A 288358-nucleotide genomic window follows, 5' to 3' on the forward strand; every position below is an offset into this window, starting at 1 on the left:
GCTCTTCTGCCCAAGTGAGGACAAGAAGAACATCATCCCGGAGGGCAGAGAAATCCTGGTAGCTGATTTGGGCCAGGCCATGAATCTTTGTCAAGATACTGCCAGACCAGGACTGTGCCCTCCATGACGCAACCTAACAGACCAAGGAGAGCAAGAAGGAGGCCTTGATGCTTATCTTTTGGGCCCCTGAGTGTGCACCCTTAAGCGCAAAATCATCTCTGCCAGCTCCAAGGAGAAGCTGACATGGATCAAGTATGAATTACAAACTGCTGGGGCCTCCCTGGTGGTGTAAGGGGTTATGTCTCCGCAGTATGAAGCTATCTGCAGCCACTGCAGCACGAGTTCGATCCCTGGCCAGGGAGTTACCCACATGGCGCAGCAGACCTCTCCTGTCTCGCCCGCTGCTCCCCTCAGCAGTGTATTTCAGTCTGCCTGTTCTGCTCCCCACTCTGTCTCTGGTGAATCCTCTCACTCCCCACCCCACACCTCTGGCCTGCACCCTAGCTCTTGTATGCATAATTTAAAAAAAAAAAAAAAACTCTACCCTGGCAGAGAAGCTGGGGGTAGCGTGTCATCTCCCTGGAGGGCAAGCCCCTTCCAACCCCTGCCTAAAGCATCTGGCTTCCCCAGACCTGCCCACAGGGGTTGCAGGCTGCCCCCTTCCTGCCAGACCAGAGGGACTAGGGAATCCCCGCAGGGGGAGGACAATGCCTCTACCTAGTTGCCAAAAGCCCCCCCACCCCCAGAACTTCTTCCAACCTCCATCCCTGACAGATCTGGCCTTCCCAAACCACCTTTGATCTGATCCCTCTTGGGTTTAAGCAGACCACGTTCCGTTCCCCCCAGAAGGGAATTATGACTGTTTTGTGCTCAGTTCTGTTCTCCTCCTCTGGGTGCCCCCATCTCCAGCAGCAAGAGGAATATTGGGGTATTTTTTTATAAAGATTTATTTATTTATTTATTTATTTATTTATTTATTTATACAAGAACTGGGGTACAGGCCAGATGCGCAGGAGGGTGAGAGGCTTCACCAGAGACATATATACACAGTTTTCTTTTAATTGTTGTGCTTTTCCTTTGTAATAGAAGGTCCCTTACTAGTCCTGCCTCCATGAGTGGCCATGACCAGGGAGGGGGAGGGGAACCAGGCAGTGTGGGGAGTGGGTCATCTCCACGACATCCCGTTTCTACACAGAACCAGACAGCACAGGGTTGCTATTGCGGTTGAAAGGTGGCAGCACGGAAGAGAAGGAACAGTGAGGGCTTGGAGTATTATTAAAAAAAAAATAAATACCCCGGGACTCCCCTTATGGCGCAGGTGGTTGAGCACAGCGCTGTGAAGCTGTCTGCAGCCTCTGCAGCGCCAGTTCGATCCCAGCCGGCGGGTGAGGGTCCCACATGGCACAGCAGACCTCTCCTGTCTCGTGCGCTGCTCCCCTCAGCAGCGTATTTCATCAGTCTGCCTGTTCTGCTCCCCGCTCTGTCTCTGGTGAATCCTCTCACCACCCCTTCCCCCGTACCTCTGGCCTGTACCCCAGTTCTGGTATGCATTAATAAATAAATCTTTAAAAAAAAAAAGGAAAAAAATAAAATGAAAAAAAAAAGGAAATGCAGGAACATTCATCTGGGAGATGAGTCATCAAGATAAATCTCTCAAACAAGGGGGAAATTGCAACAAATGGGGGGAAGACAAACTCTTAGTCTTGCTAATGCCCATCAAAGACAAACCTGTAGGGACATAGGGGAAAGACAACCTTGTTAATACCTGTCCAAGAGACTAGTCACTTGTAACTGTATCACCCCCAGCTGTAGAGGGGCTGAGAGGAGGTCAGGCAGGGAGCAGGTCGGGCAGCAGGGGAGGGAGGGATGTGGAGGTTCCTGTGTCCATTAAGAGGGTCAGTGTAGATGGTGGGATGGGAGCAAAGCCCTGGGGAGGAGTGATGGGGTGAGGGTCCCATGGAGGGAACAGCCTGTGGGGGGCTGGCTGGTGCCCGGTGAGCAAGGACAGAGGGGGTCGCCCTGCTCATTACTTACAGGAAGGACATGAGAGGTGAGCCTCAGCTAGTGACTTGATGGTCGTAAGTTATATCTCAATTAAGTGGCTTTAGAACCATATTAAGAAATGGGTCTACAAGTTGCCCTGTGTCTGTCCTCCACTGTATCCACATCCAGGGCTTGTGGGGCAGGAAACTGCCTCAGCCCACGAGGAGCTGAGCACAGACGGCTTCACTGCACAGATGCTCTCAAGGAACTTCCTCTGCATGGTCCTGAGTCACGTGATGAGATGCTGACATTACGCTGCTTCTGTGATGGGAGAGACTTTGGGGGGCCTTGGGTGGGAGGCAGCTTATTTTTCATGTGGGCAGAATGGAAATAATGAGTGCCCAGAAGGTCTTCTGTGTTGATTTTTGATTTTCCACCAATTCGGTGATAAACATGAGGGGAGACAACTCCCCGCTGTGAGTGTGTCTGACTCTCTGGCTCTTCCTTGTGAGGAGAATGAAGCAGAAGGGACGTGCAGAGTCAGGCTCACAGGGGCTGAGACTTCCCGCCCGGGCTCCCCTCCTGGTCCCTCTCTGGGGTGACTCCCTGCACACGGTGGTCCCTCAGCTAAGGGGATGCCCCCAGGACAAGGACCTGAGGGTTTTCTCCAGGAGCCACATGCATGAGCTCTGAGGCAGGTCCTTCCACGCTGATCACGGCCGTTCAGATCCGCCAACATCTCGTCCCCATCGCAGCCTCGTGGGACCCAGAGCTGGAGCCTCTGAGGGAGGCCCCTCCTGCCGCCTCCCCCTCAGAGACTGTGGAGACGCCAGATCTTTGTTTTAGGTGCAAAGGAGGAAGAGATTTGGTACAAACCAGTAAAATATTCAGGCGATAAAGTGATCAGTGGCTGTTTTCTCACAAGAAACAGTGGAGGCCAGAGTGGCTCACGTGACGGTCAAGGTCCTGATTGCAATGAGCTGTCAGACAAGGATTCCACATCCTCTGAAGTGTCCTTCAAAATATGTGATTTTAAAAAATGAGTTCTACCGTTTTTAGATTCCCATTTAGTTTTACTCTTTTTTCTTTATACTATCCCCAGAGCGGTGTCTGCAGGGTCATGGCACAGAGGGGCTGTCAGCAGCCTGGAGCTGTAAGCAGGGCTGACTCTGACCCGCCTGCAGGGAGTGGGGCCCTGGAGCCCCAGAATCAGCCCACAGGGCTGGCCCTCCAGAGCAACACAGGCCTTTCTCCTCTTGATTCCCTGAATCACCTCCTCTTGATTCCAGGAATCTCCCTGCCACCCGAGCATTGGGGAGTTGGGGAGGATGTTGAGGCTCAGGAAATGGGGGCCTCCTCCAAACCATCTGTCCTCTCCTCCTCTCTCTCCTTCATCAGCCTGAGTGTGTGTGTTTGAGTCACACCAGCCCTGCACGGACAGGAGAGGCCCAGAACTTAAGTGATTCCCTGGTCAGTTACAGCACCAGCCCCTCTGCAGTCCCACCAGGGGAGACAGAGACTCTCCCAGCCCCAGCCAGAGCCGTGTCACCCACACAGACCTTCCCCTCACAGTGTCCCCAATGCTGCCCCTTCCTGGCCCCACCCTCCCTGGTGCCCCCACCACTCCTTTTGGGCCCCATTTTCCTAGTCCCCATTTTCATCCTCTGCTCCATTTCCAGGAGCCTCCCTGTCTTCCTAGTCATGCCCTGGGGGCTCTCCTCAACCTCCCCTCATTCAGGGATGGAAAATTTTTTAAATATGTATATTTATTTCCTTACAGCGTGGGTCATCTTTCTATAGTTATTGTTTCTCTTAGGTGCGGCCCTTCCACCAATGATCCACCACACACCACCACCAGCTCCTCGTGTCTCTCCCCGGCTCTGATCACTCCTGCTCCCCCCTGCTGTAAGACGTGGATGGGTGGTTGGCCCACGGGTCTTGGCGTTTTCCTGGAACCTTGTCCTTTTCTTGGGCGATGACCTGGGCTCCTGGGTAGAATTGAATGTTAATTCCCAGGTGGAAGTGATTTCACCTCTGGAAGCAGAAGCAGAAACAAATGACAGAGATTCTGGAGTCCAAGGATCCATCCAAGACTAAAGGAAACTCTATATTTGGGAGATCAGCCCATAATCTGGGAATCAGCTGTTATGACCTGGAAACCTGCTTTGTCCTTTGGCCATAGGACAAGAAAATTTGAGGACTTCAGACCTGACACTGGACTTGGGCGCCCCCTTGTGAGCAGATCCCTGTCCTGCCGCTGGGGGCCCAGGGAGCCTGGGGAGGGCCTGGCTGAGCAGGAGAAAGGGCGGCTCTGGGCTCCTGTGCTCAGCCCTGTGGCCACACGGGGGCGCTGCCGCCTGTTCCGGATTCTGGTGGAGCAGCCAGGACGGGGCGGGGGCTGAGGTGGGCAGAGTTGGGGGTCCTGGAGGGCGGCGGCGTGGGGGTGAGATGCTCTGTGAGGAGTCAGAGCAGCAGGGCTCAGAGGAGAGGAGACTCCGGAGCCTGCCCTGTGTGTGAGGTTTCCAGCTTTTCTACTCAGAACCCCTCTCTCCAGTCCCTGGACGGTGATTCCTGGGACCAATGGAAAAAGAGAAAATATTTCCTTCTATAACCTATTAAATATTGAGAGTATTTTAAAAAATATCATTTAAAGAATACTGTTCGATTTACAGAAACGTTGCAAAGGCAGTACACGTCTTGTTTCTCCCACACCATTTCCATGTTAACATCCTACACGAGTACAGTTTTTTTTTTTTTAACAACTACTGCAGCAATGTTGACATAATAACTAAATGCCATACTTTCATTTCAGTTTTTGCTAATGTCCATTTGATGCTCCATAATCCCATCCAGTTTGCCTGGATGACAGTTCCTCAGACTTTCCTTGTTTTTATAACATTGACACTGGTGAGTTGTGATGTTCGGGAGAGGTGTTGGGGTCACAGATGGAGGTTCTTGGGTCACCTGTAAGAAAAGCTTCACCAGAGTCCTCCTCTCAGTGGCGTGAGGGGACACACACACACACACACACACAAGGAAAGAAGACGATGCTTGTGCAGACACCAGTAGACAGGAGGAGCTGCCCTTGGAGAGGGCGGGTGTGTGAGGAGAAGCCTGCAGGCCCCAGGCGGAGCCTTGGGAGCAGAGCTGCGTCTTCCTGGGGCAGAAAAGGCACTGAGGTCGTGTTCTAGTTGGGAGGGCTCATTCCTTTGTGGAATTGTCATCTGTTGTTAAATTAATTACTTCTATGGTGTGACTAGGCTGATTTGTCAGGAGCAGCGAGTTTCTGCAGTGGCTCCATCCCTGTATCCCGCCTCTGGTCTGCACCTCCTTATACTTCCTGTAGCATCTGATACTTGCTATAGCAGTTGGCCCACAGCGATTTTCATTTCCATAATTGATTTAATGACTATGTTAATCACTTCTACCCCCACCTCCAGTTTCAGGTCTTGTGACCCCTCCACCCTAAATTTCCTACTCTTAGCCTCCGTCAAGGAGCACTGCTCAGGAGTATTGTCCCTCAATTTAGGTTTTGTGTTTTGACTGGGACTGTGGGTTTGGGGAAGCAGACTCCAGGGGTGCAGGGACATCCACTCACCACGGCAGTGCTCATTATGTCCACCTGACCCATCACTGATGGTGTTAACCTTCAACACCTGGCTAAGGCACACTTTCCCAGATTTCTTCCTGAAAAGCTTCTCTTTTTCCCATTTATTTAGAGGCTGTTGTCTTTGGAAGGAAGTCACTATGGGCAGCTCACACTTACGGGTGTGCTGCTATAAACATTTACATGCATGATTCTACTCCTAGGCATTGACCCAAATGACACAGAAACATTCATTTCAAGGGCACCTGCACCCCTAAGTTTATAGCAGCACTATTTACAATAGTTAAGTTATGGAAACAACCCAAATGCCCAAAAATAGATGACTGGATCAAGAAGATGTGGTACATATACACCATGGAATATTACTCAGCAATCGAAAAAGGTAAACACATGCAGTTTGCAGCAACATGGATGGAGCTGGAAGGGATCATGCTCAGCGAAATAAGCCAGAAAGAAAAAGAAAAATACCAGATGGTCTCACTCATAGCAGGAATCTAGAAAACCTAAATAAGGGACTAGGAAAAAGAATAACTATAATAAAGAAAAAATCAAAATCAACAAGCAACTATAAACCAGAGACACACTATGGGGGGGAGGGGAGAAGAGGGATTGGGGTCAAAATGAGGGGGGTGCAATTGTATGGGGAATATAAAAAAATAAATCTTAATAAAAAATAAAGTAGAAAAAACCATTTACATGCATGCAGAGTTTTTTTAATATAAGTTTTCATTTTTTTAAAGATTTATTTATTCATGCATACAAGAACTGGGGTACAGGCCAGGGATGAGGGGGTTGAGAGGATTCACCAGAGACAGAGTGGGGGGGCAGAACAGGCAGCTAACTGAAATACACTGCTTGAGGGAGCAGTGGACGAGTCAAGAGAGGTCTGCTGTGCCATGTGTGTCACCTCCCCAACTGCACACAGCTTCATAGGTTGCGTCTTAACCACTTGTGCCTCCAGGGAGGCCCCCAAATGTGTTTTCAAAATATTTGGGTAACTAGCTGGGGCAGTGATCGCTGGGCTGTATGTCAGGTTTTTGGGTTTTCAAAGAAACTGTCAAAGATCTTTGACAGTGACCGCACCCTTTAGCATTCCTGCAGGCAGTGTTGAGGCTCCTGTTGTCCACATCCTGGGCAGCACCTGTGCAGGGTTTGCATTTTTCAGCCCCTACCAGGTGTGATGGTGTCACTGTTGTTCCCTTTGTCTTTCCCTAGTGCCCTGTGATGCTGAGCATCTGTTCATGTTCTTCCTTGTCGTCTGTGTCTCTTCTTGGTGACGTGTCTGTTAAAGTCTTTTGTCCATTTTTCAAATGAGGCACCACTCATTTACAACACTGTTTTTGTCCCTTTTAAAATTGTGTTATTTCTCTCTGCTCATTGAGTTTTAAGCGTTATTTTGTAAATTCTAGATACAGTCCTTGATCAGATTCATGATTTGCAAATGTTTCCCCCACTCTGTGTCCTGAACTCCTGTACTGACAGGAAAACAAGCATTGTTGTCCAGACAGAAGCTTGGAGATATATATATATATATATATATATATATATATATATATATATATATTTTTTTTTTTTTTTAAGAAGAGAAATGATAAATCACTAACTGGCTTTGAGCAGATGTCCTAGCTGACTGGGTGTTGGGGGGGGTGACTTACCTATGTGTGTCCTTGAGTGTTATTTAAATGTTCTTGTATGTGCATGAAATATGCTTTCAAAAGTAAATTACACTACATTACTCAATTTATAACACTCCTCACACATCACGACCAAATCACGTGTTAAGACCAGACTGGCACGTGTGTTACCAGTGATGGACCCGCACATCACAGTCGCCAAACTCATGGTTTCCCTTTGGGTTCACTCTGGTGTTGTCCGTTCTGTGGGTGTTGTTGGACAAATGTACAATGACCTGTGTCCATCAGAGTATTTTCACTGCCCATAATGTCTTCTGTGCCCCAATGAAACAAAAGCAAAAAAAAACCAAAAACCCAATGGAATCACATGGGACTAAAAAGCTTCTACATAGTGAAGCAAACTATCATTAAAATGAAAAGACAATATAGAGTCAGAGAAAATATTTGCACATCATCAATCCAACAAGGAGTTACTATCCAAGATCTACAAAGAACTCCAAAACAAGGAAACAACCCAATCAAAACAGGGGCAGAGAAGCTAAATAGGTACTTTTCTAAAGAAGACACACATGTGGCCAACAGGTACATGGATACATGTTTATCATCATGTGCTGTCAGGAAAATGCCAATTAAAACCACAATGAGTTACCACCTCACACCTGTGAGAATGACCCGTTGAAGGGTGTGGAGGGAAAGGAACTCTGGCACATGAGGATGAAGTCTGGTCCTGTTAGCGGTCTGAATGAGAGGTTCCCAGGGGCCCTCAAACCTGTACACTCTACATGGGATCTGCATCAGCTGCCTAAAGACAAAATCTAACGCATAACATCTTTGTTAGAAAAGAACTTGAACACAATGTGTGTGCAATAGAGAATTAGTGTGCAATAGGGAAAGAGAAGAGAAAGAACATAGATAAATAATTCCCAATTAAGCACCCAAAGCTACCCGTCCCCTCATGGGTAAATGTCCAGCCAAACAGGCTTGGCTCCAAGCAGAACCACTGAGGCCCAAAAGCCTGCCACAATCTATGGCACCTACTGGTGACCCATGGGACAGGGGCAGGAGGGGCCAGGCAAGTCTGGAAGGACAAGAGCAATGTCAAATCCACATCAAGATAACAGCTGCCATTGTCAGGCTCCCCTGGGTCTCTCACCCACATCTCTGTCTCTTTCACGTGTCTCTGACCCTACATAGGTCCTCACACGTGTGCTCACAGGCTGCACCTGCAGAACTTCCTCTTGCACCTGTGCGTGTCCACCGGGCGTCTGTCCTGAAATCCTCCATGTCGCTTCAATAATGATGTATTGTATCGCCTCAGTACCCCGGACTCATAAGTATCCTTTTGCTTTAAACTTGATTCCTCATTTTCCCTCTATATCAACATCCTTTCAGTGAGAAGGTTTGAAGTGTTTGGGGAGAAACAGGAACCCTCTGCTGCATGGTCCCCCTCCTAGATGATGTTGTCATCAGGGCTCACAGCCTTATGGTCACATCTCCTAGCGCACAGCCCTCCCCGGGCAAGGACTGGTCATGGGAGACAGACATACAGCTTCCCGTGGCCTGAACTTTTCTCACCATTTGGCTCCTGCTTTTTCCATGAGGGCCGAGCAGAAGGAGGGGAGTGTCCAGCTCCTCTCCGGACCCTCAGCCTCTGTCCTCCCTCAGGCGTCAGGGCATGAACAAGGACAGGGAGTCGGGGTACCTGCTGTGTCTAGGTTCTGCCATCACTGGCCTGATGCTCTTTTCATTATTTACCCTCATCTAGAAAATAAGAATGAATTTGAAGTTCTTTTTAGCTCAAATCCTAACACTCTGGCAGGCATGGATTTTGTTTTTAAGATTTATTTAATTATTTTTATTTTTATTTTTTTTTTTTTTTTTAATTTTTTTTTTATAGAGGCATGTTTTTTATTTATTTATTTGTTTGTTTGTTTATACATGCACTGGGTACAGTCAGAAGCGTGGGAGGGTGAGAGAATTCACCAGAGCCAGAGCAGGGAGCAGAGCAGGCAGAAGGACCGAAGTACACTGCTGAGGGGAGCAGCGGGCGGCAGGAGAGGTCTGCGCGCCATGTGGGACCCTCTTCGGGAGGCCGGGGAGCAACCGGGGATTGAACCGGCGCCGCAGAGGCCGCAGGCAGCTTCGCAACCCAGCGCTCAACCGCTGCGCCACCGGGGAGGCCCTATTTAATTATTTTTAAATTTATGTGTTTATGCATACAAGAACTGGGGTACAGAACAGAGGTGGGGGTGAGAGGGCTCACCAGAGACAGCGGGAACAGAACAGGCAGAGTGACTGAAATACATTGCTGAGGGGAGCAGTGGGCAAGTCAGGAGAGGTCTGCTGCGCCATGTGGGTATCTCCATGGCCAGGGATTGAACTCGTGCTGCAGAGACTGCGGACAGCTTCATAGGTTGCATCTTAAGCCCTTGTGCCACTGGGAGGCCCAAGATTTATTTATTCATGCTTATAAGAACTGGGATACAGGGCAGAGGTGTGGGGGGTAAGAGGATTCACCAGAGGCAGTGGGGAGCAGGACAGGCAGACTGACTGAAATCCACTGCTGAGGGGAACAGTGGGTGAGACAGGCGAAGTCTGCTGCACCATGTGGGCTGCTCCCTGGCCTGGGATCTAACTCACGCTTCAGAGTCTGTGGATGGCTTCACAGTGCTGTGCTTAACCCCTTATGCCACCAGGGAGGACGAGGCATGAATTTTTGCAGCTTCACTTGTCACTTTCTCAAGACAGAACAGAGAAGGGGGGGTCAGGTGGGCGCAGGACACCACACCTGCAGCGGGACAGTCACCAGTTCCACTCTCAGGTTATGTTAAAACAGGGCAATGTTGGGGACAGTCACTGTCTCTGGGTCCTCATCCACGTATTCACACTTGCAAGACAACACTCAGGCTCAGGATGTAAAAGCAACAGGGTTTATTAAAAAGGGGAGACTGCAAACAAGGAAGGAGTGTCTAAGCCCAGAAACGGCCATCCATCCTACCTCAGACAGTGTCCTCAGTGTCCAGTGGTCCGAAACAAAGGCTACTCATACAAGCTGTGCTATGACAGCCTGGAGCTGGTGACAACAGGTCAGCAGTGGAGCAGGATCCAACTCCCGGTGGCAGCAGGAGGTGATCCCAGGTGGGGCTGCTCAGGTGATGCTGCAGCAGCCAGCAACAGCTGTCCAAAGGCCAGGCGAACAGCACCAGACCCTGGACTGGACACTGTCAAATGCAACAGCACCAGGAGATGGTGCCAAAGAATGAGAAGTGGTGGACAGCTCTCAGAGGAGGCCGGATACAGGTCAGCAGTGCTGGTCAGCACTGGTCCAGCAGGCAATGGTGCCAGAGATGCCAGTTTACATCTTAATCAAGATGCCATTGTACCAACAGCAAACAGCCTTAGAGAGGCTGGACATAAGCCACCAGCAAACAGCCCCTTTAGAAACCCCAGGGACAGCCTGACGATGTTCTCTGCAGGCGGTGTTAGAGCCAGGGCCAGAGGCAGGTGTAGCCATCAGGTCTCAGAAAGGTGTCTGGAAAGGTCTCACACTCTGCAGAGGGCTTGGCAAAGATCTTTCTAGGAGTACCGACAAATCTGACCAGGAGCTGTCTATCAAGTGGCTCAGGCTGGCTGCTGCTCTGGCTTGTATCCTCTTCAGGGTGCCACCTTTCAAGCTTGATTGGCCCCTTTATAATGCCAGCTGTTTGGTTGGTGCCAGTGGAGCTCCAATCAGATTGGTCCATTTAGAGGCCTGGATGGTCTCAAAAACCTTGAATAGTGGGGTGCTCCCTGGCGGTACAGGGGTTAAAGACACAGCACAATCAAGCTATTGCCAGCCACTACAACATGAGTTCGATCCCTGGCCAGGGAGCCAATCCACGTGGCACAGCAGGCCTCTCCTGTCTAGCCCGATGCTCCCCTTAGCAATGTATTTCAGTAGATCCTCCTGTTCTGCTCCCTACTCTGACTCTGGTGAATCCTCTTACCCCTGACACCTCTGGCCTAAACCCCCATTCTTGTGTGCATACATAAGTAAAAATAAAAATCTCTTTTAAAACAAACAAACAAAACAAAAAATATCTTGAATGACACCTGTCAGAGCCTGAATCTGTTTGGTCCATTACAATTCTGGCACTGTGTTCTCAAATGAAACACCTGCCAGTGTGTCCAGATGCCTGAGGTCAGATAGTCTCACCCTGGAGTGCGGGCTGCTGTCACTCAGAGGGCATCAAACAGGCCCATAGGCTGCACGCAGTAAGGTCCCCTCTCCCCCCAGCATCAGGGATCACAGTGGGTGTGGGCTTCAGCAGGGCCAGATGCTCACCTGAGCATCCAGAGCAGGCACCCCTCTATCACAGGCCACCAGGCCGGTCTCCCACCTGCCACAGCACAGCCCAGGCCAACGCTGCCAGAGCTCAGGGAGGCCCACAGTCCACATGCTGAGTTTGGGCCTAGAATGCCATGGGCCTCTCTCCCCATGGCTTCTGTCAAGGCTTGCTACTGAAGCGGGCCTCAGCAAAGCTGGTCATACCCCACCACTTGCACCAGGCTGCAGGGATCCAGATTAAATGTAAAAGCAGGAAAATGACCTCTGGGCAAGTTTGCTCCCAGAGGACAAACTGACCAGAATAAAACTGAACCTGCTGTTCCCTCTTGTGGTGGCTCCTGGCAGCATGGACAGCACACAGTGACCTCGGCGGGTCAGAGAGTCACTCAGCTGAGAGCAGGCCTGGCAGAAGCTGTGGACACAGGAGATGCTCCCAGGGGCCTCCTGTCTCCAGGCAGATGCTGCAGGTCACTTCTTCCAGGAGGGGTCCAGTAGTGACCCCAAGGCCATGACTGTCCTGCAAGGTGGGTGAGGAAGTTGAACAAGGGAGGGCAGAGGAGACGCTCAGGGAGGAGGTGACCACACCTGCCCTGGTCAGACCGCAGGAGCCTCCTCCCTGCCCCGCACACTCTCACCCTCTCCAGTCTCTGCTCCCCACGGTGCCCCAGGCCTTTCTCAAACTGGACCCTCAGCTGCCTTCTCTGCTCCCCACACCAGGCAGGGAGGGCTCACAGGGCCTGGCATCACCTCCACTTTCTCTCCCACCTCACCTGCCTCCAGCACCAGAGCAACATCAGGAGGAATGTTTTTTAATTTGACTTGTCAGTAGAAGGGCGCCTGGGCAGGTAGTGGGTGGCCATCACTAAGAGGACCCAACCCTCACTCTGGATGTTTCCAGTGGATGTGACCACACTGAGGCCTCAGCCTACTCAGCTCGGAGACCCTTCCTCACTGCAGCTGCCACAGCAGGGGGCCCTGGGTGGTCAGAACCCCGGGTCTCCCGATGTGCGGCCTGGGCTGAGCTTCTGAGTCTCATTCCCCACAGTCATGAGTTACCCTGGGATCATGGTATCTGACAACTCACAGGGTGTCGTGGGTTAACTGAATAATTCATGCAAATGTTTCTCTTATTTTCACTGTTGACTTTTTTTCTTTTTTTTTTTTTTGGTTGTATTATGAAAACTCAGTTCAACACTTTCTCCTTCTCCCAGGTGTTTTTCTAATTGCACAGCCTTGTTACAGCAACAACCCAAATAAAAGATCTTTTATTGTAAAAAAAAAAAAAATTACCTCCAATCCCAGTAGCAAATATCATGATGATACTTACCTTTCCGTGCTCTCCTCCAGCGTGGCCATGCGGACAAGCAGATGCATCCTGAACACTAGTGGGGAGAGGCGTGGGGGAAGCAGCCTGGGTTTGACCTGACATCCTCTCCCTGCTGCACGTGGAGGGTTATGCTGGGGAGACGGGAGAGCCCCAGAATGAGAAAGAAACGTCAGTTCGCCCCTCTAACATTACATCTTCCCCTAAGAGCCGAGGGAGACCCTGGCGGGTCCGCTAAACTTGAGCAGCCTGTTCAGGTGCCATTTGTGTGACCTGCAGTTCTGCATTCCTGCACAAGGTCAGAGCTGCCGGGTCACTCAGTCACGGGAGCCAAGCCTTACAAGGTGCCTTTCAAATCTTTCCAGAGAGAAAGCTTGATCTCCCTGGAAGGCGATGCATCACGAGGTGGGACAAGGGAGCCCAGAAGCTGACCAGGGGACCGCCTTGTTGATAAGATTAGGCCCATGGTCCAGGGTCTGGGGTCTGGTTTCGATTCCAACACGTGATCATCAAGCAGATAAGAATTATCTGGTCAGCAGACTCCTGTGCCCCCAAAGCCCAAGATGACATTCCTTATTTCACCCATCCTTTCCTCCTCGTCCTCCTACCCCACGTAACTGACGCTGTACGATTATTCTAGCAATAAAAACGGCCCGGATCTTCCTCTTCCGCAGCATCCTGCATCATGTAGCCTGCTCCACGACTCCCGTTTCTTTATCAGTGTGATGTTGCCTGACGCAACAGACCCTGCTCCATCTCCCCTCCATTCCTGGACTGTGGACAAAGGCTCAGCTCAGGAACTGGGGTGACTCGGGCTAATCCTGCCCCTGGGCCAGGCCAGTGGGGGACACACATTCCTCCCTCCCCCTGTGTGGCTCCCTCCAGTTCTGGTCTAGAGAGAAAGTAGCTGAAGCGCATGGAACAACCTCATTTTGAGGCCCGTGGGTTTTCTATGGTGAGTCCAAAGAAGATGAACGTCGGGGACTGAAGAGGAACATTGGCGACTGGGGGAGGGAGCTGTCAGGGGTGAAGTTACCACCACATCCTAGCAGGGGTCTGGAGCAGGGGTCCTGCCCAGCTCCTTACACCTCAAGCCAACCATGAGATAGTTCTAAACCTCAGCCTCTTCAGGTCCAACGCCTTTTCAGTCCTGCTTGGAAACTGCTTCTCCACAGAACTGCATTTACTGAGGTGTTGTTCTCACACTCTTTACTCTGTGTGCGATTTCAATTCATTTATTCTGGGGCTTGATGTTAATTGTCTTCCCATCATCTTGTGTTGTATATCCTGTCATTCTTGTTACACACACACACACACACACACATACTCCCCTCTCCTTGGGAACCAGACCCTCACTCAGCACTGGGGTTACTCTGACCCTCTGTCTCTGGTCCCCTCAGAGCCGCCCTCTCTGCAGTGTCTCTATTCAGCAGGGTCTGAGCAGCCCCAGGAGTCCCTGCACCTCCTGCCTCTGACCTTGTGGGAAACCAGCCCCTAAGCCTGCGTGACAGTGAGGAGGCGAAGGCAAAGTCCTGAGGTCAGTGACTGCTGGAGGAGACAATTTTCTTTTTTCGTTTCTTTTTCCCCTCATTGTACTACTCAGTTGAGGTAACATTGCTTTACACACCGTATGTGTTCAGAGGCCCAGGGTCACCCCTCTTCAGATGTTTGTTACCACATCACGCCTACCATAAGGGCACCCACAGTCTTCACCATAGTTCACTGGGCCCTTTTCCTACCTTGTTTCCTGCTCTTACCCCACTCCATACCTTCAATTCCACTGTCATATTTCTAGAGTTTGTTTTGGTTTAGTTTCACCTGTGCCTGCTTTGTTTCTTTATATTCCACATATGAATGAAATCATCCAGTATTTAACTTTCTCCTTCAAACTTATTTTACTTAGCATAATCCCATCCATATCTATCCTTGTTGCAAAGTCAGTATTTTTCTTTTTCATGACTGAGTAGTATTCCATTGTGTATACGGTTTGTGTTCTTTATCCCCTCACCTGCCGTTGGGCACTTAGGTAGTCTCCATTGCTTGGTTATGGCAGACAGTGCTGCAGTGACCATAGGAGGCGCATATTCCTTTGAATTAGCATTTTACATTCTTTGGATAAATACCAAGGAATGGAATGCTTGACCATGGGTCAGGTCTATTTTGAATATTTTGAGGAAACTTCATTTGTTTTCCATAGGGGCAGGACCAATGTGCTATCCGTAGAAAAGAGAGGTTCCAGGTTACCGCCCCACCCAAGGAAATGTGGGGCTGAGCAGGGATGAGAAGCTAAGGAACAGGAGGAAGACGTGGATTGAGATGAGGAAAGAAGACTGGAGGTGTGGTACATATACACCACGGAATATTACTCAGCAATCAGAAAGGATAAACTCATGCCATTTGCAGCAACATGGATAGAGCTAGAAGGGATCATGCTCAGCGAAATAAGCCAGAAAGAAAAAGAAAAATACCGGATGGTCTCACTCATAGCAGGAATTTAGAAAACCAAAATAAGGGACCAGGAAAAAGACTAATTGCAATAAAGTAAAAATCAAAATCAATAAGCACCTCTAGACCAGAGACACACTACAGTGGGGGGCAGGGGGAGGAGAAGAGGGATTAGGGTCAGAATAAGGGGGGTGGGAATTGTGTGGGAATATAACCAAAATAAAAATGCATACACTATGCAAAAATGAAAAATGATGTAAGAATTATATAAAATTCAAAAAAAGCCTGCAATTCTCAGATTGGATAATATCAAGGAGATTTGTATTCTGTGTGTGTTAGAAAGACTTTCTATACAAACAAATGTAGTTTAAAAGTGAAAGGGTGAAAGGATATGCCAAGGAAATAGAAAGTAGAACCACAAACCTTTACTGTCATTGCAGAAGGTGGCAGGAGCGAGGCCTGAGGGACCCAGACAGCAGGTCCCTGCCTCTCTGTCCAGGAGGGAGGGTGAGAGCAGAGTGTGGGGGGCACAGTGGATCTGGAAAAGGACTCTGGGCACTGGGGTGGAGGGGTGGTGTGGTCACTACCTCTGAAGAGATGGGAGCCTGTTCCCTACATGAATTGTAAATCAATGTTACTGCAATTTGAAAAACAGCCCTCAGCAAAGGGACAGGGAGTGGAAGAGAAACGTATCTGCTTTGGTAATTTCACATCGAAGAGATGTGAAATTATTCCCCTAAATCACACACAGTACTGTAAATCAGTGTTGCTTCAATTAAAAAAAAAAAAATAGGCCTCATGAAAGTAACAGGGAGTTGAAGGGAAAAGCATCTGCTTTGCAGTCTCCAGGGTGTTGTCATCAAGGGGCTCAGAGAGAGGCTGTGGGGAGAGAAGATGGCAGCTCCAGAGCCTCCTCTCCTCACTGCCCCCACCCCAGCCTGGTGCCAGGGTTGCTCACAGGGCATCTCACCGGCTCCCCTAGTGATGCTCAGCCCCAGCTCACCCTCTCAGCCTGAGTCACACACACCCAGCCTCTCCCCTGGCTGCCAGACTAGGACAGCGCCGCAGCGCCCCCGTGTGGCCACGGGGCAGAGGACAAGGGGCGAGAACCCTTAGGTCTCTCCAGGTTCTCATGGAGCTCCCAGAAGGACAGGGCTGTGCACAAGAGGGGGAACCCCACACAGCTTCAGGTTCTCAGTCTGACCTGTTTCCTAATACACGCTGACATGATGAAGGTCTCCTGTCTCGCCCGCTGCTCCCCTCAGCAGTGTATTTCGTCAGTCACCTATTCTGTCCCCTGCTCTGTCTCTGGTGAATCCTCTCCCGCACATCTGGCCTGAACCCCGGTTCTTGTATGCATGAATAAATAAAACTTTTTTAAAAAAGGGTCTAGAAGTACAGATGATGACTTGAGCTGCAGTATCATCACTGGTCCATACAAGGTGTTTAACCTTAATAAGATCCTTAACGGATCACTGGAGGAGGGGGAGGTTAAGGCAATGCACCAAGAACGCTTTCTGAAGGGACACATTGGAGAGTGATATGATTCTAAATAAAGGCCCAGCTAAACCTGGATTCCAGTGTCTAGGACAGCCATACTAGTTAAATGGAAGGTCCCAGCTCCAGGTTGTGTTGGTGTCCTGTGATGAATCCCTGTCTCATTCACCCCCAGGTGCTCTCCAGTGTATCACCCTCTTTTCTCTCTGTTTTATGACTTACTACTCTCCAACATTTTCTAGTTGTTCCACCATTCACTAGTGCATTGTCCATGTTTTCACTGTCATTTGAGATCGTTGAAGTCAGGAGAATTGTCCCATGAACACATTTCCTCAAATGTAGTCATTGGCTAGAAATATCCATTAAAGTAATGAAGAAATGTACTGGCTCCTCTCTCATTACTTCTTGGTTCACATCCTAATCCACTGTCAGTTCTCCCCTGTATCTCTTCTGATTTTTCTATCTCTGTGCCTTCCCCAGACCTCATCTCCTCCCTTAGGCTCCTGCCCCAGACTAACGACTTTTCCTAGATGATCCTGGAGGGGAGGGTTTTAGACCCTTCCTTCCATCTGGAGGACATTAGGTTGAAATAATCCAACCTCAAAAGGAAACACTGAGAATAGTCAACCTTTCATAGGCTAATATTGCTAAATATACAGCTCATGCATTATTATGCCCATAGTTGTTCCTTCTCATCAAAAATGGACTTCTGACCAGGGAATGAGGATGAGGTAGGAGGAGAAAACTCCATCCTGCCACATTATCCAACAAGCATTACTGGTGATATGTTGGAACCCAAAGTGAAAGCCCTCTAAGAAAATGAAGGAGGAGGAAAGTAAGATTACCTTCAGACAGGTGTACAGGAAACGCACTAGTGCTGGAAGCCAGAGGAGGAAGGTAAATCTCAGGTGGAGGCATTACCATGTCTAAGCAAAGAATTTATCCCTGATGAAGGGCTGATCAAAACTGGAATTAGGGGCCTCCCCGGTGGCGCAGCGGTTGAGCGCTGGGTTGCAAAGCTGCCCACAGCCTCTGCAGCTCTGGTTCGATCCCCGGCTGCTCCCCAGCCACCAGAGGAGGGTCCTGCATGGCGCGTACACCTCTTCTGTCACCCGCTGCTCCCCTCAGCAGTGTACTTTGGTCCTTCTGCCTGCTCTGCTCCCCGCTCTGGCTCTGGTGAATTCTCTCACCCTCCCGCGCTTCTGACTGTACCCAGTGCTTGTATAAGTAACTAAGTAAGTAAGTAAATAAATAAATCTTAAAAAAAAACTGGAATTAGACTAAATATTTACTTAGCCTCATTATTTCCAAACACCTTACTAAGAGATTTCCTTGTATTATCTCTTGTAATCCTCCAAAGAGCCCATTGGTCACTGATCTTATCATCAGAGCTAGATTACTAAGACCAAGGGAACAGGAACCATGTCTTTTGTTCTCTTAATTCTTTCGCTTGATATTTGTCCAAACATCACAGCACAAAACACAGTAATTGGAAGGAACAACCAACACTGGTTGATTGATTAGTTCCTCTAGTCAGCAATTTTCCTCCCCTCTTAAAATACTCTCCTCCTTTAGCTTTTATCTCTGTAACGGTTATATGCATAGCCTCCTCCTTGCCCTTAACTTTGGGGTCTTCCTTCCCTCTGTGAGAAATGCCTCTTCCATCTTTATTTGGCAGACATCACCTATCTGAAAACAATATAACTTGGTCACTGGGTGTGTGGACTTGTAAGAACAAGATCCACAAAATAGCCATGTGACATTGGGCACATTAACACTTTATGTCTGTTTCCCTTCAGTGAAATGGTACTAAAAATAAATAATTCTAGAATGATTGTAAGAGTTGTTGTAAAGAGTTGAAATATAAAGAGTTATCATAGAGTTAAAACCTAATTACAGACAAAGCATAATACCTCAAATGCAAAGTCAACTGAAGAGAATATTTGGGGGAGAAGAAAATAAGTTCTCACTAAATGATAGCTGGTAGGGTATTTTGATTGTAGGCAAAAGAAATAGCATTTGACTGGTTTAAACCCCCAAGCCCACACCAAATGGCATTTACTAGCATTCTAACTGGCTCAGAGGTAACCAGTCAACATTGGGAAGGATAGACATACAGGGGTCTCAAGTGTTGAAATTCATTTAAGATATCCTGGGGGATGCACTGGCATGATTTTGATCCAACTGTCTTCCATTCTGATCTTGGTCTAGAAAATGTGGGTTATGTCTTTTCTTTGAAGAAGAAGAAAGAGTGGAAAAGTACATGATTAATAGTCACCAAAATCATGTAGAATGGGGCAGGGGTTGAAATCTCTATTGCTATGGAAATAAATTACCACACAGCCAGTGGCTTAAAATAACACAAATCTGTTATTTTGTTGTTATTTTATTGTTCTGGAGATCAGAAGTTCAAAATCAATCACAGTGGACCAAAATCAAGAACCCCTGTAGCGCAGTGTCCCTGCCACCTGCTCTGAAAATCTTATAGAACATTATAGAACATTATATTATTCCCTCATCTTTGTCATATAAAGTAACCTGATCCATGGGACAATAACCCTCCTTAAGCGCAAGTCCTGCCCATATGCAAAGGAAGAGGATTATACACACCCTTTGTGCGTCTAAAAATGAACCCTTTAGTAAGTAGAATGGGTATAGACTGTGACACAGATTGTAGTTCAACCTAGGAGGTGTAGGCACAAAGGTGTGTATGTGAACTTAAGAGCAATTTTGTGTAAAAGTGTCTGAGGAAGGAGAGGGGAAAATTGGGTTCAGAAATGAGGTGATTTCTGAGCTGAGTTTTAATAGACAAGAATTCATCTCTAATGAGTGCTACACATGTAAACCTAAGAGAAGCCAAATTCAGATTTCTGAGTAAAAGACTAATGCTTTACTCTAGACCACAGATGAATTCCCAAAAGAGCCAGAAATTAAATCCAGGCAGAAATAATCATTTAATCAGTCAGTCAGGCCACCTTGCCTTGCTTTGTGATTTAAAAGGGCTTAAAGAATACATCTGGATCCCATTTTGAAAGCTTATTGAATCTTGAAATTCTTGTTATCTTAGGATTACTAGTGATTTTCAGGATCTTTTTGCTAACAAATGCCATAAAAGAGCAGGCATATGTGGTGTTGCTGGGAGGAAAAGTAGTCATACTATTGTCTAGATGGCACAGTAGTTGAATTCAATGATCAGCCAGTTGCCTTGGGCTTACTAATTTCTTTTTAATCTTACACTGCAATGAAGAATTGCAGGGTGGCGTGAAATGTGAGAAGGGAAAAGGGGGAGAAGACTAGTAAGTCAAACACAAAATAGAAAGGGAGCAAGTGAAAGCAGTGCATGACGTTCCAGCTGGCTAGCAGCGATTCACCACTGCTCCGTTTGCTATTAGAATTCCGGAGGCTTGGAGGGTAAAGGAATGTCCCCAGATATTCCTTTTTCAATGGTTCTAGGGTTGGTTGAATCTAGTGTTCACCTAGTCTGAACACTTTTCTGTATTCAAAGGTTTTTTTTTTTTTTTGTATTTGCAATTTTTATCCAGCTAGTATATTAACATTTTTTTAAAATCAGGTTTTATAAGGAATTCTCAAGTAGACATGAATTCTCATGTCTCAAGTAGTGTACTAGAGGTATACTAAAAACACTATTCATTTTTTATCTGACACTCTTTTTTGTTCTAGTAATTCAACTAGCCTACAGTTAATCAAACAATGAAAAACAGCAGCCTGTCTTGTGCTCTCCCCTGACCGGTTTCAGTATTTTCGATATATTCTATGCTACCTACAGATAATGTATTTATGTCACTCTTGCTTTGTGAGCTTATTTGAGAAATGTTTCCTGACACCAGTAGCTTTTTATCACTATTTGTACTTCCTCTCTTGATTAATTTTGCAATGGTAAATGATATCCCCCTTTTATATAGTGTTGGATTATCTGTACAATAGTACCTCTTGACTTTCTCTCTGGCCTTAAAAGGACTTAATAGGAATGATGACAGGTGAAAATAGTTACACGGAATATTAACAGATGGGTCATAAAGAAAGGTGTTTCATGTATAAATGAGTTTAAGAAATTCTGGGTAAATAAGTAGAAGTTGTTTATAATGGAGCATATAGAAGCTTTGATGTGCAAATATGTGCTGTAAAGCTTCAAAAGAGCATGTATGTGATATGCAACATTTTCCAAACTTCTGATGATAGAAACTTTTTCACAGCACATCCAGTGATATCTTAAGGAAATGTTTATAAAAAGGCCCAGGAGACAATCTCCTCTTTGATGTGATGGAAGGAACACAAAGTTGCCTTTTAGTGAAACAGTAGTGATCTGCTAGGGCCTTGAGAACCGGATACCTGCGGGTGCTATGCTGAGTGCCAGCTGTGCTAACAGTGCCTCAATTTCACAAAGAGAGAGGCTGAGGCATAGAAATGGCAAATAGTTTGGACAGTGTCCCACCACATTAAGTGGCAGTCATGATTCAAATCGAGGACTCAGGTTTAGAAATCCCCCAGGACACTCTTCTGCCTCCCCCAATGACAGCTAAACTGCCTAAAAGGAAAGCAGTGCAAAAGGACTGTTTAAAGACCCAGGCACTTTAATTAGATTCTGTCATTTTCTGTAAACATCATGCTGACTTTTACCCTGTAGAGCAACTTATTTTACACCAACATCATTTACATTTATTATCTCCTAGAGTCTCACCCAACCCTGTCAGTGGACTGAGAAGTCCACTGGATACAAAAAGTTTGAAGGATACAAAAGTTTGAATGTGCTGGCTAACTCAACATCACTCATCAAGGACTAAAATAGTCAGGGGTTTACCTTTTTACTATCTCTATCCTAGCGAGAAGAGTGTCCAAATTTAATGAATAAAAATACAGGAATCTACGATTAAAAAAATAAAAATAAGAATAAAAATCTTTGAATAGTCTAAATTATCAGGTTTGATTAACTCCAGGCTAGTTGAATAGTAGAACAAAAAAGAATGTCAGATAAAGAATGACTAGTGGTTTTAGTATATGTCTAGTACACCACTTGAGACATGCTTACAGTAAGATTTCACATGCATTGTTGATGTAAAAATTTTTATATGCATTTTATCTGGCAACTTGATAACTGGAAACAGAGCTCAGAACACAGGATTGAGTAAAAGTAGAGATGGGAGGCTAAGTGACCTGGAAGCAGTGGGACATTAAGCTCTGTCTCTGAGCTTCTCAAGTGGTGTGTGCTGATGGTTTAACAAGATGGAGAAGTACTGGTTCCCTCAGCCCCCTGCACAGTTAAGGAAGTCAGAAGTGGTAGAAACACAAGTTCTTTCCAGGACTCCTTGAAGGGTGACCCAAGCATGATGAGGTCTAAAGGGGGCCCAACATTCTCTCGGATGACTTTCAGAATAGTTCCATCTACATCGGCAGCCAGCTGCAAAGCATGCCACTGCCCATCATGGACAAGGAGACCCATGCACCTTCAAGTTTGCATTCCAAATGCTCGAAGAGCAGGTCTCACAGCCCAAGGTGCAAGTTGTCGGGGTGAAGGTGGTCAGGACATCTTTCAGGCATGGGCCCACACAATATAACTCCAAATCTCTTTCACATATATTGGATAAATGTTGCTTTGTGGCCCATGTGCTCTTACTGGCAATCTAGCAAGCTTCTCAGATGACTGTATTCATGTTCTGTAAATTAGAGTTTCATTGTTACTTTCAAATACTTGATATGTAAAATATAGTTTTTGAACTCTGATTGCATTATTGTAAGCTAAAATTTAACATATCATTTGTCAACAAGGAAAAGGAAAAACTATTGAAGTCTTTAAATATAAATTTACCCTTGCAAGTGTTTGAATAGGCTGTGAAATAATGGTTTCAAAGTGTTATCACCTATGTGCAAAACTGTTTTTAAGGGTGATGATGAGAATTTCAAGAGAATGCATTAAAAAGTCAATTAGGGTTCACTTGTAATCATTTCAACATAAAACATGATAGAAAAAGCTATCTTGACTTTCACATCCACAAGAGAACACTGCTCCCACCTTAAGAAGAGCAACCCAGATAATCTACAAAAATCATGTTTTTTTAAGCCTGAAGAGAATTCAGGTTGTAAAAAAAGCCTAATGAACCGGATCCAAAAAGTGACAACAACCTCCTAGGAGAGCGGCTTTTATCCTGGGCAGCAAATCCAATGCAAAAGGAAGCTGAAAAAAAAAGCAGCTGAGCCTTCAAGGCAATTTTAAAGGGTTTAGAATCCTCAAGAGCTCAGACACAGGAGGCCTGCACCTATCCTTTGGCCCTTTTCCATGGACCTTCACAGGACAGCTTGAGGGGGCAGGGAGAAAACTGAGAGACCCTGAACTCAGGCATGGAAATCCTGCTGAAGTCAGAGAGGAAGAACCAGCGGAAGTCCCCAACACCCACATCATGGTGCTGCTGATGAGCAGCATGTACGTCTGGGTGAGGAGCTGCAGAACTGAGAAAAACATCTACTCTCTGCCCCCAGGTACAGATGGGAGTCTAAGGAAAACTGAGAGTGATTCCAGGAGAACTCAGAGTCATCCCAGAGATACACATGGGCCTTACCCTGGGTTAGGTTCTTCTCCCCACTGAGGGAAGGACCAGGAAGTTGAGGTAGACAGCCCACCCCAAACACAACTACAAAAGACCTCCTGAAGACTAAGGGCAGAACAGGGATATGGAGAGAAACCCCAGACCTTGCACTGAGTACTAGGAAGGGACCATGTACAGTTGGTAGAGGGCAGGAGCGTGGATACCTGTGTTAGGATACAGGGGGAAATTTTTCCCCACCCCCCTGGGTTCTTCTGACACTAGACAAATACATTTATATCAAACAGATAAGTAGGAGAAAATAGCAAATTTAATAACAGATATATGGAGAATTTACATTATAAATTCTAAAATAAATGATGCAAGTCTGGGGTTTATATTCTGTGTGAAGGGATCTAAAGTATAAGGTGGTTGGAGGTCATTTCACATGACGAGGAGGGAACAACTTCATATGACAAAATCTTCCCTCTGGATGTTTGCCCTGACTTAAGGTAGGTTCCTCTGATTTTAAAAAGGAAAAAAAAAAAAAAAAAGGTTGTTTCTGGAAATATCCTAAATTTAGTAAATCTAGGTAATCATTCTTGAAGAAGTAGTAACAGTTTCAGTTGAGGATCTCAATTGATCCTAGTTCTACATATCAAGATAACATATATGGGGGGGCGGGAATCTAGATATCTTAGAAAAAGTCTATGTGAACCCTTTTCAAGAGACTACTACCACAGAGGAATAAAGCAAAAGCAAACAGATCTTGTTAAAAATGAAGGTATGAAAGAAGGGATTGGCCTCCCTGGTGGCGCAGGGGTGAAGACGTAACCTATGACGCTGCCCACAGCCACTGCAGCATGAGTTTGATCCGGAGCCAGGGAGCAACCTACATCGCACAGCAGACCTCTCCTGACTCGCCTGCTGTTCCCCTCAGCAATGCATTTCAGTCAGTCTGCCTGTTCTGTGCCCGGCTCTGTCTCTGGTGAATCCTCACACCCCCCACAACTCTGACCTGTACCCCAGTTCTTGTATGCATAAATAAATGAATCTTGAAAAAAAAAAAAAAGAAGTGATTAAATACTCCCAGGTGTTCACATCCCAGTTCCTGCTAAAGGGAAGTGGAGGATAGGCCTCTGTAAGTGTTTTAGAAGAGGCTTGATGGAGATGTGTCAATTTGGCATGTGGATTATTTCAAACTAAGGTTAATAAAGACCCTGCAGGTTCTCATAGGAGAAACCTTTACCACTCCCTTAACTATCTTGAAAAATGAAAATTGAGACTATTACTCAGAATTAGGCTTTTTACCAGAAAGAACCCTTCGATGGTAGAAACCTATCTACAAGGCAGGGCAAACATCTAATTCAAAAATCTGGTCTTTGTCATATGAGTCACCCAGTCCTCATAATGTGAGTTCCCTTCCTCTCTCCTTGAAGGCCCTGGCCTCTATCTTACTCTTTAGCTAAGGACATAGACCCTCATTTGCCCCCACTGACCCTGGAATTCACATCCACTTAAATTCTCCATATGTGGGCCTCCCCAGTGGCTCAGCGGCTGAGTGCTGGGTTGCTAAGCTGCCCGCAGCCTCTGCAGCACCAGTTCGATAACCGGCCGCAGGGCGAGGGTCCCACATGGCGCGCAGACCTCTCCTGCCGCCCGCTGCTCCCCTCAGCAGAGTACTTCGGTCCTTCTGCCTGCTCTGCTCTCTCCTCTGGCTCTGGTGAATTCTCTCACCCTCCCGCGCTTCTGACTGTACCCAGTACTTGTATAAATAAATAATAAATCTTTTAAAAAAATTCTCCATATGTATGTAACTCAATTTTGGTTTTTTTTGTCCTATTGATGTATCTGACATTACTTTGTTGTTCAGTCAGTCTAAAAGAACCCAAAGGGGTAGGGAGAAACTTCCTCTCTTCCCCTACAGGAAGTTGTGATTCCTCTACCATGTAACATGAAACCTATAATGAACTAAATAACTAAAGCCACAAAACCTTACAGGCCTAGCTCCACTACTGACTAGATTGTCTCAAATCGTCTCACTAATGGTGAGCCAGATAACAAAAGTCAGCCCTTTCTCTAGAGATGATTGCTGTTTTTCTTCAGACGCTACTATTTCTTTATAATTGATGATGTCTGAATTTAATCTTTATCAAAATCAAATTATAAAACACATAGAAAAAGTAAGAAAACTAATATGTCCTCAAAGAGAAAACAGTAAATGAAACCTTCCCTACAGAATAAAATTGTTGTTGGAATTATAAGGCAGACACTTTAAAATAATACTTATAAATATTTAAGATGAAAGAAATAGAATAAGTGAACATGTTTGGATAATTTCAGAGTCAAATGCAAATGCTAGAAATGAAAGATGTATTACAGATAAATAATACTGTCAATGAGTTTATTATGTTGTATACAGCAGAAGAAGGAATCAGTGTCATTGAAAACAGACAATGTGATTTTAAAACATATTTGCGTTCAGGATAAACATGCTAATAAATACATAACTTGATTTCCAGGAGAAATACTTTAATGGCCCAGAACATATGAAAGCCATTGACCCAAGATTCAATAGACTCAGAAACCTAAAGAAGAATAAATACAAAGAAATACCAAAATTATACATCACCGTCTAACTGCTTAAAATCAAACATGAAAAGAAAAATCTTAAAAGCCACAAGAGAAAACAAAACACATTCCAGAAAGGAGAAAAACAATAGAAATTATATCTCCTCATCAGAATCAATAGAGACCAGAAGACACAGCCATGACAACTTTAAAGTGTTAAACAGAAAAACATATTAGTCTAGAATTCTAGAACTAGTTAAATTATCTTTCAAAAATAAAGATATTTCCCCAAGGAAAAGGTGAAAGAAATTGTCTTAAATAGACTTCGATAAGGAATACTAAAATGTATTAATTTAAGAAATACTAAAGGAATACTAAAATGTTTAGTTCAAAAAGAAAAATACCAAGTAGAGACCCAGTTATTTGGGAAGGTGTGAAGAACACTGGAAAGAGAAAAGACAAATCAGTAGATATAAGTAACAAACACATACACACACAAATACATACATTTTAAAGACTATTAATCTTATAAGGTAAAAACAGTAACAACGTAATGTTAGGTTGTACCATATTTAGAAATAAAAAAATGTGTGGTAAGACAGAGCACAGGGGAAGAGAGAGTGATCATTAAAATATGCTATTTTAATATCCTTACATTGTAAAGTAGCAGAATTTTGTTATTATATACATATGACAAGTTAGAGATATATAATGTAATCTTTAAATCAACCACTAAGAACATAACATAAAATGATATAACTAAAGATAATACCTAACATAGAAAATGAAAATAAAAGTAAAGACCTAAAAATACTTAATTAACAATAAAAAGGGAGGAACAAAGAAAGAGCAAATGCAACAATAAAAATCTAATATCAGCATTGTAGTTTAAAACCCACATATACTAATAATAACTAATAATAACTAAAAAAAGAAATTAAAAGATGCAGACTCAGACTGGCTAAAGAATGCAACATCAAAGTAGATGTTTTGACAAGTAACACTCTTTAAACATAGCGACAACAGAAAAGGGGGCCTCCCTGGTGGCGCAGGGGTTAAATACACGCACTATCGAGCTCTCCCCAACCACTGCATCATGAGTTCTACCCTCAGCCAGCCAGGGCGCAACCCACATGGCACAGCAGACCTCTCCTTGTCTTGCCCACTTCTCCCCTCAGCAGTATATTTCAGTAGATCTTCCTGTTCTGCTCCCCACTCTCTCTGGTGAATCCTCTCACCACCCCTCACCCCCCCACACCTCTGGTCTACACCCCAGTTCTTGTGTGCATAAATAAATAAATCTTAAAAAAAAAAGTCAACAGGAAAATTGAAAATGAAAGAATGGAAAATACACAGCATTGAAATACTAATCATAACACATCGTCCATTACCGTATTTTTTATAATAGAAGTAGATTTCAAAGAGTATTACCAAGATAGGCATTTCATAATGATAAAAGGGTTAAGTCATCAAGAAATCTTAAAAATTTTAAAGCTGTCATATTACTAGTTCTGTTATGAACTAATAAAAAGTATAGACAGATCCAAATTATTGTTGCAGATTTTAGCACCTATATCTCAGCAGTTGATAACAAGACAAAAATTTAACAAAGACATCGGAGATATAAATCAACTTAGTTGAAAGTTATAGAACACTACACCCAAGAACCGAAAGGAATTGTATAATCTTCTCATGTGCACTTGAATAATTCACCAAGGTAGACTATACTCTGAGACATAAAACAAGTCTCAATAAATGTCAAAAGTCAAAATCATACAAACAAAGCATGTTCTAAGGCTGTAACAGTAGTAGATTAGAAATCATTAACAAAATATTATAATAGAATTTTCTGTAATGATGAAAAGGTTCTATATCTGTACCACCCAAATATGGTACCCATTATCCATATATGACCTTCAAGCAATTAAAATTTGGCTAGAATGCCTTAGCCACTGAATTTTATTTTTTTTCCTAAAAGACACTTCAGTCTTTTTTTTTTTATAATTGCTCTTTTTTGTTTGTTTGTTTTAAAGATTTATTTATTTATTTATACAAGCACTGGGTACAGTCAGAAGCGCAGGAGGGTGAGAGAATTCACCAGAGCCAGGGCAGGGAGCAGAGCAGGCAGAAGGACCAAAGTACACTGCTGAGGGGAGCAACGGGCGGCAGGAGAGGTCTGTGCGCCATGTGGGACCCTCCTCCTGCGGCCGGGGAGCAGCCGGGGATCGAACCGGCCCTGCAGAGGGCAACTCAGCACTCAACCACTGCGCCACCTGGGAGGCCCTGAATTTTAATTTAAATTCATTTAAATAAATTAAATATCCACAACTGACCAATGAATATCATATTGGACAGTTCAGATCCATTAAATCTCCAAATATTCAGAAATTTAAAAGACACATTTTTAATACACTTAATACACAAAACCACATTTTCTTGGGTCAAACAAATCACAAGCAAAACTAGAAAATATTTTGAACAAACTCATAATAAAACACACGATGTCAAATTTCATGGAATACACATAAAGCAGTTCTCAGAGGGTACTTCATAATTTGCAGACTTGTAGATATTACCTAACTTCTCTGAACCTCCATTCTGATTTCTTAATGGGGAAAATAATGCTACCTACCTAGATATTTTTGGAGGAATTAGATGAGAAAATCTTGCATTGGTTTGTGATTATAAAGTGCTATTACTTTAAGACAAACTTAATAAAGATAAGATATCCAAAAAAGCATATTTAGGAACAAAATATCACCCATGTTTGAATTATTATCTCGCCATTACCTAGTTGGGTGACTGTGGATACTTTGCATAAGGTCACTTGACCTCAGTTTAAAAAAAAGATAAAAACAAAAGCAATGCAATTTTACAGTTATTTTCAAACTCTAATTTTTAAGAACTATGAAAGTGACACATTTCCTTTGTAATGTCTACATGACTACAAAGTGCACTGCATTATCATCACCAGGATTCCCTTCTTTCCTGTGGGATCAGGAAGGAGAATGGTGGAACCATCTCCTGACAAACACTGCACTCACTTCTTCACACGCATCATTCCATTTCCTCCTCACACTCCTCCTGGGGGGCTGGTATTTTAAGAAAAGTGTTACTGAAGAATCTGAGGTTCAGAGAAATAAAATGATTTGCCTAAGTCTGCACAGTTACACAAGAAGGGGCAGTTCTCAAATTTATCCCCCACCCTCTGTCTGTCTCTCTCTCTCTCTAACTTCATATTCACCCTGGAAAGTGACCTCGAGGACCCGCCAAGCTCACCAGGGAGCAGGACCCAGGGAGTCTCTGCCCCAGAAGTGGACACGCCCGTCCAGTCACCCGCATCCCCGCGGGGAGCGTCCGGGCCTCGCGCGTCCCCGTCTGTCTCGGGCCCAGGCCCGGGGACTCGCGCTGGGCGGGGCGGGGACGCGAGAACCACGAGGAGCCGCGACCCGCCGCCGGGTGACCGCGAAGACGGTCACGAGCACCAGCGCGGGCGCGTCACGCAGAGACGGGAACAGGGGTTTTCTCTGAGAGAACGTGTGATGTCCCCCAAGGACACCTTCTGTTGGGGCAAATGTTTTCTTTCTAAAGATTTATTTATTTACACACGCAAGAACTGGGCAACCCGCAGCCCCGGGGAGGTTCATTACCGGCTCCAGCAGCCCCGTTGGTGTTGTCACTTTCTCCGCGCTCAGCCTTCGCCGCGCTCCGTCCGCTGGGCCACTCCAGCCCCTCCTCCGGCCTCGGCACCGCACCACACTGCGCTGCGCCACGCCACGCACGCCACGCCACGCACGCCACGCACGCCACGCACGCCACGCCACGCACGCCACGCCACGCACGCCACGCCATGCCCGCCATGCCATGCACTCCGCGCCACGCACGCTGCACCACGCCGTTTGGCCAAGTGCACATGTACAGTGGGAGGGCGGCAAAGCCTGAAGCTTCCCCCCTACTTACCCCCACACCCCTTCAGATGCATCTTGTCTTTCCACACCAACCACCAAAGCACCCACAACCCTCCACCAGTCCATTGTGGTTCCCCCCTTTTTCTCCCTCAACACGCCCTCTGGTAACCTCAATTCTATGGTAGGATTTCTAGGGTTTGATTTAATTGTGTCTGTTCCTTTGTTTTGATGTTCCGTATATGAGTATAATCATCCAGTATTTGTCTTTCTCCAACTTACTTCACTTAGTGTAATCCCCTCCAGTTCCATCAGTTCCCTCCATGTTGTTGCAAATGGCATGACTTCATTTTTTTGTGTAGTTGAACAGTATTTCATTGTGTAAATTTACCATAAATTCTTTATTCACCCATCAGTCCTCGGGAACTTAGACTACTTCCACAACTCAGCTGTTATAAATAGTGCTGGATTTAGCATAGGAATTCATCTATCTCTTTAAGTTAGTGTTTTTGCATTTTGGGAAATAGATACTTAGGAATGGAATTGCCAGACCATATGGAAGATGTATTTTACTTTTTTGAGAAACCTCCATACTGTTTCCGTAAAGGCTGAACCAGTGTACAGTCCCACCAACAGTATATGAGGGTTTCTTTTTCTCCTCATCGATATTGTTGTTTCTGATATTTTTGTTATGGGCCATTCTCACAGGTGTGAGGTGGGTGATATCTTGCCAAATCAATCCAAACCAAAAAGAACAGAAGAATTACACTACTAGACTTCAGACTATACAACAAAACTATAGTAATAAAAATAGTAATTGAATAAAACAGACAAGTAGACCACTGGAATACAATTAAACACCCAGAAAAAAACCCATGCTTATACAGACAAGTAATCTTCAACAAAAGAGCCAAGACTATACATTGGGAAAAGGAAAGCCCCTTCAATAAATGACACTGGGAAAGTGGACAACCAAATGCAGAGAAATTACACTAGACCACTGTTTCACACCATACACAAAAGTAAACTCAAAATGTATTAAAGACATGAAGGTAAGACCTTAAGTCATAAAATACATAGAAGAAAAACATAGACAAAACACTCCACAACATTGGCTTCAAGGATGTTTTGGGGGACTTGTCTCCAAAGGCAAGGTAAACAAAAGCAAAATAAAAAAATGGCATTATATCAAACTAAAAGCTTCTGCACAGTGAAATAAATATCATTAAAATAAAAGATATCTACTGAGAGGGAGAAAGTATTTGTACATCACACATTCTACAAAGGACTGATTACCAAAATCTACACAAAATCTACAAAGAACTCATGCAATTTAGTAAAAAGAATGCAAATAACCTAATCAAAAAATGGGCAGGAGAACAAAATAGACACTTCTCCAATTAAGACATGCAGATGGCGAACAGACACAGGGGGAAAATGTGGAGGAGTGAGGGTGCCTGGTGGTGGGTGTGGTGTGGTAAAATATACCTAAAGAGGTGTAAACCTATACCTCTGAATCATACACAGTGTTGTGAGCCAATGTTATCTCAGTGGAAAACTAAACATTGGTTTTTGTTCTCATTCAGTGAACATACAAAAATATGAGATAGCAAAAGAAGACATCAAAGGAAAAGAATATTCATTGTCTCTTATCATCATTGTTTATTTCTCTGTATTTCATATACGAATCAAATCATCCAGTATTTGTCTTTCTTCTTCTTAGTTCCTTAGCATAATCCCCTCCAGTTCTATGCATGTTGTTCTGGCAAATTTTCATCTATTTTTAAACTGAGTAATATTCATTGTACATGTATGCCACAACTTCTTTACCCACTCATCTATCCTTGGGCACTGAGGTTATTTCTATAACCAATGCAAATAGTGCTGTAGCGAACATAGGAGTGCAAATATCCCTTTGAATTAGTCTTTTTGTAATTGTTCTAGTGCATACCTAAGTAACTTCAGATAGATACCTAGGAATGTTGCATCAACCATCAGATCTGTTTTTAATATTTTGAGCAAACTCCATACTGTTTTCTATAAGGGCTAGCCCTGTCTGCATCCCACCAACATCCTCCCCAACACTTGTTCTGGTCTTATCAATATGGGTCATTCTCACAATGTAAGGTGGTAACCCACTGTGGTTTTGATTTACATATGATGAAAAGTGATGATGAACATTTCTTCATGTTCCTGCTGGTCATCTATATGTTTTCTTTGGAGAAGTGTCTATTTTATTGGATAATTTTTGTTGCTGAATTTTGTAGATCTTTGATATTAGTCCCCTTTGATATTAGAAAATACAAATATTTTCTTCCACTCAGTGGGGCATCTTTTTATTTTAATGATAGTTTATTTCACTGTGCAAAACTTTTCAGTTGGGTATCATCCCATTTGTTTATTTTTGCTTATGTTTACCTTGTCGTTGGAGTCAATTCCCCAAATACATCACTGAAGTCAATGTAGTAGAGTGTTCTGCTTATGTTTTCTTCTGTGTATTTTTTACGATTTCAGATCTTACATCCACATCTCTATTCCATTTTGAGTTAACTTTTGTATGTGGTATGAGACAGTGGTCTAATTTCATTTTTCTGCATGTGACTGTCCAGTTTTCCTAGTACCATTTGTTGAAGAAAGTTTCCTTTCTCTAATCTATACTTTTGGCTCCTTTGTCATAGATTAATTGTCCATATAAGTATGGGTTTATTTCTGTAGTCTCTAAAAAATATATGTTAGAAGTTAGTGTGATAGATAATATTTTGTTATTTTATAAAGAATATGGTAAGTTGGGCTAGTTATCTACTTTGGGTTATCTTCCCTCCACATTCAATCTGATGTTAAGCAGACCACTTAGTAGTTTGTTTTGGAATCTTTATGGAGCAGATAAATTTAAAGATTTGGGAATTTGATCCGTAGTAAAGTAAATAAGTAAAACTCCATGTCTTACCTGCCTATGAAAGATGAAATAATTGAATTTCACAACTCTGAAATATTAAGACAAGAGTCAGTTTTCCTACTATGTAAAAAAATGAAAGGACATTATTCACCACATTATTCACCACTTCCTGAAAGCACAACAGGGAATTAATTGAGTAATTATAACTAACTTAATCATAATGGAAAGGGAAGTGCTATAGCTTATATTTATTAAAAATCTGAAAGGTTACAATTTGCTATAGAATTGAGTCAAAATTGAGAACTATCTATTAACCTAAAATATTCCATGTAATGGTAAAATTACAAGTACTTATGACAATTGAAACTAACAGTAGCATCATTCCATAAATTAGCTTTTGCATTTTAAAAATTGCCACAGTATTATCCTTTGTCACAATAGTTGATAAATAATTTTAATGGATATGGCAATCCTTATTTCATATGATCATTATGAAGTTTACATGATTAAATTCATATAAAGCATATGTCAAACAACAGTTCACGAGTGGAAAATCTTCAATAAATTATAAACTAATAATTAATTGCTACCTATTTCAAATTACCAAATAAGTGAATATCCAAATTGTGATGCAATCTTCCCATTGATGATGGCCTTGATCTTCCACTAGATAATCCATCCATTATTGGATAGCTCTAATGCTGAGAAAGGAAACTTGTATATTACATTCCAGCCTTCAACTTTTGCTGTAAATTTTGTTCATTGGACAACACAGACCAGCTTCCCTGTTTTCCACATGACAACTCTTCAAACATTTCTGTACAGCTACATCCTCTTCCTTCAGACCTATCCCTTGACAGTCATCTTTAGAAAACTGAACCTGGAAATGACCACTGTAGTCCACCCAGTATAATCAGGGCAGAGCTTAGATTTAATACTTTATTAGTACTACCTAGAGATTTAATACTTTATTATTATTCAACCTTATTCTAGACACTATGTTGGAGGTCAAGTTTAAATATTATTACTGACATTTTGTGTTGCAAATGACAGAAACTTAATTAGCTTGAGTTAAAAGGGAATTTACTAGATTCTGGCAGGTTATTACAGTAGAATGGCACTAAGAGATAAAGATGCACCTCAGCCACAGAAGCAACTGACCCAAGGAAACTAAAAATAGAAAGAAGTCTCTCCTGTTCCTGTCTATACAGATCAGATCCCTGTGTTGCCCCCATAGTGGAGATATGGCTACCACCCAACCCAAGGTTTTACCTCTTAGACCCCAGACTTCCTAAAAGGGACTGTCTTACCATTCTCCGATCTGATTTTGGAATCCTCCGAAATAGATTCTCTTTCTTGTTCAAGTGTCCACTTCTGGTCTTATCACCTACGCCACGTTGTACCTTAAGTGCTTATGTGGCTACCATTCTGTATAGGTAGAGAGTTAATTTCTGGAAATGATGTGCTAGAAGGACAGCCCTGCCAGTGTTCACTGGAGAACACGTTGTTTTAGTTTTCTTTTCTTTTTTTTTTTTTTTTGAATAGCAATTAGTTTAACCCACTTTAACATTTATATTTAAACCTCAGTTTAGTCTCATGTCCTGTTCTATTCTTGTGATTGTGACATCGTTTTTACTAACTGAACTTCAGAACACCTTTGCAGCCTATATTCATTGCTTTTGTATTCTACTTATCCAGAGTCTGACTTTCACATCTTCGTGAGTGAATGATAAAGTGTACAGAGTTACAGATAGAACCTTGTTGCAGCCCATTAGAAATTTCTTTGGGGGTGAACATGGATCCATTTATCAATACCTTTTGGGTACAATCATTCAAACAACCACGATGTCTTAGAAGTGAATCTTTGTAGGAGCTCATGGATGTAATGTCAGAGACACTGAGGTTAGAACACTCAACATCTCCTCATCCCACGGGCGAAAACTATTTGAGGAGCAATGTTCCTGCTGTACCAAAAGAATAAAAGCATTTCTTTTTTTTAATTAATATTTTATTTTATATAATTCTTATATCATTTTTCATTTTTGCACAATGTCTGCATTTTCATATTGGTTATATTCCCCATACAATTGCACCCCCCCCTTGTTTTGACCCAGTCCTTCCTTTCCCTGCCCGCCCCCCATAGTGTGTCTCTGGTTTATAGTTGCTTGTTGATTTTGATTTTTACTTTGTATTAATTAGTCTTTTTCCTGGTCCCTTATTTAGGTTTTTAAATTCCTGCTTTGAGTGAGGCCATGTGGTATTTTTCTTTTTCTTTCTGACTTATTTCGATGAGCATGATCCCTTCTAGCTCCATCCATGTTGCTGCAAACTGCATGTGCTTATCTTTTTTGATTGCTGAGTAATATTCCATTGTGTATATGTACCACATCTCCTTGATCCAGTCATCTATTTTTGGGCATTTGGGTTGTTGCCATAGCTTAGCTATTGTAAATAGTGCTGCTATAAACAAAGGCGTGCAGGTGCCCTTTGGAATGACTGTTTCTGTGTCATTTGGGTAAATACCTAGGAGTGGAATTGCTGGATCATATGGAAGCTCTATCTTTAGTAGGTCAAGTAACCTCCATACAGCTCTCCATAGTGGTTGGACCAGTTTGCACTCCCACCAGCAATGCAGGAGAGTTCTTTTTTCTCCACAACCTTACCAACATTTGTTGTTGGTAGCTCTTTAATATGTGCCATTCTCACTGGTGTAAGATGGTATCTCATTGTAGTTTTGATTTGTATTTTCCTGATTACAAGTGATGTTGAACATTTTTTCATATGCCTGTTGGCCATTTGCATTTCCTCTTTGAAGAAGTTTTTTTTAGCTCTTCTGCCCATTTTGTCACTGGATTATTTTCTTTGTTTTTGTTGAGTCTCATCAGCTCTTTGTAGATTTTTGTGATCAGTCCTTTATCATTAGTGTCGTGTGCAAAAATTTTCTTCCAGTTGGTGGGATTTCTCTTTGTTTTGGTTATTGCCTCTTTTGCTGTGCAGAAGCTCTTTAATTTGATGTCGTCAAGCTGTTCATCTTTTTTTTTTTTTAAATTCTCTTTTTTTTTTTTATAGAGGCACTTTTTTTATTTACTTATTATTTATTTATTTATTTGTTTGTTTGTTTGTTTTATACATGCACTGGGTACAGTCGGAAGCACGGGAGGGTGAGAGAATTCACCAGAGCCAGAGCAGGGAGCAGAGCAAGCAGAAGGACCAAAGTACACTGCTGAGGGGAGCAGCTGGCGGCAGGAGAGGTCTGCGCCATGTGGGACCCTCCTCCTGTGGCCGGGGAGCAGCCGGGGATCGAACCGGCGCCGCAGAGGCCGCGGGCAGCTTCGCAACCCAGCGCTCAACCGCTGCACCACTGGGGAGGCCCCCAGCTGTTAATCTTTGCTTTCACTCTCACTGCTTTGGGTGATGTGTCTGTAAAGATGTCTTTGAGGTGCATGTCATGTAGTGTTTCACCTGTATTTCCTTCTATGTATTTTCAGGTCTTATGTCTAGTTCTTTAATCCATTTTGAGTTGGTTTTTGTGCATGGTGTGAGGTAGTAGTCAAGCTTCATTCTTTTGCATGTAGCGACCCAGTTTTCCCAGCAGCATTTATTGAACAAACTTTCTTTGCTCCAATGCATATTCTTTGCTCCTTTGTCAAAGATTAGCTGACCATAAATCTGTGGGCTTATTTCTGGATTTTCTATTCGGTTCCATTGGTCCATTTGTCTGTTCTTGGTCCAATACTATGCAGTTCTGATGATTATGGCTTGTTAGTATAGTTTGAAGTCTGAGAGTGTGATGCCTCCATTCCCTTCTTTTTTATTTCAAGTGAGCTTTGGCTATTTGGGGTTTCTGGTGATTCCATATGAATTTCATCAATAATTGTTCTATTTCTTTGAAGAATGTCATTGAAATTTTTATTGGAATAGCACTGAATCTGTAAATTGCTTTTGGTAGGATGGCCATTTTAATAATGTTAATTCTTCCAATCCATGAGCAGGGGATGTCCTTTTTTATTTCAAGATGGGCTTTTCGCTTGGGCATGAAGTGGTGCCTCATTGTGGGTTTACCTTTAAATTTTTTTTTCTCCACTAAAGTGAAAGGCATTTTTTTTAAAGATTTATTTATTTATTTATACAAGCACTGGGTACAGTCAGAAGTGTGGGAGGGTGAGAGAATTCACCACAGCCAGAGCGGAGAACAGAACAGGCAGACTGACGAAATACACGGCTGAGGGGAGCAGCGGGCAGCAGGAGAGGTCTGTGCGCCACGTGGGACCTTCACCAGTGGCTGGGATTGAACTGGTGCTGCAGAGCCTGCAGGCAGCTTCGCAGCCCAGCGCTCAACTGCTGTGCCACGAGGGGAGGCCAATGAGAAAGGCATTTTTTAAAAATGAAATCCAAAGCAGAGGAAAAATAATTTTCCACCAATTTTCCCTTGGAAGCAAATTCACTTCTTGCTTATATTTCATCCCTTCACTGTTTTGTGTGCTCACTGAGGAAGACTCATTGCCACCTCCTGTCTTCCCCCTCTTCTTTCTCATTGTCCCCCCACCCCCACCCACTGCTTTTCCAGGCCTGCTAAGTTCGGGTAGCCAACAAGGAATTATTGACAATGCGCCCAGTAATGCCTAATGAAAACAGTGCAAGCAGTCCCAGATGGCCTACTTGAATAAGTGCCGCAGACCAGCTTTCGGCAAAATGTCGGGTCAGAAGTCCTTGAAAGGAAAAGACGGCCTAGGTACGGTGTAAAGGACTGAGGGGAAGGGGATGAGGCAGTGAGGAGACACTGACACTGGATGAGGTGCAAGTATCTTCTGCTGAGAGACTCAGCAGGTCTTTCTTTATTCAATTTTAGTAATCAGAAAAAAAATGCATTATCATGTGTAAAGCAGAGACAATCAGAGTATTCTATTCCCATGGACTACTGGCTCCTACAGGTTTCAGCTAGACGGTAGCCTTCAAGGTTAATAGATAAAAAACCAAACCTAACACTAAAACTTATGATTTCAGCTAGACAATTACCTAAGACAGTGGATAGACGCCAGTACATCCCTATCAGCTAAAGCTTAAGCAAGAAAAGACTTTTCTTATTCGCATGGCCTTCAGCCGGGACCGGCTGCTACTCAGCTATCAGAACTTTTTCTAACTAGACACTTCTTAACACAGTTAACTTCATTTAAAAACTTTCCTAAGAAACTTCTAAATAAAAAGGAACTTCTAAAAAAGCGAAAGAAGGACTTACTATAATAGTTGTGCTGATTTGCTTGTCAGGTATGTACAATAAATTGTCTCCCATTGTCAAGTGGGTCAAATTGTTTAATAACTAATTTCTAAACAATTTTCCACGCCATCCACCCACAGTCTGCTGACACGTACAATCCACTGCCCAATATACTCTCTAATAAATTTTTTCTCTCTCTATGACCAAGAACAAAAAGCGAAGGGATGCCAGATCTTCAGCCCCATGGTGTGAGGCCCTTTCTCTTTGCTGCTTGTCAGTATCCTATCTGGCTGGGGCAACAAGACCCCCTGCAGCAAATAAGCAAGAGCAGGACCCTTGTAAGAATCTTTCCAGGGAGGGAGAACAATGAATCAGTTTCTCAGCTACCTGGGGTTTCCTCATGCAGGCTTGTCTCTCACCAGCAACCTTATGACACCTTCATTATTGAGGAATCCCAACTCCAATCCTTCAGAGGAATGACATTTTAGGAGCCTTCAAAGGAGAAGCAGATGTTCCTCTAGTGAAGAAGGCAGAGAAGGATGGTCCAGGCAAAGGGACCAGCATATACTAAGGGACGAGAAGGCCTGGAAAAGAATGAACATTTAGGAAGCATCTAGAGGTCAGCTAAATTAGAGGGTTCCCAGGTAGGGCATGGCAGGGCGTGATGGGAACACACTGGCCATGGAGGGCCAGGTCAAGTCCAGATGTGAAAAGTGAAGGAATCCCTTTGTTACAGGAGGACGAGGGGTACCCCAGGACCTCCAAACCTAAATAGGTTCTGCCACCCAGCACATCAAGACAAAACATGCCCCAGTGCATGAAAGTTTCAATGGGAAACAACTTTAATACAATTAGTGTGCAATAAAGAGAAGAAAAACAGGAAGAATACAGTTTCCAAATCAAGCACCAAAAACTACCACCCATGCGCTTGTGGGTAAATGCCCAGCCAAACAGAGTTAGCTCAAAACAGGACCCGAGTCTAAGGCATTTCCTGGTGGGGGCCCATAGGAAAGGGGCAAAAGGGGCCAGGAAAGTCTAGAAGGAAAAGAGCAAAATCAGGGCCTCCCCGTGGTGCAGCGGGTTGAGCGCAGGGCTGTGAAACTGTCTGCAGCCTCTGCAGTGTGGGTTCGATTCTGGCAGGCCAGGGAGATACCCACATGGCGCGGCAGACTTCTCCTTCATCGCCCGCTGCTCCCCTCAGCAGTGTCTTTGGTCCGTCTGCCTGTTCTGCTCCCCACTCTGTCTCTGGTGAATTCTCTCACCCTCCCCTGCACCTGGCCTGTACCCCAGATCTTTCATAAAAATAAAATAAAAAACGAACTAACTAAATAAATAAATAAAAAAGAAACAAGCAAAATCAAAATCAAAACCCAAATCAGTATAAAGGCTGCCAGTGTCAGCCTCCCCACAGGTCTCTTCCCCACATCTCTGTCTCTTTCAATTGTTTCCTTCCATATCCCCCAAGTTCCTGGTACAACCCAAGGCCAAGGAGCAAGTACAGCTTCTTCACATGTCTCTCTGCTCCACTGTCTCCTCCAGGTGCTGGTCTTGGTATCCCCTTCCTTCCTTCTCCTGCCTTCTCTTGCTCCCCATCCCTGCTCAGCTCCGCACTTCCATGACGGGGCAAGTGAGACACAGGGCAAGCTAGAAATTAGGCAGTTTTAGGGACAGTGCAGGAGGGGACCTCTGAAGAATTTAGGGATTTTCTCCTCAATAAACTTTTTCTTTCTCAAAACAAACCTGCCTCTTCTTGCTTGCTTGCCTGAGAGTCTGCGAAGTTCCTGCTGCGGCTTCGGAGACACCATCCCGTGGGGGTCTAGTGGCTGGGACTCAGCGCTGCACCTGCAGCCTGGGATCTGTTCCAGGCTGGAAGACTAGGCCTGACAATTCCGGTATCACAAGGAACCTGGAAACTCCCCTTTCCTGGGGATTGCCTTGTTACACCTTCAGCTCTAAAATCATTCCTGTGTATTGGCAGCAAGGTAGTTTCTCCCTGTTTGGATAATATTAAGTATTCACCTGCAGGAGGGTGGGGGAAGGACTTTCAACAATGCTTAAGAGAAACCCACACCTTGACCATTCACTCTGCTATCTGATGAGCACTAAATTAATTTCCATATGAACGCATGATGTGGAGGTAAGACACAGAAACGCGAATTACAAGAGACACAGCCGGCTCTTATTAAATTTCCCAGAAACACAATGTGTGCATTAATTAGTCTAAAGCACCTGGAACCTAATGCAAGAGAGATTTACAGAGAGCAGCTGTACAGAGATGGATTAACCCCAGAAATAGGTTTGGCTCTGAGGCTGATGTTTTCTTTTCCTCTCTGAATGGAACAAGATAAGACACATTACTTACAAAATGTAACCATTTCTGGCAGTTTTACCTCTGATTCCTGCCTCCTAACCCCCACCCCAAGTGCTGCCAGGCACAGAGACTGGTTCTGAACACAAACCCCTGGGGCCTCTTCAGCTCAAGCCCCAGAGACACTTGTGGGTGAATTGTGCAAATCGGGGGGGGGGGGGGAGGGAGGGGGGGGAATATGCCAGTTCCTGATCCTCTCAGGCTTGGCCCTGTTTTCTGTCAATCCAGCTTTGCATGAGGAATTGAAGAATTTCCCATATGGCCAAAGGCACCAAGGCACCATCACCACTGGGCTTAATCCTAATGCATTTTTAACTTCCCCTTTTTTAACCAGGCGCCAAGGAGAAAAGACCAACTTGAAAAAATTCCCTGAACAGGCACCAAGGAAGCAAGAGGCATGAATGCCACTTTCTTTGAAAGGCTGAGGCACTGGGAGTAGAAGAGTTGTCATAAAATGCAGGCTAGAGCTCCAGACCCCCAGGGCTGTGACTGCGGCCAAGGCCAGTGTGGCACCCTCAGGACAGTTGTGACCTGCCTCTTTATGCTCCTGTGGAGAGTTCAGCAGGTGTGATGGGATTTTTTTGGAGTTAGTGGGTTTGGAGTGCGGGGTCCTTGGGCTCACTCTGGGAAAGGTTTCACCAGAGCTCCCGATTCAGCAATACGCGGTGAGTTTCCCAGGCAAGTTCCTCCACGAGAACAGAGACATTGGTTATATTTAAAAAGCAGGTTTGTTAGGGAAAGGGACAGAAGAATAAAGGACACTTGCATAGACACAAGCAGGCAGGAAGAGCTGCCCTGAAAGGGACAGGTTGGCTAAGAGAGGCCTGCATGTTTGCAGGCAGGTGGCCTTGAGGAGAGCGGCCTCCGCTGAAGGAGGTCAATGAGGGGAAGTACAGGTCACGGGCAGGTAGGGAGCTGCTGCCCTGCAGAGGGAGAGGGTTGGTAAAAAGAAGCACCTGCATAGGCACAGATGGGCAGAGAGATGGCTCCCAGAGCCTGTGCAGAGACTGCACTGATAAAGTCTTCTCTTGTTTGGGAGGGGCTCACTCCTTGTGAGCCTTAGGTTAGTTGCTTATTTTTTTTTTTTAAGATCTATTTATTTATGCATACAAGAGCTGGGGTACAGGCCAGAGGTGTGGGGGGTGAGAGGTTTCACCAGAAACAGAGTGGGGAGCAGAACAGTCAGACTGACAGAAATACACTGCTGAGGGAAGCAGCGGGCGAGTCAGGAGAGGTCTACTGCGCCATGTGGGTTGCTCCCTGGCTGGGGATGGAACTCGTCCTGCATTGGCTTCAGATAGCTTCATAGGTTGCATCTTAACCCCTTGTGCCACCAGGAAGGCCCATTTGCTCATTTTGGATAACTATGTAGAATCTGAAAAGGACAGGAGATTCCACAATGGACTTGATCTCCATATCTTTACCCTTGAACCTTTGCACTGGACACTGCCTACAGCAGCTTGATACCTGCTTGGATCTTATGCTTTGTAAATTGGGCTTTGGCACCTAAGGATCTTGGTTTCCATAGCTGTGTCAACAGCTATGCTAATCTCTTCTACCCCCAATTCCTGTGTGAGCCAGGTCGCTGGTCTTGTGGGGCCGCCTTTGCAGTTTTGCTATTCCTGTCCTCCATCAGGTGTATACCATGTGAACAGTCTTGTTCTGGAAAGAACAGACTTATTTTGCTGTAATCTTGCTGAGTGATCATGGGCAAGTCACTGAACCCCACATTTTCCTCCACTGTTCAACAGAGAGGTAGACTGGCATGATCTCCAATATCCGCATGATGTTACGATCCTATTATTTTACTAACAGCAACCTTATGCTTTCACATTGTGGTGGACATGGTGATGGGCTTCCCAGATGGTCCTTCTGTAATAGGGAGCTTCCCAGGAAAAGGGGAAGTGCCAGATTCCCTGCCCCACCCAAGGGAGGTTATAGCTGATCAGGGAAGAGAAGAAGCTGAAGAGGAGACTGGAGAAGGAAGGAAGCAGGATGGAGAGCCAGAAGGAGACCTAGAGGAGGCACAGGGAGTGAAGAGACATGTGAAGAAGCTGTGCTTGATGTTTGGTCCTAGACGGACTGAAACAGATGTGGGTGAGAGACCAATGGCAGCATTGATCTTGATTTTGATTTTGCACTTTTCCTCCAGACTTGTCTGGCTGTTTCTGACCCTTTTCTATGGGTCCCCACCAGAAGGTGCTTTAGACTTGTGGCAGAATTTTGGGCCTCAGTGGCCCTGCTTTGGTTCAACCCAGTTTGGCTGGGCATTCACCCATGAGGGCATGGGTAACTTTAGGTGCTTGATTTGGAAACTATATTCTTTGACTTTTCTGTACTGCACACTAATTGTATTAAAGTTACTTTCCATTAAAGGTCTTGTATGTTTTGTCTTGGTGTGGCAGACGGCAGAACGTATTTAGAATGGGCAGGTTTGGCGGTTCTGGGGTGTCCCTCTCTTGCCCTGTAACACTTAAGTGAAGACCTTATTGTCCAGAGTTGGAAAGTGTCACCAGGAAAAATTGCCTCAAATTGCATAAAACTATATACCAGAGTCAATGATGCTCCTCAGTTCCTCCTGAATAAGCAGCCTTCCTGCTAAGCCCCTTCATGGAGTCAGCTTCTGAGAAAGCCCAGCCTGTCAAGGTCACTCCATAGAGTTGTACAGTTTGAGCCTCTGACTGCACGTCACCCCAGCCTTCCTCCCTCATTGTAGAGGAAATGATGTCTCAGATAATGACTTGCCAAGTTCATTCTATAAGCAGGGCTGGGACTAAGTCTTTAGTTTCCCACATCTCAACCAAGTCCTCCTATCATTACTCACTGATTTCCTCAACTTAAACCACTTTTCTTTGCATATGGAGAGAGAGAGATGTGTAGACAGAGAGATAAATAGAGTCATCCATCCATCTCCTCTGCGAGGAAGAATAATAAGCAAATGCATGCATTCATGAGCTCATTGCCTCTACTTTATATAAATAAACCATTGGCTTTTGTTTGAGGGAATTTATTTATGTCCTCGAGAAGCCATATCACATAAAGACAATAAGCTGTGGCTCAGGAACCAGGAAAGGCTTCTTATTCTCAGATTCTCATTCTTGTGCTGCGAATATGCTGCCATTTGAGAGTAGGATTTTTTTCAGAATCCAAGACTGATGGCTGGGGGATAAGAGTGGGGAAGGGGTAATCATGTTATGAAATGAAGGTTCCATAAAAATTGATGTCATTGGGGAAAGCAGTGTGAAGGAGAAATAGGAATTTCTGTATACACACACATATTTGTATATATTTATATACATATATTTTTATATACACATTTATATTTTATATATGTATTTTTAGCAATATCTTGTGATCAAAATTATTTCATAAACATTTGATAATAATAATAACTCTCAATGGTTTCAGTTATTCTCACAAAGAGTGGATGACTTGAGGGGTGGGGGAGGGATGGGCAAGATACAGAGCATACTCACAGCACCTCGTTGCCAAGCTAGTGTATTTTGAGTGCCACTCAGTGAGGTAGAGGTGATGAAACTTGTTGCACCAGGCATGTGTTTTTGAAAAACATGCTCTCTATGAAAAAGCTAAGGGACGGACATTCTTTAACCAAAGCACTGAACACTGTCTGCTACAGCACTTGTTTTCTTGTTTGGGTTATATCACCCCAGGTGATTTAAGTCAGACCAGCTCCTTCATTTCATAGGTGAACAAAAACAGAAACCCTGAGAAGAAAACAGCTTTTGCAGGTCGGCCAAAGAGTGACTGATTTAACAAAAGCAAACAATTCCAAATTGGAAATACATACCTGGTCCGTGGTCTGGAGAGCACCCTCTTCTGTTTTAAGAGCCCAGGGTGCATGGGTGGGGAGGAGAGCAAAAGCCAGCTGCCGCTAGGCTCCCCGCCATGTGCACTGGCATCGGGACTGCCCCATGCAGGCTGCAGGCTCCAGCCAAGAGTGGCCTGCAGCATGGTCAGCAGGTTGTCCAAGGACGGTCATGGAAGTCACGTCCTAAGAAAGGAGCCAGAAAGCAAGAATTAAGCATTTCCAGTTTTATAACTAAATAGCATTCCAAGGTACTATCAACTATAAATCAAATGTGATGTTAAAAAGGAAAAGAAATGAATCACCTAAATGGAAATAACTGTCTCCGATCAAAATATCTTGCAATTAAATATCCATTTCTTCTCTAAGTTCTAATTTTCTCTTAGGAGAAGTCAATGTTTTTGCAGTGACAGTCCAAAGTCATGAGGAGAACAGTGTGAGGTTTTATCCCTGGCACTGAACATTTTAAAGGTATATGTTTTTTTTTTTTATAATAAATTTTATTTTTATATTCCCCATACAATTGCAACCCCCTTATTTTGACCCCAATCCCTCCCCTCCCGCCCCCTTGCCCCCATAGAGTGTCTCTGGTTCATAGTTTTTTGTTGATTTTGATTTTCACTTTCTTATAGTTATTCTTTTTCCTGGTCCCTTATTTAAGTTTTCTAGATTCCTGCTATGAGTGAGACCATCCGGTATTTTTCTTTTTCTTTCTGGCTTATTTCGCTGAGCATGATCCCTTCCAGCGCCATCCATGTTGCTGCAAATTGCATGTGTTTATCTTTTTTGAATGCTGAGTAATAGTCGATGGTATATATGTACCACATCTTCTTTTTTTTTTTTTATAAATTTTATTGTTATATTCCCCATACAACTGCAGCCCCCCCATTCTGACCCCAATCCCTCCCCTCCCGCCCCCGCCCCCCTAAAAGTGTCTCTGGTTCATAGTTTTTTGTTGATTTTGATTTTCACTTTCTTATAGTTATTCATTTTCCTGGTCCCTTATTTAAGTTTTCTAGATTCCTGCTATGAGTGAGACCTTCCGGTATTTTTCTTTTTCTTTTTGGCTTATTTCGCTGAGCATGATCCCTTCTAGCGCCATCCATGTTGCTGCAAATTGCATGTGTTTATCTTTTTTGAATGCTGAGTAATATTCCATGGTATATATGTACCACATCTTCTTGATCCAGTCATCTATTTTTGGGCATTTGGGTTGTTTCCAAAGCTTAGCTATTGTAAACAGTGCTGCTATAAACATAGGGGTGCAGGTGTTCTTTGGAATTGATGTTTCTGTGTCCTTTGGGTAAATACCTAGGAGTGGAATTGCTGGATCATATGGAAGCTCTATGTTTAGTAGGTCCAGAAATCTCCACACAGCTCTCCACAGTGGTTGGACCAGTTTGCACTCCCACCAACAGTGCAGAAGAGTTCCTTTTTCTCCACACCCTTGCCAGCATTTGTTGTTGCTAGTTTTTTTAATATGTGCCATTCTCACTGGTGTAAGATGGTATCTCATGGTAGTTTTGATTTGCATTTCCCTGATGGCAAGTGATGTTGAACATTTTTTCATATGCCTGTTGGCCATTTGCATTTCCTCTTCAGAGAAGTTTCTTTTTAGCTCTTCTGCCCATTTTTTGACTGGATTATTTTCTTTGTTGTTGTTGAGTCTCATCAGCTCTTTGCAGATTTTTGTGATCAGTCCTTTATCATTAGTGTTATCAGTTCAGTAAAGTGGCAGGATACAAAATCAACATGCAAAAGTCAGTAGCCTTCCTATACACAAACAATAAATCTGAAGAAGAAGAAATCAAAAAAACCATCCCTTTTGTTATTGAAACAAAAAAAATCAAATATTTGGGAATAAATCTAACAAAAGAGGTAAAGGACCTATACAAAGAAAACTATAAAACACTGTTAAAAGAAATAGAAGAAGACACAAAGAAATGGAGAGACATCCCCTGCTCGTGGATTGGAAGAATAAACATTATTAAAATGGCAATCCTTCCAAAAGCAATATACAGATTCAATGCTATTCCAATCAAAATTTCAATGTCATTCTTCAAAGAAATAGAACAATTATTGATGAAATTCATATGGAATCACAAAAAACCCCGAATAGCCAAAGCTCTCCTGAAAAAAAAAGAAGGGAATGGAGGCATTACACTCCCAGACTTCAAGCTATACTACAAAGCCATAATCATCAAAACTGCATGGTATTGGAACAAGAACAGACATACAGACCAATGGAATCGAATAGAAAATCCAGAAATAAACCCACAGATTTATGGTCAACTAATCTTTGACAAAGGAGCAAAGACTATGCATTGGAGCAAAGAAAGTTTGTTCAATAAATGGTGCTGGGAAAACTGGGTCGCTACATGCAAAAGAATGAAGCTTGACCACTACCTCACACCATACACAAAAATCAACTCAAAATGGATTAAAGAACTAGACATAAGACCTGAAACCATAAAATATATAGAAGGAAATATAGGCGAAACACTACGTGATCTGCACATCAAAGACATCTTTACACACACATCACCCAAAGCAGTGATAGTGAAGGCAAAGATAAACAGCTGGGACTACATCAAATTAAAGAGCTTCTGCACAGCAAAAGAGACAATAACAAAAACAAAGAGAAACCCCACCAACTGGGAGAACATTTTTGCACTAAAGGTACATGTTTTTAATAACGTTTTAAACTGAAATATATCTTATTTATAATCAAGTGCATGAAAATTGGTTTTTACGTTTTATAAACCTGATAACCACTGCCCCGCTGACCAAGACCAAGAGGACATTTCCTGCTCCCTAGAAGCTTCCTGGAGTGCTTGGATATCTAAATAACATTAAAATATTACGAAAATGGAAACCTCCACCATCCGGGTGGCTAGCTCATCCCAAACCTGGCATTATCCTGAAGACAGGCCTCTTAAGACATTCAGGCACCCGAGCTCAGAACGCCCCACCCACTGCCTTCTCAAAACAGCACCATGCCTTGAGAACAACTTATTGACAAGGTAAAGGAAGGCTAAGGCCTAGGGTAAGGCAAAACTTTATTCTTTGCTCCCTCTAAGGAGCCATGTGGAATGGGGGATTGCCGCAGACCAGCTTTCAGCAAAATGTCAGGTCTGAAGTCCTTGAAAGGAAAAGACGGTCTAGGTGCAGCGAAAAGGACTGAGGGGAAGGGGATGAGGCAGTGAGGAGACACTGACACTGGATGAGGTGCAAGTATCTTCTGCCGAGAGACTCAGCAGGTTCTTTATACTTTTTTAGCAAGCCCTGAGATGACAATATCATGTGCATAGAAACAAAGCAGAAACAATCAGTGCATCCTTTTTTCCATAGACTTTTGGCCACTACGTGCTCTCAGTAAGAAGGCAACCTTCAAGGTTAATAAAAAACTAAGCCTTACACTAAAACTCATTGTTTCAGTTAAACAATAACCTAAGACAGTGGATAGCCGCCAGGACACCCCTATCAGCTAAAGCCTAAGCAAGAAAAGACTTTTCTTATTCGCATGGCCTTCAGCCAGGGGACCGGCTGCTACTCAACTATCAGAACTTTTTCTACCTAAAACTCCTTAACTCAAATAGCTTCATTAAAAAACTTTCCCAAGAAGCTTCAAGAGAAGGCAAAAGAAGGACCTACTATAATTGTTGTGCTGGATTGCTTGTCAGGCATGTAAAATAAATTGTCTCCCATTGTCAAGTGGGCCAAATTGTTTAATAACTAATTTCTAAACAGATAATTTCCCGTGCTGTTCACTTACAATATGCTGATACGTGTAATTTATTGCCTAATATACTTTCTGATAAATTTTTCTCTTTTTGTGACCAAGAACAACAAGCAAAGGGTTGTTAAATCTTCAGCCCCACGGTGTGAGGCCCTTTTTCTTAGCTGCTTGCTAGTACCTTATCTGACTGGGCCAAAAAGGCCCCCTGCAGCCGGGGATGGTGAGAACCTGAGGTTTAAGGAAAACCCGGCGTTTGGGGATGACCTGATAGTTTGTCTTATAAGTTATGGTTTTCAATAAAGAATATTGAACTTAAAAGAGTGTTCATCAGTTTGTTTAATCGCCACTGGGTGGTAGAAACATACATCTTGAAGTTGAAAAACGATGCTTCTGGTGTGTTTAAGTCCCTAAACTGATGTTTGCAGGAAGTTTGCCTTTTCTTTCTTCTGGATTGTAGAATCAAGTGCCAGGTATCAACTTCCATTCCATTTTTTTTTCCCCAGTGGGAAATTTTCTTCAATTCTCAAGTCAGGATTTACTAATATTTGAAGCTACTGTCACCTGATGATTTTGGAACGGATTTCCCCAACCTTCTTCAGTCCAGTACACAATTCAAAATCCTTCATACTTAGAATCTTCACCCTGAAGATTTCTTCTGTGAGGGGTGTGAAATAGAAAGTTGTGGGCCTCCCTGGTGGTGCAGTGGGTGGAACACTGCACTGTGAAGCTGTCCGCAGCCTCTGCAGTGTGGGTTCGATTCCCGGCCGCCCAGGGAGAAACCCACATGGCACGGCAGACCTCTCCTGCCTCTCCCGCTGCTGCCCTCAGCAGTGTCTTCTGTCTGGCTGCCTGTTCTTCTCCCTGCTCTGTCTCTGGTGAATTCTTTCACCGTCCCATGCCTCTGACTACACTCCAGTTCTTATATAAATAAAAAAAAAATCTTTAAAAAGAAATAGAAAGTTGCCTATATTTTCCAAAATTCAAATCCTAGTTCATAAAAGGGCTTCAATCACTTTCCCCACCTCTCAAAAACACTGTCTCAATTCCTTCCCAGTGCACGTTCTAGTTAGGAACTGAACCAAACTATATTAAGGACAATTATAAATAAAAGACTTGAAACTGTGGATCAGAGGGAGGGATAGTGGAGGAAAGATAATTGTAAATAGATGCCATCATTCCTCATAGGGCCCAAATCAGCCTTTGGAACAAATAAGCCAATTTAATTCCTCTTGTTATCTCTCATAAGTAAGAATTTTGAGGAAATACCAAATGCCTAAGAGTTTAGGACATTTTTTTTTTCTTTTTCTCCAAGTGGGAGTTGGAGTTATGTGATTTCAGCAAGGTTGGAGGATGGTGTGTGAGGAGAGCAAGAGGTTCCAGTGGAGCTCAGACTGAAGTCCAGCCCTTGCTATGCAACTAGTGGGCTCTTGTTTTGACAAGGTAAAACTTCTATTTACTTCTATAGAGATGGGTTTGCTTTCTGGCTTCAGGAAAAAAAGATTGTTATGTGTAGATGTCTAAAGCGAGAAATACCACCTTGGCCCAAAGATCTATTTATTGTCTCATTATTTGTACTCCCATTTTTACTACGTTTCTCTAATTATATAATGTAAATATCACACATTCATTGTGAACAACTCAAACCATTTATAAAATATGAAACTTTTGAAATATAAAAATATAATAAAAATTATCTTGTCATCTTACCATAATAATAAGCATTAATATTTTCGTGACATTTTTGCATGCATCTCTTTACATATCTATGTGTTTTTACATAAACAGCATTTAGCATAAATGATAATTTTCCTGGGATATCTTTCCATACCCATGTCAGCAGATTTATCCCCATCTCCATTTTCCCCAAGTAACACACGTATCTTAGCCAGAAAAAAACTTGTGGTTTTGCATGCAAATAGTTAATTTGGGTTCATTACCATGGGAACAGGAAACATAAAGCAGGGAGTGGAAGAAAAGTTGATACCAGGGTGCTTTACTGACCTGGGTACTGCCATGGGCAACTGGGGTTCAGTCTCCCTGGGGCCCTCGAAGGAGCTAATTCTGTGGAATACAGAAAATTATCCACCGATGGAAGGAAAGATGGAGGGACCTATTAACTCGCTGATTTCTGTCTCCCATAGATCGAGGGTCGCCACCTGGGCTATTAATTCCCTCTCCTAGGTTGTACATGAGTGAGCAGGTGCCAGACCAGTGCAGCAGTCATCTCACAGAATGGCTTCAGAAAGGACCTGAGGCAGCAAGTGACACATACGGTACAACTGGACTAAGGTGGTGGAAGGTTATACCTGCATGAAACTGCTCACTATGAAACAATAAACTATAGCAGTAAAAAGGTGAACTGAAGGGATAGAAGACATGAGGCCTGAGAAATGTCCCATTCAGTCTACTCCTTACACCACTCAGATCTATTCACGCACTCTGTGGAGTCCAGTCAGTCACAGTCTTTGATGTGGTGGCCAGTGACAAGCTCTACAAAAGACTCTGTTAATGGACCAAGCCTCCACAGATGCATGTGGTCACAACACCATTATTAATGTGCTTTGTCTCTTTCCCACACAGTCATTCCAGATTCCACTCTCCCTGGAGCAAACCTATATTCTTCATCCCTGCAGAGTGGGAGACTGAGTCCCTCACCCCCATCAGGACATGGTTGCTGCATGGCCCGTTTGTATTTCTATTTGGCAAGAAGCCCCAGTTCTCCAGAGTTTCTACATGAGCTCCTTTCTTACTCCATTGTGCAGCAGCAACCCTAGCTCCTCATAGTAATCAGGGTCAATTATTCTGAAAACGATCACAATAGAGTTCATTATGGCTCACTGGCTCAAGGAATATAAATGCTTAGGCAGTAGATATAACATCAAATCCAGCAGAACCTTGCTGGTACAAATATGCCTCCCAACCTCTCACCTCACGTCCCTGGAGAGCCTCTAATCTAATAGGGTGAAGGCGTGGGGTGAAAAGTATAAATTCCTCCAGTGCATCATTAGGAGTAATGGTGAGAGTGGCTGATCCTTCTTCACCTCTTAGTTGCAGGATCCATGCTTTCTCAATATTGGAACACAGATTATATATTGGCCATTACTTCAATGTGTATAGCACATGTTGAAAGCTGTCTTCCACCATCTCAGAGTGTTTTGCCCAAGATAAAATGTTAAAAGTTTTTAATGTCTCTCATACTTCAATTATGCTGTCAACTTCCAGGTGACATGCTGTGTGGTAGAATCAGTGATTCCTGCAGACACGCTGCCAATGTCATACTTACTTCACCATAAAATGTGCCCCTTATCAGAGGCAATGTTATATAGGCTCTATGCTGGTGAATCAGGCAATCTGTTGGCTCTTGAAAGGAGATGCTGGCAGTCAGGGAAGGGAATCTTACATCCAGAATGGATGTCAATTCTTGAGAACAAATCACTCTCCATAACAGAGTAAACTGAGTGAAGAAATCCACCTGTTACCATGTAGCTGTCTGGTCTACTTAAGTGATGTTATCACACCAAGAGCTTGACTGTGATTTCTTTGACTGGAAATCTGGGCATTCGTGAGTGACAGTGACTGATGAATCTCCCATGATAAGAAGAAACTCATGCTACTGGACTCAGGTATGATGAAATCACCCTTGATCTCGATTTCTATGACTTTCAGGGACTGTTGAATAAGCCCTGGGGTGACCAACAAGAGAGGCTGAGTGTTATCCACACAAAGGGGACATGATCTGTGGTAGGTGCTCTCTGAGGTGAGAACTAACATGAGACACAAAGGTCTTAAACCCTGTGTCCACTCCCATGGACAAAAATGCCTCATTTCCTAACTTCCTTTGATGTTCATCTTTCGCCTTCTCATCTTTCGCCTTCTCAGCACTGAATCATTCAGAAAGTCACAAACCACTGCCAGGAGTCTATTTTATAGCCATAACGGAGGGAGGTCAACATTGGGAGGTCAACATTGCCACCATTCAAATTAAGTCTTCAGGGCACTGCCTGCAGCTCTTGCCACTCCTCACTGTCTCATTGGGTGCTCCTGGGTGAGGCTATTTAATGAAATTGTAGCCCTGGATGTCCCATTACATCTCTAATCTTAATATCTTCCTCCTAAAACATATGTTCTTATAAATGGATGTCCTAACATGGACTGATATAGACATTAATAATGATTTCTTGATTATACTTATGTAATGACATATGGCTGATTTGATAGATACTGCTCATTTACAAAACCCTACTGTTTAACTAAAATTCAATATCCCCAATTTTTTTTTTTCTTTTGGCATAGGGATAAGAGGATTCAGCAGAGACAGACTGGGAAGCAGAACAGGTAGATTTACTGAAATACACTGTTAAGGGGAGCATCTGGTGAGATAGGAGAAGTCTGCTGAGCCCTAGCAGGTTCAGCTCCCTGAGCTGGCCTAGATTCAGGCCTCAGTGGTGCAGCACTGAGACTTCACCCCTAGGACACCAGGGAGGCCCAACAAACCAAATTTGCATTACACCTACCATGTGTACTACCTCTATTGTGTACTTGGGAAGATCCCAGGTCACCACTTATTTGGTTCCTGCTCTGTAAAACGCCCAGGTAGAATTCAGAACAGAGGCAGCAGACATGTGAAGGAATCAGTGCCTGAGGGGCCTGGGCAGTGAGTGGTTTGGCTAAAGGGTTTACACTAGTTGTAGATCTTCTGCATAGGCCATAGCAAGAAGGAGGCCAGCACTATGACAGAACTGGGCGCAAAAGGAGTAAAAAATTTGGGTGATACAAAACAAACTTTATTAGTATTTCTATAATGAACAAGAAATCCTGGAGGAAATAAAATGAAAAAAACGTGAAATCAATTAGGAAACAAAGATTTTTGAATTACAAGAGGAGGGCCAGGTGTCAGTGGGTGGAGGGATAGTAGAAGTTAAACGAGGACATGTGGCTAGAGAGGTGGGTGAGGAGAGGTTTGGGGTCAGCGGTGCTTAGTCAGCACCAGAGGTGGGCAGGCAGGACAGGGGTCAGGGGATGGGACCCTGGAGGAATGGCATCAGGTGAGCACCCTCTGCATATGTTGTTCCAGAGCAACAGGAGAGCCCAGCAGGCCTGCTGGGTCAGACAGACAATGCCCAGGGTACTGTAGCTGTTCCTGGGCACTCTGAGCTCACTAAACCCCTACATAGCCTGAAACCCTCCAGATTCCAGCAGGATGTCCCCAGGCTGCTGAGCTAATACCAGCCCTGCTGGGGAAACCAGTCCAGGACCTGCAACCTGTGGGACAACCTGCCGGGCATAAGCACACACCACCTGTTTGTGGGGAGCCAGGCCCTAGCCAGGCCTAGCAGGGCAGCTGGCAGTGGTGTGTTTACACCAGCCCCACCGCGGGAGACAGGTAGAGGCCAGGATGCTTCAGGAGCTGCCCAGTGTGGACAGTTCACACCCCACCCCTTCTGGGGAAGCCAAGACTGGCGCAGGATCCCAAAGACTTCTTTGAGGATTTTGAGATAAGAGGAGTGCTGCAGGAGGAACCAGACAATGACCAGGATGCTGCACCCCATGGGGACAGTGCTGAGCTCACTCCACCCCTTCTGGAACAGCCAGGCCCTGGCCAGGTGAATGCAGCCTACGCAAGAGCGTCCTGAGCTCGAACCACACCTGTGGGAGGAAGCCACCTCTGGCCAACATCCTGCAGGTTCAAGTGAGGGTGCGAAGGCAGCAGCAGCCCTGCCTGGGGAACCAGCCCCTGCAGGGATCCTGCAGCACAAGCAGAGACAACCCCGGTGTCTGCTTCTCTCCAGTCAGCAACTTGGCTGGGCTCTGGCCTGTCCCATGGGCTGCAGGGGAGCCCGACTGTGCTCCTTGAGAAGCGGCTACAGATGCAAGAGTACAGGCCATCAGCCACACGCCAGATTGCCTCTTGCCTTTTCAAACAGACCACATGCTAGAGACCTGAGCAGGGACCACCCTAAAATAGGGGGCCCTTGGGATTCTGTTCCTCAAATGAGGCAGTTGCAGATGCCAGGTCAGACTGCTCGTGGTCCAAATCTAGCCCGTGTGGTCTCCTCCAAGGGCCACCAGACCCTACCCCGCCCAGCCGGGCCCATGCACCAGCCTGGGCCACTCACCCTCGGACGGCTCCTCCAGGGATTTCGGGTACTGCAGCCAGTTCCTTTGGACATGTGCCCCAATCTCAAAGTTGCAGGTGCACTTCAACCTGGGCTCTGTGCTGGGACAGATCCCACACTGGGCTGTGGGAGGACAGTCGGGGAATTGCACTCTCTGGATCTCTTCACCTTCCTGGACACAAAAGACCTCCTGGGAGTAAACAGACGCACCTGCTGGGTAGCAACCAGCTGGGGCAAGAGGGAGCAGCCATGACGGTTTGTGTCCCACCACCAGCCAGGCTGGTTCTGGTGTAGACATGAGCAGACTCCTGGGTGGGCCAGACCCTCCTTCCTGGAGCATGCACAGACAATGCCCACACACTCACTCTCACCGCACGCACACCCGCACTCACAGGGGGAAGGGAGGGGTGGGGGCATCAGAGCCCTGGCGTTGTCTGACCTGTCCCTAGGGCCCCCCTAGTTACCTGAGGGGCAGTGCTGGTGCTGGCCCGAGGCGTACGCACAGGCTCCTCATGCCTTTCGGCAGAGTGTGACACGAGTTTCGTGGACCTTTTTTGGGTCCACTGCGGGGAGACCTGGGCAAACAGCAAGAAAACGTGGGGCCGGGTCCAGGCCCACCAGGCAAGTGAGCTGGGTCAGGTTTGGTTCAGAACCAACTGCCTGGGGACCAGGGTTCCGAGGTCATGTGTGCCCTGTCATCTCATGGAGGTGATGTCACTTCCTGGGTCCCCTTCCCTGGACTTCCTGCTCAGACAGATGCACCCCCCCCGCTCCCCCCCCAGCCCGCCACATGGCTACCTGGGCCACTTCCTGTTGGCCCTCCATACCAGGCTCATCTCACAACACTGACAGCAGCACAGCCTCCCAGAGACCTTGGATGGAGCCATGCAGCCAGGGACAACCTGGGGACCCAGGTCTCTGGCTGCTGACCTGGCTCATCCTCCCTGCCAGGGAGCAGGCCCTGCAGCATCGGCAACTCCAGGCTCCTGTCTCCCATGGGCCCAGAGGAGCTCCAGAGTGTGGAGCCTCTCCCTGGGGAGTGGGCCACTCCTCTCTGCTGCCCTTGGAGGGGAGGCTGGTGTCAGGCTCACAGCACTTGGAGGGTCCCACCCGGGGAAGGGCACCTGCACACGCCTCACCCAGGCCTGGCCAGCCCTGCTGGGGGCAGAGACATCTCCCACCCGGGGTGCCTGTCCTCCCACCCAGTGTTCCTGTCAGCCCTGCTCCTCTCTGGCCGTGCCCTACAGGGCTTTGCGGGCCCAGTCAAGGTGCCAGGGCCACAGACAGTGCACACCTGCCGGCCACAGACTTCTCAGGGCCCCCTGCCTGCTCACACACCTGCCCACCTGCCTGGAGGTTGTATTGACTTGGGACTGGGTTCTGACGGGGACGAGGCCACCCAAGGCAGGGGGTGTCCACTCCAACAGTGACTGATGCCAGCGAGGCTTCTTCTGTCTCCTTCCCTGTCCTCACTGGCTGACTCTCCCTTTCTCTTTCTGTATGTCCCTCTGATGTTCTCTCTCCCCCTCCTGGTCTGTCCTCATCTCACTCTCTGTGTGTGTCCCTGTCCCTCTTGGCCTCTCTGTCCCTGCCCCATTCCTCTGTGTCCCTGTCTCAGTCTCTCTCTGATCCCCAGTGTGCAGAGGACCAGAGGGAGGGAGGGAGGAGCACAGGGGACTGAGGTGATGGTGCACGGGTGCCTTGGAGAAGGAAACTCTATGGGGACTACACCTGAGGGGGTAGGTGGAAAACAAATAGTCTTTACAAGTGAAAAGTGAAGTTAAAAAATAAAAAAAAAGAAGAATATAAAAAAAAAAATACAATCAGGCCTGCAGGATCCTCATCCTGGTCCTGGTTTCTGCAGCAGTGGGGGTGTGAACTGTTCACACTGGGCAGTTCCTCAAGCATCCTGGCCTATACCTGTCTCCCACAGTGGGGCTGTTTTGATCCTGTCTCCTGGAGACAGCATAAAATTGGGTTTTGTTTTTTGGTACAACCAGTCACTCTGTGTCTTTCTCTTTGGTGAGTTCAATTCATTTCCATGAAGGGTGATGACATGATGACTTTCTACTGTGCTTTTGTCTTTAGTCAAATCCAGGCAAGAAATGTGTGGTAGGGCCTCCCCGGTGGCGCAGCGGTTGAGCGCTGGGTTGCAAGGCTGCCCGCAGCCTCTGCAGCATCGGTTCGATCTCTGGCTGCTCCCCGGCCACCTGAGGATGGTCCCACATGGCACGCAGATCTCTCCTGCTGCCCGCTGCTACCCTCAGCAGTGTACTTCATCAGTCTGCCTGTTCTGCAACCTGATCTGGCTCTGGTGAATTCTCTCACCCTCCTGTACTTCTCACTGTACCCAGTGCTTGTATAAATAAATAAATAAATATTTTTTTTAAAAAAACTTATATCTCAATAAATTTGCTTTAAAAACATAACAAATAGGGTCTACAAGTTGCCCTGTGTCTGTCCTCCACAGTATCCTCATCAAGGGCTTGTGTGGCAGGGAACTGCCTGAGCCCATGAGGAGCTGAGCACAGACGGTTTCACTGGACAGATGCCGTCAAGGCGCCTCCTCTGCGTGGTCCTGAGTCACGCGATGAGATGCTGACATCACGCTGCTTCTGTGATGGGAGAGACTTTAGGGGCCTTGGGTGGGAGGCAGCTTATTTTTCATGTGGGCAGAATGGAAATAATGAGTGTCCAGAAGGTCTACTGTGTTGGTTTTCAATTCTCCACCAGTTCTGGGATACACAGGAGGGGAGACAGCTCCCCCCGTGAGTGTGTCTGACTCCCTGGCTCTTCCTCGTGAGGAGAATGAAGCAGAAGGGACGCGCCACGTCACAGAGTCAGGCTCACAGGGGCTGAGACTTCCCGCCCGGGCTCCCCCTCTCTGGGGTGACTCCCTGCACACGGTGGACCCTCAGCTAAGGGGACGCCCACAGGACAAGGACCTGAGGGTTTTCTCCAGGAGCCACATGCAGGAGCTCTGAGGCAGGTCCTTCCACGCTGATCACGGCCATTCAGAGTCGCCAACATCTCGTCCCCATCACAGCCTCGTGGAACCCAGAGCTGGAGCCTCTGAGTGAGGCCCCACCTGCCGCCTCCCCCTCAGAGACTGTGGAGATGCCAGATCTTTCTTTTAGGTGCAAAGGAGGAAGAGATTTGGTACAAACCAGTAAAATATTCAGGCGATAAAGTGATCAGTGGCTGTTTTCTCACAAGAAACAGTGGAGGCCAGAGTAGCTCACGTGACGGTCAAGGTCCTGATTGCAATGAGCTGTCAGACAAGGAATCCAAGTCCTCTGAAGTGTCCTTCAAAATATGTGATTTTTAAAAATCAGTTCTACCGTTTTCAGATTCCCATTTAATTTTGCTGTTTTGTTTTCTTTATACAATCCCCAGAGCGGTGTCTGCAGGGTCACGGCACAGAGGGGCTGTCAGCAGCCTGGAGCTGTGAGCAGGGCTGACTCTAACCTGCTAGCAGGGAGTGGGGCCCTGGAGCCCCAGAATCATTCCCCACAGATGGCCCTCCAGGGCAGCACAGGCCTTTCTCCTCTTGATTCACTGAATCACCTCCTCTTCATTGCAGGAATCTCCCTGCCACCCCAGCATTGGGGAGTTGGGGAGGATGTTGAGGCTCAGGAAATGGGGGCCTCCTCCTAACCATCTGTCCTCTCCTCCTCTCTCTCCTTCATCAGCCTGAGTGTGCGTGTTTGAGTCACACCAGCCCTGCACTGACAGGAAAGGCCCAGAACCTAAGTGATTCCCTAATCAGTTACAGCTCCAGCCCCTCTGCAGTCCCACCAGGGGAGACAGAGACTCTCCCAGCCCCAGCCAGAGTCGCATCTCCCACACAGACCTTCCCCTCACAGTGTCCCCTATGCTGCCCCTTCCTGGCCCCACCCTTCCTGGTGCCCCCACCACTCCTTTTGGGCCCCATGCCCTAGTCCCCATTTTCATCCTCTGCTCCATTTCCAGGAGCCTCCCTGTCTTCCTAGTCATGCCCTGGGGGCTCTCCTCAACCTCCCCTCATTCAGGGATGGAAAATTTTTAAAAGATGTATATTTGTTTATTTATTTCCTTACAGCGTGGGTCATCTTTCTATAGTTATTGCTCCTCTTAGGTGCGGCCCTTCCACCAATGATCCACCACACACCACCACCAGCTCCCCGGGTCTCTCCCCGGCTCTGATCACTCCTGCTCCCCCCTGCTGCAAGACGTGGATGGTGGTTGGCCCCGGGTCTTGGTGTTTTCCTGGAACCTTGTCCTTTTCTTGGGCGAGGCCCTGGGCTCCTGGGTAGAATTGAATGTTAATTCCCTGGAAGCAGAAGCAGAAACAAAATACAGAGACTCTGGAGTCCAAGGATCCATCCGAGACTGAAGGAACCTCTATATTTGGGGATCAGCCCATAGTCTGGGAATCAGCTGTAATGACCTGGAAACCTGCTTTTGTCCTTTGTCCATAGGACTAAGAAAATTTGGGGACTTCTGACCTGACACTGGACTTGGGCGCCCCTTGTGAGCAGATCCCTGTCCTGCCGCTGGGGGCCCAGGGAGCCTGGGGAGGGCCTGGCTGCGCAGGAGAAAGGGCGGCTCTGGTCTCCTGTGCTCAGCCCTGTGGCCACACGGGGGCGCTGCCGCGCTGCTCTGGATTTGGTGGTGCTGCCAGGACGGGGCGGGGGCTGAGGTGGGCACAGCTGGGGATGCTGGAGGGTGGCGACCTGGGGGTGAGATGCTCTGTGAGGAGTCAGAGCAGCAGGGCTCAGAGGAGAGGAGACTCCGGAGCCTGCCCTGTGTTTGAGGTTTCCAGCTTTTCTCCCAGAACCCCTCTCTCCAGTCCCTGGACGGTGATGCCTGGGAAAACTGGAAAAGAAAAAAAGTTTTCTTTATATAACCTATTAAATATTGAGAGTATTTTAAAAAATAACATTTAAAGAATACTGTTCGATTTACAGAAAAGTTGCAAAGGCAGTACACGTCTTGTTTATCCCACACCATTTCCCTTTTGTTAACATCCTACATGAGTACAGATTTTTTTTTTTTTTGCCACTAATGCAGCAATGTTGACATAATAACTAAACGCCATACTTTAATTCGTTTTTGCTAATGTCCATTTTATGCCCAATAATCACATCCAGTTTGCCTGGATGACAGTTTCTCAGACTTTCCTTGTTTCCTTGGGAGAGGTGTTGGGGTCACAGATGGGGGTTCTTGGGTCACCTCTAAGAAAAACTTCACCAGAGTCCTCCTTTCAGTGGGGTGAGGGCACACACACACACGCACACATATGAAAAGAAAGAAGTCCATGCTTGCACAGACACAAATTGTCAGGAGGACCTGATCCTGGAGTGGGGGGGGGGGTGTTGGGGAAGCCTGTTAGTGGAGGCTCATTAGAAATCTGTTGGTGTGTGTGGTGTGGAATTACACATTTTAATAGGTGTGAAGCTGTACTCCAAAAATTTATACAGTGTTATAAACTAGTGTAACACACGCATATATATATTAATTATTGCTTTTGGGTGTTTTGCTTACATTACTGCTAAAAGCCATGATCCATTACGGAGGTCTTACTATGTGGGCCTCTTAGTTGAATCATAGTCTCTGGTATACTATCAGCTTTCCAATCCTCAGATATGGAGGAAATTTCTAATTCCATTTATACCACATCTAGGTCATGGGTAAGAAAATGTTTGCTCCTCAGTTGATCTATGTAGCCAACATCTGCATCAGTAATATAGAGAATCCTTGAATTTCCTCAAATTATGTCCTGGAAAATGTTCCTCAAATTATGTCCCCTGCAGTTATTTCATTGTTTTCCTTTCCTTTCCAGTCTGATTTGGCTAATTTTAATGCCATTCCAATAGGGAACAGTGGTAGAGAAAGAAATAGAGGAGATAGTAATACATCACTCCTTAATTCTTGTAGCCCTATGAAAATCAAGTGTTCTCTATGGTGGTGAAAAGAGGAGATTATTTCCTGATGCAGGAGCACTCACAATGTAATGGAAATGCAGGGTTGTATTGCCATGGTTTGATCCATAGCACATTTTGGAATAGTGCCCAAGTCCTGTTTCATAAGCCTAAATAACTAACCTAGACCCGGGTTCCAAGGAGGACCATGAATTTGTGGCTCATGCGTGCACACTCCTCTGCCCCACAGGGGGCATATTGTGGCAACACCCTTGTACAGACTTTGTTTCCTGTGGTTTCCTGAGGGGAGGTTCCCCGAACTGTGTTTGCATGGAATAGCTGTGAGCCATCTACAAACTTCCATAATGGAGTTTCCCTTCATGTATTTAAGCTGTATTCTGTTGTATAGTGATTTGTGGACCAGACAATGTAGCAGAAGTACACTGAAGCAAGTTGATTAAGAGTTGATAAATGAATGTAATGTAACAGAATTAGCTGACTGCTTTATTCTCAAAATGTTTATACTTCAGTAAGTTTATGCTTTAGTTGGAATTACCATGTTAATCCCTTCATCATATTGCTCTGTACTATTCGCAAATAGTTTCTCATTAAAGTCTTTTCTCCTTGATCTGCTTTGCAGACTTTCCAAACAAAGACTGCCACCTTTTTCCAATGTATGTTTTTCAAGCATAACAGAACTGGGGTGTAGACCAGAGGTGCAGTGGTTGAAAGGATTCACCAGAGAGAGTGGGGAGCAGAACAGGCAGATGTACTGAAATACACTGCTCCAGGGAGCAGCAGGCATGACAGGAGAAGGCTGCTGCACCCTATGTGGCTTAGCTCCTTCGTGGGGAATTGAACTCAGGCCACAGCAGTGATAGAGCTGAGACTTACTCTCAAAGCCAACAGCGTGGCCCCTTTCCCAATAATTTCTCACTGCACCATTGGCCATATAGAATTTAATATAAAATGAATGTGTCTTTACTGATCAATGAATCATGTCACAGGCAAGTTTTAGATTTAAATTAATTGGTATGCATGTGTAAGGACTATATACTACATGGTTACTATGAATAGTTTTTTCTGAAATTGAAAAGACTCTTTTTGGTAAATGTCAAAGTATAAACTAATATGAAAATATTTAACCTTTCGTTCGTATTATAACAAAATGGAAAATAACAAATGACAGGGTTTCACATGGTAGCCCTGAAGGATAATGCTTTTCAGATCCCTTTTATCCATCTCTTTTAATAAATAGCCCTTCATTACCTTTTTATGTTACAAGTTTGCATACTGAACCAGATTGCAATGAAATAACAGTCTAATAAAAACATTATGTTTGAAATAGATGTAGTTCATTCTGTGCCCATAAATTTTTAAGTAGTTGATGGAAAATTGGTCTCTCTAAGTAAGAGATTTTTGTTTTATTTTCAAGTTAGGCTATAGTTTTGGATCTGTGGACAAACCATTTACTCTCCCTGGTATTATCTTTCTTCTAGCTAATTCTGTGAGTCATAGTCTCTTCTGGTACCATTGATATTATTGCAAAGAGGAAGATTTAATCCGGTGGGGTTTTTTTAGTAGCTGAGTAGTATTTGTGTGTTGTGCGCCATATTTTTGTAACCAACTCATCTATTGTTGGACCCTTAGGTTGCTTCTATCACTTTGGTATTGAAAATACTATTACAATGAACATAGGAGTGCACATATCCCTTCATATTAGTGGTTTTGTATACTTCAGAGAGATATCTAAGAATGGGATTGCTGGATCATCAGGTAGAACTATTTTTAGTGTTTTCAGAAATACCTATCCTACTTTTCTAGGAAAGGAAACAGTCTTCATTTCCACCAACAGTGGAGTAAAGACATGGATATAAGTTCTGAAATCACAAAATACACAGAAAAACAAAAATGACACAGTTCCTTAATCAGCCTTAGAGATGACTTTTGTCAATCGGATTACATTGGCAAAGGAAACAAAAGCAAATATAAACAAATGGGACAATATTAAACTAAAAGGTTTCTATAGAGTGAAAGAAACCACCATTAAAAAAGCTAATGATTTGGAGAAAATACTTATATATGTCAGACAAGGGCTTAATATAGAAATTTTATAAAGAAGTCATTAAACTCATCACCAAAAGAACAAATGTCCCCATTGAAAAGTGGACAGAGATGTTGAAGAGCGCCTTGTCCACAGGAGACAGAGATGGCAGCAGGCCCATGAACGTGTGTTCTTCCTCTCCTATTCAGAAAGCAAATCAGAAGCAAAATGAGCGATCATCTCCTATCTGTTAAGAGGGTTATTATCAAAATAGACAAGAAACAAGTGATGGTAAAGTTGTGGAGAGAAAAAATTCTTTGTAGATGTTGTTACAAATTTAAACTGTTCTAATCATGGAAATAGTGTGGCAATCCCTCAACAAAATTAAGAAAAGAAATATCACATGACCCAGCTAGCTGACTTCTCTTTTGTTGTCAAGCTTTACCACAAAAATATACAAACTTAAATTCAAAGAGATATATGGAACACCATGTTCATCATAACATTATTCACAACACTCAAGACAGAGAAACAAACTCAGAGCCCACTGATAGATGATAAAATAAAAAAAAAAAGTGATATATATGATATATATATCATATATATATATACAGTGGGAGACTACTCAGCTATAAAGAAGATGAAATCCTGCTGTTTGCAACAACATGGATTGACCTAGAGTATCTATATTTTGCTATCTAAAATAAGTCAGAGGGATAATAAAAGCACCATATGATTTTGTTACAGGGCAAGGAGAGGGGTAGCCCAGACACCACAAACCTACCTGCTCTAAATGGGTTCTGCCGTCCACCGCATCACCACAAACATATGAGACTTTACTGGGAAGGAACTTCAATACAATTAGGAAACAATATAGGAAAGGCAGAGACTACAGTTTCTTTTTTTTAAATATTTTATTTAATATAATTCTTATATCATTTTTCATCTTGGCACAATGTATGCATTTTCATTTTGGTTATATTCCCAATACAATTGCACCTCCCCCTTATTTTGACTCTAGTCCTTCCTCTCCCTGCCCTCCCTCCCTCCCCCCACCCCGCACCCCCTCCCCCTGCAGTGTGTCTCTATAGTTTCTAAATAAAGTATCCAATGTTACCAGTCCCCTTGTTGGTAAAAGTCCATCCAAAAGGGATTGGCCCAGAATAAGGTCCCAAAGCCTGCCACAGGTCTAAGGCATCTTCCAGTGGGGAGCCATAGAAAAGGATCAGAAACCACCAGACAAGTCTGGAAGGAAAAGAGTAAATTATCAAAAGCAAGACAAAAACCGCCATTGCCACCTCCCCACGGGTCTCTCGCCCACATCTGTGTCACCCAGTCCACGACCAAAAGGCAAGCGTGGTTTCTTCACGCGTCTCTCTGCTCTACGTGCCTCCTCTGGGTCTCCTTCTGGCTCCATCCTGCTTCCTTCCTTCCTCAGTTTCCTCTGCAGCTTCTTCTCTCCCTGCTCAGCTCCACCCTCCCTTGGGTGGGGTGGGAACCTGGAACCTCCCCCTTTCCTGGGGACCACCCTGTTACAATTTCACTCCTATATGGATGATAGAGAAACAAAACAAATGAACAAACAAAACAAACCAAAAACAACATCTTAGTCTGTAAGAACAAAATATTTGCTGCCAGAGGGAAACAGGAAAAGGGGCTGAGGAATTTGGGTGAAGGAGTTCTTGTATGGGGAAGAATAGAAACTGTTTATTCAAATGTTAATTTTTAATGTAAACCAAAACCTATCCCTATATAATGGTACAAACCAGTGGAACTTCAGTAAAAATTAACAGAAAATGAAGTGAAACACAAAGATTTTTGTTAGAGCTCATGAAATTTGTGATAATTCCGAAGCTCTGTTTGTATATATATATAAAAAAATAAAAGCTATTCTGAGATATTTTGACTTGCTCTCTTATATGCAATCCTCATACTTTTCCTTTTTTAAATTTTTTCTCCCTCAGCAGTTAATTTTTAAAAACAATGGAATCAACTGATGGCCTATGAAGGGACATTTCAAGGTCTTAATTTCAGAGGACATTTATTCTGATTGCTGTGTGTTCTTTACAGTTTTTGCTCTAATACATGGGAGTCAGAATCTCCAAGATGGATGAGGGTTGCTCAAAGACCCACATTTTGATGCAAATTTCCTAAGTCATCCTAAATTCCAGCCACTTCAAAATTCATGGAGCAAACCCAAAGATGTAAAATTGTGGAGAAAAGGGAAATGATTTCCTTAGAACAAGAAAATGACACCTCAGGCTAAATTCAACCTTGTAAATACAATGAAAAACCAGCCACATTCATTTGTAAATTGTCCTTGGCTATCTCCTTGCTGTAGTGCAGATTTTAGTAGTTGCAAAAGGAACTACAATATATGGTAAATAAAGTTTGAAATATTTATTCTTTGAGGAGAGAGAAATTTGTCAATCCTTGTTCTACAGTCATGATTTGTAAACATTCAAGCGCAGCTTCTCTGGCATAGGGAGGGTGAAGAAAGAGATCTGAGCCTGTGTCCTTCTTCCCTTATCAGGTCTCTGAATCTACAGAAAATAAGGGAACTTTTTAGAGTTTGAAAATCAGTGAATTTATCTTTAATTGCCGCATCAATATTAGCTTGGTAATGCTGTTAATAACATTTATATCAGAAATAATGATAATTCAGGGTCAGTGATATAAGCGATGATTGGATAGTTCATTAAGTGGAACAAACATTATTAAGCAGTCTTTGTGGTGGAACCATAGCTGGGGGAGGCGTGAGGTATGGGGGTGTAAGAGTGTGGCAGAGATGGAGTAGAGAACAGAAAAGGAGGATTTATTGAAATACCATGCAAGGGAACAGGGGGCAAGAGGGAGCTATACAGCTGTGTGTGAAGGATTTGAGACTTTTACACTAGGGTTCCATAGGGTTTCTTACATGGGGAGCCAGTTTGCACGGGTTATCGGCTGGGGTGTCTGCTCTTGGGTGCAGACCCTTGACACAGACACATGTGCAGGCCCTGCCTCTGCATTCCTGGAGTTGGGCTGGTTTATCTGCCATGGTGGTCAGTCTAGCGGCCCAGTTCCCGTGGCAGCCTTATTGATGCCCTTCTCTGCTCAAGTCTCTCAAACATGACTGTGGGGTAAGAGTGAGAGCTTAGTTTTTAACCTTATGAAATGACACCCTGACACCCGTGTTGGGCCAGATGTATACTGCAGGAGTGACAACATGATCCTTTCTCTGGAAATCACAGTATTTTCTTTCCTTTTTCCAGAATTTATACTATTTTTGCTGATTTGATGGGCTCATGTTTTAATATTTGGTAATTAAACATGGTTTTGACAGGGAATGAGTAATAAAAAAATAAAGCAACCCAATACAACCCCCTTTTGCTCTTTTGATTGTACCATAACTTACAACTTAATTGTCAGAAATTCTCTCTTAAGAAAATGTAGAATTGCTTCCGTGTTTAGCCTTTGGGGATTTGGGGTTCCCTTTTTGGTAATTTACTTGACATTCATTGATATAAGAGTGTTAAGTCATAAAGTGCATGCTTTGGATTGTTTCTGTCAGTAGAGACTTCCAAATTTAATGGATGCAGACAGGTGAAGACCAAGAAGATGGAATGTAAATCGCATATAGGAAATTACCCACTGTGGCAGAAAAACAGAAACCAAATGGTGGGGTAGTGTTCAATAAGGTTAAAATTAAGCCCCTACCCCTTGCCCAGCAGGAAGGTTTGGGAGGCTTGAACACAGAGAGAACGGATAAGGCTGCTCTGGGTCCCAATCTGTAAGATGGATCCCTTTGACCAGGAATGTGGAGGCAAGGCCAGGACACATTCTGGGTCAAAGATCAAGCCCCCAGGATCAGACACCCCTGTACTAACCAGCCCAAAACTAACTCCCCAAAGCAAAACTGACAAAACTATTTATAAAAGGGAGCCCAAAATCTTTCTTCACCTGTAGATCTTTCCTGTCTCCCTAGCTGCTTCTCTTAGCAGTGTATTTGAACAAATGTGCCTTTTCTGTTCTCCAGTCTGCCTCTGGTGAAATTTTTCACCCCTGCACATGTGGTCTGTCAAGGTATCATTAAGAATTTGAAAACCAAACCCCCACTCCTTGGCCAGAGGCAAGTTTGGGAGGCTGGAATGATAAAGGGAGTGGATGGAACTGCCATGGAAACATGGACCTTAAGCTGGTGAGGCCCAGAACTGATGATCCTCTATGCTGATTCAGATCATCAGTCAGGACACACCCAAGACTAGTCACCCTAACCAGTCAATGGTTCTAAAGCGTAGAGACTTGGGACCCAAACTCTGAGCAGTCCACCCTTCCTGTTTCGCCCTCTGCTTCTTTTAGCAGTGTATTTCAATAAATTCGCCTGGTATTTCCCATCTGTCTCTGGTGAACTCTTTCACCCCTGCAACAGGGCCTCCACCTTGATTCTTCCCCACAACATTCTATATCAATAATCTTTGTTAGATAGAGTGGTGTGATTTCTTATAAAAGAAGATGGAACCTAACCTCTTCAACTACACCAATCTTCCATCTACCCAAACCTCCACTCTTTGTTCTCTGAATTCAGCAAGTAAAAATAAAACTTAAAAAAAAAAAAAAAAAAGCATGGGCCTCCCCTAGTGGCGCAGGGGTTGAGTACTAGGTTGCGAAGCTGCCCACAGAATCTGCAGTGCCGGTTCAATACCTGGCCACCAGCGAGGGTCTCACATGGCACCACAGAACTCTCCTGTTGTGCCCGCTGCTCCCCTCAGCAGTGTATTTCGTCACTCTGCCTATTCTGTTCTCTGCTCTGGTTCTGGTGAATTCTCTTACCCTCCCGCACTTCTGACTGTACCCAGGGCTTGTATAAATAAATACATAAATCTTAAAAAAAAAAAAAACAAATAGCAATTACATCTACCAAGTTGCTCAAGATAGAAAGTTTGGCAGCATCTTTAATTTCTGTCTTTCCCTCACTTTCTATATCCATCCAAAGCAGCCCTATTAGCTAACATCCTAAGCAAAGTACCACTCTGTCCTACTCCTCTCTCTTTGTCTACTGCAAGTTTCTCCGTTTTTTTCCCTGTTGCATCTTGTTCTCCTACAATCTAGTTTCCCCAATGCAAAGAGATTTTTCCTCAAACACAAATTATTCAATTCACTCCACTCGCCAACACCTCTCTCCATTTTCACAATTAGTTGAAGTTCAGGCCATCCCCCTGAATTAGGAAGTTCTGAGTGACTAGTTTCTGTGAATATCTTTGACCTTGTCTCACAATTCCTTCTCCTTTGTCCACATGAAACACTGACCTCCTTTTTCTTACTGCAGGGTGATTCAGTCCTTTCTGCCTCTCTGTGCTCCCCTCTGCAATTGTGCTTTCTCCCAAACTTTGCTGTATGCATCCTGGTCTGTCAATAGAGTTCATATTGTCATTTATTGAAGTCTTATCATTTCCATGAAAGAATAATGTTTTCATAGCTTTACAGATACATACATTTTATTAAAAATATCCTGATGGGTTTCATATTTTGATGTTATCCTAAATGGCATTGAAAATTCAATTGGTTTGTTTCGATCCTTTGTACAGTTCCTATCACCATTTGTTATTTCTCTGTTGGATATTTTAAAACTTATTTATATTGCTTTTATTCCCTGCCACTGAAAAGTCAGTTTTATCACAACAATCTCTCTATATCTTGATCACTAGAACACTATCAATTCTACAAAAGTACAGTGTAGTTTCTCAATAATTAGTCATTGTTTCTTTTGAGTGAATATCATATATAGGTAACCTTGGAAAAAGTAATTAGCCTCTCTAAATCTCCTTCCTCAGATATTAATATATATGTAAGTGCACATATTGATATATGTAATATACATAGAATTAAAACAATGATACTTATACTTCCTGATATTTATCACTATTAAATCACTTTATTTTGGTTGAAGTGTTAAAAGCAACCTAAAAAACAAAGTATTCTGAATTTCCTAACATTTTTGTTTAGTTTGAAGCACACTGGTACTGTTATGACCTATTGGATTTGTTAGTATATTCCTTCTCAAAGGAACTTTTGTGCATATAGTATTATTATTTAATGTTATTTTTCTACTAAACTGACTGCATGACACAATTACAGCCCCCCAAAAAGAAAGACAGGCTGAAAAAGAATCCTGAAATTACCTCTTGAAAATTTTAGAATTTAAACCTTACTAGTTCATTGCAACAGCAGTAACTGTGCCTTTATTTTTTTTTTAATTTTCTTAAAGATGTATTTTATTTATGCAAGCACCGGGGTGCAGGCCAGATGCGCGGGAGGGTGAGAGGATTCCCCAAAGACAGCCTGGAACAGCACAGACAGACTGAATGAAATCCACTGCTGAGGGGAGCAGCGGGCGCTGCAGGAGGGGTCTGCGCACCACTTGGACCCTCGCGGGCGCGGCAGAGGCTGTGGACAGCTCCCCAGCGCGCGCCCAACCGCCTGCGCCCCCTGTTTGCTGTTCTCCCCACAGTGTGAGCGCGACAGTAAAGCATCTGCACAAGGCAGAGCTAGGATGGGGACGCCTGGAAAAGCCAAATCCCAGGCCGGGATTGCTCAGGACAGATGAAAGGGCCTCTCGGGCATTCCAAGGGTTGTCGTTAAGCGGCAGCTTTTTCGTTAAGGCTGAGAAACCGCTGGCGGTTCCCTCTGCCAATGGCTGTGGCCTGTGGCTCTGACGCCACAAAGAGCCCTTGTGACGGCACCGGCACCGCCTGCATCAGGCCCGCCCGGACTGCGCCTGTGTCCTCAGGAGCCGGGAAGCTCTGGACAGTGACCTGTGCACTCCGGACGACGTGAGAGACAGTGAGAGCCTGTTTTGGTTCTCTTTTGTTTTATTTATTGGTTTATTTATTTAATTATTTGTTTAGGCTATTTATTTTAGTTATTTTATTTTTCTTTCTTTGTTTTTTACCTTATTTTCCTTGTTTTTGGTTTTTTTTTGTATTTGCTTATAGTCAGGGCTGGTGAGGGTGGTCAGCGTAGTCAAGCGCACAGGCGCTATGTCCCAGGGACGGCAAGGGCAAAGCTACATGGTGCTGGGGGAGCTGGGGCGGGGCTCCCACGCCAAGGTGACGCTGGCGCTGCACGCGCTCACGGGCACGAAGGTGCTCATCAGGGGCGTCCGCAAGTCTGAGGTGCCCGACCTCCGCCTCCTGGCCCGCGAGATGGGGTGCATGAAGGCCCTTCACCACCCGAACATCGTGGAGCTCTTCCAGGTGGTGGACACTGGGCCGGAGCTGCAGCTCGTCATGGAGTACGTGCAGGGGGAGGACCTGCAGGACTTCCTGGACAGGCGTGGGCGCCTGGGCGAGCGCGAGGCCCGGCCGCTCTTTCGGCAGATCCTCGCGGCCCTCAGCTACTGCCATGCCAAAGGCATCGCGCACAGGGATGTGAGGCCTGAGAACATTCTGCTGACCCGAGAGGGGAAAGTCAAGCTGGTGGACTTTGGGCTCAGCGTCCAGGCCTTCAACCGGGCGCTGAGCAGGTGCTGCTGTCGCCCAGAATACAGGGCCCCCGAGGTCTACCTTGGCCAGCGCTACAATGGCCCCAAGGTGGACGTGTGGAGCCTGGGCGTCGTGTTCTATAAAATGGTGACCGGCACACTGCCCTTCATGGGCCCAAACCTCTGGGCGATCAGGGTGCGCGTCGTGGGCAGGCAGGTCCAGCTGCCCGACTATCTCACGGAGCAATGCCAGGACCTACTGGCCAAAATGCTGGCACCAGACCCCTGGAGGCGCAGCACCCTGGAGAGCATCCGGCAGCACGCCTGGGTAGCAGAAAAGACTGAGGGACTCCTGCCCTTCAGCGAGCCGTCCCTCAGCCCCCAGGACCCGGCCATAATCAAAGGTATGGAGCGCCTGGGCTACCAGAGGCAGGAAATTCGGGAGGCCATTGACGCTAACAAGTACGACAAGGTCATGGCCACCTACCTGATCCTCCGCTCCAGGAAGCAGGCGGGGGAGGAGGACTATGAGGAGGAGGGCCAGGAGCGGCCCAGGCGCGTCACTTTCCAGGTGCCAAAGCTCGTCACCTTCCGGGAGCCCGGTGACCCCGATTCCAAGGACAGCCTCCTGCAGCCTGAGGTTTCGGGGAATACCCCAAGGCCGGGTATCCTGCGAAAGCAGGAAGTCCAAAAGAGGGCAAAGGATGCCACCCCGGGCACCAGGGTCATCTCCGCAGGAGTCCCTGAGCTGGAGGACGCCCAGAAGCACACCACCGCCGCAGGGCCAGGCCGCCTGTTAGATGATGCCCCGAAGGGCAGACCCTCTGCGCTAGGCCCGGTACTGGAGGACGCCTGGGGGGACACCAGCACCTCTGTGGCCAGACCCCAGCAGGAGGACACCAGGGAGCACAGTAGCACCTTGGTGTCAGTCCTCCAGCTGGAGGACACTGGGGAGCACGGCAGCACCACTGAGACAGGCCCCCAGCTGGAGAGGGACCAGGAAAGCAGGGCCAGCACGATCTGTCCAGCTCCACAGGCCTCCAGCACCCCCCTAAGACCTCCCCCAAGACGTGGCTGGCCTTCCAGTGCAGTGGCCCCTTCAGCAATCATCAGGGCCAGAGACAGGGTATTAGATATTATCCTAGAATTTTGTTGCTGCTGTGCAGCATTCGAGTTGCAGAGCAACAAAGAGTAAAAATAGCACCACACCAGACAAAAGCCTCCCCACCCCAAAGCACAAAGTGGCCATGGTGAACAGGAGTACACCAGGGAAGGTTGAGGCTCTGGAGAGGCTCAGGGGCTGGGCCCAGTCACAGGAGCCAGGAGCAGCATGAGACCCATGGGACTGCAGCACAGAAATCTGGGCAAAACGGATGTCCCTGAGCAGAGCAGGTGAAGGGCCAGGAGGGCCACGGAACTGGTGAAACACCTGGAGGGGAGCAGAGTGGGTGAGTGGTGGGGTGTGGAAGGGCTGGGGAGAGCTGAGCAGGTACAGGGCCCAGGAGGGGTATGAGGCTGTGTGGGTGGCCCCAGGGCCAGAGGCAGGAAACCCTGGGCCTCTCTCCCCCATCATAGGCTCAGTTCCCTGAGGACCATACTGCCCCCTTGCTGGGAGAGACCTGCTGCTCTATCCTGGGCACAGGGATGGCATAGAGGATGCAGGAGCTCTTGCAAAGGCTTGGGTCCAGGTGGTAAAACGTGCAGATTGCAAGGAGCAGATAGAGAAGGTCTCTAGCTCCCCTTAAGAAAGACTCGGGGACCAGTATATTAGAATCCAAACAGGACTCTTCAAGGTGGACAGAGTTTATGCACAGACCAACCTTACTCCACACGACCTGCTCAGCTGGAAAATCTGCACATCTTCCTACACCAGGAAGCCCTAGGCTGTGATCAAACTCAGTCCCACAGTGAGCATTGTCACCTCAAATTTTTGCAGCTTGGGATTCTTACACAGTGTCAGCCCAGCTGGTATTTCCCCTTTTAAAAATCCTCTCCAGACGGCCACCCACCCCTCCTCCTCCCTGGATTCAAACCCTGCAGGGTGACCTTAGCCAAATTGGAAACGTTAATATCGCCCAACAGATGCAGGCTTTGGACACCAGTCTCTGCCAAGTAAATCACTGGGTCCAGGAACGAAAAGCTACAGGGGCTGTCTACCTTAAATTTGTGTTTTTCATCATTGTTTAGATGGTGTTCAAGATGGGTAAAATGAAATGGCATAAGAAAGAAAGCAAAAGAAAGTGTTGAAGGTCTGAGAGAGATTTTGGTGAGAAATCATGTGTACTCAGGTGTCTCCCCCTCCTCCAACACATTCATGGACTTGCTCATCTGACCAGCAAAGTCCCCTCTGATCGATACTTCGTCAGCCGAAGCTGGGGCCAGGACATCCAAATGTGGACCAGCTCTCCCTTACTGCCATGGATCCTGCCCCTAGTAGGCCCAGTGATTATGATGATGCTTTTCTTTGTTTCTACACCCTGTTTTCTCTGCTTTATCCACGCAAAGCTCTCTGAGATGAGCCTTCGCTCTCCCAGACCCGGGAAAGCCATTCCTGTTATTGACAGATGAGCAACAGGGCATTGCTCTAGGGGTTCTGGGCCAACCTGGGCTGTCCAGCGACCAGTTGCTTATTTCCTTAAACAAAGGGATCCCACTGTAAGAGGATGGCAGCCCTGCCTGCACGCACTTGCGGCAGCTGCTCGTCTCGCTAGACAGGCCTTAAAACCCACACTGGGCCAATCTGTAGATGTTAATTCTCCACATCGGCTCCAGGACCTACTCAAGCAGTATGTATGCAAGTGCTGGGCCCAACTCGGGCACGCATCACTGCTCCCCTGGTCCAGGTTCCACTCAGCCTACAGAGCAGAGACCCACTGTTTCTAATCCCATCACTTCAAGCCACTTCCCCTTCTTCTGTCTATACCTGGAAATTCCAGATCAGCGCAGCCTCAGGCAAGGTATTAGCACTCACAGGGCCTCTGATCCTAACCTTATTTTTTTCTTTTTGCCCCATGCTTACTGCATTTCATCCAACACCGGATCAAGACCCACCCCGTAGCACCTTTAACCAACTCCTCCACCCATATCCTCGTGTCCCTGCAAAGACCTTCTCATAACCAGGCCTGAGCCCCCACCCCGGTCTTCGCCCCCGTCCAGCAGGAAGTAGCCAAAGAAAGAACCGTCACCCCTTTTCCTATCAACAAAAGGCTGGTATGAAAGGTCTATGCAGGGGCCAGGAATGGGGAAGCCCACATACAAACAACAAGATGGCCCTGACACCAGTACCCCTGATTCCATCAAACCGAAACTGAAGCCATAAGCAGGGGAAAACAACTCGGCTCCACAAAAAAACAACTTTGTTCCACCTAAACCTGTTCCCCCCTGCCAACCCAGTTTTCCTGCCTAACCTCTCCTCACCCTATGAAATGACATCTCCCCCCACAACAGGCGAGACTTCAGGGACACCCCACCTTGAATCAGCAAAGCTCGCCTGGGGGCACAATGAATGTCCCTTCCTTTGAGAAAGTTTAGCCTGGCTCCCCTTTTCTTTACCGCGCCAAACCTTTCATCTTGGTGCCCGAAACCTGGAAGGCTGTGTCCCCTGGCGCTGGGGCCGCCTTCCCGTCCCTGGGACCTCTCCTCTCCATGGCAGACGCCTCACATCCACCACCGGCCTTGATCCTTGGGGTGAGTCACCTGCCTGACCCTCCTTCCTAGGAGTCCCTCACCCCTGGTTACCTGGCTCCTCTCCTCACCCCCATCCTGGTCGACTGTTCCATAAACCGCGGGCCTACGCCAGCCGACCCCCATTGCTCCTGGTTCTGATTTGGGGACGTCCATCCAGTCCAGGTGTCCCCTTCTCATGCCCTCCCATCTCTCCCTCCTGCAAACCAGTTGTACTTTCCAAGTCTCCAGTCTCCTCTCCCTCTTCGCCCTCTCCTCTTCTGCGTTCTCTGATCCTCTAGATGTTCAGTCTTCACCTCCTTCAGCTCCCCAGGCCTGCCCCCGCTTCCACCTCCCAGCTACCACACCTGCTCTCACAGTCGTCCTCTTTGTCCCCTTAGGGAGGTTGCGGGGACTGAAGGAGCAGGTGGAGTCCACGATCCTTTCCCTCTGTCTGATCTCTCCCAGATTGAAAAGCATCTCGGCTGTTTCACTAAGGACCCCACTACCTACACCAAAGTATTTCGTTATCTTACCCAAGGTTACACCTAAGGTTACACCTATAACCTTCGGTGTCATGACTACACGTTATCCTCTCTTCCACCCTGACCTCTAATCACAGAGAACGTGTTTTTCAGTCTGCTCGAGGCCACGCAGATCAGGCCACTTCACTGATACAACCATGCCCCAGGCCCTGAAGCAGGTCCCCGCCAGGAGCCTGGCTGGGAATCCCAGACTGACACTGATGCGGGTCGCAGGGGCAGGGCTCGCTGCCTCTTAGCCAGGCTCCAAGCAGCAGCCTGTCTCCAAGGCAGTTAATTTTGACAAGCACGGGAGATCACCCAGTTCCACCCCATACGAGGAGGACGGTGACTACAAACAGCGATGAAGAGCATGTGGGTGCTAGATCTGTTCATAAACCTACCCGGGATGGGTTGGTTGCACTACAACTAGCGTAGACGGCAGGACGGTTCAAAGCAGGACGGCTCTACGCAGACGAAACCCTTTGGAACCTGGGGAGGGGTTGCCAGGTGGCCAGCCACGAGCAGATGGTACTCAGTGGCCAACCTCCTCGCCCTGTGGGCACCTCTCCAGGAATGGCCAGAGGTAGATGGATCCCCAGGGCAGTTGGAACAGGCCCTGTATGAAATAGAAGAAACCCTGAGTGGATGTGTTATAGGACAGGGAGAGGGGCAGCCCAAACCCCGCAAACCTGCCTATTCTACATGGGTTCTGCCATCCGCCGCATCAACACAAAACATAGGAGACTTTAATGGGAAGGAACTTTAATAAAACTAGGAAACAATACAGGGAAGGCAAAGAGTCTAGTTTCTAAATGAAGCATCCAGAGTTACCCGTCCCCTCGTGGGTAAAAGTCCATCCAAATGGGATTGGCCCAGAACAAGGCCCCAAAGCCTGCTACAAGTCTAAAGCATCTTCCAGTGGGGACCCACAGAAAAGGGTCACAAACAACTGAACAAGCCCGGAAGGAAAAGAGCAAAATCAACATCAAGAAAAAAGCTGCCATTGTCACCTCCCCACGGGTCTCACCCACATCTGTGTCACCCAGTCCACGACCAAAAGACAAGCACAGTTTCTTCACGTGTCTCTAGGCTCCATGCGCCTCCTCCAGGTCTCCTTGCTCCATCCTGCTTCCTTCCTCAGTCTCTTCTTCAGCTTCTCCTCTTCCTGCTCAGCTCCACCCTCCCTTGGGTGGGGCAGGGAACCTCCCCCTTTCCTGGGGACCACCCTGTTACAGATGCAGTTCCCGCGAGGTGGCAGGAGCAGTGGGATGGGTGTTTCTCACAGCTCTGCTTGAGTCCAGGCAGAAAGAGCAATCTAGAGTCCAGCGAGTATGGGATGAGATGCGGGAAAAGATGCGAAAACTACAATGTTTGAGGATTCTGGAGGAAGAAGTTCAGAGAAACCAACCCACCATTCTGGAGATGCCAGACTCCAGCTCAGAAAGGAAGGAGAGGGAGGCTGGCCCTTTGCCCGAATCGCAGCTGGTGGTGGGAAACCAACCCATGACTCCAGAGATGCCAGACCCCTCCTCAGGACAGGAGGAGAGGGAGGCTGGCCCTTTGCCCGAGTCACAACCAGCAATGGCAAACCAACCTGCGACCCCTGAGATGCCGGACTCCTCTGGAGAGGAGGTGGAGGCTGGTCCCATGCTCCGGGCCCGCCGAGTGGTGACTCAGAAATAAAGCGGCAGCCACCCATGGCCCCAGGTGGGTGGTCAGGCTGCTGGACCACCACAAATGACAGAATTTACTTCCTATCAACCATACACCCAGGCGGAACTGGTGGACTTGGACAAACAGTTTCCACCAGAAACCAGGGGAACCCTTGGCAGCCTGGCTGCTACATTTGTGGGGCCTGGGGCTGGATGGGATCATTTGCACGGCACAAGTGATGGAGAGACTGGCCTCCATGGTTTACACCCATCCTTGCGACAGAGGCTACAGAACAGCCAGCAGTATGGCCAGGGCGACCATACCGGGAATGGATAATAGCTGCCATACGGACAGTCTGGCTGATGCAGGAGACGTGCTGGACACAGTAAGTGGATGGCAGACGTACGCCGAGCTGGTACAGGTCCTTCGGGAATTGGGGATGCGGCAGGCCATGTTTAATGTGAATTCCCGTGGTCCTGATGATGAGTGTTTCACAGCAGGGATGAGAGACTTGGTATTAAAATGTCCCCTCATCCTCATTTGGATCCCTCCTGGCAGTTGTAGCACCCCATGTGAGTCGTCAGCTACACGACGTCACAACAGTGATAGCCAGCTTGGGCGAAGTTGAGAACTGGCGCTCTCAAACTCAGGAGGGAATATGGGTAGTTGTTGAAAAGTCAAAAGGAATGCCAAGGAGGGAAAGGAATCTTCTTGGCACCACAGAATTTATTAAAGTCACCCATAACCAAATGTGGACAGATTTATTGAGAGCAGGTGTAAATAGCACTAAAATACACGCACAGCCCAATCTATATTTGTTGGAATTATGGCAGCAGCTGCAAGAAGACCAGAGGTTCACGCCCATGAGAAGGACTGCTGCTCAGGGGGAGCCTGGAAGCTCCAGGCCTCAGGCACATGTCCTGCGCCTGGAAGACACTTGCTGCCAACCCTATCCTCGGGTGAGGCCTGATCGCTTTCAAATAGGGTGAGGGCCAAGGAACCCGACCACAGGGGACGGGCGGGGACCGGAGGCCACATGTGGAGCTTGCCATCCACTGGTCCCCAACTAACATGCAAAGGGTTTTAGCTCTGGCAGACACAGAGCTAATGTACTCTGCTCTATGGAAATCCAGAAAGATTTCACAGGTCTACTTGTATTGATGGCTATGGAGGCCAGAGTGTCAAGGTGACAGCAGTGAGACTATCTCTGGGGATTGGGCCATTACCCCCCAAAAGAGTATAAAGTATATGTGTCGCCCGTCCTGGAGTACATCCTGGGGGTGGATGTACTAAGTGGCTTATGGCTAGAGACCACAGCCGGAGAGTTTCACCTTAGAGTGCGTGTGGTAAAGGCAGTGGTGAGAGGACACGCTAAGCATCTGCCCACACAACTGCCAGTCCCTAGGCAAGTGACTAATACCAACCAATATCAGTTGCCCGGAGTCTACAAGGAAATGACGGGCACAGTATCAGAACTGGAGAAAGCGGGCATTGTGCGTACTGCCCACAGCCCCGACAATTCACCGGTGTGGCCAGTGAAGAAGCCCGATGGCTCTTGGCGTATGACAGTAGATTTATCATGAGTTAAATAAGCTAGTTCCCACTTTGCATGCTGCAGTGCCTTTGGCAGCAGATTTGGTGGATCATCTGCTGGTGCCAATGAATGTCTTTTGCCACTAGGTTGGTACCTCGCCTGGACTAACTTGTGTTCTGTTGTCTTTTGTTGTTATAGTGTGATGTGTACTATTTACTTTTGTGGGCCATGGCTGCGTTGTTTATGTTTGCTAAGAAACAAAATTTTCTATATGTAGATGGTCTGGCAGAAAACCCTGAGGGGGTGGATTGTAGGGTAAGGTAAAAAGTATCAGGCTTTTCTGCTCTCCCGCCATTAGGAGAGATGACACATCCCTGCGAGCCTGAACGCAGGCCTGATGGCGGCACCTGGAGTAGGGTGGGGGTGCGGTGTCCAGGGTGGAGGAGGACAGTGGAGTGTGCGGGGGAGAGCGGCGACTACAAACAAGGGCGAGGAGCATGTGGCTGCTAGAACCGTTCATAAACACACCTGGAATGTGTTGGTTGCGTTACAGCGGGGTCCTGGGGTTCACTCTGGGAAAGGTGTCTGCAGAGCTCCCCTGTGAGTGGCACGCGGCGAGTTTCCCAGGCGAGTTTCTCCACAAGACAGAGACGGTAGTTATATTTAAAAAACAGGTTTATTGGGGAAAGGGAAAGGGGCAGGTTTTGCTGAGAGAGGCCTGCATGGTTGAAGGCGGGCAGCCTTGACAGGTCATAGGCGGGCAGGAAGCTGCTGCCCTGCAGAGGGAGAGAGTTGGTAAGAAGAGGAACCTACACAGTCCCAGGTGGGCAAAGGGAGTGCTGCCCCGAGCCAGTGCAGAGACTTTACAGACACAGTCCTCTTCTGTTTGGGGGGGTCACTCCTTGTGAGCCGTCAGTTGGTTGCTGATTTTTGGATAACCACGCAGAATCCAAGAGGGACTGGAGATACCAGGATGGGGAGTGGAGATTCCAGGATGGGCCCAATCTCCAAATCTTTCCCCTCAGGCCTGTGCTCCACTCCCTAGAGCATCTGATCCTGCTTGGGTCTCATGCCTTGTGATAAGGCCCTGGTGCCTAAGGGTCACGACCTCTACCGCTGAGTTAATGGTCATGCTATTTCCCTCTATCCCTACCTCCTTGTGAGTCAGGTTCTGGTGTCAGGGTACCTCCTTTCCAATCTTTCTATTCTGTCTGCTATTAAGGTATTCCTATTTTGTGAGGAGGGGAAGCTGGGTCCCGAATGCTGGGAGAGTATGGAGTAAGTGGCTCCTATAGAAATCAGAGAATTAATATCTTACCTGTGACATCCAGGGTTACTCTAGGCTTAACCACAGAGACTATGTCATTGGGGACCTGGTGACGTCCTTGGGCCCTATCACTTGTCATCCAGGAGTTGTCAGTAGTCAGTCTACTACAGGGCAGGGAGAGGGGCACCCCAGAACCCCCAAAGCTGCTTGCTCGAAATAGTTTCTGCCATCTGCAGCATGGACACAAAACATTTAAGACTTTAATGGAAAGGAACTTTAACACAATTAGTAAACAATACAGAAAAGACAAAGAATCTGTTAGAGGTCAGGGAGAAGGGCAGCCCAGACACCACAAACCTGCCTGCTCTAAATAGGTTCTGCCATCCGCCGCATCAACAGAAAACATATGAGACTTAAATGAAAAGGAACGTTAATACAATTAGTAAACAATGCAGGAAAGGTAAAGAATATAGTTTCTAAAACAAGCATCCAAAGTTACCTGTCCCCTTGTGGGGAAAAGTCCACCCAAACAGGATTGGCCTAGAGCAAGGCCTGAAAGCCTCTCCAAAGTCTAAAGCGCCTTCCAGTGGGGACCCACAGAAAAGGATCAGAAACAACCAGACAAGTGTGGGAGGAAAAGAGCAAAATCAAAATCAAGACAAAAACCACCATTGTCACCTCCCCACCGGTCTCTTGCCCATGCTGTTGTCACCCAGTCCACGACCAAAATGCAAGTGCAGTTTCTGCACGTGTCTCTCGGCTCCATGTGCCTCCTCCAGGTCTCCTTCTGGCTCCATCCTGCTTCTTTCCTTCTCAGTCTCCACTGCAGCTTCTTCTCTCCCTTCTCAGCTCCCTTCTCTCTCTTCCTTTGGGTTGGGCAGGGAACCTGGAACTTCCCCTTTACCTGGGGACCACCCTATTATCTTGGATATCTCATACAGAAACACATATTTTAACTGTCTTAATTTGTTTAGGTGAGATGTCATTAAATTTTAGTTTTCTTATAATAAGAAGAAAAAAATTAAACCTGCAGGGCCTCCCCCGTGGCGCAGCGGTTGAGCGCTGGGTTGCGAAGCTGCCCGCGGCCTCTGCAGCGACGGTTCAATCCCCGGCTGCTCCCCGGCCACAGGAGGAGGGTCCCACATGGCGCGCAGACCTCTCCTGCCGCCCGCTGCTCCCCTCAGCAGTGTACTTCGGTCCCTCTGCCTGCTCTGCTCCCCGCTCTGGCTCTGGTGAATTCTCTCACCCTCCCATGCTTCTGACTGTACCCAGTGCATGTGTAAACAAAACAAACAAATAAATAAATAAGTAAAACATGCCTCTATTAAAAAAAAAAAAGGAGTGCTAAAAAAAAAAATAAAAAAAAAATAAACCTGCAAGCTCAACAATATTTAAAGAAAGTGATATTGTTTAACATTCTCATTCTTAAACTTAATAAGACCTTAGTTTTATATGAAATTTGGCCACCATTTAAATAATGATAAAAGAAAAAATTTAAGGGAGAGATACCAATTGTAGCTGTTAGTTTTTCTTAGGACAGGAATTTTAAATTAATTTCAGAGTTGCAAATTCTAACATCCCAAAAACCAAATTTCTTTCTTAGGCAAGTACTAGATAGATTGATGAAAACCAAGAAAAATAAGAGAGACTTAATATCATATACATTTCCTACATACCTGTGAGGAACACAGTGTTGCTAAGGAACTTGCCCATGAGGCTAGATTTTGCTAGGACAAGGGGAAAGAAAGAAGTCAATCTGGGATTTTTCTGGAAAAGAATTTTATCAAGAGATTTAGGACTAATCATCAAAATGCAAACTTATCTTTTTTGATGTAGACTAGGTCAATTACTCGTTTTTTTTCCTGAATACTGTGTGCTTCCTTTTGAAAATAGAGACATTTCAACAAAAAATATTGATACTCAACATGAAAACTGTAAGGCTTGCATGCTACAAATTCAACCATTAAGTTTTGATCTAGTTTTTGATTACCAAAATCTTAAATCCTGATCTCAAAATTGGGAATTTTTTATTAGACTTTATATAGTTGTCATTTATAACTAATACTCCTAAGGCATTAGTGATACAAACAGATTTTTTGATTTGTTTTTTTTTTAAATTTTGGTCATGTGCATTACTTCTAAAAAGTAGTTATTCTTTTTTTCAATAATAAATTTTATTTTTATATTCCGCAACAATTGCAACCCCCCCCATTCTGACCCCAATCCCTCCCCTCCCGCCACCCACCCCCAAAAATGTGTCTCTGGTTCAAAGTTTTTTGTTGATTTTGATTTTTACTTTCTTATAGTTACTCATTTTCCTGGTCCCTTATTTAAGTTTTCTAGATTCCTGCTATGAGTGAGACCATCCAGTAGTTTTCTTTTTCTTTCTGGCTTATTTCGCTGAGCATGATCCCTTCCAGCGCCATCCATGTTGCTGCAAACTGCATGTGTTTATCTTTTTTGAATGCTGAGTAATATTCCATGGTATATCTGTACCACATCTTCTTGATCCAGTCATCTATTTTTGGGCATTTGGGCTGTTTTCAAAGCTTAGCTATTGTAAACAGTGCTGCTATAAACCTAGGGGTGCAGGTGTTCTTTGGAATTGATGTTTCTGTGTCCTTTGGGTAAATACCTAGGAGTGGAATTGCTGGATCATATGGAAGCTCTATGTTTAGTAGGTCCAGAAATCTCCACACAGCTCTCCATAGTGGTTGGACCAGTTTGCACTCCCACCAACAGTGCAGAGAGTTCCTTTTTCTCCACACCCTCGCCAATATTAGTTGTTGCTAGTTTTTTTAATATGTGCCATTCTCACTGGTGTAAGATGGTATCTCATGGTAGTTTTGATTTGCATTTCCCTGATTACAAGTGATGTTGAACATTTTTTCATATGTCTGTTGGCCATTTGCATTTCCTCTTCAGAGAAGTTTCTTTTTAGCTCTTCTGCCCAATTTTTGACTGGATTATTTTCTTTGTTGTTGTTGAGTCTCATCAGCTCTTTGCAGATTTTTGTGATCAGTTCTTTATCATTAGTGTTGTGTAAAAAAATGTTATCCCAGTTGGTGGGGTTTCTCTTTGTTTTTGTTATTGTCTCTTTTGCTGTGCAGAAGCTCTTTAATTTGATGTAGTCTCAGCTGTTTATCTTTGCCTTCACTATCACTGCTTTGGGTGATGTGTTTGTAAAGATGTCTTTGACGTGCAAATCATGTAGTGTTTCGCCTATATTTCCTTCTATGTATTTTATGGTTTCAGGTCTTATGTCTAGTTCTTTAATCCATTTTGAGTTGATTTTTGTGTATGGTGTGAGGTAGTATTCAAGCTTCATTCTTTTGCATGTGGCAACCCAGTTTTCCCAGCACCATTTATTGAACAAACTTTCTTTGCTCCAATGCATAGTCTTTGCTCCTTTGTCAAAGATTAGTTGACCATAAATCTGTGGGTTTATTTCTGGATTTTCTATTCGATTCCATTGGTCTGTGTGTCTGTTCTTCTTCCAATACCATGCAGTTTTGATGATTATGGCTTTGTAGTAGAGTTTGAAGTCTGGGAGTGTGATGCCTCCATTCCCTTCTTTTTTTTCTCAGGAGAGCTTGGCTATTCGGAGTTTTTTGTAATTTCATATGAATTTCATCAATAATTGTTCTAGTTCTTTGAAGAATGACATTGAGATTTTGATTGGAATAGCATTGAATCTGTATATTGCTTTTGGTAGGATGGCCATTTAATAATGTTTATTCTACCAATCCATGAGCAGGGGATGTCTTTCCATTTCTTTGTGTCTTCTATTTCTTTTAATAGTGTTTTATAGTTTTCTTTGTATAGATCCTTTACCTCTGCGGGCTCAGTGTCCAAGGCTTCCCCCAGGCGCTGAGCACGTGCTGCTGTCGCCCAGAATACAGGGCCCCCAAGGTCTACCTTGGCCAGCAGTACAACGGCCCCAAGGTGGACGTGTGGAGCCTGGGCATCATGCCCTACGAAATGGTGACCGGCACATTGCCCTTCAGGGGGCCCAGCCTCAGGGCAATCAGGTAGTGCGTTCTGGGTGGGAACGTCCACCAGACCACCTACCTCATGGTCCAGGGCGGGGACCTGCTGGCCAAAATGCTGGCACGGGACCCCTGGAAGCACAGCACCCTGGAGAGCATCCAGCAGCACGCCTGGGTAGCAGAAACGAGCAGGGGACTCCTGCCCTTTAGCGAGCCGTCGCTCTGCCCCCAGGACCTGGCCATAACCAAAGGTATAGAGCGCCTGGGCTACCAGAGGCAGGAAATTCGGGAGGCCATTGACACCAATAAGTACCGCGAGGTCATGGCCACCTACCTGATCCTCCGCTCCAGGAAGCAGGCGGGGGAGGAGGACTATGAGGAGGAGGGGGAGGAGCGGCCCAGGCGCGTTACCTTCCAGGTGCCAAAGTGCGTCACCTTCCGGGATCCCGGTTACCCTGATTACAAGGACTCCCCACCCACCCCCACCCCGCCGGCACCTGAGGTTTCGGGGAATACCCCAAGGCCGGGTATCCTGGGAAAGCACCCAGTGCAGAAGATTGGAAAAGATACCCACCCCACTCCCTCAGCCTGAGGTTTTGGGGAATGCCCCAAGGCCAGGTATCCTGCGAAAGCAGGAAGTCCAAAAGAGGAAAGGATGTCACCCCAGGCAACAGGGTCATCTCCACCAGGTCCCTGAGCTGGAGGATGCGCAGCAGCACACCACTGCTGCAGGTCCAAGCCCCCTGCTAGAGGACACCCCAAAGGGCAGTCCCTCTGTGCTAGGCCCAGAGCTGGAGGATGCCTGGGGGGACACCAGCACCTCTGTGGCTAGACCCCAGCTGGAGAACACTGGGGAGCACGGCAGAACCACTGAGACAGGCCCCCAGCTGGAGAGGGACCAGGAAAGCAGGGCCAACACAATCAGTCCAGCTCCCCAGCCCTCCAGCACCACCCTAAGACGTCCCCCAATATGTGACTGGCCTTCCAGTGCAGTGGCCCCTTCAGCAATCATCAGGGCCAGAGATAGAGTATTAGAAATTATCCTAGAATTTTGTTGCTGATGTGCAGCATTAGGAACTGGAGAGCAACAAAGATTAAAAATAGTGCCATACCCGGCAGAAGACCCCCCACCCCCAAAGAACAAGCACTCAGTGGCCATGTTGAACAGGAGTACACCAGGGAAGGTTGAGGCTCTGGAGAAGGCTCCGGGGCTGGGCCCAGTCAGAGGGGCCAGGAGCAGCATGAGACTCACAGGACTGCAGCACAGAAGTCTGGGCAGCACTGATGTCCCTGGAGCAGAGCAGGTGAAGGACCAGGCAGGCAACGAAACTGGTGAAGCATCTGGAGAGGAGCAGAGCAGGTGAGGGTTGGCGTGCGGGGGGGTTGGGGAGAGTTGAGCAGGTACGGGACCAGGAGAGGGGTGTGGGGCTGTGTGGGCAGAGCCTCCAGAGGTCCCAGGGCCACAGGCGAGGAACCCTGGGCCTCTCTCCCCCATCTTAGGTACTGCCCCCTTGGTGGGAGAAACCTGCTGCTCACCCCTGGGCACACAGATGGTGCAGAGGATGCAGGAGCTCTTGCAAAGGCTTGGGCCTGGGTGGTAAATCGTGCAGATTGCAAGGAGCACATAGATAGGCTCTCTAGCTCCCCTTAAGAAGGACTCTGGGACCAGTATATTAGAATCCAAACGGGACTCTCCAAGGTGGGCAGAGGTTATTCACAGAGCAGCCCTAATCCACCATGACCTGCTCAGCTGGAAAATCCGCACATCTTCCTGCTCCACGAAGCCTAGGCTATGATCAGTCTCAGTCCCGCAGTGAGCACACCTAGGTGTCCAGTGTCCCCTGGGCCGAAGCTGCAGCTCGTCATGGAGTACATGCAGGAGGGATTTTGCAACTTGGGATTCTTACACAGTGTCAGTCCAGCTGGAATTTCTCCTTTTAAAAATCCTCTCCAGACGGCTACCCACCCTTCCTCCTCCCTGGATTCAAACCCTGCAGGGTGACCTTAGCCAAATTGGAAACATTAATATGCCCAACAGATGCAGGCTTTGGACACCAGTCTCTGCCAATTAAATCACTGGGTACAGGAATGAAAAGCTACAGGGGCTGTCTACCTTAAATTTGTGTTTTTTCATCATTGTTTAGATGGTGTTCAATTCCCTTCTAAAACTAAGGTTTTGCTAAGTCTGGTAAATGCAAGTGAGGTGAGGTATGTGTGTTTGAAAAAGAAATGTATGGAAGAGGGATATTCTGAAGGGCCTTAAGATAATGTAAAGCCGGATGGGTAAAATGAAATGGCATTAGAATGAAAGCAAGCAAAAGAAAGTGTTGAAGGTCTGACAGGGAGGTTTTGGTGAGAAATCGTGTGTACTCAGGTGCCTCCCCCTCCTCCAACACATTCATGGGCTTGCTCATCTGACCAGCAAAGCCCCCTCTGACTGACCTTTTGTCAGCTGAAGCTGGGACCAGGACATCCAAACTTGGACCAATTCTCCCTTACTGCCATGGATCCTTCCCATAGTAGGCCTGGTGATCATGATCATGCTTTTATTTGCTTCTACACCCCATTTTCTCTGCTTTATCCAGGAAAAGCTCTCTGAGATGAGCCTTCGCACTCCCAGACCCGGGAAAGCCATTCCTGTTATTGACAGATGAGCAACAGGGCGTAGCTCTAGGGGTTCTGGGCCAACCTACGCCAGTCCAGCGAGCAGTTGGTTATTTCTCTAAACAAATGGATCCCACTGTAAGAGGATGGCAGCCCTGCCTGCGTGCCCTTGCGGTAGCTGCTCGTCTCGCTAGACCTAAGGCCTTAAAACCCACACTGGGCCAACCTGTAAATGTTAGTTCTCCACTTTGGCTCCAGGACCTGCTCGCTCATCAGGCTCTCTCCCCTCCATCACCCTCTTGTCTGTTAGATTTCTACTCTCTTTGTCAAAGACCCTCTCATCTCCCTCTCCCAATCCTCGACTCTCCATCCTGCCAGGCTTCACGGGTGTTCCACTCCCTAACGCAGGTAACACCCTCTTCTTACTACGGTGGACACCATCACCAGTTGGACAGTGGACCTGCCTTTATCTCAAAGATTACTCCACAGGTCTCCTCCCTGGGCATCACCTGGGAACTACACATTCCTTCCCGACCGCAATCCTCTGGTAAGGGAGAACGGGTAAATGGTCTGACCAGAGACCACCTAACCACTGAGCTGCGCAAATCCTAGGTGGAGCTGCTCCCACTGGCTTTAATGCACCTCTGAGCCACTCCCTGTGGCCCCTTGTTCCTGAGCCCCCTTGTATGGATGTATGGCAGACATCCTCTTACTAACCATGAGCTCCCCGTCCAACTTAAACTGTTGGCTGGATATTTTTCATACTTCTCTGCTCAGACAGCTGCTCCAAGAACACACAGACCTTTGTCTGCCACAACCTGTGCCTCCGTCCCCTGATGCACCTGTCAACCTGCTGTGCCCTGGAGACCAGGTTCTTCTGAAAGCCATCTCTCCAAAAGCACTTCCGCCAAAGTGGATGGGTCCACACACGATCATCCTGACTATACCAATGGCTGTCAATGCATCAGCTGTCCAGGGTCAAAGCGGTCCCTGTGGACAAGCAGTATGTATACAAGCACATGGGCCCAACTCGGGTTTGCATCAATGCATCCCTGGTCCACATCCCACTCAGCCTATAGAGTAGAGGCCCTCTGATTCTCCTTCCTCCGTTTCTTTTTTTTTTTTTTTTTAAAGATTTATTTATGCAAGCACTGGGTACAGTCAGAAACACAGGAGGGTGAGAGAACTCACCAGAGACAAAGCGAAGAGCAGAACAGGCAGACTTGACGAAGCACACTGCTGAGGGGAGCAGTGGGCGGCAGGAGAGGTCTGCCCGCCATGTGGGACCCTCGCCTTGAGGCCAGGGATTGAACCGGTGCTGTAGAGGCTGTGGGCAGCTTCACAACCCAGCGCTCAACCGTCAACCGCTGCGCCACCGCGGAGGCCCCTCTCCTTCCTCTGTTTCTAATCCCATCTCTTCAAGCCACTTCCAGTTCTTCTGTCTATGCCCAGCAATTCCAGATCAGCACAGCCTCAGACCAGGTATTACCACTCATAGGGCTTCTTATCCTAATCTCCTCATTTTTTCTGTTTGCCCCATGCTTACTCCATTTCATCCAACACCGGATCCAAGAACTGTCCCATACCACCTTTAACCAACTCCTTCTCCACCCATATCCTCGCGCTGCAAAGACTGTCTCATAACCAGGCCTGAGCGCCCACCCTGGTCTTCGCCCCCGTCCAGCAGGAAGTAGCCAAAGAGAGAACCATTTCCCCTTTTCAACAAAAGGCTGGTATGAAAGGTTGATGCAGGGACCAGGAATGGGGAAGCCCACATACAAACAACAGGATGGCCCTGACACCAGTACCCCTGATTCCATCAAACCAAAACTGAAGCCATAAGCAGGAGAAAACTACTCAGCTCCACGAAAAAACAACTTAGTTCCCCCTAAGCCTGTTTCCCCCCGCTACCAACCCAGTTTTCCTGCGTAACCTCTCCTCACCCTATGAAATGACATCTCCCCCCACAACGGGCACGATTTCAGGGACACCCATCTTGGGTATGACACTTGCCTGGGGGCGCAATGAATTTTCCCTTCCTTTGAGAAAGTTTAGCTTGGCTCACCTTTTCTTTACTGCGCCAAACTGTTACAGGGCAGCCCCGGTATAAATAGGGTTGTTTGACTGTTTCCGGATTCTGGTGGAGCTGCCCGGACAGGGCCGGTTCTAAGATGGGCAGAGTTGGGGGTCCTGGAGGGCGGCAACCTGGTGGTGAGATGCTCTGTGAGGAGTCAGAGAAGCAGGGCTCAGAGGAGAGGAGACTCGGGGAATGCCCTGGGTGTGAGGTTTCCAGCTTTTCCCCCCAGGACCCCTCTCTCCAGCCTCTGGATAACAAAACCTGGGGAAACAGGAAAGTAGATCATTTTTTCCTTTTACAACCTATTTAGTATTGAGGACTTTAAAAAAAAAAAACATAACATTTAATGAGACTTTAAAAAAAAAAACATAACATTTAATGAATACTGTTAAATTTACAGAAAAGTTGCAAAGATAGTACAGTTCTTATTCATCCCACACCATTTCCACTTTAACATCTTACATGAATACAGTTGTCTTTTTTTTTTTCACAGCTAATGAAGCAATGTTGACACAGTTACCAAACTCCGTGCTTAATTTCATCAGTTTTTCCTAATGCACATTTTATGTTCCATAATCCAAATTGCCTCACTCAGTTACAGGCAGTTCTCCTCGATGTGCCTCTTGCTGACTGTTTCTGACTTTGCTTGTTTTTATAACGTTGACATTGGTGAGGAGTGATATTTTGGAGAGGGGTTGGGTTCACAGTTGGGGTTCTTGGGTCACGTCTGAGAAAAGTTTCACCAGATTCCCCCTTTCACATACACAGTGAGTTTCCCCACAAGACAGAGACTTTTTGTCTCTGCCAAAGAGAAGTTTTATTATTTCTTTTTTTAAAAAAAGGGAGAGTCAGAACCCTGCTACCCTCCCTCACCCACTGAGTAGGCTCTCTCCGACCAACGGAAAGGAGGGGAAAAAAAAAAAAAAACTGCAAGAAGGAACTACAGATCAAGTGGGACACTGAGTAGAGAGGAACTATTTCAGGCACCGCACCCCACAAATGGGAACTGTGGAGAACGGTGAAGAAATCACCACAGAGGTGATCGAGCGGCTCCGGGCGCCATCAGAGGAAGACAAGGATTCCACGGAGACCTACAAATAGCCTAAGGCCAGCCGAGAACCACTGGGAAAAAGCAAAGGTCAGCAAGGACAGGTCTCTGGTGCCACCTCATGACCAGAACAAAATCACCAACTAACTGATTCCCTGTTGGAACTAACTAAATACAGAGGGAGGGAAATGTAAGGGACAGTGCCCAGCAACACAGCATCAACACTCTGGTGGAGTGTTGTCCCCAGTGCTAGTCTCAGTCTGGTGAACAGTTTCCGACACCCCTAAAGGAGCACTCCAAAGAGATGGAAGCCACCCTTAGGACAACTTGGATCCTTCTCCTTTGGGGAATTGCTGGCGCGGGGTTGCACAGAGAGGAGGGGGCAGAGCTTGCTGGCTTTCAGGGCTGCTTCAGAACCCAGGGGTTCTCTGAGCCCCTCTGGCTGCCCCCCCCCAACAGTAAATGGACTGAACAGTGAAGAGGAGGAGGAAGAGGAGGACAAGGGTCCCCTGACAAAACTAAGCATCCCGGACGATCTAGACAGCTGCGAGGCCATGGTGAGCTCGGCCCTGGGCCCCCTTCCCTGCCCCACCTTTCCCCTCCCACCAGCACACCCTTCTTCTTGGTTCCCCTCCCTTTGATTAAGCTTTCACCCACCTCTGCTGGGAGCCAGTGGGTAGACACCAACACCATCCTCGAATCTCAGGTGTGCCCACGGAGGCCCTGAGAGGTGTGCCTCCCAACCTCCTGCCGGGCGCACAGGGGCACCCTGCACTTCTGGCCCACAGGTGGCATTTTGTGACTCGGCCTTGGCCAGTGCTGAGGAAGAACAGGCGCGGCTGCACAGGCAGCTAAAGGAGCAAAAGCTGCTCTGCTGGCTCCTGGCTCAGCAGGTAGCCCCATGGGACCAGGAGCCTGAGAAGATGGAGGCCCCAGCCCCCGGGGGGAAAGTGTGCCTGGGGAGACCCACCAGGCCCTTCAGGGAGCCATGGAGAAACTGCAGGTGAGTGTGTGTAAGGCAGGAAGGAATGTCCACAGGGCAGGTTTTCTGATCCAGCAGACCAGGTATAGGAGAAGTGAGTCCTGGAAGCCTCAGTGAATTTTGCAGACTTTTATTGGAATTTACCAGATACATGGCAGGTAGGGGTGCTAGGGGGCCAGGAGGCTGACAGGCCTCCCAGCCCCCAGCAAGTCTTCACTCTTTCTGGGCTCTCTGGCGTTCTCTGGTGGTCTCTGCTGCTCTGCTCTCTCGGTTCTGCTTCTGCTTCTCTGCTTCTGCTGGTGTCCCCGTGACGCCACCCTTAAAAGCCCATCTTAGCCCAGGTGAATCCCATCTACCTATGCCCACACCCTACTCCAGGTGCCCGCATCATTAGGGCATGCATTAGGGACCGCAGGGTTCCGTCATCCATCCTATGGGCGGGAGAGCAGAAAAGCCTGATACTTTTACCTTACCCTACAATCCACCCCCTCAGGGTTTTCTGCCAGACAGTCTATACAAGTGATACACACGTTTCTCTTGACGAATATGAACACTGCAGCCATGGCCCACAAAAGCAAATGAAATATATCACAATGAAATATAACAGAACACAAATAAGTCCAGGCAGGGCATCAACCTAGTGGCAAAAGACAATTATTGTCACCAGTAGATGATCCACTACTTCCGCTGCCGAAGGCACTGCTCATGGGAAGGAGGGAACCACTCAGGCATCAGCCGTCACATGCCAGGAGCCATCAGGCCTCCCGGCCCCCTCCGGTTGCAGTCTCGGCCACAAGCCACACACCGCATCCACCCCCAGGATGCACTCACTCTTGGGTTGGCGATTCTGTATTCTTTGGGAGTAATCGCCCATCCCTCAGGGTTTTCTATCTGTGGTCGCTCCAACGCTCCAACATGCAGGCCCCTGCACTCAGGCCAACCCACTGCACAAGCACATGGGTCGGGGATCCGTGGATACAAGTCCACATGCGGCCTCTCTTGGGTCCCCTCTTTGGCTGTGGGCTCCACCACAAGCCACGTTCCCTACCCATCCCCCAAAGATGGGCTCCTCAGCTCCTCACCCTCACTCAACTATGAGCAGGGCATCACCCACAGGTGATTTTAAAAGACTCACTGGCCTTTAGCTTACGTAGTGCTTAACAGCCGCTCAGGGCTTCCCGAATAGCACCAGCTTTTGCCTTCTCAGTTGGCTTTTCTCCTCTGCTTAGCTGCTGGGCAGTACACCGGCTGCCTTTGGCCACCAAGGCCCACTGACACCCCCAGACTCCCATCTCTGGGGGTGTACAATCCCATCCTTCCTCAGGGTCCCCAAAACATATCAAACTTGCCAAGGTCCTCCCCCTTCTGGCGGGATTGTTAGTCCATTAGTCCAAGTTCATCGGCTTTTCCCTTTGTCCACACTGGGGAGCTCTGAGTCGTGGTCCTTTCTCCCCCGATGATTCTTGCTGCCTCGGCGGGGATTGTTGGCTGGTCCTCTCGGGCATCTCCTCCTCCAGGCGAGGTCTCATCCCGCAGCTCCCGGACTTTGCCCTTCCCCTGTCCCGCCATGACACGTCCAGCGCTGTCACAGGCAAACACTGTCTGCTGCTCCTCAGTCCCTCCCGGTCTTCGGAGGGCTCCATACCGGTCTACATGGATCATCTTGCTGACTTATACCAATTGTAAGAGAGGAGGGAATGGACACGGGGCAGGTTTTCTGATCCAGCAGACTGGGTACAGGAGAAGAGAGTCCTGGAAGCCTCAGTGGCTTTTGTAGGCTTTTATTGGGATTTACTGGATACATGGCAGGTAGGGGTGCTAGGGGGTCAGGAGGCTGACAGGCCTCCCAGCCCCCAGCAAGACTTCACTCTTTCTGGGCTCTCTGGCGTTCTCTGGTGGCCTCTGCTGCTCTGCTCTCTCGGTTCTGCTTAGGTTTCTCTGCTTTTGCTGTGAATGCCACCCTTAAAAGCCCAGTCTTAGCCCAGGTGAATCCCATCTACATATGCCCACACCCTACTCCAGGTGCCTGCATCAGGCTTGCATTCAGACCACAGGGTTCCCTCATCTATCCTAAAGGCGGGAGGGCAGAAAAGCCTGATAGTTTTATCTTACCCTACAGTGTGGTTTTCCGGAGGGCTGGGCGGGCTGGGTGCTGCGCAGGCCGGCACTGCTGAGCCCCTGAGCCCGCTCTCTGGCCGAGGGCCGCTTTACCGAGCTCATGCAGGAGAAAGTGGGCTTACAGGACTGGATGGAGGAGCTGGAGCATCGATGTATCCAGATGTCTGGAGAGACTGACACCATCGGTGAGCGGGGAGGCTTGTGCCCTGCAGCTGGGGTGCTATGCAGAGGCTGGGGAGACCCCAGCAGCTGAGCTGTCTGCGCGCCCTCCCCCTAGGAGAATACATCGCTCTCTACCAGAACCAGAGAGCAGTGATGAGGGAGGAGCACCAAGAGAAGGAGGAGTCCATAAGGCAGCTGGCCCAGGACAAAGAGGAGATGAAGGTAGTCAGAGCTCTGGCTCCATGGTGGTGCGGCTGGGGGGGTGGTGGGCTTCTGAGCATCTCTGCTTCTAGGTGAAGCTGTTAGAGCTGCAAGAGTTGGTTTTGCGGCTGGTGGAGGCACGCAACGAATGGCGGGCGAAGCCCTGAGCACCTGCCCAGAACCCTGCTGCTGAGCCCACTAGCGCATGCCTAGTCCCCAAGAAGCTTGGCACCGCCAACGTGCAAGGTGAGGAAGGCCCCTAACGGGCGGCTGGTCAGGAAGAGCACACTCCGCCAGGCACACAGCATCCTGTCTCTGTCTCTCTGTAGGGTAAAGAAAATATCAGGCTTTTCTGCCCTTCCGCCATCAGGATAGATGATGGATCCTTGTCCTGAATGCATGCCTGATGGCGGGCACTGGAGTAGGGTGTGGGCATAGGTAGATGGGATTCAGCTGAGCTAAGACTGTGCTTTTAAGGGCGGTGTCACGGGGACGCCAGCAGCAGCAGTAGAAGCCGAAGCCGAAGCTGGAAGAGAAGTCGAGATCACCAGAGAGCCCAGATAAAGTGAAGATTTGCTGGGAGCTGGGAGGCCTGCCAGCCTCCCAGCCCCCCAGCCAGCACCCCTGCCTGCCATATGCCTGGTGAACCCCAATAAAAAACCTGCAAAACCACTGAGGACTCTGACTCCTCCTTTACCCGGTCTGCATGGGATCAGAAAACCTGCGCTGTGCCCTGCTCCTGCCCTTACTCTCTCTAAAGAACCAAGTAAGGTGAGCCTTGTCCACGATGTGTAGCTGACCCAGGGCGAGGCCCAGCTGGGCCTGACTCCCCTCGAGAACGCCTCTGCACAGCAGGTCGTTCAGCTGCTTCAAGAAATGCAGAACTCCCAGGAAGGCGTCACCATTGGAAACAGCCCATGCCTTCCCTTCTTCTACCAGGCTGACGACAACGAGGTGAAGATAATGGTGGTCTAGGCCACCGGCATGGGGCCGGAAGCTCTGCCCCCACCTGGCCCTCACCAACCCATCCCTGTTCCCCAGGCTTTCCCCCCCCATCCTTTGGCTCTCCTTCCCAGTCGTCCTTTCATCCCTCGGCTTAAAAAAGGGGTACAACAACTCCCCTATCTAATAGGGTGAAATAGGTGCAGACCCTAGCCTCTGAGGTTAGGGCTGTGTCTTAATTTAACTCTGGACTAATCATACTTGCAGAGGCAAGGAGCTAGAAATATCCAGCTAGTTATTTAGGGGGCTCCGTTCCACAATATAGGGGCTCCTTGAATGACCAATTGAATCCTTACCAGGCCTTCTTGCAGAGGGCCTAGTTTATATTAGGCAATTTTGGGCCACGTGCCCCCCACCTCACCCCAACCATGTCGAGCGGGGCAGCACTTTGTGGAAGCCCAGCACGGGGGCTAAGTGCAGACAGAGATACCAGCTGGGGCAGGTGGGCACCAACACCTGTCTAGAGTGTAGCCACAGAGATAGCAGTGGTTTATTTGAGACCACCCAGATCCACAAAGGGGTGGCCTCCCCTGCTCCCTTTTGAAATTTCCCCATGGGCCTTTGCACCCAATTTTGTTTTTGTTTTTTTTTTGTTTTGTTTTGTTTTTAATTTTTTGTTGGACCAAATAATTGTTTTGATTTTTCTTTATTTTTTTTTATTTTTACTTTTTGTTGCACCCAATTATTCTGGAGGTGATCCCTATCTGCAAAGGGGAGGCCTCTCCTACTACCTAGCAAAAGTTCCCATGGGCCTGTGTGCCCGATTATTTTGTGGGAACCCACCTGTTAAGGGGGGGCTCTGCTCACTACATATGTCTTGCAGCTTGAGGTTACCCTGTCCCACTCACAAAAGTCCCGCGGGCATGAGGCCACCACAGTCCTCAAAGGGGTGTCCTCCCCTGTCCCCACTCACAAAAGGTCCGCGGGCATGAGGCACCCCAATCTGCAAGGGGGTGGCCTCGCCCATCACCCCTCAAGTCCTGCGGGCATGGGGCTACCCCAATCCACAAAGGGGTGGCTTCTGCTGTCCTCCTCACAAAAGCCCCATGGGCATGAGGCCACCCCAATGTGCAAAGGGGTGGCCTCCTCCTTCCCCCCTCACAAAAGGCCCATGGGCATGAGGCCACCCAATCTGCAGAGGAGTGGCCTCTCCCGTCCTGCACCTCACAAAAGATCCACAGGCATGAAGCCACCCGGGTGCACAAAGGGGTGGTCTCCCCCTTGCCCCCTCACAAAAGTATGAGGCTACCCCAATCCACAAAGGGGAGAACTCCCCCATCCCCCTCCTCACAAAAGTCCTGCAGGCATGAGGCCACCCCAATCCGCAAAGGTGTGGACTCCAGCGTCGCTCCTCTCGAATGTCCCACAGGTATGAGGCCACCGCACTCCACAAGGGGGTGGCCTCCACTTGCTGTCTTTGCAAAAGTCCCGTGGGCCTCTGTGCCTGATTATCTTGGGGCCACCCCGGATTTGCAGAGGTGGCCTTCACTCTTCTTTTACAGAAAGTCCCCATAGAGGGGATGCATGGCTTACTCAGGCAATTTGGGGGTACACACTCCCCCAACCCTGTGGAAAACTGGGCTTGGCCAGAAGCCGGGCCGGGGTGGCTGGTGGAGGCCAGGCGGAAGGCGTGCGGGCACCCCGCGGTGTACATAATGTGCTGGCACTTGTGTACATGGGGCTGAGACGGCCCCTGTATCACAGTGGAGGCTGCAGTGGCCCCTGGGAGAGGAGGTTTCTATGAATCAGTTGACATCGAGGAAACTTATTTATAGATCGGCCAGGACATAGGAAGGAGGCAAGGCCAGGGAGTGGTTCCTGGTGTTTCACTTTTGTTTCTGAATAAACCGAACTCACCACGTGGTCGGGCCCTGGGATCTGGGCTCAGGTGCTGCGCTGGGTGTGGGTCCTGCCAGCAGAGGGCAGGCTCCGGGGTGCAAGGTGCGCATTGGCGCTGCCTGTCAGGGCATCCAATCCCCCTCAGCTCTCTGACCTGTGGGGCCTGTGGGCTGCGTGCCGCCCCGGGAGGGCCAGAGTACTGGCTTCCAGCCTAGGCATTTCTCCTCTCACCCTGTTCTTCTGGGGCTCCCACCCAGGCCCCATGAGTCCTCCAGGCTGGCACTCTACCCCTGGTGGCCACAGCAGGGTTCAGATGAAGAACAGCTAAGTCCAGGTGCTTTCCCAAGCAGCCTGGGAAAAACTGGGGCCTCCCAGGCACCTCTGCGCCCCCATGCTTAAACCTTCCCTTCCCCCTGAACGCCACAGAACACAGCCAGCACACAACACGTTGCTCCCCATTGTTCAGAAATGGGTTTCATTCTCAGCCAAGAGACAGCAGGACTGGTCGCAGCCAGAAGCACACAGCTGCCAGGACAGCACCCCCATGCTCGGGGAAGGGGCAGGAAGGTGGCTGGGGGGCTGACTGTGCACAGGCCGGGAATGGCAGGGAGGCTCGTCGGAGGTGGCACGTGTTGGCGGGGGTGGCTGGGGTGACAGTGTTTGCTTGTAGTTGGGCCACAAGACTCAGAAGGACAGCACAGCCGGCGGTTCCCAGCACCAGAGATGCGCGCTTGCACGTGTGTGTGTGTGCCCGTGTATTTATAGACATGTATAGAGCAGGGCAGGGGCAATACCACCGAGGGGGCACAAGAGTCACCGAGGTCACGCCTGGGGTGTCAGCTCACCACCACAACAGACTAAAGTCACAGATGAAGGGGGAGGCTTGGGGGCTGGGGGCCAAGTCACAGAACAGCCACCCAGGCAGGCCTGGGAAGAGAGGTGTCCCAAGAAGAGGAGGGGTCTGGTTAGAGGCCAAAGGGGGCCCTGGGGCTCTCAGGTTGGATGGACTTGCCTGACCCGATCAGCTGGCAGCTGGAGAGAAGCAGAGAGAAAATGGGGGAGGGCAGAGAAGGGGGAGAGCTGGGAAGGCAGGTGCAGCCTGGGCTGCAGCGCTGGGGAGGAGGTGGGGAGGGAAGAGGAAGCAGGGGAGGGTGTGGGCAGGGGTTCTGGATGAGAGGGGAGGGGGGAAAAGGAGGGGGGATGCAGGAGCAGGAGCTGGAGCCTCTCCCTGCTCACTCGCCAGCCTCTCACACACAGGAGACAGTGCACCCCTGTGCCAGACATGTGATCGGCCCCCTCAGGCTCCCTCCTCTCTGTTCCCCTGTCTTTCAACCCCCCAGCCCAGGGTCACCCTTAGTGTCAGGAGGAGGCGGCCTCGGGCCCCACGTGACTCCACCATTTCTGATGGAGAAAGACAGGGGAATACCACTGTTTGCCCCGGGAGGGCAGAGCTGAGAGGATGGCTGGAGGGAGCACCGGGGGCCCCCTGGGGTGGACAGAAAGCACAGTAGTTCCCCATATGGACCCTGGGGAGGCAGGGAGGGCAGGAGGCCAGATGCTAGTGGCCACAGGCTTATAAGTCTAAGAGGGGAGCCTCAGCTGGCTGGGGGACCACAGGTCGTGTAGGTGAGGCTGGGCCCTTCCTGGTGTGGAAAAGCAGAAGAGCAAGCATCAGTGTAGGGGTGCAGGGGCAGGCAGGTCTGTGGGGCGAGTTTTACTGACCAGCTTGGGTAGAACTCAGAGAAGCCGACTTGCCCAGGTCAGCCGACACTGAGGTCCCCTGGCTGAAAAAGGAGAGGTGACACTATGAACAACAGGCCCAGGTCCATGCCCTGCAGGCGGGCTTCGGTGCTTCACCTGGGGCACAGGGACTGCCGTGGCCCTGTGCTGGCAGGAACAGCAACAGCAGGCACGGAGGGCAAGGCGCTCTGTGGCCTGCCTGGTTGCTTGGACCCTCAGGCTTTCCAAAGCCATCAGACAACCTGAGCCTTCCTGAAGGCGACTCAGTTGCCACAATAAGGAGGAGGGGTCAGACCTCCTCTGCCCTGTGGTGGATCCGGTTCCAAAGCTCCCAAGGTGGCTGCCCTGCCCCAGCAGCACACTCACATAGGGGGATGGGGGCTGCACCCCCAGCATGAATTTCAAAGGCTCCCTGACAGCCTGCTCCCTGACAGTGGCACAAGCTGCCTATCAGCTCAACACCCTGCGTGACCATCTGCACTGCAGGTCCTTGAGCCTAGAGACTTCCACAGCCAGAGAACATCCACCTAGGTGGAAGGCCCGGGTAAGACAAGTCTCAGCGGCTGTCTTCAGTCGGAGGTACTTTGGGAACCTGGGGTTGGCTTGCCTGTATGAACTTAAGTGTGTGTGTGACCAATATAGGAATCAAATTCTCTCTGAGAGCCAACTTCTGACTGAAGCTTATCTATCACCCTCGCGGCAGATGCCTTCTCTCAAACCTCGGTCCCTTGGAGCTTAGGCCAGATATGTGCCCTAAGCGTCTCATCTTTTACCGCAGCGCTGCGTGGCCTCAATACCAATTGGACAATGGCTCCCATGGGCCGAGCATGGCGCTTTTGACTTCTCGATCCTTACAGACCTAAAGAGTTCTGTCACCGCAATGGAAAATGGTCAGAGATCCCTTAGGGCCAGACTGTCTTTCTCTTGTGCTCCCGTGCCACCCTCCAGCCCCTCCCTCCTGAAAACCTGCCACACTCTCCAAGTCTTGAGACTCCTCTCACTCTCCCCCTCTCTGGACCCTCTTCAATGTTCTCTGATCCTCTAGTTCTCAGTCTTCACCTCCTCCAGCTCCCCAATCCGGCCTCCCCTCTTTTTTTCACCTCCTAGCCACCACACCCGTTCTGGGTGGTCCTCTTCTGGGTCCCCTCAGGGAAGTGGCGGGGACTGAAGAGGAATTAGGGTCCATGGTCCTTCCTCTCTGTCTGGTCTCTCCAAGACTGAAAAGCTTCTTGGCTCTTTCACTAACAATCCCACCACCTACACCAAAGAGTTTCCTTGTCTTACCCAAGCCTGTGACCTTACTTGTCATGATTACATGTGATCTTCTCATCCACCCTGACCTATGAAAAAAGGGAGCAGGTTGTTAGGTCTGCCCAAGACCATGCAGATCAGGTCCCTGTGACTGACACAACCATGGCCCCAGGCTCTGCAGCAGTTCCCAGCCCAGAGCTGGGGTGGGGCTACCAGACTGACACAGGCAGGGCCCCCGGGGCAGGGCTCACCAAGACCATTTTATTACCTGTCTCCTAGCTGGTCTCCAAGCGGCTGTGCACAAAAGTGTAAATTTTGCTAAGCTCAGGGAGATCACCCAGTCTGCCTCAGAAAACCCTGCTGCCTTCCTTAGCCGCCTGACGGAGGCGCTCCAGCACCATACCAGGCTTGACCCTGACTCAAATGGAGGCTCAACAGTTCTGGCTACCCATTTTATATCTCAGTCAGCTCCTGACATGAATAGAAGCTTAAGAAGTTTGAGAGGCCTCCCCTGAAGGCGCAGATGGCAAAGCGCCGCGCTGTGAGTCTCTCCGAGGCCTCTGCAGTGCCGGTTCCATGCCGGCCGGCCAGCGAGGGTCCCACATGGCACAGCTGACCAATCCTGCCTCGCCCGCTACTCCCCGCAGCAGTGTATTTCGTCAGTCTGCCTGTTCTGTTCCCCACTCTGTCTCTAGTGAATCCTCTCACCCTCCCACGTATCTGGCCTGGACCCCGGTTCTAGTGTAAATGAATAAATAAATCTTTTTTTTTTTTTTTTTTTTTTAAAGAAGGCTGAGGACTGTCCTCAAACCCCTATCCAGGATCTGCTGAATATGGCCTTGACAGTTTTTAAAAACCGGAAGGAACAGTACAGGGCAGAGAGGGAACCCCGTAGTCTTCAGATGGCTGGGCTTCAAGCTCAGGCCCTGGTAGGGTCTTGAGACCGCCAGGCCATGTTCCTCCAACCACCGCAGTGCCTGCCGCCCGACAGAGGACGACAACGGGCCCCATGGCCCCCAACCGACCACCGCTGGGAGCCTGCTTCAAATGTGGTCGAGAAGGCCACTGGTCCAGACAATGCCCCAACACCTGCCAGGACCGTGCCCCATCTGCAACGTCCAGGGTCACTGGAAAAGTGACTGTCCCTCCATGCCTGGCTGCGGTGGACCAGTCCTTCCAGCCCCTGCAACTCTTGCCACCGGCGGTCTTTGGTTTGGCAGCTGAGGACTGAAGAGGCCCGGACTCATCGACCCGGATAAACTTCAAGGAGCCCAGGGTAACAGTCAAGGTAGCAGGTAAGTCCAACTCCTTTCTGGGCTCTCCTTTAATATGTTGCTGGCCTCCTCCTCTGCAGACCTTCTCTGCCACAATCTCAGCAACACACTGCACAACTCCTCACCTTCCTGGGCTCAAAAGGATACGGTGTCTCCCCGTCCAAAGCCCAACTTTCAGTTCCCACAGCCGTCTATCTGGGTCTTCCACTAACTCCTTCCTCCAAACAGCTGACGGTGGACCACAAACAGGCCATCCGGGACCTTCCCTCCCCTGAATCGGCAGAACAAATCCTTTCCTTCCTAGGTTTGGTCAGATTCTTCCGTCACTGGATCCCTAATTTTGCTTTCCCAGCCAAGCCACTGTACGACACAGCAAAAGCCTCCCTCGAAGGACTTCTCCAATCCCCCGGGGAGGTCTGCAGGGCCTTCCTTTTACTCACACATATCCTCCTTAGGGCACCTGCTCTTGGCCTTCCTGACCCAGAAAAGCCTTTCCTCCTGTGCACAGATGCACGTCGGGGTATGGCGGCAGGCGGCCTTTCCCAACCTCTGGGCCCAGCCCTGTGTCCTGTCGCTCATCTCTCCAAGCAGATGGATCCCACCGTCAGGGGCTGGCAACCTTGCCTTAGAGCCCTGGTGGCGGCAGCTCTACTCACCCGGGAAACCCTCAAACTTACTCTGGGAAGACCTGTCCAAGCACATTCCTTGCACCGCCTTCAGGCCCTCCTGTCTCCCGGCCCACTCTCCACTCTCACTCCTGCCCGCTCACAGGACTTCCACGTGCTCTTTCTCGAAAACCCTCTGGCGAGTCTCACTCAGTCAACTTCTCTCAACCCAGCCCCTCTTCTGTCTCTGGCCCCCCTTCTGCCGCTCATTCATGCCCTGAAATCCTGGGCGAAATGCAAACCTCCAGACTGGGTTCGGCCGACTCCCCTTGGTCAGATGCCTACTGGACTCTACCTGTAGGCGGCAGCTCTTGTGAAGGTGTGCGAGGTCAGCGGAGGGCTGCCCAGGCCATGGTTACCCTCGATCACGTCATCGAGGCAGGAAAGCCGCCCGGAGGAACCACTGCCACGGACCAGCGCAGCGGTAGACTTGCAGGACTGTCTCAGGATTGAGAAACTGTGAGGATGCTCAAGGAATCGGCGCATAAATGACAGACAGACACACAAATGACAGACAGACACACTTCAAGAGTGAAGATCTGAATGTAATTTGCTCAAAATCATCATACACTTTTATACCTTTTCCAACAATAGATGATTTCATACAATTTAATTCTTTCTCAGCATAAAATACTTTGTAAGGCATAAGACATCTACTTTGTTATTCATGTTCATGTGATCGCTGTTCCATGACATGGCACAGTAAACGATCTCCAGGTACTGAATCTACACAATCATTTTTGCTTATACAGAACAGCACTCTTTAAGCTAGTTTTTCTTGATTTGTTTCCCAAGACCTCAATTATCAGAAAGCATTGATATTTACCTACTGGCACCTTTTACTTTTAGTGATCACGAGCAATATATTCTCTACATAAGCATTTTGATTTTTATGGTGTTGTCTCATGTGAGAAGTATTATGATTATTATAAAACTACCATTGCCACACACTATTTTCTTTATCATGCATTTCCTGAAACTGATTGTACACATATAAAGAAAAAGCAAAGTAAGTGAAAAGTTGTATGATTATGGACAGGTTGCTAAGTTGTTGCTATTTCTGAAACAATGTCTATCTGGTTAATGGTTAAACTGCTTTGTAGGTAATTCCATCAGGCTTGTTTGCAGGTGACGCCCTTAGCAGCCTTGTTTCCATCAAAGGAGGGGTTAATTACTGGGGGCTTGTTGCCTAAATTAGGCTTATAGGCATGTGTGCCTTGTTTGATCTGAACGCCAAAGTTTATCATGATGAAGCCCCTCGGGGACTGCGCCTGTCTTAGGTCGTCAGGAGTCACAGACATGAGGCTGGCCAGTGCCTTCTTTAGTCTGCCCCCGATCTTACCCGTCATTGACTGTCCAGTCCAGCGCACAGGGGAAGGGGGTCTTACTGTAAGGGCAGGAACTGGACACAGAGCAGGTTTTCTGATCCCATGCAGACTGGGTAAAGCAGTCAGAGTCCTTAGTGGGTTTTTGCAGGTTTTTTATTTGGGGTTCACCAGGCATATGGCAGGCAGGGGTGCTGGCTGGGGGGCTGGGAGGCTGGCAGGCCTCCCAGCCCCCAGCAAGTCTTCACTCTATCTGGGCTCTCTGGCGTTCTTTCTGCTGCTTTTCCGCTTCGGCTTCTACTGCTGCTACTGCTGCTGCTGCTGGCTGGGGCTGCTGGCGTCCCCCCGTGACGCCGCCCTTAAAAAGCACAGTCTTAACTCAGCTGAATCCCATCTACCTATGCCCACACCCTATTCCAGGTGCCCGCCATCAGGCATGCATTCAGGAAAAGGATCCATCATCTATCCTGATGGCGGAAGGGCAGAAAAGCCTGACATTTTCTTTACCCTACAGTCCACCCCCTCAGGGTTTTCTGCCATACAGTCTATACATATATATACAATTTTCTAAGCAAACAAACAATGCAGCCATGGCCCACAAAAGCAAATACATCAAATATAACAAAATACAATATAACAAAATACAACAGAACACAAATAAGTCCAGGCAGGGCACCAACCTAGCGCAAAAGACAATTATTGGTACCAGCAGATGAGCCACCAAATCTGCTGCCGAAGGCACTGCTCATACGAGGGAGGGGAATCACTCACGGCATCTACTATATCACACCAGGAGCCGTCAGGCTTCCTGGCCTTCTCTGGCTGTAGTCTCGGCTACAAGGCACACACAGCATCCACCCCCAGGATGCACTAGCTCTGGGATTGGCAATTTTATTCTCTTGGGGGTAATCACCAACCCTCAGGGTTTCTGTCTGCAGTCGCTCCAACACTCGGCCTTCATAGCCACCAATGCGACTCGCAGACCCCTGCACTCAGGCCAACCCACTGCACAAGCACATGGGTCGGGATCCAAACTCTGCATTCGGCTTGGGCTCCACCCCAAGCCACGTTCCCCACCCGTCCCCCAAGGACAGGTTCCTCAGCTCCTCACCCTCACTCAAGAATGAGCAGGGCATCACCCACAGGTGATTTTACGAGACTCACAGGGCTTCAGCATAGTCAGGCTGCTTAACAGCCGCTTAGGGCTTCTCAACTTAGCATCAGTACCAGCTTTTGCTGCCTTAGTTGGCTTTTCTCCTCCACCTGGCTGCTGGGCATGCACAGGCTGCTTTTGGCCATCAAGGCCCACTGGCCACCCCCAGATTCTCAAAAAAAAAAAAAAAAAAAAAAACATAACCTGCCAAGGTCCTCCGCCTTCTGGCAGGATTGTCAGTCCAAGTTTATCAGTCCATGTCCATTGGCCTCTCCCTGCGTCAGCAGCGGCCTGCTGCCTCAGGGGTCATTGCCTGGTCCTTTCCGGTGTCGTTGGCTGGTCCTTTCCGGTATTGTTGCCTGGTCCTCTCGGGCATCTCCTCCATGCGAGGTCTCGTCCCACAGCTCCCGGACCGTATCCATCTTCTGTGCCGCCATGGCGCCTCCAGCGTCCTCACAGGCAAACACACAGTCTGTTCTCCTTAGTCCCTCCAGGTCTTCGGAGGGCTCCAATACCCGTCTGCATGGATCTTGCCGACTTACGCCAATTGTAAGGGCAGGAACTGGACACAGAGCAGGTTTTCTGATCCCATGCAGACCGGGTAAAGGAGTCAGAGTCCTTAGTGGGTTTTTGCAGGTTTTTTATTTGGGGTTCACCAGGCATATGGCAGGCAGGGGTGCTGGCTGGGGGGCTGGGAGGCCTGCCAGCAAGTCTTCACTCTATCTGGGCTCTCTGGCGTTCTTTCTGCTGCTTTTCCGCTTCGGCTTCTACTGCTGCTACTGCTGCTGCTGCTGGCTGGGGCTGCTGGCGTCCCCCCTTGACGCCGCCCTTAAAAAGCACAGTCTTAACTCAGCTGAATCCCATCTACCTATGCCCACACCCTACTCCAGGTGCCCGCCATCAGGCATGCATTCAGGAAAAGGATCCATCATCTATCCTGACGGCGGAAGGGCAGAAAAGCCTGACATTTTCTTTACCCTACACTTACTCACTCTGATGTGTCTGAGTGAAAGCCTCCCTCTTTCCAGTAAGTTCACTGGCGTTCAGCGGCAGAGGCTGCCGCAGTTCCCCCTCTATTTTTAAGTTTAAGCTGCATGGCGTACATGTCACGTTTTACCGTTAACCACCTCCCGAAAGGCAGAACTCAGAGCACTTACCGGGGCCCTCACCCTCAGCCACCATAAGAAAGTCACCATCTATACGGATTCAACATATGCCTTCCTTATGGCTCACAGTCCTGCTGCGATTTGGCAGGAAAGGGGGTTCCTCTCCACCCAGGGGTCCCCCGTCATGAACGTTAAACTTGCCCTTAAGCTTCTAGCGGCCTTGCAGCTTCCAACTGAAGTCGCCATGATCCACTGTGAAGGACACCACACGGACAATTCTTATGTGACCACAGGGAATAACAAGGCTGATGCAGCAACAAGGGCTCCCACCACTCACTCTGCTGCAGATCCTGGTCCTATTCTCTCTCTATCTGTCCCCTCCATCACTCCGACTTAGAACCTAATGAACGCCAAATCCTGAGTCTGCTCTTCCACCCTCCTTGAATGCAAAAGTCTGGCAGCTGTGTTCCCATCGTCAAACCGGTGCTCCTGGATCACCTCAAGGGGGAATTCACCAACCTCCTTCTTCTGCAGCTCCCCAGCTGCGTGGACACTTACCCGGACAGGATTGGCAGGTTGATTTTACTCACCTCCCTACTCACAAAAAAGTAAAATATCTGCTCACAACGGTTGATACAATAACAGGTTGGGTCAATCCCTTCCCCGCAGCTAGAGAAACGGCTCAGGGGGTAACCGAGGCCCTTCTTAACCACATTATCCCATGCGTTGGCCTCCCCACATCTGTCCTATCTGACAATGGTCCAGCTTTTATCTCAAAGATTACTCAGCAGGTCTCCGCAGCTCTGGGTATCACCTGGAAGCTTCACATTCCCCACCACCCACAATTCTCAGGGAAAGTGGAGCGCGCCAATGAGCTAATCAAGGGTCACCTGACTAAACTCTCCTGAGAGCTCTGCAACTGCTCCAGGAACACGCAGACCGGTACTTACCCAGTCCTGCCCGAATCTCGACCTCCTCAACTGACCTTCCCCACCACTGCATCCAGGAGACCAAGTTCTGCTCAAACCGCTTCAGCCAAAGCCACTGCAGCCTCCATGGACTGGTCCGCACACAGTCATTCTCACCACGCCTATAGTGGTAACACCTCTGGGAGACCCCTCCTGGTACCATCTCTCTCGGGTCAAACGTGCGCCCGAAGACAAACAGTATGTATGTTGTAACCTGGGTCCTACTAGGATGCACATTTCTTGTCAAAATCTCCCCTAGCTCAGTGTCCTATGTGTAGAAATTCAAAGTTAGGGAGACCTTTGTCTCAGGATCCACGGAGACTACCCACTTGGTGGGTACTGCAGAGTGCCCACAGGCCGGATGCACAGCACCCATCACTCTCACCCTAACTCTTTCATCAATGAACAACACTATGAACACCATGTTTTCTTTCTTTTACCATCAAACCTTAGATCATTGCAAGAATACCTACAAAGAATATGGGGGGTGCCCTTGCCCGTCATGTGCAGTGCACCTTCCAGACAAAGGCCGAATGTTCTCTCCATCTGTCATAATACGGGTTTCAATACGAATCAAGTTAACTATACTATTTCAGGTCCTTGGGACCTACGCTGGGTACAGGGAGTCCAAGCCACCGGGTACACAGGCTGGCATTCCTACACAGTGGCAACATTTTCCCATCTCAAGGGACTATGTCCCGACACAAAATGCCACAGTCCAAGTCTCCCAGGACATCCTCCATTCAGAGCAAGTCCTACAAAATCAGCTAACATCATCAGAAAAGACTGAGACGCCCTCAACCTGGATTCGTAAAATACAAAACGCTATACTATTCCTACATAACTCTTTTGGATCTAATACCTTTCTTGTTTCCTCTGTGCTTCCCTTCAGAGGCCTCTACTGGCGGCAGCTCCAATTAATCTCAATACCACTATGACCAAGATTACAGACGCTGCTTGCCAGACTCCCCAACTCTCAGTCGCCCTATGGGACTCCAATCACAGCTACCCCTGCTATCCAACTGATGCCCTTGTCGGCTTTCATTCCTGCACTTCTAACATTTTGGTTAAAGGTATCTACCCCTCCTTAGAAAAAACCTCTGTGTCTTTAGCATCATCACAAAGACAGCTCCCCTCCCTGGCATAGGCCATGCTCCAAAACCGGCGGGCTCTGGACCTGTAAATGGCTAACAAGGGGGGCACCTGCCTGTTCCTCAGGGAAGAATGTTGTTATTGTATCAATGAATCAGAGATTGTAGAACAAAATGTGGAAGCCTTCATGAAACTACGCAAAGACATGGAAAGGGAAATTGGGGGCTCCAATTCCCCGCTGACATGGTTTCAAAATCCTATAGTGTCATGGCTCCTCCCACTCTTGGGGCCAATACTAATGATGACTTTACTTTTTTTTTTCTTTTTGCTCCTTGCCTCCTGAAATTCACACAGGCTCACATTCAGGAAATGTCTCCTACCACCTTTAACCAACTCCTTCTCCACCAACGTTATCGCATCCCTGCAGAAGACCCTCATAACCAGGCCTGAGCCACCCCCTTGGCTCTCTGCCAGACCAGAGAGCAGTGATGAGGGAGCAGCACCTAGAGAAGGGGTTCTCATAAACGGGCTGGCCCAGGACAAAGAGGAGCGGCGAATGTGCGTGGCGGGGCAAGGGTTGGAAGGTAGTTCCCTCACAATCCCTGGGAACCATCCTTATGTCACATCAAGAGCTGGGTGCTTGATTTGTTGCCCCAGCCCCCCAGGACTAACCCCCTTTCAGGTTTCTCTTGTGGCTGCAGATTACCAACTTGAAGGGGACCCAAGACCATGGGACCCGACCCTGGGAGAGGGTTCAGGCTCGCTTGCTCTGTACTGTACCCCACCTTTAAACACTGAGCGCCTACAAAGCCTACGCTTCCCTAGTAAACTTGAAACGCTGTCAACTGCTCTGGGTGACACTGGGAAGAATTGTTTAGTTTGGTTTTCTGCGGGGTTTCTACTTCTCCACGGAGACTTTCCAATTTTTGTCTGACTCCTCCATCTCACATTCTAATTCCTTATGACCCTGGGGCCAGAGTGCCCCCCAGTCAGTGCTCTTTGGAGTGATCTGTTTACCCTCTGTGGATCAGACCCCAGCAAACTGACCTTCCCAGTTGGGAATCTTCCCCCAGTCGTCTCAACATGGGTTGCTCAGCACAGCACAGGATAAACAGGCGACTGAAGCATCAATTCTGCTTGAGTCTCCTGAGAAAAAAAGCCTTCTGTGTTAATGCACGTATGCAGACATATGTGAGATTGTAACAGATTGCTCTGAAATGGGCCTGGCTGTGCCCCTGGCTGTCCCCTCACTGCCTCCTGCCATGAGCATCCACTGGTGCAGGAGCTTGAGCAGCGCTGCCTGCTGGCAGCTACTGAGTCATGGTATCCCAGAAGTTCGAGTCTGAAGACTGAGTGAAAATTCCTAAACATTTTTTCTTTAAACCAAGTTATCAGTCCATTTCTTCTGTCATTGGGAGGATGGGACGGGGGGACTACTCACAGCACCTGGTGGAGATGTTGGTGGCATGACGTCAGATGGCAAATCTAACTTGTAAAGTGGGGTGTGAGTACAGGGGCTTGCCGTTCTCGTGAGCCTCAACTCTCTTTTTCCTCTCCGCAGTTGACAGACTACCAAAGGAAAAACACCTTGGGGTCTCCTGCAGGAGTTAAGGAAAAAAAGAAGAAACATGGCAGTAGGCCAGAGACAACCACTTCCAGTGGTTGTAAGTCATCTGAAGATGTAAGTCTTGCTCAGCCAGGCTGGGAGAGGGGTGCTCCAGGGGCAGCTGAGTGAGAGGTGAAGAGCATGAAAGAAGTGGGTAAGAACCCTGGGTCTGAGTGCGGCCTCTCCGTAGCTCTGCTGGGGATCTGATTTGGGGCAACACTGTTTAAGCTCTTTGTCCACCTGTGAGTCAGGGTGCTACAGCTCTACTTAAATCTAGGCAGCATCCGTGAGAGGATTGTGCATTCATCCCTTCATGCGGGGCCTGGTGCGCAGTGAGCCTTCAGTACAGGGCGTCGCTATGGACTTCTTGCTCTGGCAATTTCCCTCATCCCCAGCCTCAAGGGGAAGCCAGTCAGTGAGGACACCCTCTCCCTTTAGGGTGGCACAGATGAACCCTGGGTGCTCGGGATTAGGTGACCTCTGAGGTGGGAGTCCGTCTTTGCCACCTGCTTGCTGGGTGGTCCCAGGGAAAGTCACGTCCCTCCCGGGCCTCAGTTTCCTCACCTGGAAGATGAAGTTGTTGGGCCAGATCAGTGTCCTCCAGACTGATTTGGTAGCTTTGATCATCTCTTGGTTCATGTTGCTTTCTGCCTCAGGTGAGGTGGTGAGTGGCCGTTTAGAAAGATGGCGCAGGCCGTGGTATGATCCCTCGACCATGTCTCCAGCATCCATCGTCCAGAGCTGCTCTCTCTTTACTTCTCTGACCTTTTTGTCTTCTCTAAGCCACTTTTCTCTTCCTCCCCGCATACTCTTGTTTTTCTCTTTTCACCTCATGTAGATTCAGGACATTCTGCAGGTGCTGGTGTCCGACCTTAACCGCTCCAATGGGGTAGCGCTCCCCCCATTTGACAGGAGGAAGGTGAGGCTGTGCTGAGACCCCCTCTCTGGCTTGCCCTCTCCCAGCATGCATGCCCGAGGATTGTCTGCTTGGGGTACTTGGTCTGGCTGATTTTATGTTGCCATCATTAACCCTCGGTATGTCCACGTCTGCTATTTCACCTGCTTGGTTGATCGTTCTTTTCCTTCCTGCACATCTTTATCATCTTGGAGAAGATACAATACACCGTGAAGGGTGAGAGGTCATTTGGGAAGAGCTTCCAGAGCAGGGGTGTGAGATTTGGGCCTTCCAAGCCTCCAGGGTGAATGCTCAGGGGCCCGTCCTACTGGGAGAGCCTCAATAAACCCCCGCCCCAAACACAGGGCTTGCCCTCTGGGCATGTCCTGCAAAGACCAACAGTCCACACTGCAGTTGATTTTCCAAAGTGATGAATTCATTTTAGCTTAGGAGTAGGAAATGCAAGATTAGGAGAAAAGGGGCTTTTGTTACAGGTGCAAGGACTAAGGTGAGTTTTGTAGCAGAACTGCAAGTGCGTGAGGTTCACCAGAGATAAGTGACTGGGACATCCTCCCCCACTGTCTTTTAAAAATCAACTGGACACTTACCCATCTCCCATGGGCCCTTGGCAGCAGACACTTTGCTAGGCGGCAAGGTGGGATGTGGCAACTGAGGGAGCAGTTGGCTCTGAAGGGTCTGGAGGCTGGAGGGGGTGGCCTTTGAGACTGATGTGTAGAGGTGGGCAGTGTTCATCCCCGTGGAGAACGGGTGACGTGGGAGTCCCGGGCAGAGGGTGGGTGCAGGAGATGATCGGATTTGGAGCCCAGAGAGCGCTTGGCAAGAAGGTAAGGAGGCTGGGGTGCCCTGGGCTGGGGGATGACCTCGTCCTGATGTGGAAGGGGACACCGAGCTCTGGTTCTCCAGCTGTATTGGGTGGCGTCTCATTGTTACTTCTGTCTGTCCTGGCCCATCAGAGTATGGACCGGCTCCCTCCAAACAGAGCAACACACCAAGAGCGAGCTGGCCATGAAACTCGGCCAGCTATGGGAGAAGCTGGCAGAGCTGAAGGAGCTGGTAAGGCCTGCGCTAGCTGGGAAGGGCTCGGAGGCCTCTGGGAGGGAGGTCCTTAGGCCAGGACAGAGGTAGCTCCAACTCAGGGCTGGGGGGCACTGATGACCCTGCAGTCCTGCAAGGTCTGTGACCACCTGTGCCCTAGGTTCTGACATGGAGTGGTGGGTTCCTCAGGACTGCAGGTCACCTCCCTGCTGAAGGCATGAGCCAGTAGGGGAGAGACGGAGGAGACGTGGAGACATCCTGGTTCCAGACTTGGCCCGGGTCATGCTTCACTGAACAGGGCTGAGCCTCAGCATCCTTCACTTCAGAGAGCACTAGAAAGCAGTTCTGCTGCGGTGAAGGAAGGGGCCTAGGCAGGTGGCAAAGTCCCACAGTGTCTGCCTCAGGAAGAGGGGCCCGCGCCTGTCCCCCGCATCTATGGGCATAGATCTGTGAGATGACTTGGCGGCAGGAGCCAGCAGCAGCGGTGGTCTCCACTCTGTTGCTCCACCACAAGTCTGTTGTAGCAGTTGCTCCTCAGAATTGCCCTTTTCTGCATGCTTCCTGGGTTATGGGCAGGACCAATCAGGTGCAAGTTCTGAGCTGATTGGTGCTAAGTGGTCCAGTCAGCCAAGGATGAAGATTGTCCAGGGCCTCCCTGGTGGCCTAGATGTTAAGTCTCGGCACCCATCATCACTACTGCCTGAGTTTGATCCCTGGCTGGGATCTGACCCACAGGGCACAGCAGACCTCTCCTGCCTTGCCAGCTGCTCCCCTCAGCAGTGTGTTTCAGTCAGTCTGCCTGTTCTGCTCACTCTACACCTTTGGCCAATACCCCAGTTCTTCTGCACAAAAAAGGAAAAATAGTCCAACCAGACTTGATGTTGGGACACCCTGAAGAGTGATATAAGCCAGGGTTAGAGGGAGCTGAGGGGCTCTGTTCCAACCTCCAAAGAAAGAAGGGGAAGACTCTGTTCCTGGCCTCTGAATAAAGGAGAACCAGAAGCTGAAAGAAGAAAAGCAGCACCCAGGAGCCAACCTCTGCAGGAGGAAGAGAGGATGAAGACCTCTGTCAGAGACTGGGCCTCCAGTCCGCAGTCTGACATCACCGGAAAGGAGCAAAGGCTCCGGGCCTCATGTCTGAAAGAGCTGTTTGTTGTTGGTGTTGTCCAGCAACTCATAAAGAGCTTTTAACACTTGGTGTCTCTGACACCGGCTGGGATCCCAACTGAAAAGGGTAGTCACGGGGCATGAGGATGGGATGCCAGGATAGGCCGCAGTGGCACCCACCTGCCCGGGCTCTAAGATAAGAGAGCCGCCAAAAAGCCCCAAAGCCAAAACCAAGGGCTGGAGCATTACAGTACCCATACGATAGGGGCCTACAGGCTGGAGCCGATGGAAGGATAGTGCCTGGTAGGGGACTCATCACTGTGGTTCTCAACCGTGTGCACAATTGCAAGAGACTTCAGTCTGGGAACAACCACCTTGGGGGCCTCCCCTGGTGGTGCAGCAGTTGAGTGCTGGGCTGTGAAGCTGCTGCCTCTGCTGCCTGCAGCCTCTGCAGCGCCGGTTCCCCGGCTCTATCCCTGGCCGCTGGTGAGGGTCCCACATGGCGGGACAGACCTCTCCTGCCACCCACTGTTCCCCTCAGCAATGTACTTGGGTCCTTCTGCCTGTTCTGCTTCCTGCCCTGGCTCTGGTAAATTCTCTCACCTTCCCGCGCTTCTGACTTTACCTAACGCTTATATGAATAAAAAAAAGAAAAAAGTTCTATTGGCAGAACTTCTAACCTCCTGCAACCCCCTGTGCAGAGTAAGCAGGTGCTCTCAGAGACTCCAGCTCCCTTTAGGGTGGCAGGTGCCAGCACACCAGCAGAGGACCTTACACTACTTCAAAGGAAACTGGCACCCCCTGATCACTACAGCACAATTTACAGTAGCCGAGCTGTGGAAGGGGTTGTACATAGATAATAGAATACGACTCATCAAGAAACATAAACTCATGCCATCTGGGGCAACATGGACGGAGCTAATGGAAATAAGCCCAAAGGAGAAAGACAAAAACGTCACTTAGATATGGATATAGAGAAATTAAACAAAGGGCTAGATTAAACTATCCCTTGAGTCTCCCAGGTGGTGCCTGACTACTGGCTGGGGCTGCAGACCAGCCTAGACTTCTTGGCCTGGCAGCACTGGATGGTGGACTGACCCTCTCTAGTTTGACATCAAACTCATTTTATGACAAAGTCTGACTCCTGCTGACTGAGTGCCCCATTGTCTTGTTTCACCTACACCACCACTGGGTCCCCAGCCTCTGCTGTTTACTGGGTCTGAGATGGATCTTGTACTTGATGCTGCATGTAATTTTTTATTTCTTTGTTTTTAGATGCATTTTTAATTTATTTATGCATACGAGAACTGGGGTACAGGCCAGAGGTGCAGAGGGTGAGAGGATTCACCAGACACAGAGTAGGGAGCAGAATAGGCCAATCCACTGAAATCACCTGCTGAGGGGAGTGGTGGGTGAGACAGGAGAGGTCTGCTGCCCCATGTGGGTTGCTCCCTGGTCAGGAATCAAACTCAGGTCTAAGAAGTGATAGCACTCAGACTTAAACCTTATGCCCCCACGGAGGCCCTGGTTTTTTTTTTTTTTTTTTAACATCTTTTGATATTATTTAAAATAATAGAAGCACTCCTACTGCTCTACTTTCATAATAAACACGCTCCAGCCCTTGGCTCAGGTCAGGTTTACACGTGTCTTTGTCACCTTTGCTCAGTGTCCATCTCTCATGACAGTGCAAGCTCCATGTCTCCAGAGTCCTCTCTCTGCTGCCATTGTGTCTGCAGGGGAGGCAGCTTGGGGAGGCAGGAGCCAGCCAGGGAGAGGGATGCTGGGAAGTGAAGAGGAGGCAAAGGCAGAGAACACTAGGGAGATGCTCCCTGGTTCACTGAGAAAAGCATTTCTCAAAGTGTGGTTGTGGAATCCTTGAAGTCACCCAGAGCCTGTCACAGGAGCCACGAGGTCAAAACTATTTTCTAAACGTCACTTAGACACCATTGGCTTTTTCACTACTTCGCCATCTGCTGAGGTAAAACTTACTAAAAATGGAGCTTAAATTACTAACTGCAGTTATTCTTCACAACTACTTACCTCAGAAACACAATTCAAAGGCAGTGTCATTTCAAAGTGTCTTGGTTGAAGCATTAAAAATTATCTTCATTATTCTGTCATCCTCAAATCCACATTTTACAGCACCTGATGCGATGACACGCAAGTGCACACACAACACTCCTGTTGCGTCCCCAACTACCATGTGCCAAGAAAAATATTTGCATGAGATGAATTAGACAGTTTTTCTTTTTTTGTAGGTAATTCCATCTGCACATGAAGGAATGAATGACAAAATCTGTGGCTATTTGATTCGGTTAATTAGACAGACATTGTCCTTAAAATGAGTGTGTGCTCCTTTGAGAAAATCAACTGACAATTGCTAACTGAGAGTAACTTCTCCTTGACCAAATATAAGTGCTCAGAAAAAACCAGAATCATGGAAAATTGTGTCCTATCACTAACTTGACAATTTCCAGTACTACTTTTACTTTTTGGATTTGTGGTGAAAAATAAAATGAATTTTTTTAAAATAATTTGATTCCAGTGTAATGAACATTGAAGAGCTTTATAATTTGTGGAACAATATATTACTTTACAAAAATCACACATTAAAACTAACTGCAGCTAGTTTTATGCAAGAGAGAACTAAGGAAATGTAACAGAATAAGAAATATTTAATGATATTGTTTCAGGTTTCACTTTGCAAATAACCTGGGAGAAAATACCAGCTGTATAGATTTAATTTAGTATCAAAGTGAAATATTCACAATAATGTGAAAACACTACTCCAACATATTTGTGTGAGGCTGTAGACATTTTTTCATAGACTTCAACCAGAACCACAGCTAAATGCAGAAGGAAACTTGAAAATCCTACTGTCTTCTAATGAGACAGACAAGAAAAAACAATGAGACAGACAAGAAAGACAACTGCAAACATAAACCACGTGAAAGATCCACTCTTCCCATTGCCCTGATTAAAAGAAGTTATTTAACAGGCATTGGTTATTGATTATCTATTAAGACATTGGATTATTACTATAATTCTAAATGAAACAACTACATGATCAAACTCGCTTTATTCCCAGTGTGGTAAGTATGGGGAGCGATACCTCCTAAACAAGATTATGCTTGGCGTCCTCCCTAATTTGTCAGACTGGACACGGATCCGGAAGGAAAATACTGAGAATCACAGACCCAGTGCTTGGGTCACGGAGACAGGGTGGGGAAGCTTTGGGTGAGGAGAGGAGGGGCCAGAGCAAAGCCCCAGGGCCCCAGTCTGGTTCTCATAATTCCAGGCCCCAGGGCTGTGTCTAGGGCAGGAAGGTTACTGTTGGGGATACCCCACTGCCCCCTTAGCCTCCCTTCTGTCTCCACCACCTGTGCTGGGCCCTGGACACTTGTGACTCCTCCCCAGTTCTCAGTCCCCAGTGCCTGGAGGTTCCCAGAGAACCAGTCAGCATCACTGCCTGCCCAGTTAAGTCTCCACCCACCAGCCTAGGGTCAGAAGCTCCCCAGACCCCAGCAGTGCTGGTCTTGGGGCCCCCAACCCTCCTCCTGCTGCTTCTCTCCAGGGCTCTGGCCCAGACAGACACCTGGGCTGGTGAGTGCAGGGTGGAGGGAAAAGGCTTCTGCAGAGGAAGCTGCTGCCTTAGGGCCCTCTGTCACCCCCGTGGCCCCCTCAGTCCTGGTCCCTTTCTGTCCCCCCACCCTGCCTCCTCCTTTTGTCCCCTGAGTCTTGCCCCCTCTGGACCCGCTGCCCATGTTCAGTCTCTGGAGCTCCCTCCCTCCTGGACACTTTCTCCCCTGCCCCATCTCCCCGGGACTCAGGACCTGCCCTGGGAGGAGGGTCCGCCCGGCTTTCACCCCTCCCCGCTCCCAGGCTCCCCCTCTCTGAGGGTGTTAGAAATGGTGATGTCCCGCCCGGCCTCGGGGAGCCCCGGTGCATCGCGGGGGCTACGTGGACAACACGCAGTTCGGGGTTCGACAGCGACTCCCCGGGCCAGAGCGCGGAGCCGCGGGCCCCTGGGCGGGCGGGCGGGGCGGGAGGGTCGGGCGAGGAGACGCGGCTCCGCAGACACTCGGCGCGGAGGCTCCAAGCGCTCCTGGAGGCCCCGCGCGGCCGCCGCAGCCAGAGCCGGGCCTGGGAGCAGCGCGGGCCCGCCCCACCCCCCGCCCCGAGTCTCGGGGCCCCGTGACCCCCGAGGCCGTGGCCCCTGCCAGGCCCCTTGACCAGGGAAGAGTCCGCGGGACTTTCCCCCTTTAGGTTTTATTTAAGTTTGGGATTATTCAGGGCGGGAGATCGGGTGCGGGCGGAGACCACGGGGTGACTGCAGGGCGGGCTCAGGGTCTCCCACGGTCCAGAGGACTCTGGGCTGCGCCGCGGGGCCGATGGCGCCTCCCCCGCGGGCACGACCAGCTCCCCACGACGGCGCCGGGGACGCGCCCTGGGCGGGGACCTGCGCGCCTGGACCCGGGGGGCCCGCGGCTCAGCTCCCCGGCGCGAGGGGGAGGGGGAAGGTCGGGCAGAGCAGGACGAGAGCAGCCTGGGGGGCGGGTGCGGGGAGGGGCCCCCAGACTCCTGGGGATGGGGAAGGAGGCGCCGCAGCTCAGAGGTGAGAGGGCTGCGGGGCCTTTGATCTCCCTGAGGCGCGCACCCCGCAGGGCAATGGAATCATGGTGAGGAAGCGCCCCCTTCTGGCCAGAGAGGGAGCTGTCGGCCACGTTTTCCAGCTCTGGGATGGAGACTGGCCTGGAGGCTCCTGCTTTTTCTGAAGGACAGTTAAGGAATCCAGTTTCTCCTGAGAAAGAGGGGAGACCACCCCTGAAATCACCCTTCACTGGATCCTTCTGACCAGCAGCCATCGTAGGAGCAATGAGTTTCTCTCTCGAGATCTTGTTTTTGGTCAGAGAGCATTTTTGGAGATCTTACTCCTGCCTGTCTGTGTCATCACCCTCCACCCAGGTCAGCAACAAAATGCTCAGAGACCTGCATCCCACCCTGGGCTCTCACCTACTACCCCAGACTCCCAGACCAGGCTGGTTTCTGGGGTTTGTGCCCCTCCCTCCATCTACACTGTTCTCTCCACTGGAGGATGGTCACATGAGGCTGCTTCAGTGTCCATGGAGGAAACAAAAAGCATTAAAATTCCATTTCTTCCTACTCAGGCCCCCCAATCGCCATATGTGACCCATCACCCCATCTCTGAGCATGAGGTCACCCTGAGGTGCTGGGCCTTGGGCTTCTACCCTGATGACATCACCCTGACCTGGCAGCGAGTTGGGGAGGACCTGACCCAGGACACAGAGCTGGTGAACACCAGGCGGGGGGCAGTGGGGACTGGAAACTTCCAGAAGTGGGCAGCTGTGGAGGTGCCTTCTGGAGAGGAGCAGAGATACACATGCCATGTGCAGCATGAGGGGTTGATAGCACCCCTAGTCCTGAGATGGGATAAGGAGGGAAATGTGGGCACAGAGGCTGACTCGGGGCCATCAGAAGCTCTTCTGGAGACCTTCAGAGAGTCAGACCAAGGCCTCAGGTTCAGGGTCTGACCTTCCCTTCCCTTCCAGTGCCACCTCCTCAGTTCTCCATCCTTGCCGTGGTCCTCATTTCCAGCTCGGTTTTCTTTAGAGGTGCTCATTGGACACAAGGTGGCTTCATGTGTGAGGGGGTAGAAGAAGTGCTCAGGTAGGGAAGGGAGTGGGGGATCTTGTCCACTGGGGGCTTTCATGTCCCAGGGAGAACTTGCCCTGCCTGGTTAATGGGAAGTACCATCCACACACACGGGTGTTGCCCAGAGGGCATTTGGTCCAGTCCCCCTTCATCTCCTTTCCTCATTTTTCCCAGTCCTGACCTGGGTCTTTAGTCACAGTTCTGGAAACTTCCCTGTTCTGCAGGATTAGAAGATTCCTTTAGGACTTCTGACCTGACTACTCCCTGGTCTCACCTGATGCTTCTTCCCACAGGAGGACAAGGAGGAAGCTACACTCAGGCTGCAAGTAAGTGTGGTCAAGGCTTTGATCCCTGAGCCCTGGGAATGGTGTAGATGGAGCCCATGAGAGAGTCACTCTCATCAGTTTCTCCTGTGGTCTCATCTCTCACCAAGTTTTGTTGTGTTCTCCCATGGGCAGCCACAGTCCCTGTGCTCTGAAGTGTATCTCCGCCCCTATAGGTGAGACCCTGGAGAATTGCAGTGGGGGTGGGGATTGAGGCAGAGAGGCTGGGACTATGCAATGGGGATGCTTTCAGGAGGACATCTTGGGAATGCAGTGGACCATTGATAATGTTAACACTCGGGTAATGAGTGAGCTGTCAGGGGTGAAGGTGCCACCACATCCTAGCAGGGGCCAGGACAGGCGGAGGGGTCCTGCCCAGCTCCTTACACCTCAAGCCAACCATAAACCTCCTTCTCTTCTGAAGGTCCAATGCTTTTTCAGTCCCACTCAGAAGCTCCTTCTCCATGGAACTGTATTTATTGGGGTGTTGTTCTGACACTCTTTACACTGTGTGAAATTTGAATTACTTTATTCTGGGGCTTGATGTTAATTGACTTCCCATCATTTTATATTGTGTACCCTGTCATTCTTGTTACACACACACACACACGCACACACACACACACACACACACGCGCACATTCCCCTCTCCTTGGGAACCAGACCCTCACTCAGCACTGGGGTACTCTGACCCTCTGTCTCTGGTCCCCTCAGAGCCTCCCTCTCTGCAGTGTCTCTACTCAGCAGTGCCTGGGCAGCCCCAGGAGTCCCTGCACCTCCTGCCTCTGCCCTTGTGGGCAACCAGCCCCTCACCCTGCATGGCAGTGAGGAGGCGAAGGCCAAGTCCTGAGGTCAGTGACCAATAGAGGAGACAATTTACCTTTTTCTTTTCTTTTCCCCCTCATTGTATTATTCAGTTGAGGTTAGCATTGGTTTACACACTGTATGTGTTCAGAGGCAAGGGTCACATCTCTTCAGATGTTTGTTACCACATCACACCCACCCTAAGGGCACCCATAGTCTTCACTACAGTCCATCGGGCCCTCTTCCTACTTTGTTTCCTACTCTTACCTCCAGCCATAGCTTCAGTTCTACAGTCATATATATAGAATATGTTTTGGTTTAGTTTCATCTGTCCCAACTTTGTTTCTTTATATTCCAAATATGAATGAAATCATCTGTATATAACTTTTTCCTTCAAATTTATTTCACTTAGCATAATCCCATCTATATCTATCATGTTGATGCAAATTCAATATTTCATCTTTTTCACAGCTGAGTAGTATTCCATAGTGTGTATAGCTTGTGTTCTTTATCCCCTCATCTGCCGTTGGGCACTTAGATTGTCTCCATAGCTTGGTTATAGTAGACAGTGCCGCAGTGACTGTAGGAGGTGCATATTCCTTGGAATTAGTGTTTTAATTTCTTTGGATAAATACCATGGAATGGGATCCTTGACCATATGACAGGTCTATTTTGAGGAACCTTCATTTTTTTTTTCCCCATAGGGGCAGGACCAATGTGCTATCCATAGAAAACAGAGGTACCAAGTTACCGCCCCGCCTAAGGAAAGGTGGGGCTGAGCAGGGATGATAAGCTAAGGAAGAGGAGGAAGACATGGAGCAAGATGGGGAAAGGAGACTGAGGAGGTGCATGGAGCAGAGAGACATGTGAAGAAGAAACCACGCCTTGCTTCTCACTTGGACTTGTGCCATGGAGTTGGGGACATGGAAAGAGACATGTGAAAGGGATTAAAAACATGGGTGAGAGACTCATGGGGAGGCTGACAATGACCGCTGTTATCTTGTCATGGATTTAGATTTTGTTCTTTTCCTTCCAGACTTGCCTGGCCCCTCCTGACCCTTTCCCATGGGTCTCTACCAGTTGGTGCCTTAGCCTTGTGGCAGGCGTTCGGGCCCCAGTGGGCCTGCTTTGGGCCCAGCCTGTTTGGCTGGGCATTGACCCATGAGGGGACGGGTAACTTTGGGTGCTTCACTTGGGAACTATACTAACTATATTCTTTCTCTTCTTCTCTCTCTATTGCACACTGATTCTCTATTTTATAGTAATTGTATTAAAGTTCTTTTCTATTGAAGGTCTTACACTTTAGTGTATGTTTTGTCTTTATGCAGCTGATGGCAGATCCCATGTAGAGTGTGCAGTTTTGAAGGTCCAGGGAACCCCTCATTCTGCCCACTGACAGGACAAGACATCATTCCCACCCACCATGTGCCAGAGTTCCTTTTTCTCCACACCTTTCAATGGGTCATTCTCACAGATGTGAGGTGGGAACTCACTGTGGTTTTATTTATTTTTTAAAGATTTATTTATTTATTTATACAAACACTGGGTACAGTAAGAAGCGCAGGAGGGTGAGAGAATTCACCAAAGCCAGAGCAGGGAACAGAACAGGCAGGCTGACGAAGAAATACACTGCTGAGGGGAGCAGCAGGAGGGGCAGGTGAGGTCTGTTGCACCATGTGGGACCCTCGCCTGCGGCCGGGGATCAAACTGGCTTGCAGAGGCTGCTGGCAGCTTCGCAGCCCAGTGCTCAACCGCTGCGCCACCAGGGGAGACCTTCATTGTGGTTTGAATTGGCATTTTTCTGACAGCACATGATGATAAACTTGTATCCATATATCTATTGGCCACATGTGTATCTTTTTTAGAAAAGTACCTATTTAGCTCCTCTCCTCTGTTTTGAGGTATTTTCTTGTTTTGGAGTTCTTTGTAGATCTTGGATATTAAATCCTTATTGGATTGATGATGTACAAATAGTTTCTCTAATTTGATATTGTCTTTTCATTTTAATGATAGTTTCCTTCACTATGTAGCTTTTTAGTCTGATGTGATTCCACTGGTTCCTTTTTGCTTTTGAATCCTTTGAGCACAGAAGACACTATGGGCAGTGAAAATCCTCTGTATGATATTCTCATGATGGACACAGGTCATTACACGTGTCCAACACCCCAAGAATGGACAATACCAGAGTAAACCCAAAGGGAAACCATGACTTTGCAACTATGACGAGCAGGTCCATTACTTTTGTAACCCACATTTCAGTCTGGTCTTAACACATGATTTGGTCATGATGTGTGAAGAGTTTTATAAGTTGAGGAATGAAGTGTAATTTACTTTAGAAAACATATTTCATGCTCATACAAGGACATTTAAATAACACTCAAGGATACGCATAAGTCATTCCCCTCCACCCCCAACACCCCAATCAGCCAGTATCTGCTCAAAACCTAGCAATTTATCTTTTCTCTTCCAAATATATGTATCTCCATGCTCCTGTCTGGGCAACAGTGTTCGTTTTCCCATCAGTAAAGGAGTTCAGGTCACAGAGTTGGGGGGAAACATTTGCAAATCACGAATCTGACAAAGGACTGTATCTACAAATAATGCCGAAAACTCAATGATCAGAAAGAAATAACCCAATTTTAATAAGGACAAAAATAGTGTAATAAATGAATGGCACCTCATCTGTAAAAATGTACAAAACTTCTATACAAACGGCAACTGTATTCATAGAAAAGTGAAAATATGAACAAATGCTCACTATCACAGTTAAGAACAGTGACACCATCACACCTAGGAGAGACTGAAAATGCAAACTCTGCACAATACCAGGTGCTGTCCAGGGTGTGAACAACAGAAGCCTCATTACATTCATTTTTTTAAATTTTTTTATTTATATAAGAGCTGGGGTACAGGCCCAAGTCGCGGGAGAGTGAAAGGGTTCACCAGAGACCTGATTCACCAGATCTGATGAATCAGGATTCACCAGAGTGGGGAGCAGAACAGACAGACGAACTGAAAGCACTGCTGAGGGAAGCAGCGGACGAGAGAGGAGATGTCTGCCCTGCCAAGTGGGAGTCTTCCTGGCTGGCCAGGAATCGAACCTGCACTGTGAGGCTGCGGACAGCTTCACAGCACTACGTTCAACCCACTGTGCCACCGTGGAGGGCCCTCATCACATTCATTTTAAAAGATGCTTTAGGGGCTGAGAGACACATCAGAGCCCTGGGCACTATTGTTGCCTGGTTGAGAACAAAACGGAACCTGGTAAGAGATGACACCACAGGAGGGACAGATGAGGGTGACTCCCCCATGGAGTCCATTTACACTGTCCCCAGGGGCTCAGGGTCAAACCACTGATCTACACTTACCTAGAGCCTGAGTGTAGCTTCCTCCTTGTCTCCCTGTGGGTAGAAAAATCATGTGAGACCAGGGAGCAGTCAGGTCAGAAGCCTAAAGGAATCTTCTAATCCTGCACCACAGGGAAGTTTCCAGAACTGGGACTAAAGACCCAGGTCAGGACTGGGGAAAAAGAAGAAAGGAGGTGAGGGGGGACTGGAGCAAATGCCCTCTGGGCAACACATGTGTGTGGATGGCACTTCCCAATAAACAGGCAGGGCAAGTTCTGCCTGGGACATGGAAGCCCCCAGTGGACAAGATCCCCCACTCCTTTCCCTACCTGAGTGCTTCCTCCTCCACATCACAGCTGCAGCCACCGCAGCTCCAGGGAGCACAGCTCCCAGGAGAACCAGGCCAGCAATGATGCCCGCGGTGGGGATGGAGGACTGAGGAAGGGGCACTGGAAGGGAAGGGAAGATCATACCCTGAGCCCCAGACCTTATCCTGACTCTCTGAAGGTCTCCAGAAGGGCTCCTGATGGCCCTGAGAACAGCCTCAGTGCCCACATCCTCCTCCTTACCCCATCTCAGGACTTGGGGCTCCAGCAGTCCCTCATGCTGCACATGGCACGTGTATCTCTGCTCCTCTCCAGAAGGCACCACCAGAGCCGCCCACTTCTGGAAGGTTCCATCTCCCCCAGGCCTGGTCTCTACCAGCTCCATCTCCTGGGTCAGGTCCTCCCCATCTCGCTGCCAGGTCAGGGTGATGTCCGCTGGGTAGAAGCCCAGGGCCCAGCACCTCAGGGTGACCTCATGCTCAGAGGTGGGGTGGTGAGTCACATGTGTCCTTGGGGGATCTGAGGTGGTAAATCAGAAAAGTCATTTTGTGTTTCCTCCATGGACACTGAAGAATCCTCATGAGAGCATCCTCACAATGGACAAGACAACTGGTGTGGCAGGAAGAAGCATAAACTGTAAAAAACAGGCTAATCTGGGGAATCTGTGTGATTCTCCTATTCCTAAGAAAGTTCTGGAATGAGGAGGAAAGCCCAGGGTAGGATGAAGCAGAGGGAGTGGAACACAGACTTTTTATTCCTGACCTGGGTGGAAGGTGAATGACACAGAAAAGCAGGAATCACATAACTGAAAATGTTCTCAGACCAGAAACAAGACTGAGAGAGAAACTCGTGGTTCTCAAACAGGCCCCTGGTCAAAAGGACCTGGTGATGTGTGAGGTCAGGGGCTGTCTGTCTTTCTCAGGAGAGACGGGATCCCTTCCCTGTCCTTCAGGAGAAGCCAGAGTCTCTGGGAGTCTCTCTAGTGCAGAACATGAAACCCAGGGGAGCCCCCCTCTCGGGACTAGAGAGAGGACTCATTTCCCGCAGTGACTCCAGGCAGGGGGGGGACCGGGAGGCCTCCAGGCCCCTCTTACCCATGCGCTGCAGAGTCTCCTTCCTGTACTCCAGGCATGTGCGCAGCCACCTCAAGCACCTGCCATCCGCATAGTTCCTGAATTTCTCTGCCTCACCCTGGGCCTCCCACTCGCGCCGGGTGATCTGAGCAGCCATGTCCGCAGTGGTCCAGGAGCGCAGGTTCTAGTTCAGGGCCAGGTAATCAGCACCGCGAACTGATCATACCCGCGGAGGAGGCGCCCGTTGGGCCCCAAGTCGCAGCCAAACATGTTCTGGAAGGTGTGAGAGCCTGTCCCCGCCCCGTCACCCCGGGATCTCCCCGCCCACGCCCCCTCCCGCCGGGAATAAACTAAACAGAATGAAATGGGGTGAAAGTCCCGTGGGCTGTTCCCGGGCAGGTTGCAGAGAAGCCTGGAGGGGGAGACCCTGGGCGACCCCCGTCCGTGGGGATGGGGGTGCTGACCCGGCCCGGCCCCGCGCCAGCTCACCGGTCTCGCTCTGGTTGTAGAGGCCGCGCAGGGCGTCCAGGTGCTCTCAGTACCTCAGTGCGCTGTCCCTTAGGATCCGCGTCCTCCCGTCCCGCTCCTCCTGCTCCTCCTGCTCCACCTGCCCCGCCCAGGGCGCCCGCGGCTCCGCGCTCTGGCCCGGAGAGTCGCTGTGGAACCACCCGAACTGCGTGTCGTCCACGTAGCCCACGGCCATGAAGCGGGGCTCCCCGAGGCCGGGCCGGGTTATCGCGGTGTAGAAAGTCCTCAGGGAGTGGGGGCCTGGGGGCGGGAGGGGAGACCCGGCCTGTTCTTCTCCCCTTCGGGGGCTCGAGTCCCAGGGGGCGCCCACGAGACAGAAAGTGGGTGAAAGACGAATGAGAGTGAAAAGCGGCTGCGGGACGAAAATGGCCGGGACTCGGGGGCCAGAGGAGGCTGGGGTCTCGGGGGACGGAAAGGGGCCAGGACGGGGCGGGGCCGAGGTGGGGGGACAACTAGGGCGGCGGCGAGGTCGCGCCTTTCCCACCCCCGCTCACGCCCTCGCTCCCGCCTCTGGGAGCGCCCTGTCCCCTCCCTACCCGCACTCACCCGCCCGGGTCTCCCTCGGGGCCGCGGCCCCCGCGAGCAGGAGCAGGAGGGCGGCGCCCCCCATCCCCCAGGACGCGCCTCCACCCGGGCTGGGGAGACGGAGTCCCGGCGGGCGGGCGAGGGCTTTGGAACGGGAACCGCGGGGCTGCTGATTGGCTGCTCTGGAGACCTCCAGGCAATGGGGAGTGAGCCCTGGGGTGAGTCACCAGTATCCAGGCAGGAGGACCCGCCCAGGCTGTGAGCCCAGAAGCGGAACCGAGGGGAGAGGGCGAATCCCCAGCAGTCACCTTCCAGCCCTGCACCCCGCGCTGGGGACTGAGACCCAGACAGCCACACCCCGAGACCCGGACTTTGCTGCCCCCTCCTCTCCTGCTCCGAGACCTTTGCCACACCGTGTCCCTGAGTCCAGGCCCAGGGACTGGGTCCGCAAGTCTCAGACATTTTTCTTTCAGAAACTCTGTTCAGTCTCACAAATTATTACGGATCCCATGTATAATTTTGTTACGTGGGTTACAGCTTTAAATATTTACTTTACTAGAATAAAACCTTTTTAAAAGATGTTATTGCTTCTTTACTTTAGAATATAAATAACCTGGGGCCTCCCTGGTGGCACAAGGGGTTAAGCATCAGCACTGTGAAGTGACCTGTAGCTGCAGCAGCACAAGTTGGCCAGGGAGCAACTCGTATGGCACCGCAGACCTCTCCTGCCTCACCTGCTGCTCCCCTCAGCAGTGGATTTCTGTAGATCTGCCTGTTCTGCTCCCCACTCTCTGTCTTTGGTGAATCCACTCACCTGCCACACCTCTGGCCTGTACCCCAGTTCTTGTATGCATAAATAAATAAATCTTTTTTAAAAAGAATACTAATAACCTATGATATGCTAATGATGGAGTTTTTGAGTCAGTGGGTTTGGAGTGAGGGATTCTTGGGGTCACTCTGGGAAAGATGTCACCAGGGCTCCCATTTCAGCAGTACGTGGAGAGTTCCCCAGGCAAGTTTCTTCACGAGACAGAGACACTAGTTATATTTAAAGGGAAGGTTTTTTACGGGGAAAAGGATGTCCTAAAGCTAATTCCATACAGGCTTTGTGGACTCCACCCCCACCCCAGGCCAAAGCCAAAGACACTGGGAACTCCAAATCCCATCACCACCCAAGGGAAGGTGGCTGGGACCTGAGGGTGGGGTTAAGCAGCCAGGTTTGGTATAAAACCAGACACGTGGGCTTTGGTGGGGGGGCTCTTTTTTTGGCTCTCTGCCAGCTGGCAGTGCTTGGCCAGCTCTGACAGTGCCTTTGTGTTTCCAGGTTGGCGAATAGGGTAGGACGCATTAAAGACTTTATTTCCCTATTTTCTCCCTGAGTTGTACATTTCCTCATGTCCCTTTCCCTTTTATTAACCTTTTGTGTGTGCCTGTAGTGGAGTACAAATAAGTCCCTTTTATGCGCGCAGGTGAGAACCCACAGCCAGGCAACCCATTTTTATATCGGGGCTGCTCAGGTTTATTAGGGAAAGGTTTATTAGGGAAAGGGACAGAAGAGTAAAGGATATTTGCATAGACACAGGTGGGCAGGAAGAGCTGCCCAGTAAGGGACAGGTTTGCTGAGAGAGGCCTGCATGGTTGCAAGTGGGCGGCCTTGAGGAGAGCTGCCTCCACTGAGGGAGGTCAATGAAGAGAAGTGCAGGCATGATACAGGTCATGGGCAGGCAGGAGGCTGCTGCCCTGCGGAGGAGAGATTTGGTGAAAAGAGGCACCTGCATAGTCACAGGTGGACAGAGGGAGTGCTACCCCAGCCTGTGCAGAGACCGCACTAATACAGTCTTCTGTTGGGGAGGGGCCACTCCTTGTGAGCCTTTGGGTTAGTTGCTGATTATGGATAACTGTGCAGAATCTGAAAGCGACCAGAGATTCCACCATGGGCTCAATCTCCATATCTTTACCCTTGGGCCTGTGCTCTAGACAGCAGTCTGATACCTGCTTGGATTTTCTGTTTTGTAATCTAGGCTTTGGTGCCTAAGGATCTTGGTTTCTAGATCTGTGTCAGTGGCTGTGTTAATCCCTTCTACCCCCTGCTCCTTGTGTGAGCCAGATTTCTGATCTTGGGGAACCTCCTTTCCAGTCTGTTCTCCATCATTTACTAACTTGACAACTTCCAGTACTATTTTTACTATTGGGATTTGTGGTGCAAAATAAAGTGAAAAAAATTTTTTTAAATAATTTGATTCCAGGGACCTCCCTGGTGGCGCAAGGGGTTAAGACGCAACCTATGAGGTAATCAGAAGCCTCTGCAGCCTCAATCTGCTCTGGATTCCCAGGCCAGCCAGGGAGCAACCCACATGGCATAGCAGACCTCTCCTGACTAGCCCACTGCTACCCTCAGCAGTGTCCTTTGGTCAATCTGCCTGTTCTGTTCCCCACTCTGTGTCTGGTGAATCCTCTCACCCCCCACACCTCTGGTCTGTTCTCCAGCTCTTGTATGCATAAATAAATAAATCTTTTAAAAAAATAAATAATTTGATTCCAGTGTAATGAATACTGAAGAGCTTTATGAAAGGTTTGGCCTGGTAAAGAAAAGGAGAGCCAGGCTAAACTTTCTCAAAGGAAGGGAAAATTTATTGCGCCCCGGGCGGACTTCACGGACCCATGGTGGGGGTCAGTGAAGCCTGGTGGGCTGTTCCCAGGTGGGCTGCCTGGTGGGTTTTTGCATTTGGCCTCCTGCATGGACCTTGACTTTATAACTTAGTGGAACAATATATTACTTTAAAAAAAAAAATCACACATTAGCACAAGACCCAACCAATATGCAAGAGAGTGATGAGAAAATATATTATTGAGCAAATGAATATAAAGATTCCAGCAGAATTTCCAGTCTAGGTGCAATTGTAATAGAGTGGTGCCCAGGAAAATGTTCCCTCGCCCCACCCAAAGGAGGGTGGAGCTAAAGAGAAGAGAAGAACCTGGAGAGGAGACAGAAGAAGAAATGAAGCAGGATGGAGCCAGAAGGAGACATGGAGGAGGCACATGGAACAGAGAGACATGTGAAGAAACTGCGTTTGCCTTTTGGTCCTGAAACAGACGTGGGTGAGAGACCCATGGGGAGGAGAGCAATGTTAGCTTTTATCTTGATTTTGATTTTGCTCTTTTCCCTCCAGACTTGTCTGGTTATTTCTGATCCTTTTCTGTGGGTCCCCACTAAAAGATGCTTTAGATTTGTGGCAGGCTTTTGGGCCTCGCTCTGGGCCAATCCCATTCGGGTGGTCTTTTACCCATGAGGGGACGGGTAACTTTGGGTGCTGGATTTAGAAACTATATTCTTTGTCTTTTCTATATAGTTTACTAATTGTATTCAATTTCCTTTCCATTACAGTCTTAAATGTTTTGTCTTGATATGGCCGATGACAGAACCTATTTAGAGCAGGCAGGTTTGCGGGGCCTGGGGTGCTCCTCTCCCTGCCCTGTAACACAATGAACACGCCCATGCAGGCATAATTAACAAGTTTGCTTACTCACAGCTCTTTCCCTTCTAAGATGCATGGCCAGGGCCTGAGCACTCTTATCTACAACGTTGGGCAGTAAACCAGCTGGCCTGTCTCTTAAAGGGCATCCTCAAATACCTCATCTTGCCCCCTTTGCCTGGCGCCCCTTGTCTGGGGACTTTGCAGCAAATGGTTGTGCCTGCTTGTAGGGTAAAGAAAATATCAAGCTTTTCTGCCCTTCCGCCATCAGGATAGATGATGGATCCTTGTCCTGAATGCGTGCCTGATGGCGGGCACCTGGAATAGGGTGTGGGCATAGGTAGATGGGATTCAGCTGAGCTAAGACTGTGCTTTTAAGGGCGGCGTCACGGGGATGCCAGCAGCAGCAGTAGAAGCCGAAGCCGAAACCGAAAGAGAAGCCGAGATCACCAGAGAGCCCAGATCGAGTGAGGATTTGCTGGGGGCTGGGAGGCCTGCCAGCGTCCCGCCCCCCCCAAAACCCCTGCCTGCCATATGCCTGGTGAACCCCAATAAAAGACCTGCAAAAAACCCACGGAGGACTCTGACTCCTCCTTTACCCGGTCTGCATGGGATCAGAAAACCTGCACTGTATCCAGTCCTGACCCTGTACTGCTGAAAACGATGCTATTGATGGAGGACAGGAATGAAAAAAACTGAAGAAAGGAAGCACCACAAGACCAGAAACCTGGCTGTAGGATAAATGGTTTTCAGGCTTTTCTGCCCTTCCACTATCAGGATTGCCTTGCCTGATGGGGCACCTGCAGTTGTTACATTGTTGCAAGCTGTCTGGTTTACTTCTGTGGGCCGTGGGAGGGGTATTGAGATAGGCTCCAGAGAAGCAGAAGCAGGAGAGCAGCAGAAGAGAAAAGGGGAGAAAGTAGCCAGAGAAGCCCAAAGTGAAGACTTGCCAGGGGCTAGGAGGCCTGCAGGTTTTCTGGCCCCCTGGCACCCCTGCCTACCCTGTACCTGTTTGCCACACTACATGTAAAGCTCAATAAAAGCCTAATAAAACCAATGCGGGCTCCAGGACTCTCCTTTACCCCATCTGCCGAATGATAAATAACCTGCTCTGTGGCCATCCTGGTCCTACACTGGCTCTCACAAGGATGGGGGTAGAAGAGATTAGCATAACCATCAACACAGTTGTGGAAACTAGGATCCTTCTGCACAGACTACACAGTTGTGAAAACTAAGATCCTTTGGCGCCAAAGCCTAGATTACAAAGCATAACATCCAAGCAGGTATCCCAGGGTGCATCCAAAGGTAAAGATATGGAGATTGAGCCCATTGTGGAATTTCAGGTCTTTTTCAGATTCTGCAAAGTTATCCCAAATCAGCCACTAACCCTAAAGCTTACAAGGAGTGGCCCCTCCCAACAGAAAAGGACTATATCCCTCTGCCCACCTGTGACAGATACCTCTCTCCGCAGGGCAGCAGCCTCCCTGACTGCCATGACCTGTACCTGCCAAGGCTTCTCCTCACTGACTTCCCTCAGTGGAGGCAGCTCTCCTCAAGGCCGCTCCCCTGCAACCACGCAGGCCTCTCTCAGCAAACCTGTCCCTTTCGGAGCAGCTCTTCCTGCCCACCTGTGTCTATGTAAGTGTCTTACTCTTCTGTCTCTTGCCCTAATAAACCTTCCCTTTAAATATAACTAGTGTCTCTGTCCCGTGGAGAAACTCGCCTGGAGAATTCTCCATGTGTCGCTGAAATAGGAGCTCTGGTGAAACCTTTCCCAGAGTGACCCCAAGGACCCCACATTCTAAACCCACAGACCACAAAAACCACATCACTATCAATGTAAGAGATATGGACACAGTTGTGTATAAAAGGAACCCTTGGTCTTTATTTTTTGTTTTGTTTTGTTTTGTTGATTTTTTTAAAATAAATTTTATTTTTATATTCCCCATACAATTGGAACCCCCTTATTTTGACCCCAATCCCTCCCCTCCCCGCCCCCCAACCCCCATAGAGTGTCTCTGGTTCATAGTTGTTTGTTGATTTTGATTTTCACTTTCTTATAGTTATTCATTTTCCTGGTCCCTTATTTAAGTTTTCTAGATTCCTGCTATGAGTGAGACCATCCGGTATTTTTCTTTTTCTTTCTTGCTTATTTCGCTGAGCATGATCCCTTCCAGCTCCATCCATGTTGCTTCAAATTGCATGTGTTTATCTTTTTTGAATGCTGAGTAATATTCCATGGTGTATATGTACCACACCTTCTTTATCTCTGAAGAGTAAATGCAAATGGCCAACAGGCATATGAAAAAATTTTGAACATCACTTGTCATCAGGGAAATGCAAATCAAAACTACCATGAGATACCATCTTACACCAGTGAGAATGGCACATACTAAAAAAACTAGCAACAACAAATGTTGGCGAGGATGTAGAGAAAAAGGAACTCTCCTGCACTGCTGGTGGGAGTGCAAACTGGTCCAACCACTATGGAGAGCTGTGTGGAGATTTCTGGACCTACTAAACATAGAGCTTCCATAGGATCCAGCAATTGCACTCCTAGGTATTTACCCAAAGGACACCGAAACATCAATTCCAAAGAGCACCTGCACCCCTATGTTTATAGCAGCACTGTTTACAATAGCTAAGCTTTGGAAACAAACCAAATGCCCTTGGTCTTTAAACCGGTGCTCAAACCTTATGGGGCTACCCAGGTCTGGGACCTCATACATGAATAATAAAGCTGCTGACCTCACCATTCCTGAAGTACCGATTGTTCTTCCTCTGCCTGGATAAAAGGCCAGAATTTATTTCTACAAGAACACTATGGAAATGTAACAGAATAAGAAATATTCAATGATACTGTTTCAGGTTTCACTTTGCAATTAACCTTGGAGAAAATACCAAAACACCACCTGTATAGTTTTAATGTAGTATCAAAGTGGAATATTTCAAATTGTCTGAAAACACTACTTCAACATATTTGTGTAAGGCAGTGTCTGCATAGTTATAGTAAGGCAGTGTGTATTTTTTCATAGACTTCAACCAGAACAACAGACCAAATGGAGAAGAAAATATGAAAATGCAAAGGTCTTCTAATGAGACAGACAAGAAAGACAATTGCAAAAATATAAAATGCAAAAGATCCACTCTTCTCATTGCCCCGATTATTTTCAGAAATATTATTTCTGTTAAGAACACTTTCTGTTAACATGCATTGGGTTATACATATTATTCTAAATGAAATAGTTACATGATTAAACACAGCTTTATTCCTAGGGTGGTAAATAGGGGTAGTAATACCTCATAAACAAAAGTATACTTGGCGTCCTCACTTATCTGTAAGACTTTATGCAGATTCTGAAAGGAAAATGACTGAGAAGCACTGACCCAGTCCTTGGGCCTGGAATCGGGGAGACAGTGTGACAAAGCTCTGGGTGAGGAGAGGAGGGGGCAGAGCAAAGCCTCAGGGCCCTAGTCTGGTTCCCATAGTTCCAGGCCCCAGGGCTGTGTCCAGGGCAGGAAGGTTACTGTTGGGGATACCCCACTGCCCCCTTAGCCTCCCTTCTGTCTCCACCACCTGTGCTGGACCCTGGACACTTGTGACTCCCCCCCAGTTCTCAGTCCCCAGTGCCTGGAGGTTCCCAGAGAAGCCAATCAGCATGGCCCCCAGTTAAGTCTCTGTCCACCAGCCTAGAGTCAGAAGCTCCCCAGACCCCAGCAGTGCTGGTCATGGGGCCCCCAACCTCCTCCTGCTGCTTCTCTCCAGGGCTGTGTCCCAGGCCCAGGCTGGTGACTGCAGGATGGGGAGAGAAAAGGCTTCTCTGGTGGAGGCTGTTGACTTAGGCCCCTCTGTCCCCCCACGGTTCCTCTCAGTCCTAGTGCCTTTCTGTCCCTCCCACACTAGCTCCCTCTTCTGTCCCCCTGAGTCCCACTCCTTCTCCACCTGATGCCCCTTTTCAAGCTCTGGAGGCTCCTCCTTCCCTGAACACTTTCTCCCCTCATGCCCCATCTTCCTGGGACTCAGGACCCAGGGAGATGGGTCAGCCTGGCTTTCACCCCTTCCTGCCTCCAGGCTCCCACTATCTAAGGCTTTTCGAAACCAAGATCTCCCAGGGCCTCCGGTGGCACAGTGGTTGAGCGTCGCACTGCAAAGCTGTCTGCAGGCTCTGAAGCACTGGTTCAATTCTACGCTGGCCAGGGAGAAGCCCACATGGCACAGCAGTCCTCTCCTGTCTCGCCCACTGCCCCCCTCAGTAGTGTCTTCGGTCCGTCTGCCTGTTCTGCTCCCTACTCTGTCCCTGGTGAATCCTCTCACCCTCCCACGCTTCTGACCTGTACCACCAAGACCTCCCAGCCCAGCCTCAAGGAGCCCCAGCACATCGCCGTGGGCTACATGGACGACACACACAGTTCAGGCGGTTTGACAGTGACTCTCCAGGTCACAGTGTGGAGGTGCTGGAGCCCAGGGTAGAGCAGATGGGACAGGAGGATCTGGACAATGATACAGAACCAAAGACAAGAGGCACAGAGGTTCAAAGCTGCCCTACATGGCTCCTGGAGGACCTGCGCAGCTACTACAATCAGAGCTAGGATGGTGAACAATATTTGCCCAGGGCAGGTCACAGATCCCATTCCACAGTGATTTCGAGAGGCTATGGCACCTGTCATAGTGGAGGAGGAGTTTGGGCAAAGCACAAAATGAACAACCTGGAGGGCAGGTACGTGGAGTGACTCCCAAGACTCCTGCAGATGGGGAAGGAGGTGCTGCAGCTCAGAAGTAAGAGGTGCTGAGGAGTCTTTCATCTCCCTGAGGCTTACACCCCTCAGGGAAAACGGAATCATGGTCAGAAAAGCGCCCCCTTCTGGTCAGAGAAGGAGCTGTCTGTCACATTTCAAAACTGTAGTAGAGACTGGTCCAGCGGCTCCTATTTTTTCTGAGGGACAGTTAAGGAATCCAGTTTCTCCTGAGAAAGAGGGGAGACACCCCCTGAAATCACCCTGCATAGGATCCTTTTCACTGGCAGTCTTCTTAGGAACAATGAGTTTCTCCCTCAAGATCTTGATATTTAGTCAGAGAGCATTTTTGGAGATCTCACTCCTGCCTGTCTGTGTCATTACCCTCCACCCAAGTCAGCAACAAAATGCTTAGAGACCCGCATCCTACCCCAGGCTCTCACCTACTCTCCCGGACTCCCAGACCAGGCTGGTTTCTGGGGGTTGTGCTTCCTTCTTCCAAGCATATTGTCCTGTCCATTCTGAGGATCGTCATGAAGCTGCTTCAGTGTCCATGGAGAAAATATAAACCATAAAATTTCCGATTCTTCCCACTCAGACCCCCAAAGGGCACATGTGGCCCACAACCCCATCTCTGAGCATGAGGTCACCCCGAGGTGCTGGGCCCTGGGCTTTTACCCTGTGGACATCAGCCTGAACTGGCAGAGAAATGGGGAAGAGCTGATGAAGGACATGGATTGGGTGGACGCCAGGCCTGCAGGTGATGGAAGCTTCCAGAAGTGGTTGGCTGTGGTGGTGCCTTCTAGAGAGGAGCAGAGAGACACATACTATGTGCAGCATGAGGGGCTGCTGGAGCCCCTTATCTTGAGATGCGGTAAGGAGGGGGACTTGGGCACAGGGCCTCTTCTCAAGGGAATCAGGAGCCCTTCTGAGAACTTCAAAAGCATCATTGCTGACCTGGTTCTCCTTGGAGCTGTGCTCACTGGAGCTGCAGTGGCTGCAGTTGTGATCTGGAGGAAGAAGCACTCAGGTAGGGAAGGGACTGGGGGGATCTTGTCCACTGGGGGCTTTCAAGTCCGAGGGAGAACTTGCCCTGCCTGGTTAATGGGAAGTACCATCCACACACATGTTGCCCAGAAGGCATTTGGTCCAGTCCCCACACTTCCTTTCTTCATTTTTCCCAGTCCTGACCTGGGTCTTTAGTCACAGTATTCCAGGATTAGAAGATTCCTTTAGGACTGCACAGGCTGACTCCTCCCTTGTCTCACATGATGATTCATCCCACAGGAGGACAAAGAGGAAGCTACACTCAGGTTGCAGGTAAGTGTGGGTCAGGGGTTTGATCCCAGAGGCCCTGGGGATAGTGCTGATGAAGCCATTCAGTTTCCATTCATGATGGTGATTTTCATGTCTTCAGATCTTAAGGCCACTTATTAGTGGCTCAGCTCACCATACAGACATTCACCTCTTCTTTTGACTTCAGCTGTGAACAATAATTTACATTGTGGGGTAGAATTGGAGGCTCATTCCTCCTTTGAAGGAAAGAGACCACAGTTATGGAAGAAGGTGACAGAAGAAAAGCACAGCAGCAAGCAGGAAATGGTTGTGAAAAATGAGAAATTAGGGCCTCCCTGATGGTGCAGAAGGTTGAGCGCAGCACTGTGTAGCTGTCTGCAGCCTCTGCAGTGCCAGTTCGATCCTCGCCAGCCACAGAGCAACCCACATGGCATGGCAGACTTCTCCTGTCTCGCCCGCGGCGCCCCTCAGCAGTGTATTTCGTCAGTCTGCCTGTTCTGTTCCCTGCTCTGGCTCTGGTGAATCTTCTCACCTCCCATGCATCTGGCCTGTGCCCCGGTTCTTCTGTGCATGAATAAATCTTTCCAAAAAAGAGAGAGAGAAATTATTCAATGCTGACTTTACAAAGACTGAGCACATTATTTTTTCTTTAAAGATTTATTTATACAAGAAATAGGGTATAGGCCAGAGGCACGGGAAGGTGAGAGAATTCACCAGAGACAGAGTGGGGAGCAGAACAAACAGACGGACTGAAAGCACTGCTGAGGGGAGCAGCAGGTGAGACAGGAGAGGTCTGCCATGCCATGTCAATAACTCTCTGTTGGGCCAGGAAGTGAACCTGCGCTGCATAGGCTGTGGACAGCTTCGTAGCACTGTGCACAACCCGTTGCACCACCGGGGACACCCTGAGCACATTATTGCTCCATTATTAAATATTTTTAATGAGGGGAAATAATCTATATCCAGCCAGGAGACATAGCAATGACAGCATTTGAAACTCCACATTGAGGGCACTGCTGACAGATAGATGATGGTCATGGTGAGAGACCAAGAGAAACCAACCTCATGGGTAAACACCAGGGTTTGACCTAAGAGGTCACCGTGTCTTCCTAGCCAGTGAATCTATAACTTACATAGTCTCATCAATAATTTTTAAAAAGTTGGAGAGATAGTAAATTATTGAGGGAGCCAGGTAATATACCTTTGCTTTATTTATTTATTTATTTTTTTTTTTAGAGGCATGCTTTATTTATTTGTTTGCTGGTTTGTTTGTTTGTTTTTTGTTTATACATGCACTGGGTACAGTCAGAAGTGCGGGAGGGTGAGAGAATTCACCAGAGCCAGAGCGGGGAGCAGAGCAGGCAGAAGGACCGAAGTACACTGCTGAGGGAAGCAGCGGGCGGCAGGAGAGGTCTGCACGCCATGTGGGACCCTCCTCCGGTGGCCGGGGAGCAGCCGGGGATCGAACCGGCACTGCAGAGGCCGCGCGCAGTCTCGCAACCCAGCGCTCAACCGCTGCGCCACCGGGGAGGCCCAATATACCTTTGCTTTAACTCCCAAAATTCATTAAGGAAAACTCATTGTGCTTAATAGCACCAAGGCTCAGCACCATGACAAGGGAACATAAGTACAGGATTCAGGTGGTGTCTGGTGTCAGGAGTGAGCTCCGTCTTCCTGCTGGTCTGGCAATGACCACTTGTAGTACTTTGTTCACGGGAAGCCTCAGTATGACAGCAGGTCTGATGGAATCTAGTAGTGACTGTGCAAGTGACCCACTTCCTAGCAGGTGTGATGACACTGTCAACTCCTGACACACAGGAAGCTTCTTCTTTGGGGACATTGTGAAATGCATTTTACTGATGAATAGATAAACTGGAATTTCTTTATTTTTTAAGATTTATTTATTTATGTATACAAGAACTGGGGTACAGGCCAGAAGTGGGGGAGTGAGAGGATTCACCAGAAACAGAGTGGGGAACAGAACAGGCAGATTGACTGAAGTACACTGCTGAGGGGAGCAGCAGGCAAGTCAGGAGAGGTCCGCTGCACCATGCGGGTAGCTCCCTGGCTGGCCAGGGATCGAAGTCTTGCTGCAGTGGCTGAGGATAGCATCATAGGTTGTGTCTTAACCCCTTGCACCACCAGGGAGGCCCTACACTGGAATTTCTAAAAAATATCTATACTACCATGATTCAATCCAGATGTGGGGCTATTTAACTAAAGATTTTATGGCTTTTAATTTAAAACCATCATGAAATAATTGTAAAATAGTGTGCATCTAAATGTATTTGGAAAGGGAACATTGATGGCCAAGTAGTATATTTGGCTGCTGGATTTCTAGCTAAACTGATACATTGTGCTTTTGCTTTTTTCAAAGTGAAAAACCTATACTTTTCCTAAAAAGAAATAACTGCCAAATATTTATTCTTGTCACTGAAGACTGGTTTTTCTCTGAGTAAGATGTGGGATTACCAGAACTTTCTGAGCAGAGATTGATATGGTGCAACTTCTTTTTGGAAGCCTCCGTCTGGCTGCTGTGCAGAATCAAGAGGTGAAGGTGATAGGTGGGAAGATAAATGTGGGAAACTAGCACAGGTTCTAAGATGGAAAATTTGGTAGCTTTATGGGGTATGATGAGGAAAGTAACACAGTGTTTGGATCTGGATATATTTAGAGATGGACTTTACAGCATTTCCTAATGTAACATCTGGGTTGTGAGAAAGATGGGTCAGGATGCCACCCAACATCTCAGACTGTGAAGTGGAGATGTGGAGCCCTCGGTGACACGAGCAGGCTTCAGAAGTAGCACATTTGTAGAAATGGCATCCGAGGTGTTCATTAGGAGAGTTGAAGCTGAGGGTTACTGAAAATACAGTGATGGTGGCAAAGGTCAGACAAGCCTGGAGCACAGGTGAAATATGTAAACTGAGAAATAGATCTGGGAGGTGATATGATGTAAATGATATTTGTTGGGTGACCTGATCAGACCAAAGCCCCACTCACTGCACAGTCTGACCCCACGTGGAGAAGACACAAAGATCAAAGAGTCCCACTTCAGTGAGCCGAGGAGTCACTGGGATGCTTATGAAGACTGAGAAGGTCTAGAACAGAGCCCGAGAGTCTGTGTTTATAAAAGCGCTGGTGCTGATGTGCTGCTTTCATATCACACTTTTAGCAGCAGGTCAAAACCATGACTCCCACCTGGATGTGCGTCAGCCTCACATGCAGAGCATGTTGAAGAAGAGATTCCCAGGCTCCCTGTTCATCACTCTGAGCTGCTGGATCTGGGCGAGACCTGAGCGTTTGTAACACGCCCACATACATCCTGGGGCTCAACCATGTGGGTCTGCCAGACTTCAGTGGCCCGTTCAGCCACCATTACGGTTACCTGCAGTTCTGCATTCCTATACCAAGGTCAGAACGGTCCAGTCACAGTCATATGAGCCAAACCTTACAAGGTGACTTTCATACCAATCAAGAGCAGAAAGCTGGATCACTCTGGAAAGGGTGTGCATCAAGAGATAGGACCGGGAACACCCTGGGCGCTGAGGACTGATGTATGACAAGGGACCCCAGAGGCTGATCAGTGGAATGCCTTCTTAATAAGATTAGAAACATGGCCGGGGGTTTGGGGTCCAGTTTTCGATTACAACACTTGGTCATCAAGCTGATAACATAGTCAGCAGACTCATGTCCCCCCAAGCCCTTGATGACATTCCCGAGTTTCACCCATCCTTTCTCCTTGTCCTCCTAACGCACGTAGCTGATGCTCTATGATTATTCCACCAATAAAAACGGTCAGGATCTTGCTCGCAGCGGCAGCCTGCATTATGCAGCCTGCTCCACGGCTCCCGCGTCTTTGTCAGTGTGGGGTTGCCCGATGCCACACAGCCAAATTGGGATCCCCCTGATGTCGGTGATCAGGGAGCTGTGAGGACCTGGGAGGAAAAAGACAAGACATGTGCTGGGGGGTCTGTTTTGCTTTCTCTCCCAGAAGGCATATCCAGGTGGACATGAGGAAGTGGTTCAGCATAAGGAAAATCTGTCACTATTCCTGGATGGATTTCTTACTCGTTTCATACAAATTTACAACATAGATTTTTCAAGTAAAATTTACTAAAGGCATTAATAGATACATGTGAATGTGTATATGTCTGTATATAATAGTGTAGTGTGTAACACTGACTCCAGATCCCTGTGGCTTACCCAGCTCTGTCCTGCCCCCTGAGTGGTGGGACATGTGGGCTTTGTTGGTGCAGCTGCCCCAGTGGGCACAGCCAGAGGCCAGTGGGAGCAGGAGTCTGAAAGGGCTGGCAGATGCAGTGGGGCTTTCCTACCCTGGCACCCTGTGTGTGCAGGTGGGAGCTGGTGGGCGCAGCTCTAGAGGTGGTGGCAGAGGGGGAGTTTCCTGACAGGGGGCAGACAGACTTCAGAGGGCCCCTCCCCCAGAGCAAGCCAGGGTTAAGCACAGGAGCACCTAGGGCTTGGCTCCTCCATCCCTGGCCCCTCAGAGGAGCTGCTTCTGGGCAGCACCAAGGCCGCCCTGCAGTGGGTGCCACATGACAGCTTCGCTAAGGACCTCCTCACTGAGCTAGGGATGATAGCTGGGGGGCATCAGCTGGGTATGAATGGACCCCACCAGCTCTGGCAGGCTCCAGAAGGCCGCTGCTTGAGGACAGGGCTGAGGCCACCCTGACAGCTGTGGCCACTGCACCCAGCAGCGGGAGTGGCAGTGGGTGACAGTAGGTGGGCACTTTACCAGCAGCCACCGTCAGTGTCATGGAAATGGCGGCAACCAATCTGGCAGCAGAGGCTCTCTGTCCCCACACACCACCCCAGGGCATGCAGCCCACTGGGGCTACAGCAGCAAGGTCAGCTTTGAGACCTGTCATTGCTGCTGACTGTCCGGCACCACCTCCCGGTGCTGTTGCCTCCTTCCCTTCAGGCCCAGCATTCAGACTGTGGCTGTGCCTGCTGGGGTGATGCTCAGAGGGGAGCACCCCCGGGGAACACCTCCTGCTGCCACTATGGGTTGGGTCCTGGCCCAGTGCTTCCGGCTGTTCCACCAGCTCCAGGCCCTCCCTGATGGGACTGTACCACCTTACACAGGCAGCCTTAATTTGGGACTATTGGACACAGCGGACACTATCTGGGGTGACACAGCTGGCCACTGAGGCCTTAGAAACTCTTTATTTCCCTGCTCTCCTGTTTGTTAGAGAAACCTCATTGCTGTTCCCTGAGCCTGAGTGGTTGCAATTGAGCACAGGGGTGAGAACCACAGTGTCCTCTCCCCTACCTTAGCTCTGTCTTTCTGAGAGGGGGCCAGGAAGGAAGGGCCCATACCTAGTAGAGGAATCTGCACACATGCAGGCTGCACATACATGCTACATGACTCATGATCTGTTTTCTTTGAACTAAAGCTCTTGTTTAAACTGAGATCCTGCCCTGCTGATGCCCCAAAGAGTGCCGGACACTGATGCCTTCTGATGTACCAGGGGCAGGATACCCAGGAGGTTGATGGCAAGTTCTGGGGCTGCTCATGACAGACAGACACCAAGAGTGTCAGCTGTGACAGGCTGTTCTGATGGATGATTTTCTCAGAACATAAAGGTTTGCCAGCACAGAGAGCCCCGGGAGACACACAGGAGAGAGGCGTGTGGAGAAGCTGCCTTGCTTCTTGGCTTTGGACTTGAACCAGGAACTTAGAGACATGGAAGGAGACTCCTGGAAGAGACCCAGGGGGGAGACAGACCTTTCCCTTGTACTTTAATTTTGCTCCTTTTGGCCCAGACTTACTGGCTCCTTTCATCCACTTCCCAGGTCCCCACCTGAAGGTGCCTTAGCATTGGGGGACCTTTCAGGCCACAGTGGCCTGCTTTGGGCCAAGGCTGTGTGTTTGGGTCTTTACCCACGAGGGGCTGGGGAACTTTGGGTGTTTTATTCCTAATGTTATTTCTTCCTTTCTCTCTATGAACATTAATTCTTTTAAACTTCTTTCACACTAAGAAATAAAACTACAGTTTTGTCATGAAACTAAAGAAAACTACAAAACTTATGCAAAGCTGGGCCCATAAATATATCTTTTGATATATGATATATCTTTTTTTAAAAGATTTATCTATTCATTTACACAAGAACCAGGGTACAGGCTAGATGCGCAGGAGGGTGAGAGGATTCACCAGAGACAGAGCGGGGAACAGAACAGGCAGACTGACAAAATACACTGCTGAAGAGAGCAGCGGGCATGACAAGAGAGTTCTGCTGCGCCATTTGGGACCATCGCCAGCCGGCTGGGATAGAACCGGCGCTGCAGAGGCTGCAGACAGCTTCACAGCACAGGGCTCAACCACCTGCGCCACCAGGGGAGGCCCGATATATATTTTTTTAAAAAGATTTATGTATTTATCCATATAAGAACTGGGGTACAGGCCAGAGATAGGGGGGCGAGAGAATTCACCAGAGAAAAGTGGGGAACAGAACAGGCAGATTGACGAAGTACACTGCTGAGGGGAGCAGCAGGCAAGTCAGGAGAGGTCTGCTGCACCATGTGGGTAGCTCTCTAGCTGGGGATCAAACTAGTGCTGCAGTGGCTGCAGATAGCTTCATTGATTGTATCTTAACCCCTGCACCACCAGGGAGGCCCTGATATATCTTTCAATAAAAATATATATATATAAAAGCTAACTGAAATATTTCCTTTCTTTCTCTCTCCCGAGGATGTAAAATGCTGGAAGCCATGCTACTCATGTTGTCTGACAAGGGTCCGGGCCGCACCCTGATTAAGTGTTTGCATCTCATCCTCACTCATTTTCTACAATCGCGCCGACGCTGTCCCATATTTCAGGAACCCCTGACACCCAGGCTGTTGCGGCTGGTTTGCAGCAGTAAAACTTTTACTAAGTATTCTATTTTCTCATGTCAAAATGTTAGTTTGCATATATCCAATAAGGTTCTTTTTTCCCTTCTAGTTGACTGACTATTGGAAATATGGGTGTTTTACCAAGTGTTGCATCTGGCAACACCACACTGATAAAGAAATGGGAGTCATGGAGCAGGCTACATAATGCAGCATGCTGCTGAAGAGCAAGATCCTGGCCTTTTTATTAACAGACTAATCATACAGTAGCAGTTGTAAGGGGAAGGAAAAAAGAAAAAGGGGAAGAAGGTGACTAGAAAATGTGCTCCACATCTATAGTTTCAGGGGTTGTGAGTCTGCTCTCCAGGCACTTCTCATCTGCTGGTTGACTGGGTATTGTAATTGAGATCAGCCCACACAGACCTTCCCCCCACAGTGTCCCTGATGCTGCCCCGTCCCTGCCCGGTCCTCTCTGGCTCCCCACTGTACCCCTTTCCACCTCTGTCCCCTAAAGTCCCCATTTCCATCTTCTCTCTCTTTTCCAGGAGTCTCCCCATCTTCCTAGTCAGTGCCCTGGGGGCTCTCCTAGGCCTTCCCCTCCTCCAAGGATGGAGAATGTCAGGTGATTCCCAGGAGGAAGGCCTTTCGTCCTTGGAAGCAGAGCAGAAACAAATTACAGGGACCCTGGGATCTAAGTTTCCATCCCAAGAGACTGAGGCAACCTTTATATTTGGGGATTTTCTCAGAATCTAGGAACCAGTTGTCATGTCCACTGGAGACTAAAAATGAGGACACTAAAACTGACACAGACTTGGGCGCCACCTTGTGGCAGATCCCTGTCCTGCCGCTGCGAGCCCAGGGCCTGGGGAGGGCCTGGGTGAGCGGGAGAAAGGGCGGCTCTGGGCTCCTGTGCTCAGCCCTGTGGCCACACGGGGGCGCTGCCGCGCTGCTCCGGATTCTGGTGGAGCCGCCAGGATGGGGCGGGATGTGAATTGGGCAGAGTTGGGGGCTCTGGGGTCCGGTGTCCTGGGGTGAGATGCTCTGTGAGGAGTCAGAGAAGCAGGACTCAGAGGAGAGAAGACTCTGGAGCCTGCCCTGGGTGTGAGGTTTCCAGCTTTTCTCCCCAGGACCCCTCTAGTCCCTGGATAACAAAACAAGTCCCTGGATTCCAGTCTCTGGAAAACAGGAAAGTGGATCATTTTTTCCTTCTACAATCTATTTAGTATTGAGGACATTAAAAAAAAAATAACATTTAAAGAATACTGTTAAATTTACAGAAAAGTTGCAAAGGTAGTACAGTTCTTGTTTACCCCACACCATTTCCACTTTGTTAACATCTTGCATGACTAAAGTTGTTATTTATTTTATAGCTAATAAAGCAATGGTGACACAATTACCAAACTCCATGCTTAATTTCCTTGAATAGTGTCTCAGTGCCTTGGTCTCTCTCCTCACCTTCTGGGATACCTATAACTCTCTTTTTTTTTTTTTAAGATTTATTTATACATATAAGAACTGGCGTATGGGCCAGAGGCGTGGAGGGTGAGAGAATTCACTGGAGACAGAGTGGGGAGTAGAACAGGCAGACTGACTGAAATACACTGCCGAGGGGAGTAGCTGGCAAGTCAGGAGAGGTCTGCTGTGCCATGTGGGTAGCTCCCTGGCTAGGGCTAGAACTCCTGCTTCAGTGGCTGCTGATAGCTTCATAGGTTGCGTCTTAACTCCTTGCACCACCAGGGAGGTCCTGTGGAAGCACAGGCCGGCAATACCGGAGGGTGCTCTTGGACTTAGGGTCTTGCCATTCAAAGGCAAAAAGCAGTTGATCCTGGGCCTCCCTGGTGGTGCAGCAGTTGAGCGCTGGGTTGCAAAGCTGCCCGCGGCCTCTGCAGCACCGGTTCGATTCCCGGCTGCTCCCCGGACACCGGAGGAGGTTCCCACATGGCTCGCAGACCTCTCCTGCCGCCCGCTGCTCCCCTCAGCAGTGTGCTTCAGTCCTTCTGCCTGCTCTGCTCCCCGCTCTGGCTCTGGTGAATTCTCTCACCCTCCCGCACTTCTGACTGTACCCAGTGCATGTATAAACAAAACAAACAAACAAATAAATAAAAATACATACCTCTTTAAAAAAAAAAAAAGCAGTTGATCCTGAACATCTATTGGGATACAGAAAAAGTCATCTTTAAGATCTAATATAGAAAACCATCCAAAGTCACCAGGTATGGCAGTTAATAAGGTGTAGGGATTAGGCACAGTCGGGATTTAAATCCTGGACAATGTCATTAATGGCCCAAAAATCTTGGACAAAACGGCCTGTATGGGGTTTCCTCACTGGCAACACTGGAGTGTTGTATGGTGAGCGGCAGGGCCTAATGAGTCCAGATTGAAGGAATCTTTTTAACACTGGCTCAATTCCCCTCAAGGCCTCCTTCTTTAAGGGGTATTGCTTCCTCCTTGGGGTTTTGTTTCCTTCGATCACTTCTTTTATTTTTTTAAAGATTTATTTATTTTTATACAAGAACTGGGGTACAGGACACAAGCGAGGGATGGTGAGAGGATTCACCAGAGACAGAATGGGGAACAGAACAGGCAGAAATACACTGCTGAGGGGAGCAGTGGGCAAGGCAGGAGAGGCCTGCCCCGCCATGTGGGAATCTCCCTGGCCGGCCAGGAATCGAACCAGCGCTGCAGAGGCTGCAGACAGCTTCACAGCGCAGCACTCAACACACTGTGCCACCAGGGAGGCCCCCTGCAATCACTTCTATCTTTATAGACTCTGCATTTTTTGCACGTCCTGGGGTCCCACCAGCCCATACCCATTTACTTACTCGTTCAATGATTTCTGAAGGTAAAACTTCACTTTTGGTGGAACATCTTGAGTAAAAAACATCTGGAACTACAGAGCATGTTCTGGAGGTACCTGTAGGTGAAGCCTCAGAATTTTGGGTGAAAACATAATTTGTGCGTTAAGCTTACTTAAAAGGTCACAACCAAGCAGCGGGATTGGACACTCTTCCATGTACAGGACGCTGTGCTGGAGCTGTGTGGTGCCCAGCCAGCATCCAGAGGTTGTAAGAAGGCTTTCTGTTGTGGCCTTCCTGGGATCCCAGTGACTGCTGCGGTCTCTTTGCTCACTTTAGTCAATTTAGAATTCAGAACTGAGAATGTCGCTCCAGTGTCCACCAAGAAATCAATCAGACGATCCCCCACAGCGAGTGTTATCGGGGCTCTGAGGCGGTTATTGTAATGGGCTTCTTTAGATTTAGTGGAGCCCCCGGGAACGCCTATTCTTCATCTGAACCTTCTCCATGAATATCATTTGTCTCCTTTCCTCTGTAATTGGCTCTAGATTCCTTCTATTCTGTCTATATTCCCTCCTATCTTCATCTGAGCCTCTACTCTGGGCTATCATTTCTCTCCTTTCCTCTCTCCGTGGTTCTGGGTTCTGTGTGCTCTGTCTATATTCCGTCCAGTCACCCCTGGGTGAATCGTCATGTCGTGGTGTCCTCTGTCTTCTGTCCTGTCTTCTGTCATTATTGTGTCTGCTGCTCCCCTGTAATCTGGGACAACTGTACTTCCAATGTCCCTCCTCCCTGCAGTGAGCATGGACTGTTAGGGCGTTGGGAGAGGAAGATAAATGCAGACAAGTTCGCCATCCTCTTAGCAGCCTGCCGGTATGAGGGGACAGATCTCCTCCAATTTAGGAGGTCCGCGGTGCTAAAGGGATGGTGTGACCAAAAGTACCCAGCAGGTCACCCATGTTCATTCAAGCCACCCACTGGCAGCTGTCGGAGAGGAAACTGTCCTGCATCAGGGTGATTCTTCCTGCAAAAGTGGGTGCCCCATCTAGTGTGGGGGGAGATGCCATTTTTTTTTTCTTCCCTGGAGGGCAGTGGAGGCTGTGACGCCTCAGGAGTCTGCGTGGGAGGGGCCTTGTCACACGGAGAAGGACTTTGTCTTGATGTGTTTAAGATGTTTAACACGTGATAATCCTCCTCTTCTAACTCTGCCCTCTTGCAGTCCTCGTGGAGGGCGGCCTGTAGCTGGCCCTACATACTTTTACAAGCTTGATCCTGCATGCTTTTAAAAGCTGACTCAAAAATGTTATGGTTTTCATCCCTCATACTCTTAATAGTTAAATCAAGAGCCTGAATTTGTTGTTGCATGGCTAAGAGCCTGAATGCGTTCTTGCACATTCTCAGTATGTGAAGTAGAACATCTACCTCTCATAGAAACAAGAATGTAGCAAATGGCGCTTATGCACATTCCCAAAAAAAAAAACCCAGAAGCAAAGACTGTAAAGTAGGGATGGCTTATAAACCACCCACATTTGTGTACAGAAGTAAAAAAATGTGCCATATACCAGGTTTTATCAAATTATGTACATTTATAAAACTGGTGATAATATTTAATGGAAAAAGGCTACTTAAACTCAAGGCTGGAAAAAACCGAAAGAACTCAAACTAGGGATACAACTGCTTAAGCTCATGGTTGAGGCCATGCTTTGGTCAAAAACACACCCATAAGAGAGAGCTGTACACAAGCAGGGGAAAAAGCAGACTTTTCAAGACCTGAGACAAAGATTACACCACACGTCCTGCAGACCTAGTGGCACTTGTGGTGACCATCGCAAGGAAAGTTACTTTGGGCTGGTCAACCACAGGTGTAACCTGGTCAACCACGTTGAACACCAATCTTTTACAGGGCAACCCCCTTATGAAACTGGTTGTGTGACTGTGGGTCCTCACCTGCGCACTTAGAAGGGCCTTATTAAGGCTTGACTGCAGGCACACAAAAATGGTTAATAAAAAGTTAATTTACCAAAGAAGGGGAAATTTAGAAATGAATAACTCAGGGAGATAAAGAGGGAGATAAATTCATGAATGCATCCTACAAGTTCTGCTGACCTGGAATCCCAAGGGCACGCTGAGAGCTGGGGACGAGCCAAGAGCCATGTGCGGCCAACACAAGCCCACGTGTCTGGTTTTATACCAAACCTGGCAGCTTAACCCCACCCTCAGGTCCCAGCCACCCTCCCTTTGGTGGTAATGGGATTTGTCTTTCCCAATGTCCTGATGGCTTTGGTCTGGAGTGGGGGTGGGGTCCACAAAGCCTGTATGAAGCTTGCTCAGGACATCCTGCCCCCTAATATTGTCACTATAGTTTTTATTTTGGAAAAAAGTTTTTATAAAAATATTTTATTCCTATTAACATGTAGGGTTGTTAATATCATTCTAAATGAATAAGCATTTTTTAATTTTCGATCTCTAGTATGGCAAATATTGATAGATATAACCAACAAAATTACCTTGGATCCTCATTCATCTGTGAGAGTGTATTCAGATCATAAAGACAGAAATTTTGAGAATCACTGACTGAAACAGACCCTGGTACTCAGAGAGAGGGTGTGAGAAAGGCTACTCAATGCAGAAGCAAAGACGCCAGAGCCAAGAGCCACCTGCAGGAGGGTCAGGACCCAGCCCCAGCTCTCAGGTTGGTTCTCAGGGCTTCAGGCCTCAGGACAGTGTTTGGGTGGGGAGCCAAGCGAAGGGAATATTCATCTCCACTTTGCTCTGTCACAGGCTGCGCCAAGTCCTCACCCTGTACACGCCCAGTTCTATTTCCCTGTACACGACCGTCCGGATAAGTCAATCAACGTCAAGGCTTTCGGGGTGTAAAGTCTGAACTGAGTTTTATAGTCTTCCCAGACCAGGAGGATCCAGACTATGCCACCCCCAACCTTCCTCCTGCTGCTGTCCGGGGCCCTGGTCATGACTGAGACCTGGGCAGGTGAGTGCGAAGTTCGGAGGGGAAAAGTTCGGAGGAGAAAAGTCCTTCCAGGCTTTGGCCTGGAAGGAGTGAGAGGACCCTGCAGTGGCCAGGACCCAGGAAGAGTCCCCGGACCGCCCTCTCCTCCACCCGCATCAAACCCCACACCTCGGTGTCCTGCTCCTCCCTTCCACCCACTCCTGTGCCCTGACCTTTTCCTGCCACCCCCTTTTACTCTCACGAATCCCTTGCTCTCTCCCCCTGCCCGGCCCCTTCATCCTCGGACCCAGACACTGGCGCCCAGAGGAGAGTTGGGGTCTCAGCCCCTCCCCTCCCCCAGGCTCCCACTCTGTAATGTACTTGCACACCGCGATGTCCTGGCCTGGCCCCGGGGAACCCCACTTCATCTGCGTGGGCTACGTGGACGACACGCAGTTCCTGTGGTGCCACAACAATGACCCGAGTCTGAAAATGGAGGCAACAGTGCCCTGGATGGAGCTAGAGGGGTTGGGAGAGCCAAAAGCGGATTGTCGAGAGCCACGTACACCTGTCCAGGCTCCGACTGAGCAACCTGCGGATACACTACACCCAGAGCGGAACAGGTGCGTGATCCCCACCTACAGGCAGGGGTTCCCTCCAGTCTCTGGGTCCGAGCTTCCCCTCGAGGCCTTGGAACTTTTACCCTGTTTCTATTTTAGTTTATTACAAATCCCCAGCAGCTGCGCTTGCCTGGGGATGGGAGGTGCTAAGTGGGCGCGGCTGACGTGGCGGGGGCGGCCGGTGCCTCACACCTTGCAGGTGAGGGATGGCTGTGAAGTGGGCCTGGACGGTAGCCTAAGCCGCTTCAATCAGTTCGCCTACGACGGCGTTGATCCCCTCACCCTGATGGAGGAGCTGCGCGCCAGGACCCCAGCGGGCATGGAGGTGCAGACCTGGGAGGGTGAGTGGGAGGAGGTCCTCGCTCGGAATTCCACACTCCCCGCCTGGAACGCGAGTGTGGCCAGTGGCTCCAAGGACAACTGAAGAAAGGGAACCGGACACTGCGTGCAAGTAAGAGTTGCCTCGGGCCTCCCCTAGGGCCAAGGCTGGCGTCCAGCACAGGGAAGCAGAGTGGGCTCAAGGCCAGATACCACCCTCCTATGGCCCCAGAAGGTGAGGAGTCCTCCTTGGTGTCCAGATCCTGGAAAGTGACCCCTAGAGTGCCAGCCCTTCCTGGGGGCAATTAAGGAAGGCGCTCTCTCCAGGTGAGGAACAGTCCTGAAATAACTGATCTCTCTGATCCTGGCGGTGTTCTGGTGAACCATGTATTTCTTGCTCACATCTGATTCTCAGAGGTCTTGGATCCTGACTCCAACTTTCCTGAGTCACTTGGGCCTCTATCCAGGTCAAGACGAGAAGTCTCTAGTCTCTCCCTCAGAGCCCTGCAGCCTGCCACCCTGCACCCTGCACCCTGATTCTAGAACTTTCCAAGGATTAGGAGACTATCCCAGTGATCCAAGGCCAGGCTGGTGTTCCAGTTTTGCACTCTGTCCACCCAGTGCAATTATCTGTCCATTCTCAGGATGGTCACATGAGGCTGCTTCAGTGGCCTATGAAAGTAACCTAAAGTATGAATTTTCAGAACTCCTAAAGACACTCGTGACCCACCATGCTACCTCTGACCATGAGGTCACCCTGAGGTGCTGGGCCCTGGGCTTCTACCCTGTGGACATCATCCTGACCTGGCAGTGAGATGGGGAGGACCTGACCCATGACATGGAGCTGGTGGACACCCAGCCTGGGGGGGATGGAACCTTCCAGAAGTGGGCGGCTGTGGTGGTGCCTTCTGGAGAGGAGCAGAGATACATGTGCCGTGTGCAGCATGAGGGGCTGCTGGAGCCCCGAGTCCTGAGATGGGGTAAGGAGGGGGTCATGGGCACAGAGCTTCTCAGGGGCATCAGGAGCCCTTCTGGAGCCCTCCAGCAGGATGGAGGCTGAGGCCTGAAAGTCAGAGTCGCAACTTTTCCCTTCCAGAGCCACCTCCTCAGTCCTCCTTACCCACTGTGGACATCATTGCTGTCCTGGTTCTCCTTGGGGCTGTGCTCACTGGACCTGTGATTTGGAGGAAGAGGCTCTCAGGTAGAGAAGACCTCATATGAGGTCTGAGATTTCTTGTCTAACATCTGCTTGATACTGTGAGGCATGATCTCACATACATGCACTTTCTCAGCTGAGAGCCAGGTTTGCTGACACTTTTTTGTAAAGCTCATGAAACTCCTTGGTATGAAAAATGAAGGACAAATATTTCAACTGATGACTTTGGTCATGGGGACCTCACTTGAGTAGCTGCAGGTAAAAAGGAAATGTCCCTGCTAAGGACGGAGGAGGCTGGCCCAGCTCCCACACGTGCTTTCTCCTCATGTTCCCTGATCCTGTCCTGAAGACCAGGACAGGCCAGTTCCTCAGGACTTCTTGGTCCTGCCTCCTCCCTGACCTCTCACAAAATGTTTTCTTCCTATAGGAAGAGAAGGAGAGAAATACTAAGTCTGGATATGTGGGGTAGGAAGGCCCTTAGAAAAGTGTAGATGGTGGGCCTCCCTGGTGGCACATGGGCTTGGGCACGGCACTATGGGGTGGTCTGCTGCCTCTGCAGAGCGAGTTCAGTCCCCAACCGGCCAGGGTGCATCTCACATGGCGAGACAGACCTCTCCTGTCACGCCCGCTGCTCCCCTCAGCAGTGTATTTCAGTCAATCTGCCTGTTCTGTTCCCCACTCTGTCTCTGGTGAATCCTCTCACCCCCCGCATCTCTGGCCTTTATCCCAGCTCTTATATGCATAAATGAATAAATCTTTAAAAAAAGAAAAGAAAAGTGTAGATGGAGTCCATGGGGGAGCTCACCCACCCCATAATCGCTCCTTAGTCTCATCTTCTGGGCACTCTAACCAGGGTCTGTCTTCTGGTTTTGCCCCAACCAACTTTTAAAGTAAAACTCTGGGGCCTCCCTGGTGGTGAAAGGGTTTAAGATACAACCTATGAAGCTCGCCACAGCCACTACAGCACGAGTTCGATCCCCAGCCAGGGAGCTACCCACATGGCACAGCAGACCTCTCCTGATTCACCCGCTGCTGCCCTCAGCAGTGTATTTCAGCAGATCTGCCTGTTCTGTTCCTCACTCTGTCTCTGGTGAATCCTCTCACCCCCCCCCCACAACTCTGGCCTGTATCCCAGCTCTTATATGCACAAATAAATAAATCTTTAAAAAGAAAAGACCACCTAACTTCTCTTGTTGCAAAGGGTACCTGCATGTGTCTGTCTGTGCTCCTACTAGCATAATGTGAGGAGGTGGGGAGACTGGCCCAGCCCTGCCCACCACATCCCTCCCCACACTGACCTGTGTCTCTCCCTGATGACTTTCCTGCTCCAGCAGAGGCGGGACTGGGTCGTCTTCATCCCTGTCTTAACTTCTATTGCACTGAGCTGCAGCTTCTCCTCTGTTAAAATAGAGAATCTAAATAAATCTTAAAAAAAAATAAAATAGAGAATCTGATACTAAACAGAAGGGGCTGGGAAAGGCCACATGCAGTCAGATTCTGGCAGCAGCCGTAGCAGCTCTTGCCTTTCCTGGCTCTCCTTGCTTTCTCGGGAAACATGGCTTCCAGCGTGGCTGTCTCTGAAGGTGTCAGGAAAGTGTCCAAGGACATGAAGGTGTGTAAGTCATCAACGCCACAGGAAGTGAAGAGGCGCAAGAAGGTGGTGCTCTTCTGCCCGTGTGAGGACAAGAAGAACATCATCCCGGAGGGCAGAGAAATCCTGGTAGCTGATGTGGGCCAGGCCATGAACAACCCCTACCCATCTTTGTCAAGATACTGCCAGACCAGGACTGTGCCCTCCATGACGCAACCTAACAGACCAAGGAGAGCAAGAAGGAGGCCTTGATGCTTATCTTCTGGGCCCCTGAGTGTGCACCCTTAAGTGCAAAATCATCTCTGCCAGCTCCAAGGAGAAGCTGACATGGATCAAGTATGAATTACAAACTGCTGGGGCCTCCCTGGTGGTGTAAGGGGTTATGTCTCCGCGGTATGAAGCTATCTGCAACCACTGCAGCACGAGTTCGATCCCTGGCCAGGGAGTTACCCACATGGCGCAGCAGACCTCTCCTGTCTCGCCCGCTGCTCCCCTCAGCAGTGTATTTCAGTCAGTCTGCCTGTTCTGCTCCCCACTCTGTCTCTGGTGAATCCTCTCACTCCCCACCCCACACCTCTGGCCTGCACCCTAGCTCTTGTATGCATAATTAAAAAAAAAAAAAAAACTCTACCCTGGCAGAGAAGCTGGGGGTAGCGTGTCATCTTCCTGGAGGGCAAGCCCCTTCCAACCCCTGCCTAAAACATCTGGCTTCCCCAGACCTGCCCACAGGGGTTGCAGGCTGCCCCCTTCCTGCCAGACCAGAGGGACTAGGGAATCCCAGCAGGGGGAGGACGAAGCCTCCACCTAGTTGCCAAAACCCCCCCCACCCCCAGAACTTTTTCCAACCTCCATCCCTGACAGATCTGGCCTTCCCAAACCACCTTTGATCTGATCCCTCTTGGGTTTAAGCAGACCACGTTCCCCCCAGAAGGGAATTATGACTGTTTTGTGCTCAGTTCTGTTCTCCTCCTCTGGGTGCCCCCATCTCCAGCAGCAAGAGGTATAATGGGGTATTTTTTATAAAGATTTATTTATTTATTTATTTATTTATACAAGAACTGGGGTACAGGCCAGATGCGCGGGAGGGTGAGAGGCTTCACCAGAGACATATATACACAGTTTTCTTTTAATTGTTGTGCTTTTCCTTTGTAATAGAATGTCCCTTACTAGTCCTGCCTCCATGAGTGGCCATGACCAGAGAGGGGGAGGGGAACCAGGCAGTGTGGGGAGTGGGTCATCTCCACGACATCCCGTTTCTACACAGAATCAGACAGCACAGGGTTGCTACTGCGGTTGAAAGGTGGCAGCACGGAAGAGAAGGAACAGTGAGGGCTTGGAGTATTATTAAAAAAAAATAAATACCCCGGGACTCCCCTATGGCGCAGGTGGTTGAGCACAGCGCTGTGAAGCTGTCTGCAGCCTCTGCAGCGCCAGTTCGATCCCAGCCGGCGGGTGAGGGTCCCACATGGCACAGCAGACCTCTCCTGTCTCGTGCGCTGCTCCTCTCAGCAGCGTATTTCATCAGTCTGCCTGTTCTGCTCCCCACTCTGTCTCTGGTGAATCCTCTCACCACCCCTTCCCCCGTACCTCTGGCCTGTACCCCAGTTCTGGTATGCATTAATAAATAAATCTTTAAAAAAAAAAAAGGAAAAAATAAAATGAAAAAAAAAAAAAGGAAATGCAGGAACATTCATCTGGGAGATGAGTCATCAAGATAAATCTCTCAAACAAGGGGGAAATTGCAACAAATGGGGGGAAGACAAACTCTTAGTCTTGCTAATGCCCATCAAAGACAAACCTGTAGGGACATAGGGGAAAGACAACCTTGTTAATGCCTGTCTAAGAGACTAGTCATTTGTAACTGTATCACCCCCACCTGTAGAGGGGCTGAGAGGAGGTCAGGCAGGGAGCAGGTCGGGCAGCAGGGGAGGGAGGGATGTGGAGGTTCCTGTGTCCATTAAGGGGGTCAGTGTAGATGGTGGGATGGGAGCAAAGCCCTGGGGAGGAGTGATGGGGTGAGGGTCCCATGGAGGGAACAGCCTGTGGGGGGCTGGCTGGTGCCCGGTGAGCAAGGACAGAGGGGGTCGCCCGGCTCATTACTTACAGGAAGGACATGAGAGGTGAGCCTCAACTAGTGACTTGATGGTCGTAAGTTATATCTCAATTAAGTGGCTTTAGAACCATATTAAGAAATGGGTCTACAAGTTGCCCTGTGTCTGTCCTCCACTGTATCCACAGTGAGGGCTTGTGGGGCAGGAAACTGCCTCAGCCCACGAGGAGCTGAGCACAGACGGCTTCACTGCACAGATGCTCTCAAGGAACTTCCTCTGCATGGTCCTGAGTCACGTGATGAGATGCTGACATTACGCTGCTTCTGTGATGGGAGAGACTTTTGGGGGCCTTGGGTGGGAGGCAGCTTATTTTTCATGTGGGCAGAATGGAAATAATGAGTGCCCAGAAGTTCTTCTGTGTTGATTTTTGATTTTCCACCAATTCTGTGATAAACATGAGGGGAGACAACTCCCCCCTGTGAGTGTGTCTGACTCTCTGGCTCTTCCTTGTGAGGAGAATGAAGCAGAAGGGACGTGCAGAGTCAGGCTCACAGGGGCTGAGACTTCCCGCCCGGGCTCCCCTCCTGGTCCCTCTCTGGGGTGACTCCCTGCACACGGTGGACCCTCAGCTAAGGGGATGCCCCCAGGACAAGGACCTGAGGGTTTTCTCCAGGAGCCACATGCATGAGCTCTGAGGCAGGTCCTTCCACGCTGATCACGGCCGTTCAGATCCGCCAACATCTCGTCCCCATCGCAGCCTCGTGGGACCCAGAGCTGGAGCCTCTGAGGGAGGCCCCTCCTGCCGCCTCCCCCTCAGAGACTGTGGAGACGCCAGATCTTTGTTTTAGGTGCAAAGGAGGAAAGATTTGGTACAAACCAGTAAAATATTCAGGCGATAAAGTGATCAGTGGCTGTTTTCTCACAAGAAACAGTGGAGGCCAGAGTAGCTCACGTGACGGTCAAGGTCCTGATTGCAATGAGCTGTCAGACAAGGAATCCAAGTCCTCTGAAGTGTCCTTCAAAATATGTGATTTTAAAAAATGAGTTCTACCGTTTTTAGATTCCCATTTAGTTTTACTCTTTTTTCTTTATACTATCCCCAGAGCGGTGTCTGCAGGGTCATGGCACAGAGGGGCTGTCAGCAGCCTGGAGCTGTAAGCAGGGCTGACTCTGACCCGCCTGCAGGGAGTGGGGCCCTGGAGCCCCAGAATCAGCCCACAGGGCTGGCCCTCCAGAGCAACACAGGCCTTTCTCCTCTTGATTCCCTGAATCACCTCCTCTTGATTCCAGGAATCTCCCTGCCACCCGAGCATTGGGGAGTTGGGGAGGATCTTGAGGCTCAGGAAATGGGGGCCTCCTCCAAACCATCTGTCCTCTCCTCCTCTCTCTCCTTCATCAGCCTGAGTGTGTGTGTTTGAGTCACACCAGCCCTGCACGGACAGGAGAGGCCCAGAACTTAAGTGATTCCCTGGTCAGTTACAGCACCAGCCCCTCTGCAGTCCCACCAGGGGAGACAGAGACTCTCCCAGCCCCAGCCAGAGCCGTGTCACCCACACAGACCTTCCCCTCACAGTGTCCCCAATGCTGCCCCTTCCTGGCCCCACCCTCCCTGGTGCCCCCACCACTCCTTTTGGGCCCCATTTTCCTAGTCCCCATTTTCATCCTCTGCTCCATTTCCAGGAGCCTCCCTGTCTTCCTAGTCATGCCCTGGGGGCTCTCCTCAACCTCCCCTCATTCAGGGATGGAAAATTTTTTAAATATGTATATTTATTTCCTTACAGCGTGGGTCATCTTTCTATAGTTATTGTTTCTCTTAGGTGCGGCCCTTTCACCAATGATCCACCACACACCACCACCAGCTCCTCGTGTCTCTCCCCGGCTCTGATCACTCCTGTTCCCCTCTGCTGTAAGACGTGGATGGGTGGTTGGCCCACGGGTCTTGGCGTTTTCCTGGAACCTTGTCCTTTTCCTAGGTGAGGACCTGGGCTCCAGGGTAGAATTGAATGTTAATTCCCAGGTGGAAGTGATTTCACCTCTGGAAGCAGAAGCAGAAACAAATGACAGAGACTCTGGAGTCCAAGGATCCATCCAAGACTAAAGGAAACTCTGTATTTGGGAGATCAGCCCATAATCTGGGAATCAGCTGTTATGACCTGGAAACCAGCTTTGTCCTTTGGCCATAGGACAAGAAAATTTGAGGACTTCAGACCTGACACTGGACTTGGGCGCCCCCTTGTGAGCAGATCCCTGTCCTGCCGCTGGGGGCCCAGGGAGCCTGGGGAGGGCCTGGCTGAGCAGGAGAAAGGGCAGCTCTGGGCTCCTGTGCTCAGCCCTGTGGCCACACGGGGGCGCTGCCGCCTGTTCCGGATTCTGGTGGAGCCGCCAGGACGGGGCGGGGGCTGAGGTGGGCAGAGTTGGGGGTCCTGGAGGGCGGCGGCATGGGGGTGAAATGCTCTGTGAGGAGTCAGAGCAGCAGGGCTCAGAGGAGAGGAGACTCCGGAGCCTGCCCTGTGTGTGAGGTTTCCAGCTTTTCTACTCAGAACCCCTCTCTCCAGTCCCTGGACGGTGATTCCTGGGACCAATGGAAAAAGAGAAAATATTTCCTTCTATAACCTATTAAATATTGAGAGTATTTTAAAAAATAACATTTAAAGAATACTATCAGATTTACAGAAAAGTTGCAAAGGCAGTACAGGTCTTGTTTATCCCACACCATTTCCATGTTAACATCCTACACGAGTACAATTTTTTTTTTTAACAACTACTGCAGCAATGTTGACATAATAACTAAACGCCATACTTTCATTTCAGTTTTTGCTAATGTCCATTTGATGCTCCATAATCCCATCCAGTTTGCCTGGATGACAGTTCCTCAGACTTTCCTTGTTTTTATAACATTGACACTGGTGAGGAGTGATGTTCGGGAGAGGTGTTGGGATCACAGATGGAGGTTCTTGGGTCACCTGTAAGAAAAGCTTCACCAGAGTCCTCCTCTCAGTGGCGTGAGGGGACACACACACACACGGAAAGAAGATGATGCTTGTGCAGACACCAGTAGACCGGAGGAGCTGCCCTTGGAGAGGGCGGGTGTGTGAGGAGAAGCCTGCAGGCCCCAGGCGGAGCCTTGGGAGCAGAGCTGCGTCTTCCTGGGGCAGAAAAGGCACTGAGGTCGTGTTCTAGTTGGGAGGGCTCATTCCTTTGTGGAATTGTCATCTGTTGTTAAATTAATTACTTCTATGGTGTGACTAGGCTGATTTGTCAGGAGCAGCGAGTCTCTGCAGTGGCTCCATCCCTGTATCCCGCCTCTGGTCTGCACCTCCTTATACTTCCTGTAGCATCTGATACTTGCTATAGCAGTTGGCCCACAGCGATTTTCATTTCCATAATTGATTTAATGACTATGTTAATCACTTCTACCCCCACCTCCAGTTTCAGGTCTTATGACCCCTCCACCCTAAATTTCCTACTCTTAGCCTCCATCAAGGAGCACTGCTCAGGAGTATTGTCCCTCAATTTAGGTTTTTTGTTTTGACTGGGACTGTGGGTTTGGGGAAGCAGACTCCAGGGGTGCAGGGACATTGTCCACTCACCACGGCAGTGCTCATTATGTCCACCTGACTCATCACTGATGGTGTTAACCTTCAACACCTGGCTAAGTCACACTTCCCCAGATTTCTTCCTGAAAAGCTTCTTTTTCCCATTTATTTAGAGGCTGTTGTCTTTGGAAGGAAGTCACTATGGGCAGCTCACACTTACGGGTGTGCTGCTATAAACATTTACATGCATGATTCTACTCCTAGGCATTGACCCAAATGACACAGAAACATTCATTTCAAGGGCACCTGCACCCCTATGTTTATAGCAGCACTATTTACAATAGTTAAGTTATGGAAACAACCCAAATGCCCAAAAATAGGTGACTGGATCAAGAAGATGTGGTACATATACACCATGGAATATTACTCAGCAATCGAAAAAGGTAAACACATGCAGTTTGCAGCAACATGGATGGAGCTGGAAGGGATCATGCTCAGCGAAATAAGCCAGAAAGAAAAAGAAAAATACCAGATGGTCTCACTCATAGCAGGAATCTAGAAAACCTAAATAAGGGACTAGGAAAAAGAATAACTATAATAAAGAAAAAATCAAAATCAACAAGCAACTATAAACCAGAGACACACTATGGGGGGGAGGGGAGAAGAGGGATTGGGGTCAAAATGAGGGGGGTGCAATTGTATGGGGAATATAAAAAAATAAATCTTAATAAAAAATAAAGTAGAAAAAACCATTTACATGCATGCAGAGTTTTTTAATATAAGTTTTCATTTTTTTTAAAGATTTATTTATTCATGCATACAAGAACTGGGGTACAGGCCAGGGATGAGTGGGTTGAGAGTATTCACCAGAGACAGAGTGGGGGGCAGAACAGGCAGCTAACTGAAATACACTGCTTGAGGGAGCAGTGGACGAGTCAAGAGAGGTCTGCTGTGCCATGTGTGTCACCTCCCCAACTGCACACAGCTTCATAGGTTGCGTCTTAACCACTTGTGCCTCCAGGGAGGCCCCCAAATGTGTTTTCAAAATATTTGGGTAACTAGCTGGGGCAGTGATCGCTGGGCTGTATGTCAGGTTTTTGGGTTTTCAAAGAAACTGTCAAAGATCTTTGACAGTGACCGCACCCTTTAGCATTCCTGCAGGCAGTGTTGAGGCTCCTGTTGTCCACATCCTGGGCAGCACCTGTGCAGGGTTTGCATTTTTCAGCCCCTACCAGGTGTGATGGTGTCATTGTTGTTCCCTTTGTCTTTCCCTAGTGCCCTGTGATGCTGAGCATCTGTTCATGTTCTTCCTTGTCGTCTGTGTCTCTTCTTGGTGACGTGTCTGTTAAAGTCTTTTGTCCATTTTTCAAATGAGGCACCACTCATTTACAACACTGTTTTTGTCCCTTTTAAAATTGTGTTATTTCTCTCTGCTCATTGAGTTTTAAGCGTTATTTTGTAAATTCTAGATACAGTCCTTGATCAGATTCATGATTTGCAAATGTTTCCCCCACTCTGTGTCCTGAACTCCTGTACTGACAGGAAAACAAGCATTGTTGTCCAGACAGAAGCTTGGAGATATATATATATATATACATATTTTTTTTTTTTAAAGAAGAGAAATGATAAATCACTAACTGGCTTTGAGCAGATGTCCTAGCTGACTGGGTGTTGGGGGGGGTGACTTACCTATGTGTGTCCTTGAGTGTTATTTAAATGTTCTTGTATGTGCATGAAATATGCTTTCAAAAGTAAATTACACTACATTACTCAATTTATAACACTCCTCACACATCACGACCAAATCACGTGTTAAGACCAGACTGGCACGTGTGTTACCAGTGATGGACCCGCACGTCACAGTCGCCAAACTCATGGTTTCCCTTTGGGTTCACTCTGGTGTTGTCCATTCTGTGGGTGTTGTTGGACAAATGTACAATGACCTGTGTCCATCAGAGTATTTTCACTGCCCATAATGTCTTCTGTGCCCCAATGAAACAAAAGCAAAAAAAAACCAAAAACCCAATGGAATCACATGGGACTAAAAAGCTTCTACATAGTGAAGCAAACTATCATTAAAATGAAAAGACAATATAGAGTCAGAGAAAATATTTGCACATCATCAATCCAACAAGGAGTTACTATCCAAGATCTACAAAGAACTCCAAAACAAGGAAACAACCCAATCAAAACAGGGGCAGAGAAGCTAAATAGGTACTTTTCTAAAGAAGACACACATGTGGCCAACAGGTACATGGATACATGTTTATCATCATGTGCTGTCAGGAAAATGCCAATTAAAACCACAATGAGTTACCACCTCACACCTGTGAGAATGACCCGTTGAAGGGTGTGGAGGGAAAGGAACTCTGGCACATGAGGATGAAGTCTGGTCCTGTTAGCGGTCTGAATGAGGGGTTCCCAGGGGCCCTCAAACCTGTACACTCTACATGGGATCTGCATCAGCTGCCTAAAGACAAAATCTAACGCATAACATCTTTGTTAGAAAAGAACTTGAACACAATGTGTGTGCAATAGAGAATTAGTGTGCAATAGGGAAAGAGAAGAGAAAGAACATAGATAAATAATTCCCAATTAAGCACCCAAAGCTACCTGTCCCCTCATGGGTAAATGTCCAGCCAAACAGGCTTGGCTCCAAGCAGAACCACTGAGGCCCAAAAGCCTGCCACAATCTATGGCACCTACTGGTGACCCATGGGACAGGGGCAGGAGGGGCCAGGCAATCTGGAAGGACAAGAGCAATGTCAAATCCACATCAAGATAACAGCTGCCATTGTCAGGCTCCCCTGGGTCTCTCACCCACATCTCTGTCTCTTTCACGTGTCTCTGACCCTACATAGGTCCTCACACGTGTGCTCACAGGCTGCACCTGCAGAACTTCCTCTTGCACCTGTGCGTGTCCACAGGGCGTCTGTCCTGAAATCCTCCATGTCGCTTCAATAATGATGTATTGTATCGCCTCAGTACCCCGGACTCATAAGTATCCTTTTGCTTTAAACTTGATTCCTCATTTTCCCTCTATATTAACATCCTTTCAGTGAGAAGGTTTGAAGTGTTTGGGGAGAAACAGGAACCCTCTGCTGCATGGTCCCCCTCCTAGATGATGTTGTCATCAGGGCTCACAGCCTTATGGTCACATCTCCTAGCGCACAGCCCTCCCCGGGCAAGGACTGGTCATGGGAGACAGACATACAGCTTCCCGTGGCCTGAACTTTTCTCACCATTTGGCTCCTGCTTTTTCCATGAGGGCCGAGCAGGAGGAGGGGAGTGTCCAGCTCCTCTCCGGACCCTCAGCCTCTGTCCTCCCTCAGGCGTCAGGGCATGAACAAGGACAGGGAGTCGGGGTACCTGCTGTGTCTAGGTTCTGCCATCACTGGCCTGATGCTCTTTTCATTATTTACCCTCATCTAGAAAATAAGAATGAATTTGAAGTTCTTTTTAGCTCAAATCCTAACACTCTGGCAGGCATGGATTTTGTTTTTAAGATTTATTTAATTATTTTTAAATTTATGTGTTTATGCATACAAGAACTGGGGTACAGACCAGAGGTGGGGGTGAGAGGGTTCACCAGAGACAGCGGGAACAGAACAGGCAGAGTGACTGAAATACATTGCTGAGGGGAGCAGTGGGCAAGTCAGGAGAGGTCTGCTGCGCCATGTGGGTATCTCCATGGACAGGGATTGAACTCGTGCTGCAGAGACTGCGGACAGCTTCATAGGTTGCATCTTAAGCCCTTGTGCCACTGGGAGGCCCAAGATTTATTTATTCATGCTTATAAGAACTGGGATACAGGGCAGAGGTGTGGGGGGTAATAGGATTCACCAGAGGCAGTGGGGAGCAGGACAGGCAGACTGACTGAAATCCACTGCTGCGGGGAACAGTGGGTGAGACAGGCGAGGTCTGCTGCACTATGTGGGTTGCTCCCTGGCCTGGGATCTAACTCACGCTTCAGAGTCTGTGGATGGCTTCACAGTGCTGTGCTTAACCCCTTATGCCACCAGGGAGGACGAGGCATGAATTTTTGCAGCTTCACTTGTCACTTTCTCAAGACAGAACAGAGAAGGGGGGGTCAGGTGGGCGCAGGACACCACACCCTGCAGCGGGACAGTCACCAGTTCCACTCTCAGGTTATGTTAAAACAGGGCAATGTTGGGGACAGTCACTGTCTCTGGGTCCTCATCCACGTATTCACACTTGCAAGACAACACTCAGGCTCAGGATGTAAAAGCAACAGGGTTTATTAAAAAGGGGAGACTGCAAACAAGGAAGGAGTGTCTAAGCCCAGAAATGGCCATGTGTCCTACCTCAGACAGTGTCCTCAGTGTCCACCGGTCCAAAACAAAGGCTACTCATACAAGCTGTGCTGTGACAGCCTGGAGCTGGTGACAACAGGTAAGCAGTGGAGCAGGATCCAACTCCCGGTGGCAGCAGGAGGTGATCCCAGGTGGGGCTGCTCAGGTGATGCTGCAGCAGCCAGCAACAGCTGTCCAAAGGCCAGGCGAACAGCACCAGACCCTGGACTGGACACTGTCAAATGCAACAGCACCAGGAGATAGTGCCAAAGAATGAGAAGTGGTGGACAGCTCTCAGAGGAGGCCGGATACAGGTCAGCAGTGCTGGTCAGCACTGGTCCAGCAGGCAATGGTGCCAGAGATGCCAGTTTACATCTTAATCAAGATGCCATTGTACCAACAGCAAACAGCCTTAGAGAGGCTGGACATAAGCCACCAGCAAACAGCCCCTTTAGAAACCCCAGGGACAGCCTGACGATGTTCTCTGCAGGCGGTGTTAGAGCCAGGGCCAGAGGCAGGTGTAGCCATCAGGTCTCAGAAAGGTGTCTGGAAAGGTCTCACACTCTGCAGAGGGCTTGGCAAAGATCTTTCTAGGAGTACCGACAAATCTGACCAGGAGCTGTCTATCAAGTGGCTCAGGCTGGCTGCTGCTCTGGCTTGTATCCTCTTCAGGGTGCCACCTTTCAAGCTTGATTGGCCCCTTTATAATGCCAGCTGTTTGGTTGGTGCCAGTGGAGCTCCAATCAGATTGGTCCATTTAGAGGCCTGGATGGTCTCAAAAACCTTGAATAGTGGGGTGCTCCCTGGCGGTACAGGGGTTAAAGACACAGCACAATCAAGCTATTGCCAGCCACTACAACATGAGTTCGATCCCTGGCCAGGGAGCCAATCCACGTGGCACAGCAGACCTCTCCTGTCTAGCCCGATGCTCCCCTTAGCAATGTATTTCAGTAGATCCTCCTGTTCTGCTCCCTACTCTGACTCTGGTGAATCCTCTTACCCCTGACACCTCTGGCCTAAACCCCCATTCTTGTGTGCATACATAAGTAAAAATAAAAATCTCTTTTAAAACAAACAAACAAAACAAAAAATATCTTGAATGACACCTGTCAGAGCCTGAATCTGTTTGGTCCATTACAATTCTGGCACTGTGTTCTCAAATGAAACACATGCCAGTGTGTCCAGATGCCTGAGGTCAGATAGTCTCACCCTGGAGTGCGGGCTGCTGTCACTCAGAGGGCATCAAACAGGCCCATAGGCTGCACGCAGTAAGGTCCCCTCTCCCCCCAGCATCAGGGATCACAGTGGGTGTGGGCTTCAGCAGGGCCAGATGCTCACCTGAGCATCCAGAGCAGGCACCCCTCTATCACAGGCCACCAGGCCGGTCTCCCACCTGCCACAGCACAGCCCAGGCCAACGCTGCCAGAGCTCAGGGAGGCCCACAGTCCACATGCTGAGTTTGGGCCTAGAATGCCATGGGCCTCTCTCCCCATGGCTTCTGTCAAGGCTTGCTACTGAAGTAGGCCTCAGCAAAGCTGGTCATACCCCACCACTTGCACCAGGCTGCAGGGATCCAGATTAAATGTAAAAGCAGGAAAATGACCTCTGGGCAAGTTTGCTCCCAGAGGACAAACTGACCAGAATAAAACTGAACCTGCTGTTCCCTCTTGTGGTGGCTCCTGGCAGCATGGACAGCACACAGTGACCTCGGCGGGTCAGAGAGTCACTCAGCTGAGAGCAGGCCTGGCAGAAGCTGTGGACACAGGAGATGCTCCCAGGGGCCTCCTGTCTCCAGGCAGATGCTGCAGGTCACTTCTTCCAGGAGGGGTCCAGTAGTGACCCCAAGGCCATGACTGTCCTGCAAGGTGGGTGAGGAAGTTGAACAAGGGAGGGCAGAGGAGACGCTCAGGGAGGAGGTGACCACACCTGCCCTGGTCAGACCGCAGGAGCCTCCTCCCTGCCCCGCACACTCTCACCCTCTCCAGTCTCTGCTCCCCACGGTGCCCCAGGCCTTTCTCAAACTGGACCCTCAGCTGCCTTCTCTGCTCCCCACACCAGGCAGGGAGGGCTCACAGGGCCTGGCATCACCTCCACTTTCTCTCCCACCTCACCTGCCTCCAGCACCAGAGCAACATCAGGAGGAATGTTTTTTAATTTGACTTGTCAGTAGAAGGGCGCCTGGGCAGGTAGTGGGTGGCCATCACTAAGAGGACCCAACCCTCACTCTGGATGTTTCCAGTGGATGTGACCACACTGAGGCCTCAGCCTACTCAGCTCGGAGACCCTTCCTCACTGCAGCTGCCACAGCAGGGGGCCCTGGGTGGTCAGAACCCCGGGTCTCCCGATGTGCGGCCTGGGCTGCGCTTCTGAGTCTCACTCCCCACAGTCATGAGTTACCCTGGGATCATGGTATCTGACAACTCACAGGGTGTCGTGGGTTAACTGAATAATTCATGCAAATGTTTCTCTTATTTTCACTGTTGACTTTTTTTCTTTTTTTTTTTTTTGGTTGTATTATGAAAACTTAGTTCAACACTTTCTCCTTCTCCCAGGTGTTTTTCTAATTGCACAGCCTTGTTATAGCAACAACCCAAATAAAAGATCTTTTATTGTAAAAAAAAAAAAAATTACCTCCAATCCCAGTAGCAAATATCATGATGATACTTACCTTTCCGTGCTCTCCTCCAGCGTGGCCATGCGGACAAGCAGATGCATCCTGAACACTAGTGGGGAGAGGCATGGGGGAAGCAGCCTGGGTTTGACCTGACATCCTCTCCCTGCTGCACGTGGAGGGTTATGCTGGGGAGACGGGAGAGCCCCAGAATGAGAAAGAAACGTCAGTTCGCCCCTCTAACATTACATCTTCCCCTAAGAGCTGAGGGAGACCCTGGCGGGTCCGCTAAACTTGAGCAGCCTGTTCAGGTGCCATTTGTGTGACCTGCAGTTCTGCATTCCTGCACAAGGTCAGAGCTGCCGGGTCACTCAGTCACGGGAGCCAAGCCTTACAAGGTGCCTTTCAAATCTTTCCAGAGAGAAAGCTTGATCTCCCTGGAAGGCGATGCATCACGAGGTGGGACAAGGGAGCCCAGAAGCTGACCAGGGGACCGCCTTGTTGATAAGATTAGGCCCATGGTCCAGGGTCTGGGGTCTGGTTTCGATTCCAACACGTGATCATCAAGCAGATAAGAATTATCTGGTCAGCAGACTCCTGTGCCCCCAAAGCCCAAGATGACATTCCTTATTTCACCCATCCTTTCCTCCTCGTCCTCCTACCCCACGTAACTGACGCTGTATGATTATTCTAGCAATAAAAACGGCCCAGATCTTCCTCTTCCGCAGCATCCTGCATCATGTAGCCTGCTCCACGACTCCCGTTTCTTTATCAGTGTGATGTTGCCTGACGCAACAGACCCTGCTCCATCTCCCCTCCATTCCTGGACTGTGGACAAAGGCTCAGCTCAGGAACTGGGGTGACTCGGGCTAATCCTGCCCCTGGGCCAGGCCAGTGGGGGGACACACATTCCTCCCTCCCCCTGTGTGGCTCCCTCCAGTTCTGGTTTAGAGAAAAAGTAGCTGAAGCGCATGGAACAACCTCATTTTGAGGCCCGTGGGTTTTCTATGGTGAGTCCAAAGAAGATGAACGTCGGGGACTGAAGAGGAACATTGGCGACTGGGGGAGGGAGCTGTCAGGGGTGAAGTTACCACCACATCCTAGCAGGGGTCTGGAGCAGGGGTCCTGCCCAGCTCCTTACACCTCAAGCCAACCATGAGATAGTTCTAAACCTCAGCCTCTTCAGGTCCAATGCCTTTTCAGTCCTGCTTGGAAACTGCTTCTCCACAGAACTGCATTTACTGAGGTGTTGTTCTCACACTCTTTACTCTGTGTGCGATTTCAATTCATTCATTCTGGGGCTTGATGTTAATTGTCTTCCCATCATCTTGTGTTGTATATCCTGTCATTCTTGTTACACACACACACACACACACACACACACACTCCCCTCTCCTTGGGAACCAGACCCTCACTCAGCACTAGGGTTACTCTGACCCTCTGTCTCTGGTCCCCTCAGAGCCGCCCTCTCTGCAGTGTCTCTACTCAGCAGGGTCTGAGCAGCCCCAGGAGTCCCTGCACCTCCTGCCTCTGACCTTGTGGGAAACCAGCCCCTAAGCCTGCGTGACAATGAGGAGGCGAAGGCAAAGTCCTGAGGTCAGTGACTGCTGGAGGAGACAATTTTTTTTTTCGTTTCTTTTTCCCCTCATTGTACTACTCAGTTGAGGTAACATTGCTTTACACACCGTATGTGTTCAGAGGCCCAGGGTCACCCCTCTTCAGATGTTTGTTACCACATCACGCCTACCATAAGGGCACCCACAGTCTTCACCATAGTTCACTGGGCTCTTTTCCTACCTTGTTTCCTGCTCTTACCCCACTCCATACCTTCAATTCCACCGTCATATTTCTAGAGTTTGTTTTGGTTTAGTTTCACCTGTGCCTGTTTTGTTTCTTTATATTCCACATATGAATGAAATCATCCAGTATTTAACTTTCTCCTTCAAACTTATTTTACTTAGCATAATCCCATCCATATCTATCCTTGTTGCAAAGTCAGTATTTTTCTTTTTCATGACTGAGTAGTATTCCATTGTGTATACGGTTTGTGTTCTTTATCCCCTCACCTGCCGTTGGGCACTTAGGTAGTCTCCATTGCTTGTTTATGGCAGACAGTGCTGCAGTGACCATAGGAGGCGCATATTCCTTTGAATTAGCATTTTACATTCTTTGGATAAATATCAAGGAATGGAATGCTTGACCATGGGACAGGTCTATTTTGAATATTTTGAGGAAACTTCATTTGTTTTCCATAGGGGCAGGACCAATGTGCTATCCGTAGAAAAGAGAGGTTCCAGGTTACCGCCCCACCCAAGGAAATGTGGGGCTGAGCAGGGATGAGAAGCTAAGGAACAGGAGGAAGACGTGGATTGAGATGAGGAAAGAAGACTGGAGGTGTGGTACATATACACCACGGAATATTACTCAGCAATCAGAAAGGATAAACTCATGCCATTTGCAGCAACATGGATAGAGCTAGAAGGGATCATGCTCAGCGAAATAAGCCAGAAAGAAAAAGAAAAATACCGGATGGTCTCACTCATAGCAGGAATTTAGAAAACCAAAATAAGGGACCAGGAAAAAGACTAATTGCAATAAAGTAAAAATCAAAATCAATAAGCACCTCTAGACCAGAGACACACTACAGTGGGGGGCAGGGGGAGGAGAAGAGGGATTAGGGTCAGAATAAGGGGGGTGGGAATTGTGTGGGAATATAACCAAAATAAAAATGCATACACTATGCAAAAATGAAAAATGATGTAAGAATTATATAAAATTCAAAAAAAGCCTGCAATTCTCAGATTGGATAATATCAAGGAGATTTGTATTCTGTGTGTGTTAGAAAGACTTTCTATACAAACAAATGTAGTTTAAAAGTGAAAGGGTGAAAGGATATGCCAAGGAAATAGAAAGTAGAACCACAAACCTTTACTGTCATTGCAGAAGGTGGCAGGAGCGAGGCCTGAGGGACCCAGACAGCAGGTCCCTGCCTCTCTGTCCAGGAGGGAGGGTGAGAGCAGAGTGTGGGGGGCACAGTGGATCTGGAAAAGGACTCTGGGCACTGGGGTGGAGGGGTGGTGTGGTCACTACCTCTGAAGAGATGGGAGCCTGTTCCCTACATGAATTGTAAATCAATGTTACTGCAATTTGAAAAACAGCCCTCAGCAAAGGGACAGGGAGTGGAAGAGAAACATATCTGCTTTGGTAATTTCACATCGAAGAGATGTGAAATTATTCCCCTAAATCACACACAGTACTGTAAATCAGTGTTGCTTCAATTAAAAAAAAAAAATAGGCCTCATGAAAGTAACAGGGCGTTGAAGGGAAAAGCATCTGCTTTGCAGTCTCCAGGGTGTTGTCATCAAGGGGCTCAGAGAGAGGCTGTGGGGAGAGAAGATGGCAGCTCCAGAGCCTCCTCTCCTCACTACCCCCACCCCAGCCTGGTGCCAGGGTTGCTCACAGGGCATCTCACGGCTCCCCTAGTGATGCTCAGCCCCAGCTCACCCTCTCAGCCTGAGTCACACACACCCAGCCTCTCCCCTGGCTGCCAGACTAGGACAGCGCCGCAGCGCCCCCGTGTGGCCACGGGGCAGAGGACAAGGGGCGAGAACCCTTAGGTCTCTCCAGGTTCTCATGGAGCTCCCAGAAGGACAGGGCTGTGCACAAGAGGGGGAACCCCACACAGCTTCAGGTTCTCAGTCTGACCTGTTTCCTAATACACGCTGACATGATGAAGGTCTCCTGTCTCGCCCGCTGCTCCCCTCAGCAGTGTATTTCGTCAGTCACCTATTCTGTCCCCTGCTCTGTCTCTGGTGAATCCTCTCCCGCACATCTGGCCTGAACCCCGGTTCTTGTATGCATGAATAAATAAAACTTTTTTAAAAAAGGGTCTAGAAGTACAGATGATGACTTGAGCTGCAGTATCATCACTGGTCCATACAAGGTGTTTAACCTTAATAAGATCCTTAACGGATCACTGGAGGAGGGGGAGGTTAAGGCAATGCACCAAGAACGCTTTCTGAAGGGACACATTGGAGAGTGATATGATTCTAAATAAAGGCCCAGCTAAACCTGGATTCCAGTGTCTAGGACAGCCATACTAGTTAAATGGAAAGTCCCAGCTCCAGGTTGTGTTGGTATCCTGTGATGAATCCCTGTCTCATTCACCCCCAGGTGCTCTCCAGTGTATCACCCTCTTTTCTCTCTGTTTTATGACTTACTACTCTCCAACATTTTCTAGTTGTTCCACCATTCACTAGTGCATTGTCCATGTTTTCACTGTCATTTGAGATCGTTGAAGTCAGGAGAATTGTCCCATGAACACATTTCCTCAAATGTAGTCATTGGCTAGAAATATCCATTAAAGTAATGAAGAAATGTACTGGCTCCTCTCTCATTACTTCTTGGTTCACATCCTAATCCACTGTCAGTTCTCCCCTGTATCTCTTCTGATTTTTCTATCTCTGTGCCTTCCCCAGACCTCATCTCCTCCCTTAGGCTCCTGCCCCAGACTAACGACTTTTCCTAGATGATCCTGGAGGGGAGGGTTTTAGACCCTTCCTTCCATCTGGAGGACATTAGGTTGAAATAATCCAACCTCAAAAGGAAACACTGAGAATAGTCAACCTTTCATAGGCTAATATTGCTAAATATACAGCTCATGCATTATTATGCCCATAGTTGTTCCTTCTCATCAAAAATGGACTTCTGACCAGGGAATGAGGATGAGGTAGGAGGAGAAAACTCCATCCTGCCACATTATCCAACAAGCATTACTGGTGATATGTTGGAACCCAAAGTGAAAGCCCTCCAAGAAAATGAAGGAGGAGGAAAGTAAGATTACCTTCAGACAGGTGTACAGGAAACGCACTAGTGCTGGAAGCCAGAGGAGGAAGGTAAATCTCAGGTGGAGGCATTACCATGTCTAAGCAAAGAATTTATCCCTGATGAAGGGCTGATCAAAACTGGAATTAGGGGCCTCCCCGGTGGCGCAGCGGTTGAGCGCTGGGTTGCAAAGCTGCCCACAGCCTCTGCAGCGCTGGTTCGATCCCCGGCTGCTCCCCAGCCACCAGAGGAGGGTCCTGCATGGCGCGTACACCTCTTCTGTCGCCCGCTGCTCCCCTCAGCAGTGTACTTTGGTCCTTCTGCCTGCTCTGCTCCCCGCTCTGGCTCTGGTGAATTCTCTCACCCTCCTGCGCTTCTGACTGTACCCAGTGCTTGTATAAGTAACTAAGTAAGTAAGTAAATAAATAAATCTTAAAAAAAAAACTGGAATTAGACTAAATATTTACTTAGCCTCATTATTTCCAAACACCTTACTAAGAGATTTCCTTGTATTATCTCTTGTAATCCTCCAAAGAGCCCATTGGTCACTGATCTTATCATCAGAGCTAGATTACTAAGACCAAGGGAACAGGAACCATGTCTTTTGTTCTCTTAATTCTTTCGCTTGATATTTGTCCAAACATCACAGCACAAAACACAGTAATTGGAAGGAACAACCAACACTGGTTGATTGATTAGTTCCTCTAGTCAGCAATTTCCCTCCCCTCTGAAAATACTCTCCTCCTTTAGCTTTTATCTCTGTAACGGTTATATGCATAGCCTCCTCCTTGCCCTTAACTTTGGGGTCTTCCTTCCCTCTGTGAGAAATGCCTCTTCCATCTTTATTTGGCAGACATCACCTATCTGAAAACAATATAACTTGGTCACTGGGTGTGTGGACTTGTAAGAACAAGATCCACAAAATAGCCATGTGACATTGGGCACATTAACACTTTGTGTCTGTTTCCCTTCAGTGAAATGGTACTAAAAATAAATAATTCTAGAATTATTGTAAGAGTTGTTGTAAAGAGTTGAAATATAAAGAGTTATCATAGAGTTAAAACCTAATTACAGACAAAGCATAATACCTCAAATGCAAAGTCAACTGAAGAGAATATTTGGGGGAGAAGAAAATAAGTTCTCACTAAATGATAGCTGGTAGGGTATTTTGATTGTAGGCAAAAGAAATTGCATTTGACTGGTTTAAACCCCCAAGCCCACACCAAATGGCATTTACTAGCATTCTTACTGGCTCAGAGGTAACCAGTCAACATTGGGAAGGATAGACATACAGGGGTCTCAAGTGTTGAAATTCATTTAAGATATCCTGGGGGATGCACTGGCATGATTTTGATCCAACTGTCTTCCATTCTGATCTTGGTCTAGAAAATGTGGGTTATGTCTTTTCTTTGAAGAAGAAGAAAGAGTGGAAAAGTACATGATTAATAGTCACCAAAATCATGTAGAATGGGGCAGGGGTTGAAATCTCTATTGCTATGGAAATAAATTACCACACAGCCAGTGGCTTAAAATAACACAAATCTGTTATTTTGTTGTTATTTTATTGTTCTGGAGATCAGAAGTTCAAAATCAATCACAGTGGACCAAAATCAAGAACCCCTGTAGCGCAGTGTCCCTGCCACCTGCTCTGAAAATCTTATAGAACATTATAGAACATTATATTATTCCCTCATCTTTGTCATATAAAGTAACCTGATCCATGGGACAATAACCCTCCTTAAGCGCAAGTCCTGCCCATATGCAAAGGAAGAGGATTATACACACCCTTTGTGCGTCTAAAAATGAACCCTTTAGTAAGTAGAATGGGTATAGACTGTGACACAGATTGTAGTTCAACCTAGGAGGTGTAGGCACAAAGGTGTGTATGTGAACTTAAGAGCAATTTTGTGTAAAAGTGTCTGAGGAAGGAGAGGGGAAAATTGGGTTCAGAAATGAGGTGATTTCTGAGCTGAGTTTTAATAGACAAGAATTCATCTCTAATGAGTGCTACACATGTAAACCTAAGAGAAGCCAAATTCAGATTTCTGAGTAAAAGACTAATGCTTTACTCTAGACCACAGATGAATTCCCAAAAGAGCCAGAAATTAAATCCAGGCAGAAATAATCATTTAATCAGTCAGTCAGGCCACCTTGCCTTGCTTTGTGATTTAAAAGGGCTTAAAGAATACATCTGGATCCCATTTTGAAAGCTTATTGAATCTTGAAATTCTTGTTATCTTAGGATTACTAGTGATTTTCAGGATCTTTTTGCTAAAAAATGCCATAAAAGAGCAGGCATATGTGGTGTTGCTGGGAGGAAAAGTAGTCATACTATTGTCTAGATGGCACAGTAGTTGAATTCAATGATCAGCCAGTTGCCTTGGGCTTACTAATTTCTTTTTAATCTTACACTGCAATGAAGAATTGCAGGGTGGCGTGAAATGTGAGAAGGGAAAAGGGGGAGAAGACTAGTAAGTCAAACACAAAATAGAAAGGGAGCAAGTAAAAGCAGTGCATGAAGTTCCAGCTGGCTAGCAGCGATTCACCACTGCTCCGTTTGCTATTAGAATTCCGGAGGCTTGGAGGGTAAAGGAATGTCCCCAGATATTCCTTTTTCAATGGTTCTAGGGTTGGTTGAATCTAGTGTTCACCTAGTCTGAACACTTTTCCGTATTCAAAGGTTTTCTTTTTTTTTGTATTTGCAATTTTTATCCAGCTAGTATATTAACATTTTTTTAAAATCAGGTTTTATAAGGAATTCTCAAGTAGACATGAATTCTCATGTCTCAAGTAGTGTACTAGAGGTATACTAAAAACACTATTCATTTTTTATCTGACACTCTTTTTTGTTCTAGTATTCAACTAGCCTACAGTTAATCAAACAATGAAAAACAGCAGCCTGTCTTGTGCTCTCCCCTGACCGGTTTCAGTATTTTGGATATATTCTATGCTACCTACAGATAATGTATTTATGTCACTCTTGCTTTGTGAGCTTATTTGAGAAATATTTCCTGACACCAGTAGCTTTTTATCACTATTTGTACTTCCTCTCTTGATTAATTTTGCAATAGTAAATGATATCCCCCTTTTACATAGTGTTGGATTATCTGTACAATAGTACCTCTTGACTTTCTCTCTGGCCTTAAAAGGACTTAATAGGAATGATGACAGATGAAAATACTTACACAGAATATTAATAGATGGGTCATAAAGAATGGTGTTTCATGTATAAATGAGTTTAAGAAATTCTGGGTAAATAAGTAGAAGTTGTTTATAATGGAGCATATAGAAGCTTTGATGTGCAAATATGTGCTGTAAAGCTTCAAAAGAGCATGTGATATGCAACATTTTCCAAACTTCTGATGATAGAAACTTTTTCACAGCACATCCAGTGATATCTTAAGGAAATGTTTATAAAAAGGTCCAGGAGACAATCTCCTCTTTGATGTGATGGAAGGAACACAAAGTTACCTTTTAGTGAAACAGTAGTGATCTGCTAGGGCGTTGAGAACTGGATACCTGCGGTGCTATACTGAGTGCTAGCTGTGCTAACAGTACCTCAACTTTACAAAGAGAGAGGCTGAGGTATAGAAATGGCAAATAGTTTGTACAGTGTCCCACCACATTAAGTGGCAGTCATGATTCAAATCGAGGACTCAGGTTTAGAAATCCCCCAGGACACTCTTCTGCCTCCCCCAATGACAGCTAAACTGCCTAAAAGGAAAGCAGTGCAAAAGGACTGTTTAAAGACCCAGGCACATTAATTAGATTCTGTCATTTTCTGTAATCATCATGCTGACTTTTACCTCTGTAGAGCAACTTATTTTACACCAACATCATTTACATTTATTATCTCCTAGAGTCTCACCCAACCCTGTCAGTGGACTGAGAAGTCCACTGGATACAAAAAGTTTGAAGGAAACAAAAGTTTGAATGTGCTGGCTAACTCAACATCACTAATCAAGGACTAAAATAGTCAGGGGTTTGCCTTTTTACTATCTCTATCCTAGCGAGAAGAGTGTCCAAATTTAATGAATAAAAATACAGGAATCTACGATTAAAAAAATAAAAATAAGAATAAAAATCTTTGAATAGTCTAAATTATCAGGTTTGATTAACTCTAGGCTAGTTGAATAGTAGAACAAAAAAGAATGTCAGATAAAGAATGACTAGTGGTTTTAGTATATGTCTAGTACACTACTTGAGACATGCTTACAGTAAGATTTCACATGCATTGTTGATGTAAAAATTTTTATATGCATTTTATCTGGCAACTTGATAACTGGAAACAGAGCTCAGAACACAGGATTGAGTAAAAGTAGAGATGGAAGCTAAGTGACCTGGAAGCAGTGGGACATTAAGCTCTGTCTCTGAGCTTCTCAAGTGGTGTGTGCTGATGGTTTCACAAGATGGAGAGGTACTTGTTCCCTCAGCCCCCTGCACAGTTAAGGAAGTCAGAAGTGGTAGAAACACAAGTTCTTTCCAGGACTCCTTGAAGGGTGACCCAAGCATGATGAGGTCTAAAGGGGGCCCAACATTCTCTCGGATGACTTTCAGAATAGTTCCATCTACATCGGCAGCCAGCTGCAAAGCATGCCACTGCCCATCATGGACAAGGAGACCCATGCACCTTCAAGTTTGTATTCCAAATGCTCGAAGAGCAGGTCTCACAGCCCAAGGTGCAAGTTGTCGGGGTGAAGGTGGTCAGGACATCTTTCAGGTATGGGCCCACACAATATAACTTCAAATCTCTTTCACATATATTGGATAAATGTTGCTTTGTGGCCCATGTGCTCTTACTGGCAATCTAGCAAGCTTCTCAGACGACTGTATTCATGTTCTGTAAATTAGAGTTTCATTGTTACTTTCAAATACTTGATATGTAAAATATAGTTTTTGCACTCTGATTGCATTATTGTAAGCTAAAATTTAACATATCATTTGTCAACAAGGAAAAGGAAAAACTATTTGAAGTCTTTAAATATAAATTTACCCTTGCAAGTGTTTGAATAGGCTGTGAAATAATGGTTTCAAAGTGTTATCACCTATGTGCAAAACTGTTTTTAAGGGTGATGATGAGAATTTCAAGAGAATGCATTAAAAAGTCAATTAGGGTTCACTTGTAATCATTTCAACATAAAACATGATAGAAAAAGCTATCTTGACTTTCACATCCACAAGAGAACACTGCTCCCACCTTAAGAAGAGCAACCCAGATAATCTACAAAAATCATGTTTTTTTAAGCCTGAAGAGAATTCAGGTTGTAAAAAAAGCCTAATGAACCGGATCCAAAAAGTGACAACAACCTCCTAGGAGAGCGGCTTTTATCCTGGGCAGCAAATCCAATGGAAAAGGAAGCTGAAAAAAAAAGCAGCTGAGCCTTCAAGGCAATTTTAAAGGGTTTAGAATCCTCAAGAGCTCAGACACAGGGGGCCTGCATCTATCCTTTGGCCCTTTTCCATGGACCTTCACAGGACAGCTTGAGGGGGCAGGGAGAAAACTGAGAGACCCTGAACTCAGGCATGGAAATCCTGCTGAAGTCAGAGAGGAAGAACTAGGGGAAGTCCCCAACACCCACGTCATGGTGCTGCTGATGAGCAGCATGTATGTCTGGGTGAGGAGCTGCAGAACTGAGAAAAACATCTACTCTCTGCCCCCAGGTACAGATGGGAGTCTAAGGAAAACTGAGAGTGATTCCAGGAGAACTCAGAGTCATCCCAGAGATACACATGGGCCTTACCCTGGGTTAGGTTCTTCTCCCCACTGAGGGAAGGACCAGGAAGTTGAGGTAGACAGCTCACCCCAAACACAACTACAAAAGACCTCCTGAAGACTAAGGGCAGAACAGGGATATGGAGAGAAACCCCAGACCTTGCACTGAGTACTAGGAAGGGACCATATACAGTTGGTAGAGGGCAGGAGCGTGGATACCTGTGTTAGGATACAGGGGGAAATTTTTCCCCACCCCCCTGGGTTCTTCTGACACTAGACAAATACATTTATATCAAACAGATAAGTAGGAGAAAATAGCAAATTTAATAACAGATATATGGAGATTTACATTATAAATTCTAAAATAAATGATGCAAGTCTGGGGTTTATATTCTGTGTGAAGGGATCTAAAGTATAAGGTGGTTGGAGGTCATTTCACATGACGAGGAGGGAACAACTTCATATGACAAAATCTCCCCTCTGGATGTTTGCCCTGCCTTAAGGTAGGTTCCTCTGATTTTAAAAAGGAAAAAAAAAAAAAAAAAGGTTGTTTCTGGAAATATCCTAAATTTAGTAAATCTAGGTAATCATTCTTGAAGAAGTAGTAACAGTTTCAGTTGAGGATCTCAATTGATCCTAGTTCTACATATCAAGATAACATATATGGGGGGGCGGGAATCTAGATATCTTAGAAAAAGTCTATGTGAACCCTTTTCAAGAGACTACTACCACAGAGGAATAAAGCAAAAGCAAACAGATCTTGTTAAAAATGAAGGTATGAAAGAAGGGATTGGCCTCCCTGGTGGCGCAGGGGTGAAGACGTAACCTATGACGCTGCCCACAGCCACTGCAGCATGAGTTTGATCCGGAGCCAGGGAGCAACCTACATGGCACAGCAGACCTCTCCTGACTCGCCTGCTGTTCCCCTCAGCAATGTATTTCAGTCAGTCTGCCTGTTCTGTGCCCGGCTCTGTCTCTGGTGAATCCTCACACCCCCCACAACTCTGACCTGTACCCCAGTTCTTGTATTCATAAATAAATGAATCTTGAAAAAAAAAAAAAAAGAAGTGATTAAATACTCCCAGGTGTTCACATCCCAGTTCCTGCTAAAGGGAAGTGGAGGATAGGCCTCTGTAAGTGTTTTAGAAGAGGCTTGATGGAGATGTGTCAATTTGGCATGTGGATTATTTCAAACTAAGGTTAATAAAGACCCTGCAGGTTCTCATAGGAGAAACCTTTACCACTCCCTTAACTATCTTGAAAAATGAAAATTGAGACTATTGCTCAGAATTAGGCTTTTTACCAGAAAGAACCCTTCGATGGTAGAAACCTATCTACAAGGCAGGGCAAACATCTAATTCAAAAATCTGGTCTTTGTCATATGAGTCACCCACTCCTCATAATGTGAGTTCCCTTCCTCTCTCCTTGAAGGCCCTGGCCTCTATCTTATTCCTTAGCTAAGGACATAGACCCTCATTTGCCCCCATTGACCCTGGAATTCACATCCACTTAAATTCTCCATATGTGGGCCTCCCCAGTGGCTCAGCGGCTGAGTGCTGGGTTGCTAAGCTGCCCGCAGCCTCTGCAGCACCAGTTCGATTACCGGCCGCAGGGCGAGGGTCCCACCTGGCGCGCAGACCTCTCCTGCCGCCTGCTGCTCCCCTCAGCAGTGTACTTCGGTCCTTCTGCCTGCTCTGCTCTCTCCTCTGGCTCTGGTGAATTCTCTTACCCTCCCGCGCTTCTGACTGTACCCAGTACTTGTATAAATAAATAATAAATCTTTTAAAAAAATTCTCCATATGTATGTAACTCAATTTTGTTTTTTTTTGTCCTATTGATGTATCTGACATTGCTTTGTTGTTCAGTCAGTCTAAAAGAACCCAAAGGGGTAGGGAGAAACTTCCTCTCTTCCCCTACAGGAAGTTGTGATTCCTCTACCATGTAACATGAAACCTATAATGAACTAAATAACTAAAGCCACAAAACCTTACAGGCCTAGCTCCACTACTGACTAGATTGTCTCAAATCGTCTCACTAATGGTGAGCCAGATAACAAAAGTCAGCCTTTTCTCTAGAGATGATTGCTGTTTTCTTCAGACGCTACTATTTCTTTATAATTGATGATGTCTGAATTTAATCTTTATCAAAATCAAATTATAAAACACATAGAAAAAGAAAACTAATATGTCCTCAAAGAGAAAACAGTAAATGAAACCTTCCCTACAGAATAAAATTGTTGTTGGAATTATAAGTCAGACACTTTAAAATAATGCTTATAAATATTTAAGATGAAAGAAATAGAATAAGTGAACAATTTGGATAATTTCAGAGTCAAATGCAAATGCTAGAAATGAAAGATATATTACAGATAAATAATACTGTCAATGAGTTTATTATGTTGTATACAGCAGAAGAAGGAATCAATGTCATTGAAAACAGACAATGTGATTTTAAAACATATTTGCGTTCAGGATAAACATGCTAATAAATACATAACTTGATTTCCAGGAGAAATACTTTAATGGCCCAGAACATATGAAAGCCATTGACCCAAGATTCAATAGACTCAGAAACCTAAAGAAGAATAAATACAAAGAAATACCAAAATTATACATCACCGTCTAACTGCTTAAAATCAAACATGAAAAGAAAAATCTTAAAAGCCACAAGAGAAAACAAAACACATTCCAGAAAGGAGAAAAACAATAGAAATTATATCTCCTCATTGGAATCAATAGAGACCAGAAGACACAGCCATGACAACTTTAAAGTGTTAAACAGAAAAACATATTAGTCTAGAATTCTAGAACTAGTTAAATTATCTTTCAAAAATAAAGATATTTCCCCAAGGAAAAGGTGAAAGAAATTGTCTTAAATAGACTTCGATAAGGAATACTAAAATGTATTAGTTCAAGGAATACTAAAGGAACACTAAAATGTTTAGTTCAAAAAGAAAAATACCAAGTAGAGACCCAGTTATTTGGGAAGGTGTGAAGAACACTGGAAAGAGAAAAGACATATCAGTAGATATAAGTAACAAACACATACACACACAAATACATACATTTTAAAGACTATTAATCTTATAAGGTAAAAACAGTAACAACGTAATGTTAGGTTGTACCATATTTAGAAATAAAAAAATGTGTGGCAAGACAGAGCACAGGGGAAGAGAGAGTGATCATTAAAATATGCTATTTTAATATCCTTACATTGTAAAGTAGCAGAATTTTGTTATTATATACATATGACAAGTTAGAGATATATAATGTAATCTTTAAATCAACCACTAAGAACATAACATAAAATGATATAACTAAAGATAATACCTAACATAGAAAATGAAAATAAAAGTAAAGACCTAAAAATACTTAATTAACAATAAAAAGGGAGGAACAAAGAAAGAGCAAATGCAACAATAAAAATCTAATATCAGCATTGTAGTTTAAAACCCACATATACTAATAATAACTAATAATAACTAAAAAAAGAAATTAAAAGATGCAGACTCAGACTGGCTAAAGAATGCAACATCAAAGTAGATGTTTTGACAAGTAACACTCTTTAAACATAGCGACAACAGAAAAGGGGGCCTCCCTGGTGGCGCAGGGGTTAAATACACGCACTATCGAGCTCTCCCCAACCACTGCAGCATGAGTTCTACCCTCAGCCAGCCAGGGCGCAACCCACATGGCACAGCAGACCTCTCCTCTCTAGCCCACCCCACTTCTCCCCTCAGCAGTATATTTCAGTAGATCTTCCTGTTCTGCTCCCCAGTCTCTCTGGTGAATCCTCTCACCACCCCTCACCCCCCCACACCTCTGGTCTACACCCCAGTTCTTGTGTGCATAAATAAATAAATCTTAAAAAAAAAAGACAACAGGAAAATTGAAAATGAAAGAATGAAAAATACACAGCATTGAAATACTAATCATAACACATCGTCCATTACCGTATTTTTTATAATAGAAGTAGACTTCAAAGAGTATTACCAAGATAGGCATTTCATAATGATAAAAGGGTTAAGTCATCAAGAAATCTTAAAAATTTTAAAGCTGTCATATTCCTAGTTCTGTTATGAACTAATAAAAAGTATAGACAGATCCAAATTATTGTTGCAGATTTTAGCACCTATATCTCAGCAGTTGATAACAAGACAAAAATTTAACAAAGACATCGGAGATATAAATCAACTTAGTTGAAAGTTATAGAACACTACACCCAAGAACCGAAAAGAATTGTATAATCTTCTCATGTGCACTTGAATAATTCACCAAGGTAGACTATACTCTGAGACATAAAACAAGTCTCAATAAATGTCAAAAGTCAAAATCATACAAACAAAGCATGTTCTTAGGCTGTAACAGTATTAGATTAGAAATCATTAACAAAATATTATAATAGAATTTTCTGTAATGATGAAAAGGTTCTATATCTGTACCACCCAAATATGGTACCCATTATCCATATATGACTTTCAAGCAATTAAAATTTGGCTAGAATGCCTTAGCCACTGAATTTTATTTTTTTTTCTAAAAGACACTTCAGTCTTTTTTTTTTATAATTGCTCTTTTTTGTTTGTTTGTTTTAAAGATTTATTTATTTATTTATACAAGCACTGGGTACAGTCAGAAGCGCAGGAGGGTGAGAGAATTCACCAGAGCCAGGGCAGGGAGCAGAGCAGGCAGAAGGACCAAAGTACACTGCTGAGGGGAGCAGTGGGCAGCAGGAGGGGTCTGTGCGCCATGTGGGACCCTCCTCCTGCGGCCGGGGAGCAGCCGGGGATCGAACCGGCGCTGCAGAGGGCAACTCAGCACTCAACCACTGCGCCACATGGGAGGCCCTGAATTTTAATTTAAATTCATTTAAATAAATTAAATATCCACAACTGACCAATGAATATCATATTGGGCAGTTCAGATCCATTAAATCTCCAAATATTCAGAAATTTAAAAGACACATTTTTAATACTTAATACACAAAACCACATTTTCTTGGGTCAAACAAATCACAAGCAAAACTAGAAAATATTTTGAACAAACTCATAATAAAACACACGATGTCAAATTTCATGGAATACACATAAAGCAGTTCTCAGAGGGTACTTCATAATTTGCAGACTTGTAGATATCACCTAACTTCTCTGAACCTCCATTCTGATTTCTTAATGGGGAAAATAATGCTACCTACCTAGATATTTTTGTAGGAATTAGATGAGAAAATCTTGCATTGGTTTGTGATTATAAAGTGCTATTACTTTAAGACAAACTTAATAAACATAAGATATCCGAAAAAAGCATATTTAGGAACAAAATATCACCCATGTTTGAATTATTATCTCGCCATTACCTAGTTGGGTGACTGTGGATACTTTGCATAAGGTCACTTGACCTCAGTTTAAAAAAAAGATACAAACAAAAGCAAGGTAATTTTAAAGTTATTTTCAAACTCTAAGAACTATGAAAGTGACACATTTCCTTTGTAATGTCTACATGACTACAAAGTGCACTGCGTTATCATCACCGGGATTCCCTTCTTTCCTGTGGGATTAGGAAGGAGAATGGTGGAACCATCTGCTGACAAACACTGCACTCACTTCTTCACATGCATCATTCCATTTCTTCCTCACACTCCCCCTGGGGGGCTGGTATTTTAAGAAAAGTGTTACTGAAGAATCTGAGGTTCAGAGAAATAAAATGATTTGCCTAAGTCTGCACAGTTACACAAGAAGGGGCAGTTCTCAAATTTACCCCCCCCCTTCTCTCTCTCTCTCTCTAACTTCATATTCACCCTGGAAAGTGACCTCGAGGACCCGCCAAGCTCACCAGGGAGCAGGACCCAGGGAGTCTCTGCACCAGAAGTGGACACGCCCGTCCAGTCACCCGCATCCCCGCGGGGAGTGTCCGGGCCTCGCGCTTCCCCGTCTGTCTCGGGCCCAGGCCCGGGGACTCGCGCTGGGCGGGGCGGGGACGCGAGAACCACAAGGAGCCGCGACCCGCCGCCGGGTGACCGCGAAGACGGTCACGAGCACCAGCGCGGGCGCGTCACGCAGAGACGGGAACAGGGGTTTTCTCTGAGAGAACGTGTGATGTCCCCCAAGGACACCTTCTGTTGGGGCAAATGTTTTCTTTCTAAAGATTTATTTATTTACACACGCAAGAACTGGGCAACCCGCCGCCCCGGGGAGGTTCATTACCGGCTCCAGCAGCCCCGTTGGTGTCGTCACGCTCTCCGCGCTCAGCCGTCGCCGCGCTCCGCCTGCTCGGCCACTCCAGCCCCTCCTCCGGCCTCGGCACCGCACCACACTGCGCTGCGCTTCGCCACGCCACGCACGCCACGCCACGCACGCCACGCCACGCACGCCACGCCACGCACGCTGCGCCACGCCGTTTGGCCAAGTGCGCATGTACAGTGGGAGGGCAGCAAAGCCGCCTACTTACCCCCACACCCCTTCAGATGCATCTTGTCTTTCCACACCAACCACCAAAGCACCCACAACCCTCCACCAGTCCATTGTGGTTCCCCCCTTTTTCTCCCCCAACACGCCCTCTGGTAACCTCAATTCTATGGTAGGATTTCTAGGGTTTGATTTAATTGTGTCCGTTCCTTGGTTTTGATGTTCCGTATATGAGTATAATCATCCAGTATTTGTCTTTCTCCAACTTACTTCACTTAGTGTAATCCCCTCCAGTTCCATCAGTTCCCTCCATGTTGTTGCAAATGGCATGACTTCATTTTTTTGTGTAGTTGAACAGTATTTCATTGTGTAAATTTACCATAAATTCTTTATTCAACCATCAGTCCTCGGGAACTTAGACTACTTCCACAACTCAGCTGTTATAAATAGTGCTGGATTTAGCATAGGAATTCATCTATCTCTTTAAGTTAGTGTTTTTGCATTTTGGGAAATGTATAGTTAGGAATAGAATTGCCAGACCATATGGAAAATATATTTTACTTTTTTGAGAAACCTCCATACTGTTTCCGTAAAGGCTGAACCAGCGTACAGTCCCACCAACAGTATATGAGGGTTTCTTTTTCTCCTCATCAATATTGTTGTTTCTGATATTTTTGTTATGGGCCATTCTCACAGGTGTGAGGTGGGTGATATCTTGCCAAATCAATCCAAACCAAAAAGAACAGAAGAATTACACTACTAGACTTCAGACTATACAACAAAACTATAGTAATAAAAATAGTAATTGAATAAAACAGACAAGTAGACCACCGGAATACAATTAAACACCCAGAAATAAACCCATGCTTATACAGACAAGTAATCTTCAACAAAAGAGCCAAGACTATACATTGGGAAAAGGAAAGCCCCTTCAATAAATGACACTGGGAAAAGTGGACAACCAAATGCAGAGAAATTAAACTAGACCACTGTTTCACACCATACACAAAAGTAAACTCAAAATGTATTAAAGACATGAAGGTAAGACCTTAAGTCATAAAATACATAGAAGAAAAACATAGGCAAAACACTCCACAACTTTGGCTTCAAGGATGTTTTGGGGGACTTGACTCCAAAGGCAAGGTAAACAAAAGCAAAATAAACAAATGGCATTATATCAAACTAAAAGCTTCTGCACAGTGAAATAAATATCATTAAAATAAACTATCATTAAAATAAAAGATATCTACTGAGAGGGAGAAAGTATTTGTACATCACACATTCTACAAAGGACTGATTACCAAAATCTACACAAAATCTACAAAGAACTCATGCAATTTAGCAAAAAGAATGCAAATAACCTAATCAAAAAATGGGCAGGAGAACAAAATAGACACTTCTCCAATTAAGACATGCAGATGGCGAACAGACACAGGGGAAAAATGTGGAGGAGTGAGGGTGCCTGGTGGTGGGTGTGGTGTGGTAAAATATACCTAAAGAGGTGTAAACCTATACCTCTGCATCATAGACAGTGTTGTGAGCCAATGTTATCTCAGTGGAAAACTAAACATTGGTTTTTGTTCTCATTCAGTGAACATACAAAAATATGAGATAGCAAAAGAAGACATCAAAGGAAAAGAATATTCATTGTCTCTTATCATCAGGAAAATGCAAATCAAAACTATAATAAAAAGTTCTTGGAATTACCATTGGATTACAATACCATATATTTTTTTGAACAATTTTCCACACCTTGATATGAAGATGCCTCACCATACCCACTAACAAAATCCTAGAGCAAGTCTAAATAATTTGAGACTATAAATATTTCTAAAACATTTTTGAGACACTATTTTCTCAGTACCTTCTATTGTATACTTATAAAAGGAATTTTTATGAAATAAATTTAAGACAAACCAGTGCTACCTTGCCTAGCAAAAGTAGTTATCTTGTCTTCATTTGATTACTTTTTAAATAGTGACCACTTTGGCAACAGCAATATTCATCTGCTTGAAAACAAATATTATCCACATGTATGAGCATGTATCTCAAACACATATTGCAGCATATCTCTAATAACTCACTTCATTTGTGTTTCACAAACATCTTAAACTGCTTCTGAGGTCCTTAGCTTCTGGGTGAAGTCAAACTACATGGACAGTTCATTTACTACATGCAGCTGTAAGGCACCAAATACTAGCATTTGTCCTAAGCATTAATTTTGAAAAGAAATTTTACAAATTGCAAAAACATTTCCCTTTTGTATAGGAGTGAATAAATGATTTAACTTAATTTCACTTTTACTTTGATTTCAAATCCTTCTTACATGCTTTCATTAAATAACTTAATTTTATCCAAATGAGAACAGTTCTTCTTACTCCATCTTTGTAACCCTCTTTAGCATGTGTTCTTTTGTTAGGCCTACTCAGCCGTCTGGTCCTGAATATTTAACTGGAAAAGAATCTCCAGCATTTGTCATTAACCGTTAGTCTCTCTGCATCTGGTTTAGCTATGATCTTTGTATATTTATGTATAGTCTTTTAAGCAGACATTTTAAAAAGAAAAAAAAAATGTAGGACAAACGAGGAAAAGAGAATGAGGAAATTAAGCAAAAATCTTGTACTGTAGCAGAATTTTTATAGTGTCTGGTAAAAAAATTGGGTTTAAAATTAAATTGATAATTACAGTTTCTCTAAGCTAAAATATATTTTTAATGTTTCTATAACTTTTTGAGGGAACATTGATTTACAACACTGTATGTAATTTAAGGATATAGGTTCACACCTCATAAGCTATATGTTTCCATACCTTGCTACCACAAATGTATACCCAGAATCCTCTGCCATAGACCACTGAGCCTCCTTCCCACTCATCCCCTCTCTAGCCTCTATTCTGCAGCCATATTTCTGTAGTTTGTTTTTATTAGTTTTGTCTGTTCCTTTTGTTTATTTCTCTGTATTTCATATATGAATCAAATCATCCAGTATTTGTCTTTCTTCTTCTTAGTTCCTTAGCATAATCCCCTCCAGTTCTATGCATGTTGTTCTGGCAAATTTTCATCTATTTTTAAACTGAGTAATATTCATTGTACATGTATGCCACAACTTCTTTACCCACTCATCTATCCTTGGGCACTGAGGTTATTTCTATAACCAATGCAAATAGTGCTGTAGCGAAAATAGGAGTGCAAATATCCCTTTGAATTAGTCTTTTTGTAATTCTTCTAGTGCATACCTAAGTAACTTCAGATAGATACCTAGGAATGTTGCATCAACCATCAGATCTGTTTTTAATATTTTGAGCAAACTCCATACTGTTTTCTATAAGGGCTAGCCCTGTCTGCATCCCACCAACATCCTCCCCAACACTTGTTCTGGTCTTATCAATATGGGTCATTCTCACAATGTAAGGTGGTAACCCACTGTGGTTTTGATTTACATATGATGAAAAGTGATGATGAACATTTTTTCATGTTCCTGCTGGTCATCTATATGTTTTCTTTGGAGAAGTGTCTATTTTATTGGATAATTTTTGTTGCTGAATTTTGTAGATCTTTGATATTAGTCCCCTTTGATATTAGAAAATACAAATATTTTCTTCCACTCAGTGGGGCATCTTTTTATTTTAATGATAGTTTATTTCACTGTGCAAAACTTTTCAGTTGGGTGTCATCCCATTTGTTTATTTTTGCTTATGTTTACCTTGCCTTGGAGTCAATTCCCCAAATACATCACTGAAGTCAATGTAGTAGAGTGTTCTGCTTATGTTTTCTTCTATGTATTTTTTACGATTTCAGATCTTACATCCACATCTCTATTCCATTTTGAGTTAACTTTTGTATGTGGTATGAGACAGTGGTCTAATTTCATTTTTCTGCATGTGACTGTCCAGTTTTCCTAGTACCATTTGTTGAAGAAAGTTTCCTTTCTCTAATCTATACTTTTGGCTCCTTTGTCATAGATTAATTGTCCATATAAGTATGGGTTTATTTCTGTAGTCTCTAAAAAATGTATGTTAGAAGTTAGTGTGATAGATAATATTTTGTTATTTTTATAAAGAATATGGTAAGTTGGGCTAGTTATCTACTTTGGGTTATCTTCCCTCCATATTCAATCTGATGTTAAGCAGACCACTTAGTAGTTTGTTTTGGAATCTTTATGGAGCAGATAAATTTAAAGATTTGGGAATTTGATCCATAGTAAAGTAAATAAGTATAACTCCATGTCTTACCTACCTATGAAAGATGAAATAATTGAATTTCACAACTCTGAAATATTAAGACAAGAGTCAGTTTTCCTACTATGTAAAAAAATGAAAGGACATTATTCACCACATTATTCACCACTTCCTGAAAGCACAACAGGGAGTTAATTGAGTAATTATAACTAACTTAATCATAATGGAAATGAAAGTGCTATAGCTTATATTTATTAAAAATCTGAAAGGTTACAATTTGCTATAGAATTGAGTCAAAATTGAGAACTATCTATTAACCTAAAATATTCCATGTAATGGTAAAATTACAAGTACTTATGACAATTGAAACTAACAGTAGCATCATTCCATAAATTAGCTTTTGCATTTTAAAAATTGCCACAGTATTATCCTTTGTCACAATAGTTGATAAATAATTTTAATGGATATGGCAATCCTTATTTCATATGATCATTATGAAGTTTACATGATTAAATTCATATAAAGCATATGTCAAACAACAGTTCACGAGTGGAAAATCTTCAATAAATTATAAACTAATAATTAATTGCTACCTATTTCAAATTACCAAATAAGTGAATATCGAAATCGTGATGCAATCTTCCCATTGATGATGGCCTTGATCTTCCACTAGATAATCCATCCATTATTGGATAGCTCTAATGCTGAGAAAGGAAACTTGTATATTACATTCCAGCCTTCAACTTTTGCTGTAAATTTTGTTCATTGGACAACACAGACCAGCTTCCCTGTTTTCCACATGACAACTCTTCAAACATTTCTGTAAAGCTACATCCTCTTCCTTCAGACCTATCCCTTGACAGTCATCTTTAGAAAACTGAACCTGGAAATGACCACTGTAGTCCACCCAGTATAATCAGGGCAGAGCTTAGATTTAATACTTTATTAGTACTACCTAGAGATTTAATACTTTATTATTATTCAACCTTATTCTAGACACTATGTTGGAGGTCAAGTTTAAATATTATTACTGACATTTTGTGTTGCAAATGACAGAAACTTAATTAGCTTGAGTTAAAAGGGAATTTACTAGATTCTGTCAGGTTATTACAGTAGAATGGCACTAAGAGATAAAGATGCACCTCAGCCACAGAAGCAACTGACCCAAGGAAACTAAAAATAGAAAGAAGTCTCTCCTGTTCCTGTCTATACAGATCAGATCCCTGTGTTGCCCCCGTAGTGGAGATATGGCTACCACCCAACCCAAGGTTTTACCTCTTAGACCCCAGAATTCCTAAAAGGGACTGTCTTACCATTCTCTGATCTGATTTTGGAATCCTCCGAAATAGATTCTCTTTCTTGTTCAAGTGTCCACTTCTGGTCTTATCACCTACGCCACGTTGTACCTTAAGTGCTTATGTGGCTACCATTCTGTATAGGTAGAGAGTTAATTTCTGGAAAAGATGTGCTAGAAGGACAGCCCTGCCAGTGTTCACTGGAGAACACGTTGTTTTAGTTTTCTTTTCTTTTCTTTTTTTTGAATAGCAATTAGTTTAACCCACTTTAACATTTATATTTAAACCTCAGTTTAGTCTCATGTCCTGTTCTATTCTTGTGATTGTGACATCGTTTTTACTAACTGAACTTCAGAACACCTTTGCAGCCTATATCCATTGCTTTTGTATTCTACTTATCCAGAGTCTGACTTTCACATCTTCATGAGTGAATGATAAAGTTTAGAGAGTTACAGATAGAACCTTGTTGCAGCCCATTAGAAATTTCTTTGGGGGTGAACATGGATCCATTTATCAATACCTTTTGGGTACAATCATTCAAACAACCACGATGTCTTAGAAGTGAATCTTTGTAGGAGCTCATGGATGTAATGTCAGAGACACTGAGGTTAGAACACTCAACATCTCCTCATCCCACGGGCGAAAACTATTTGAGGAGCAATGTTCCTGCTGCACCAAAAGAATAAAAGCATTTCTTTTTTTTCTTTTTTTAATTAATATTTTATTTTATATAATTCTTATATCATTTTTCATTTTTGCACAATGTCTGCATTTTCATATTGGTTATATTCCCCATACAATTGCACCCCCCCTTGTTTTGACCCAGTCCTTCCTTTCCCTGCCCGCCCCCCATAGTGTGTCTCTGGTTTATAGTTGCTTGTTGATTTTGATTTTTACTTTGTATTAATTAGTCTTTTTCCTGGTCCCTTATTTAGGTTTTTAAATTCCTGCTTTGAGTGAGGCCATGTGGTATTTTTCTTTTTCTTTCTGACTTATTTCGATGAGCATGACCCCAGCTCCATCCATGTTGCTGCAAACTGCATGTGCTTATCTTTTTTGATTGCTGAGTAATATTCCATTGTGTATATGTACCACATCTCCTTGATCCAGTCATCTATTTTTGGGCATTTGGGTTGTTGCCATAGCTTAGCTATTGTAAATAGTGCTGCTATAAACAAAGGCGTGCAGGTGCCCTTTGGAATGACTGTTTCTGTGTCATTTGGGTAAATACATAGGAGTGGAATTGCTGGATCATATGGAAGCTCTATCTTTAGTAGGTCAAGTAACCTCCATACAGCTCTCCATAGTGGTTGGACCAGTTTGCACTCCCACCAGCAATGCAGGAGAGTTCCTTTTTCTCCACAACCTTACCAACATTTGTTGTTGCTAGTTTTTTAATATGTGCCATTCTCACTGGTGTAAGATGGTATCTCATTGTAGTTTTGATTTGTATTTTCCTGATTACAAGTGATGTTGAACATTTTTTCATATGCCTGTTGGCCATTTGCATTTCCTCTTTGAAGAAGTTTTTTTTAGCTCTTCTGCCCATTTTGTCACTGGATTATTTTCTTTGTTTTTGTTGAGTCTCATCAGCTCTTTGTAGATTTTTGTGATCAGTCCTTTATCATTAGTGTCGTGTGCAAAAATTTTCTTCCAGTTGGTGGGATTTCTCTTTGTTTTGGTTATTGCCTCTTTTGCTGTGCAGAAGCTCTTTAATTTGATGTCGTCACAGCTGTTCATCTTTTTTTTTTAAATTCTCTTTTTTGTTTATAGAGGCACTTTTTTTAATTTACTTATTATTTATTTATTTGTTTGTTTGTTTGTTTTATACATGCACTGGGTACAGTCGGAAGCACGGGAGGGTGAGAGAATTCACCAGAACCAGAGCAGGGAGCAGAGCAAGCAGAAGGACCAAAGTACACTGCTGAGGGGAGCAGCGGGCAGCAGGTAGGTCTGCGTGCCATGTCGGACCCTCCTCCTGTGGCCGGGGAGCAGCCGGGGATCGAACCGGCGCCGCAGAGGCCGCGGGCAGCTTCGCAACCCAGCGCTCAACCGCTGCACCACTGGGGAGGCCCCCAGCTGTTAATCTTTGCTTTCACTCTCACTGCTTTGGGTGATGTGTCTGTAAAGATGTCTTTGAGGTGCATGTCATGTAGTGTTTCGCCTGTATTTCCTTCTATGTATTTTCAGGTCTTATGTCTAGTTCTTTAATCCATTTTGAGTTGGTTTTTGTGCATGGTGTGAGGTAGTGGTCAAGCTTCATTCTTTTGCATGTAGCGACCCAGTTTTCCCAGCACCATTTATTGAACAAACTTTCTTTGCTCCAATGCATATTCTTTGCTCCTTTGTCAAAGATTAGCTGACCATAAATCTGTGGGCTTATTTCTGGATTTTCTATTCGGTTCCATTGGTCCATTTGTCTGTTCTTGGTCCAATACTATGCAGTTCTGATGATTATGGCTTGTTAGTATAGTTTGAAGTCTGAGAGTGTGATGCCTCCATTCCCTTCTTTTTTATTTCAAGCGAGCTTTGGCTATTTGGGGTTTCTGGTGATTCCATATGAATTTCATCAATAATTGTTCTATTTCTTTGAAGAATGTCATTGAAATTTTTATTAGAATAGCATTGAATCTGTAAATTGCTTTTGGTAGGATGGCCATTTTAATAATGTTAATTCTTCCAATCCATGAGCAGGGGATGTCTTTTTTTATTTCAAGATGGGCTTTTCTCTTGGGCATGAAGTGGTTCCTCATTGTGGGTTTACCTTTAATTTTTTTTTTTCTCCACTAAAGAGAAAGGCATTTTTTTAAAGATTTATTTATTTATTTATTTATTTATTTATACAAGCACTGGGTACAGTCAGAAGTGTGGGAGGGTGAGAGAATTCACCACAGCCAGAGCGGAGAACAGAACAGGCAGACTGACGAAATACATGGCTGAGGGGAGCAGCGGGCGGCAGAAGAGGTCTGTGCGCCACGTGGGACCTTCACCAGTGGCTGGGATCAAACTGGTGCTGCAGAGCCTGCAGGCAGCTTCACAGCCCAGCGCTCAACTGCTGTGCCACCAGGGGAGGCCCATGGGAAAGGCATTTTTTAAAAATGAAATCCAAAGCAGAGGAAAAATAATTTTCCACCAATTTTCCCTTGGAAGCAAATTCACTTCCTGCTTATATTTCATCCCTTCACTGTTTTGTGTGCTCACTGAGGAGACTCATTAGCCACCTCCTGTCTTCCCCCTCTTCTTTCTCACTGTCCCCCCACCCCCACCCACTGCTTTTCCAGGCCTGCTAAGTTCGGGTAGCCAACAAGGAATTATTGACAATCCGCCCAGTAATGCCTAATGAAAACAGTGCAGGCAGTCACAGATGGCCTACTTGAATAAGTGCCGCAGACCAGCTTTTGGCAAAATATTGGGTCAGAGTCCTTGAAAGGAAAAGACGGCCTAGGTGTGGTGTATAGGACTGAGGGGAAGGGGATGAGGCAGTGAGGAGACACTGACACAGGATGAGGTGCAAGTATCTTCTGCTGAGAGACTCAGCAGGTCTTTCTTTATTCAGTTTTAGTAATCAGAAAAAAAATGCATTATCATGTGTAAAGCAGAGACAATCAGAGTATTCTATTCCCATGGACTACTGGCTCCTACAGGTTTCAGCTAGACAGTAGCCTTCAAGGTTAATAGATAAAAAACCAAACCTAACACTAAAACTTATGATTTCAGCTAGACAATTACCTAAGACAGTGGATAGCCGCCAGTACATACCTATCAGCTAAAGCTTAAGCAAGAAAAGAATTTTCTTATTCGCATGGCCTTCAGCCGGGACCGGCTGCTACTCAGCTATCAGAACTTTTTCTAACTAGAAACGTCTTAACACAGTTAACTTCAATTAAAAACTTTCCTAAGAAAAATCTAAATAAAAAGGAACTTCTAAAAAAGCGAAAGAAGGACTTACTATAATGGTTGTGCTGATTTGCTTGTCAGGTATGTACAATAAATTGTCTCCCATTGTCAAGTGGGTCAAATCGTTTAATAACTAATTTCTAAACAATTTTCCACGCCATCCACCCACAGTCTGCTGACATGTACAATCCACTGCCCAATATACTCTCTAATAAATTTTTTCTCTCTCTATGACCAAGAACAAAAAGCGAAGGGATGCCAGATCTCAGCCCCATGGTGTGAGGCCCTTTCTCTTTGCTGCTTGTCAGTATCCTATCTGGTTGGGGCAACAAGACCCCCTGCAGCAAATAAGCAAGAGCAGGACCCTTGTAAGAATCTTTCCAGGGAGGGAGAACAATGAATCAGTTTCTCAGCTACCTGGGGTTTCCTCATGCAGGCTTGTATCCCACCAGCAACCCTATGACACCTTCATTATTGAGGAATCCCAACTCCAATCCTTCAGAGGAACGACATTTTAGGAGCCTTCAAAGGAGAAGCAGATGTTTCTCTAGTGAAGAAGGCAGAGAAAGATGGTCCAGGCAAAGGGACCAGCATATACTAAGGGACGAGAAGGCCTGGAAAAGAATGAACATTTAGGAAGCATCTAGAGGTCAGCTAAATTAGAGGGTTCCCAGGTAGGGCATGGCAGGGCGTGATGGGAACACACTGGCCATGGAGGGCCAGGTCAAGTCCAGATGTGAAAAGTGAAGGAATCCCTTTGTTACAGGAGGACGAGGGGTACCCCAGGACCTCCAAACCTGTCTGCTCTAAATAGGTTCTGCCACCCAGCACATCAAGACAAAACATGCCCCAGTGCATGAAAGTTTCAATGGAAAACAACTTTAATACAATTAGTGTGCAATAAAGAGAAGAAAAACAGGAAGAATACAGTTTCCAAATCAAGCACCAAAAACTACTACCCATGCGCTTGTGGGTAAATGCCCAGCCAAACAGAGTTAGCTCAAAACAGGACCCGAGTCTAAGGCATTTCCCGCTGGGGGCCCATAGGAAAGGGGCAAAAGGGGCCAGGAAAGTGTAGAAGGAAAAGAGCAAAATCAGGGCCTCCCCGTGGTGCAGCGGGTTGAGTGCAGGGCTGTGAAACTGTCTGCAGTCTCTGCAGTGTCGGTTCCATTCTGGCAGGCCAGGGAGATACCCACATGGCGCGGCAGACTTCTCCTTCATCGCCCGCTGCTCCCCTCAGCAGTGTCTTTGGTCCGTCTGCCTGTTCTGCTCCCCACTCTGTCTCTGGTGAATTCTCTCACCCTCCCCTGCACCTGGCCTGTACCCCAGATCTTGCATAAAAATAAAATAAAAAACTAACTAAATAAATAAATAAAAAGAAACAAGCAAAATCAAAATCAAAACCCAAATCAGTATAAAGGCTGCCAGTGTCAGCCTCCCCACAGGTCTCTTCCCCACATCTCTGTCTCTTTCAATTGTCTCCCTCCATATCCCCCAAGTTCCTGATACAAGCCCCAGGCCAAGGAACAAGTAAGTACAGCTTCTTCACATGTCTCTCTGCTCCACTGTCTCCTCCAGGTGCTGGTCTTGGTATCCCCTTCCTTCTTTCTCCTGCCTTCTCTTGCTCCCCGTCCCTGCTCAGCTCCACACTTCCATGACAGGGCAAGTGAGACACAGGGCAAGCTAGAAATTAGGCAGTTTTAGGGACAGTGCAGGAGGGGACTTCTGAAGAATTTAGGGATTTTCTCCTCAATAAACTTCTTCTTTCTCAAAACAAACCTGCGTCTTCTTGCTTGCTTGCCTGAGAGTCTGCGAAGTTCCTGCTGCGGCTTCAGAGACACCATCCCGTGGGGGTCTAGTGGCTGGGACTCAGCGCTGCACCTGCAGCCTGGGATCTGTTCCAGCCTGGAAGACTAGGCCTGACAATTCCGGTATCACAAGGAACCTGGAAACTCCCCTTTCCTGGGGATTGCCTTGTTACACCTTCAGCTCTAAAATCATTCCTGTGTATTGGCAGCAAGGTAGTTTCTCCCTGTTTGGATAATATTAAGTATTCACCTGCAGGAGGGTGGGGGAAGGACTTTCAACAATGCTTAAGAGAAACCCACACCTTGACCATTCACTCTGCTATCTGATGAGCACTAAATTAATTTCCATATGAACGCATGATGTGGAGGTAAGACACAGAAACACGAATTACAAGAGACACAGCCGGCTCTTATTAAATTTCCCAGAAACACAATGTGTGCATTAATTAGTCTAAAGCACCTGGAACCTAATGCAAGAGAGATTTACAGAGAGCAGCTGTACAGAGATGGATTAACCCCAGAAATAGGTTTGGCTCTGAGGCTGATGTTTTCTTTTCCTCTCTGAATGGAACAAGATAAGTCACATTACTTACAAAATGTAACCATTTCTGGCAGTTTTACCTCTGATTCCTGCCTCCTAACCCCCACCCCAAGTGCTGCCAGGCACAGAGACTGGTTCTGAACACAAACCCCTGGGGCCTCTTCAGCTCAAGCCCCAGAGACACTTGTGGGTGAATTGTGCAAATCGGTGGGGGGGGGGGGGCGGAATATGCCAGTTCCTGATCCTCTCAGGCTTGGCCCCGTTTTCTGTCAATCCAGCTTTGCATGAGGAATTGAAGAATTTCCCATATGGCCAAAGGCACCAAGGCACCATCACCACTGGGCTTAATCCTAATGCATTTTTAACTTCCCCTTTTTTAACCAGGCGCCAAGGAGAAAAGACCAACTTGAAAAAATTCCCTGAACAGGCACCAAGGAAGCAAGAGGCATGAATGCCACTTTCTTTGAAAGGCTGAGGCACTGGGAGTAGAAGAGTTGTCATAAAATGCAGGCTAGAGCTCCAGAACCCCAGGGCTGTGACTGCGGCCAAGGCCAGTGTGGCACCCTCAGGACAGTTGTGACCTGCCTCTTTATGCTCCTGTGGAGAGTTCAGCAGGTGTCATGGGATTTTTTGGAGTTAGTGGGTTTGGAGTGCGGGGTCCTTGGGCTCACTCTGGGAAAGGTTTCACCAGAGCTCCCGTTTCAGCAACACGCGGTGAGTTTCCCAGGCAAGTTCCTCCACGAGAACAGAGACATTGGTTATATTTAAAAAACAGGTTTGTTAGGGAAAGGGACAGAAGAATAAAGGACACTTGCATAGACACAAGCAGGCAGGAAGAGCTGCCCTGAAAGGGACAGGTTGGCTAAGAGAGGCCTGCATGTTTGCAGGCAGGTGGCCTTGAGGAGAGCGGCCTCCGCTGAAGGAGGTCAATGAGGGGAAGTACAGGTCACGGGCAGGTAGGGAGCTGCTGCCCTGCAGAGGGAGAGGGTTGGTAAAAAGAAGCACCTGCATAGGCACAGATGGGCAGAGAGATGGCTCCCAGAGCCTGTGCAGAGACTGCACTGATAAAGTCTTCTCTTGTTTGGGAGGGGCTCACTCCTTGTGAGCCTTAGGTTAGTTGCTTATTTTTTTTTTTTAAGATCTATTTATTTATGCATACAAGAGCTGGGGTACAGGCCAGAGGTGTGGGGGGTGAGAGGTTTCACCAGAAACAGAGTGGGGAGCAGAACAGTCAGACTGACAGAAATACACTGCTGAGGGAAGCAGCGGGCGAGTCAGGAGAGGTCTACTGCGCCATGTGGGTTGCTCCCTGGCTGGGGATGGAACTCGTCCTGCAGTGGCTTCAGATAGCTTCATAGGTTGCATCTTAAGCCCTTGTGCCACCAGGAAGGCCCATTTGCTCATTTTGGATAACTATGTAGAATCTGAAAAGGACAGGAGATTCCACAATGGACTTGATCTCCATATCTTTACCCTTGAACCTTTGCTCTGGACACTGCCTACAGCAGCTTGATACCTGCTTGGATCTTATGCTTTGTAAATTGGGCTTTGGCACCTAAGGATCTTGGTTTCCATAGCTGTGTCAACAGCTATGCTAATCTCTTCTACCCCCAATTCCTGTGTGAGCCAGGTCGCTGGTCTTGTGGGGCCGCCTTTGCAGTTTTGCTATTCCTGTCCTCCATCAGGTGAATACCACGTGAACAGTCTTGTTCTGGAAAGAACAGACTTATTTTGCTGTAATCTTGCTGAGTGATCATGGGCAAGTCACTGAACCCCACATTTTCCTCCACTGTTCAACAGAGAGGTAGACTGGCATGATCTCCAATATCCGCATAATGTTAAGATCCTATTATTTTACTAACAGCAACCTTATGCTTTCACATTGTGGTGGACATGGTGATGGGCCTCCCAGATGGTCCTTCTGTAACAGGGAGCTTCCCAGGAAAAGGGGAGGTGCCAGATTCCCTGCCCCACCCAAGGGAGGGTATAGCTGATCAGGGAAGAGAAGAAGCTGAAGAGGAGACTGGAGAAGGAGGGAAGCAGGATGGAGAGCCAGAAGGAGACCTAGAGGAGGCACATGGAGTGAAGAGACATGTGAAGAAGCTGTGCTTGATGTTTGGTCCTAGACGGACTGAAACAGATGTGGGTGAGAGACCAATGGCAGCATTGATCTTGATTTTGATTTTGCACTTTTCCTCCAGACTTGTCTGGCTGTTTCTGACCCTTTTCTATGGGTCCCCACCAGAAGGTGCTTTAGACTTGTGGCAGACTTTTGGGCCTCAGTGGCCCTGCTTTGGTTCAACCCAGTTTGGCTGGGCATTCACCCATGAGGGCATGGGTAACTTTAGGTGCCTGATTTGGAAACTATATACTTTGTCTTTTCTGTACTGCACACTAATTGTATTAAAGTTACTTTCCATTAAAGGTCTTGTATGTTTTGTCTTGGTGTGGCAGACAGCAGAACATATTTAGAATGGGCAGGTTTGGGGGGTCTGGGGTGTCCCTCTCTTGCCCTGTAACACTTAAGTGAAGACCTTATTGTCCAGAGTTGGAAAGTGTCACCAGGAAAAATTGCCTCAAATTGCATAAAGCTATATACCAGAGTCAATGATGCTCCTCAGTTCCTCCTGAATAAGCAGCCTTCCTGCTAAGCCCCTTTATGGAGTCAGCTTCCGAGAAAGCCCAGCCTGTCAAGGTCACTCCATAGAGTTGTACAGTTTGAGCCTCTGACTGCACGTCCCCCCAGCCTTCCTCCCTCATTGTAGAGGAAATGATGTCTCAGATAATGACTTGCCAAGTTCATTCTATAAGCAGGGCTGGGACTAAGTCTTTAGTTTCCCACATCTCAACCAAGTCCTCCTATCATTACTCACTGATTTCCTCAACTTAAACCACGTTTCTTTGCATATGGAGAGAGAGAGATGTGTAGACAGAGAGATAAATAGAGTCATCCATCCATCTCCTCTGCGAGGAAGAATAATAAGCAAATGCATGCATTCATGAGCTCATTGCCTCTACTTTATATAAATAAACCATTGGCTTTTGTTTGAGGGAATTTTTTTATGTCCTTGAGAAGCCATATCACATAAAGACAATAAGCTGTGGCTCAGGAACCAGGAAAGGCTTCTTATTCTCAGATTCTCATTCTTGTGCTGCAAATATGCTGCCATTTGAGAGTAGGATTTTTTCAGAATCCAAGACTGATGGCTGGAGGATAAGAGTGGGGAAGGGGTAATCATGTTATGAAATGATGGTTCCACAAAGATTGATGTCATTGGGGAAAGCAGTGTGAAGGAGAAATAGGAATTTCTGTATACACACACATATTTGTATATATTTATATACATATATTTTTATATACACATTTATATTTTATATATGTATTTTTAGCAATATCTTGTGGTCAAAATTATTTCATAAACATTTGATAATAATAATAACTCTCAATGGTTTCAGTTATTCTCACAAAGAGTGGATGACTTGAGGGGTGGGGGAGGGATGGGCAAGATACAGAGCATACTCACAGCACCTCGTTGCCAAGCTAGTGTATTTTGAGTGCCACTCAGTGAGGTAGAGGTGATGAAACTTGTTGCACCAGGCATGTGTTTTTGAAAAACATGCTCTCTATGAAAAAGCTAAGGGACAGACATTCTTTAACCAAAGCACTGAACACTGTCTGCTACAGCACCTGTTTTCTTGTTTGGGTTAAATCACTCCAGGTGATTTAAGTCAGACCAGCTCCTTCATTTCATAGGTGAACAAAAACAGAAACCCTGAGAAGAAAACAGCTTTTGCAGGTCGGCCAAAGAGTGACTGATTTAACAAAAGCAAACAATTCCAAATTGGAAATACATACCTGGTCCGTGGTCTGGAGAGCATCCTCTTCTGTTTCAAGAGCCCAGGGTGCATAGGTGGGGGAGGAGAGCAAAAGCCAGCTGCCGCTAGGCTCCCCGCCATGTGCACTGGCATCGGGACTGCCCCATGCAGGCTGCAGGCTCCAGCCAAGAGTGGCCTGCAGCATGGTCAGCAGGTTGTCCAAGGACGGTCATGGAAGTCACGTCCTAAGAAAGGAGCCAGAAAGCAAGAATTAAGCATTTCCAGTTTTATAACTAAATAGCATTCCAAGGTACTATCAACTATAAATCAAATGTGATGTTAAAAAGGAAAAGAAACGAATCACCTAAATGGAAATAACTGTCTCCGATCAAAATATCTTGCAATTAAATATCCATTTCTTCTCTAAGTTCTAATTTTCTCTTAGAAGTCAATGTTTTTGCAGTGACAGTCCAAAGTCATGAGGAGAACAGTGTGAGGTTTTATCCCTGGCACTGAACATTGTAAAGGTATATGTTTTTAATAACTTTTTAAACTGAAATATATCTTATTTATAATCAAGTGCATGAAAATTGGTTTTTACTTTTTATAAACCTGATAACCACTGCCCCGCTGACCAAGACCAAGAGGACATTTCCTGCTCCCTAGAAGCTTCCTGGAGTGCTTGGATATCTAAATAACATTAAAATATTACGAAAATGGAAACCTCCACCATCCGGGTGGCTAGCTCATCCCAAACCTGGCATTATCCTGAAGACAGGCCTCCTAAGACATTCAGGCACTCGAGCTCAGAACGCCCCACCCACTGCCTTCTCAAAACAGGACCATGCCTTGAGAACATCTTATTGACAAGGTAAAGGAAGGCTAAGGCCTAGGGTAAGGCAAAACTTTATTCTTTGCTCCCTCTAAGGAGCCATGTGGAATGGGGGATTGCGGCAGACCAGCTTTCAGCAAAATGTCAGGTCTGAAGTCCTTGAAAGGAAAAGACGGTCTAGGTGCAGCGAAAAGGACTGAGGGGAAGGGGATGAGGCAGTGAGGAGACACTGACACTGGATGAGGTGCAAGTATCTTCTGCCGAGAGACTCAGCAGGTTCTTTATACTTTTTTAGCAAGCCGTGAGATGACAATATCTTGTGCATAGAAACAAAGCAGAAACAATCAGTGCATCCTTTTTTCCATAGACTTTTGGCCACTACGTGCTCTCAGTAAGAAGGCAACCTTCAAGGTTAATAAAAAACTAAGCCTTACACTAAAACTCATTGTTTCAGTTAAACAATAACCTAAGACAGTGGATAGCCGCCAGGACACCCCTATCAGCTAAAGCCTAAGCAAGAAAAGACTTTTCTTATTCGCATGGCCTTCAGCCAGGGGACAGGCTGCTACTCAACTATCAGAACTTTTTCTACCTAGAAACTCCTTAACTCAAATAGCTTCATTAAAAAACTTTCCCAAGAAGCTTCAAGAGAAGGCAAAAGAAGGACCTACTATAACTGTTGTGCTGGATTGCTTGTCAGGCATGTACAATAAATTGTCTCCCATTGTCAAGTGGGCCAAATTGTTTAATAACTAATTTCTAAACAGATAATTTTCCGTGCTGTTCACTTACAATATGCTGATACGTGTAATTTATTGCCTAATATACTTTCTGATAAATTTTTCTCTTTTTTGTGACCAAGAACAACAAGCAAAGGGTTGTTAAATCTTCAGCCCCACGGTGTGAGGCCCTTTTTCTTAGCTGCTTGCTAGTACCTTATCTGACTGGGCCAAAAAGGCCCCCTGCAGCCGGGGATGGTGAGAACCTGAGGTTTAAGGAAAACCCGGTGTTTGGGGATGACCTGATAGTTTGTCTTATAAGTTATGGTTTCCAATAAAGAATATTGAACTTAAAAGAGTGTTCATCAGTTTGTTTAATCGCCACTGGGTGGTAGAAACATACATCTTGAAGTTGAAAAACGATGCTTCTGGTTTGTTTAAGTCCCTAAACTGATGTTTGCAGGAAGTTTGCCTTTTCTTTCTTCTGGATTGTAGAATCAAGTGCCAGGTATCAACTTCCATTCCATTTTTTTTTTCCCCAGTGGGAAATTTTCTTCAATTCTCAAGTCAGGATTTACTAATATTTGAAGCTGCTGTCACCTGATGATTTTGGAACGGATTTCCCCAGCCTTCTTCATTCCAGTACACATTTCAAAATCCTTCATACTTAGAATCTTCACCCTGAAGATTTCTTCTGTGAGGGGTGTGAAATAGAAAGTTGTGGGCCTCCCTGGTGGTGCAGTGGGTGGAACACTGCACTGTGAAGCTGTCCGCAGCCTCCGCAGTGTGGGTTCGATTCCCGGCCGCCCAGGGAGAAACCCACATGGCACGGCAGACCTCTCCTGCCTCTCCCGCTGCTGCCCTCAGCAGTGTCTTCTGTCTGTCTGCCTGTTCTTCTCCCTGCTCTGTCTCTGGTGAATTCTTTCACCCTCCCATGCCTCTGACTACACTCCAGTTCTTATATAAATAAAAAAAATCTTTAAAAAGAAATAGAAAGTTGCCTATATTTTCCAAAATTCAAATCCTGGTTCATAAAAGGGCTTCAATCACTTTCCCCACCTCTCAAAAACACTGTCTCAATTCCTTCCCAGTGCACGTTCTAGTTAGGAACTGAACCAAACTATATTAAGGACAATTATAAATAAAAGACTTGAAACTGTGGATCAGAGGGAGGGATAGTGGAGGAAAGATAATTGTAAATAGATGCCATCATTCCTCATAGGGCCCAAATCAGCCTTTGGAACAAATAAGCCAATTTAATTCCTCTTGTTATCTCTCATAAGTAAGAATTTTGAGGAAATACCAAATGCCTAAGTGTTTAGGACATTTTTTTTTTCTTTTTCTCCAAGTGGGAGTTGGAGTTAAGTGATTTCAGCAAGGTTGGAGGATGGTGTGTGAGGAGAGCAAGAGGTTCCAGTGGAGCTCAGACTGAAGTCCAGCCCTTGCTATGCAACTAGTGGGCTCTGCTCATGCCTTGACACTTGTTTTGACAAGGTAAAACTTCTATTTACTTCTATAGAGATGGGTTTGCTTTCTGGCTTCAGGAAGAAAAGATTGTTATGTGTAGATGTCTAAAGCGAGAAATACCACCTTGGCCCAAAGATCTATTTATTGTCTCATTATTTGTACTCCCATTTTTACTACGTTTCTCTAATTATATAATGTAAATATCACACATTCATTGTGAACAACTCAAACCATTTATAAAATATGAAACTTTTGAAATATAAAAATATAATAAAAATTATCTTGTCATCTTACCATAATAATAAGCATTAATATTTTCGTGACATTTTTGCATGCATCTCTTTACATATCTATGTGTTTTTACATAAACAGCATTTAGCATAAATGATAATTTTCCTGGGATATCTTTCCACACCCATGTCAGCAGATTTATCCCCATCTCCATTTTCCCCAGGTAACACACGTATCTTAGCCAGAAAAAAACTTGTGGTTTTGCATGCAAATAGTTAATTTGGGTTCATTACCATGGGAACAGGAAACATAAAGCAGGGAGTGGAAGAAAAGTTGATACCAGGGTGCTTTACTGACCTGGGTACTGCCATGGGCAACTGGGGTTCAGTCTCCCTGGGGCCCTCGAAGGAGCTAATTCTGTGGAATACAGAAAATTATCCACCGATGGAAGGAAAGATGGAGGGACCTATTAACTCGCTGATTTCTATCTCCCATAGATCGAGGGTCGCCACCTGGGCTATTAATTCCCTCTCCTAGGTTGTACATGAGTGAGCAGGTGCCAGACCAGTGCAGCAGTCATCTCACAGAATGGCTTCAGAAAGGACCTGAGGCAGCAAGTGACACATAAGGTGCAACTGGACTAAGGTGGTGGAAGGTTATACCTGCATGAAACTGCTCACTATGAAACAATAAACTATAGCAGTAAAAAGGTGAACTGAAGGGATAGAAGACATGAGGCCTGAGAAATGTCCCATACAGTCTACTCCTTACACCACTCAGATCTATTCACGCACTCTGTGGAGTCCAGTCAGTCACAGTCTTTGATGTGGTGGCCAGTGACAAGCTCTACAAAAGACTCTGTTAATGGACCAAGCCTCCACAGATGCATGTGGTCACAACACCATTATTAATGTGCTTTGTCTCTTTCCCACACAGTCATTCCAGATTCCACTCTCCCTGGAGCAAACCTATATTCTTCATCCCTGCAGTGTGGGAGACTGAGTCCCTCACCCCCATCAGGACATGGTTGCTGCATGGCCCGTTTGTATTTCTATTTGGCAAGAAGCCCCAGTTCTCCAGAGTTTCTACATGAGCTCCTTTCTTACTCCATTGTGCAGCAGCAACCCTAGCTCCTCATAGTAATCAGGGTCAATTATTCTGAAAACGATCACAATAGAGTTCATTATGGCTCACTGGCTCAAGGAATATAAATGCTTAGGCAGTAGATATAACATCAAATCCAGCAGAACCTTGCTGGTACAAATATGCCTCCCAACCTCCCACCTCACGTCCCTGGAGAGCCTCTAATCTAATAGGGTGAAGGTGTGGGGTGAAAAGTATAAATTCCTCCAGTGCATCATTAGGAGTAATGGTGAGAGTGGCTGATCCTTCTTCACCTCTTAGTTGCAGGATCCATGCTTTCTCAATATTGGAACACAGATTATATATTGGCCATTACTTCAATGTGTATAGCACATGTTGAAAGCTGTCTTCCACCATCTCAGAGTGTTTTGCCCAAGATAAAATGTTAAAAGTTTTTAATGTCTCTCATACTTCAATTATGCTGTCAACTTCCAGGTGACATGCTGTGTGGTAGAATCAGTGATTCCTGCAGACACGCTGCCAATGTCATACTTACTTCACCATAAAATGTGCCCCTTATCAGAGGCAATGTTATATAGGCTCTATGCTGGTGAATCAGGCAATCTGTTGGCTCTTGAAAGGAGATGCTGGCAGTCAGGGAAGGGAATCTTACATCCAGAATGGATGTCAATTCTTGAGAACAAATCACTCTCCATAACAGAGTAAACTGAGTGAAGAAATCCACCTGTTACCATGTAGCTGTCTGGTCTACTTAAGTGATGTTATCACAGCAAGAGCTTGACTGTGATTTCTTTGACTGGAAATCTGGGTATTCGTGAGTGACAGTGACTGATGAATCACCCATGATGAGAAGAAACTCATGCTACTGGACTCAGGTATGATTAAATCACCCTTGATCTCGATTTCTATGACTTTCAGGGACTGTTGAATAAGCCCTGGGGTGACCAACGAGAGAGGCTGAGTGTTATCCACACAAAGGGGACATGATCTGTGGTAGGTGCTCTCTGAGGTGAGAACTAACATGAGACACAAAGGTCTTAAACCCTGTGTCCACTCCCATGGACAAAAATGCCTCATTTCCTAAATTCCTTTGACGTTCATCTTCTCATCATTCGCCTTCTCAGCACTGAATCATTCAGAAAGTCACAAACCACTGCCAGGAGTCTATTTTATAGCCATAACGGAGGGAGGTCAACATTGGGAGGTCAACATTGCCACCATTCAAATTAAGTCATCAGGGCACTGCCTGCAGCTCTTGCCACTCCTCACTGTCTCATTGGGTGTTCCTGGGTAAGGCTATTTAATGAAATTGTAGCCCTGGATATCCCATTACATCTCTAATCTTAATATCTTCCTCCTAAAACATATGTTCTTATAAATGGATGTCCTAACATGGACTGATATAGACATTAATAATGATTCCTTGATTATACTTATGTAATGACATATGGCTGATTTGATAGATATTGCTCATTTACAAAACCCTACTGTTTAACTAAAATTCAATATCCCCAATTTTTTTTTTTCTTTCGGCATAGGGATAAGAGGATTCAGCAGAGACAGACTGGGAAGCAGAACAGGTAGATTTACTGAAATACACTGCTAAGGGGAGCATCTGGTGAGATAGGAGAAGTCTGCTGAGCCCTAGCAGGGTCAGCTACCTGAGCTGGCCTAGATTCAGGCCTCAGTGGTGCAGCACTGAGACTTCACCCCTAGGACACCAGGGAGGCCCAACAAACCAAATTTGCATTACACCTACCATGTGTACTACCTCTATTGTGTACTTTGGAAGATCCCAGGTCACCACTTATTTGGTTCCTGCTCTGTAAAACGCCCGGGTAGAATTCAGAACAGAGGCAGCAGACATGTGAAGGAATCAGGGCCTGAGGGGCCTGGGCAGTGAGTGGTTTGGCTAAAGGGTTTACACTAGTTGTAGATCTTCTGCATAGGCCATAGCAAGAAGGAGGCCAGCACTATGACAGAACTGGACGCAAAAGGAGTGAAAAAATTTGGGTGATACAAAACAAACTTTATTAGTATTTCTATAATGAACAAGAAACCCTGGAGGAAATAAAATGAAAAAAACGTGAAATCAATTAGGAAACAAAGATTTTTGAATTACAAGAGGAGGGCCAGGTGTCAGTGGGTGGAGGGATAGTAGAAGTTAAACGAGGATATGTGGCTAGAGAGGTGGGTGAGGAGAGGTTTGGGGTCAGCGGTGCTTAGTCAACACCAGAGGTGGGCAGGCAGGACAGGGGTCAGGGGATGGGACCCTGGAGGAATGGCATCAGGTGAGCACCCTCTGCATATGTTGTTCCAGAGCAACAGGAGAGCCCAGCAGGCCTGCTGGGTCAGACAGACAATGCCCAGGGTACTGTAGCTGTTCCTGGGCACTCTGAGCTCACTAAACCCCTACATAGCCTGAAACCCTCCAGATTCCAGCAGGATGTCCCCAGGCTGCTGAGCTAATACCAGCCCTGCTGGGGAAACCAGTCCAGGACCTGAAACCTGTGGGACAACCTGCTGGGCATAAGCACACACCACCTGTTTGTGGGGAGCCAGGCCCTAGCCAGGCCATAGCAGGGCATGTTGGCAGTGGTGTGTTTACACCAGCCCCACCGCAGGAGACAGGTAGAGGCCAGGATGCTTCAGGAGCTGCCCAGTGTGGGCAGTTCACACCCCACCCCTTCTGGGGAAGCCAAGACTGGCGCAGGATCCCAAAGACTTCTTTGAGGATTTTGAGATAAGAGGAGTGCTGCAGGAGGAACCAGACAATGACCAGGATGCTGCACCCCATGGGGACATTGCTGAGCTCACTCCACCCTGCTGGAAAAGCCAGGCCCTGGCCAGGAGAATGCAGCCTACGCAAGAGCGTCCTGAGCTCGAACCACACCTGTGGGAGGAAGCCACCTCTGGCCAACATCCTGCAGGTTCCAGTGAGGGTGCGAAGGCAGCAGCAGCCCTGCCTGGGGAACCAGCCCCTGCAGGGATCCTGCAGCACAAGCAGAGACAACCCCGGTGTCTGCTTCTCTCCAATCAGCAACTTGGCCGGGCTCTGGCCTGTCCCATGGGCTGCAGGGGAGCCCGACTGTGCTCCTTGAGAAGCGGCTACAGATGCAAGAGGACAGGCCATCAGCCACACGCCAGATTGCCTCTTGCCTTTTCAAACAGACCACATGCTAGAGCCCTGAGCAGGGACCACCCTAAAATAGGGGGCCCTTGGGATTCTGTTCCTCAAATGAGGCAGTTGCAGATGCCAGGTCAGACTGCTCGTGGTCCAAATCTAGCCCGTGTGGTCTCCTCCAAGAGCCACCTGACCCTACCCCGCCCAGCCGGGCCCATGCACCAGCCTGGGCCACTCACCCTCGGACGGCTCCTCCAGGGATTTCGGGTACTGCAGCCAGTTCCTTTGGACATGTGCCCCAATCTCAAAGTTGCAGGTGCACTTCAACCTGGGCTCTGTGCTGGGACAGATCCCACACTGGGCTGTGGGAGGACAGTCGGGGAATTGCACTGTCTGGATCTCTTCACCTTCCTGGACACAAAAGACCTCCTGGGAGTAAACAGACGCACCTGCTGGGTAGCAACCAGCTGGGGCAAGAGGGAGCAGCCATGACGGTTTGGGTCCCACCACCAGCCAGGCTGGTTCTGGTGTAGACATGAGCAGACTCCTGGGTGGGCCAGACCCTCCTTCCTGGAGCATGCACACACTCACTCTCACCGCACGCACACCCGCACTCACAGGGGGAAGGGAGGGGTGGGGGCATCAGAGCCCTGGCGTGGTCTTACCTGTCCCCAGGGCCCCCCTAGTTACCTGAGGGGCAGTGCTGGCGCTGGCCCGAGGCGTACACACAGGCTCCTCATGCCTTTCGGCAGAGTGTGACACGAGTTTCGTGGACCTTTTTTGGGTCCACTGCGGGGAGACCTGGGCAAACAGCAAGAAAACGTGGGGCCGGGTCCAGGCCCACCAGGCAAGTGAGCTGGGTCAGGTTTGGTTCAGAACCAACTGCCTGGGGACCAGGGTTCCGAGGTCATGTGTGCCCTGTCATCTCGCGGAGGTGATGTCACTTCCTGGGTCCCCTTCCCTGGACTTCCTGCTCAGACAGATGCCCCCCCCCGCTCCCCCCCCCCCCCGGCCCGCCACATGGCTACCTGGGCCACTTCCTGTTGGCCCTCCATACCAGGCTCATCTCACAACACTGACAGCAGCACAGCCTCCCAGAGACCTTGGATGGAGCCATGCAGCCAGGGACAACCTGGGGACCCAGGTCTCTGGCTGCTGACCTGGCTCATCCTCCCTGCCAGGGAGCAGGCCCTGCAGCATCGGCAACTCCAGGCTCCAGTCTCTCATGGGCCCAGAGGAGCTCCAGAGTGTGGAGCCTCTCCCTGGGGAGTGGGCCACACCTCTCTGCTGCCCTTGGAGGGGAGGCTGGTGTCAGGCTCACAGCACTTGGAGGGTCCCACCCGGGGAAGGGCACCTGCACACGCCTCACCCAGGCCTGGCCAGCCCTGCTGGGGGCAGAGACATCTCCCACCCGGGGTGCCTGTCCTCCCACCCAGTGTACCTGTCAGCCCTGCTCCTCTCTGGCCGTGCCCTACAGGGCTTTGCGGTCCCAGTCAAGGTGCCAGGGCCACAGACAGTGCACACGTGCCGGCCACAGATTTCTCAGGGCCCCCAACCTGCTCACACACCTGCCCACCTGCCTGGAGGTTGTATTGACTTGGGACTGGGTTCTGACTGGGACGAGGCCACCCAAGGCAGGGGGTGTCCACTCCAACAGTGACTGATGCCAGCGAGGCCTCTTCTGTCTCCTTCCCTGTCCTCACTGGCTGACTCTCCCTTTCTCTTTCTGTATGTCCCTCTGATGTTCTCTCTCCCCCTCCTGGTCTGTCCTCATCTCACTCTCTGTGTGTGTCCCTGTCCCTCTTGGCCTCTCTGTCCCTGGCCCATTCCTCTCTGTCCCTGTCTCAGTCTCTCTCTGATCCCCAGTGTGCAGAGGACCAGAGGGAGGGAGGGAGGAGCACAGGGGACTGAGGTGATGGTGCACGGGTGCCTTGGAGAAGGAAACTCTATGGGGACTACACCTGAGGGGGTAGGTGGAAAACAAATAGTCTTTACAAGTGAAAAGTGAAGTTAAAAAATAAAAAAAAGAAGAATATAAAAAAAAATACAATCACGCCTGCAGGATCCTCATCCTGGTCCTGGTTTCTGCAGCAGTGGGGGTGTGAACTGTCCACACTGGGCAGTTCCTCAAGCATCCTGGCCTATACCTGTCTCCCACAGTGGGGCTGTTTTGATCCTGTCTCCTGGAGACAGCATAAAATTGGGTTTTGTTTTTTGGTACAACCAGTCACTCTGTGTCTTTCTCTTTGGTGAGTTCAATTCATTTCCATGAAGGGTGATGACATAATGACTTTCTACTGTGCTTTTGTCTTTAGTCAAATCCAGGCAAGAAATGTGTGGTAGGGCCTCCCCGGTGGCGCAGCGGTTGAGCGCTGGGTTGCAAGGCTGCCCGCAGCCTCTGCAGCATCGGTTCGATCTCTGGCTGCTCCCCGGCCACCTGAGGATGGTCCCACATGGCGCGCAGATCTCTCCTGCTGCCCGCTGCTCCCCTCAGCAGTGTACTTCGTCAGTCTGCCTGTTCTGCAACCTGATCTGGCTCTGGTGAATTCTCTCACCCTCCTGCACTTCTCACTGTACCCAGTGCTTGTATAAATAAATAAATAAATAATTTTTTTTAAAAAGTTATATCTCAATAAATTTGCTTTAAAAACATAACAAATAGGGTCTACAAGTTGCCCTGTGTCTGTCCTCCACAGTATCCTCATCAAGGGCTTGTGTGGCAGGGAACTGCCTGAGCCCATGAGGAGCTGAGCACAGACGGTTTCACTGGACAGAAGCTGTCAAGGCGCCTCCTTTGCGTGGTCCTGAGTCACGCGATGAGATGCTGACATCACGCTGCTTCTGTGATGGGAGAGACTTTAGGGGCCTTGGGTGGGAGGCAGCTTATTTTTCATGTGGGCAGAATGGAAATAATGAGTGTCCAGAAGGTCTACTGTGTTGGTTTTCAATTCTCCACCAGTTCTGGGATACACAGGAGGGGAGACAGCTCCCCCCGTGAGTGTGTCTGACTCCCTGGCTCTTCCTCGTGAGGAGAATGAAGCAGAAGGGACGCGCCACGTCACAGAGTCAGGCTCACAGGGGCTGAGACTTCCCGCCCGGGCTCCCCCTCTCTGGGGTGACTCCCTGCACACGGTGGACCCTCAGCTAAGGGGACGCCCACAGGACAAGGACCTGAGGGTTTTCTCCAGGAGCCACATGCAGGAGCTCTGAGGCAGGTCCTTCCACGCTGATCACGGCCATTCAGAGTCGCCAACATCTCGTCCCCATCACAGCCTCGTGGAACCCAGAGCTGGAGCCTCTGAGTGAGGCCCCACCTGCCGCCTCCCCCTCAGAGACTGTGGAGATGCCAGATCTTTCTTTTAGGTGCAAAGGAGGAAGAGATTTGGTACAAACCAGTAAAATATTCAGGCGATAAAGTGATCAGTGGCTGTTTTCTCACAAGAAACAGTGGAGGCCAGAGTAGCTCACGTGACGGTCAAGGTCCTGATTGCAATGAGCTGTCAGACAAGGAATCCAAGTCCTCTGAAGTGTCCTTCAAAATATGTGATTTTTAAAAATCAGTTCTACCGTTTTCAGATTCCCATTTAATTTTGCTGTTTTGTTTTCTTTATACTATCCCCAGAGCGGTGTCTGCAGGGTCACGGCACAGAGGGGCTGTCAGCAGCCTGGAGCTGTGAGCAGGGCTGACTCTAACCTGCTAGCAGGGAGTGGGGCCCTGGAGACCCAGAATCATTCCCCACAGATGGCCCTCCAGGGCAGCACAGGCCTTTCTCCTCTTGATTCCCTGAATCACCTCCTCTTCATTGCAGGAATCTCCCTGCCACCCCAGCATTGGGGAGTTGGGGAGGATGTTGAGGCTCAGGAAATGGGGGCCTCCTCCTAACCATCTGTCCTCTCCTCCTCTCTCTCCTTCATCAGCCTGAGTGTGCGTGTTTGAGTCACACCAGCCCTGCACTGACAGGAAAGGCCCAGAACCTAAGTGATTCCCTAATCAGTTACAGCACCAGCCCCTCTGCAGTCCCACCAGGGGAGACAGAGACTCTCCCAGGCCCAGCCAGAGTCGCATCTCCCACACAGACCTTCCCCTCACAGTGTCCCCTATGCTGCCCCTTCCTGGCCCCACCCTTCCTGGTGCCCCCACCACTCCTTTTGGGCCCCATGCCCTAGTCCCCATTTTCATCCTCTGCTCCATTTCCAGGAGCCTCCCTGTCTTCCTAGTCATGCCATGGGGGCTCTCCTCAACCTCCCCTCATTCAGGGATGGAAAATTTTTAAAAGATGTATATTTGTTTATTTATTTCCTTACAGCGTGGGTCATCTTTCTATAGTTATTGTTCCTCTTAGGTGCGGCCCTTCCACCAATGATCCACCACACACCACCACCAGCTCCCCGGGTCTCTCCCCGGCTCTGATCACTCCTGCTCCCCCCTGCTGCAAGATGTGGATGGTGGTTGGCCCCGGGTCTTGGTGTTTTCCTGGAACCTTGTCCTTTTCTTGGGCGAGGCCCTGGGCTCCTGGGTAGAATTGAATGTTAATTCCCTGGAAGCAGAAGCAGAAACAAAGTACAGAGACTCTGGAGTCCAAGGATCCATCCGAGACTGAAGGAACCTCTATATTTGGGGATCAGCCCATAGTCTGGGAATCAGCTGTAATGACCTGGAAACCTGCTTTTGTCCTTTGTCCATAGGACTAAGAAAATTTGGGGACTTCTGACCTGACACTGGACTTGGGCGCCCCCTTGTGAGCAGATCCCTGTCCTGCCGCTGGGGGCCCAGGGAGCCTGGGGAGGGCCTGGCTGAGCAGGAGAAAGGGCGGCTCTGGGCTCCTGTGCTTAGCCCTGTGGCCACACGGGGGCGCTGCCGCGCTGCTCTGGATTTGGTGGCACTGCCAGGACGGGGCGGGGGCTGAGGTGGGCACAGCTGGGGATGCTGGAGGGTGGCGACCTGGGGGTGAGATGCTCTGTGAGGAGTCAGAGCAGCAGGGCTCAGAGGAGAGGAGACTCCGGAGCCTGCCCTGTGTGTGAGGTTTCCATCTTTTCTCCCAGAACCCCTCTCTCCAGTCCCTGGACGGTGATGCCTGGGAAAACTGGAAAAGAAAAAAATTTTTCTTTATATAACCTATTAAATATTGAGAGTATTTTAAAAAATAACATTTAAAGAATACTGTTCGATTTACAGAAAAGTTGCAAAGGCAGTACACGTCTTGTTTATCCCACACCATTTCCCTTTTGTTAACATCCTACATGAGTACAGATTTTTTTTTTTTTGCCACTAATGCAGCAATGTTGACATAATAACTAAACGCCATACTTTAATTCGTTTTTGCTAATGTCCATTTTATGCCCAATAATCCCATCCAGTTTGCCTGGATGACAGTTTCTCAGACTTTCCTTGTTTCCTTGGGAGAGGTGTTGGGGTCACAGATGGGGGTTCTTGGGTCACCTCTAAGAAAAACTTCACCAGAGTCCTCCTTTCAGTGGGGTGAGGGCACACACACACACGCACACATATGAAAAGAAAGAAGTCCATGCTTGCACAGACACAAATTGTCAGGAGGACCTGATCCTGGAGTGGGGGGGGGGTGTTGGGGAAGCCTGTTAATGGAGGCTCATTAGAAATCTGTTGGTGTGTGTGGTGTGGAATTACACATTTTAATAGGTGTGAAGCTGTACTCCAAAAATTTATACAGTGTTATAAACTAGTGTAACACACGCATATATATATTAATTATTGCTTTTGGGTGTTTTGCTTACATTACTGCTAAAAGCCATGATCCATTACGGAGGTCTTACTATGTGGGCCTCTTAGTTGAATCATAGTCTCTGGTATACTATCAGCTTTCCAATCCTCAGATATGGAGGAAATTTCTAATTCCATTTATACCACATCTAGGTCATGGGTAAGAAAATGTTTGCTCCTCAGTTGATCTATGTAGCCAACATCTGCATCAGTAATATAGAGAATCCTTGAATTTCCTCAAATTATGTCCTGGAAAATGTTCCTCAAATTATGTCCCCTGCAGTTATTTCATTGTTTTCCTTTCCTTTCCAGTCTGATTTGGCTAATTTTAATGCCATTCCAATAGGGAACAGTGGTAGAGAAAGAAATAGATGAGATAGTAACACATCACTCCTTAATTCTTGTAGCCCTATGAAAATCAAGTGTTCTCTATGGTGGTGAAAAGAGGAGATTATTTCCTGATGCAGGAGCACTCACAATGTAATGGAAATGCAGGGTTGTATTGCCATGGTTTGATCCATAGCACATTTTGGAATAGTGCCCAAGTCCTGTTTCCTAAGCCTAAATAACTAACCTAGACCCGGGTTCCAAGGAGGACCATGAATTTGTGGCTCATGCGTGCACACTCCTCTGCCCCACAGGGGGCATATTGTGGCAACACCCTTGTACAGACTTTGTTTCCTGTGGTTTCCTGAGGGGAGGTTCCCCGAACTGTGTTTGCATGGAATAGCTGTGAGCCATCTACAAACTTCCATAATGGAGTTTCCCTTCATATATTTAAGTTGTATTCTGTTGTATAGTGATTTGTGGACTAGACAATGTAGCAGAAGTACACTGAAGCAAGTTGATTAAGAGTTGATAAATGAATGTAATGTAACAGAATTAGCTGACTGCTTTATTCTCAAAATGTTTATACTTCAGTTAGTTTATGCTTTAGTTGGAATTACCATGTTAATCCCTTCATCATATTGCTCTGTACTATTCTCAAATAGTTTCTCATTAAAGTCTTTTCTCCTTGATCTGCTTTGCAGACTTTCCAAACAAAGACTGCCACCTTTTTCCAATGTATGTTTTTCAAGCATCACAGAACTGGGGTGTAGACCAGAGGTGCAGTGGTTGAAAGGATTCACCAGAGAGAGTGGGGAGCAGAACAGGCAGATGTACTGAAATACACTGCTCCAGGGAGCAGCAGGCATGACAGGAGAAGGCTGCTGTACCCTATGTGGCTTAGCTCCCTCGTGGGGAATTGAACTCAGTCCACAGCAGTGATAGAGCTGAGACTTACTCTCAAAGCCAACAGCGTGGCCCCTTTCCCAATAATTTCTCACTGCACCATTGGCCATATAGAATTTAATATAAAATGAATGTGTCTTTACTGATCAATGAATCATGTCACAGGCAAGTTTTAGATTTAAATTAATTGGTATGCATGTGTAAGGACTACATACTACATGGTTACTATGAATAGTTTTTTTCTGAAATTGAAAAGACTCTTTTTGGTAAATGTCAAAGTAAAAACTAATATGAAAATATTTAACCTTTCGTTCTTATTATAACAAAATGGAAAATAACAAATGACAGGGTTTCACATGGTAGCCCTGAAGGATAATGCTTTTCAGATCCCTTTTATCCATCTCTTTTAATAAATAGCCCTTCATTACCTTTTTATGTTACAAGTTTGCATACTGAACCAGATTGCAATGAAATAACAGTCTAATAAAAAACATTATGTTTGAAATAGATGTAGTTCATTCTGTGCCCATAAATTTTTAAGTAGTTGATGGAAAATTGGTCTCTCTAAGTAAGAGATTTTTGTTTTATTTTCAAGTTAGGCTATAGTTTTGGATCTGTGGACAAACCATTTACTCTCCCTGGTATTATCTTTCTTCTAGCTAATTCTGTGAGTCATAGTCTCTTCTGGTACCATCGATATTATTGCAAAGAGGAAGATTTAATCCGGTGGGGTTTTTTTAGTAGCTGAGTAGTATTTGTGTATTGTGCGCCATATTTTTGTAACCAACTCATCTATTGTTGGACCCTTAGGTTGCTTCTAACACTTTGGTATTGAAAATACTATTACAATGAACATAGGAGTGCACATATCCCTTCATATTAGTGTTTTTGTATACTTCAGAGAGATATCTAAGAATGGGATTGCTGGATCATCAGGTAGAACTATTTTTAGTGTTTTCAGAAATACCTATCCTACTTTTCTAGGAAAGGAAACAGTCTTCATTTCCACCAACAGTGGAGTAAAGACATGGATATAAGTTCTGAAATCACAAAATACACAGAAAAACAAAAATGACACAGTTCCTTAATCAGCCTTAGAGATGACTTTTGTCAATCGGATTACATTGGCAAAGGAAACAAAAGCAAATATAAACAAATGGGACAATATTAAACTAAAAGGTTTCTATAGAGTGAAAGAAACCACCATTAAAAAAGCTAATGATTTGGAGAAAATACTTACATATGTCAGACAAGGGCTTAATATAGAAATTGTATAAAGAACTCATTAAACTCATCACCAAAAGAACAAATGTCCCCATTGAAAAGTGGACAGAGATGTTGAAGAGAGCCTTGTCCACAGGAGACAGAGATGGCAGCAGGCACATGAACGTGGTTCCTCCTCTCCTATTCAGAAAGCAAATCAGAAGCAAAATGAGCGATCATCTCCTATCTGTTAAGAGGGTTATTATCAAAATAGACAAGAAACAAGTGATGGTAAAGTTGTGGAGAGAAAAAATTCTTTGTAGATTGTTGTTACAAATTTAAACTGTTCTAATCATGGAAATAGTGTAGCAATCCCTCAACAAAATTAAGAAAATAAATATCACATGACCCAGCTAGCTGACTTCTCTTTAGTTGTCAAGCTTTACCACAAAAATATACAAACTTAAATTCAAAGAGATATATGGAACACCATGTTCATCATAACATTATTCACAACACTCAAGACAGAGAAACAAACTCAGAGCCCACTGATAGATGATAAAATAAAAAAAAAGTGACATATATGATATATATATATATCATATATATATACAGTGGGAGACTACTCAGCTATAAAGAAGATGAAATCCTGCCATTTGCAACAACATGGATTGACCTAGAGTATTTATATTTTGCTATCTAAAATAAGTCAGAGGGATAATAAAAGCACCATATCATTTTGTTACAGGGCAATGAGAGGAGCAGCCCAGACACCACAAACCTACCTGTTCTAAATGGGTTCTGCCGTCCACCGCATCACCACAAACATATGAGACTTTACTGGGAAGGAACTTCAATACAATTAGGAAACAATACAGGAAAGGCAGAGACTACAGTTTCTTTTTTTTTAAATATTTTATTTTATATAATTCTTACATCATTTTTCCTCTTGGCACAATGTATGCATTTTCATTTTGGTTATATTCCCAATACAATTGCACCCCCCCCCTTATTTTGACTCTAGTCCTTCCTCTCCCTGCCCTCCCTCCCTCCCCCCACCCCGCACCCCCTCCCCCTGCAGTGTGTCTCTATAGTTTCTAAATAAAGTATCCAATGTTACCAGTCCCCTTGTTGGTAAAAGTCCATCCAAAAGGGATTGGCCCAGAATAAGGTCCCAAAGTCTGCCACAGGTCTAAGGCATCTTCCAGTGGGGACCCATAGAAAAGGATCAGAAACCACCAGACAAGTCTGGAAGGAAAAGAGTAAATTATCAAAAGCAAGACAAAAACCGCCATTGCCACCTCCCCATGGGTCTCTCGCCCACATCTGGGTCACCCAGTCCACGACCAAAAGGCAAGCGTGGTTTCTTCACGCGTCTCTCTGCTCTACGTGCCTCCTCTGGGTCTCCTTCTGGCTCCATCCTGTTTCCTTCCTTCCTCAGTTTCCTCTGCAGCTTCTTCTCTCCCTGCTCAGCTCCACCCTCCCTTGGGTGGGGTGGGAACCTGGAACCTCCCCTTTCCTGGGGACCACCCTGTAACAATTTCACTCCTATATAGATGATAAAGAAACAAAACAAAAGAACAAACAAAACAAACCAAAAACAACATCTTAGTTTGTAAGAACCAAATATTTGCTGCCAGAGGGAAACAGGAAAAGGGGCTGAGGAATTTGGGTAAAGGAGTTCTTGTATGGTGAAGAATAGAAACTGTTTATTCAAATGTTAATTTTCAATGTACACCAAAACCTATCCCTATATAATGGTACAAACCAGTGGAACTTCAGTAAAAATTAAAAGAAAATGAAGTGAAACACAAAGATGTTTATTAGAGCTCATGAAATTTGTGATAATTCCGAAGCTCCATTTGTATATATATGTAAAAAAGTAAAAGCTATTCTGAGATATTTTGACTTGCTCTCTTAGATGCAATCCTCATACTTTTCCTTTTTTAAATTTTTTCTCCCTCAGCAGTTAATTTTTAAAAACAATGGAATCAACTGATGGCCTATGAAGGGACATTTCAAGGTCTTAATTTCAGAGGACATTTATTCTGATTGCTGTGTGTTCTTTACAGTTTTTGCTCTAATACATGGGAGTCAGAATCTCCAAGATGGATGAGGGTTGCTCAAAGACTCACATTTTGATGCAAATTTCCTAAGTCATCCTAAATTCCAGCCACTTCAAAATTCATGGAGCAAACCCAAAGATGTAAAATTGTGGAGAAAAGGGAAATGATTTCCTTAGAACAAGAAAATGACACCTCAGGCTAAATTCAACCTTGTAAATACAATGAAAAACCAGCCACATTCATTTGTTAATTGTCCTTGGCTATCTCCTTGCTGTAGTGCAGATTTTAGTAGTTGCAAAAGGAACTACAATATATGGTAAATAAAGTTTGAAATATTTATTCTTTGAGGAGAGAGAAATTTGTCAATCCTTGTTCTACAGTCATGATTTGTAAACATTCACGCCCAGCTTCTCTGGCATAGGGAGGGTGAAGAAAGAGATCTGAGCCTGTGTTCTTCTTCCCTTAGCAGGTCTCTGAATCTACAGAAAATAAAGGAACTTTTTAGAGTTTGAAAATCAGTGAATTTATCTTTGATTGCCCCATCAATATTAGCTTGCTAATGCTGTTAATAACATTTATATCAGAAATAATAATAATTCAGGGTCAGTGATATAAGCGATGATTGGATAGTTCATTAAGTGGAACAAACATTATTAAGCAGTCTTTGTGGTGGAACCATAGCTGGGGGAGGCGTGAGGTATGGGGGTGTAAGAGTGCGGCAGAGATGGAGTAGAGAACAGAAAAGGAGGATTTATTGAAATACCCTGCAAGGGAACAGGGGGCAAGAGGGATCTATACAGCTGTGTGTGAAGGATTTGAGACTTTTACACTAGGGTTCCATAGGGTTTCTTACTTGGGGAGCCAGTTTGCACGGGTTATCGGCTGGGGTGTCTGCTCTTGGGTGCAGACCCTTGACACAGACACATGTGCAGGCCCTGCCTCTGCATTCCTGGAGTTGGGCTGGTTTATCTGCCATGGTGGTCAGTCTAGCGGCCCAGTTCCCGTGGCAGCCTTATTGATGCCCTTCTCTGCTCAAGTCTCTCAAACATGACTGTGGGGTAAGAGTGAGAGCTTAGTTTTTAACCTTATGAAATGACACCCTGACACCCGTGTTGGGCCAGATGTATACTGCAGGAGTGACAACATGATCCTTTCTCTGGAAATCACAGTATTTTCTTTCCTTTTTCCAGAATTTATACTATTTTTGCTGATTTGATGGGCTCATGTTTTAATATTTGGTAATTAAACATGGTTTTGACAGGGAATGAGTAATAAAAAAATAAAGCAACCCAATACAACCCCCTTTTGCTCTTTTGATTGTACCATAACTTACAACTTAATTGTCAGAAATTCTCTCTTAAGAAAATGTAGAATTGCTTCCGTGTTTAGCCTTTGGGGATTTGGGGTTCCCTTTTTGGTAATTTACTTGACATTCATTGATATAAGAGTGTTAAGTCATAAAGTGCATGCTTTGGATTGTTTCTGTCAGTAGAGACTTCCAAATTTAATGGATGCAGACAGGTGAAGACCAAGAAGATGGAATGTAAATCGCATATAGGAAATTACCCACTGTGGCAGAAAAACAGAAACCAAATGGTGGGGTAGTGTTAAATAAGGTTAAAATTAAGCCCCTACCCCTTGCCCAGCAGGAAGGTTTGGGAGGCTTGAACACAGAGAGAACGGATAAGGCTGCTCTGGGTCCCAATCTGTAAGATGGATCCCTTTGACCAGGAATGTGGAGGCAAGGCCAGGACACATTCTGGGTCAAAGATCAAGCCCCCAGGATCAGACACCCCTGTACTAACCAGCCCAAAACTAACTCCCCAAAGCAAAACTGACAAAACTATTTATAAAAGGGAGCCCAAAATCTTTCTTCACTTGCAGATCTTTCCTGTCTCCCTAGCTGCTTCTCTTAGCAGTGTATTTGAACAAATGTGCCTTTTCTGTTCTCCAGTCTGCCTCTGGTGAAATTTTTCACCCCTGCACCTCTGGTCTGTCAAGGTATCGTTAAGAATTTGAAAACCAAGCCCCCACTCCTTGGCCAGAGGCAAGTTTGGGAGGCTGGAATGATAAAGGGAGTGGATGGAACTGCCATGGAAACATGGACATTAAGCTAGTGAGGCCCAGAACTGATGATCCTCTATGCTGATTCAGATCATCAGTCAGGACACACCCAAGACTAGTCACCCTAACCAGTCAATGGTTCTAAAGCGTAGAGACTTGGGACCCAAACTCTGAGCAGTCCACCCTTCCTGTTTCGCCCTCTGCTTCTTTTAGCAGTGTATTTCAATAAATTCACCTGGTATTTCCCATCTGTATCTGGTGAACTCTTTCACCCTGCAACAGGGCCTCCACCTTGATTCTTCCCCACAACATTCTATATCAATAATCTTTGTTAGATAGAGTGGTGTGATTTCTTATAAAAGAAGATGGAACCTAACCTCTTCAACTACACCAATCTTCCATCTACCCAAACCTCTACTCTTTGTTCTCTGAATTCAGCAAATAAAAATAAAACTTAAAAAAAAAAAAGCATGGGCCTCCCCTGGTGGCGCAGCGGTTGAGTGCTAGGTTGCGAAGCTGCCCGCAGACTCTGCAGTGCGGGTTCGATCCCTGGCCACCAGCGAGAGTCTCACATGGCACCACAGAACTCTCCTGTTGTGCCCGCTGCTCCCCTCAGCAGTGTATTTTGTCACTCTGCCTATTCTGTTCTCTGCTCTGGCTCTGGTGAATTCTCTTACCCTCCCCCACTTCTGACTGTACCCAGGTCTTGTATAAATAAATACATAAATCTTAAAAAAAAAAAAAAAAGCAAATAGCAATTACATCTACCAAGTTGCTCAGGATAGAAAGTTTGGCAGCATCTTTAATTTCTGTCTTTCCCTCACTTTCTATATCCATCCAAAGCAGCCCTATTAGCTAACATCCTAAGCAAAGTACCATTCTGACCCACACCTCTCTCTTTGTCTACTGCAAGTTTCTCTGTTGTTTTCCCTGTTGCATCTTGTTCTCCTACAATCTAGTTTCCCCAATGCAAAGAGATTTTCCTCAAACACAAATTATTCAATTCACTCCACTCGCCAACACCTCTCTCCATTTTCACAATTAGCATGAAGTTCAGGCCATCCCCCTGAATTAGGAAGTTCTGAGTGACTAGTTTCTGTGAATATCTTTGACCTTGTCTCACAATTCCTTATCCTTTGTCCACATGAAACACTGACCTGCTTTTTCTTACTGCAGGGTGATTCAGTCCTTTCTGCCTCTCTGTGCTCCCCTCTGCAATTGTGCTTTCTCCCAAACTTTGCTGTATGCATCCTGGTCTGTAAATAGAGTTCATATTGTCATTTATTGAAGTCTTATAATTTCCATGAAAGAATAATGTTTTCATAGCTTTACAGATACATACATTTTATTAAAAATATCTTGATGGGTTTCATATTTTGATGTTATCCTAAATGGCATTGAAAATTCAATTGGTTTGTTTCGATCCTTTGTACAGATCCTATCACCATTTGTTATTTCTCTGTTGGATATTTTAAAACTTATTTATATTGCTTTTATTCCCTGCCACTGAAAAGTCAGTTTTATCACAACAATCTCTCTATATCTTGATCACTAGAACACTATCAATTCTACAAAAGTACAGTGTAGTTTCTCAATAATTAGTCATTGTTTCTTTTGAGTGAATATCATATATAGGTAACCTTGGAAAAAGTAATTAGCCTCTCTAAATCTCCTTCCTCAGATATTAATATATATGTAAGTGCACATATTGATATATGTAATATACATAGAATTAAAACAATGATACTTATACTTCCTGATATTTATCACTATTAAATCACTTTATTTTGGTTGAAGTGTTAAAAGCAACCTAAAAAACAAAGTATTCTGAATTTCCTAACATTTTTGTTTAGTTTGAAGCACACTGGTACTGTTATGACCTATTGGATTTGTTAGTATATTCCTTCTCAAAGGAACTTTTGTGCATATAGTATTATTATTTAATGTTATTTTTCTACTAAACTGACTGCATGACACAATTACAGCCCCCCAAAAAGAAAGACAGGCTGAAAAAGAATCCTGAAATTACCTCTTGAAAATTTTAGAATTTAAACCTTACTAGTTCATTGCAACAGCAGTAACTGTGCCTTTATTTTTTTTTTTTAATTTTCTTAAAGATGTATTTTATTTATGCAAGCACCAGGGTGCAGGCCAGATGCGCGGGAGGGTGAGAGGATTCCCCAAAGACAGCCTGGAACAGAACAGACAGACTGACTGAAATCCACTGCTGAGGGGAGCAGCGGGCGGGGCAGGAGGGGTCTGGGCGCCACGTGGGCCCTCGCGGGCGCGGCAGAGGCTGTGGACAGCTCCCCAGCGCGCGCCCAACCGCCTGTGCCCCCTGTTTGCTGTTCTCCCCACAGTGTGAGCGCGACAGTAAAGCATCTGCACAAGGCAGGGCCAGGATGGGGACGCCTGGAAAAGCCAAAACCCAGGCCGGGATTGCTCAGGACCGATGAAAGGGCCTCTGGGGCATTCCAAGGGTTGTCGTTAAGCGGCAGCTTTTTCGTTAAGGCTGAGAAACCGCTGGCGGTTCCCTCTGCCAATGGCTGTGGCCTGTGGCTCTGACGCCACAAAGAGCCCTTGTGACGGCACCGGCACCGCCTGCATCAGGCCCGCCCGGACTGCGCCTGTGTCCTCAGGAGCCGGGAAGCTCTGGACAGTGACCTGTGCACTCCGGACGACGTGAGAGACAGTGAGAGCCTGTTTTGGTTCTCTTTTGTTTTATTTATCGGTTTATTTATTTAATTATTTGTTTAGGCTATTTATTTTAGTTATTTTATTTTTCTTTCTTTGTTTTTTAGCTTATTTTCCTTGTTTTTTTTTTTTTTTTTGTATTTGCTTATACTCAGGGCTGGTGAGGGTGGTCAGCGTAGTCAAGCGCACAGGCGCTATGTCCCAGGGACGGCAAGGGCAAAGCTACCTGGTGCTGCGGGAGCTGGGGCGGGGCTCCCACGCCAAGGTGATGTTGGCGCTGCACGCGCTCACGGGCACGAAGGTGCTCATCAGGGGCGTCCGCAAGTCCGAGGTGCCCGACCTCCGCCTCCTGGCCCGCGAGATGGGGTGCATGAAGGCCCTTCACCACCCGAACATCGTGGAGCTCTTCCAGGTGGTGGACAACGGGCCGGAGCTGCAGCTGGTCATGGAGTACGTGCAGGGGGAGGACCTGCAGGACTTCCTGGACAGGCGTGGGCGCCTGGGCGAGCGCGAGGCCCGGCCGCTCTTTCGGCAGATCCTCGCGGCCCTCAGCTACTGCCATGCCAAAGGCATCGCGCACAGGGATGTGAGGCCTGAGAACATTCTGCTGACCCGAGAGGGGAAAGTCAAGCTGGTGGACTTTGGGCTCAGCGTCCAGGCCTTCAACCGGGCGCTGAGCAGGTGCTGCTGTCGCCCAGAATACAGGGCCCCCGAGGTCTACCTTGGCCAGCGCTACAATGGCCCCAAGGTGGACGTGTGGAGCCTGGGCGTCGTGTTCTATAAAATGGTGACCGGCACACTGCCCTTCAGGGGCCCAAACCTCTGGGCGATCAGGGTGCGCGTCGTGGGCAGGCGGGTCCAGCTGCCCGACTATCTCACGGAGCAATGCCAGGACCTACTGGCCAAAATGCTGGCACCAGACCCCTGGAGGCGCAGCACCCTGGAGAGCATCCGGCAGCACGCCTGGGTAGCAGAAAAGACTGAGGGACTCCTGCCCTTCAGCGAGCCGTCCCTCAGCCCCCAGGACCCGGCCATAATCAAAGGTATGGAGCGCCTGGGCTACCAGAGGCAGGAAATTCGGGAGGCCATTGACGCTAACAAGTACGACAAGGTCATGGCCACCTACCTGATCCTCCGCTCCAGGAAGCAGGCGGGGGAGGAGGACTATGAGGAGGAGGGCCAGGAGCGGCCCAGGCGCGTCACTTTCCAGGTGCCAAAGCTCGTCACCTTCCGGGAGCCCGGTGACCCCGATTCCAAGGACAGCCTCCCGCAGCCTGAGGTTTCGGGGAATACCCCAAGGCCGGGTATCCTGCGAAAGCAGGAAGTCCAAAAGAGGGCAAAGGATGCCACCCCGGGCACCAGGGTCATCTCCGCAGGAGTCCCTGAGCTGGAGGACGCCCAGAAGCACACCACCGCCGCAGGGCCAGGCCGCCTGTTAGATGATGCCCCGAAGGGCAGACCCTCTGCGCTAGGCCCGGTACTGGAGGACGCCTGGGGGGACACCAGCACCTCTGTGGCCAGACCCCAGCAGGAGGACACCAGGGAGCACAGTAGCACCTTGGTGTCAGTCCTCCAGCTGGAGGACACTGGGGAGCACGGCAGCACCACTGAGACAGGCCCCCAGCTGGAGAGGGACCAGGAAAGCAGGGCCAGCACGATCTGTCCAGCTCCACAGGCCTCCAGCACCCCCCTAAGACCTCCCCCAAGACGTGGCTGGCCTTCCAGTGCAGTGGCCCCTTCAGCAATCATCAGGGCCAGAGACAGGGTATTAGATATTATCCTAGAATTTTGTTGCTGCTGTGCAACATTCGAATTGCAGAGCAACAAAGACTAAAAATAGCACCACACCAGACAAAAGCCTCCCCACCCCAAAGCACAAAGTGGCCATGGGGAACAGGAGTACACCAGGGAAGGTTGAGGCTCTGGAGAGGCTCAGGGACTGGGCCCAGTCACAGGAGCCAGGAGCAGCATGAGACCCATGGGACTGCAGCACAGAAATCTGGGCAAAACTGATGTCCCTGAGCAGAGCAGGTGAAGGGCCAGGAGGGCCACGGAACTGGTGAAACACCTGGAGGGGAGCAGAGTGGGTGAGTGGTGGGGTGTGGAGGGGCTGGGGAGAGCTGAGCAGGTACAGGGCCCAGGAGGGGTATGAGGCTGTGTGGGTGGCCCCAGGGCCAGAGGCAGGAAACCCTGGGCCTCTCTCCCCCATCATAGGCTCAGTTCCCTGAGGACCATACTGCCCCCTTGCTGGGAGAGACCTGCTGCTCTATCCTGGGCACAGGGATGGCATAGAGGATGCAGGAGCTCTCGCAAAGGCTTGGGTCCAGGTGGTAAAACGTGCAGATTGCAAGGAGCAGATAGAGAAGGTCTCTAGCTCCCCTTAAGAAAGACTCGGGGACCAGTATATTAGAATCCAAACAGGACTCTTCAAGGTGGACAGAGTTTATGCACAGACCAACCTTACTCCACACGACCTGCTCAGCTGGAAAATCTGCACATCTTCCTACACCAGGAAGCCCTAGGCTGTGACCAAACTCAGTCCCACAGTGAGCATTGTCACCTCAAATTTTTGCAGCTTGGGATTCTTACACAGTGTCAGCCCAACTGGTATTTCCCCTTTTAAAAATCCTCTCCAGAAGGCCACCCACCCCTCCTCCTCCCTGGATTCAAACCCTGCAGGGTGACCTTAGCCAAATTGGAAACGTTAATATCGCCCAACAGATGCGGGCTTTGGACACCAGTCTCTGTCAAGTAAATCACTGGGTCCAGGAACGAAAAGCTACAGGGGCTGTCTACCTTAAATTTGTGTTTTTTATCATTGTTTATATGGTGTTCAAGATGGGTAAAATGAAATGGCATAAGAAAGAAAGAAAGCAAAAGAAAGTGTTGAAGGTCTGAGAGAGATTTTGGTGAGAAATCATGTGTACTCAGGTGTCTCCCCCTCCTCCAACACATTCATGGACTTGCTCATCTGACCAGCAAAGTCCCCTCTGATCGATACTTCGTCAGCCGAAGCTGGGGCCAGGACATCCAAATGTGGACCAGCTCTCCCTTACTGCCATGGATCCTGCCCCTAGTAGGCCCAGTGATTATGATGATGCTTTTCTTTGTTTCTACACCCTGTTTTCTCTGCTTTATCCACGCAAAGCTCTCTGAGATGAGCCTTCGCTCTCCCAGACCCGGGAAAGCCATTCCTGTTATTGACAGATGAGCAACAGGGCATTGCTCTAGGGGTTCTGGGCCAACCTGGGCTGTCCAGCGACCAGTTGCTTATTTCCCTAAACAAACGGATCCCACTGTAAGAGGATGGCAGCCCTGCCTGCACGCACTTGCGGCAGCTGCTCGTCTCGCTAGACAGGCCTTAAAACCCACACTGGGCCAATCTGTAGATGTTAATTCTCCACATCGGCTCCAGGACCTACTCAAGCAGTATGTATGCAAGTGCTGGGCCCAACTCGGGCACGCATCACTGCTCCCCTGGTCCAGGTTCCACTCAGCCTACAGAGCAGAGACCCACTGTTTCTAATCCCATCACTTCAAGCCACTTCCCGTTCTTCTGTCTATACCTGGAAATTCCAGATCAGCGCAGCCTCAGGCAAAGTATTAGCACTCACAGGGCCTCTGAACCTAACCTTATTTTTTTCTTTTTGCCCCATGCTTACTGCATTTCATCCAACACGGGATCCAAGATCCGCCCCGTAGCACCTTTAACCAACTCCTCCACCCATGTCCTCCTCTCCCTGCAAAGACCTTCTCATAACCAGGCCTGAGCCCCCACCCCGGTCTTCGCCCCCGTCCAGCAGGAAGTAGCCAAAGAAAGAACCGTCGCCCCTTTTCCTATCAACAAAAGGCTGGTATGAAAGGTCGATGCAGGGGCCAGGAATGGGGAAGCCCACATACAAACAACAAGATGGCCCTGACACCAGTACCCCTGATTCCATCAAACTGAAACTGAAGCCATAAGCAGGGGAAAACAACTCGGCTCCACGAAAAAACAACTTTGTTCCACCTAAACCTGTTCCCCCCTGCCAACCCAGTTTTCCTGCCTAACCTCTCCTCACCCTATGAAATGACATCTCCCCCCACGACGGGCGTGACTTCAGGGACACCCCACCTTGAATCAGCAAAGCTCGCCTGGGGGCACAATGAATGTCCCTTCCTTTGAGAAAGTTTAGCCTGGCTCCCCTTTTCTTTACCGCGCCAAACCTTTCATCTTGGTGCCCGAAACCTGGAAGGCTGTGTCCCCTGGCGCTGGGGCCGCCTTCCCGTCCCTGGGACCTCTCCTCTCCATGGCAGACGCCTCACATCCACCACCGGCCTTGATCCTCGGGGTGAGTCACCTGCCTGACCCTCCTTCCTAGGAGGCCCTCACCCCTGGTTACCTGGCTCCTCTCCTCACCCCCATCCTGGTCGACTGTTCCATAAACCGCGGGCCTACACCAGCCGACCCCCATTGCTCCTGGTTCTGATTTGGGGAAGCCCATCCAGTCCAGGTGTCCCTTTCTCATGCCCTCCCATCTCTCCCTCCTGCAAACCAGTTGTACTTTCCAAGTCTCCAGTCTCCTCTCCCTCTTCGCCCTCTCCTCTTCTGCGTTCTCTTGTCCTCTAGATGTTCAGTCTTCACCTCCTTCAGCTCCCCAGGCCTGCCCCCGCTTCCACCTCCCAGCTACCACACCTGCTCTCACAGTCGTCCTCTTTGTCCCCTTAGGGAGGTTGCGGGGACCGAAGGAGCAGGTGGAGTCCACGATCCTTTCCCTCTGTCTGATCTCTCCCAGATTGAAAAGCATCTCGGCTGTTTCACTAAGGACCCCACTACCTACACCAAAGAATTTAGTTATCTTACCCAAGGTTACACCTAAGGTTACACCTATAACCTTCGGTGTCATGACTACACGTTATCCTCTCTTCCACCCTGACCTCTAATCAAAGAGAACTTGTTTTTCAGTCTGCTCAAGGCCACCCAGATCAGGCCACTTCACTGACACAACCATGCCCCAGGCCCTGAAGCAGGTCCCCGCCAGGAGCCTGGCTGGGAATCCCAGACTGACACTGATGCGGGTCGCAGGGGCAGGGCTCGCTGCCTCTTAGCCAGGCTCCAAGCAGCAGCCTGTCTCCAAGGCAGTTAATTTTGACAAGCACGGGAGATCACCCAGTTCCACCCCATACGAGGAGGACGGTGACTACAAACAGCGATGAAGAGCATGTGGGTGCTAGATCTGTTCATAAACCTACCCGGGATGGGTTGGTTGCACTACAACTAGCGTAGACGGCAGGATGGTTCAAAGCAGGACGGCTCTACGCAGACGAAACCCTTTGGAACCTGGGGAGGGGTTGCCAGGTGGCCAGCCACGAGCAGATGGTACTCGGTGGCCAACCTCCTCGCCCTGTGGGCACCTCTCCAGGAATGGCCAGAGGTAGATGGATCCCCAGGGCAGTTGGAACAGGCCCTGTATGAAATAGAAGAAACCCTGAGTGGATGTGTTATAGGACAGGGAGAGGGGCAGCCCAAACCCCGCAAACCTGCCTATTCTACATGGGTTCTGCCATCCGCCGCATCAACACAAAACATAGGAGACTTTAATGGGAAGGAACTTTAATAAAACTAGGAAACAATACAGGGAAGGCAAAGAGTCTAGTTTCTAAATGAAACATCCAGAGTTACCTGTCCCCTCGTGGGTAAAAGTCCATCCAAATGGGATTGGCCCAGAACAAGGCCCCAAAGCCTGCTACAAGTCTAAAGCATCTTCCAGTGGGGACCCACAGAAAAGGGTCACAAACAACTGAACAAGCCCGGAAGGAAAAGAGCAAAATCAACATCAAGATAAAAGCTGCCATTGTCACCTCCCCACGGGTCTCACCCACATCTGTGTTACCCAGTCCACGACCAAAAGACAAGCACAGTTTCTACACATGTCTCTAGGCTCCATGCGCCTCCTCCAGGTCTCCTTGCTCCATCCTGCTTCCTTCCTCAGTCTCTTCTTCAGCTTCTCCTCTTCCTGCTCAGCTCCACCCTCCCTTGGGTGGGGCAGGGAACCTCCCCCTTTCCTGGGGACCACCCTGTTACAGATGCAGTTCCCGCGAGGTGGCAGGAGCAGTGGGATGGGTGTTTCTCACAGCTCTGCTTGAGTCCAGGCAGAAAGAGCAATCTAGAGTCCAGCGAGTATGGGATAAGATGCGGGAAAAGATGCGAAAACTACAATGTTTGAGGATTCTGGAGGAAGAAGTTCAGAGAAACCAACCCACCATTCTGGAGATGCCAGACTCCAGCTCAGAAAGGAAGGAGAGGGAGGCTGGCCCTTTGCCCGAATCGCAGCTGGTGGTGGGAAACCAACCCATGACTCCAGAGATGCCAGACCCCTCCTCAGGACAGGAGGAGAGGGAGGCTGGCCCTTTGCCCGAGTCACAACCAGCAATGGCAAACCAACCTGCGACCCCTGAGATGCCGGACTCCTCTGGAGAGGAGGTGGAGGCTGGTCCCATGCTCCGGGCCCGCTGAGTGGTGACTCAGAAATAAAGCGGCAGCCACCCATGGCCCCAGGTGGGTGGTCAGGCTGCTGGACCACCACAAATGACAGAATTTACTTCCTATCAACCATACACCCAGGCGGAACTGGTGGACTTGGACAAACAGTTTCCACCAGAAACCAGGGGAACCCTTGGCAGCCTGGCTGCTACATTTGTGGGGCCTGGGGCTGGATGGGATCATTTGCACGGCACAAGTGATGGAGAGACTGGCCTCCATGGTTTACACCCATCCTTGCGACAGAGGCTACAGAACAGACAGCAGTATGGCCAGGGCGACCACACCCTCCGGGAATGGATAATGGCTGCCACACGGACAGTCTGGCTGATGCAGGAGACGTGCCGGACACAGTAAGTGGATGGCAGATGTACGCCGAGCTGGTACAGGTCCTTCGGGAATTGGGGATGCAGCAGGCCATGTTTAATGTGAATTCCCGTGGTCCTGATGATGAGCGTTTCACAGCAGGGATGAGAGACTTGGTATTAAAAAATGTCCCCTCATCCTCATTCGGATCCCTCATGGCAGTTGTAGCACCCCATGTGAGTCGTCAGCTACACGACGTCACAACAGTGATAGCCAGCTTGGGCGAAGTTGAGAACTGGCGCTCTCAAACTCAGGAGGGAATATGGGTAGTTGTTGAAAAGTCAAAAGGAATGCCAAGGAGGGAAAGGAATCTACTTGGCACCACCGAATTTATTAAAGTCACTCATAACCAAATGTGGACAGATTTAGTGAGAGCAGGTGTAGATAGCACTAAAATACACGCACAGCCCAATCTATATTTGTTGGAATTATGGCAGCAGCTGCAAGAAGACCAGAGGTTCACGCCCATGAGAAGGACTGCTGCTCAGAGGGAGCCTGGAAGCTCCAGGCCTCAGGCACATGTCCTGCGCCTGGAAGACACTTGCTGCCAACCCTATCCTCGGGTGAGGCCTGATCGCTTTCAAATAGGGTGAGGGCCAAGGAACCTGTCCACAGGGGACGGGCGGGGACCGGAGGCCACATGTGGAGCTTGCCATCCACTGGTCCCCAACTAACATGCAAAGGGTTTTAGCTCTGGTAGACACAGGAGCAGAATGTACTCTGCTCTATGGAAATCCAGAAAGATTTCACAGGTCTACTTGTATTGATGGCTATGGAGGCCAGAGTGTCAAGGTGACAGCAGTGAGACTATCTCTGGGGATTGGGCCATTACCCCCCAAAAGAGTATAAAGTATATGTGTTGCCCGTCCTGGAGTACATCCTGGGGGTGGATGTACTATGTGGCTTATGGCGAGAGACCACAGCCGGAGAGTTTCACCTTAGAGTGCGTGTGGTAAAGGCAGTGGTGAGAGGACACGCTAAGCATCTGCCCACACAACTGCCAGTCCCTAGGCGAGTGACTAATACCAACCAATATCAGTTGCCCGGAGTCTACAAGGAAATTGGGCACAATATCAGAACTGGAGAAAGCGGGCATTGTGCGTACTGCCCACAGCCCCGACAATTCACCGGTGTGGCCAGTGAAGAAGCCGATGGCTCTTGGCGCATGACGGTAGATTATCATGAGTTAAATAAGCTAGTTCCCACTTTGCATGCTGCAGTGCCTTCGGCAGCAGATTTGGGGATCATCTGCTGGTGCCAATGAATGTCTTTTGCCACTAGGTTGGTACCTCGCCTGGACTAACTTGTGTTCTGTTGTATTTTGTTGTTATAGTGTGATGTGTACTATTTACTTTTATGGGACATGGCTGCGTTGTTTATGTTTGCTAAGAAACAAAATTGTCTATATGTAGATGGTCTGGCAGAAAACCCTGAGGGGGTGGATTGTAGGGTAAGGTAAAAAGTATCAGGCTTTTCTGCTCTCCCGCCATTAGGAGAGATGACGCATCTGTGCGGGCCTGAACGCAGGCCTGATGGCGGCACCTGGAGTAGGGTGGGGGTGCGGTGTCGAGGGTGGAGGAGGACAGTGGAGTGTGTGGAGGAGGGCGGCGACTACAAACAAGAGCGAGGAGCATGTGGCTGCTAGAACCGTTCATAAACACACCTGGAATGGGTTGGTTGCGTTACAGTGGGGTCCTGGGCTTCACTCTGGGATAGGTATCTGCAGAGCTCCCCTGTCAGTGGCACGCGGCGAGTTTCCCAGGCGAGTTTCTCCACGAGACAGAGACGGTAGTTACATTTAAAAAACAGGTTTATTGGGGAAAGGGAAAGGGGCAGGTTTTGCTGAGAGAGGCCTGCATGGTTGAAGGCTGGCAGCCTTGACAGGTCATAGGCGGGCAGGAAGCTGCTGCCCTGCAGAGGGAGAGAGTTGGTAAGAAGAGGAACCTACACAGTCCCAGGTGGGCAGAGGGAGTGCTGCCCCGAGCCAGTGCAGAGACTTTACAGACACAGTCCTCTTCTGTTTGGGGGGGTCACTCCTTGTGAGCCGTCAGTTGGTTGCTGATTTTGGATAACCACGCAGAATCCAAGAGGCACTGGAGATACCAGGATGGGGAGTGGAGATTCCAGGATGGGCCCAATCTCCAAATCTTTCCCCTCAGGCCTGTGCTCCACTCCCTAGAGCATCTGATCCTGCTTGGGTCTCATGCCTTGTGATAAGGCCCTGGTGCCTAAGGGTCACGACCTCTACCGCTGAGTTAATGGTCATGCTATTTGCCTCTATCCCTACCTCCTTGTGAGTCAGGTTCTGGTGTCAGGGTACCTCCTTTCCAATCTTTCTATTCTGTCTGCTATTAAGGTATTCCTATTTTGTGAGGAGGGGAAGCTGGGTCCCGAATGCTGGGTGAGTATGGAGTAAGTGGCTCCTATAGCAATCAGAGAATTAATATCTTACCTGTGACATCCAGGGTTACTCTAGGCTTAACCACAGAGACCATGACATTGGGGACCTGGTGACGTCCTTGGGCCCTATCACTTGTCATCCAGGAGGTGTCAGTAGTCAGTCTACTACAGGGCAGGGAGAGGGGCACCCCAGAACCCCCAAAGCTGCTTGCTCTAAATAGTTTCTGCCATCTGCCGCATGGACACAAAACATTTAAGACTTTAATGGAAAGGAACTTTAACACAATTAGTAAACAATACAGAAAAGACAAAGAATCTGTTAGAGGTCAGGGAGAAGGGCAGCCCAGACACCACAAACTTGCCTGCTCTAAATAGGTTCTGCCATCCGCCGCATCAACAGAAAACATATGAGACTTAAATGAAAAGGAACGTTAATACAATTAGTAAACAATGCAGGAAAGGTAAAGAATATAGTTTCTAAAATAAGCATCCAAAGTTACCCATCCCCTTGTGGGGAAAAGTCCACCCAAACAGGATTGGCCTAGAGCAAGTCCTGAAAGCCTCTCCAAAGTCTAAAGCGCCTTCCAGTGGAGACCCACAGAAAAGGATCAGAAACAACCAGACAAGTGTGGGAGGAAAACAGCAAAATCAAAATCAAGACAAAAACCACCATTGTCACCTCCCCACCGGTCTCTTGCCCGTGCTGTTGTCACCCAGTCCACGACCAAAAGGCAAGTGCAGTTTCTGCACGTGTCTCTCGGCTCCATGTGCCTCCTCCAGGTCTCCTTCTGGCTCCATCCTGCTTCTTTCCTTCTCAGTCTCCACTGCAGCTTCTTCTCTCCCTTCTCAGCTCCCTTCTCTCTCTTCCTTTGGGTTGGGCAGGGAACCTGGAACTTCCCCTTTACCTGGGGACCACCCTATTATCTTGGATATCTCATACAGAAACACATATTTTAACTGTCTTAATTTGTTTAGGTGAGATGTCATTAAATTTTAGTTTTCTTATAATAACAAGCAAAAAAATAAACCTGCAAGCTCAACAATATTTAGAGAAAGTGATATTGTTTAACATTCTCATTCTTAAACTTAATAAGACCTTAGTTTTATATGAAATTTGGCCACCATTTAAATAGTGATAAAAGAAAAAATTTAAGGGAGAGATACCAATTGTAGCTGTTAGTTTTTCTTAGGACAGGAATTTTAAATTAATTTCAGAGTTGCAAATTCTAACATCCCAAAAACCAAATTTCTTTCTTAGGCAAGTACTAGATAGATTGATGAAAACCAAGAAAAATAAGAGAGACTTAATATCATATACATTTCCTACATACCTGTGAGGAACACAGTGTTGCTAAGGAACTTGCCCATGAGGCTAGATTTTGCTAGGACAAGGGGAAAGAAAGAAGTCAGTCTGGGATTTTTCTGGAAAAGAATTTTATCAAGAGATTTAGGACTAACCATCAAAATGCAAACTTATCTTTTTTGATGTAGACTAGGTCAATTACTCTTTTTTTTTTCCTGAATACTGTGTGCTTCCTTTTGAAAATAGAGACATTTCAACATAAAATATTGATACTCAACATGAAAACTGTAAGGCTTGCATGCTACAAATTCAACCATTAAGTTTTGATCTAGTTTTTGATTACCAAAATCTTAAATCCTGATCTCAAAATTGGGAATTTTTTATTAGACTTTATATAGTTGTCATTTATAACTAATACTCCTAAGGCATTAGATAGTGATACAAACAGATTTTTTGATTTTTTTTTTAAAACTTTGGTCATGTGCATTAGTTTTAAAAAGTAGTTATTCTTTTTTTTAATAATAAATTTTATTTTTATATTCCCCAAAATTGCAACCCCCCCCATTCTGACCCCAATCCCTCCCCTCCCGCCACCCACCCCCAAAAAAGTGTCACTGGTTCAAAGTTTTTTGTTGATTTTGATTTTTACTTTCATATAGTTACTCATTTTCCTGGTCCCTTATTTAAGTTTTCTAGATTCCTGCTATGAGTGAGTCCATCCAGTAGTTTTGCTTTTCTTTCTGGCTTATTTCGCTGAGCATGATCCCTTCCAGCGCCATCCATGTTGCTGCAAACTGCATGTGTTTATCTTTTTTGAATGCTGAGTAATATTCCATGGTATATATGTACCACATCTTCTTGATCCAGTCATCTATTTTTGGGCATTTGGGCTGTTTCCAAAGCTTAGCTATTGTAAGTAGTGCTGCTATAAACGTAGGGGTGCAGGTGTTCTTTGGAATTGATGTTTCTGTGTCCTTTGGGTAAATACCTAGGAGTGGAATTGCTGGATCATATGGAAGCTCTATGTTTAGTAGGTCCAGAAATCTCCACACAGCTCTCCATAGTGGTTAGACCAGTTTGCACTCCCACCAACAGTGCAGAGAGTTCCTTTTTCTCCACACCCTCGCCAATATTTGTTGTTGCTAGTTTTTTTAATATGTGCCATTCTCACTGGTGTAAGATGGTATCTCATGGTAGTTTTGATTTGCATTTCCCTGATTACAAGTGATGTTGAACATTTTTTCATATGTCTGTTGGCCATTTGCATTTCCTCTTCAGAGAAGTTTCTTTTTAGCTCTTCTGCCCAATTTTTGACTGGATTATTTTCTTTGTTGTTGTTGAGTCTCATCAGCTCTTTGCAGATTTTTGTGATCAGTTCTTTATCATTAGTGTTGTGTAAAAAAATGTTCTCCCGCAACATGGATGGCGCTGGAAGGGATCATGCTCAGCGAAATAAGCCAAAAAGAAAAAGAAAAATACCGGATGGTCTCACTCATAGCAGGAATCTAGAAAACTTAAATAAGGGACCAGGAAAATGAATAACTATAAGAAAGTGAAAATCAAAATCAACAAAAAACTATGAACCAGAGACACTTTTAGGGGGGCGGGGGCGGGAGGGGAGGGATTGGGGTCAGAATGGGGGGACTGCAATTGTATGGGGAATATAACAATAAAATTTATTATTAAAAAAATAAATAAAAAACAAAATTAAAAAAAAAATAAAAATAAAAAAAAATGTTCTCCCAGTTGGTGGGGTTTCTCTTTGTTTTTGTTATTGTCTCTTTTGCTGTGCAGAAGCTCTTTAATTTGATGTAGTCCCAGCTGTTTATCTTTGCCTTCACTATCACTGCTTTGGGTGATGTGTTTGTAAAGATGTCTTTGATGTGCAAATCATGTAGTGTTTCGCCTATATTTCCTTCTATGTATTTTGTGGTTTCAGGTCTTATGTCTAGTTCTTTAATCCATTTTGAGTTGATTTTTGTGTATGGTGTGAGGTAGTGGTCAAGCTTCATTCTTTTGCATGTGGCAACCCAGTTTTCCCAGCACCATTTATTGAACAAACTTTCTTTGCTCCAATGCATAGTCTTTGCTCCTTTGTCAAAGATTAGTTGACATAAATCTGTGGGTTTATTTCTGGATTTTCTATTCGATTCCATTGGTCTGTGTGTCTGTTCTTCTTCCAATACCATGCAGTTTTGATGATTATGGCTTTGTAGTAGAGTTTGAAGTCTGGGAGTGTGATGCCTCCATTCCCTTCTTTTTTTTTTTCAGGAGAGCTTGGCTATTCGGAGTTTTTTGTAATTCCATATGAATTTCATCAATAATTGTTCTAGTTCTTTGAAGAATGACATTGAGATTTTGATTGGAATAGCATTGAATCTGTATATTGCTTTTGGTAGGATGGCCATTTAATAATGTTTATTCTACCAATCCATGAGCAGGGGATGTCCTTCCATTTATTTGTGTCTTCTTCTATTTCTTTTAATAGTGTTTTATAGTTTTCTTTGTATAGGTCCTTTACCTCTTCGGGCTCAGTGTCCAAGGCTTCCCCCAGGCGCTGAGCACGTGCTGCTGTCGCCCAGAATACAGGGCCCCCAAGGTCTACCTTGGCCAGCAGTACAACGGCCCCAAGGTGGACGTGTGGAGCCTGGGCATCATGCCCTACGAAATGGTGACCGGCACACTGCCCTTCAGGGGGCCCAGCCTCAGGGCAATCAGGGAGTGCGTCCTGGGTGGGAACGTCCACCAGACCACCTACTTCATGGTCCAGGGCGGGGACCTGCTGGCCAAAATGCTGGCACGGGACCCCTGGAAACGCAGCACCCTGGAGAGCATCCAGCAGCACGCCTGGGTAGCAGAAACGAGCAGGGGACTCCTGCCCTTCAGCGAGCCGTCGCTCTGCCCCAGGACCTGGCCATAACCAAAGGTATGGAGCGCCTGGGCTACCAGAGGCAGGAAATTCGGGAGGCCATTGACACTAACAAGTACCGCGAGGTCATGGCCACCTACCTGATCCTCCGCTCCAGGAAGCAGGCGGGGGAGGAGGACTATGAGGAGGAGGGCGAGGAGCGGCCCAGGCGCGTTACCTTCCAGGTGCCGAAGCGCGTCACCTTCCGGGATCCCGGTTACCCTGATTACAAGGACTCCCCACCCACACCCACCCCGCCGGCACCTGAGGTTTCGGGGAATACCCCAAGGCCGGGTATCCTGGGAAAGCACCCAGTGCAGAAGATTGGAAAGGATACCCACCCCACTCCCTCAGCCTGAGGTTTTGGGGAATGCCCCAAGGCCAGGAATCCTGCGAAAGCAGGAAATCCAAAAGAGGGGAAAGGATGCCACCCCGGACAACAGGGTCAACTCCACCAGGTCCCTGAGCTGGAGGATGCGCAGCAGCACACCACTGCTGCAGGTCCAAGCCCCCTGCTAGAGGACACCCCAAAGGGCAGTCCCTCTGCGCTAGGCCCAAAGCTGGAGGATGCCTGGGGGGACACCAGCATCTCTGTGGCTAGACCCCAGCAGGAGGACCCTGGGGAGCACAGGAGCACCGCGGTGTCAGTCCTCCAGCTGGAGAACACTGGGGAGCACGGCAGCACCACTGAGACAGGCCCCCAGCTAGAGAGGGACCAGGAAAGCAGGGCCAACCCAATCAGTCCAGCTCCCCAGCCCTCCAGCACCACCCTAAGACGTCCCCCAATATGTGACTGGCCTTCCAGTGCAGTGGCCCCTTCAGCAATCATCAGGGCCAGAGATAGAGTATTAGAAATTATCCTAGAATTTTGTTGCTGCTGTGCAGCATTGGAACTGGAGAGCAACAAAGATTAAAAATAGCGCCATACCCGGCAGAAGACCCCCCACCCCCAAAGAACAAGCACTCAGTGGCCATGGTGAACAGGAGTACACCAGGGAAGGTTGAGGCTCTGGAGAGGCTCCGGGGCTGGGCCCAGTCAGAGGGGCCAAGAGCAGCATGAGACTCACAGGACTGCAGCACAGAAGTCTGGGCAGCACTGATGTCCCTGGAGCAGAGCAGGTGAAGGACCAGGCAGGCAACGAAACTGGTGAAGCATCTGGAGAGGAGCAGAGCGGGTGAGGGTTGGTGTGTGAAGGGGTTGGGGAGAGTTGAGCAGGTACAGGACCAGGAGAGGGGTGTGGGGCTGTGTGGGCAGAGCCTCCAGAGGTCCCAGGGCCACAGGCGAAGAACCCTAGGCCTCTCTCCCCCATCTTAGGTACTGCCCCCTTGGTGGGAGAGACCTGCTGCTCACCCCTGGGCACACAGATGGTGCAGAGGATGCAGGAGCTCTTGCAAAGGCTTGGGCCTGGGTGGTAAATCGTGCAGATTGCAAGGAGCACAAAGATAGGCTCTCTAGTTCCCCTTAAGAAAGACTCTGGGACCAGTATATTAGAATCCAAACGGGACTCTCCAAGGTGGGCAGAGGTTATTCACAGAGCAGCCCTAATCCACCATGACCTGCTCAGCTGGAAAATCCGCACATCTTCCTGCTCCACGAAGCCTAGGCTATGATCAGTCTCAGTCCCGCAGTGAGCACACCTAGGTGTCCAGTATCCCCTGGGCTGAAGCTGCAGCTCGTCATGGAGTACGTGCAGAAGGGATTTTGCAACTTGGGATTCTTACACATTGTCAGTCCAGTTGGAATTTCTCCTTTTAAAAATCCTCTCCAGAGGGCTACCCACCCTTCCTCCTCCCTGGATTCAAACCCTGCAGGGTGACCTTAGCCAAATTGGAAACATTAATATGCCCAACAGATGCAGGCTTTGGACACCATTCCCTGCCAATTAAATCACTGGGTACAGGAATGAAAAGCTACAGGGGCTGTCTACCTTAAATTGGTGTTTTTTCATCATTGGTTAGATGGTGTTCAATTCTCTTCTAAAACTAAGGTTTTGCTAAGTCTGGTAAATGCAAGTGAGGTGATTATGTGTGTTTGAAAAAAGAAATGTATGGAAGAGGGATATTCTGAAGGGCCTTAAGATTATGTAAAGCCAGATGGGTAAAATGAAATGGCATTAGAATGAAAGCAAGCAAAAGAAAGTGTTGAAGGTCTGAGAGGGAGGTTTTGGTGAGAAATCGTGTGTACTCAGGTGTCTCCCCCTCCTCCAACACATTCCTGGGCTTGCTCATCTGACAAGCAAAGCCCCCTCTGACTGACCTTTTGTCAGCTGAAGCTGGGGCCAGGACATCCAAACTTGGACCAACTCTCCCTTACTGCCATGGATCCTTCCCATAGTAGGCCTGGTGATCATGATCATGCTTTTATTTGTTTCTACACCCCATTTTCTCTGCTTTATCCAGGAAAAGCTCTCTGAGATGAGCCTTCGCACTCCCAGACCCGGGAAAGCCATTCCTGTTATTGACAGATGAGGAACAGGGCGTTGCTCTAGGGGTTCTGGGCCAACCTACACCAGTCCAGCGAGCAGTTGCTTATTTCTCTAAACAAATGGATCCCACTGTAAGAGGATGGCAGCCCTGCCTGCGTGCACTTGCGACAGCTTCTCGTCTCGCTAGACCTAAGGCCTTAAAACCCACACTGGGCCAACCTGTAAATGTTAGTTCTCCACATTGGCTCCAGGACCTGCTCACTCATCAGGCTCTCTCCCCTCCATCACCCTCTTGTCTGTTAGATTTCTACTCTCTTTGTCAAAGACCCTCTCATCTCCCTCTCCCAATCCTCGACTCTCCATCCTGCCAGGCTTCACGGGTGTTCCACTCCCTAACGCAGGTAACACCCTCTTCTTACTACGGGGGACACCATCACCATTCGGACAGTGGACCTGCCTTTATCTCAAAGATTACTCCACAGGTCTCCTCCCTGGGCATCACCTGGGAACTACACATTCCCTCCCGACTGCAATCCTCTGGTAAGGTAGAACGGGTAAATGGTCTGACCAGAGACCACCTAGCCAAACTCTCCACAGAGCCCACAAATCCTGGGTGGAGCTGCTCCCACTGGCTTTAGTGCACCTCCGAACCACTCCCCATGGCCCCTTGTTCCTGAGCCCCCTTGAACGGATGTATGGCAGACCTCTTCTTACTAACCATGAGCTCCGCGTCCAACCTACACTGTTGGCTGGATATTTTCCATACTTCTCTTTGCTCAGACAGCTGCTCCAAGAACACGCAGACCTTTGTCTGCCACAACCTGTGCCTCTGTCCCCTGATGCACCTGTCAACCTGCTGTGCCCTGGAGACCAGGTTCTTCTGAAAGCCATCTCTCCAAAACCACTTCCGCCAAAGTGGATGGGTCCACACACGATCATCCTGACTACACCAATGGCTGTCAAGGCATCAGCTGTCCAGGGTCAAAGTGGTCCCTGTGGACAAGCAGTATGTGTACAAGCACATGGGCCCAACTCGGGTTTGCATCAATGCATCCCTGGTCCACATCCCACTCAGCCTATAGAGTAGAGGCCCTCTGATTCTCCTTCCTCTGTTTCTTTTTTTTTTTTCTTTAAAGATTTATTTATGCAAGCACTGGGTACAGTCAGAAACACAAGAGGGTGAGAGAACTCACCAGAGACAAAGCGAAGAGCAGAACAGGCAGACTTGACGAAGCACACTGCTGAGGGGAGCAGTGGGCGGCAGGAGAGGTCTGCCCGCCATGTGGGACCCTCGCCTTGAGGCCAGGGATTGAACCAGTGCTGTAGAGGCTGTGGGCAGCTTCACAACCCAGCGCTCAACCGTCAACCGCTGCACCACCGGGGAGGCCCCTCTCCTTCCTCTGTTTCTAATCCCATCTCTTCAAGCCACTTCCAGTTCTTCTGTCTATGCCCAGCAATTCCAGATCAGCACAGCCTCGGACCAGGTATTACCACTCACGGGGCTTCTTATCCTAATCTCCTCATTTTTTCTTTTTGCCCCATGCTTAGTCCATTTCATCCAACACCGGATCCAAGAATTGTCCCATACCACCTTTAACCAACTCCTTCTCCACCCATATCCTCGCGCTGCAAAGACTGTCTCATAACCAGGCCTGAGCGCCCACCCTGGTCTTTGCCCCTGTCCAGCAGGAAGTAGCCAAAGAGAGAACCATTGCCCTTTTTCAACAAAAGGCTGGTATGAAAGGTCGATGCAGGGGCCAGGAATGGGGAAGCCCACATACAAACAACAAGATGGCCCTTACACCAGTACCCCTGATTCCATCAAACCGAAACTGAAGCCATAAGCAGGAGAAAACAACTCGGCTCCACGAAAAAACAACTTAGTTCCCCCTAAGCCTGTTTCCCCCCCGCTACCAACCCAGTTTTCCTGCCTAACCTCTCCTCACCCTATGAAATGACATCTCCCCCCACAACGGGCACGATTTCAGGGGCACCCATCTTGGGTATGACGCTTGCCTGGGGGCGCAATGAATTGTCCCTTCCTTTGAGGAAGTTTAGCTTGGCTCCCCTTTTCTTTACTGTGCCAAACTGTTACAGGGCAGCCCTGGTATAAAAAGGGTTGTCTGACTGTTTCCCGATTCTGGTGGAGTGTTTCGGATTCTGGTGCAGCTGCCCGGACAGGGCCGGTTCTGAGATGGGCAGAGTTGGGGGTCCTGGAGGGCGGCATCCTGGTGGTGAGATGCTCTGTGAGGAGTCAGAGAAGCAGGGCTCAGAGGACAGGAGACTCGGGGGAATGCCCTGGGTGTGAGGTTTCCAGCTTTTCTCCCCAGGACCCCTCTCTCCAGCCTCTGGATAACAAAACCTTGGGAAACAGGAAAGTAGATCATTTTTTCCTTTTACAACCTATTTAGTATTGAGGACTTAAAAAAAAAAAAAACATAACATTTAATGAATACTGTTAAATTTACAGAAAAGTTGCAAAGATAGTACAGTTCTTATTCATCCCACACCATTTCCACTTTGTTAACATCTTACATGAATACAGTTGTCTTTTTTTTTTTTCACAGCTAATGAAGCAATGTTGACACAGTTACCAAACTCCGTGCTTAATTTCATCAGTTTTTCCTAATGCACATTTTATGTTCCATAATCCAAATTGCCTCACTCAGTTACAGCCAGTTCTCCTCGATGTGCCTCTTGCTGACTGTTTCTCTGACTTTGCTTGTTTTTATAACGTTGACATTGGTGAGGAGTGATATTTTGGAGAGGTGGTGGGTTCACAGTTGGGGTTCTTGGGTCACTTCTGAGAAAAGTTTCACCACCCTCCCCCACCCACTGAGTAGGCTCTCTCCGACCAATGGAAAGGAGGGGAAAAAAAAAAAAAAACTGCAAGAGCGAACTACAGATCAAGTGGGACACTGAGTAGAGAGGAACTATTTCAGGCACCACACCCCACAAATGGGAACTGTGGAGAACGGTGAAGAAATCACCACAGAGGTGATCGAGCGGCTCCGGGCGCCATCAGAGGAAGACAAGGATTCCACGGTGACCTACAAATAGCCTAAGGCCAGCCGAGAACCACTGGGAAAAAGCAAAGGTCAGCAAGGACAGGTCTCTCTGCCACCTCATGACCAGAACAAAATCACCAACTAACTGATTCCCTGTTGGAACTAAGTAAATACAGAGGGAGGGAACAGTAAGGGACAGTGCCCAGCAACACAGCATCAACACTCTGGTGGAGTGTTGTCTCCAGTGCTAGTCTCAGTCTGGTGAACAGTTTCTGACACCCCTAAAGGAGCACTCCAAAGAGATGGAAGCCACCCTTAGGACAACTTGGATCCTTCTCCTTTGGGGACTTGCTGGCGCGGGGTTGCACAGAGAGGAGGGGGCAGAGCTTGCTGGCTTTCAGGGCTGCTTCAGAACCCAGGGGTTCTCTGAGCCCCTCTGGCTGCCCCCCCCAACAGTAAATGGACTGAACGGTGAAGAGGAGGAGGAAGAGGAGGACAAGGGTCCCCTGACAAAACTAAGCATCCCGGACGATCTAGACAGCTGCGAGGCCATGGTGAGCTTGGCCCTGGGGCCCCTTCCCTGACCCACCTTCCCCCTCCCACCAGCACACCCTTCTTCTTGGTTCCCCTCCCTTTGATTAAGCTTTCACCCACCTCTGCTGGGAGCCAGTGGGTAGATACCAACACCATCCTCGAATCTCAGGTGTGCCCACGGAGGCCCTGAGAGGTGTGCCTCCCAACCTCCTGCCGGGCCCACAGGGGCACCCTGCACCTCTGGCCCACAGGTGGCATTTTGTGACTCGGCCTTGGCCAGTGCTGAGGAAGAACAGGCGCGGCTGCACAGACAGCTAAAGGAGCAAAAGCTGCTCTGCTGGCTCCTGGCTCAGCAGGTAGCCCCATGGGACCAGGAGACTGAGAAGATGGAGGCCCCAGCCCCCGGGGGGAAAGTGTGCCTGGGGAGACCCACCAGGCCCTTCAGGGAGCCTGGTGAGAAGAAGAAACTGCAGGTGAGTGTGTGTAAGGCAGGAAGGAATGGCCACAGGGCAGGTTTTCTGATCCAGCAGACCAGGTACAGGAGAAGTGAGTCCTGGAAGCCTCAGTGAATTTTGCAGACTTTATTGGGATTTACCAGATACATGGCAGGTAGGGGTGCTAGGGGGCCAGGAGGCTGACAGGCCTCCCAGCCCCCAGCAAGTCTTCACTCTTTCTGGGCTCTCTGGCATTCTCTGGTGGTCTCTGCTGCTCTGCTCTCTCGGTTCTGCTTCTGCTTCTCTGCTTCTGCTGGCATCCCCGTGACGCCACCCTTAAAAGCCCATCTTAGCCCAGGTGAATCCCATCTACCTATGCCCACACCCTACTCCAGGTGCCCGCATCAGGCATGCATTCGGGACCACAGGGTTCCATCATCCATTCTATGGGCGGGAGAGCAGAAAAGCCTGATACTTTTACCTTACCCTACAATCCACCCCCTCAGGGTTTTCTGCCAGACAGTCTATACAAGTGATACACACGTTTCTCTTGACGAATATGAACACTGCAGCCATGGCCCACAAAAGCAAATGAAATATATCACAATGAAATATAACAGAACACAAATAAGTCCAGGCAGGGCATCAACCTAGTGCAAAAGACAATTATTGGCACCAGTAGATGATCCACCACTTCCGCTGCCGAAGGCACTGCTCATGCGAGGGAGGGAACCACTCAGGCATCAGCTGTCACACGCCGGGAGCCATCAGGCCTCCCGGCCCCCTCCGGCTGCAGTCTCGGCCACAAGCCACACACCGCATCCACCCCCAGGATGCACTCACTCTTGGGTTGGTGATTCTGTACTCTTTGGGGGTAATCGCCCATCCCTCAGTGTTTTCTATCTGTGGTCGCTCCAACGCTCCAACATTCAGGCCCCTGCACTCAGGCCAACCCACTGCACAAGCACATGGGTCGGGGATCCGTGGATACAAGTCCACATGCGGCCTCTCTTGGGTCCCCTCTTTGGCTGTGGGCTCCACCACAAGCCACGTTCCCTACCCATCCCCCAAAGATGGGCTCCTCAGCTCCTCACCCTCACTCAACTATGAGCAGGGCATCACCCACAGGTGATTTTAAAAGACTCACTGGCCTTTAGCTTACGTAGTGCTTAACAGCCGCTCAGGGCTTCCCGAACTTAGCACAAGCTTTTGCCTTCTCAGTTGGCTTTTCTCCTCTGCTTAGCCGCTGGGCAGTACACCGGCTGCCTTTGGCCACCAAGGCCCACTGACACCCCCAGACTCCCATCTCTGGGGGTGTACAATCCCATCCTTCCTCAGGGTCCCCAAAACATATCAAACTTGCCAAGGTCCTCCCCCTTCTGGCGGGATTGTTAGTCCATTAGTCCAAGTTCATCGTCTTTTCCCTTTGTCCACACTGGGGAGCTCTGAGTCGTGGTCCTTTCTCCCCCGACGATTCTTGCTGCCTAGGCGGGGATTGTTGGCTGGTCCTCTCGGGCATCTCCTCCTCCAGGCGAGGTCTCATCCCGCAGGTCCCGCACCTTTCCCTTCCCCTGTCCCGCCATGACACGTCCAGCGCTGTCACAGGCAAACACTGTCTGCTGCTCCTCAGTCCCTCCCGGTCTTCGGAGGGCTCCATACCGGTCTACATGGATCATCTTGCTGACTTACACCAATTGTAAGAGAGGAAGGAATGGACACGGGGCAGATTTTCTGATCCAGCAGACTCGGTCTTGGAGAAGAGTGTCCTGGAAGCCTCAGTGGCTTTTGTAGGCTTTTATTGGGATTTACTGGATACATGGCAGGTAGGGGTGCTAGGGGGTCAGGAGGCTGGCAGGCCTCCCAGCCCCCAGCAAGTCTTCACTCTTTCTGGGCTCTCTGGCGTTCTCTGGTGGTCTCTGCTGCTCTGCTCTCTCGGTTCTGCTTATGTTTCTCTGCTTTTGCTGTGAATGCCACCCTTAAAAGCCCGGTCTTAGCCCAGGTGAATGCCATCTACATATGCCCACACCCTACTCCAGGTGCCTGCATCAGGCTTGCATTCAGACCACAGGGTTCCCTCATCTATCCTAAAGGCGGGAGGGCAGAAAAGCCTGATAGTTTTATCTTTCCCTACAGTGTGGTTTTCCAGAGGGCTGGGCGGGCTGGGTGCTGGGCAGGACAGCACTGCTGAGCCCCTGAGCCCGCTGTCTGGCTGAGGGCCGATTTACCGAGCTCATGCAGGAAAAAGTGGGCTTACAAGACTGGATGGAGGAGCTGGAGCATCGAAGTATCCAGATGTCTGGAGAGACTGACACCATCGGTGAGCAGGGAGGCTTGTGCCCTGCAGCTGGGGTGCTATGCAGAGGCTGGGGAGACCCCAGCAGCTGAGCTGTCTGCGCGCCCTCCCCCTAGGAGAATACATCGCTCTCTACCAGAACCAGAGAGCAGTGATGAGGGAGGAGCACCAAGAGAAGGAGGAGTCCATAAGGCAGCTGGCCCAGGACAAAGAGGAGATGAAGGTAGTCAGAGCTCTGGCTCCATGGTGGTGCGGCTGGGGGCGGGGCGGGCTTCTGAGCATCTCTGCTTCCAGGTGAAGCTGTTAGAGCTGCAAGAGTTGGTTTTGCGGCTGGTGGAGGCACGCAACGAATGGCGGGCAAAGCCCTGAGCACCCACCCAGAACCCTGCTGCTGAGCCCACTAGCGCATGCCTAGTCCCCAAGAAGCTTGGCACCGCCAACGTCCAAGGTGAGGAAAGCCCCTAACGGGCAGCTGGTCAGGAAGAGCACACTCCGCCAGGCACACAGCATCCTGTCTCTGTCTCTCTGTAGGGTAAAGAAAATATCAGGCTTTTCTGCCCTTCCGCCATCAGGATAGATGATGGATCCTTGTCCTGAATGCATGCCTGATGGCGGGCACCTGGAGTAGGGTGTGGGCATAGGTAGATGGGATTCAGCTGAGCTAAGACTGTGCTTTTAAGGGCGGTGTGACGGGGACGCCAGCAGCAGCAGTAGAAGCCGAAGCTGAAGCCGGTAGAGAAGCCAAGATCACCAGAGAGCCCAGATAAAGTGAAGATTTGCTGGGGGCCGGAGGCCTGCCAGCCTCCCAACCCCCCAGCCAGCACCCCTGCCTGCCATATGCCTGGTGAACCCCAATAACAAACCTGCAAAACCACTGAGGACTCTGACTCCTCCTTTACCCGGTCTGCATGGGATCAGAAAACCTGCGCTGTGCCCTGCTCATGCCCTTACTCTCTCTAAAGAACCAAGTAAGGTGAGCCTTGTCCACGATGTGCAGCCGACCCCGGGTGAGGCCCAGCTGGGCCTGACTCCCCTTGAGAACGCCTCTGCGCAGCAGGTCGTTCAGCTGCTTCAAGAAATGCAGAACTCCCAGGAAGGCGTCACCATTGGAAACAGCCCATGCCTTCCCTTCTTCTACCAGGCTGACGACAACGAGGTGAAGATAATGGTGGTCTAGGCCACCGGCATGGGGCCGGAGGCTCTGCCCCCACCTGGCCCTCACCAACCCATCCCTGTTCCCCAGGCTTTCCCCCCCCATCCTTTGGCTCTCCTTCCCAGTCGTCCTTTCATCCCTCGGCTTAAAAAAGGGGTACAACAACTCCCCTATCTAATAGGGTGAAATAGGTGCAGACCCTAGCCTCTGAGGTTAGGGCTGTGTCTTCATTTAACTCTGGACTAATCATACTTCCAGAGGCAAGGAGCTAGAAATATCCAGCTAGTTATTTAGGGGGCTCCGTTCTACAATATAGGGGCTCCTTGAATGACCAATTGAATCCTTACCAGGCCTTCTTGCAGAGGGCCTAGGTTATATTAGGCAATTTTGGGCCACGTGCCCCCCACCTCACCCCAACCATGTCGAGCGGGGCAGCACTTTGAAAGCCCAGCACGGGGGCTAAGTACAGACAGAGATACCAGCTGGGGCAGGTGGGCACCAACACCTGTCTAGAGTGTAGCCACAGAGATAGCAGTGGTTTATTTGAGACCACCCAGATCCACAAAGGGGTGGCCTCCCCTGCTCCCTTTTGAAATTTCCCCATGGGCCTTTGCACCCAATTTTGTTTTTGTTTTTCTTTGTTTTGTTTTGTTTTTAATTTTTTGTTGGACCCAATAATTGTTTTGATTTTTCTTTATTTTTTTTATTTTTACTTTTTGTTGCACCCAATTATTCTGGAGGTGATCCCTATCTGCAAAGGGGAGGCCTCTCCTACTACCTAGCAAAAGTCCCCATGGGACTGTGTGCCCGATTATTTTGTGGGAACCCACCTGTTAAGGGTGGGCTCTGCTCACTACACATGTCTTGCAGCTTGAGGTTAACCTGTCCCACTCACAAAAGGCCCGCGGGCATGAGGCCACCCCAATCTGCAAAGGGGTGGCCTCCCCCATCACCCCTCAAGTCCTGCGGGCATGAGGCTACCCCAATCCACAAAGGGGTGGCTTCTGCTGTCCTCCTCACAAAAGTCCCACGGGCATGAGGCCACCCCAATGTGCAAAGGGGTGGCCTACTCCTTCCCGCCTCACAAAAGTCCCATGGGCATGAGGCCACCCAATCTGCAGAGGAGTGGCCTCTCCCGTCCCGCCCCTCACAAAAGATCCACAGGCCTGAAGCCACCCCAGTGCACAAAGGGGTGGTCTCCCCCTTGCCCCCTCACAAAAGTATGAGGCCACCCCAATCCACAAAGGGGAGAACTCCCCCATCCCCCTCCTCACATAAGTCCTGCAGGCATGAGGCCACCCCAATCCGCAAAGGGGTGGCCTCCCCCGTCGCTCCTCTCGAATGCCCCACAGGTATGAGGCCACCGCAGTCCACAAGGGGGTGGCCTCCACTTGCTGTCTTTGCAAAAGTCCCGTGGGCCTCTGTGCCTGATTATCTTGGGACCACCCCGGATTTGCACAGAGGTGGCCTTCACTGCTTCTTTTACAGAAAGTACCCATAGAGGGGATGCATGGCTTACTGAGGCAATTTGGGGGTACACACTCCCCCAACCCTGTGGAAAACTGGGCTTGACCAGAAGCCGGGCCGGGGTGGCTGGTGGAGGCCAGGCGGAAGGCGCGCGGGCGCCCCGCGGTATACATACTGTGCTGGGACATGTGTACATGGGACTGAGATGGCCCCTGTATCACAGCGGAGGCTGGGGTGGCCCCTGGGAGAGGAGGTTTCTATGAATCAGTTGACATTGAGGAAACTTATTTATAGATCGCCCAGGACAGAGGAAGGAGGCAAGGCCAGGGAGTGGTTCCTGGTGTTTCACTTTTGTTTCTGAATAAACCGAACTCACCACGTGGTGGGGCCCTGGGTTCTGGGCTCAGGCGCTGCACTGGGTGTGGGGCCTGCCAGCAGAGGGCAGGCTTTGGGGTGCAAGGTGCGCATTGGCGCTGCCTGTCAGGGCATCTAATCCCCCTCAGCTCTCTGACCTGTAGGGCCTGTGGGCTGCTTGCTGCCCCGGGAGGGCCAGAGTACTGGCTTCCAGCCTAGGCATTTCTCCTCTCACCCTGTTCTTCTGGGGCTCCCACCCAGGCCCCATGAGTCCTCCAGGCTGGCACTCTACCCCTGATGGCCACAGCAGGGTTCAGATGAAGACCAGCTAAGTGCAGGTGCTTTCCCGAGCAGCCTGGGAAAAACTGGTGCCTCCCAGGCACCCCTGCGCCCCCATGCTTAAACCTTCCCTTCCCCCTGAACGCCACAGAACACAACCAGCTCACAACACGTTGCTCCCCATTGTTCAGAAATGGGTTTCATTCTCAGCCAAGAGACAGCAGGACTGGTCGTGGCCAGAAGCACACAGCTGCCGGAACAGCACCCCCATGCTCGGGGAAGGGGCAGGAAGGTGGCTGTGGGGGCTGACTGTGCACAGGCCGGGAATGGCAGGGAGGCTCGTCGGAGGCGGCACGTGTTGGCGGGGGTGGCTGGGGTGACAGTGTTTGCTTGTAGTTGGGCCACAAGACTCAGAAGGACAGCACAGCCAGCGGTTCCCAGCACCAGAGATGCGCGCTTGCACGTGTGTGTGTGCCCGTGTATTTATAGACATGCATAGAGCAGGGCAGGAGCAATACCACCGAGGAGGCACAAGAGTCACCGAGGTCACGCCTGGGGTGTCAGCTCACCACCACAACAGACTAAAGTCACAGATGAAGGGGGAGGCTTGGGGGCTGGGGGCCAAGTCACAGAACAGTCACCCAGGCAGGCCTGGGAAGAGAGGTGTCCCAGGAAGAGGAGGGGTCTGGTTAGAGGCCGAAGGGGGCCCTGGGGCTCTCAGGTTGGATGGACTTGCCTGACCCGATCAGCTGGCAGCTGGAGAGAAGCAGAGAGAAAACGGGGGAGGGCAGAGAAGGGGGAGAGCTGGGAAGGCAGGTGCAGCCTGGGCTGCAGCGCTGGGGGGGAGGTGGGGAGGGAAGACGAAGCAGGGGAGGGTGTGGGCAGGGGTTCTGGATGAGAGGGGAGGGGGACTGGGAGGGGGGATGCAGGAGCAGGAGCTGGAGCCTCTCCCTGCTCACTCGCCGGCCTCTCACGCACACGAGACAGTGCACCCGTGGGCCAGACATGTGACCGGCCCCCTCCGGCTCCCTCCTCTCTGTTCCCCTGTCTTTCAACCCGCCAGCCCAGGGTCACCCTTAGTGTCAGGAGTAGGGGGCCTCGGGCCCCACGTGACTCCACCATTTCTGATGGAGAAAGACAGGCGGAATACCACTGTTTGCCCCGGGAGGGCAGAGCTGAGAGGATGGCTGGAGGGAGCACCGGGGGCCCCCTGGGGTGGGCAGAAAGCACAGTAGTTCCCCATATGGACCCTGGGGAGGCAGGGAGGGCAGGAGGCCAGATGCTAGTGGCCACAGGCTTATAAGTCTAAGAGGGGAGCCTCAGCTGGCTGGGGGACCACAGGTCGTGTAGGTGAGGCTGGGCCCTTCCTGGTGTGGAAAAGCAGACGAGCAAGCATCAGTGTAGGGGTGCGGGGGCAGGCAGGTCTGTGGGGCAAGTTTTACTGACCAGCTTGGGTAGAACTCAGAGAAGCCGACTTGCCCAGGTCAGCCGACACTGAGGTCCCCTGGCTGAAAAAGGAGAAGTGACACTATGAACAACAGGCCCAGGTCCACGGGCCTGCAGGCAGGCTTCGGTGCTTCACCTGGGGCACAGGGACTGCGTGGCCCTGTGCTGGCGGGAACAGCAACAGCAGGCACGGAGGGCAAGGTGCTCTGTGGCCTGCCTGGTTGCAAGGTGGCTGCGGGCCGAGGGTGTGGCTTGGACCCTCAGGCTTTCCAAAGCCATCAGACAACCTGAGCCTTCCTGAAGGGACTCAGTTGCCACAATAAGGAGGAGGGGTCAGACCTCCTCTGCCCTGTGGTGGATCCGGTTCCAAAGCTCCCAAGGCGGCTGCCCTGCCCCAGCAGCAAGCTCACATAGGGGGATGGGGGCTGCACCCCCAGCATGAATTTCGAAGGCTCCCTGACGGCCTGCTCCCTGACAGCGGCACAAGCGGCCTATCAGCTCAACACCCTGCGTGACCATCTGCACTGCAGGTCCTCGAGCCTAGAGACTTCCACAGCCAGAGAACATCCACCTAGGTGGAAGGCCCGGGTAAGACAAGTCTCAGTGGCTGTCTTCAGTCGGAGGTACTTTGGGAACCTGGGGTTGGCTTGCCTGTATGAACTTAAGTGTGTGTGTGACCAATATAGGAATCAAATTCTCTCTGAGAGCCAACTTCTGACTGAAGCTTATCTATCACCCTCGCGGCAGATGCCTTCTCTCAAACCTCGGACCCCTGGGGCTTAGGCCAGATATGTGCCCTAAGCGTCTCATCTTTTACTGCAGCGCTGCGTGGCCTCAATACCAATTGGACAATGGCTCCCACGGGCCGAGCATGGCGCTTTTGACTTCTCCATCCTTACAGACCTAAAGAGTTCTGTCACCGCAATGGAAAATGGTCAGAGATCCCTTAGGGCCAGGCTTGCTTTCTCTTGTGCTCCCGTGCCCCCCTCCAGCCCCTCCCTCCTGAAAACCTGCCACACTCTCCAAGTCTTGAGACTCCTCTCACTCTTCCCCTCTCTGGACCCTCTTCAACGTTTTCTGATCCTCTAGATTCTCAGTCTTCACCTCCTCCAGCTCCCCAATCCGGCCTCCCCTCTTTTTTTCACCTCCTAGCCACCACACCCATTCTGGGTGGTTCTCTTCTGGGTCCCCTCAGGGAAGTGGCAGGGACTGAAGGAGGAGTTAGAGTCCATGGTCCTTCCTCTCTGTCTGGTCTCTCCCAGACTGAAAAGCCTCCAGGTTCTTTCACTAACAATCCCACCACCTACACCAAAGAGTTTCCTTGTCTTACCCAAGCCTGTGACCTTACTTGTCATGATTACATGTGATCCTCTCTTCCACCCTGACCTCTGACAAAAGGGAGCAGGTTTTTAGGTCTGCCCAAGACCAAGCAGATCAGGTCCCTGTGACTGACACAACCATGGCCCCAGGCTCTGCAGCAGTTCCCAGCCCAGAGCTGGGGTGGGGCTACCAGACTGACACAGGCAGGGCCCCCAGGGCAGGACTCACCAAGACCATTTTATTACCTGTCTCCTAGCTGGTCTCCAAGAGGCTGTGCACAAAAGTGTAAATTTTGCTAAGCTCAGGGAGATCACCTAGTCTGCCTCAGAAAACCCTGCTGCCTTCCTTAGTCGCCTGACGGAGGCGTTCCAGCGCCATACCAGGCTTGACCCTGACTCAAATGGAGGCTCAACAGTTCTGGCTACCCATTTTATATCTCAGTCAGCTCCTGACATTAATAGAAGCTTAAGAAGTTTGAGAGGACTCCCCTGATGGCGCAGATGGCAAAGCGCCGCGCTGTGAGTCTCTCCGAGGCCTCTGCAGTGCCGGTTCCATGCCGGCCGGCCAGCAAGGGTCCCACATGGCACAGCAGACCTCTCCTGCCTCGCCCGCTACTCCCTTCAGCAGTATATTTCGTCAGTCGGCCTGATCTGTTCCCCACTCTGTCTCTGGTGAATCCTCTCACCCTCCCACATATCTGGCCTGGACCCCTGTTCTAGTGTAAATGAATAAATAAACCTTTTTTTTTTTTTTTTAAAGAAGGCTGAGGACTGTCCTCAAACCCCTATCCAGGATCTGCTGAATATGGCCTTGACAGTTTTTAAAAACCGGAAGGAACAGGACAGGGCAGAGAGGGAACCCCGTAGTCTCCAGAAGGCTGGGCTTCAAGCTCAGGCCCTGGTAGGGCCTTGAGACTGCCAGGCCATGTTCCTTCAACCACCGCAGTGCCTGCCGGCCGACAGAGGACGACAACGGGCCCCATGGCCCCCAACCAACCACCGCTGGGAGCCTTCTTCAAATGTGGTCGAGAAGGCCACTGGACCAGACAATGCCTCAACACCTGCTAGGACCATGCCCCATCTGCAACGTCCAGGGTCACTGGAAAAGTGACTGTCCCTCCATGCCTGGCTGCGGTGGACCAGTCCTTCCAGCCCCTGCAACTCTTGCCACCGGCGGTCTTCGGTTTGGCAGCTGAGGACTGAAGAGGCCCGGACTCATCGACCCCGATAGACTTCAAGGAGCCCAGGGTAACAGTCAAGGTAGCAGGTAAGTCCAACTCCTTTCTGGGCTCTCCTTTAATATGTTGCTGGCCTCCTTCTCTGCAGACCTTCTCTGCCACAATCTCAGCAACACACTGCACAACTCCTCACCTTCCTGGGCTCAAAAGGATACCGTGTCTCCCCGTCCAAAGCCCAACTTTCAGTTCCCACAGCCGTCTATCTGGGTCTTCCACTAACTCCTTCCTCCAAACAGCTGACGGTGGACCACAAACAGGCCATCCGGGACCTTCCCTCCCCTGAATCGGCAGAACAAATCCTTTCCTTCCTAGGTTTGGTCGGATTCTTCCGTCACTGGATCCCTAATTTTGCTTTCCTAGCCAAGCCACTGTACGACACAGCAAAAGCCTCCCTCGAAGGACGTCTCCAATCTCCCGGGGAGGTCTGCAGGGCCTTCCTTTTACTCACACATATCCTCCTTAGGGCACCTGTCCTTGGCCTTCCTGACCCAGAAAAGCCTTTCCTCCTGTGCACAGACGCACATAGGGGTATGGCGGCAGGTGGCCTTTCCCAGCCTCTGGGCCCAGCCCTGTGTCCTGTCGCTTATCTCTCCAAGCAGATGGATCCCACCGTCAGGGGCTGGCAACCTTGCCTTAGAGCCCTGGCGGCGGCAGCTCTACTCATCCGGGAACCCCTCAAACTTACTCTGGGAGGACCTGTCCAAGCACATTCCTCGCACAGCCTTCAGGCCCTCCTGTCTCCCCGCCCGCTCTCCACTCTCCCTCCTGCCCACTCACAGGACTTCCACGTGCTCTTTATCGAAAACCCTCTGGCGAGTCTCACTCAGTCAACTTCTCTCAACCCAGCCCCTCTTCTGTCTCTGGCCCCCCTTCTGCCGCTCATTCATGCCCTGAAATCCTGGGCGAAATGCAAACCTCCAGACTGGGTTTGGCCAACTCCCCTTTGTCAGCTGCCTACTGGGCTCTGTCTGTAGACTGCAGCTCTTGCGAAGGTGCGCGAGGTCAGCGGAGGGCTGCCTAGGCCATGGTTACCCTCGATCAGGTCATCGAGGCAGGAAAGCTGCCCGGGGGAACCACCTTCTGAAAGGCAGAATTCAGAGCACTTACCGGGGCCCTGACCCTCAGCAACCATAAGAAAGTCACGATCTATACGGATTCAACATATGCCTTCCTTATGGCTCACAGTCCTGCTGCGATTTGGCAGGAAAGGGGGTTCCTCTCCACCCAGGGGTCCCCCATCATGAACGTTAAACTTGCCCTTAAGCTTCTAGCGGCCTTGCAGCTTCCAACTGAAGTTGCCATTATCCACTGTGAAGGACACCACACGGACAATTCTTATGTGACCACAGGGAATAACAAGGCTGATGCAGCAACAAGGGCTCCCACCACTCACTCTGCTGCAGATCCTGGTCCTATTCTCTCTCTATCTGTCCCCTCCATCTCTCCGACTTAGAACCTAATGAACGCCAAATCCTGAGTCTGCTTTTCCACCCCTCCTTGAATGCAAAAGTCTGGCAGCTGTGTTCCCATCGTCAAACCGGTGCTCCTGGATCACCTCAAGGGGGAATTCGCCAACCTCCTTCTTCTGCAGCTCACCAGCTGCGTGGACACTTACCTGGACAGGATTGGCAGGTTGATTTTACTCACCTCCCTACTCACAAAAAAGTTAAATATCTGCTCACAAGGGTTGATACAATAACAGGTTGGGTCAAGCCCTTCCCCGCAGCTAGAGAAACGGCTCAGGGGGTAACCGAGGCCCTTCTTAACCACATTATCCCATGCGTTGGCCTCCCCACATCTGTCCTATCTGACAATGGTCCAGCTTTTATCTCAAAGATTACTCAGCAGGTCTCCGCAGCTCTGGGTATCACCTGGAAGCTTCACATTCCCCACCACCAGCAATCCTCAGGGAAAGTGGAGCGCGCCAATGGGCTCATCAAGGGTCACCTGACTAAACTCTCCTGAGAGCTCTGCAACTGCTCCAGGAACATGCAGACCGGTACTTACCCAGTCCTGCCCGAATCTCGACCTCCTCAACTGACCTTCCCCACCACTGCATCCAGGAGACAAAGTTCTGCTCAAACCGCTTCAGCCAAAGCCACTGCAGCCTCCATGGACTGGTCCGCACACAGTCATTCTCATCACGCCTATAGCGGTAACACCTCTGGGAGACCCCTGCTGGCACCATCTCTCTTGGGTCAAACGTGCGCCCGAAGACAAACAGTATGTATGTTGTAACCTGGGTCCTACTAGGATGCGCATTTCTTGTCAAAATCTCCCCTAGCTCAGTGTCCTATGTGTGGAAATTCAAAGTTAGGGAGACCTTTGTCTCAGGATCCACGGAGAGTACCCACTTGGTGGGTACTGCGGATGCCCACAGGCCGGATGCACAGCACCCATCACTCTCACCCTAACTCTTTCATCAATGAACAACACTATGAACACCATGTTTTCTTTCTTTTACCATCAAACCTTATCATTGCAAGAATACCTACAAAGAATATGGGGGGTGCCCTTGCCCGTCATGTGCAGTGCACCTTCCAGACAAAGGCCGAATGTTCTCTCCATCTGTCATAATACAGGTTTCAATACGAATCAAGTTAACTATACTATTTCAGGTCCTTGGGACCTACGCTGGGTACAGGGAGTCCAAGCCACAGGGTACACGGGCTGGCATTCCTACACAGTGGCAACATTTTCCCATCTCAAGGGACTATGTCCCGACACAAAATGCCACAGTCCAAGTCTCCCAGGACATCCTCCATTCAGAGCAAGTCCTACAAAATCAGCTAACATCATCAGAAAAGACTGAGACACCCCCAACCTGGATTCGTAAAATACAAAACGCTATACTATTCCTACATAACTCTTTTGGATCTAATACCTTTCTTGTTTCCTCTGTGCTTCCCTTCAGAGGCCTCTACTGGCAGCAGCTCCAATTCATCTCAATACCACTATGATCAAGATTACAGACGCTGCTTGCCAGACTCCCCAACTCTCAGTCCACCTATGGGACTCCAATCACAGCTACCCCTGCTATCCAACTGATGCCCTTGTCGGCTTTCTTTCCTGCACTTCTAACATTTCGGTTAAAGGTATCTACCCCTCCTTAGAAAAAACCTCTGTGTCTTTAGCATCATCACAAAGACAGCTCCCCTCCCTGGCACAGGCCATGCTCCAAAACCGGCGGGCTCTGGACCTGTTGACGACTAACAAGGGGGGCACCTGCCTGTTCCTCAGGGAAGAATATTGTTATTGTATCAATGAATCAAAGATTGTAGAACAAAATGTGGAAGCCTTCATGAAACTATGCAAAGACATGGAAAGGGAAATTGGGGGCTCCAATTCCCCGCTGACATGGTTTCAAAATCCTATAGTGTCATGGCTCCTCCCACTCTTGGGGCCAATACTAATGATGACTTTACTTTTTTTTTTCTTTTTGCTCCTTGCCTCCTGAAATTCACACAGGCTCACATTCAGGAAATGTCTCCTACCACCTTTGACCAACTCCTTCTCCACCCACGTTATCGCATCCCTGCAGAAGACCCTCATAACCAGGCCTGAGCCACCCCCTTGGCTCTCTGCCAGACCAGAGAGCAGTAATGAGGGAGCAGCACCTAGAGAAGGGGTTCTCATAAACGGGCTGGCCCAGGACAAAGAGGAGCGGCGAATGTGCGTGGAGGGGCAAGGGGTGGAAAGTAGCTACGTCACAATCCCTGGGAACCATCCTTATGTCACATCAAGAGCTGGGTGCTTGATTTGTTGCCCCAGCCCCCAGGACTAACCCCCTTTCAGGTTTCTCTTGTGGCTGCAGATTACCAACTTGAAGGGGACCCAAGACCTGACCCTGGGAGAGGGTTCAGGCTCGCTTGCTCTGTACTGTACCCCACCTTTAAACACTGAGCGCCTACAAAGCCTACGCTTCCCTAGTAAACTTGAAACGCTGGCAACTGCTCTGGGAGACACTGGGAAGAACTGTTTAGTTTGGTTTTCTGCGGGGTTTCTACTTCTCCACGGAGACTTTCCAATTTTTGTCTGACTCCTCCATCTCACATTCTAATTCCTTATGACCCTGGGGCCAGAGTGCCCCCCAATCAGTGCTCTTTGGAGTGATCTGTTTACCCTCTGTGGATCAGATCCCAGCAAACTGACCTTCCCAGTTGGGAATCTTCCCCCAGTCGTCTCAACATGGGTTGCTCTGCTCGCCACAGGATAAACAGGCGACTGAAGCATCAATTCTGCTTGAGTCTCCTGAGAAAAAAAAGCCTTCTGTGTTAATGCACGTATGCAGACATATGTGAGATTGTAACAGATTGCTCTGAAATGGGCCTGGCTGTGCCCCTGGCTGTCCCCTCACTGCCTCCTGCCATCAGCATCCACTGGTGCAGGAGCTTGAGCAGCGCTGCCTGCTGGCAGCTACTGAGTCATGGCATCCCAGAAGTTCGAGTCTGAAGACTGAGTGAAAATTCCTAAACATTTTTTCTTTAAACCAAGTTATCAGTCCATTTCTTCTGTCATTGGGAGGATGGGACGGGGGGACTACTCACAGCACCTGGTGGAGATGGTGGTGGCATGACGTCAGATGGCAAATCTAACTTGTAAAGTGGGGTGTGAGTACAGTGGCTTGCCGTTCTCGTGAGCCTCAACTCTCTTTTTCCTCTCCACAGTGGAGAGACTACCAAAGGAAAAACATCTTGGGGTCTCCTGCAAGAGACCACTGGAAGTGGTTGTAAGTCATCTGAAGATGTAAGTCTTGCTCAGCCAGGCTGGGAGAGGGGTGCTCCAGGGGCAGCTCAGTGAGAGGTGAAGAGCATGAAAGAAGTGGGTAAGAACCCTGGGTCTGAGTGCGGCCTTTCCATAGCACTGCTGGGGATCTGATTTGGGGCAACACTGTTTAAGCTCTTTGTCCACCTGTGAGTCAGGGTGCTACAGCTCTACTTAAATCTAGGCAGCATCCGTGAGAGGATTGTGCGTTCATCCCTTCGCGTGGGGCCTGGTGCGCAGTGAGCCTTCAGTACAGGGCGTCGCTATGGACTTCTTGCTCTGGCAATTTCCCTCATCCCCAGCCTCAAGGGGAAGCCAGTCAGTGAGGACACCCTCTCCCTTTAGGGCGGCAAAGATGAGCCCCAGGTGCTTGGGATTAGGTGACCTCTGAGGTGGGAGTCCGTCTTTGCCACCGGCTTGCTGGGTGATCCCAGGGAAAGTCACGTCCTTCTCAGGCCTCAGTTTCCTCAACTGGAAGATGAAGTTGTTGGGCCAGATCAGTGTCTTTCAGACTGATTTGGTAGCTTTGATCATCTCTTGGTTCATGTTGCTTTCTGCCTCGGGCGAGGTGGTGAGTGGCCGTTTGGAAAGAAGGCACAGGCCATGTTATGATCCGTCACCCATGTCTCCATCATCCATCGTCCAGAGCTGCTCTCTCTTTCCTTCTCTGACCTTCTTGTCTTCTCTAAGTCGCTTTTCTCTTCCTCCCCTTGCCCTTGTTTTTCTCTTTTCACCTCCTGTAGATTCAGGACATTCTGCAGGTGCTGTGTCCGACCTTAACCGCTCCAATGGGGTAGCGCTCCCCCCATTGGACAGGAGGAAGGTGAGGCCGTGCCGAGACCCCCTCTCTGGCTTGGCCTCTCCGAGCGTGCATGCCCGAGGCTTGTCTGGTTGAGGTACTTGGCCTCTGGCTGATTTTATGTTGCCATCATTAACCCTCGGTGTGTCCATGTCTGCTGTTTCACCTGCTTGGTTGATCGTTGTTTTCCTTCCCGCACATCTTTATCATCTTGGAGAAGATACAATACACCGTGAAGGGTGAGAGGTCATTTGTGAAGAGCTTCCAGAGCAGGAGTGTGAGATTTGGGCCTTCCAAGCCTCCAGGGTGAATGCTCAGGGGCCCGTCCTACTAGGAGAGCCTCAAACCCCCGCCCCAAACACGGGGCTTGCCCTCTGGTCATGTCCCGCAACAACCAACAGTCCACACTGCAGTTGATTTTCCAAAGTGATGAATTCATTTTAGCTTAGGAATGGGAAATGCAGGCTTAGGAGAAAGGGAGCTTTTGTTATAGGTGCAAGGACTAAGGTGAGTTTTGTAGCAGAACTGCATGTGCGTGAGGTTCACCAGAGATGAGTGGCTGGGACATCCTCCCCCACTGTCTTTTAAAAATCAACTGGACACTTACCCATCTCCCATGGGCCCTTGGCAGCAGACACTTTGCTAGGCGGCAAGGTGGGATGTGGCAACTGAGGGAGCAGTTGGCTCTGAAGGGTTTGGAGGCTGGAGGGGTGGCTTTTGAGACTGATGTGTAGAGGTGGGCAGTGTTCATCCCCGTGGAGAGCGGGTGACCTGGGAGTCCCGGGCAGAGGGTGGGTGCAGGAGATGATCAGATTCGGAGCCCAGAGAGTGGTTGGCAAGAAGGTAAGGTGCCTGGGGTGCCCTGGCCTGGGGGATGACCTCTTCCTGATGTGGGAGGGGACACCGAGCTCTGGGTCTCCAGCTGTATTGGGTGGCGTCTCATTGTTACTTCTGTCTGTCCTGGCCCATCAGAGTATGGAGGTGACCGGCTCCCTCCAAACAGAGCAACACACCAAGAGCGAGCTGGCCATGAAACTCGGCCAGGTACGGGAGAAGCTGGCAGAGTTGAAGGAGCTGGTAAGGCCTGCGCTAGCTGGGAAGGGCTCGGAGGCCTCCGGGAGGGAGGTCCTTAGGCCGGGACAGAGATGGCTCCAACTCAGGGCTGGGGGGCACTGAGGACCCTGCAATCCTGCCAGGTCCGTGACCACCTGTGCCCTAGGCTCTGACATGGAGTGGTGGGTTCCTCGGGACTGCAGGTCACCTCCCTGCTGGAGGCATGAGCCAGTAGGGGAGAGACGAGGAGATGTGGAGACATCCTGGTTCCAGAATTGGCTCTGGCTTGCGCTTCACTGAACAGGGCTGAGCCTCAGCATCCTTCACTTCAGAGTGCACTAGAAAGCAGTTCTGCTTCGGTGAGGGAAGGGGTCTGGGCAGGTGGCAAAGTCCCACAGTGCCTGCCTCAGGAAGAGGGGTCCGTGCCTGTCCCCCGCATCTGTGGGCGCAGATCTGGGAGATGACTTGGTGGCGGGAGCCAGTAGCAGCGGTGGTCTCCACTCTGCTGTTCCACCACAAGTCCGTTGTAGCAGTTGCTCTTCATAACTGCCCTTTTCTGCATGCTTCCTGGGTTATGGGCAGGACCAATCAGGTGGTCCAGTCAGCCAAGGATGAAGATGGTCCAGGGCCTCCCTGGTGGCCTAGAGGTTAAGTCTCGGCACCATCACCACTGCTGCCTGAGTTTGATCCCTGGCCGGGTGCTGACCCACAGGGCGTAGCAGACCTCTCCTGCCTTGCCGGCTGCTCCCCTCAGCAGTGTGTTTCAGTCAGTCTGCCTGTTCTGCTCACTCTACACCTTTGGCCAATACCCCAGTTCTTCTGCACAAAAAAAGAAAAATAGTCCAACCAGACTTGATGTTGGGACACCCTGAAGAGTGATATAAGCCAGGGTTAGAGGGAGCTGAGGGGCTCTGTTCCAACCTCCAAAGAAAGAAGGGGAAGACTCTGTTCCTGGCCTCTCAAGAAATGAGGGCCAGAAGCTAAAAGAAGAAAAGCAGCATCCAGTAGCCAACCTCTGTGGGAGGAAGAGAGGATGAAGACCTCTGTCAGAGACTGGGCCTCCAGTCCTCAGTCTGACATCACCGGAAAGGAGCAAAGGCTCCGGGCCTCATGTCTGAAAGAGCTGTTCGTTGTTGGTGTTGTCCAGCAACTCATAAAGAGCTTTTAACACTTGGTGTCTCTGACACCGGCTGGGATCCCAACTGAAATGGGTATTCACGGGGCATGAGGATGGGATGCCAGGATAGGCTGCAGTGGCACCCACCTGCCCGGGCTCTAAGACAAGAGAGCCACCAAAAGCCCCAAAGCTAAAACAAAGGGCTGGAGCATTACAGTACCCATACGATAGGGGCCTACAGGCTAGAGCCGATGGAAGGATAGTGCCTGGTAGGGGACTCATCACTGTGGTTCTCAACCGTGTGCACAATTGCAAGAGACTTCAGTCTGGAAACAACCACCTTGAGGGCCTCTGCTGGTGGTGCAGCAGTTGAGTGCTGGGCTGTGAAGCTGCTGCCTCTGCTGCCCGCAGCCTCTGCAGTGCTGGTTCACCGGCTCGATCCCTGGCCGCTGATGAGGGTCCCACATGGTGCGAAGGACCTCTTCTGCCACCCGCTGCTCCCCTCAGCAATATACTTCAGTCCTTCTACCTGTTCTGCTCCCTGCTCTGGCTCTGGTGAATTCTCTCACCCTCCCCCGCTTCTGACTTTACCCAGTGCTTATATAAATAGAAAAAAGTTCTATTTGCAGAACTTCTAACCTCCTGGAATCCCCTGTGCAGAGTAAGCAGGTGCTCTCAGAGACTCCAGCTCCCTTTAGGGTGGCAGGTGCCAGCGCACCAGCAGAGGACCTTACACTACTTCAAAGGAAATTGGCACCCCCTGATCACTGCAGCACTATTTACAGTAGCCAGGCTGTGGAAGGGGTCGTACATTGATAATAGAATATTACTCATCAAGAAATATAAACTCATGCCATCTGGGGCAACATGGATGGAGCTAATGGAAATAAGCCCAAAGGAGAAAGACAAAAACATCACTTAGATATGGATATAGAGAAATTAAACAAAGGACTAGATTAAGCTATACCTTGAGTCTCCCAGGTGGTGCCTGACTACTGGCTGGGGCTGCAGACCAGCCTAGACTTCCTGGCCTGGCAGCACTGGATGGTGGACTGACCCTCTCTAGTTTGACATCAAACTTATTTGACGACAAAGCCTGACTCCTGCTGACTGAGTGCCCCATTGTCTTGTTTCACTTACACCACCACTGGGTCCCCAGCCTCTGCTATTTACTGGGTCTGAGATGGATCTTGTACTTGATGCTGCATGTAATTTTTTGTTTCTTTGTTTTTAGATGCATTTTTAATTTATTTATGCATACGAGAACTGGGGTACAGGCCAGAGGTACAGAGGGTGAGAGGATTCACCAGACACAGAGTAGGGAGCAGAATAGGCCGATCCACTGAAATCCACTGCTGAGGGGAGTGGTGGGTGAGACAGGAGAGGTCTGCTGCCCCTGTGGGTTGCTCCCTGGTCAGGAATCAAACTCAGGTGTAAGAAGTGATAGCACTCAGACTTAAACCTTATGCCCCCACGGAGGCCCTGTTTTTTTTTTTTTTTTTTTTTACATCTTTTGATATTATTTAAAATAATAGAAGCACTCCTTCTGCTCTAATTTCATAATAAACACGCTCCAGCCCTTGGCTCAGGTCAGGTTTACACGTGTCTTTGTCACCTTTACTCAGTGTCCATCTCTCATGACAGTGCAAGCTCCATGTCTCCAGGGTCCTCTCTCTGCTGCCATTGTGTCTGCAGGGGAGGCAGCTTGGGGAGGCAGGAGCCAGCCAGGGAGAGGGATGCTGGGAAGTGAAGAGGAGGCAAAGGCAGAGAACACTTGGGAGATGTTCCCTGGTTCACTGAGAAAAGCATTTCTCAAAGTGTGGTTGTGGAATCCTTGAAGTCACCCAGAGCCTGTCATAGGAGCCACGAGGTCAAAACTATTTTCTAAATGTCACTTAGACACCATTGGCTTTTTCACTATTTTGACATCTGCTGAGGTAAAACTTACTAAAAATGGAGCTTATATTACTAACTGCAGTTATTCTTCACAACTTCTTACCTCAGAAACACAACTCAAAGGCAGTGTCTTTCAAAGTGTCTTGGTTGAAGTATTAAAAATTATCTTCATTATTCTGTCATCCTCAAATCCACATTTTACAGCACCTGATGCGATGACACGCAAGTGCACACACAACACTCCTGTTGCGTCCCCAACTACCATGTGCCAAGGAAAATATTTGCATGAGATGAATTAGACTGTTTTTCTTTTTTTGTAGGCAATACCATCTTCACATGAAGGAATGATTGATAAAATCTGTGGCTATTTGATCTGGTTAATTAGCAGACATTGTCCTGAAAATGAGTGTGTGCTCCTTTGAGAAAATCAACTGACAATTGCTAACTGAGACTAACTTCAACTTGACCAAATGCAAGTGCTCAGAAAAAAAACAGAATCATGGAAAATTGTGTCCTATCACTAACTTGACAACTTCCAGTACTACTTTTACTTTTTGGATTTGTGGTGAAAAATAAAATAAATTTTTTAAAATAATTTGATTCCAGTGTAATGAACATTGAAGAGCTTTATAATTTGTGGAACAATATATTACTTTAAAAAAATCACACATTAAAACTAACTGCAGTTAGTTTTATGCAAGAGAGAACTATGGAAATGTAAGAAATATTTAATGATATTGTTTCAGGTTTGACTTTGCAAATAACCTGGGAGAAAATGCCAGCTGTATAGATTTTTTTTTTATTTGTTTGTTTGTTTGTTTTGTTTATACATGCACTGGGTACAGTCAGAAGCGCGGGAGGGTGAGAGAATTCACCAGAGCCAGAGCGGGGAGCAGAGCAGGCAGAAGGATCGAAGTACACTGCTGAGGGGAGCAGCGGGTGGCAGGAGAGGTCTGCGTGCCATGTGGGACCCTCCTCCGGTGGCGGGGAGCAGCCGGGGATCAAACTGGCGCCGCAGAGGCCGTGAGCAGATTCGCAACCCAGCGCTCAACCGCTGTGCCACAGGGGAGGCCCCAGCTGTATAGATTTAATTTAGTATCCAAGTGGAATATTCACAATAATGTGAAAACACTACTTCAACATATTTGTGTGAGGCTGTAGACATTTTTTTTAATAATAAATTTTATTTTTATATTCCCCATACAATTTCAACACCTCCATTCTGAGCTGTAGACATTTTTTCATAGACTTCAACCAGAACCACAGCTAAATGCAGAAGGAAACATGAAAATCCTACTCTCTTCTAATGAGACAGACAAGAAAAAACAATGAGACAGACAAGAAAGACAACTGCAAACATAAACCACGTGAAAGATCCACTCTTCCCATTGCCCTGATTAAAAGAAGTTATTTAACAGGCATTGGTTATTGATTATCTATTAACAGGCATTGGATTATTATTATTATTCTAAATGAAACAACTACATGATCAAACTCGCTTTATTCCCAGTGTGGTAAGTATGGGGAGTGATACCTCCTAAACAAGATTATGCTTGGCGTCCTCCCTAATTTGTAAGACTGGACACGGATCCGGAAGGAAAATACTGAGAATCGCAGACCCAGTGCTTGGGTCATGGAGACAGGGTGAGGAAGCTTTGGGTGAGGACAGGAGGGGCCAGAGCAAAGCCCCAGGTCCCTAGTCTGGTTCTCATAGTTCCAGGCCCCAGGACTGTGTCTAGGGCAGGAAGGTTACTGTTGGGGATACCCCACTGCCCCCTTAGCCTCCCTTCTGTCTCCACCACCTGTGCTGGGCCCTGGACACTTGTGACTCCTCCCCAGTTCTCAGTCCCCAGTGCCTAGATGGTTCCCAGGGAAGCCAATCAGCATGGCCCCCGGGTAAGTCTCCACCCACCAGCCTAGAGTCAGGAGCTCCCCAGACCCCAGTAGTGCTGGTCATGGGGTCCCCAACCCTCCTCCTGCTGCTTCTCTCCAGGGCTGTGGCCCAAACCTGGGCTGGTGAGAGCAGGGAGGAGGGAAAAGCCTTCTCTGGAGGAGGCTGTTGCCTTAGGCTCCTCTGTCCCCCCACGCTTCCTCTCAATCCTAGTCCCTTTCTGTCCCCCCACCCTAGCGCCCTCTTCTGTCCCCCTGAGTCCCTCTCCTTCTCCACCTGATGCCCCTTTTCAAGCTCTCGAGCCTCCTCCCTTCCTGAACACGTTCTCCCCTCATGCCCCATCTCCCTGGGACTCAGGACCAGTGCAGGGAGGAGGTTCAGCCCAACTTTCACCCCTTCCTGCCCCCAGGCTCCCACACTTTAAGGCTTTTGGAGATCAAGACCTCCCAGCCCAGCCTCCAGGAGCCCCGGTACATGGCAGTGGGCTACATGGACGACACACAGTTCAGGCGGTTTGACAGCAACTCTCCAGGTCAGTGTGGAGATGCTGGAGCCCAGGGCGGAGCAGGTGGGGCAGGAGGACCTGGACAAGGAGACAGAACCAAAGACAATAGGCACAGAGGTTCAAGCTGCCCTAATGGCTCCTGGAGGACCTGCATGGCTGCTACAACCAGATCTAGGACAGTGAACAATGCTTGCTCAGGGCCAGGTCACAGCTCTTATTCCCCAGAGACCTTTGCCCCTAGTCAGGGTCGCAGTGATTCCCAGAGGCTATGGCACCTGCCATAGTGGAGGAGGGAGTTTGGGTAAAGCACGAAATGAACAACCTGTAGGGCAGGTACTTGGAGTGGATCCCAAGTCTCCTGGATATGGGGAAGGAGGCGCTGCAGCTCAGAGGTAAGAGGGGCTACAGGGCCTTTGATCTCCCTGAGGCTCACACCCTACAGGGAAAACTGAATGGTCAGAAAAGCGCCCCCTTCTGGTTAGAAAGAGAACTGTCTCTCAAGTTTTCAAGCTCTGGGATGGAGACTGGCCCAGAGGGTCCTATTGTTTCTGAAGGACAGTTAAGGAATCCAGTTTCTCGTGAGAAAGAGGGGAGACCACCCCTGAAATCACCCTGCACGGGACCCTTTTCACCGGCAGCCATCGTAGGAACAATGAGTTTCTCTCTTGACATCTTGTTTTTTGGTCAGAAAGCATTTTTGGAGATCTCACTCCTGCCTGTCTGTGTCATCACCCTCCACCCAAGTCAGCAACAAAATGTTTAGAGACCTGCATCCCACGCTGGGCTCTCACCTACTATCCCAGACTCCCAGACCCGGCTGGTTTCTGGGGTTTGTGCTACCTCCCTCCAAGCATGTTTTCCTGTCCATTCTGAGGATGGTCATGAGGCTGCTTCAGTGACCATAGAGGAAATAGCAACCATAAAATGTCCGATTCTTCCTGCTCAGACCCCCAAAGGGCATGTGTGACCCAGTACCCCATCTCTGAGCATGACATCACCCTGAGGTTCTGGGTCCTGGGCTTCTACCCTGACCTGGCCCCGTACATGGAGCTGGTGGAGACCAGGCTTGGCGGATGGAAACTTCCGGAAGTGGGCGGCTGTGGTGGTGCCTTCTGGAGAGGAGCAGAGATACATGTGTATCTTCAGCATGAGGGGCTGCTGGAGCCCCTTATCTTGAGATAGGGTAACTAGGGGGACTTGGGCACGGAGCCCATTCTCAGGAGTATTAGGAGCCCTTTGAGAACTTCTAAGGGTCAGACTAAGGACTGGGGTCTCCCCTTCCCTTCCCTTCCAGTGCCCCCTCCTCAGCCTTCCATCCCCACTGTGGGCATCACTGCTGGCCTGGTTCTCCTTGGAGCTCTGCTCACTGGAGCTGCGGTGGCTGCAGCTGTGATGTGGAGGAAGAAGCGCTCAGGTGGGGAAGGGAGTGGGGGAATCTTGTCCACTGGGGGCTTTCATGTCCCAGGGAGAACTTGCCCTGCCTGGTTAATGGGATGTACCATCCACGCATGTGTGTTGCCCAGAGGGCATTTTGTCCAGTCCCCCCTCACCTCCTTTCTTCATTTTTCCCAGTCCTGACCTGGGTCTTTAGTCACAGTATTCCAGGATTAGAAGATTCCTTAAAGACTGCAAGGGCTGACTCCTCCCTTGTCTCACATGATGATTCTTCCCACAGGAAGACAAGGAGGAAGCTACACTCAGGTTGCAGGTAAGTGTGGATCAGGGGTTTGATCCCTGAGGCCCTGTGGATAGTGTTGATGAAGCCATTCAGTTTCCATTCATGATGGTGATATTCATGTCTTCAAATCTTAAGGCCACTTATTAATGGCTCACCTCACCATGCAGACGTTCACCTCTTTGACTTCAACTGTGGACAATAATTTACATTGTGGGGTAGAATTGGAGGGGCATTCTTCCTTGGAAGGAAAGAGACCACAGTTATGTGAAGAAGGTGACGAAGGAAAGCACAGCAGCAAGCAGGGAATGGTTGTAAAAATGAGAAATTAGGGCATCGCTGGTGGTGCAGGCAGTTGAGTGCAGTGCTGTGAAGCAGTCCGCACCCTCTGCAGTGGCACGGCAGACCTGTCCTGTCTTGCCCGCTGCTCCCCTCAGCAGTGGATTTCAGTCAGTCTGCCTGTTCTGTTCCCCACTCTGTCCCTGCTGAATCCTCTCACCCTCCCCCACATCTGGCCTGCACCCTACTTCTTGTATAAATAAATCTTTAAAAAGAAAAGAGAGAGAGAAATGACTCAACGCTGACTTTTCAAAGACTGAGCACATTATTTTTTTTTTGGTATGTCATGGCGTGTTCTGTCCTTGTTGTCTTCCATGGATTTTATGGTTTCTTGTCTTAAGTCCCATCCTGTTATCCATTTTGAGTTGATTTTTGTGTGAGGTGGGAGACAGTGGTCTAGTTTCATTCTTTTGCACGTGGCTGTCCAGGGTCCCCAGCACTGTTTATCGAAGAGCCTTTCCTTGTGACCCCCTCATCTTAACCTTGTCTACATAAACTTCACTGGATGGCACGTTGGAGAAAGGGGTTTACTTCTTCCCATCCATAGTTGTATTTTAAAATTACAATTCATTTTACGTTCTCCATTGTCTTTCAGCAACCTTAGGTATTTACCTGGAACTATTTCAAAAGCACTTGAAACAATTGAAAGATTAGCGGCATATGTCCTTTAAAGAGGAAAGTAAATGATGAACCCATCTGGATCAGGACCATTAATATCTGACAAGACAGAACAGGGAACAGTGTGGGCTGACAGAACAGCAGGAACAGGCCCTGAAGGGCTGGGAGATGCAGTGAGGGGGTGAGTGTCCTTCCTGCAGGGTGTCCAGAATCCCCTAGTGTTGTCCAGGGACACCTGCCCTGTGCTCTGTACCCCCCTCTTTTCCCTCTCCACTTGGAACAAAAGGAAGCACTAATGGGGAGACATGTGTCCTCCTGGGGCAGTTTTGAGTCCAAGTCACTTCCTGCTCCCCTCCCCATGAGGTGGGTGGATTTAGGGGCTGTACTGTGCTGAGAGCTGGGGTGGGGGTGGTTTATATCCTGCAGCTGCAGCCCTGCCCCCCAAGAAGTCTGGCTGGTCATCTACCCTGGGGAGAGGGGGCATGGTAGTGCCAGAAAGGCACAGAGCTGATTCTCTATGATCTGAGCAAACGTGTAAAGAAAAGTTTGCCCTGGAGCCCTCAGTGGCTTTCTCAGGCTTTTACTGATCTTTTACATGTAGTGCAGAAACCAGGTACACGGCAGACAGGGGTGCTGGGGTGCCAGGAGCTGGCACTCTTTACTGGGCTCTCTGGCAGTTGTCCCTCTCCTGTGTTCTTTGCTTCTCTTGCCAATATAAATACTGCAGCCCCGGCCCACAGAAGTAAACAATACAACTGAATATAACAGTGTAACAAAATGCAGGCGTCCATCAGGCATGCGATGCTAATGGCGGGAGGGCAGAAGCCTGACAATCATTTACCCCACAGGGTGGGTAACTTTCAGTGTTTTGTTGGGAAACTGTTATCCCACTGTAATAGGATGGTCTCCAGGAAATGGGGAGGTTCCAGGTTTCCTGCCCCACCCAAAAGGAGGGTGGAGCTGAGCGGGGAGAGAAAAAGCTGCAGAGGAGACTGAGGAAGGAGGATGGAGCCAGAGGAGACCTGGAGGAGGCACATGGAGCGGAGAGAAACGTGAAGAAACTGCGCTTGCCTATTGGTCGTGGACTGGGTGACACAGATGTGGATGAGACCCGTGGGGAGGTGACAATGGCAGCTTTTATCTTTGATTTTGATTTTGCTCTTTTCCTCCCATACTTGTCTGGTTGTTTCTGATCCTTTTCTGTGGGTCCCCACTGGAGGATGCTTTAGACTTGTGGCAGGCTTTGGGGCCTTGCTCGGGGCCAATCCCGTTTGGGTAGACTTTTACCCACGAGGGGATGGATAACTTTGGTTGCTTGATTTAGAAACTATATTCTTTGTCTTTTTTGTACTGTTCCCTAATTGTATTAAATTTACATTTCATTAAAATCTCATATGTTTTGTGTTGATGGGCGCATGGCAGAACCTATATAGAGCAGGCAGGTTAGCGGGGTCAGGGTGCCCGTCTCCCTGCCCTGTAACACCATCTTCCCTTCCCCTCTGGCGCTCCTCTGGTGTGTTCTTTCACACTCAGAGTGTGCTCTGCCTTTATGAGGCAGATGGCAAAAGCCATTTGGAGCATACAGATTTGGGTGTCCCAGGGTGCCCCTCATTCTGCCTAACTGATTGAGGTTGTTTTCTCTGATCAGGACTCATTTCACTTCTCTGCTGCTCTGCCTCCACTGGATCCTCACCCAGAGGCAGGAATCCCCCAGGAGGAATAAGCCCTCAGTGGGGATCTGAGCAGGTTCCTGCTGTTTGAGGCAGGACCTTGTCTTCAGCCCTGGCAGGTCAGGGCTGGGGAGGGACTGACCTTCAGGTAAACTAAAGGAGCAGACAGAGCAGAATAGAATAGAGGCCTGTGGGGGGTACCCCAACTCCTTGGGGACAATATTGTGTGTCCTGATGCTTCTCCATGACACCTGCTCACACTGAGGGGCATAGGACCACAAGCAGGTGCTGGCCTGTCCTTCATGGGGGGCCTGGGTCTGGGCCTCTGACCTGGGAAGTCACTGGGTGATGAGGAGGAGGGAAGAGCAGTTTGCAGCCGGGACCAGGTGCTGGGAATGAAGGGGTCCAGTGTTTTGAGCAGAGTGGGTCTGGGGTGTGGGTTCCACGGGGTGGGAAGGGAAGGGAGGATGTTTTTTCCCAATAAACCTCTTGGTCTCTAGCAGCACAGAGGCTCAGCAGCCCTGAGAGTAGCCAGGTGTGTCCTTGGTCTCAGGGCCTAAGGAGTCACCAGAAGGGCCCTGCTCCTGCTGGTGGGGGTCCCTGGGCCCTTCTCCCCCCTGAGCCCAGAGCTCCTGGCTGCCCTGCTCCTCTGTGTGGCCCTGGCTGCCCTGCTCCTCTGTGTGGCCCTGGCTGCCTCTTGCCCTGTTTCTCCCCAGCCCTGAGGAGATGGCGCCTGCTCTTGTCCCAGCTCTGTGCTCCTTGGGGACAATAGCATTAGGCTTGTCCCAGCTCTGCCTCCTCCCCTCCCTGCTGCTCCTCCTCCAGCTGCTCCCCGGGGTCCAAACGTGAGTGTGATGACCGAAGGGCATGATGGCTCAGAGTAGGATCTCTATGAACCCATGCAGAAGTGTGAAGGAGTCCTTGAGCCCTCAGTGGCTTTTTCAGGCTTTTATTGGGATTTTCAGGCTCTTACTGGGCACACCCCTGCCTGCCATGTGCCTGGGGGCCAGGAGGCTGGCAGGCCTCATAGCTCCCGGTGAATCTTCACTTTTTTTTTTTTGCTCCCCACAGCAGTGTATTTCAGTCAATCTGCCACTCTGGTGGATCTCTGGTGGATCCTCTCACCCCCCACCCCTTTCCTCATCGCAGGCCTTACCCCAGCTCTTGTATGCATAAATAAATAAATCTTTAAAAAAAAAAAAGAAAAAGAATCTTCACTCTTTCTGGGTGCTCCAGCATTCTCTCATGGTCTTGTTCTCTCACTTCTGGTCGTTTTCCATTCTGCGACACCGCCCTTACAAGCCCCGTCTCAGCACAGGTGCACCCACCTGCGCATGCCCACACCCTTCTCAGGTGCCCGCCATCAGACATGCATTCAGGACCGCAGGGATCCATCATCAATCCTAATGGTGGAAGAGCAGAAAAGCCTGACAATCATTTACCCTACAGTGTCCCTCCGTGTTCTGTGGAAGTGGAAACTGTCCAAAGTAATGTTGAAACTGATGGTGAAGGGGAAAGCAATGAAACAACTGATGCAGTAAAAGGGCCCATCACACCCGCCTGGCACAATTAGCACGTTTACCATCTTAGCATTTGCAAGTTCCCCTCTGAGCAATTTATGACTTGACTCTTTTTTTTTAAAGATTTTTATTTTATTTATACAAGAACTGGGGTACAGGCCAGATGCGCGGGAGGGTGAGAGGATTCTCCACAGACAGAGCGCGGAACAGAACAGGCAGACTGATGAAATACTCTGCTGAGGGGAGCAGGGGGCGAGACAGGAGAGGTCTGCTCGCCAGGTGGGTTGCTCCAAGGCTGGCGGGGATCAAAGCGGCACTGTAGTGTCTGCGGACAACTTCACAGCGCTGCGCTCAACCGCCTGAGCCACCAGGGAGGCCCTGGTCTCTATCTTAACTGGGCCTCATTCCAAAAGAAAGGAGTCAAGTGGCTGGCTCCTTCCCCCTCCCATAGCACAGATCCTTGTCTAACCACCCCCCCCCGCCTTTGTCTAAACAGCCCTGTGCTCTACCAAATGGCCTGTGCACTACAAAAAAAATGAAATCTGTCAAATTTATCAGTGTAATGAATGCTGAAATTCCTGAGTATAAATGGAAATCTTTGTGTATGTTGGTGGCCCAGATCTTAGGGGGAGACTCTCCTGTCTGGTGTCCACTAGTGTGATAATAATGAAACCTGTACCCACCTGTCCTTGGAGTGCCCTTTGTTCCTTTCTAGCCTGGCAAAATAGTTTTCGAGTAGGTAGGGCCCTGGGGTCTGGAGCTCTTCCTTCAGGAATGATGGCTGTGTGGGGGGACCCTGGCTCTAGAAAAATTGGGGTACTTCCCAGGGGAGGGAGAGGGATCGAAACAGAAGAGGGAAGAACACAAAGGACAATGCTGATGGTGCGTGGGTGAACTGGTGGTGGGAATTTTAAGGGGACTACACCTGAGAGTGTTACAGGGCAGGGAGAGGGGCACCCCAGAACCCCCAAACCTGCCTGCTCTAAATAGGTTCTGCCATCTGCCTCATCAACACAAAACATATAAGACTTTAATGGAAAGGAGCTTTAATACAATTAGTAAACAATACAGAAAAGACAAAGACTATAATTTCTCAATCAAGCACCTAAAGCTACCCGTCCCCTCGTGGGTAAAAGTTCATCCAAACAGGATTGGCCTCGAGCAAGGCCTGAAAGCCTGCCCCAAGTCTAAGGCACCTTCTGGTGGGGACCCACAGAAAAGGATCAGAAACAACCAAACAAGTCTGGAAGGAAAAGAGCAAAATCAAAATCAAGACAAAAAATACCACTGTCACCTCCCCATGAGTCTCACCCACATCTGTTTCAACCAGTCCACGACCAAAAGGCAAGCACAGTTTTTTCACAGTTCTCTCTGCTCCATGTGCCTCTTCCAGGACTCCTTCTGGCTCACTGTCCTGCTTCCTTCCTTCTCCAGTTTCCTCCTCCAGCTTCTGCTCCTCCCTGCTCAGCTCCACCCTACCTTGGGTGGGGCAGGGAACCTGGAACTTCCCCTTTTCGTGGGCACTACCCCGTTACAAGAGGAGAAAGCATACATTCCACAAAAATGTAGAATGATGTGGTAGATAGATAGATAGATAGATAGATAGATAGATAGATAGATAGATATAAAAGATGGGGGTGCTCTCCAAAAACTATTGTGATGACACAGTTAAGAGCAGTCTCTGAGCTGCAACAAGAGGGGGAGGGATGACCATTGCTCAGTCAGGGGTTATGATGTTTCAAAAAGTGAACTATCAAAAATGTGAACATACCTATCCCCTCATTTTTTACTTTTGATTTATTTGTATCAAACACTTGTCAGTTAACTTAGGGGGAAGAAACAGACACCTTATAAGGGAAAACCAATCAGGTTAACTTCAGACTTCTCTGAAGAAACAATAACAATAATAACAGTACGAAACAATAAAGCAAAAACAGACAATTATAAATGAGAGACATCCTACAGGGGAGGAGGAGGGAGAGGGATCAGAGGGAGGGAGGGAGGAGCACAGGGGACTGTGGTGATGGTGCACGGATACATCGGTGAAGGAAATTCTATGGGGACTACACCTGAGGGTGGGGGAGCAAATATTTTTTTTTAAAAATGAACAATGTTGTAAAAAATAAAAAAAAATTAAAAATTAAAAAGAAAAGAAACACTTGTCAGTTACTAATTCATTTAACTCCACCAATATTTGTATGTTATGTGCTTGGTGCTGTGTACAAAACAGAGACATTCCCTAACTTCAGAGAGCTGCTTTCATGCAGGAGACAGTGAATAATAAAGACAAGAAACCCACCCCATCCTGTAGAGGGGTTGAGGGGAGGGACAGGCAGGGAGCAGGTGGGGCAGCAAGAAAGGGGGGTATGGGGGCAGCTGTGTCCATCAAGGGGGTCAGTGCAGAAGGTGGGATGGAAGCAAAGCCCTGGGAAGGGGATGTTCGGGAGTGAGGTTCCCATGGAAGGAACATCCTGTGGGGGGCTGGCTGGTGCCCGGGGTGCAAGGGCAGAGGGGATGAGGATCAGCTAGAGCAGAGGGAAAGGGAGGGACACAGGAGTGGGTGTCATAGGCCTGGGAAGGGGCCACCTTGTGAGGATGGGGGTGACTGTGGGGTTGGGGCGCCCCTGCCAGGCTGTGAACAGACCAGGGCCTGGTTCAGCTCCCAGTTTGCAGGAGAGACTAGTCTGTGTGTCTCCAGGTGAGAGAGGAGGGGCTCAGGTCAAGCTGGGTGAGAAGTGGCTCTTTGGAGGTGCAGGGGGCTCCCAAGGACAGCACAGTCCTGTCCTGTCTTCCTAGGCCTCATCATCAGGTGAAGGGCCCTGACTGGGGAGCAGGCTGGGTGAAGCTTTTTCTTCTTCTTCTTCTTCTCTCTCTCTCTTTTTTTTTTAAAGATTTATTTATTTATTTATACAAGCACTGGGTACAGTCAAAAGCACGGGAGGGTGAGAGCCAGAGCGGGGAGCAGAGCAGGCAGACTGACGAAGTACACAGCTGAGGGGAGCAGGGGGCAGCAGGAGAGGTCTGCGTGCCATGTGGGACCCTCCTCCGGTGGCCGGGGAGCAGCCGGGGATCAAATCGGTGCTGCAGAGGCTGTGGGCAGCTTGGCAACCCAGCGCTCAACTGCTGCGCCACCGGGGAGGCCCTCCTCTTCTTTTTTTAATTGAGGTAACATTAATTTACACACTGCATAGATGTGAGGTGTAGAGCTTCTCATCAGGCAACTGTATATTTCACACATACCCATTAGCAAAAGTCCAATCACAATCCTTCACCAAGATATTCCCTCAACCCTCCGTCTCCTCTGGTCACTGCCATTTTGTTGTGGTTGTTGATTGCTTTTTTCCCTTCATAGTCCACAAATAAGTACAATCCTATGTTTTCTGTCTTTCTCAATTTGACATAGCATAATTCCCTGAAATTCTATCCACATTGTTGAAAATGGCGAGATTTCTTCTTTTTGCAGTATCTGAGTACTATTCCATTATGTGTGTGTATGATGTATGTAAATCACATTTTGTTAATCCTTTCATCTGTTCTTTAGAACTTGGGTTGTTCCCTATTTTGGCTATTGTAAATAGCACTGCAATGAAAATAGGGGCCCTGTCTCGTTTTGAATAAGTGTTTTCTTATTCATCAGGTCAATATCCAGAGGTGGAAATCCTGCATCATATTGCAATTCATTTTTATTTTCTTGAGAACCACCGTATTGTTTTTCCAAATGGCTGTACCAATTACATCCAACCATTAGTGCAAAGGGTCCTTTAACCCTTGTTCCTCACAGAATTTATTTCTTGACTTTTGATAATAGACATTTTTACTGGTGTGAGCAGAAATCTAATTGATTTTTTCAAATGTTGACCCATCCTTGTGTTGCTGAGATAAACCTCACTCTGTCATGGTGTGTGATCCTTTTTCATGTGTGATTGAATTTGGTTTGCTAAGGTCTTGTTGAGGATGTTTGCATCTATGTTCATCAGGGATTAGTCTGTAGCTTTCTTTTTGTGTGATGTCCTTCTCTGCTTTTGGTATCAAGGGAATGTTGGGCTCATGAGATGTGATGGCAGCATTCCCTCTTCCTCTGTGTTTTTGAAGAGTTGAGAAGTCAGGTGTTAGTTCATCTTTAAAGAGTTTGTAGAAGTCACTGAAAATGTCTGGTCCTGGACTTTGTTTTTCAGGAAACTTTTGATTCATGTTTTAGTGTCTTTGCTTGTAGTTGCTTTGTTCTGAATCTTCCTGACTCAGTCTCAGAAGGTTTGTATACTTCTAAGAATTTGTCACTTTCTTCCAGGTTATTTGAGGTCATTCAATTTATTGACATATAGGTATTTGGAATTATGCCATATAGATATTTGGTATTATGATCTTTTGTATCCTAATGTGTCTGTTGTAACTTCTCCCCTTTTGTTTCTTATTCTATTAGTTTTTTTTTCCTTTTTTCCTCCTTGAAAGTGTAGTAAAATATTTGTCTGTTTTGTTTATTTTTTTCAAAGAACCATATTTTGGTTTCATTGATTTTTTTGTCTCTCTTTGATTTCTTTGTTATTTATTTCTGCTTTAATATTTTTTTCCTTCGACTGTCTCTTGGTTTCATTTGTTCTTTCTAGCTGTTTAGATTCTTTACCTGAGCTCTGTCTTGACTCTAGGTGTGGCCTGTATTGCTCTGTATTGCCCTCTTAGTGCTGCTTGTGCTGTGTCATTTGTCTCAAGGTATTTTAAAATTTCTTGGTTGCTTTCCTTCTTAACCCAAGAGTGATTTGGTAGAGTGTCGTTCAATCTTCACATGTTATTTTTCCCCCTGGTTTCTTTTTATGGTTGATTTGAGTTTGATACCATTGTGATCAGAGAGATACTTGTATGATTTCAGTCATCATGAATTTATGACACTTGTTAGATGACCCAACAAGTGATGTATTCTGGAGGCTATTCCAGGTGCACCTGACAAGAATATTATTTAGCTTTTTGGAGTATAAATATTCAGCCCAGATGGTCTAATTTCTCACTTAAAGTTATAGTTTCCCGGAGTTCTGTAGGGTGATGTGTCCTTGATGAAAGTGGAGTGTTGAATTTCTTTACCACTGTTGTGTTGCTGCCAATATCTGTTTTCAGATGTGTTAATAGTTGCCTTATGTATTTTGCTGCTCCTTTGCTTGGTGCATGTGTATTGATGAGTGTTATGTCTTCCTGATGTAGGATTCCTTAATCGTATGATGTTCATCTCTGTCTCTTGTTACCTTTTTTTCTGGAAGCTTATTTTATCTTATATGGCAGCCCCTGCAAATTTGGGGGTGCCCCATTTTCTTGTGTTTTTCCCAAGAACTGTTTTGATCCAGTCTCCTGGAGACAGCATAAAGTTGGGTTTTATTTTTTGGTACAACCAGTCACTCTGTGTCTTTCTCTTTGGTGAGTTCAATTCATTTGCATAAAGGATGATGACATGATGACTTACTACTGCCCTTTTGTCTTTAGTCAAATCCAGCCCAGAAATGTGTGGTATCTGGAGAGGGTGGTGAGGGCTCCAGGGAACCTGCCTCATAGGTTCCCCAGTCAGATTGCAGGATGGTGTCAGGCGAGAGGCCCAGACATTAACCAGGCAGCTGGGGTTCAGACCTGGACACTGCCATAACCCCTCAGGCTCCATGTCCTTGTTTCTGAAGGGGAATGTGGGGGAGGGGTGTCAGGATAGTATCAATTCCCAATTCACAGAGTGCTGGAGAAGAATCCCCGAGGTGACACAGAGAAAGTAACTGCTGAGGTATGTAGCCGGCCTTCAGTCAGCACCCTGAGCCACTTCTGTTCCTGTGCCCACCTCTGGCTTTTGAGACCCAACTCCCATGTCCCCTTCCTGCTGAGGAAGGAACCTCCCTGGCTCTGTGTTGGCCCCCTCCGAGGCAACTACTGCAGCCCTTGTCTCCTCACACACCCCAGGCTGCAGGACCTCCAGGGCGGGGTCACGTGGTTCTCTGTGACCCCAGCACCCTGTGGAGTATGTTCCTGGGCAACAGCATGCATTGGGCTTGGGGACCCCAAATGCCTGACTGCAAGTCTGCGCCATCAGAGTCACCTGGGGTGTATTTAGAGAGAAGTTCCCAGGCCTGTCCCCAGAGGCAGAGAGTGGGCTCTGGCTGCCCAGGGCTGGGGAAGGGAAGATCCTTCCACACTGATCACAGCCCTTCAGATCCACCAACATCTCATCCCCATCGCAGCCTCCTGAGACCCAGAGCAGGAGCCCCTGAGCACGGACCCTCCTGCTGCCTCCCCCTCAGAGACTGTGCGAATTGCCAGATCTTTGTTTAATGTGCAAAGGATGAAGTGATTGGTACAAACTATTAAAAAATTTAAGGCAATAAAGTGATCAGTGTCTGTTTTCTTACAAGAAATAGTGGAGACTGAATAAGTCACGTGACAGTCAAGGTCCTGATAGCAATGAGCTGTCAGACAAGGATTCCACATCCCCTGAAGTGTCTTTCAAAATAAACCTGATTTAAAAAAATTATTCCTAGTGTTTTAAGATTCCATTTAATGTTGCTGTTCATTTTTTTTTCACATTATCCTCAGAGCGGTGTCTGCAGGATCACGGCACAGAGGGACTGTCAGCAGCCTGGGGCTGTGAGCAGGGTTGACTCTGACCCACCTGTAGGGAGTGGGGCCCTGGAGCCCCAGAATCAGTCCCAAGGGCTGGTCCTCCAGGGAGGCACAGGCCTTGCTCTGCCCTCCTCTTGGCTCCCTGAATCTCCCAGACACCCCAGCATTGGGGAACTGAACGGGGATGTTCCGGATGAGGAAGGGGACTCCCCTTAACTATTATCTCCCCCATCTCCCTGCCATCTCCAGCATCAAGACAAAACATGGAAGACCTTTCATGGAAAGGATTTTTAATACAGTTAGTGTGCAACAAAGACAAATGAAAGAATAAAGTTTCCAAATCAAGCACCAAAGTCACCATCCCTTGTGGGTAAATGTTCAGCCAAACAGGGTTGGCCCAAGCAGGGCCTGAAAGCCTGTCACAGTCTAAAGCACCTCCTGGCGGGACCCATAGAAAAGGGGGGACAGGGCTGTCAAGTCTGGAAGGAAAAGAGCAAAATCAAGATAGAAGCTGCCATTGTCACCTCCCATGGATTTCTCACCCATGTCTGTGTCACCCAGTCCAAGGCCAAGAAGCAAGTTCAGCTTCTTCACGTGTCTCTGCCCCATGCACCTCCCCCAGGTCTCCTTCTGGTTCCATCCTGCTTCCTCCCTCCTCAGCCTCCTCTCAAGCTTCCTCTCCCTGCTCAGCTCCACCCTTCTTGGGTGGGGCATGAACCCAGATCCTCCCTTGGGGGCCCCCCTGTTACAGTCCTCTCTGTCACCAGCATGTGCATATGTGTGGGTGACACCTGCCCTGCAAGGACAGGCAAGGCCCCAGATGTGCGCAGTTCCCTGGGCAGTTACAGGCCAGCACTGCTGCATCCCCCAGGGGAGACAGACGCTCCAGCTCCCCAGTGAGAGCCTATGTCACCCACACAGACCTTCCCCCTCAGTGTCCCCCGTGTGGCCCCTTCCCTGCCCGGTCCTCTCTGGCTCCCCCTGCACCCCTTTCCACCTCTGTCCCCTAAAGTCCCCATTTCCATCCTCTGCTCTATTTTCCAGGAGCTTCCCCATCTTCCTAGCCAGTGCCCTGGGGGCTCTCCTAGGCCCCTCCCCTCCTCCAAAGGATGGAGAATGTAAGGTGATTCCCAGGAGGAGGGGCTTTCGTCCTTGGAAGCAGAGGCAGAAACAAATTACAGGGACCCTGGAATCTAAGTTTTCATATAAAGAGACTGAGGCAATCTATATATTTGGGGATTTGCCCAGAACCTAGGAACCAATTATGTCCTGGAGACCACTGCAGACTAAAAATAAGGACACTGAAACTGACGCAGACTTGGGCGCTCCCTTGTGTGCAGATCCCTGTCCTGCCACTGGAGGCCCAGGGAGCCTGGCGAGGGCCTGGCTGAGCAGGAGAAAGGGCAGCTCTGATCTCCTGTGCTCAGCGCTGTGGCCACACGGGGGCGCTGCCGCGCTGCTCCGGATTCTGGTGGAGCAGCCAGGTCGGGGCGGGGGGCTGAGGTGGGCAGAGTTGGGGGTGCTGGAGGGCGGCGTCCTGGGGTGAGATGCTCTGTGAGGAGTCAGAGAAGCAGGGCTCAGAAGAGAGGAGACTCCGGAGCCTGCCCTGTGTGTGAGGTTTCCGTCTTTTCTCCCCAGAACTCCTCTCTCCAGTCCCTGGACAGTGATACCTGGGAGAATCGGAAAAGAGAAAATTTTTTTCTTCTACAACCTATTCAATATTGAGGGCATTTTTAAAAAAATAATATTTAGGGCCTCCCTGGTGGCTCAAGGAGCTAAGACATAGCACTATGAAGCTCTCCGCAGCCACTACGGCGTGAGTTTGATCCCCAGCCAGGGAGCTGCCCATATGGCACGTCAGACCTCTCCTGTCTCGCCCGCTCCTCCCCTCAGCAGTGCATTTCAGTACATCTGCCTGTTCAGCTCCCCACCCTATCTCTGGTGAATCCTCTCACCTCCACATTTCTGGCCTGCACCCCAGTTCTTGTATGCATAAATAAATCTTTATAAAAAAATAAATTGATCTTAAAAATAACATTTAAAGAATACTATCAGATTTATAGAAAAGTTGCAAAGGCAGTACAGGTCTTGTTTATCCCACACCATTTCCATGTTGTTAACATCCTACATGAATACTTTTATTTTTTTACAACTAATGCAGCTATGTTGACATAATTACTAAATGCCATCTTTGCTACTGTCATTTTATGCTCCATAATCCCATCCAGTTCGCCTGGATGACAGTTTCTCAGATTTTCCTTGTTTTTATAACATTGACACTGGTGAGGAGTGATGTTTGGGAGAGGTGTTGGGGTCACAGATGAGGGTTCTTGGGTTACCGCTAAGAAAAGCGTCACCAGAGTCCTCCTTTCAGTAGCGTGTGGGCACACACACACACACACACAAGGAAAGAAGATGATGCTTGCGCAGACACCAGCAGGCAGGAGGAGCTGCCCCTGGAGAGGGTGGGTGTGTGAGGAGAAGCCTGTTAGTAGAGGCTCATTAGAACTCTGTTAGTGTGTGTGGTGTGGAATTACACATTTTAAAAGATGTGAAGCTGTACTCCAAAGATTTATACAGTGTTATAAAGTAGTGTAACACACACACACACACACACACATATATATTAATTATTGCTTTTGGGTATTTTGCTTACATAACTGCTAAAAGCCATGATCCATTACGGAGGTCTTACTATGTGGGCCTCTTAGTTGAATCATAGTCTCTGGTATACTATCAGCTTTCCAATCCTCAGATATGGAGGAAATTTCTAATTCTGTTTATACCACAGCTAGGTCATGGGTAAGAAAATGTTTACTCCTCCGTTGATCTATGTAGCCAATATCTGCATCAATAATATAGAAAATCCTTGAATTTCCTCAAATTATGTCCTGGAAAATGTTCCTCAAATTATGTTCCCTGCAGTTATGTCATTGTTTTCCTTTCCTTTCCAGTCTGATTTGGCTAATTTTAATGCCATTCCAAAAGGGAACTTTGGGAGAGAAAGAAATAGATGAGATAGTAATAAATCACTCCTTGAGTCTTGTAGCCCTAGGAAAATCAAGTGTCCTCTGTGGTGGCGAAAAGAGATGATTTCCCGATGCAGGAGCACTCACAGTGTAATGGAAATGCAGGGTTGGATTGCCTTGGGTTTGATCCCTAGCACATTTTGGAACAGGGCCCGAGTCCTGTGTCATAAGCCTATATACCTGACCTGGGACCTGGGTTCCACGGAGGACAATGGACTTGTGACTCATGCATGCACACTTCTCTGCCCCACTGGGGGCATTTTGTGGCACCACCCTTGTAGAGATTTGGGCCCAAGACCTGTTTCCTGAGGTGAGGTTCCCCAAACTGTGTTTGCATGGAATAGCTGTGAGCCATCCACAAACTTCCACAATGGAGTTTCCCTTCATGTATTTAAGTTTCATTCTATTGAGTAGTGATTTGTGGACTAGACAGTGTAGCAGAAGTACACTGAAGCAAGTTGATTAAGAGTGGATAAATGAATAAAGTGTAACAGAATTAGCTGATTGATTTATTCTCAAAATGTTTATACTTCAGTTAGTTTATGCTCTAGTTTGAGTTACCATGTTTATCCCTTCATCATATTGCTCTGTTAGTATTGTTGGTAGAGTTAAGTTAGCATTGCTAGTATTTAGTGAGGTTAGTGAATACTTTTTGAGTACTATTAATGCTAGATTAATAGTACATTTGTTAATATCGTAGGAGAGTCAGTTGTCAGCAGAGGTAGCGCAAGGGCTGGGAGCACAGTCAGGGCTGGTGAGTGTAGTCAGCGTAGTCCAAGTGCATAGGCGCTATACATAGGGCACCTCCCTGCTGACCTCTGCAGGATTCAGAGGGAAGCAAGCCACTCCTGGGGAGTGGGAGGGGACCCTGACCCCGGCGACCCTGAGCTGGTCCTCAGCCTGCCCCTGCCCACTGCCCACAGGGGCACCCAGGAGCCCCAGGTACGCACACCTGTCAGGTGTGTTCACTCTATGGTGGGTGCCTGGTGTGCACTGTGTGTCACTCCCGCCTGGAGCCATGCACCGGCCGCCCGCCCCTCTGGCCACCCCCACTCTGCTGTCAGGTGCCTGTCCCTCACCCCAGCAGTGAGGCGACACCTGTCTTACCTCAAGAGCAGCTCCCTTGCTCTTTTAAGTGATTCGATGATTCGAGAATGTCTCCTGTGCACATTTTATTCAGAGGCCTCTCTGGCCGGCGTGCTGCCAGGGTCGGCAGGGCTTCAGAGGACAGCACTGCAGGTCTTGTCCTGAGGGACAGCCCGTGTCCCCGCGGACTGTGGGGCCAGCCCCACCTGGGTATTGGACACCAGCCAGCGCTGCCCAGACACCAAACCCTGCCTGCCCGCAGGCCCTGCCCTGCACCCCACCTTCTCCCTGTGGGGACCACGGCCTGGCCCTCGGGGCACAGCCCCTGCTCACCTCAGTGAGCACCGAGAATGGGAACCCCAGGTCCTCCCGGACCCAGCAGGCGAGCATGGGGGTGCAGAGAGAAGCCCTCCCTGCTGCAGGACACAAAGGGAGAGCGACTGGCCAGCTGGTGCGGAGGCGGCGGCCTATGAAGAGGGTTTTCCAAGAGGGAAATCAGCATGAGGAAAAGCACTCAAAAAAAGTACAAGTTTATCTTCAGTTATTTTGCTTAGAAATAAGCACATTTTCAAAGTTTGTAAGAAGTAATGTGATCAGCGCACGGCCCTGCTCTGACTTTCTTTCCAGGCGAGGCCAGGGCCTGTGGCCGCCGCCAGGGGCTGTTGGGCAGGGAGGCGCCCACGGGCGGTCACTGGGCAGCCCCGGGCTCGCAGGCCCTCTCTGGGGGCTGGGGATGTGGCTCGTTGGGCTGCTGGGTAGGGTTCCCAGTTTCCCTGCTGTGGCAATCAAACGTCCTGGTAGTTTCACGCTTTTCCTGGGGAGACCCTGATGAATGGAAAGCAGCAACCCCAGGTGGACGTGGGGCCGGCACAGGGTGCACCCCACCCGTGAGCAGGCTGTTAGGCCGCAACTCAGCTGACAGGCTCCGACCTGCCCTACCCATGTGCAGCGACGTTTATGTGCGCGATTCCTGGGTGGCCCTATGAGCGGAACCCTACTATCACCCTGCAGTTGCCCCGAAAGCCTGCATGATGGTGAAGGACCTGGAGGCAAGACCTCCCTTCTGACCTGGTCTAATGCCCCCTCTGCTCCCTGGCACTCCCTCTGTGCCCTAGCACTCCCTCTGCGCCCTGGCACCCTCCCTTCGCCCAGGCACACCCCCTCTGTGCCCTGGTACCCCCTCTGTGTCCTGGCACACCCCCCTCTGTGCCCTGGCGAACCCCCTCCGCGCCCTGGCGCCCCCTTTTCCCCGGGAGCCTCCACTCTCTCCGCCTGCAGCTGGTGGGCCCTGGGCCTTGGGCTGGCCTGAGTGGTATGGCAGGGTCTGGCATCTGACCTGCATTGAATAAACGCAAACCCATCACCCTCGCACACACTGTGCCCCAGAGGAAGTAAGGAAGGAAGGCGGTACCCTGGGACTTGCCTGCCAGGGCTAATTGTTCTGAGCTGGCTCCTCCCACTGGGTGCTCAGCCTGGGGAGGAGGGTGGCCCCAGCCTGGGGAGGAGGAGGTTCTCCTCTTAATAACTTGGCGGGGGGGGGTGGGGTGGGGGGGGCTGGTGAAGATGCTACCTCCATGTGGTGGCCTTGGAAGTTGTGCCCACGCTTCACTCGCTTGATTCCAGAGGGGGTTTAAATGATAAAAGAAGCCTCTCTCGCAGGGCCTCTAAGGGTCCAAACTGTAGAATCCCCCAGGGAGAGGGAGCAGAGAGGCCTCTGGCTCCCCTGAGGCCCACCCCCAGGGCCCTCAGCACTCTGGGGAAGGCACATCTGAGGTAACCAGCAGGCCTGGGGTACTGGACCCTCCCCTGCACGGAGCCCACGCCCAGGGCCCGTGGGTCTGGGAGTGGTTCTGAGAGCAGGTCTAAACAGACCATCGGGCACCCCCTCACCCTGTTCAGAGGCGGGGTTTGCACTGCTGGAGCTGGATCCAGACTTTGTCCACACTGTGCTCTGATGAATAACTGTCATCTATGAAACTTCTGAAGAAACACAGGAGTTTTATAATCATTCCCTTTTTCATACCGAACCCAGTGATGCTCCGTGCGGGGCTTCAAGTGTGAGTCTTAGAATTTCCTTCCATGGACCGGGAAGACCTCCTCCTGAAGGCCCGTCTGGAGCGGCGCCTCTACCCTTACAGGTAGAGATTCCACCCCTCCTGTAACTGCCGAGTCCCTGGAGTACCCCCACGAGAAAGCTCCTGGCTGGGCTTCCTCTGCTGACTGCCCCGTCCCCAGCGAGCACAACACACCCTGGCCCCCAGACCCCGGCCTGGGTCCGCGGGGTGGCAGCCCCCACAGCTCGCCAGGGCTCCCCCTGGACTCCTGCTTCCCCTTCCCTGCCTCACAGACCTGCCCCTGCCTGGGCGGCCCTCCCACCCCTGGGCCTGGTGCACCCCACATGCCCCAATCCCTGGGCTCCGGCCACGTTGTGCTGGGGCCCGCCATGGAATGAGCAGAGCCCCAACTCAGCCGCCCCAGGAAATGGCCGGCCGGGACCATGCACCACCATGCCAAGGGGGCAGGTCACTTTGCCTAGACTGAGGTGACTTCAGCACATCTGGTCAGCGTGAGAGTGACCACCGATGACAGTTTCCGGCACCCCTGCCCGACCCCTGTGCGGGATGAAGGGGCTGACCGCGTGGGCGTGAGGAAGTGTCCCAGCGACCGCGTGGGAAAGAGGAAGGAGGGATTCTGGAAGGTACTTCCGGGTGAGGATTTGAACATCTCAAAGTATCTGTGAGCTTGTCTTGGTGGAGACGGATACACAGATGCCGACTTGTAGCTGATGGTGCACCCGCACCCAGGGGCGCCCGCCTGAGTGAGAGCAGGCCGTTGTGCTGGGGACGAGGGCGCGTGCCAGGGTGAGGACGCGGGCCAGAGTGGTGCTGCGGGGATGGCACGGGCGCCTGGGGCTGGTCGGGCAGTGGAGGCTGGGGTCTGGGGAGTGGGGAGGACAGCCTGGGGCGCAGAGAGGTCTTGAGGCCAGTCCTGGGCCTGCATGTGCTCCCAGGGCCGGGTCTGGAAGCCTGGGGAAGCCTGCTCTGGCCGGCCAGCTCGGGATGCAGCTGGGGCGCACGTCTGCCATGGCCGTGCTGCCTCTTGGAGGTGACGTTTTCCAGCCTCTCCTCCGTTGCACCTCTGCCGGGGCGAGGGGCCCCTCGGATGTCAGCACACCTGAGCCGGGCGCCCCCCCCAGGCTCCTCAGGCCAAACCTCAGGCTGGTCGCCTGCTGGCACGTGAGTGCTGGGGTGACCTTGTGAGGCTTGCGTGCCAGCGCCCTTTGCCGGCCACCCTCACATGGCAGCGCTGATGGGGTGGGTGGCCTGGGCGTCCCCAGGTCCCACTGTACCCTGTGCTCTCACCTGCTGGAACCCGCCTACCTGCCTGCTCGCCTGCTCCCTGGGTGCCTGCACTGCTCTCCACCCCTGGCTGCAGCATGCCAGGCAAAGAGTGGGGGCCCAGTGTGAAGACCTCATGGAAGAAGCCTGCCCACAGGCCGGGGTGCAGCTTGTTATCTTCCCCACCTCTAGCAGTGAGAAAGACGGTGATGGAGAGGGGCTAAGGCCAGCCAAGGCCGCAGCCGCAGGGCGCGTGCTGCCCGCGAGGAACAGGAGAGCTGGGGGGTGGGCCATCAGGGGGCCAACTCGGGTGGAGCATAGTGGACTCCACCCTGCCCAGGACCCTGCCCGGGACCCCATCCAGGAGCCTGGACACTCTTCCCCGCAGCCTCGCCCCCATGAACTCAGGTTTCCTGGTGCCGCGGGCACTCCAAGACCCGGTGGTGCCAGCTAGAGCTTGCAGCGGCTCCTCACCCAGTGCCCCAAAATGCACCTGTGTGTGTGCAACCGCCCGTGCCCCTGAGCGTGTTCACAGCGGGCACTCATGCACGCGCCGTGCCCTGGCCGTCTTCTGTCTGCAAGTTTTCTGAAAAATATACACACGGATAACATTATTTTGGAAAATAAGTTATTAAGTCAAGCACAAGTGCGTTGTGAGGCAGTGCCCCCCCATGCAGCGGCCTCTGGTCCTGCTGGTAAGAGGGGGGCGGGGGCACGTGGAGGGCTCCGCTCAGGCCTTTCCAGGCTGAGATGCTGCGTTTTCCTTGAGTTGGGAGACGCCCTCGGCGCAGGTGCTCTGGTCGCTGGAAGTTGGCCTAGGTGGGGGTCTCACCGCATGGGTGCGTGGATGTGCTCTCGTGGGCACACCTGAAACTGCAGTGTGAAGCGGAAGGCCGCTGGCACCCGTCTGTCCTCAGGATGGGCTCCTGGGTACCTGCTCCCTAGATTTTCAAGAAACACCCATTTGTTTGAGTCAGTCCAGTTCAGCATCTCCGGGGCCATCCTAAGCTACGTTTTAAAAAAGTTTTCCAAAGAACTGCTTGGGTCCCAGGGGTGCTGCCCGTGCCTGAGCCCCCTGGGCAGCGGGGAGTCTCAAAAGTTTGCTTTTGCTGCTTATTAACTCGGTTGGCAAATCGTGGAAGAATACCTGGGAGGAGGATTCCCCGAAGGCCAGGCCCCAGGAGACCTGGGTTGCTGAAAGGTGGAGCGTGTTCCAGTCACGTCACCCGCAGAAGATGGCCAGTCGCAGCTCACAGGAGGGAGCCAGGGCCGGTGTGCGGGGTGGAGGGCAGCAGGGCCGAGCTGGCAGCAGGGAGGACCGTGGGCACCATGTGCCGGGGAGATGGACAGGTAGGCCCAGGGCTCAGAAGGCCACCAGGAGAGGTGTGTTTGGAGCCAGAGGCCATGCCTGTGGGCGAGGGGCTGCGAGCCTGAGGCTGCAGGCCCTGCGGATGCTCTGTCCAGGTGGGATCGCTGCCCTGTGGTGCCTGGAGAGCAGCAGGGAGGCCCTAGCCCAGAGGCGCCTGGTGGCCCTGGATGGCGGGAGGTCTGTGGTACTGGGGCCTGTTTATTTCCATAAAGGCTCCAGGGAAGCTGTGAAATGAGATGTGGGGCTGGCGCCTGGGAGGTTCTGTCTCGGGGCGGGTCTTGTTGGCTGAGCTCATTGTAAATCAGGTGATCCAGTCCCTGGAATAGCCAGGACTTGATGTCAGCCCCAAGCAGGTCTGCACCCCCACCCCCATCACCCCACCACCTGCTCGCACCTCCACCCCTGCCACCCCCCACCCCTGCCAACCCCCCACCCTGTCACCCTGGCACCCCGTCCTGCCGCAAAGGGCTAGGCCCAGCAGGTCCTTTTTCCCTTGTGTCCTTGACTGCGTTTGAGGGGGACTTTAGGTGACTCAGAAATGGGGCCAAATGCCCTGTGACCCAACCACGTTGCCCATGCTGACCCCGTCAACCAGGTCCTGGTGGTCTCGGCATTTAAATTCTGCCTTTGTCCGGTCACTGCTCATGTCATGGAAGTGGGAGCAATGGCAGGAAAGGACCATGTTCCAAAGTGAATTGCATCACTCGCTGCCCTGTGGGGTCACGCTTCCCCTCAGCCTGGGCTCCTGGACTGGCCTGGGGTCAGCCTGCCCTGGGGCAGGGCCCAGGAACAGTAGTGAGCAGAGAAGGCCAGAGACTGTGGTCTGTGCTGTGCGCAGGAGCTAAGATGGGGTCAGAACAGAGACCCAGAGGTCTGGTGCCTCTGAGGAGGGTGGGGAGCGGCTGGGAGGGAGCAGGGCAGGCAGGCCCTAGGCACAGAGAGCAGACCCACACAGCAGGGCCAGCTCCTGGGCGCAGCCAGCAGGTGGAGCCAGGGGCCTTTTTCACTGCAGAGCTCCAGAGACCATGGCTCCTTAGCCCTGAACTGGCCGCTCCCTGCAGCCTCACGCCCAAGCCCCTCGCCAAAGCGTTTGCTTTGCGCTCTGGTTTCCAGCCTAGCAGAGGCCTCTGCTGTGGCAGCTGCTCTGTCCACTTTCCCAGGAGGAAGGACGGGTGTGCCTGGGGCGCAGGGAGACTGGAGCAGTCGGGTGGGAGGGGCGGCGCTCCTTGGGGGGATGTGGCATTTCCAGGGGGGTGTAGGTTAATTTGGGCAAGAGACCAAATAAAGCCACAGCTGGCTCAGGTGCAGCCTCTGCGGGAGAGGGGGGGAGGACGGGGTGATGCACCACCCATCGGGCTCCCTGGGAGACAGAGGGGGGCGGTGAAGGAGGGCCTCCGGGTACTTCAACTTCATCACTTTTCTACACAAAAAGTCTTGGAAGGTTTTGGAGAAGCGCCTGAAATAGTCTCTAGGGGGAGGGAGGGAGGTGGAAGGGCCTGCGGCTGGAGTCCTGGGCCTGGGCATTACAGAGGTGACATCACGCTCAGTCCTTGATGAGGGAAGCCCCTGATGGCAGGCGGATGCTGGCTTCATCCAGAACTAGGCTAGACCTTGAAAAAAAGGAGGGGTGACTTGTTGACTGGACACAAAGTCCGATCACTAAGCTGGTGTCCACCTGGGTGAGAAGGTACCAGTGGAGATGCAGGCTGGCTCAGCCCTGGCCACACAGACACACACAGACACACTCAGATGCTCAAGTGCCCGGAGGAGGTGTCCATAAACACTGAGGGCAGAACACAGTCTCCCGGGGCTGGGAGACGGGCCAGGTGTGACCTGTTTCCAGATGAGGGTCACCTGTGGGAGGAAAGGGCCCAGGCCCTTTCCAGGAAAACATAGCTATTAATTTTTTAAAGGTTTATTTATTTATGCATAAAGAACTGGGGTACAGGCCAAAGGTTGGGGGGGGGGAGAGGATTTACCAGAGACCAGAGACAGAGTGGGGAGTAGAACAGGCAGATCTACTGAAACACGCTGCTGAGGGGAGCAGCGGGGAGACAGAAGAGGTCTGTCTCGCCTTGTGGGTCACTCCCTGGCTGGGGATTGAACTCATGCCTTAGTGGCTGGGGACAGCTTCACAGTGCTGAGACTTAACCCTCGCGCCACCAGGGAGGCCCGGCTATTAATTGTATTTCCTGTGTTTGGCTCAGTGAGCCCCTTCTTACCTGGGGTGTTGAACCTGAAACTTCTAGATCTCAGAGAGCCTGGTGAGTGGAGCTTGCTGAGGCCCTCCCCCAACTCTTGGGCCCCTTTTGCCTAATGGGTTGAAACTACAGTGGTCTAAAAGCCAGGGGGAGCCGCGCACGTTCTTCCAGAAAGCTGTAGGGGAGACGGGAGTGCTCGAAGACAGTCTCTCATGTTCCAGATAGCATCGAGGATTTTCATGCCTTGTCCGCAGTGCTTTCCAAGGTCTCTTCCCCTCCGCAGGCGATGGAGCCCCCAAATGTGTCTGCTGTCACTGAGTTTCAGCTGCTGGGGTTCCAGAACCTTCTCGAGTGGCAGTCCCTGCTGTTTGCCATCTTTCTGTTCATCTACGTGCTCACGGTGGTGGGGAACGTCGTCATCATTGCCGTGGCGAGCCATGACCGGCGGCTGCACACGCCCATGTACACGTTCCTCAAGCACCTGTCCTTCCTGGAGGTCTGGGACACCTCCACCGTCGTGCCGCCGCTGCTCGCCGGCCTGCTGTCCCCGGGCCGTGCCATCTCCTTCCCCGCCTGCATGGCCCAGCTCTACTTCTTTGTGTTTTTCGGGGCCACCGAGTGCTTCCTCCTGGCCACGATGGCCTATGACCGCTACCTGGCCGTCTGCAGCCCCCTGAGCTACACCCTCCTGATGCGCCCCAGACCTGCGCCAAGCTGGTGGCCGTCTCCTGGGTGACCAGGGTGGGCACGGGGTCCTGCCCTGCCTGATGATCTTCAGGCTGTACTTCTGTGGCTCCAACCGGATCAACCACTTCTTCTGCGACCTGCCCCTCCATGCGGCTCTCCTGCTCCCGCGTCTACCTCACCGAGATGGTCGTCTTCGCCCTGTCCATCGCCGGCTGCGCGTGTGCCTCCTCCCCACCCTCGTGTCCCACGTCTTCATCGTGGCCGCCATCGTAAGCATCCCCTCCGCCTCCGGCCCGCGAAGACCTTCTCCACGGCGGCTCCCACCTGGCCGTGGTCACCACCTACTCCGGGACCACGATCTCCATGTACGTGCGCCCCAATGCCCACCTGTCCCCTGAAATCAACAAGATCATTTCCGTCTTCTACACCGTGGTCCCCCCACTGCCGAACCCCGGCATCTACCATCTACGGTTTGAGGAACAAAGACTTCCAAGAGGCCACAAGGAAAGTGATGACGAGGAGGGGCCGCATCTGCAGCCTCAGAGTGCAGGGCAGCTTCTTGCTCAGGTGTGGCCAGTGGGTGGGGCCAGGCGCGGCCCAGTGCGGTGGGGCCCTCGGCGGCGGGCGCTGCCCAGGCTGCCGCAGGTGGGGGCTGCTCCCCGCCCCCCGCCCGCTCGCTGTGGCCCCTGCCGGCCCTGCTGTCCTCGCTCTGCCCTCCGGGGTCCCGCCGTGTGGCCGCGGGCTCCCCACGTCCCGTCCCCGTGCACGGCCGGCCCGAGCTCGTGGGGCCGTGGACAGAAGCCGCCCGGGGGCCCGCGCGGGGTGTCCCGGCGTCGCCCCGGCCCGCGGCAGGCGGCCCAGGGGCGCTTCCAAACGCCAGGCTGGTCTGCAGAGACTCAGATCCCGGGTGTGTGTTGAATGGAATCTTAGGAAAAGCAGTCACGGCGGGAGGAGAGGGCGGGGCGGGTGAAGGGGGCAGAGGCGAGAGACGGACTGGCGGGGGGAGGGGGGAACCGAGGGGGAGGGCGGGAGGGGCGGGGGGCGGGGGAGGGCCAGGGCGCCGTGGCCCGCGTGGCCGCCCCGTGCAGCTGCCGTCCCCGCCGACTCTGGACCCGCCGTCGACGCGCCGCTGCTGACCGGCTGCCCCTGCCCCTCCCCGGGTGCCTGTCCCCGCCGGCGTGGGGGCCGGGGCGGCCTGGGGCGTCTCTGCCTCGGTGGCGTCTGTCTCCGGCCTGCAGCGGAGGCCGGCAGTGCCCGCGGCGCCCTGTCCCCGCCCGGCTCGGGGCTCCGCCCGCCGCCCTCCAGCTCGCCCCGGCCCCAGCGCGGGCCGCGGAGCTGCTCCCGCCTCCCCGGGCCCGCCCCCCAGGACGTCGTCGGGCCCGGGCGAGGCCTTCGGGCCGGGTGAGCGTGGACCAGGGCAGCGCGCGAGGGAGGCGGGGGACGGGCCGGCGCGGACCCGCCGCCCAGAGGCCCGGGAGGCCGAGGCCGGGCCCGCCAAGGGGCAGCGCGAGGGCGCACGGGGCGGCGGACGCCCAGGACCGGCCAGGACCCCCGGCCGCCGCTTCCCGCCCGCCGCTCACCGCGGGCGCCGGCCAGCCACGGGGGCCGCCGCGGGCCGCTCGGCGAGAGACACCGGCGCCCGCAGCTGCGTGAGTGGTGGGGCGACACCTGCAGCAAGCGACGCCCTGAGACCCCGGGCCCCGGGGCGCCTTCGGGGGCCCCCAGAGAAGAGGCGGGGCCTGCAGCCCGCGCCCCCGCCCGTGTCTGAGCGCCGCCAGCCCTGCTTATAGCCGCTCTCAGGCTGCCCCGCCCACACAGCTGATTGGACCGTTTTTCAATCCTGAGGCTGATTGGACCGTTTAGCACCAGTCAGCTGGTAGCTCACACCTGATTGGGCCAGCCCACAAGCCGGGACGCACAGGTTGCATAAAAAGGCGCTGAGGCGCCGGTCGGCTCTGGCCCCGCTGCCCGGATGCCAGGGCCGGGCGTGGGGCGGGGCTTGGCCAGGCTCTGCGGGGAGTAGCGGGAGGGGTGACCCGCCGCGCCCGGCGGATGCCCAGCGGTGGTCAGCGGCCTGCCAGGCCAGCGCTGTGGGCCTGTCCCTGACCCCCTGCCCTGGCGCCCGCTGTACCGGGAGCAGGCGGGGCTCCCTGCGCACCGAAGAGAGACCTGCGGGCTGAGGCGGGGCTTCCCCGGGTCGGGTCGGGGTGGCGCTGGGGCTCGGAAATCCTCGGGGTTCCCGGGAACAGGACGCGCCACTGAGCTAACCTGGGGTCGGGCCAGGGCCTCTCGGGCTTGACTGAGCGCGGGGCCGGGGCGGGCGGCTGCGTGGACCTGCTGGGCGGGGGGTGGGGGGCTGCGTGGGGGCTCCGGGGGCGCCATCCCGCGGCAGCCGGGACGCACGGGGCCCTGCGGGGCCGGGAGACGCGTGGGTCGCGAGGAACGCTGCGAAGGCGAAGGCGCCCGCGCGGGCTGCGGGTCGGGCGAGGGGCGCGGCGGGGGCTCCCGGGGTGCCCGAGTCCTCGGCGGAGGGGCGTCCCTGCGCCCGGCGCCCCCGCCGAGCCCGCACCGAGGCCTGAGGACTTGCGGACGCGGTGCCCGGGCGGGCGGACGCGCCCCTGGCTCTGCCCCATCCTCTGCAGCCGGCCCGGCTGAGCCGCGGGCCCGGGATGTCCTCGGAGGCTCGGACGCGCGCCCGCCCGCCCCCGCTCTTTGGGGCACGGAGTTCTGTGACACCAGCCCCGTCGCCCGAGCCCGTCCCTCGCGAGGTCCGGCTCCGCGCTGCCGGGGCGGGGGGCGCAGCCCAGGTGGCCAGGGGCGCTGCTTCCCCCCAGGCGCGTCGACCCCGGAGCCGCCGGGAACGCCCCTCGGCCGGCGGGGCCCGCGGGGCGAGCCGGGCCTGACCCCCGGGCGGGCGGACGCGCCCTGGGCGCTGCCCTGTCCTCTGCAGCCGGCCCGGCCGAGCCGCGGACCTGGGATGTCCTCGGAGGCTCAGACGCGCGCCCGCCCGCCCCTTGGGCTTCTCTGTGGCCCTGGAGGAGGGTCCTCGCCAGCCGGGCCCGACAGGCAGCAGACGGACCAAGGGGCCCGAGGAGCCAAACCTGCGGGGCGGGGGCCCCTCGGGAAGCACCCGCGGTTTTTGAAAAAAAGACATGTATTTATTTATTCATGCGCACAATAGCCGGGGTGCAGCCAGCGGCGGGGCGGGGGTGGCGGTGGGGAGACTCCCCAGGACAGCGAGGGGCGGATGGGCTGAGGCGCCGAAGGGGAGCGGCGTGGCCAGAGCATCGGCTGCCGCTGGGGTCTGCGCCTGGCCGACCCACTGGGCGCCCGCCTGAGCCTCGGCCCGCGCGCCCTCGGGGCTCCCCGCCTCGGAGCCGGACTTGGGGACTCTGGGGCGCGTCCCTTAACGCCCGCCTTGGCGCTGCTTCTCCTGATTTTCCCTGCAGCCCCCCACCCCTTGTGCGGAGGGGGCCCCGCCGCGCCCACCCCGCCTGCGTCCAGTCCTCCGGGCGCGTGACCCGCGCGGGGGGGGGGGGTGCGCGGGGAGCGCCAGAGCCCCTCGGAGCGGGGGCCTGGGCCTGGGAACTGAAGCGGTGGGCGGAGGACACGCGTCTCAGGGGCGTCCCGTTCACCCCTCACGTTGGGTCCTCACCTGACACACCCCCGTCTGCTAGCTGGTTCCCCTCACCGCCCCCCTCCCCACCAGCTCCTGGCGGGACCGTCCCCACAGGGGACAGACAGAGGCTGCCAGGGAGCCCAGGGGCCCCTTTGGTGTCTGCAGCGCGCGCCAGCGTCCTCCGCGGCTCCTCACCCGGGCGCCCTGGCGGGGTGAGCAACGAGCGCGCACCCCCGCCCGCCCCATCACCCCCTCCCCAGCGCGCCCTGCTCTGGGGCTCCCCTGCGGGGCGCGACCATAGTTTCGCAGTTGAGCGTGGCCCCACGATGGGTCTCAGTCCCCCAGGCCCCCCCCTCCGTCACGGGTGCCCCCAGGCGCCCCGAGGAGCCCAGGAAGACCCCGGGCGCGCCGCGGGCGCTGAGGAGGCGCCCAGTTCGCCTAAGGAGCCCCGGGCCTCACAGGGGCGGTTTGGAAAGGGGGGGGCTCCGCGCCTTGCTGTCCCCAGCGCGCCTCCCCTGCGCTCCCTCCGCGCGGCCAGGGTAGCTGTGCCCCAGGATGGGAGAAGACCCTGGGGACCCCAGGGGCGCCCATTGACACCAGGAGGGATCCGGGCGCGCCTGAAAGACCGACCTGCGCCGTCCCCGGCTCGAGCTGCTGTCCCGGGTCCCAGGGGGCCTCCAGCAGGGCGCGGAGTCCCCAGCCCAGACCCGGGCCCGGTGGGCGGCAGCGCCCCCCCCAGCCCCCGGCCCCCACCCGCGCAGGGGAGGGGCAAGGCCGCCTTACCGGGCGAGGGGAGCAGGGCGGGGGAGCAAGCTCTGCGCGCCCGGCAGCCCGCGGGCCCCTGGGGGACGGTCCCGGGGAGCCCCCGCTGCTGCCCAGGCTCGGCTCCCGCCTTGCGGTCAGCGCCGAGCTCCCCGGCCGAGGTCACTAGGTCCCCCCAAGACCATAGTCACCTCCCGTCCCGGGGGATCCCTCGCGTCCACCGCGCCCCTCACTGACGCGACGGGGGTCGCTGCCCCCCAAACCCAGCGCGGGCCCTGACCCGGGGGGGGCAGCGTCTACGCGGACCGGTCTCCCGCGGGGTACCCGGCCTGGCGGGTGCGGCGGCCTGAGGCTCCTCCCCTGCCTGGAGTGTGGCCCCGGGCTCCTGTGCCACAGGGAACCCAGAGGGCGGGGGTGTCGGCACCCTGCTGCGCATCCTCCCTCCTCTGGGCTCCTGCCTGGCCTCTGGGCCCCTGGGGCGGGATGGGGGCCCCAGGGGCCCTGGAGGGGCCGAGAGCGCGGGCGGCCCAGCGCCCAGGGATGGCCGGTCCACGCCGGCCGGGGCGCCACACCTGCTGGACGCACAGCTGGGCGGCTCTGGGGCCTGAGCCCCTGGGCGGGTGAGCAAGGTCCGGGAAGTGGGGCGCGCGCAGAGCAGCGCGGGGTGCGGGCCTTTCCTAAACCGCGGTGCAGCAGGGTCAGCCCAGGACGCTGCCCGCGGCGGAGCTGCCCCTGCCGCGGGCCAGGAAGGGCCGGGAGCCCTGGAAGCGGCTCGGCTCCGGCTCGGTGGCAGCCCTCGAGGGGCGGGGCCGGGACCCCCCCTTTCCGGCAGCTGTGGGGCCGGCGGGGCAGAGCTGGTGGGCGGGTGGCGGGCGCTGCCAGGGCTTCGGAGCCGTGTTGGGGGGAGGGGGTGGCCTGGCGCTCCAGCTCGATTTCAGCTTCGGTCTCCACAGTGACCCGCGCCCCTGTGCGCGCGAGAAAACAGGAGGCGAGTTCTGCTTCCCGCGGTCCAGCTTCTTGTGGTCAATAATTATCTTCCTTCCTTTTTAGCTTTTGATACTTTCTAGTGAATTTAAGTTCGTAATGTATTTCTTGACCTTCTATATCAACAGTTGGAATGTACGACTTCTGGCACATTGAGAATTTATAAAAATGTTATTTAATACCCACAACTGTGCTAGCAGCAAGTTAACATGATAAAAAGAAATAGTGAGATAAATCATTTAGTAACGCCAAGTAAGAAAAAAAAAATCAGAAATCAATGGTTTTAATTGTGATTAAATGTTTGAATTCATACAACTCAAAGCAGTTAATGTTTTATTAACTTATATATCTAATTACGTTGTACAAGGTTGGCAAAAATGTTGGCAGTGAAGAGTATGTGTTTAGAATGGTCTGATCCAGTTTCTTGTTCAATGCACACACTGGATTCTCATTATATTCCATAACGTTTATTGACCAGTGTAACAGCATCATGAATTAATGTTAAGAGTCACTTATCAGCACTAAAAATAAAAAGGCCAATCACTTAAAAGAGCAGTAGGCCGTTGTCAGCCCAGAAGCTCAAAGGTCAGGATTCTGCCACCTCTTCTACCGCCCCTGGCTGGTCTCCAGATTTGCCTGGTTCCACCTGGAACTCCCCCGGGCTGGATGCAAGGTTAGCCTGACTCAGCCCCTCCCAGGTGAGTGTTTGAGAGTGACTGAATGTCTGATATCCAATTGGAACTGCATTTCATCATGAAATATTTGGTGTGAAATTTTCAAGTATGGAACATCACAGATGGGAAAATAAAGGATGATGCAGTCAGCGGAGAGGAGTTGAGGCCAGATAGCAGCCACACCCACTAGGCACTTCACTTCCCAAATGAGATCTTCTTCAAATCCTTTGCATGTCTATGAACACACCAAATGATAGTGTTACTTTTTGCAAGTAAATCCGATGGCTTTTTTCACTTCAACGAGTTCATAAAAATGCAGACACTCTGTGTGAGATTCCTGTTGATGACCTGCCCAGCCAGGGCATTGTCCTGCCATTCCCACCCGCCCACTCTAGGTGATGAAATAAATGGGGACAACACTCCTGTGAAGTGTGGTGTGAGTCATGGATGGCATCCCTAACACATTTCTAGGAATATTAGATACGAGGTAGACTACTAGCTACCGTTTTGTTTTGAGCAGATTGTTTCTCAAAAATTCCCACCCAATGATTTTTGTAATATTTTAGTAATTATACTGCACAGGAACTTAACTTTCTTATTTCTGCTGTCCACCAAGCGCTGAGTGTGTTTATGGTAAATGTGGTGACACCCATACCAGAGCTTCCAGAGGGTCTCCACCACATCACATGTGTGGGTCCTTCTCTACAGTGGATCGCAACTGCTCAGATTCTAACTTGGACCCTAAGACCTTGTTTATGCTGTGAAGGCCTCACTCACTAAGTACAGGGGCCTCTGTCCTACCCTGACCCCTGATCCCACATGTGACCGTGAGGGTCAGTGACATTAGAGGGGAAGCCGCCTTAGAGACTGGAGATGCTGCCCCAGGGACAACTAAGATGACAACAGATGAAACTGCTGCTGACAACTGCTGACAACTGAGATGAAACCCAACCATCTCCTCTCTTGGCCGGGAGCTACAGAAATGGAGAACAGCAAAGAGGGGCTGGAAGTTCAGTTACTCCAGTATACACGGAATATCACATGGCACCTAAGAGGTAAAAAGAGCAACAACTAAAACTAAGGGTTTATGAAGTTATCTTAATATACATATTATTATTTATTTTATTTAATATTTATTTTATAATTTATTACATTATTAATATATATTATAATTATAAGAATATAGAGTAGTATAATGTGAAAATTTAAAATAATTGTCTTGTAAAGAGTAATGAACTCATCTTCCCTATTATATTTTGGTGAGTCTCCCCTTCATTATTCTCCCCACAGCTGACTTCATGGCTTGGCTCCTCAGACTGTATATAATGGGAGTAAATGTGGGGGTCACCACCGTGTAGAACATAGAAATGACCAGGTCAATGATGGACGAGGTTCCTGTGGTCGGCTTCAGATAAGCAAAGCATCCAGTGGAGAAAACCAGCACCACAACCAGCAGGTGGGGAAGGCACTTGGAGTAGACCTTGGCCTTATCTTCAGTGGATGCAATCTTCCTGACAGCAGAGAAGATGTGGACATAGGAAATGATGATGAAAATAAAACAGCAGATACTCAACAGCGAATTAGTGAGAATGGGGA

The 288358-nt window shown here is 48.9% G+C and overlaps 1 pseudogene across 1 annotated transcript; it reads right to left on the minus strand.

Annotated features, from left to right (window-relative positions):
• Nucleotides 1-540: 540 nt before the first annotated feature.
• LOC311188286 (patr class I histocompatibility antigen, A-5 alpha chain-like) lies at nt 541-125535 on the minus strand (annotated as a pseudogene). The gene is made up of 5 exons: nt 125531-125535; nt 121335-121651; nt 120867-121135; nt 120016-120291; nt 541-545 (listed from the first exon to the last, which is right to left on the minus strand). The product of its transcript is annotated as a patr class I histocompatibility antigen, A-5 alpha chain-like (transcript).
• Between the last annotated feature and the right edge of the window lie 162823 nt (nt 125536-288358).

This window comes from Talpa europaea, assembly GCF_964194135.1.
Source record: "Talpa europaea genome assembly, chromosome: 2".
Taxonomy (NCBI): Eukaryota; Metazoa; Chordata; class Mammalia; order Eulipotyphla; family Talpidae; genus Talpa; species Talpa europaea.